Here is a 288358-nt window from a genome sequence, read left to right as displayed (position 1 = left end):
TTGATGAATGACACCAGGCCTTCTGTTCTGAGAGATGAACTTGTGCCGACAGGTTTAACTTGTATCATGTCCTGTGTTTCTTTCATTCTCAGCACCTAGAACATTTAAGTGCACATTCTATCAAAGAGTATTTCAAAGGAATTCCAGTGTGGAGTTTTCAGCTTTTCCGTATGGAGGTTCACGGCCAAGTACAGTAATGACTGTGTGTTTACATAGTCAGGGGGAGTGTGTGTATATATGTGTGTTTTGTTGATGAGTTGGATGGCCAGCTACATTTTGTATTGTTTTTTTGAAGACCCCAGGTTCACAGGCACCCTGCTGCCCGTCAACACACACACACACACACACACACACACACACACACACACACACACACACACACACACACACACACACACACACACACACACACACACACACACACACACACACACACACACACACACACACACAGGAACTTGTGTGTTCTGTTTGAGAGGAAAGGTTGATGGTGTCACTATGTAGCCGTTCTCCATCACTGGGAAACCCATCAGGCCTTGGGGTTTTTGCTGATCTGAAAGTCTCCTCATCCTGAAACTACAAACCATAGGGATTAGCCCTGCAATCAGCCAGGAGGCCCTGGAAGGAAAATACCTAATAAGGATCACAATAAGACACAGACATACGGGTCCAAGGATTCAGTGTGCCATGAAAACTAGAATAAAAAATCCTACGTATACATGAAAAGTGTGTTAAACTGTCACTCAAAGTTACATAAAAAGCCTATATTAGAACATGCCTCCTCTGATGCATCTCTGTACTACCTCCCTCCATTAGGATGCCGGGATGTGGGGGGGGTCTGTCTGAGCCCCTAGTGTTGCTCTGCAGCTTCTCAGCTAATCTTAGAGCTCCGTCGTAAACATTTAACAGAGGAGTCTCCAGTTCCAGAAAGCATTGTTCTCGTTGTTCTGCAACGCTGGCACTCTCAGGCGCTGAATCAGCAAGCTAATGCTGAAAAGTTTCCATCAGAGTCTCCAGTGAGCTCCCATTTCCTGTTAAAGCCCCCCAAACGACACAGTCTGAAACAGCCTCCCCAATCAATCATGACTATGAGTGCTCAGGACAGGACAAAGGGGAGTTTCGTATATGAAGAAATGCAACAAGGAGTCTCCCACAGGACCAAAACTGTAGACTTGTTGATTGGTCTGCCTGTCTGTGCCAAATGTAGTCATCTCAATCCCATAACATTGTTGCTTGTCTGCTGTTAAAGAAAGTGAAGGACAGATTATTATTCTTGGTGATTCTGTGAGTAGAATTTGTGGGTTAAGGCTTTACAGTTCATGTCTCGGTTATGACTTAATAGTTCATCACTTGCTTTCATCTAGCCAAATGGAGTGAAGGGGTCATGACAGCCATTCATTCTGAACTCTCAAGGATGTCTCCACAAGTTCAGTCAATAAATCTCAATGCAGTGGTGGTGCTCTGGCGAGCTTTAAGCCTCAAGACACTCAGCTGCCTGCCCCTAGAGAGGGCTACTTTAATTTGGAAGAAGCCTCCTTCCTTATATTTTAATTCCAAGAATCACCAATCTGAAAAGATAGACTAGGTGAAAGTACTGAGAACAATAAACAATAGCTATAATCTCTCTATTGTGTTCAGTTCACTTATGTACTGTAAGCAGGACAAGAAAGGATGCTTGCTTGAATAACTGAGAGAAACAGCATAGTGCTACTGGGGGAATTGACTCCAGAGTGTCTGCCTTAGTCTCCATTGCCATGGAGAGAGCTTGGTATTTGGCTCAGGTATATTGCACATCCCAGCGGTTCCCCTTTTGTTTACTTCCTCCTTTGACTCTTTGGTGTGTGTCTGAATCATGAACCAACCAGCCAGCTGGTTCCATTTTGACAGGGCAAAACTCACCAGTCAAACCGTCACAGAAAAGCAAAGAAATAGGAGACAGGCTGCATGGAAACATTAATTAAACCAACATGCTCTTGACTAAACAAGGTTAAGACTAGATGACAAGCTTTCCTAGGGAGGACCAGTTTTTTTGTGTGGAGGAATGGGAGAGAGAGGGAAGTGAGCTCTGTTTAAAGTTGGGGAATTTGAGAGTGGATGTGAAAAAGGGTCTGATAACCAGCAGACGTGTACGCTCTCTGGAAGCCATTAGGGTTTGAAACACAGGATAATCCCTATAACTGCTGTCCCATTGACTGTACTGTATGCAGTTGATACCTTATGCTGAGAGTGTAATGGAGATACTATGTTGGTTTGGCAGAACTTTTACAATATAGCTGGCTAATACAGACACAGCATCCAGGATAGCTAAACCAGCATAGACATTCTTTTTCTTAAGAGATAGTTTTTTCTACAACCATTGACTGAGGAACTGTTTGGGAATGTATACGTCAAGTGGTTAGGACATAATTATGTGTCTGCTAAGTGCCATGGAATTTGTAGAAGCTGAGAAGAAATTGAAACCAGTGGAAACATTGGCCGTTAAACTGCATTTACTAGTGCTGGTTGACATTACTGCGCCATCTGGGAGTATTTGGTTGGTTTATACATCGAGTTGTAATCCTATAGGGACCAAAAGTCTCGAAACTTACATGCTAGACTTGTGAAGTAGGGAAAACACTGGCCACAACCCTCAACATGCAACAGAGCAGAGAGAGACAGAGAGTGAGAAAGGAAGGGATTGAGGGAGGGCGAGAAAAATTGAGTGAGGGATGGAGGAAGGTAGAGAAAAAGAAAGAGGGACAAAACATACTGTTTATGAAATATATAAAACAATCCACAAAGCCATGCTTGTCAGGATGGGGAAGGATTCATGTCTCAGGAGCATGGAATTAATAAAAACCAGTGCATCAGTTATTGTTTTGAGGAAGATATTGGTTCCAGTGTCCCTCAAAATATGCAGTGAAATTAATTTCAAAGCCATTGAAATGAACACACACACACAGCCATTATCAGTGGTCATGTCCATTGTGAGTATTATCTTGTGTCTGTGCTAAATAGTCTGGTAATTAGAACCATGCGCATTTTTGGGGCCAACAGTACAACACAGAGTGTTATTCCCTCCGGATCCTCTCTCCCCATACACATAATTCTCAGGGTTAACCTTGTGTTGCCCCTGCTTACATTCCAGTGCCACAGTAGTTCATCATTATCAACATTATGAGTGACCCCCCACTGTAGGGACAAAACATCAGGCCGTCTGGGTCAGACAAAAACATACACTGTAAAAAAATACTCTTTGGATCAACCAAAAAAAAAACATTTCAAGTTGCAAACCATTTCTTTCAAAGCTCAACTTACTTTTCCCCTTTGGTAAAACCTAATAAATAACCTAAATCCAAACTAATATTTAATGTAAATACAACCAATTTTTTCATATTGTTCCAAGTAGATTTTTCCATTTGATATTACCTATACAAATTGGGTTACAGGCAATTAAATACATTTCCTGTATCAATAAATTCAGGTGGTACAATAACATGAAATCATTACTCATATCACATTCTTTCCATAGACTTTCACATTTATTGACTTCAATAGTGTAATCAAATGGTAGCTAGCTTACCAATGAAAACATTACCAATTTCTTTAGTATCATTGCAAGCAAGTATCATAACAGATTCAGTGCTGGCAGTGCACATGTTCTACTTTGTGTCTTGTTGTTACTATCATTACATGTGAAGACTGTTATTTTATCAAATCAATTCTCTATGTATAATTATTATTATGTGATTAAACGAATCAGGTAAACTAATCAACTAGGAAGTCGGGGCACCACGGGAAAATGTTTATAGTCTCTACTTCCCAAATCGACTCTTCATGTAATGAGTGCACTGAGAGTCGGGAAGCAAGTTCAGGGAGTGAGTGTTTTAATAAGTAAGATAAACAATGAACACAAAACATAAACAACACACCGACATGAAAACAGAGCCAATAACACCTGAGGGAAAAACCAAGGGGAGGTGATGGAGTCCAGGTGAGTGTCATGAGGTGCAGGTGCGCGAGACGATGGTGAAAAGTGTGCGGGATAATCAGCAGCCTGATGACCTAGAGGCCAGAGAGGGAGTATACGTGACACTATATTTTCATTTTTCATTTCTTATCGAGTACAGTCTTCTATCAGTCTTCTGTCAGTCTCATTCTAAACTCTCATTCTAATATTCTTGGTTATCTGCATGAACCCTAGCATAAATTATGAATCTGCAACATATGTACAAATTGGCTTAATTATTTATTTACTTACTAACTAAATAATCACAGAAATACATAAAACAAACACTAGATATTGGTTAATAACAATGATGGAAAAGTCCCCTAGTGGGCTAACCCCGATATGACAGCTTGGTGGACAAAAGGAAAGGGGTGGGACTGAGAAAGAGTGGGAAATACAAAATGGATTCAGTACACACAGTCTATAAGTATATTAATTGAAATGCTAATCCTTTGCACATTAACGGCCGCTCATCCAAGAATAATTGTAATGTATATATATTTACGCCTGTATGTCGTTGTTGTCTTCTCTGTTGGAATGCTCGATCATCCTGTAGGATTATTCAGAGTCTCTGCTTTTTATGGTTGAAGAATGATACTTCAGAGTATCATTCAGAAATGTTGTCATAGAATAGATGCTTCGGCAGTTGTCAGTATTCTCGTTCTAGATTTATGTAATTTCTAGCTGCAGACTAGTAATTATACGTCTAAGATTTGCTCTTATTCTGTGGGGATCGATAATCTCAGAATTTAACCATTTCCAGCCGTCTAGCCAATGCTCCACGTATAGTCTTGTCCTTTGGTAGAGTTGTAGTTTAAACCACTTCACACACCAGTGTCACCCAGTATGCTTTGGTCTTAGAAATTCAACCATTTGCAAACTTAGCTTACACTGGGGTTTTATACGTTTCAGTAGAAAAGGGCGGTTCCATGACGCTGACGTAATGTCTATGCTCACGTGGGAGTGGCCACTGACTAGTTCATCTTTATATGAAAATCCATCCTGTCATTTAGAAGGTTAACATCACATTACATCTTTTCACAAATAGTTAAATATTTAATTACATATGTTGCACAATATTTAGATGTAAACCTGACAGCTTGGAAATATACACTTTAAGAGATACCATTATGTGTGTTTCCCATCCTTCATCAGTACTTATGACCTGTCATAAAGTCACAAACTGTGGGAAGATAGCACACTCCCCCAGGGCACACCGTGACATTCACATAGAGAATACAACATAACAGATTAATTTCAATGACATTCACTCTCACGGGTGTCTGAAAAGAACAGCCTGAAAGCCACGCCCCCAATAAGCCACACCCCCAACTCTTCTGATAGACTGCTGCTGCAACATTGCTGCCACCGCTATGCAATGTGTATCTGCATGAGGTGTTGAAAGCAATTTAGAAGCATTCATTCTATTAAAAAAATCACATTGATCTGTCAAATTAATAACAATTTATTTTGAAAATGTTTATTTCACCTTTATTTAACCAGGTAGGCCAGTTGACAACAAGTTCTCATTTACAACTGCGACCTGGCCAAGATAAAGAAAAGCAGTGCGACGAAAACAACGACACAGAGTTACGCATAAACAAACATAGTCAATAACACAATAGAAAATAAATTTAAAAAAATTATTTTTTATTTTTTTATTCCAGACAAATTAAATAGAATAGGTTGAATGAAACAAAACGTAATTTTAGATTATACCAATCAGTAAAAGCCATCCAACCTTTTACAGTGTAGAGCTGACAACACACAAACACTCATGAGGTACCTTTTAATTTTGCATTTTTGTGCCATCCTCATTTTTCGTTCATCACCCCCAAAACCCCAAGTATGCAAACACGTATGCTGCCACTGACCGACGTTTTGATGGACAGAGAAACAATAAGCAAGCTTTTGATGTCCCACAAGGGAGACAAGATGGAGTCCAGATGTATGGACTGCCTGCTGTCGAGGGTCAACCTCCAAGCTAACACTTCCGCCTCAGTCTGACACACTTCTAATAGCTGGAGAAAATATGACCCGGGTGGATTGAAGGTCCATTCCAGTTTTACTCGAACAACATTAAAAATAACAGCTATAAGACTGCATGAGGGTTTTCTGTGTGTGTGTGTGTGTGTGTGTGTGTGTGTGTGTGTGTGTGTGTGTGTGTGTGTGTGTGTGTGTGTGTGTGTGTGTGTGTGTGTGTGTGTGTGTGTGTGTGTGTGTGTGTGTGTGTGAAATTCAAAAATTGCATCTTAATCTCCTGTCTATCTGTGTTCCCCAGGATGGATGAGAACTACAGCATTATCCCCCACGGGGTTAACTTCCAAGACCCAATCTTCCCAGACACACCTGAGAACCACCGCATGTTCGCCAGCCTCTTCCAGTTCTCCAACTGCACGGCCGGAACCATGGTCCACAGCTACACCCCAGAGTGGGAGGCTCAGGAGGACAGCCGGGTACGAATTCAACTAACCTATCACTCCGGTTTTTATGTGCCGTTGTTAAGAAAGTCAGAAACAGCAACTCCTAAACAGCAGCTCCTAAACCACCAAAGAGCAAGACTGGCAAGAAAAACTGCCAAGGTTGGAAGAATTTACATTTACATTTAAGTCATTTCTCTTATCCAGAAACATTGGTGAATTCAGACATCCAGTGGAACAACTTTACAATAGTGCATCTAAATCATTAAGGGGGGGGGGGGGGGGTGAGAAGGATTACTTATCCTATCCTAGGTATTCCTTGAAGAGGTGGGGTTTCAGGTGTCTCCGGAAGGTGGTGATTGACTCCGCTGTCCTGGCGTCGTGAGGGAGTTTGTTCCACCATTGGGGGCCAGAGCAGCGAACAGTTTTGACTGGGCTGAGCGGGAACTGTACTTCCTCAATGGTAGGGAGGCGAGCAGGCCAGAGGTGGATGAACGCAGTGCCCTTGCTTGGGTGTAGGGCCTGATCAGAGCCTGGTCCCCTCACAGCTCCGTAGGCAAGCACCAGCTTCAACTGGAAGCCAGTGGAGAGAGCGGAGGAGCGGGGTGACGTGGAGAGAACTTGGGAAGGTTGAACACCAGACGGGCTGCGGCGTTCTGGATGAGTTGTAGGGGTTTAATGGCACAGGCAGGGAGCCCAGCCAGCAGCGAGTTGCAGTAATCCAGACGGGAGATGACAAGTGCCTGGATTAGGACCTGCGCCGCTTCCTGTGTGAGGCAGGGTCACATGCGGATGTTGTAGAGCATGAACCTACAGGAACGGGCCACCGCCATGATGTTGGTTGAGAACGACAGGGTGTTGTCCAGGATCACGCCAAGGTTCTTAGCGCTCTGGGAGGAGGACACAATGGAGTTGTCAACCGTGATGGCGAGATCATGGAACGGGCAGTCCTTCCCCGGGAGGAAGAGCAGCTCCGTCTTGCCGAGGTTCAGCTTGAGGTGGTGATCCGTCATCCACACTGATATGTCTGCCAGACATGCAGAGATGCGATTGCCACCTGGTCATCAGAAGGGGGAAAGGAGAAGATTAATTGTGTGTCGTCTGCATAGCAATGATAGGAGAGACCATGTGAGGTTATGACAGAGCCAAGTGACATAGCTAGGAGAGGGCCTAGGAACAGAGCCCTGGGGGCAGTGGTGAGAGCGTTACATCCATTTTGTCAGGTAGGGACCAACATAGACCTGTCAGCAGTTCCAGTGAATGGCTAGTCTTGAAACCTGACTGATTTGGATCAAGAAGGTTTATTCCCCTAGGGCAAGTTTTGAAGACGGAAGAGTCAGATGAGTTGAGAGATCTGGGTCCTAAACAGGTTGTCACAAGAAGCGAGATTTCATCTGGAGAGGAGGGAGAAAGAGGTCAGAGCAGCAGTAGCAGTTTCTGTGAGCTTCAAAGGACCTTCAGGAGAAAAGGTTTTCAAAATGGGAGGCAGAGTTAGCTTTAGCAGTGCGGAGCGCCTCCATGAGAGAGATAGCGGGAGAGCTGCGGTCAGGGATGAGTTGATGAGCGAGGTGAGGTAAGGGAGAAGGTCCCCGGAAATGGTCTGGAGGAGAGAGGAGAGTATTTTAGTCATCTGCAGAGAGGGAGGAGGGGGGAGGGGGAGGAGGATTCAGGAGGGAGGAGAAGGTGGCAAAGAGCTTCCTAGGGTTAGAGGCAGATGCAAGTGGCTTTAGCAGCAGAGACAGAGGAGGAAAATGTAGAGAGGAGGGAGTGAAAGGATGCCAGGTCCGCAGGAGGCGAGTTTTCCTCCACGGAGCTCTGTTCTGTGAGCTCGCAATGAGTCAAGCCGGCCTGGAGGATAGGGGACATAGAGAGTCAAAGGATGCAGAAAGGGAAGAGAGGAGGGTTGAGGAAGCAGAGGGAAGAGATGAAAGGATGGAAGAGGAAAGAGTAGCGGGGGAGAGAGAGCGAAGGTTGGGACGGCGCGATACCATCCGAGTAGGGGCAGTGTGGGAAGTGTTGGATGAGAGCGAGAGGGAAAAGGAACAGTGAGGTTAGTGGAAGAACAGCATCTAGTAAAGATTGCGTATTGCCTGCCTTGTGAGTAGGGGGGAAGGTGAGAGGGTGAGGTCAAAAGAGGAGAGGATGGAAAGAAGGAGGCAGAGAGGAATGAGTCATCGTGGGGAGGTTAAAAACACATTCAGGCAAACCTTGATGACAGCCTGGACACTAATACTGTGACAGCTGATCAATTTTCCTTGGGAGAGATGCTATTGACCCCCGGGGTGTAATCCATGGTTTGGTCCCTCCATGGCTGAGGTAGCATTCAGCGTACTATGTCCTAGCAAGTCCTCCATGATCACTTGCACTTGAGAGCCCAGTAAGGATTAACTAAAGGGCAGTGCTGCAGAGTATTTTATGTTATCCTTAACCTACACTTAACCCCCAATCAGGGAACTTTGCCTATCATGAAAGGGATCTCAATAGGAGCCCCCACTTCACAGGGGATGGAAATGCATGCTATCCAGAAATCATTCTGCTAATGGTGGCTTGTGGTTAGGGCTAACCACAGTCTGCAAAGGTCCAGTGAGGAGAGGCTTGTAAGTGTAATATGTTCTTGGTGTCTGGGAGACCAGAATTATTTGGGTGGTGGATAGAGGCCCTGCTCTGATCAGTAGTTGGTCCAGGCAGTCAGAATCCCCTTGGTTTGTGCTTCTCTTTCATGTGTGTCAATGCAGGGTAGAGTATGTTGGCTGTAGAGCAGGATGTGGGATGTGGCTGAGAGACAGGGAGCAGCAGGCTTTTTAACCATCTATGAGGTTTTCTACTATGAGCACAGAACTTACATTCATTAGACTGTACTGCCTGTACCTGAGCGTTTCATACCGATGTTATGGTAGGTGGGCAGCCATCAGTTTAGTGATGACTGTTTACATAGGTAGAAATTATTGGATCAGTTTCAAAGCCCTGTCTCGTGGTTGGCGGGACATTGTTGCTCATAAAATCCAGATTGAAGTAGTTTGTGGGCAAAGTTTGCCTCATACACATTGTAAAATACCTAAATGCTAATTAACATACCAATGAGTATGAAGTCTACACATTTCTACGTAACATATCCATGGCTCAACTCAACATTTCAGTGTCAATTTGCAAGATAAACACTTGTGATCACGTCATAGTGTCATGCATAGTCCCTCAATAGTTACTAATAATCTGGATTCCATTCATTGAACTCATGATTTACCCCAGTCTTCTCTGTTTCCAATCATGTGCTGACTACACATAAAAGCCTTCTGTCTCTCTGACAGAATAAGAATGGGCTTATGTTTCCATTAAAGACCACATCTCAGCTCAAATCTGTAATCAGAGGCAAAGCCAAGGTAATGCACAAAGTAATTTGTATGATTACACTCTTATTACTAAATATCTGAATGGAATGGCTAGGCCCACAGGCTGGACTGCTGGACAGCATAACGCAGTCATATTGTCATCATGCCACACAGACATGACTGTGACTGTTGTGTAAGAGTGACAGTCTAGGGCCTTCACATGTAAAACTAATGGAAATTACCCAACACACATACTGTCATGATTATAGTCGTAGATTTCCTGGGTTAGACTGAAATTCTCATATGCCCACTGGGATACTCTTAACTGGGGCACACAGCTGTTTTCCCTCAAAAACCTTGAAGATGTCCCTCTGCTAACGTGGGAAAATGTCCCAGTAAGACTGGAAATATATTTCTTACTAAAATATATTTCTTACTGGATGCGTGTCAAAATTGCATGTTGTGTCTATGTTTCTGTTGAGCCTGGGTCTCTACCATTATGACCACAGTGATAAATCGTCCATCTGCCACTTCAGATTAGTTTGTTGGTTTGTTTGTGTAAACAGTTGAATGTATTATTATTTTTAAAACTGGGTTGTCTGCCATAGGAAAGATATGATAGGGATAGCATTCAGACTTTGGAAGCAAGCACACCAACTCCGTAGCTATGGTGCAGGTGTGGACCATACGTGGGAGGTAGATGCTCAGATCACAGTCCAGATATATTCAAAACTCCAGACATGTTCAAGGGCAATTAAATAGGTATGTGTCCACAGTGGAGCTTGGTTTAGGAAACCATGGTCGGTCTCATAACAATGGTAGGGAGATGTAGAGATAGGGACTTTACTATAGGTAACTCTGGTCTGAGTGAAACACATACCCAGTTAAAAAAAACAGCTCCACCTCTCCTTCCATCTAGTTTTGTTAACCAGAATTTGTTGTTTAGGGTTATCTGCTGAGTGGCCTGGTTGGTCTTGAGGTAATACCGCAGCCGCCGACACACATACTGTATCTACAGTGTCGGCATAGGTTTGAATCCGGCTTACTGCCCTTTCACACAACCTTTCTCCATCTTTCCCGACGGCCATCCTCTCCCTCTATATGTTCAATAAAGTCAGAAAATACCTTAAATATTTTTACAAAATGGTTACCTGCTGAGCCGCTACAACCTTTCTGAGTCAATATCACTATCGCAATCTAACGCTAAGATTTTTTTTTTAAACATGATAATAATCTACATTTTTTAAACAATAACATAATGAAACCAGTTCTGTAGAAGCGAGGTTTGTGAAGTTAGCCTAATATATTCAATCAAATAAAATAAAATTGTATTTGTTACATGCGCCGAATACAACAGGTGTAGACTTTACCGTGAAATGCTTACTTACAAGCCCTTAACCAACAATGCAGTTCAAGTTAAGAAAATATTTACAAAATAAACTAAAGTAAAAAACGAAAATAAAAAGCAACACAATAAAATAACAAGGCTATATATAGGTGGTACCAGTACAGAATCAATATGTGGGGATATAGGTTAGTTGAGGTAATTTGTACATGTAGGTAGGGGTAAAGTGACTATGCATAGATAATAAACAGTAAGTAGCAGCAGTGTAAAAATAAAGGGAGGGGGTGTCAATGTAAATAGTCCGGGTGGCCACATGATTAATTGTTCAGCAGTCTTATGGCTTGGTGGTAGAAGCTGTTAAGGAGCCTTTTGATCCTCGATGTGGCGCTCCGGGACTGCTTGCGGAAGCAGAGAGAACACTCTATGACTTGGTGGGCTGGACTCTTTGACAATATTTTGGGCCTTCCTCCTGGATGGCAGGAAGCCTGGCCCCAGTGATGTACTGGGCCGTACGCACAACCATCTGTAGAGTCTTACGGTCGGATGCCGAGCAGTTGCCATACCAGACGGTGATGCAACCCGTCGATGGTGCAGCTGTAGAACATTCCACTACAGCCCCGTCGATGTGAATCTGGGAATTCTCGGCCATCCTTTTCCTGTAGTTGACGATCAGCTCCTTCGTCTTGCTCATGTTGAGGGAGGGGTTGTCCTGGCATCACACTGCCAGGTCTCTGACCTCCTCCCTAGAGGCTGTCGTCAGCAAACGTAATGATGGTTTTGGATTCGTGCTTAGCCACGCAGTCATGGGTGGACAGGGAGTACAGGAGAGGACTAAACACGAACCCCTGAGGTGCCCCCGTGTTGAGGATCAGTGTGGCAATGTGGTGTTGCCTACCCTCACCACCTGGGAGCGGCCCGTCAGGAAGTCCAGGCTCCAGTTGCAGTGGGAGGTGTTTAGTCCCAGGGTCCTGAGCTTATTGATGAGCTTTGTGGGTACTATGGTGTTGAACACTGAGCTGTAGTCAATGAACAGCATTCTCACGTAGGTGTTCCGTTTGTCCAGGTGGGAAAGTGCAATGTGGAGTGTGATTGAGATTGTATCATCTGTGGATCTGTTGAGGCGGTATGCGAATTGGAGTGGATCTAGGGTTTCTCGGATTATGGTGTTGATGTGAGCCATGACCAGCCTTTCAAAGCACTTCATGAATACCGACGTGAGTGCTACCAGGTGCTAGTCATTTAGGCAGGTTACCTTCGCTTTCTTGGGCACAGGGACTATGGTGGTCTGCTTGAAACATGTAGGTATTGCAGACTCAGTCATGGAGAGCTTGAACATGTCAGTGAAGACACTTGCCAGTTGGTCCACACATGCTTTGAGTACACGTCCTGGTAATCCATTTGGCCCTGCAGCTTTGTAAATGTTGACCTGTTTAAAGTGGTTACGGAGAGCGTGATCACACAGTTGTCTGCAATAGCTGGTGCTCTCATGCATGCTTCAGTGTTGCTTGCCTCGAAGCAAGCATAAAAGGCATTTAGCTCGTCTGGTAGGCTCGCATTACTGGGCAACTTTCCCTTTGTAGTCCGTAATAGTTTGCTTGCCCTGCCACATACTGTATGACGAGGGTCTGAGCCGTTGTAGTAGGATTCAATCTTAGTCCTGTATTGATGCTTTGCCTGTTTGATGTTGTCTGAGGGCATATCAGGATTTCTTATAAGCGTCCGCATTAGTGTACCGCTCTTTGACCACTTCTGTATTGAGCGAGTCACTGGTACTTCTTTAGTTTTTGCTTGTAAGAAGGAATCAGGATGATATAATTATGGTCAGATTTGCCAAATGGAGGGCGTGGGAGAGCTTTGTATGCGTCTCTTTGTGTGGAGTAAAGGTCTAGAGTTTTTTTTCTCTCTGGTTGCACATTTGACATGCAGGTAGAAATAAGGTAAAACTGAGTTAAGTTTGCCTGCATTAAAGTCCCTGGCCACTCAGAGCGTCGCTTCTGTTTTGGCATTTTCTTATTTGCTTATGGCCTTATACAGCTTGTTGAGTGCAGTCTTAGTGCCAGAATCGGTTTGAAGTGGTAAATATACGGATACAAAAAATATAAATAAAAACTCTTGGTAGATAGTTTGGTCTACAGTTTATCATGATGTACTCTTCCTCGGGTGAGTGATACCTTGAGATTTCCTTGATATTAGACATCACGCTACAACTGTTATTGACAAGTAGACAAACACCCCCAACCCCCATTTTACCATACGTAGCTGTTCTGTCCTGCTGATGCACAGAAACCCCAGCCAAATGTATATTATCCGTGTTGTCATTCAGCCACAACTTGGTGAAACATAGGTATTACAGTTTTTAATGTCCAGTTGGTAGGATAGTCTCGAACGGAGATCATCCAATTTATTTTCTAGTGATTGCACGTTGGCCAATAGAACGGATGGTAGAGGCGGGTTGCACACTCGCCGATTAATTCTAACATGGCACACCGATCTCTGCCCCATCTATTTCTGTCTTTTCCTCACGGGAATGATGGGGATTTGGGCCTGGACTCTGAGAAACAGTAGATCCTTTGCGTCGGACTATTTAATGAAAATTCTTTATCCAGTTCGAGGTGAGTAATCACTCTTCTGATATCCAGAAGCTTTTTTCAGTCATAAGAGACGGTATCCAAGTTTCCGACTTGCAATTCCAAGTTGGATGGTCGTTCAAAACATTTTTTTCTAGTTGGATCTAGTTTTTTTCAGAGTTTCCAGTTGTCTCGAATGCGCTGAAGTCAGAAGTCTGAGATTTCTGTTGTTTAGAACCCAGCATTAGTCTCAGTGGAGGGAGGGAGAGAACAGCAGAGGGTCCGCCTCTCACAGTCCCTGCTCTCTCCTTCCTTTCCTCTGTTGAGACTGACCAGAAAAACAGGAGACATCATCTTCCACCTCATGGGGAAACTCCAGTCATACCGCATCTGCCTCATGCACTAATTCATGATGTTCCTATGACCAGAGAAAGTGCAATATTCCTTGATATTAAAATACACAACGAGCTACTAATAATCATCAAAACACAGGGCTATCGATACACTTGCGTACTCATTCATTTCAGCTGCAGAGGGAGTGGAAGTAGGGAGAAGTGTGTTTTGTAATAGGGTTGAATAAAAACAGTGTGGACAGTGCTGAATAAAAACTTAAACATGAACTCACTCATTAAAACAGGAGCTCTTTGCTGTTTTCTTTGACAGTCTCTCTGTGGTCTTGGTTTTAAAAGTTAGGAAATCTCACATAGGCTACTATCAAACCTTGTTGTGTCCGGGGTCGTGGAAGCTGGAGGTACGGCTATCCGATTGGCCAACTCAGTAGGCACACTCGATTGAGCCCCAGATCTCCCAGTACGCATTGTAGGCAGAGTTAGTCTTTTCAGACAAATGAAATGGTTCAAAATGGAAACACTTTCCTTACCCAGTGTATAGGGCTTCTGAATCAAGTGCACCTGCTAGCAACAGCGCAACATGCATAACGAAAGAAAAGGAGCACAAGCCTTTATCCTTGCCTTTTCTACAGAAATGTTTGGTGATCGTCTAGGAATGCCTTGACGAGCGACCGGTTGGTGACCACTGCTCTACTACCTGGGGCGGTCTGCCTATTGTCTGCCTATTCTTTTTCTGTAACAAGATGGTGCCGACAGAGAAGGCTGCCTCGCTTCTGGTCCTTAGGAAAATGTGCATTATTTTTGTTTTTTATGTAGTATTTCTTACATTGTTAGCCCAAGTGTTTTTTCATAAAGCCGGGAAGAACTATGGATATCAGAACGACGTCACCTAAAATCCTCACAAACCTTTACAGATGCACAATTGAGAGCATCCTGTCAGGCTGTAACCGCCTGTTATGGCAACTGCACAGTCCACATTCTTTGTCTGAACCACCCAGGGCATTTGAACTGATTCCAGAGGCTGACTCAAAACAATGCCACCGTAGAAGAGGAAGATGCCAGCGGTCTTCTGGTCAGACTTCGGAGGCGTACACACCACCCACTGCTTCCGAGTATATTACTCACTAATGTCCAGTCTCTATAGATAACAAGGTCGACAAAATCAGGGCAAGGGTTGCTTTCCAGAGAAACATCAGGGATTGTAACATACTTTGTTTCACAGAAACATGGCTCTCTCGGGATATGCTGTTGGAGTTAGTACAGCCACCTGGATTCTTTGTGTGTTGCGCCGACAGGAATAAACATCTCTCCAGGAAGAAGAAGGGCAGGGGTGTATGTTTCATGATTAATGACTCATGGTGTAATTGTAACAACATACAGGAACTCAAATCCTTTTGTTCACCTAACCTAGCATTCCTCACAATCAAATGCCGACCGTGAGAATTCCCATGAGAATTCTCTTTGGTTATTTTCACAGCCGTGTATATCACCCGTCAAGGCCATACAATGACGGCCCTCAAGGAACTTCACTGGACCATATATCCTGGGGCTGCATTCATTGTAGCTGGGGACTTTAGCAAAGCAAATTTCAGAACAAGGCTAACCTTATTTCTATAAGGATATTGACTGTAGCACTTGCGCTGGAAAAAAAACTGGATCACTGCTACTCTAACTTCCACGATGCATACAAGGTCCTCCCCGCAATTCAACTGCTCAGACACGAGACGTATGTGGTCTACAGACAATCACTAAAGGAAAACCACAGTGTCACGGACACCGACGTCCTACTTCCAGACAAACTAAACACCTTCTTTGCCCGCTTTGAGTGCCACATACGCGGCCCACTACCAAGGACTGTGGGCTCTCTTTCTCCGAGGTTGACTTGAGTTAGACATTTAAACGTGTCAACCCTCGCAAGGCTGCCGGCCCCAGATGGCATCCCTAGCCACGTCCTCAGATCATGCGCAGACCAGCTGGCTGGTGTGTTTACGGAGATATTCGCTCCCTATCTCAGTCTGATGTCCCAACATGCTTCAAGATGGCCATCATTGTTCCTGTACCCAAGAATGCAAAGGAAACTGAACCAAATGGCTATCACCCCGTAACACTCACTTCTATCATCATGAAGTACTTTAAGAGACTAGTCAAGGATCATATCACCTCCATCTTACCTGTCACCTGAGACCCACTTCAATTTGCTTACCGCCCCAATAGGTCCACAGACGATGCAATCGCCATCACACTGCACAATGCGATGTCCCATCTGGACAAGAGGAGTATCTATGTAAGAATGCTGGTCATTGACTCTAGTTCAGCATTCAACACCATAGTACCCTCCAAGCTCATCATTAAGCTTGAGGCCCTGGGTCTCAACCCCGCCCTGTGCAATTGGGTCCTGGACTTCCTGACGGGCTGCCCCCAGGTGTTGAAGGTAGGAAACAACATCTACACTTCGCTGATCCTCAAAACTGGGGCCCCGTAAGGGTGCATGCTCAGTCCCCTCCTGTACTCCCTTTTTACTCATGACTGCATGTCCATGCACTTCTCCAACTCAATCATCAAGTTTGCAGACGACACAACCTTAGTAGGTTTGATTATCAACAACGATGAGACAGCCTACATTGAGGAGGTGAGGGCACTCGGAGTGTGGGGTCAGGAAAACAACCTCTCACTCAACATCAGCAAAACAAAGGAGTCCACTGGACTTCAAGAAACAGCAGAGGAAGCAGCCCCCTATCCCCATCGACAGGACAGTAGTGGAGAAGGTAGAAAGTTAAGTTCCTCCGCGTACACATCACAGACTATTTAAAATGGTCCACTCACACAGACAAATCAAATCAAATGTTATTAGTTACATGCTCTGAATACAACAGGTGTAGACCTTCCAGTGAAATGCTTACTTACGAGCCCCTAACCAACAGTACATTTTCAAAAAATGTAATAAATAAAATTCAAATAAAGGGTGCCAGTGTGGTGAAGAAGGTGCAACAGCGCATCAAAACCTCACTCACTTTTACAGATGCACAATTGAGAGCATCCTGTCGGGCTGTATCACCGCCTGGTACGGCAACTGCACCGCCCACAACCACAGGACTCTCCAGAGGGTAGTGCCGTCTGGACAGCGCATCACCGGGGGCAAACTACCTGCCATCCAGGACACCTACAGCACCTGATGTCACAGGAAGGCCGAAAAGATCATCAAGGACAACAACCACCTGAGCCACTGCCTGTTCACCCTGCATCAAAACTAGGACCGAGAGACTGAAAAACATTTTCTATCTCAAGACCATCAGACTGTTAAACAGCCATCACTAACACAGAGAGGCTGCTGCCTACATACAGACTAGAAATCATTGGCCACTTCAATAAATGGATCACTAGTCACTTTAATAATGCCACTTTAATAATGTTTACATATCTTTCATTACTCATCTCATATGTGTATACTGTATTTTATACCATCTATTGCATCTTGCCTATGCTACTGTGTCATTGCTCATCCATATATTTATATGTATATATTCTTATTGCATTCCTTTACTTAGATGTCTGTGTATTAGGTAGTTGTTGTGGAATTGTTAGATTACTTGTTAGATATTGCTGCACTGTCATAACTAGAAGCACAAGCATTTCACTACTCACAATAACATGCTAACCATGTGTATGTGACCAATAACATTTAATTTGATTTGCAGCTGATAGAATGCCCTGTGGCAGAGCTGCAGAAGAAACCACACTGAATAATATAACATAAAGTGACACACTAATTGGTGATGCAGGATGGCAGCAGCCATCACATTTTTGGAATTTCATAAAACCCCCACCACACAGTCCTATCAGAGATGGCAGTGCATTTACGTCAATGTTTTACTCAGCTCCATGTGTAAGCATTAGGATCGGAGCAGGGAATCAATGTTTTACTCAGCTCCATGTGTAAGCATTAGGATCGGAGCAGGGAATCAATGTTTTAGGAGATGGACGTATTGAAGCTCACCTATGGCTGATTTAAGTCTGTCGTTGATGTACAGTGCCTTGCAAAAGTATTCACCCCCATTGGCGTTTTTCCTATTTTGTTGCATTACAACTTGTAATTTAAATGTATTTTTATTTTTATTTCATGTAATGGACATACACAAAATAGTCCAAATTGGTGAAGTGAAGTGAAAAAAATTACTTGTTTTAAAAAATTCTACAAAATTCAAAAACTGAAAAGTGGTGGGTGCATATGTATTCACCCCCTTTGCAATGAAGCCCATAAATAAGATCTGGTGCAACCAAATACCCTCAGAAGTCATATAATTAGTTAAATAAAGTCCACCTGTGTGCAATCTAAGTGTTTCATGATCTGTCACATGATCTCAGTATATATGCACCTGTTCTGAAAGGCCCCAGAGACTGCAACACCACTAAGCAAGCGGCACCACCAAGCAAGCAGCACTATGAAGACCAAGGAGCTCTCCAAACAGGTCAGGGACAAAGTTGTGGTACAGATCAGGGTTGGGTTAAAAATAAATATCTGAAACTTTGAATATCCCAAGGAGCACCATTAAATCCATTATTTAAAAAATGGAAAGAATATGGCACCACAACAAACTGACAAAGAGGGTCGCCCACCAATGCTCACGGACCAGGCAAGGAGGTCATTAAAACCTCTTAGAGATCGGGTTACTTTTTTCAACATTCTGTTAAAAATCGCGCAACATTTCAACGTCCTGCTACACATGGCAGGAATATAGTATATGCATATGATTAGTATGTGTGCATAGAAAACACTCTGAAGTTTCTAGAACTGGTTCAATGGTGTCTGTGACTATAAAGAAACGAGTTCCGTGGTCAAAATCGCCAGAAAACCTGGTCACTAAAACGACAGAGAAAAAATCAATCCGCCAGTCCATGTATTGTCTATTGGAAGGAAAAATACTTAAGGCTGAGAATACAGTTCCTATAGCTTCCACACGATGTCGCCAGTGTTGTGATTTCGATTCAACTAAATCGTTGGTCATCTGAGTAATAGCCACATCCGGTTGTCAAGTCCACAGCTGTAAACAATGGAACCGGAAAAGTTGACTACGTTTCCCAAACTTGTGCCTATTGAATACAGATCGCTCCGTGATCAATTTGATCGTTTATTAACGTTTAGTAATACCTAAAGTTGGATTACAGAAGTAGTTTGAAGTGTTTTGTCAAAGTTTATAGGCAACTTTTTTAATTTAAAAAAATAACGTCGCGTTTAAAAAATGTGTTTTTCCTGGATCTGATGGTCTTCATAAATGGACATTTTGGTACACAAGGACCGATTTAATCGAAAAAAAAGACCCAATTGTGATGTTTATGGGACATATAGGAGTGCCAACAAAGAATCTCGTCAAAGGTAACGAATGTTTTATATTTTATTTCTGCGTTTTGTGAAGCGCCGGCTACGCTAATTCCTTTGTTTACGTCCCCTTCTGGTATTTCGGCGTGTTGCCTGCTATCAGATAATAGCTACTCATGCTTTCGCCGAAAAGCATTTTGCAAATCTGACTCGTTGGCTAGATTCACAACGAGTGTAGCTTGAATTGAGTACCCTGCATGTGAATTTTAATGAACGTTTGAGTTTTAACGAGTGCTATTAGCATTTGGCGTAGCGCATTTGCAGTTATTGTTGGCAGGGGGTGCGGTTGCGTCCCGGGTGGGCCAGACAGGTTAATCAGAGAGGCAACAAAGAGACCAAAGATAACCCTGAAGGAGCTGAAAAGGTCACAGTGGAGAACGGAGTACCTGTCCATGGGACCACTTTAAGCCATGCACTCCACAGAGCTGGGCTTTACGGAAGAGTGGCCAGAAAAAGCCATTGCTTAAAAAAAAAGAAGCCAACACGTTTGGTGTTCGCCAAAAGGCATGTGGGAGACTCCCCAAGCATAAAGAAGAAGGTACTCTGGTCAGATGAGACTAAAATGTAGCTTTTTGGCCATCAAGGAAAACACTGTCTGGCTCAAACCCAACACCTCACATCACCCTGAGAACATCATCCCCATAGTGAAGCATTGTGGTGGAGGATGCTGTGGGGATGTTTTTCATCAGCAGGGACTGGGAAACTGGTCAGAATTGAAGGATGATGGATGGCTCTAAATACAGGGACATTCTTGAGGGAAACCTGCTTCAGTCTTCCAGAGATTTGAGACTGGGATGGAGGTTCACCTTCCAGCAGGAGAATGACCCTAAGCATAGTGCTAAAGCAACGCTCGAGTGGTTTAAGGGGAAACATTTAAATGTCTTGGAATTGCCTAGTCAAAGCCCAGACCTCAATTAAATTGAGAATCTGTGGTATGACTTAATGATTGCTGTACACCAATCTTAGCAGCTAGATGTGCCAAGCTTATAGAGACATACCCCAAGAGATTTGCAGACGTAATTGCTGCCAACGGTGGCTTTTTCTGTTTTCTTGTCTTATTTCTTGTTTGTTTCACAAGAAAAATATTTTGCATCTTCAAAGTGGTAGGCATGTTGTGTAAATCAAATGATACAAACTCCACAAAACATTGAAAAAATGCCAAGGGGGTGAATACCTTCGCAAGCCACTGTATGCTTCTCCCAGGAAAGACCCTGGTAGCACTTTGTATGGATAGCCCATCTGTAGACGCTTTATCAGTAACATTTAATCTAACTAATCCTAACCCTAAACTTAAACCTTACCATAACCCTAACCTTAACCCTTTTCCTAACCCTAACTTAAACCTTACCCTAACATTAAACCTTATTCTAACCCTGAACTTTACCCTTACCCCAATGCTAATCTTAACCCTTATTCTAAACCTAACCCTAACCTTAGCAAGCAGTTGCTTATCAACAGAAAGTTTGTTGATAGCATGATCATCTGTAGAGCATCTACAGATGGATTATCCAGACTATCCAAATAAAGTGTGACCAAGACCCCAGTATTACTTGCTTGGTTAAATAAAGGTCAAATAAATAAATAAATAAATGTTTTTTGTTAACACTGTTTGGTTTCAGCTCTGTGTTGGGGGCTGCTACTTAGGGCCATAAGGGACAGCTCACCCACCACTCTGACCACATTTCTAAGGCACAAGGCATTTGCCACGCATCTTTCTACCAACCACTTTCATATTTCCACATGTCCTTAGGCCGCTCCCTGGAGAGAACCCCCCCCCCACCACCAGATTAGTTCTGTTTAAATTACATGTTTTCTATTTTTCCTTTTCGTTCCTTCTCTGGCCACATGCACGCCTGCTGCTAACGGATAAAATGCAACCTCTTGTGGCTCACTCATAATAAAAGCCCGGAATACACTGAAAGACATATATATGAGCTGTTGTTTCTGCTGGACAGGCCAAGGAATGCTATGTTCCACAACTCCTGCACGTTAGACAAAGCCCCTGTACATGGGGTGTAACGGCTCTCGTCCAAAGGAGAGGACCAGAGCGCAGCGTTGAAAGTGTTCATGATTGTTATTTTCAAAAAACACTCAAAATAAAAGTGAAAACCTAAGTGCACAGTTCTGTCAGGTACAGAAAATAAACAGAAAACAACATCCCACAAAACCCAAAAGGAAAATGACAACTTATATGTGATCCCCAATCAGAGACAACGATAGACAGCTGCCTCTGATTGGGAACCACACACACACAGCCAAAAACAAAGAAATAAAAAACAGACTTTACCACCCGAGTCACACCCTGACCTAACCAAACATAGAGAATAAAAGGATCTCTAAGGTCAGGGTGTGACATGGGGTTCCATCACTTATCAAAAACAGCAGGACTGAAAATAACACAGGATATAACAAATGGTTTTAAACTCTTTCAAAAGGGAAAGAGATTATCGAAATCACAGGAGGCTGCTGAGGGGAGGACGGCTCATAATAATGACTGGAATGGAGTAAATGGTATGGTATCAACGACATTGAAACCACGTGTTTGATGTGTTTGATACCATTCCATGTCCATTCCGTTCCAGCCTTTACTATGAGCCCCCAAATAATGTGCAACAAGCCGCCTGTGAATGAAATACAAGTAGACGTAGCTGTTTGTCTTAGATGATTTAACACTATCAACAAACATGCTAGGTTACTCTCCTCAGTGCTACCACTGTTAAATGATGACACATGTTATCATTCTGAAGACCTTACCTTGTGTTTACTGTTAATCATTGAAGTTGTGCGACGTACTTATTTGAATGAAGGGAATATTCCTTATTTGGGTTGATGATGTGTATACTAAATGGCAGTTGGCTAGTATGTTGGACATAAGAGGTTTCTCACTCAGTTTTTTTGAAATGTACACTATCGTTCAAAAGTTTGGGATCACTTAGAAATGTCCTTGTTTTTGAAAGAAAACCACAATTTTTGTCCATTAAATAAGTACATATTGTACTTTATCTCCTAGCAACATGAAAAAGATGTTTGAACAAATAAAAATGTAATTTTGCATTCAAGTAGAAACACATGGACAGTAAATTAGCCAATGTCTTTCCTCCTTAATCTCAATGTATTATCTTTCAAAGGATTTAGGTCTAATTCGTGACATATGATATAAGTGACACGCCCTGACCTGAGTATTCTTTGTTTTCTTTATATATTTTGGTTAGGTCAGGGTGTGACGAGGGTGGTATGTGTGTTTTGTCTCATCTAGGGTTTTTGCACTGTCTCTGGGTTTTGTAGATTTATGGAGTTGTTTACATCTAGGTGTTTTTGTAGGTCTATGGTTGCCTAGATTGGTTCTCAATTAGAGGCAGGTGTTTATCGGTGTCTCTGATTGGGAACCATATTTAGGCAGCCATCTTCTTTGGCTATTTTGTGGGTTATTGTCTATGTGTTAGTTGCCTGTGTTGGGACTCGGTTTCATAGCGTTTTTTGTTTAAGTGTTCTTCTTGTTTTTTGTCATTCAATAAAAGAATGGATTCATGCTGTGCTTTGGTCTACTCCTTATGACGATCATGACAATAAATAAAACAAAAAATTAGAATCTGTCTCAGACCTTCCATCATTGAAGTGGAACAGTTTATAAACTTACATATTTTTTTATCTCTAATAAATTCATGTGGATTGACATCATTACCATTTTAGCATATTCACACAAGACAAGCATTTGTTTTCTGAAATGTGTTTCAAAGAAAAGAGGTTTTGAGATGAATATCTTTGCCTTTTGAAGTAAATGATAGATTTCCAAACATTAAGACTGGATCAGGAACTTGAGTAACCAGATGATCCAAAGAATCAGGGCTGAATTAGTGTAACAACTTGGGGTTTGTGTAATGGATCATCAAAAGTCTAAAATAAGGATGTGGTTATCATGTTAAACAACAGCCTGAGAACTTATTCTCTGAACTCATTATCTGAATCTATTAACAATTTTTAACCTCAATCTGTGGTGCACATTAGCATTTTGCCCACTTCCTGTTGACCAACATTCCTGTTTCCTCCAGCTGCTGTGTTCAACGGTGCAGAAGGCCCTGTTTGAGGAGGAGGAGAGGGTGAAGACTCTCTCCCAGAAGGTGCGATCTTTGGAGAAGGCCAACAGCCACCTGCGGGACAAGGTGAAGAACATGAAGCGCCTCCTACGCCAGGCCAAACGAGACACTAAGGACCAGCAGACCCTCCCCCTGAAACAGCTGCACCACGCCAAGCCCTCCCACCCACACCAAGACACCACACAGGACCAGAAGAGACCCGCACTCAAAAAGATCCTCACCAAGATGATAAAAAACTGAACCCTAACCAGCCACCACCACCACCTGTTGCACTGCAGACATGAACAGGCGGTATAAAAGGACATAAGGATTGTATAGTATGTGACATCAGGGGAAAGATAGGTATGCTAAAGATAGGTACTGTATGTAATACTGTATCATGTCACAAGTTAAGGAGATAGAGGATTTGCATACCCTTAATGTGATGCAGACTAGTCACACCTTTAGAAGAAAGTGCTTTGAGCAAATCAAAAATGTTTTGTATTCTTCAGAATTTTCGTATTTTTCCGTACATTAATAAAATGCTATAGAATAGTCTTCAACATTTCTACATATGAATGCAGTCATTTCACACCTATTTCACACACATACACTTTGTTTAGATCTATGTGAAATGCCTACACTACAATGTGATAAGCATTTCTTGTCATAGCAATAACATTGTGTCACTGTTCTTACCACAGAAAGAGTAGCAGGACAATTTGATGGGAACGTTGGCTTGGATCAAATGTGATTTCCAACCACAGACTGAGATAGTGCTCATGCTTCATTATGACTCACTGGTTATACAACTGCTTCCTTACAAAAATGCATGCTGGGGGATATATGGTAATCACAAATTCCCCATCTCATACAACCAGGTCCTTCCTAACCCCATATCCAATCCCAACCTCGCGCCCATATCCCCCCTTTCCTAGTTCCCCTCACCTCAATACCATACAGTAGAGATCCGTGCTGCTCTATGAAGTCTTATCCTGTGAGGATATAATATTGAAAACTGAACCAATTGTAAATAGCTCAATGCTGGTCCCAGCTCAATTAGGTCAATAAAGTCTCACCCTGTCATTTCTACCCACCTCGCACATCCCTAACATGCCCAGGCCTTCCTGCTGGCAGGTTTTTCCCCAGAGTGGAGTTCCATGCCATTTCAATGCCAGGTGAAATGCTGTCGTAGTAGCTGACACCTTTTGGAGAACTAGTGGGAAAGTCAAGGCAAGGGCTACAGGTGTGATGCCAATACCATGCCAGGGACCTCACGCTGCTGACTTGAGGATGCTGAACTTAAACCAGTCATAGGCCTGCTGGCTAAGAACACCTGCTTCACCTTTTACATTGTGTTACATGTAAAAGGTTAATTCTGTCCTTAACAACTAATGATGGATCAGATCCAGAGTCACAGAGTACTAGCCTCGTAAATACCGGACTGATATCCATACAGCAACATTTGTGTAAGCTCACAGGATCAGTCGGCTTTGCGAAGCTAACAGAGTACAGGGAGTTTGATTTAATGACAACACAGGCAATAGTCTGCTGAACTCTTAATATCTATGGCTCTGATCAGCTCTCCCTTCCCTCAGCAGTCCCAGCCATAACCATTTCACACCAAACAACAAGAGCTGCCTTGGACCAGTTAGGACAGAATGTATGGAACCCTCCTTTTTTAACACAGCACACTCAACACCGTTACATTACTTAGAGGAAACCAATTTTCAGGACCGAGGGTTATAAACACAGGGATAGTGTATTGTTGGCCATAAGAACAGGTAAACACACTCCTCATCTTATATTAAATAATATTAATATGATATTAACTAACATGCCCAGACTCGTATTAGCAAGGATACCTAGGGGTTTTAAATTCAGTTGAAATCCCCCAAATTCTGTACAAATTCAGCTATTTTTATATGGGAATTATTAACCAAGAATAACTACAAGGACTTCCACATTTATTGTTAATTTGTTTAAGATTCCAGCTTTTTGTGGATAGTTTTATACAGTTACAGTATACTGAGGGAAAATTTAGTTTTTATGTTGGAAAACAGAGTGCTGAGCACTCAATAAATACAACCACTAGCCAATGAGGCATGATGGGGTACCGTAAAATCTTTTCCTGTGTCCGAACTGAGAGGCATCCCTCGTCTCCTATTATGTTTTGTACTTGGCTTGTATGTTGATTTCCTTTTCAAACAATAAGCATCTGGTTGCCTTTAACCTTTAATTCATGTATGATAGCAAATAATGACAAAAATAAACTTTCATTGTTACAAAGTTTGTTTCGTCATCTTGCAATTTCTCAATAGTAGGAACCTTCAGCATATTATTAGCAAAACTGTTGTGATTGCCTTCTATAGATGCAGGTGTAGCACCGCAAAGATCAACACTGACCATTCCACAATCTGAACCTGGTCAGAATCTCATTATAGACCAGCGCTCATTAGCAACATCCAGGTCACTGGTGTGAAGCTCTGTATCCCGATGGAACAAGGTCTTCATATTCTACCAAAGTAGTCTGCTGAACATTAGTATTTGGCACCGTTCAGATCAATGTCACTTCACATTATGTTCTGTGTTTGGTAGGCCAAACCTGCACTTTTCTCACATGTGGTTTGGAAGGCGAGAAAGTTCGAACAAATATTATAGAGAAGTTACCAGATAAATCTACAGATTACCACCTCCTTTTCCCAGAGAGTTACATGGGACAGGGCTGATATACAGATAACCCAGTCAGCCAAAGAGCTTTCAGCACAGAGATCAACTGAAATTAGTTCCACATTAGGCTGAGGTGTGAAAGCAGTTTCTTCCCTCTACTCCCCCACCACTTGGAGTAGATTTGTGTTGTATAGTTTACCCTTGAAATAGACTGGAGGATCTTTGAATCCATGAGAGTTCCCAGAGCCATTGGTAAGATGTTGAGGAGAATTTGTTTGGGATTTAAAATTCCAAGGGGTGCCATATTAGCACCAAAGGTTACGAATCGATTACATTCAAATTGTCATGGAATGTTTGGTGCCATCAGGAATAGTTTGCCAAACTCGTTTTATCTATGGCTCTGGTATTTCAACATAGATGAGTACAGCCAAATGTCAGAGCAAACACCGGGAGAATTTAGTTGCAAAGAGAGCATGCAGAACAGACTTGTTGTTTTCAAACAGGACTCAAATCAAAAACAGACAAGATGTTTCCTCTGTTCTCCTCTGTGACGGCATGTGATAGATTACTTCTGGCATTTATGATATCTTCAATGTGATACAAAATGAATAAATCACTCTCCTCTCCATGAATATAAAGCAGGATTATAAATAGCCAGCCCATATTTTGACCTCTTCCCAAGAGCTTGTACATAGTTGGGCATAGCGATGGTGAAAGGATAATTTCCTATCTGGAATACTCTTTCAGGCCATTCTCAATTTTCTGTATGATTTCCAGGAGAGAACTGAACCCAAACTCTTCCATATGGGGCTATTTCATAAAAAGAATAAAGGGAGAAGGGGGAGTAAAACTCAGAAATGACCACATTTTACGGTGTGTAAGCCTCTTCCAGTCGTGAAAAGGGAGACATATCACAGAGAATATGAGTATGGGTGAGTGTGAGGGACATTTACGAGCCTTGTCTCTGTGTTTGGGGCCTCTGGCAGGCTTTGGTTGACCTCCGAAGGGGAGACAGTTGCAGAATATAACTCTCTCCATCCCCCCTCTCCCAAAGCACTACATCAGACGGCTTTGCCTGCAGGAATCTGCCATAGCCCTGTGGAAGTGGGCCAAAAATGATATACTCACGCTGCCTTCTCAACATAAACCCTGCGCGCACCGACAAGCTGCAAAACAGATGTCAGATAATACGGCCGCATTTGTGGTGGTCCTCCCTGGTGCATTCAGTCTAATTATAGACCTGGTCTTATTTTATTTATGTGTTTTTGGATGTTGTTGTTTTCATATAATTTAAATGTTGGAGTATTCTGATTGCTGGGATAATAAACGGTAAAGGGATTTAGGAATATTCAACTGTCAGTTTTCCCTTGAAAATGTTGCATTAATTATCTATGTAAAGTACTAAGGCCGGGATATACACTGTAGGGGTTATAAGCATTGCCGTTCTTAAAAGCAATGTTCCCACGTTCGTGGTAAACACTGCTTATGTTGGCTCAATTGGAAATTGCCTTTAAAACCTGCAATGTCTATAACCCGTGATTGGTTTGAATCCCTGCCAAATTTCATGTAAAATACAATTTATCATCATTAGTCATTTAGGTCAACATTGGATCATTCAGAGATCCTCACTGAACTTCTGGAGAGAGTTTGCTGCACTGAAAGTAAAGGGGCTGAATAATTTTGCACGCCCAATTTTTCAGTTTTTGATTTGTTAAAAAAGTTTGAAATATCCAATAAATGTCGTTCCACTTCATGATTGTGTCCCACTTGTTGTTGATTCTTCACAAAAAAATACAGTTTTATATCTTTATGTTTGAAGCCTGAAATGTGGCAAAAGGTCACAAAGTTCAAGGGGGCCGAATACTTTCACAAGGCACTGTATACCGTGTGTGCAAATGGCATGAGGTGGTAAGGCAATAAATAGGCCATAGTAGCAAAGTAATTACAATTTAGCAGATTAACACTGGAGTGATAGATGAGCAGATGATGATGAGCAGATGATGTTGTGTAAGTAGTGATACTGGTGTGCAAAAGAGCAGCAAAGTAAATAAAAACAATATGGGGATGAGGTAGGTAGATTGGGTGGGCTATTTACAGATGAACCATGTACAGCTGCAGCGATCGGTTAGCTCCTCAGATAGCTGATGTTTAAAGTTAGTGAGGGAAACATAAGTCTCCAGCTTCAGCAATTTTTGCAATTCGTTCCAGTCACTGGCAGCAGAGAACTGGAAGGAAAGGCGGCCAAAAGGAGGTGTTGGCTTTGGGGATGACCAGTGAGATATACCTGCCGGAGCGCGTGCTATGTGTGGGTGTTGTTATCGTGACCAGTGAGCTGACATAAGGCGGAGCTTTACCTAGCATAGACTTATAGATGACCTGGAGCCAGTGGGTCTGGCGATGAATATCTAGCGAGGGCCAGCCAACTAGAGCATACAGGTCACAGTGGTGGGTGGTATAAGGCGCTTTGGTAACAAAATGGATGGCACTGTGATTTGCAATTTGCTGAGTAGAGTATTGGAAGCTATTTTGTAGATGACATCGCCGAAGTCGAGGATCGGTAGGACAGTCAGTTTTACTAGGGTAAGTTTGGCGACATAAGTGAAGGAAACTTTGTTGCGGAATAGAAAGACGATTCTAGATTTGATTTTGGATTGGAGATGTTTGATATGAGTCTGGAAGGAGAGTTTACAGTCTAGCCAGACACGTAGGTATTTGTAGTTGTCCACGCATTCTAGGTTAGAACCGTCCTGTATTTCATACAGTATAAAGTATATTAACTCATTCTAACAATTATTTTATTAATTCAACGTAAGCTAGATCTACCATTATAAACATGAACAGTCTCGGGCCTGGGTCACTTCTGCTTCTGTTGGTAATTACTCAAATATGTCCCATATGAGCCAGCACTTCCTTTTAAGCACAGGAATCCCATCTCCTTTATGTTTTTAATCTCTCACCCTACAATGAAAACCCAGAAGATATGCATTTGGCATTCCAGTGTGATTATCCTACATTCCTTAAAGCAGTGCTGGTAAGCAGCTTGTACAGCTCCAAAGTTGTATAATACATGTTTCATTGTTTAATGATTGAACCTGTGATACATCACCTCCTGAAGATATTCTATGAAACGCTTTGGCTACAGTGCACGGTTTGGTGAAACAACAACAAATAAAACAAACTAAAATGTGTATTATGGTAACCCTAACCGTAACAAGGTCAGCTTAGATTTGAAGTGCACGCATGACTGTGTCTGCATCTCAGTACTTTTCCAGCTGTGTGCGTTTCAGCGAGGACTAGGTGATTTCCATCATTGCTTGTCTATGTCTGTGTCAATAAGGAGGAGGGAAGTGTGTATTTTTCCTCTGAGGCTGCTGTCGTTCCTCTAGTTCTCTGTCTGACAATGATTACAATACCAGGCCTCCTCACGTGTCATATGCAGTGTCCCCCAAAAAGGAAAGAACAACAATACCCATCAGGCCGAGCCAAAAGCTGCTCTGTGCTGAGCTGTATCTCTCTTTACAGAGTAGGATACAGGTGCTCTCTCATGACAATACAAGTCAGACAGTGAAGACAGTTACAGTGCCTTTGCGTGAAAATATCACACACTCATAGAGAAACACACACGCTCACATCTGGGACAGTCATAGAGAACTCTGGCATAGTACACACCTTCAAAGTACACACCAGTCTCAGACACACAGACCCAACACATTGGTGTTGGTATGCTCAGCACATAGCAGTAAAATACACCGTGAACTTGTGTGATAGCTATTGACATGGAGGGAGGGAGCAGCACAGGTCAGCTCAGTTCAGTCCTGCATCGGAAAATGACTCATGCCGGTTGTTTTCTCAGCACTCATCCCTTCTCGCTTTATATAACATCTGTCAGATTACTACCCAAAATATCTATATACAGTACACTCAGCATCAGGAATGTTTTCATTATAGATCATATTCCGCTTATATTGTATATTGTCTTTGTGTGTGTTGTTCTGTATTGTGAAGGTCCATGTACAACATGTAAAAATGCCCTTGCTTTCCTTGCTTTTCAAGGTTCTACAATTAAAACTGTTAAGAGTTAGTTTTTCTCAATTGCTAAGACACTTTTAATAAACTGGGGTCCACTTCATCTCCACCATAACCTAATGAACACAACAGTTTTCTTTTACAAAACTGTAAGTCATTTCTCATTGCTTTCACACACCATGTAAATGCTAAGCACATTTTTGCAAAACAGTAAACACAACTCTCTACAGAAGACGCAAAACTCAGTTGAGTAAATCATGAGAAACCAAATTAAAACATTTGGTCACAGCTGATATCAGTCCTTATTCATGCATAAAAGAGGTCTCTTAGTTGTTGTTTGCAAGAATGAACCAAGTAAGAGGCTGAGGGAACGGGCAAAGGACAGGTAGAGGGGTGTGTAGAGGAGGATAGTGTGGTTCAGCTCTGCTAAACCGGAAAAAGGTTCAATTAAACCTTCTGTTTCTGAATATTCATGCTCTTGAGCGACATTCATTCTGTATTTGGTCAAATAATTTTAGGAAAAAAATAATACAGCCTATGCTCTGATAATATGTTTACTTGTCTTTTATGGTGCATACTATGATTATACTGTTGTACCAACAAATGGCACAGACAAAATTGAAGAGGGTTAACCATGTTAGGGTATATTGATAGTTGTAGTTAGTATTTATTGGGCCATTGTGTACTGACTGACTGAAACGACTTTTCATTAGATAACAAGTTTTATGTTTTGATGGAGGTAATTGATTTTGTGTCATGTATTTCATGTTTTCAGAGTCTTAATGCATTTTGCAACTGAAATGTGTCATTTTGGGCAACGTGTGTCAGTTTGGGGCTTGCATGTTAACTGTTTTGAAAAAGTGAATTATGTTTGGCCAAATGTGCTCAAGCAATTGAGAAGAACTGTAATTAATGTATGCTAAACTTCAGAGGAGCACCGCAATTGGAGCTAGGAGGGGGGGGGGGGGGGGTTAATGTAACCATGGGAGGAAGTGTGCAATATTTTCACTGCCCCCCCCAAAAGGCTTTATTACAGACAGAAATACTCCTCAGTTTCATCAGCTGTCCAGGTGGCTGGTCTCAGACGATCCCACAGGTGAGGAAGCCGGATGTGGAGGTCCTGGGTTGGTGTTGTTACACATGGTCTGCGGTTGTAAATCCGTTTGTATGTATTGCAGAATTTTTCGAAAACAGCGTTGGTAAAGAAATTAACATTAATTATCTGGCAACCGCTCTGGTGGACATTCTTGCAGTCAGCAGGCCAATTTCACTCTCCTTCAAAACTTGAGATATCTGTGGCATTGAGTTGTGTGACAAAACTGCACATTTTATAGTGGCCTTTTAATGGCCCCAGCCCAAGGTGCACCTGTATAATGGTCATGCTGTTTAATGCCACACCTGTCAGTGGATGGATTATCTTGGCAAAGGAGAAACACTCAGTAACAGGGATGTAAACCAATTTGTGCAAAACATTTGACAGAGATATGCTTTTTGTGCATATGGACGTTGCTGGGGTCTTTAATGTCAGCTCATGAAACATGGGACCAATAATTTGCATGTTGTGTTCATATTTTTGTTCAGTATAGTTGTTCAGAAACAGGATATAATAAATGGGAGATTATTATGCAAGTGTGAGGCTGTCTATGACTGGGGGGCTTGAGGACCGTGGTTATTGACTGGGATGTTGAGGACTTTGTCCACCATTTGTGCATGAGTGCTTGTATGGGGGTGTGTGTGTGTGTGTATGTGTGTGTGTGTCTTTCTGTGTCTGTCTTTGACACTAGGAACCATCAGATCTTCCTCTCCACCCTCTCAGGGTTGGGTGTCTCTGGCTCTGCAGACTCCTGATTTCATCCTACCTTTGCAGGTCGCTTCTGCTAGGTGGTGTTGTGGCAAAATCCTGCATGGAGCCTTTACTGTGCGCTGCCACTTCAAGAGCACATCAGCAGTCATAAAGGAGGAAATGAAGATAGCTCTTCCGGCTCTCTGGGAGGTAGCTCTCGGTTGGTGCGGCAGTTTGATTGGGGTGTGCAATGCTGCAGAAGTCTTGTTTATTTTCTGAGTGATTAGTTTGTAAAGTGTTTAACTCGATCATCGGTGTTACTGCTCTAGATTGGGGTTGTTATCTTTTGGGAACGCACCAGTTATTGATCGCATGGATTAGTAGCAACATTGGGGCGAAGGTTTGACATACAAACAAACCATCAGATGGACAGACAGTGCAACTGCAATCCTGAAGTCAACAGCTAAGTCTCTCTCTCTCTCCTCTCTCTCTCTCTCTGTTCTTTCTTGTGAATTGTTTCTATGAAGTTGCCGTTAAATTGCTCTACCATTTTTATTGTATGAGGTATTATTGGTTGGGTTACCCCTGTGCTATGGTGTGTCTTATCTTTTATCTCCTCTGGCAAACATGCTAAACTCTAGGCAGTCTTTTCTGCTGGTGTGTGTGGTAGTGGTACACTCTCTCTCCTACTATTTTCCTTTCGGCAGGGTTAATACCTGTCTGGCCCCCGAACAAAATCTTTACCACTCTCTAACAATACCGCTACAGCGTGGACAGGATCTGCATCTGTACCACATGCTCTCACTACTGGTGTCCCCCAGGGCTTGGTTCTAGGCCCTCTCCTCTTTTTACGCAAAGTCACTCAGCTCTGTCATATCCTCACATGATCTTTCCTATCATTGCTATGTGGATGACACTCAACTACTCTTCAACCTCAACAAAATGGAAATGCTCTTCCTCCCGGGAAAGGCCTACCTGCTCCAAGACTTCTTCATCATGGTTGACAACTCCACGGTGTCCCCCTCCCAGAGTGCAAATAACCTTTGCATGACCCTGGACAAGACCCTGTTGTTCTCTGCAAACATCAAAGCAGTGACTTGCCCCTGCAAGTTCATGCTCTACAACATCTGTAGAGTATGACCTTTCCTCACACAGGAAGCAGCGCAGGTCCTAATCCAAGCCCTTGTCTTCTCCCGTCTAGACACCAATTCTCTGTTGGCCGGGAACCAAAACCCTGTAATTTATCTAGAATGTCGCAGCCCACCCGGTGTTCAACCATCCTAAATTCTCCCATGTCATCCCGCTCCACCACAAACTCCACTGGCTTCCAGTCGAAGCTTGCATCATCTTCAAAACCCTGGTGCTTGCCTACGGAGCAGCAAGATGACCTGCACCTCCTTACCTTCAGGTTATGCTCAAACCCTACAACCCAACCCGAGCCACCTGTGGTCCCTTGGACCTCCCACCACTACGGGAGGTCAGCTAGCACTCAGCTCTTCTCTGTCCTGGCACCCCAATGGTGGAACAAGCTTCCCCCTAGTCAGGACAGCGAAGTCCCTGACCAACTTGCATAAATGTCTGAAACCCTACCTCTTTGAAGTATCTTAACTAACTCTCAAATGTAAAAATGTTTGTGTGTTCTTTGGACTTTGACTACACAGTTCAACTTCAGGCTGCCAGTCATCTCTCCTGTAGACAATAAAAGCACTGCACTCCCAAGGAAAGCGAAGCTGGCTGCATGTTAAATGGTGAGCTGCAGGCAGTGTTAAGGACAACACACTCTACTAATGAAAGTTCTAATGAAGGGATGGTCCAGTGCAATGCCACAACAGCCCTCCTGTTGGAGGGGGAGGGGGAATCTTTTATGCTGATGACTGGTCTGTAATGTGAATGTTGTTTCACATCTCAGCACATTATTAGATGTTGAAAATATTGAGAGGTATTGGTCGGGTGCATTGATTTGTTTTTATTTGTTTGTGTACTTTAAATTCCAATTTTGTTTTTGGTATTGATTGGTTTGTTAGTATTGGTCACTTGCTCAAATGGATCCCTAACATTAACTTGAGCCAATAACATTTTGAAGATGACATCCATTTTCATTTTGTTGCGTCTCTGCCTAAACTCTTAAGATGATGCAGAAGACAGAGGTTCTCTGAGGTTCTCTGTTCCGCAGCAACAAGCCCTTACAATGAGGAGTGTCGTCTATGGGAGATATCCAAACAAAGCTACTGGCTGCTGTGGAGTAGTTTTATGCACAATGATTGAGAGAACTTGATTACGATGGGTTAAGGATATGATAGAGATAGTAATTACTTCTAAAGCACAGTCTGTATTGTAGCAATTGCTTCAAATATAGTTTTGTACTATTTTGCTTACATGTGTAGCCATTCATCTGTGTAAGAGTTAGTGTACTGTGAGAGTTCAGAAGTTTCCCCTTTTCCATCTCTGATTTCTATCCAATTATCGAACAGTCCCATGTTGACATGATTAACCCAGCCTTCTCCCAAAACTTCATTGACCTCCTTCCATCAACCCTCTTCCTTCCCTCCCTCTTCCCTCGCTTTTACTGCTCTCTTCTGTTTAATTTTCTCTGCCACTGGCAGAGGCCACCACAAAATCAGAAGGATCATGACTTCATGTGTTTGTTGTTAGCAGTGCATAATTGTGTTTTAAATATATTTGGACAAATTATGTTTACATTCCCATATCCTCCACCCCTGTTGTTTATAGAGCTCATGAGATATTGTGCTGCTCACGTTTTCATAGCACAGACCAGAAAGCCTTCGTTGATGGATTTTGGACAGTGTCATTCCTGATTACTAATGTTCAGCTCAATGTCCAATCCTTTTTTCCCTCTGGGCCTTCATCGACACCTCCTCAACCACTAATGGCGTATATCTCAGGCCTGGTGTGAATGCCAGGAACTCAAATCAAAACAAACTCACTGTTCCTGTTACAATATCTTACCAATCATCACACAGTGTGCAGAGGACTGTCTGATCAAGAGCATAATCAAACAAAACACATGTCCAGGTCCTACATACACTTATCCCTCAATAATGTTTAGAGTTGTGTATCATGCTTGGTGACGAAATAGGGGGGGTACTGTCATGGTTCCACTTGTCACCAAAGGGCAGCAGAGACCGTCCTAGAGACAATGACACTCAGGTGCGTCCTATTTACTCATTATGATTTCCCTGTGTGTTTTCTGTTGTCCTTTGCAGAAGCTTGAATTGTTTACCATGTGTGTCTTGTTTCCTGAGTGAGTTTTGGAGACTTAGTGTACTGTGATCCTGCGGCTACTCTTTATCATTAAAGTATTTATGTTTATCCTTCACCACTGATTCCTCTTCTGGTCTCTTCCCTGCACCTGGGTCCAACCTCACCCCATCACAGTTTCTCAGCCCAATCAGCCAACTGTCATTCACCCTGGCCAGGCTGGTGAGGTAATGGCAATCAGATCTGCTGGATTGTGGACCCGGAAGGCCAGAGCTTGAGCCAGAGAGGAGACATGGGACTCTGACCGGACACACTGAACTCCTGACTATGTGCTCTTTCCCAACATTTTGAGATTCTGCCTTATTTATTCATTCAAATGTGTATTGGTCCATCAATTAAATCTACTAACCGGGCTCCCGAGTGACTCAGTGGTCTAAGGTACTACATCTCAGTGCTAGAGGCATCACTACAGACACCCTGGTTCGAATCTAGGCTGTATCACAACTGGCTGTGATTGGGAGTCCCATAGGGCGGTGCACATTTTGCCTAGCGTCGTCCAGGTTTGGTTGGTGTAGGCTGTCATTGTTCTTTAAAAAAGAAAAATGTTATTTCACCTTTATTTAACCAGGTAGGCTAGTTGAGAACAAGTCCTCATTCACAACTGTGACCTGGCCAAGATAAAGCAAAGCAGTGCGAGACAAACAACAACACAGAGTTACACATGGAATAAACAAAACATACAGTCAATAACACAATAGAAAAAAAGTCTATATACAGTGTGTGCAAATGAGGAAAGATAAGGGAGGTAAGGCAATAAATAGGCCATAGTGGCAAAATAATTACAATTTAGCAATTAAACACTGGAGTGATAGACTGGAGTGATAGATGTGCAGAAGATGAATGTGCAATTAGAGATACTGGGGTGCAAAGGAGCAAATAAAAAGAACAGTATGGGGATGAGGTAGTTGCATGGACTATTTACAGATGGGCTATGAACAAGTGCAGTGATCTGTGAGCTGCTCTTACAGCTGGTGCGTCAAGTTAGTGAGGGAGATATGAGTCTCCAGCTTTAGTGATTTTTGCAATTTGTTCCAGTCATTGGCAGCAGAGAACTGGAAGGAAAGGCGGCCAATTGGCTTTTGTGGGTGACCAGTGAAATATACCTGCTGGAGCGCATGCTTCAGGTGGGTGCTGCTATGGTGACCAGTGAGCTAAAGTGGGGCTTTACTTAGCAAAGACTTGTAGATGAGCTGGAGCCAGTGGGTTTGTCAACGAATATGTAGCGAGCGCCAGCCAACGAGAGCATACAGGTCGCAGTGGTGGGTAGTATATGGGGATTTGGTGACAAATGGATGGCACTGTGATAGACTGCATCCGATTTGCTGAGTAGAGTCTTGGAGGCTATTTTGTAAATGACATCGCCGAAGTCAAGGATCGGTAGGATAGTCAGTTTTACGAGGGTATGTTTGGCAGCATGAGTGAAGGATGCTTTGTTGCGAAATAGGAAGCCGATTCTAGATTCAATTTTGGATTGGAGATGCTTAATATGAGTCTGGAAGGAGAATTTACAGTCTAGCCAGACACCTAGGTATTTGTTGATGTCCACATATTCTAAGTCAGAACCGTCCAGGTGCTGGTAGCGATCGGTTGAAGAGCATGCATTTATATTTACTTGCATATAAGAGCAGTTGCAGCCAAGGAGAGTTGTATGGCATTGAAGCTCGTCTGGAGGTTAGTTAACACGGTGTCCAAAGAAGGGCCAGAACTATACAGAATGGTGTCTTCTGCGTAGAGGTGGATCAGAGAATCACCAGCAGCAAGAGCAACATCATTGACGTATGCAGCAAAAAGAGTCGGCCCGAGAATTTAACCCTGTGGCACCCCCATAGAGACTGCCAGGGGTCCGGACAAAAGGCCCTCCAATTGAACACGCGGAACTCTGTCTGAGAAAGAGTTGGTAAACCAGGCAAGGCAGTTATTTGAGAAACCAAGGCTGGTGAGTCTGCCAATAAGAATGTGGTGATTGAGTCGAAAGCCTTGGCCAGGTCTATGAATGCAGCTGCACAGTATTGTCTCTTATCGATGGAGGTTATTATATCGTTTAGGACCTTGAGTGTGGCTGAGGTGCACCCATGACCAGATTGCATAGCAGAGAAGGTACAGTGGGATTCGAAATGGTCCGTGATCTGTTTGTTAACTTAGCTTTCCAAGAATTTAGAAAGGGTAGGATAGATATAGGAATGTAGCAGTTTGGGCGAGTTGCTGTGAAGGGTTGCAGGGCTGTTGACCAGGGTAGGGTAAGAATTAGTTCTTAACTGACTTGCCCAGTTAAATAAAGGTTAAATAAAAAAAGTACAAATAAAATCTACAATGCCTGTTCAACTTTTTATTCAGACCATTGTCAACAAAGGATTTGTAATTTGTGATAAAGACCTGGCCATCTGACTCATTAGAAAACAGGAAACACGGTTAAGAATGATAAACACAGCCACTTCATCAGTGATCTATTTTGATTACATAATGTAGAAATGTCCAAGAGAAACATTGAGAAACCTACTTTATATTCAACACACACACACACACACACACAATGTGCTATTATATGCAGCTTCTCTGTAGCTCTCCCAGAATTTCTGGGTGTTAATGAGTCCTGAACGCCACATAAATACTCTTCCACAGGACGGTTGGCAGCAGCACCTCTCTTTTCCCATATCCCAGACATAAATCCCAGACCACCTCGCTCACACGCTCACGCACACACTCTCTCGATCGCGCGTTCACATACATATACACACTCACAAACAGCAGGCCGTCTGTCTCGCCTGCCTTTGTGAATGCTGATCGGTTAGGGTCTGGGAAACTCCCTTTCCCCTCTCTATATCAACCGTAAAAGTTCCCCAAGAAAAAGGTCTGAATGGCCTATAGATACAGAACAATGTGAAGACAAGGTAAAGGAAGAATTCTGTTTGGGATAGGGTTATTTAAACACATATTGTAAATGAAGATGGATGTGAATGTAAACGACTGTTTGTTACTGTGTTTGTGTTGGTCTCAGAGCAAACATCATGTCAAGACTAAAGTGTTATTAGTAATTATATTTGTCATAGCTAAATGTGTTTGTGTGTGTGTGTGTGTGTGTGTGTGTACTGTATACAGTGTGTATAACCCAACTTGTCCAGTCAATGAGGTGTCACTATTGTGTACACAGGGGACACCTGTACACAAAACCACTCATTCACAATTCTCTTTCTTTCACTCTCTTTCCATGCTCTCTTCATAACCTCACATTTTCCCCTCCATTTCTGACAGAACTGGGCTGTCTGCCTGTGTATGGGAGAGTTTTGTAATAATTCCAAACACTTTGCATAAAGAGTAAGGTATAAAACCTGTCAGTAATACAAATAGCATGTATGTCAAGTGTCTGGCAGAGTTTGATCTACTCTGATGGGACACAGACCACTGAAAGTGTTCTCGCTCTCTCTCTCTCTCTCTCTCTCTCTCTCTCTCTCTCTCTCTCCCTCTCTCCCTCTCTCCCTCTCTCCCTCTCTCCCTCTCTCTCTCTCTCCCTCTCTCTCTCTCTCTCTCTCTCTCTCTCTCATCAGTGTCACATCCATCTATTTCAAAGGCAACATGTAGCCTGATAGATGGCTGCTGTTAGATTTACAAACAGACATCAGCCTGCAGATTGACAGACTAGAATGCAAGCAGGCTGAAAGTTTAATGTGTAGACTGAGAGACAGACATACTCATCATAGCAGGCAGACAGGCCCCCATACTCCATATTCTCCTTTTAGAAACCCGCTTCTAAAAGTTCTGGATGTATTTTTCGATACAACATTGGCCTCAATGTTCTCAGACGTCCAAACTGTTTTTTGTCTGGAGGCACATTTATTAATGAGCAACATTTTCTGTTCACTGATCCTCTGGCACCTTGAAACACCCTTCATTGCAAGATCTGGAATCAGATGGGAGGCGAGGGAGGTGCTGTGGAGGTGAGGGGAGCTGGAGGTGAGGGGAGCTGGAGTGTAACGTGAAGACTTCATTCAGCTCTACTACTATAATCATTATTACAACTTGGCATGCTCTTCATACACAGTGTCTCTAGTGTAAGGGTATGGACCCGGTTTCCCAAAACAAATCTTAAGGCTATGTTCATTTTTAGAACCTTCGTAGGACCATCATCGTTAAATCTCCATCTTCATGTACTTCCGGCGCCGACAGAGATGGCCGCCTCGCTTCGCGTTCCTAGGAAACTATGCAGTTTTTTGTTTTTCTACGTGTTATTTCTTACATTAGTACCCCAGGTCATCTTAGGTTTCATTACATACAGTCGAGAAGAACTACTGTATATAAGATCAGCGTCAACTCACCATCAGTACGACCAAGAATATGTTTTTCGCGACGCGGATCCTGTGTTCTGCCTTACAAACAGGACAACGGAATGGATCGCATGCAGCGACCCAAAAAAACGACTCCGAAAAAGAGGGAAACGAGGCGGTCTTCTGGTCAGACTACGGAGACGGGCACATCGTGCCCCACTTCCTAGCATTCTTCTTGCCAATGTCCAGTCTCTTGACAACAAGGTTGATGAAATCCGAGCAAGGGTAGCATTCCAGAGGGACATCAGAGACTGTAACGTTCTGTGCTTCACGGAAACATGGCTCACTGGAGAGACGCTATCCGAAGCGGTGCAGCCAACGGGTTTCTCCACGCATCGCGCCGACAGAAACAAACACCTTTCTGGTAAGGAGGGGTGGGGGTGTATGCCTTATGGCTAACGAGGCATGGTGCGATGAAAGAAACATACAGGAACTCAAAACCTTCTGTTCACCTGATTTAGAATTCCTCACAATCAAATGTAGACCGCATTATCTACCAAGAGAATTCTCTTCGATTATAATCACAGCCGTATATATCCTCCCCCAAGCAGACACATCGATGGCTCTGAACGAACTTTATTTAACTCTTTGCAAACTGGAAACCATTTATCCAGAGGCTGCATTCATTGTTGCTGGGGATTTTAACAAGGCTAATCTGAAAACAAGACTCCCTAAATTTTATCAGCATATCGATTGCGCAACCAGGGGCGGAAAAACCTTGGATCACTGTTACTCTAACTTCCGCGACGCATATAAGGCCCTGCCCCGCCCCCCTTTCGGAAAAGCTGACCACGACTCCATTTTGCTGATACCTGCCTACAGACAAAAACAAAAAAAGAAGCTCCCACGCTGAGGTCTGTCCAACGCTGGTCCGACCAAGCTGACTCCACACTCCAGGACTGCTTCCATCACGTGGACTGGGACATGTTTCTAATTGCGTCAGATAACAACATTGACGAATACGCTGATTCGGTGTGCGAGTTCATTAGAACCTGCGTTGAAGATGTCGTTCCCATAGCAACGATTAAAACCTTCCCTAACCAGAAACCGTGGATTGATGGCAGCATTCGCGTGAAACTGAAAGCGCGAACCACTGCTTTCAATCAGGGCAAGGTGTCTGGTAACATGACTGAATACAAACAGTGCAGCTATTCCCTCCGCAAGGCTATCAAACAAGCTAAGCGTCAGTACAGAGACAAAGTAGAATCTCAATTCAACGGCTCAGACACAAGAGGCATGTGGCAGGGTCTACAGTCAATCACGGACTACAGGAAGAAATCCAGCCCAGTCACGGACCAGGATGTCTTGCTCCCAGGCAGACTAAATAACTTTTTTGCCCGCTTTGAGGACAATACAGTGCCACTGACACGGCCTGCAACAGAAACATGCGGTCTCTCCTTCACTGCAGCCGAGGTGAGTAAAACATTTAAACGTGTTAACCCTCGCAAGGCTGCAGGCCCAGATAGCATCCCCAGCCGCGCCCTCAGAGCATGCGCAGACCAGCTGGCTGGTGTGTTTACGGACATATTCAATCAATCCCTATACCAGTCTGCTGTTCCCACATGCTTCAAGTGGGCCACCATTGTTCCTGTTCCCAAGAAAGCTAAGGTAACTGAGCTAAACGACTACCGCCCCGTAGCACTCACTTCCGTCATCATGAAGTGCTTTGAGAGACTAGTCAAGGACCATATCACCTCCACCCTACCTGACACCCTAGACCCACTCCAATTTGCTTACTGCCCAAATAGGTCCACAGACGATGCCATCTCAACCACACTGCACACTGCCCTAACCCATCTGGACAAGAGGAATACCTATGTGAGAATGCTGTTCATCGACTACAGCTCGGCATTCAACACCATAGTACCCTCCAAGCTCGTCATCAAGCTCAAGACCCTGGGTCTCGACTCCGCCCTGTGCAACTGGGTACTGGACTTCCTGACGGGCCGCCCCCAGGTGGTGAGGGTAGGTAACAACATCTCCTCCCCGCTGATCCTCAACACTGGGGCCCCACAAGGGTGCGTTCTGAGCCCTCTCCTGTACTCCCTGTTCACCCACGACTGCATGGCCACGCACACCTCCAACTCAATCATCAAGTTTGCGGACGACACAACAGTGGTAGGCTTGATTACCAACAACGACGAGGCGGCCTACAGGGAGGAGGTGAGGGCCCTCGGAGTGTGGTGTCAGGAAAATAACCTCACACTCAACGTCAACAAAACTAAGGAGATGATTGTGGACTTCAGGAAACAGCAGAGGGAACACCCCCCTATCCACATCGATGGAACAGTAGTGGAGAGAGTAGCAAGTTTTAAGTTCCTCGGCATACACATCACAGACAAACCGAATTGGTCCACTCACACAGACAGCATCGTGCGCAGCAGCGCCTCTTCAACCTCAGGAGGCTGATTAAATTCGGCTTGTCACCAAAAGCACTCATAAACTTCTACAGATGCACAATCGAGAGCATCCTGGCGGGCTGTGTCACCGCCTGGTACGGCAACTGCTCCGCCCTCAACCGTAAGGCTCTCCAGAGGGTAGTGAGGTCTGCACAACGCATCACCGGGGGCAAACTACCTGCCCTCCAGGACACCTACACCACCCGATGTTACAGGAAGGCCATAAAGATCATCAAGGACATCAACCACCCGAGCCACTGCCTGTTCACCCCGCTATCATCCAGAAGGCGAGGTCAGTACAGGTGCATCAAAGCTGGGACCGAGAGACTGAAAAACAGCTTCTATCTCAAGGCCATCAGACTGTTAAACAGCCACCACTAACATTGAGTGGCTGCTGCCAACACACTGACACTAACTCAACTCCAGCCACTTTAATAATGGGAATTGATGGGAAATGATGTAAAATATATCACTAGCCACTTTAAACAATGCTACCTTATATAATGTTACTTACCCTACATTATTCATCTCATATGCATACGTATATACTGTACTCTATATCATCGACTGCATCCTTATGTAATACATGTATCACTAGCCACTTTAACTATGCCACTTTGTTTACATACTCATCTCATATATATATACTGTACTCGAAACCATCTACTGTATCTTGCCTATGCTGCTCTGTACCATCACTCGTTCATATATCCTTATGTACATATTCTTTATCCCCGTACACTGTGTATAAGACAGTAGTTTAGGAATTGTTAGTTAGATTACTTGTTGGTTATTACTGCATTGTTGGAACTAGAAGCACAAGCATTTCGCTACACTCGCATTAACATCTGCTAACCATGTGTATGTGACAAATAAATTTGATTTGATTTGATTTTTTAAACTGTTTCCCAAAACCATTGTTATTAACGTTGCACTTGAAAAAGCTTAATCTAACGTAATCTACCGCCTGCCACAGACCACTCGTAGAACAGTGTTAGATGCTTTTTTGCCCTCCCACGTCACTTTATACACTTTATCTTCACTAAACATATAATCACATGGTTTATTTGTCTCTGTGTGACCACTGGAAACTTCTGACAAAGTTGACTACAAATACAATGTTCTCAGTGTCTTTGCAATTGATACAAACAAGCGACGTATAATAAAATGCTTAAAATTAAAACCGAGATGACTGTATTACAGTATAAATACAGTAGGCCGAGGCTATGGGTGTCACGAATACTACCGAAGGTGGCTCCCCTTCCTGTTCGGGTGGTCCTCGGTGGTCGCTGTTGCGGTCTCCTAGCTGCCACCGATCCCTTTTTCCTTTTAGTTTGTTTTGGTCTAATTGTTTTCACCTGTTCCTTGTTGGGGTTTTGGGATGGGTGTTATTTAAGTTAGTTTAGTCCGCTGGTGTTTGTGCGGGCTTGTTGTTATTGAACGTTAATGGTGTATAGTTGATTTGGGGTTTTCACTGTCCGGTATTTGTAACAGTGGTTTTGGGTTGTTGTTTGAGCCTGTGTTTTGGGCTTCACCCTATTTTGTACCTGTTCCTGTTACGGAGGACATTAAAGCGGTTTTCCCGTTTACCTTCTGCTCTCTGCGTCTGACTCCACACCCATCACTCTCCCGGCGTTACCATGGGCCTATTTCAATCCTTTTGAAATAGATTTTATGTTCAATCGAGTTCTATTTTGATACTTGTCGGCTACATTATCATGTAAGCGATTATTTATTTTTATTGAGTAAGAGTTAGAATAAGCCGCCTCAACATTTGCAGCCGTATGTGATAATATCTCTCAAGGAGCTGATCCATCGTCAGCATTGTGGTATAATTCTAATGTTAAGGTAAGATTTTAATGAAGAAAGCTGTTCCGATAGCAGAGCTGACTTTCTTTCAATCCTATCAGTATCAACATATGCTCTAACAACATACCTATAAACAACTTTTTGCGTGGTGTTTTGGGAAACCCATGTTACATCTTCAGCCGTTGTAGGAACGATGCATCGTTAAAACACTTGTAAGCCTAAATGTTATCGGGAAACCTGTCCCTGGTCACAATCATTGATAACACATGGTTTGAACATTACGTTTCTAGACTTTGTTAAACGTGAGCTTTTGAGAGTATAGAGCACAATACAGTGAAACCAAACTGATTCCACCTGCTTCAGTGTTTGCTAATATAACAAAGCTAATAAAACTCTGTGGTCTAACATTTCAAGCATAGAAAATAACAAAACATCAATCTCTATGGACTCATCAAAATAGAAACTACTAGGCTAACTGAGATGAGTAGGCATGTCTTTGAGTCAGTGATCTCACGTCAGTGATCTTATTGTGTGTAGGCTCAGATATCTGAATGTGTGTGTCAGTGAATTACAAGTTCAGCCAAAACATGACCCTGTCCTATTCAACACCCCTGTGAACACACATTGGACCTTGTGGTGACTTTATAGTACCTGGGGAATTGAGGTGACGTGGCTGCACGATGACACAGCTCTAACCCTGTGACTTCTGCTATGTGTCTTTATAACCTTTCTATTTAAAATAAGCATAATATTTTTGATTAGTGTGTCAGTGAAGTAACAACACATTTGGGTATTTAGGGTCATTTACAGTTACAGTTATGGTCAGTTAATAGGGTAGTGGTAAAGGTAGAACAAGTCAAAAGAAAGAGAATGGGGAAGGTGCTGATTGACACCGCGGGCACAAGTAACTCCCGGCAACACTGACAGACACGGACACAATGGGGTGCTGACGACAGCCGTATGGGACGTGCGCATGACTGTGTGTGTGAAAATATTTCATTTAGTCCAGTACACTCCAGACTCAGCCCTTTGACATATGTACGCTGAGCAAGATAACCTTGGATATTGAACAGTAACAGTTTCTAATTATAACATTTGAATGAGGCAAATAATAGATAAGGTTTGTTATGAGACTGGTACCTCGGCTCATTTTCCCACATAAAGTTCCAAATCCACTCAAATGACCTTGTGATGCATACTCATATCCCCAGGGCTTGACCTTGTGCTTGACTGATGAGTCATTGGTCAGAGTTTATTTCAGACTTACAGATGTTGGAGAGTTCAAAGGTCAAATCGTCAGTCCATCAGGTCAGCGGGTGAAACAAAACACGCTTATTAATGTCAACTTTCCCCTAGGACTTGGCTCGCACACAGGTGATAAAGCCTTCCCTGTTAGAAGAGGTCCTATGTCTCTACTAACCAAATATCAAGAGAGGGAGCCGAGGGCCTTAAAATTGATCCCGTCACTCCAAAACCCCAACCACAAGTTTCTGTCTGGAGAGTAGTAGATTCACGAGGAAGTTGTAACTGGATATCCAATTTCAACTGTGCTGCCTGCGGCTATGGAATCCTGACCTGTTCACCGGACGTGCTACCTGTCCCAGACCTGCTGTTTTCAACTCTAGAGACAGCAGGAGCGGTAGAGATACTCTGAATGGTCGGCTATGAAAAGCCGACTGGCATTTACTCCTGAGATGCTGACCTGTTGCACCCTCAACAACCACTATGATTATTATTATTTGACCCTGCTGGTCATCGATGAACATTTGAACATCTTGGCATGTTCTGTTATAATCTCCAGCCGGCACAGCCAGAAGAGGACTGGCCACCCCTCATAGCCTGGTTCCTCTCTAGGTTTCTTCCGAAGGTTTTTTCTGGCCTTTCTAGGAAGTTCTTCCTAGCCACCGTGCTTCTACACCTGCATTGCTTGCTGTTTGGGGTTTTAGGCTGGGTTTCTGTACAGCACTTTGAGATATCAGCTGATGTAAGAAGTCCTTTATGAATAAATTTGATTTGATATCCACAGGTTAAATTGGGAATTCGGAGGTAGGGGAGCCATACTTGGGGGGGTTAGAGTTGAGGCAAGGGTTAGGGTTGAACCGGGATGTGGACATGAAACTAGGGTTAGGGCTACTTACAGCTAGGGTTATTGCTGTACAATGTATTAAAGAACAATTGAGAGATTGGAGAGAGTCCTAGACCTAGATTCAATCAAATCAAGTGTTAAATTGGCGATAGCCGACAGCCGACACCTGAATAGCTGATGTTTTGGCAGTGTTGGAGGTGGAACTGCATTGGAGCTGTCAAATCGGTGAGCAGCTGGCACACCCGTCCCACTCTCATTAGAAGTTCAGAACAAGAAAGTGTAGGCTAAGAAATAATGACGCTCAAATTAAGTAATTCAAATTTCTATCAAGGTGTAAATTACATCTCAAATTCCAGTGCTGTTAAAAAGGCTTAATGGGACTCCGTGCAGCCAATGGCAATGTCTGCTTTAGGTATAATGCCGGGAGCCACTTGTGGATTTGAGAGTTGTGATGCAGTTTAAAGTAATTTAATTTGTATTTGTCACATGCACTGAATACAACAGGTGTAGACTTTATGTGAAATGCTTACTTATGAGCCTTTTTTCGCAACAATGCAGTTAAAAAGTAGGAACAAAAAATTTGATAGTAATAAAATAACGATAATGAGACTATGTAAAAAAGAGTAGCGGTACCAAGTCAATGTGCAGGGTTCAACATAGTTGAGGTGAATGAGGTAATATTTACAGGGAGGTAAAAGTGACTAGGCAATAAGGATAGATAATAAACAGAGTGGAAGCAGTGTGTATAACGAGTGTGTGCGTGTGTGTGTGTGCGTGTGTGCGTGTGTGCGTGTGTGTGTGTGTGTGTGTGTGTGTGTGTGTGTGTGTGTGTGTGTGTGTGTGTGTGTGTGTGTGTGTGTGTGTGTGAAAGAGACAGCAAAGAGGAGGGTTTCCTGTGCAAGTTAATACTTGATTCTGTGCCCGATGAAAACAATACTAGGCACAGTTCCATTTTTGTGGATTTCCCATTGGGAGCCAGTGATGGCTTGGCGGTGGAAGACACAGAGGAACTTGAAGCTCTCAACCTGCTCCAAAAAAACCCTGTCGATGTGAATGGAACCCTCCATTTCCAGTAAACCAAGAGGCGAAGGGAGAGGTTTTACTCAGCATAAAGTCTGTCCTTGAAAGTAAGCCCACAAAGTAAGGAATTTTTGTATGGAGGGCAGTGAGTGTCGAATTTAGTCAACAGAAAATGTAATTGCTCATTTGCTACGTGAGGATTATTTGATCGAATAGAGGTTTCATAATGATTATGTTGTTGTGAATGCACTGATCTACACTTGAAGTCGGAAGTTTGCATACACTTTTGTGTACTGTGCTGGTCTAAATGCTGATCATTGACTGTGCTGTTCCCCTTATTGATATTGAGCTGTGATTGATTGTTTCTTACAGTCAAAATATAGGCCTTTTGATTCACTGTTTCTGTCAATGTTGTGTACTCAGCAGAAATGTTGTGTACTTATCACTAAAAAGGAGGCAACATTTGGTTTCCTGAGCTGAGATTATCATTGAGATAGACTAGATGTTGAGGTCTTCCAGATAAAGTAGAGGTGAACCAGGACAGGGACTAATGACTGTGTCTCTTTCTGCTCAGTGATGTTATTATATAGTGTGTGAGAATTAAAAGACCATGTAGACACTAACTCTTCTCCAACCCTGGCTTTCCCCTTGAATGAGTCTTTTGATTATATTGTACATTTTTGTTTACTTTGTTAAACTAAAGTAATAGTGAGTGGCATTTGTTAAAGACATTTAACATGATTAAGTGTAGCTTGTCCAGTGATTGCATGGTGTGATTCAAAATGTGAGGGAGAGGATAAAACATGTATTGTATAAACACAGCACTAATTGTAAGCTACACACATAAAATAGCTACCTTTATTCTGTAATCTTCATACCAATAGTTTTATTTTAGGTAAATTATATTCACCAAATCGGACAGTTGACATGTGGACGGGGACAAGGGCAGTGCAAGTTGTCATATCTGTTCAAGTCTGAGTAACAGTAACAATTGATGATTGGCTTTATCTTCTATTTGAAATCCACACATCTGTTTGGAAAGCGAAGTAGTTTGTGATGCAGTAAAAATTTCCCTAGAGTGTGTGAGTGAGCACTAGTGGTCTTTTAGAGAGGATTATATCTACACATGACAAGACATTCTATCCTTACCTAAAGTGGAAAACATTCTATATGCAAAATGTATGAGAAGGGCTTACACTGTATCTGAAAAGCTGATTATTGTTTGATAGCTGATGGTTATTTAATGAGCTTACAGTGCCTGCAAAAGTATTCACCCCCCTTGGTGTTTTTCCTATTTTGCTGCACTACAACCTGTAATTTAAATGGATTTAATTTAGATTTCATGTAAAGGACATACACAAAATACTACAAATTGGTGAAGTGAAATGCTTTTTGGCCATCAAGGAAAATGCTATGTCTGGTGCAAACCCAACACCTCTCATTACCCCTAGAACACCATCCAGGGTGGTGGCAGCATCATGCTGTGGGGATGAAACTGGTCAGAATTGAAGGAATGATGGATGGTGCTAAATACAGGGCAATTCTTGAGGGAAACCTGTTTCAGTCTTTCAAAGATTTGAGACTGGGACGGAGGTTCACCTTCCAGCAGGACAATGACCCTTAGCATACTGCTAAAGCAACACTTGAGTGGTTTAAGGGGAAACATTTAAATGTCTTGGAATGGCCTGGTCAAAGCCCAAACCTCAATCCAATTGAGAATCTGTGGTATGACTTAAAGATCGCTGTACACCAGCAGAACCCATCCATTTTGAAGGAGCTGGAGCAGTTTTGCCTTGAAGAATGGGCAAAAATCCCAGTGGCTAGATGTGCCACGCTTATAGAGACATACCCCAAGAAAATTGCAGCTGTAACAGCTGCAAAAGGTGGCTCTACAAAGTATTGAATTTGGGGGGGTGAATAGTTATGCACCCTCAAGTTTTCGTCTTATGTCTTGTTTGTTTCATATATTTTGCATCTTCAAAGTGGTAGGCATGTTGTGTATATCAAATGATACAAACCCCCCAAAAATCAATTTTCATTCCAGGTTGTAAGGCAACAATATTTAAAAAAATGCCAAGGGGGGTGAATACTTCCACAAGCCGCTGTACACATTGACATTTGTTTACTCCAATTTAACAATCTGAACAAATCCTTTGATAAGAAAGGTATGTTAAGTTGTATCATCTGTTCTTTACATTTTTTCAATGTATATTGTATAAATGAATATTTGTATGCATATACAGTTGAAGTCGGAAGTTTACACACACTTATTTTGGAGTCATTAAAACTCGTTTTTCAACCACTCCACAAATTTCCTGTTAACAAACTAGAGTTTTGGCAAGTTGGTTAGGACATCTGCTTTGCGCATGACACAAGTAATTTTTCCAACAATAGTTTACAGGCAGATTATTTCCCTTATAATTCACTGTATCACAATTCCAGTGTGTCAGAAGTTTACATACACTAAGTTGACTGTGCCTATAAACAGCTTGGAAAATTCCAGAAAATGATGTCATGGCTATAGAAGCTTCTGATAGGCTAATTGACATAATTTGAGTCAATTGGAGGTGTACCTGTGGATTTATTCCAAGGCCTACCTTCAAACTCAGTGCCTCTTTGCTTGACATCATGGGAAAATCTATTGAAATTAGACAAGACTTTAGAAAAAAATTGTTTCAAGTCTGGTTCATTCTTGGGAGCAATTTCCAAATGACTGAAGGTACCATGTTCATCTGTACAAACAATAGTATGCAAGTATAAACACCATGGGATCACGCAGCCGTCATACCGCTCAGGAAGGAGACGCGTTCTGTCTCATAGAGAAGACCGTACTTTGGTGCGAAAAGTGCAAATAAATCCCAGAACAACAGCAAAGGACCTTGTAAAGATGCTGGAGGAAACGGGCACAAAAGTGTATTTTATCCACAGTAAAACGAGTCCTATATTGACGTAACCTGAAATGCCGCTCAGCAAGGAAGAAGCCACTGCTCCAAAACCATCATAAAAAAACAGACTATGGTTTGCAACTGCAAATGGGGAAAAATATTGTACTTTTTTGAGAAATGTCCTCTGGTCTGATGAAACAAAAATAGAACTGTTTGGCCATAATTATCATTTTCATGTTTGGAGGGAAAAGCGGGATGCTTGCAAGCCGAAGAACACCATCCCAACACGGGGGTGGCAGCATCATGTCGTGGGGGTGCATTGCTGCAGGAGGGACTGGTGCACTTCACAAAATAAATGGCATCATGAGGCAGGAAAGGTACGTGGATATATTGAAGCAACATCTCAAGACATCAGTCAGGAAGTTAAAGCTTGGTCGCAAATGGGTCTTCCAAATGTACAATGACCCCAAGCATACTTCCAAAGTTGTGGCAAAATGGCCTAAGGACAACAAAGTCAAGGTATTGGAGTGGCCATCACAAAGCTCTGGCCTCAATCCTATAGAAAATGTGTGGGCAGAACTGGAAAAGTGTGTGCGAGCAAGGAGGCCTAAAAACCTGACTCAGTTACACCAGCACTGTCAGGAGGAATGGGCCAAAATTCACCCAATTTATTGTGGGAAGCTTGTGGAAGGCTACCTGAACGTTTGACCCCAGTTAAACAATTTAATGGCAATACACTCAATTAGTATTTGGTAGCATGTAAATTTCTGACCCACTGGGAATGTGATGAAAGAAATATAAGCTGAAAGAAATCATTCTCTACTGTTATTCTGACTATTAAAGTGGTGATCCTAGATTAAATGTCAGGAATTGTGAAAAACTGAGTTTAAATTAATTTGGCTAAGGTGTATGTAAACTTCCAACTTCAACTGTAATTATAAGTGGACGCACATACGCAGATACCAAGATGGCATAGCAGTTCAGACGTCTTCTGTCCTCGTCTTGTCCCGTATATATATATATATATATTTACAACTTTTTTCATACATTTTTTTTTTACATTTTCCATAAACTCTTCTTCAAAACACTCTCCTGCAACCCGCCTCACCAATTTATGTTTATAAAAAAGTATTATTTACCTTAAATCTGTAATCCTCCAAGAAGCTAGCCAGAAACTCCAAGAAGCTAATCAGAAGCTAGGTCAGAAGCTAGCCAGAAGCTAGCCAGGAGCTAGCCAGGAGCTTGCCAGAAGCTAATCCAGAAGCTAATCAGAAGCTAGTTAAAGCTTTCGTCGATTCCAGAGCAAACATCAATTATTCCGGAGCTAGCCAGCTGAAGAGTTCCATCAATCACTCCTGGGCTGCAGTCACCTATCCGGACCCATTTTACTGCCTACGCGGAGCCCCACCGGGCCTTCACAACTGGACTGCCGACGCTATCTACCCGAAGGAGTTATCCGGCTGGCTCCTCCGTCGCGACGTTACCTGAACGCCCATCTGCGGCCTGCTAACTGTTAGCTGACAATTTATTTATTTATTTTTATTATTATTTATTATTATTTTATTTTTTCTTCTTGGGCCTCTAACTATATCTATTGTTTTTATTTTTGTTGTTGTTGTGTGATTTGGATTAATCCCCACGGAACCCCACTAATCTACTGACGGAACGCAAGAGGTGGCTAATAACAGACGTCCATCCTATGCTAGCATGCTACCGATGGCCTGGCGAGCTGTCTAAATCGCCGTGACCCCCAACCAACCTCTCCACTCTCCGGACCCTTTTGATCACTCGACTAAGCATGCCTCTCCTTAATGTCAATATGCCTTGTCCATTGCTGTTCTGGTTAGTGTTTATTGGCTTATTTAACTGTAGAGCCTCTAGTCCTGCTCACTATACCTTATCCAACCTATTAGTTCCACCACCCACACATGCAATGACATCTCCTGGTTTCAATGATGTTTCTAGAGACAATATCTCTCTCTTCATCACTCAATACCTAGGTTTACCTCCACTGTATTCACATCCTACCATACCTTTGTCTGTACATTATACCTTGATGCTATTTTATTGCCCCCAGAAACCTCCTTTTACTCTCTGTTCCAGACGTTCTAGACGACCAATTCTTATTGCTTTTAGCCGCACCCTTATACTACTCCTCCTCTGTTCCTCTGGCGATGTAGAGGTGAATCCAGGCCCTACAGTGCCTAGCTCCACTCCTATTCCCCAGGCACTCTCTTTTGACGACTTCTGTAACCGTAATAGCCTTGGTTTCATGCATGTTAACATTAGAAGCCTCCTCCCTAAGTTTGTTCTATTCACTGCTTTAGCACACTCTGCCAACCCGAATGTTCTAGCTGTGTCTGAATCCTGGCTTAGGAAGACTACCAAAAATTCTGAAATTTTAATTCCAAATTACAACATTTTCAGACAAGATAGAACTGCCAAAGGGGCGGTGTTGCAATCTACTGCAAAGATAGCCTGCAGAGTTCTGTCCTACTATCCAGGTCTGTACCCAAACAATTTGAACTTCTACTTTTAAAAATCCACCTCTCTAAAAACAAGTCTCTCACCGTTGCAGCCTGCTATAGACCACCCTCTGCCCCCAGCTGTGCTCTGGACACCATATGTGAACTGATTGCCCCCCATCTATCTTCAGAGCTCGTGCTGCTAGGCAACCTAAACTGGAACATGCTTAACACCCCAGCCATCCTACAATCTAAACTTGATATCCTCAATCTCACACAAATGATCAATGAACCTACCAGGTACCTCCCCAAAGCCTTAAACACGGGCACCCTCATAGATATCATCCTAACCAACTTGCCCTCTCAATACACCTCTGCTGTCTTCAACCAAGATCTCACCGATCACTGCCTCATTGCCTGCATCCGTAATGGGTCAGCGGTCAAACGACCTCCTCTCATCACTGTAAAACGCTCCCCGAAACACTTCAGCGAGCAGGCCTTTCTAATCGACCTGGCCGGGGTATCCTGGAAGGATATTGATCTCATCCGTCAGTAGAGGATGCCTGGATATTTTTTTTAAATGCCTTCCAACTATCTTAAATAAACATGCCCCATTCAAGAAATTTAGAACCAGGAACAGATATAGCCCTTGGTTCTCCCCATATAGCCCTTGGTTCTCCCCTGCCCTTAAGCAACACAAAAACAATCTATGGCGTTCTGCATTAGCAGAACAGCCCCCGTGATATGCAGCTGTTCATGGAAGCTAGAAACCATTATACACAGGCAGTTAGAAAAGCCAAGGCTAGCTTTTTCAAGCAGAAATTTGCTTCCTGAAACACTAACTCAAAAAAGTTCTGGGACACTGTAAAGTCCATGGAGAATAAGAACACCTCCTCCCAGCTGCCCACTGCACTGAAGATAGGAAACACTGTCACCACTGATAAATCCACCATAATGGAGAATTTCAATAAGCATTTTTCTACGGCTGGCCATGCTTTCCACCTGGCTACTCCTACCCCGGTCAACAGCACTGCACCCCCCACAGCAACTCGCCCAAGCCTTCCCCATTTCTCCTTCTCCCAAATCCGTTCAGCTGATGTTCTGAAAGAGCTGCAAAATCTGGACCCCTACAAATCAGCCGGGCTAGACAATCTGGACCTTTTCTTTCTAAAATGATCTGCTGAAATTGTTGCCACCCCTATTACTAGCCTGTTCAACCTCTCTTTCGTGTCGTCTGAGATTCCCAAAGATTGGAAAGCAGCTGCGGTTATCCCCCTCTTCAAAGGGGGGCACACTCTTGACCCAAACTGCTACATACCTATATCTATCCTACCATGCCTTTCTAAGGTCTTCGAAAGCCAAGTCAACAAACAGATTACCGACCATTTCGAATCTCACCATACCTTCTCTGCTATGCAATCTGGTTTCAGAGCTGGTCATGGGTGCACCTCAGCCACGCTCAAGGTCCTAAACGATATCTTAACCGCCATCGATAAGAAACATTACTGTGCAGCCGTGTTCATTGATCTGGCCAAGGCTTTCGACTCTGTCAATCACCACATCCTCATCGGCAGACTCGACAGCCTTGGTTTCTCAAATGATTGCCTCGCCTGGTTCACCAACTACTTCTCTGATAGAGTTCAGTGTGTCAAATCGGAGGGTCTGCTCTACGGACCTCTGGCAGTCTCTATGGGGGTGCCACAGGGTTCAATTCTTGGACCGACTCTCTTCTCTGTATACATCAATGAGGTCGCTCTTGCTGCTGGTGAGTCTCTGATCCACCTCTACGCAGACGACACCATTCTGTATACTTCTGGCCCTTCTTTGGACACTGTGTCAACTACCCTCCAGGCAAGCTTCAATGCCATACAACTCTCCTTCCATGGCCTCCAATTGCTCTTAAATACAAGTAAAACTAAATGCATGCTCTTCAACCGATCGCTACCCGCACCTGCCCGCCTGTCCAACATCACTACTCTGGACGGCTCTGACTTAGAATACGTGGACAACTACAAATACTTAGGTGTCTGGTTAGACTGTAAACTCTCCTTCCAGACCCATATCAAATATCTCCAATCCAAAGTTAAATCTAGAATTGGCTTCCTATTTCGCAACAAAGCATCCTTCACTCATGCTGCCAAACATACCCTTGTAAAACTGACCATCCTACCAATCCTCGACTTACAAAATAGCCTCCAATACCCTACTCAACAAATTGGATGCAGTCTATCACAGTGCAATCCGTTTTGTCAGCAAAGCCCCATATACTACCCACCATTGCGACCTGTACGGTCTCGTTGGCTGGCCCTCGCTTCATACTCGTCGCCAAACCCACTGGCTCCATGTCATCTACAAGACCCTGCTAGGTAAAGTCCCCCCTTATCTCAGCTCGCTGGTCACCATAGCATCTCCCACCTGTAGCACACACTCCAGCAGGTATATCTCTCTAGTCACCCCCAAAACCAATTCTTTCTTTGGCCGCCTCTCCTTACAGTTCTATGCTGCCAATGACTGGAACGAACTACGAAAATCTCTGAAACTGGAAACACTTATCTCCCTCACTAGCTTTAAGCACCAACTGTCAGAGCAACTCACAGATTACTGCACCTGTACATAGCCCACCTATATTTTAGCCCAAACAACTACCTCTTTCCCTACTGTATTTAATTTATTTATTTATTTTGCTCCTTTGCACCCCATTATTTTTATTTCTACTTTGCACATTCTTCCATTGCAAATCTACCATTCCAGTGTCTATATTGTATTTACTTTGCCACCATGGCCTTTTTTTGCCTTTACCTCCCTTATCTCACCTCATTTGCTCACATCGTATATAGACTTGTTTATACTGTATTATTGGCTGTATGTTTGTTTTACGCCATGTGTCTACTCTCTGTGTCGTTGTATGTGTCGAACTGCCTTGCTTTATCCTGGCCAGGTCGCAATTGTAAATGAGAACTTGTTCTCAACTTGCCTACCTGGTTAAATAAAGGTGAAATTAAAAAATAAATAAAAAACACAAAAAAACATGGCATTTCTGCAACTTTGAAACAATGACTTTATATCGTAGTTGTGTCTGTCATAGACATAAATAGTGGCTCAACATGTATATAACCCATTTAAGCATGGATATTGCCATTGAGGGCTTCCACCATTTTAAAGTAATCAACTGGGTGGGTATTCCTATTAGTCATGAGTGATCAGCCAATGAAAATTAAGAAATTAGTCTACTATAAAATGGTCATCGCCTCAATGGCACTGCCAATGCTGTCACAGACTATCACGTATCAGGATATGACCCAGATGCAGACACAGGAGGCAGATAGTACAGTTCTAATAATATTTATTACACAAGGAGACAGGCCAGGGCAGGATGAGGGAAGGCAGAGGTCAGTAATGCATGAGGAGATTCAATGAGCAGGAACTGCATGGACTCACTGTGATTCCCTGACACTCTTAGGTTGATAGGAATAGTTCTATGATTTATCCTGTCAATTGAGCACCCGTCCAATACTCTGGCGTCCATGGGAACAGAGGGAGGTTGTGTGGAGATCCGCAGCTCCGACACTAGGACAGTGTCCAGGAGCACCCGGAGAGATTTAGACCGGTCACCCCACAACAGGATAGCATGGAGAGGAGTACGAGTAAAGGGAAATGGGAGACTCCCTGTATGGCCCACCAGTGTTCCCGTACCTACTGATGGGCCTGGGCTTTTTATTGGACAGGTGGAAATGTAATGTCCCGAAATATCACAATACTGACAGGTATTAGAGCTCAGTCTGCTTGAACGTTCCTCAGGGGATAATCTAGCCTTGCCCAGTTGCATGTGCGCCAGAGGAGACGAGTTGACAGTCCTCGATGATTCCAGATGGAGCTCTGGTAACTTCAGATACTTTCGGGAGTGTAGGAGTCGGGGACTTTCGGGATTTTTTGAGGCGAGGGAAAAACAGAGGACAAGCGAGGGTGGTCGGGAACAGACTTCCTCTCCCTCCTGCATTTTCGTAATCACCCATCAATCTTTATGGTCAGGACTTTGAGGGAGTCGAGGTCCATGGGTAACTCCCGGGCTGTCAGCTCGTCTTTAATCCTCTCAGATAATCCATGAAGGAAGGTGTCGAAAAGGGACACCAGATTCCAGGCATTCTCGACGGCCAACGTGCGAAAGTCTACCACGTAGTCAGCTACACGGGAATCATGATTCAGTTGCAGTGGCTTCTGAGAATCTAATATCTTCCTTACCTCCACCACGAATGCCTCCAGATTATGGCGCACTGAAGTTTGTTGCTCCCACACCACCGTAGCCCAGACAAGTGCCCTCCCAGGTGAGCGCCCTCCCAGACATCAGCGTTTTAAGATACACTATCTTCAAGCAATCCGAAAGAAACGAAGAGGGCTGCGGCTCGAAGATGAGGGAGGACTGGGAGAGAAACACCCGGCATGTTTCAGGATCCCCAGCATAGCGCTCCAGAGGAGGTAAGTGGGGTTCTCGGAGAGCCGGGGTAGGAAGGGGAGAAGAACCGCTAGTAGCGGGGTTACAGAGAGTCTGGGTGGGTACCGTTGTGGCTGGCTGCTTATTAGAAAGCCCGCAGAATTGCTCCAGTAAGGTGTGGAGGGTTTGGTCATGGCGTTCTGCCACGGTGTGGAATCCTTCCATAAGGTTTTGTAGCAACTCCTTTGGTCTTCCAATGGTGGCTCCTTGTGAGGAGACAGTGTTGCAGAGCTAGTCCGAGTCTGTTGGGTCAGTCATGGCCAGTTCATTCTATCACGACTCAGGATGACCCAGATGAAGACACAGGAGGTGGATGGTACAGTTCTCGTAATATTTATTATACAAGGGGACAGGCCAGGGCAGGTCGAGGGCAGGCAGAGGTCAGTAATCCAATGCAGAGTCAGAGGTACAGAACGGCGGTCAGAACCGAGAAGACTAGAAAACAGACACTAGACAGACTGGAAAACGGAAAAAACACGCTGGTAACACTTGACGGGACAAGATGAACTGGCAACAGACAAACAGAAAACACTGGTATAAATACACAGGACATAATGAAGACAAATGGGAGACACCTGGTGGGGGGTGGAGACAAGCACAAGACAGGGGAAACAGATCAGGGCGTGACACAGACACTATACTTGCACATATACAAAGATGAGTGCTGTATCTGTATCTCTATGGCCTGTTGTCTATCTTGTCAATATAATAGACAATTGAATTGGGCCCCAAGTAGGGGCTTGGATGGGAGCTTTAATTTTGTTGTTCCTACTGGGTGACTGGAGACTTGAGATGGTGAAGTGAGATGCATCCAGCTGTAGCCACGCAGCAGCCTGTGACTAAAACTAGCCTGTCACTAAAACCAATACTACCACCATCTACTGGCCATGGTTAACTTCTTGCGTCGAGCAATCCCGGATCCGGGATCCTATTTATAGCCTCAAGCTCATTAGCATAACGCAACGTTAACTATTCATGAAAATCGCAAATGAAATGAAATAAATATATTAGCTCTCAAGCTTAGACTTTTGTTAACAAAACTGTCATCTCAGATTTTCAAAATATGCTTTTCAACCATAGCTAAACAAGCATTTGTGTAAGAGTATTGATAGCTAGCATAGCTATAAGCCTAGAATTCAGCCAGCAACATTTTCACAAAAACAAGAAAATTATTCAAATAAAATCATTTACCTTTGAAGAACTTCAGATGTTTTCAATGAGGAGACTCTTAGTTAGATAGCAAATGTTCAGTTTTTCAAAAAATATTATTTGTGTAGGACAAATCGTTCTGTTTTGTTCACGTCTGGCTATGAAAAAAACCTGTATCCAGTTATAGCCTCAAGCTCATTAGCATAACGTAACGTTAACTATTTATGAAAATCGCAAATGAAATAAATATGCTATCTCTCAAGCTTAGCCTTTTCTTAACAACACTGTCATCTCAGATTTTCAAAATATGCTTTTCAACCATAGCAAAACAAGCATTTGTGTAAGAGTATTGATAGCTAGCTTAGCATTTAGCGTAGCATTTAGCGGGCAACATTTGCACAAAAACCAGAAAAGGATTCAAATAAAATCATTTACCTTTGAAGAACTTTGGATGTTTTCAATGAGGAGACTCTCAGTTACATAGCAAATGTTCAGTTTTTCCTGAAAGATTCTTTGTGTAGGAGAAATCGCTCCGTTTTGTACATCACGTTTGGGTACCAAAAAAAAACGAAAATGCAGTCATCAAAACGGCAAACTTTTTTCCAAATTAACTCCATAATATCGACTGAAACACGGCAAACGCTGTTTAGAATCAATCCTCAAGGTGTTTTTCACATATCTCTTCATTGATATATCGTTCATGGAAGCCTGCTTTCTTCTCTGAATCCCATGGAAAAATACTTGCAGCTGAGGTTTGCGCACCAATTTCGGCGCAGGACACCTGGCGGACACCTGGTACATGTGGTCTCTTATGATCAATCTTCCAATGATATGCCTACAAATACGTCACAATGCTGCAGACACCTTGGGGAAACGATAGATCGGGCAGGCTCATTCCTTGCGCATTCACAGCCATATAAGGAGACAATGAAAAACAGAGCCTCAAAAATCCTGCTCATTTCCTGTTTGAAGTTTCATCTTGGTTTCGCCTGTAGCATCAGTTCTGGGGCACTCACAGATAATGTCTTTGCAGTTTTGGAAACGTCAGAGTGTTTTCTTTCCAAAGCTGTCAATTATATGCATAGTCGAGCATCTTTTTGTGAGAAAATATTGCGCTTAAAACGGGCACGTTTTTTTATCCAATAATGAAATAGCGCCCCTATAGATTCAAGAGGTTAATCCTTACCACATACTGTACATGTGAACTTTTCCTTTTCTTTCCTATATTCCTTTCCTACTTTTGTCGCTCCCTTTCCTTTACTCCTTTCCTATCTTCCTTTCATCCTTTCCTAACTTCTCTTCCTTCTTCCTTTCCTATCCTCTCTACTGGCTGTGGTGAATCCTTACCATATACATGTGAACCTCCTTTTCTTTCCTAGATTCCTTTCCTACTATCCTTGCTCGCTTTAATTTCCTCCTTTCCTAGTTCCCTTTCCTTTCCTTCTTTCATAGCTTCCTTTCCTAACTTCCTTTCCTCTCTACTGGCTGTGGTTCATCCCTGCCACAGACATGTGAACTTCTCCTTACTTTCCTAGATTCCATTCCTCTTTTCAGAGCTTCTTTTCCTCCTTTACCAGCTTAATTTCCTCCTTTCTTAAATTCCTTCCTTTCCTTCCTTACCACCCTTTCCTCTGCTCCTTAGCTTACTTTCCTTATTTTTTTCCTTTCATCCTTTTCTTTCCTGGATTCCTTTCCTCCTTTCCTCACTCCCTTTCCTTTCCTTATGTCCTAGCTCCCTTTCTTTTCCTCCTTCCCTAGCTTCCATTCCTTTCCTCTTTTCCTAGCTTCCATTCCTCCTTTTCTAGCTTCCTTTCCTTTCCTAACTCCCTTTCCTTATCTCCCTTTCTTTATCTTCTTTCCATTCCCAGCTCCTCTCCTTCTTCCCTAGCGCCCTTTCCTATCTCCTTTCCTTTCCTCTTTACTGGCCTTGGTGAATCCTAGGAAAGGAGGATAGAAAAGGAAGCTATGAAAGGTGGAAAGAAAGGCAAAAAGGACGAAAGGAATCTAAAAAATAAAACAGGAAATTAAATTAATAAGGAAAGGGAGCTAGGAAATTAGATAGGAAAGAAAAGGAAAATAGGGTTTGAGGCTAGGAAATGGAGGCATAGAAGGAAAATAATCTAGGAAAGGAGGAAAGTCGGCTAAAAAAGTAAAGTAGGCTAAGAAAGTAGAAAAAGAAATTTAGCTAGGAAATAATGTAAGAAAAGGGAGTGAGGAAAGAAGGAAAGGATTTTAGGAAAGAACAGGAGGAAATGAAAGGAAGAAGGACAAGAAGCAAGGTAAGGAGGAAAGGAAGCGGGGGAAGCAAAGGAATGTTCTGGGAAAGGAGGAAAGGAGAAAACAAAAGGGAGTGAGGAAAGGAGGAAAGGAATATAGGATATACAATGAGGAAAGGACATGTTTAAGGAAAGGAAGCTAGAAAAATGGAGCTATGAAAGGAGGGAATTATCTAGGGGAGAGGGAAGGAAGCTAGGAAAGAAGGAAAAGAAAGGGATCTATGAAAGGAGGAAAGGAACGGGGGAGAGGAATAGAATCTAGGAAAGAAAAGGAAGAGTTCACATGTATGTGGTAGGGAAAGAACCATGGCTAGTTGAGTGGAACGGAAAGCTAGGAAAGGGTTCTAAGAATGGAGGAAAGTAAAGGACGCTAGGAAAGGAGGAAATGAAAGGAAGCAAAGAAAGGAATCGGGGAAAGAAAAGGAGTTCAAGTGTATGTGGTAGGATTCAGCACAGCCAGTAGATGGCGATAGTATTGGTTTTAGTGACAGGCCAGTTTTCGTCACAGGTTGTTGCGGGGCTGCAGCTGGATACTACTGGGTGAAGTGGCCTCTATTTTCTCTCTACCTCTCAGTCTCTCTCATTGTCAATCTCTCTCCCCCAGACAAGAGGAATGCTGGGTAAATGAGGCTGTGGTGAACTAAGGCAGGGGGAGACTACTGCAAATAGAAAGTAGGAGTCTAGTGGTCTCACTCAGGAGAAAACACACAGGGTAGGAATTATGTGGTATTAACAGGAAAATTAGACTGATTGAAAATATAGAGAGGGACTATGTGGATGATGAAGGAGAGAGTGGAAAGATGCAGAGAGGGAATGAGAGAAGGCAGAGCTGGATGTTTAGGGTGAGACCACAAAGAAAGTGGATGGGTCAGAAATGGATGAATACCACTCTTTGGTTCTATCCAATATTTGTCTTTGCCAAGTTGCCATTGAGCACTTTACATTATTTGAAATTGAATTGATTTGTTGAATGGTCATTTGATTTTGCTGAGAGTTACCACACCCCACTCCCTCTCACTTTCCTTCCTCCTTCCTTCTGATTCAGCTTCCCAGCTCGGCCGCAGACACTTATCACATTGCTGACATTTATCTATGGTTTTCATCCAAGCCACCAAGTCTCTCCATCCCTTCTAAAGGGAGGAGAGATTACTTTCAGAAGGCTGGGGTTAGTGGGGTATAAACCACTAACATATTAGGAAAAGTTACATGGCTGGTTATGCAGGGAATCCAGACATCCAAACCACTAAGCCCCTACTCATCACCAGAGTGAGTGGAACTTTTCACATTTTCATGTATAAATTCAGTATCCTGGTGCAGTTTATCTGCAACAAAAGCATCATATCAGACTTAGGACACAGCATGAGTATCAAGCTGGGCTTCAAGGGCTCAAGAGTCTATAAGGCAGGACAGTCAGACACATAATGCATAGACAGAGACGTTTTAATATACCATCCATTTGCAAATGTGTTCAAAAAACAAATCATTGGCTTTGATACTTAACAATGCTCCATAGTTAATACTCAATAACTCACAATGCATTGCATCCATACATTAGCACTGTAGCTTTTGCAAAACACAATATTAGGGACAATTGAAGTCGGAAGTTTACATACACCTCAGCCAAATTTAAACTCGGTTTTTCACAATTCCTGACATTTAATCTTAGTAAAAATTCCCTGTCTTAGGTCAGATAGGATCACCACTTTATTTTAAGAATGTGAAATGTCAAAATAATAGTAGAGAGAATTATTTATTTCAGTTATATTTCTTTCATCACATTCCCAGTGGGTCAGAAGTTAGTATTTGGTAGCTTTGCCTTGAAATTGTTTAAATTGGGTCAAACGTTTTAGGTTGCCTTCCACAAGCTTCCCACAGTAAGTTGGGTGAATTTTGATCCATTACTCCTGAAAGAGCTGGTGTAACTGAGACAGGTTTGTAGGCCTCCTTCCTCACACACACTTTTTCAGTTCTGCCCGCAAATTTTCTATAGGATTGAGGCCAGAGCTTTGTGATGGCCACTCCAATACCTTGACTTTGTTGTCTTTAAGCCATTTTGCCACAATTTTGGAAGTATGCTTGGGGTCATTGTACATTTGAAAGACCCTTTTGTGACTAAGCTTTAACATCCTGACTGATGTCTTGAGATGTTGCTTCAATATATCCACATACTTTTCCTTCTTCATGATGCCACTTATTTTTTAAAGTGCACCAGTCCCTCCTGCAGCAATGCACCCCTACAACATGATGCTGCCACCCTCGTGCTTCACGGCTGGGATGGTGTTCTTCGGCTTGCAAGCCTCCCCCTTTTTCCTCCAAACATAATGGTGGTCATTATGGCTAAACAGTTCTATATTTGTTACATCAGACCAGTGGACATTTCTCCAAAAAGTGCGATCTTTGTCCCCATGTGCAGTTACAAACAGTAGTCTGGCTTTTTTATGGCGGTTTTGGAGCAGTGGCTTCTTCCTTGCTGAGCGGCCTTTCAGGTTATGTCAATATAGGACTCGTTTTACTGTGGATAAAATATAGTTTTGTACCTGTTTCCTCCAGCATCTTCACAAGGTCCTTTGCTGTTGTTCTGGGATTGATTTGCCCTTTTCGTACCAAAGTACGTTCAACTCTAGGAGACATCTTCCGTCTCCTTCCTGAGCGGTACTGCGTACTATTGTTTGTACAGATGAATGTGGTACCTTCAGGCATTTGAAAATGACTCCCAAGGATGAACCAGATTTTTTTCTGAGGTCTTGGCTGATTTATTTTGAGTTTCCCATGATGTCAAGCGAAGAGGCACTGGGTTTGAAGGTAGGCCTTGAAATAAATCCACAGGTACACCTCAAATTGACTCAAATTATGTCAATTAGCCTATCAGAAGCTTCTAAAGCCATGACATAATTTTCTGGAATTTTCCAAGCTGTTTAAAGGCACAGGCAACTTAGTGTATGTAAGCTTCTGACCCACTGGAATTGTGATACAGTGAATTATAAGTGAAATAATCTGTCTGTCAACAATTGTTGGAAAAATTACTTGTGTCATGCGCAAACTAGATGTCCTAATCAACTTGCCAAAGCTCTAGTTTGTTAACAGGAAATTTGTGGAGTGGACTCCAACCTAAGTGTATGTAAACTTCCGACTTCAACTGTATATACATACAAATATTAATTTGTACTAATTACTTTGAAAAAAATATAAAGAACAGATAATACAACTTACCATACTTTTCTTATCAAAGGATTTGTTCAGATTGTTAAATTGGAGTAAACAAATGTCAATGTGTACAGCGGCTTGTGGAAGTATTCACCCCCTTGGCATTTTTGCTATATTGTTGCCTTACAACCTGGAATGAAAATTGATTTTTGGGGGTTTGTATCATTTGATTTACACAATATGCCTACCACTTTGAAGATGCAAAATATTTTCCCAGTGAAACAAACAAGAAATAAGACCAAAAAAAACAGAAAACTTGAGCGTGCATAACTATTCACCCCCCCCAAATTCAATACTTTGTAGAGCCACCTTTCGCAGCAATTACAGCTGCAAGTTTCTTGGGGTATGTCTCTATAAGCTTGGCACATCTAGCCACTGCGATTTTTGCCCGTTCTTCAAGGCAAAACTGCTCCAGCTCCTTCAAATTGGATGGGTTCTGCTGGTGTACAGCAATCTTTAACTCATACCACAGATTCTCAATTGGATTGAGGTTTGGGCTTTGACGAGGCCATTCCAAGACTTTAAATGTTTCCCCTTAAACCACTCGAGTGTTGCTTTAGCAGTATGCTTAGGGTCATTGTCCTGCTGGAAGGTGACCCTCCATCCCAGTCTCAAATCTTTGGAAGACTGAAACAGGTTTCCCTCAAGAATTGCCATGTATTTAGCGCCATCCATCATTCCTTCAATTCTGACCAGTTTCATCCCCACAGCATGATGCTGCCACCACGCCAAGGCAAATATGTCAATCAATTAGCTTTAAATGCAATGCAGGCTATGGCCAGAAGGTCTGTAGAGTCAATGCCTGTGCGTTGGACTAGAGGCAGTAAGGACACATAGGAGGCTGGTGGGAAGAGCTATAGGAAGACGGGCTCATTGTAAGGGCTGGAATGAAATTAATGGATTGAAGTCAAACGTGTTTCCATGTTTCATACCATTCCATTTTTTCCATTCTAGCCAGTACAATGAGCCCTTCCTCCTATAGCTCCTCCCACTAGCCTCTTCTGAGACAGTGAGAATAGGATCACGTCCCTCTCCCCTCTAGTCTCGCGTTGCCTCACTTCCAAGTCTTGTTCACTTGGCTATTGGAATTAAAGTTAGAAAGCCCTAAAACGTACTTACAGTAGGAGCTACAACCCACTGGACTGGACTGTCCTGGTGATGGAAACACATTGTGCCCTTCTCATCAGATAATTAAATCAAGTGAGTATGTGTTCATTAATCAAAGTGCGAGTACAATATGGCATATCTGTTCTATTGTCAAGTAGTGCTGTGTACAGTAAATGTATGAAGATGATGGAAAGGTCATGGAACTGTGGGGGAAAAATGGTATAGTAAAGTCCTCTACATCTCTTTTAGATCTAAATAACCTTAAGATGAGTGAGATAGAAGAAATGATGAGGTGAGACCATGAGATGTATATTTACATTCTTTAATTCAAATTCTCTCTGTACAGATACATTGGCTCGGAAAACAACCAACATATCAATGGAGGTAAGATCCATGGAAGAGTAGTCAAAGTGGGAACGTTAGTAGTATCTACATGGTCAGATAAGTATCTACACTTACAAATGTGTCTTTAGTTAAAAACATCCACACCCTGCTTTGGGTTGAGGAAAGGCTGGACCTCATTTCATTCTAGATGGTCTTACAGTAATATCTATAATGGATTAAGCCTTGAGCAGCTTTATCAACGGGATCATATTCCCCCCATAGGGAAGAGTGTGGCTTTTAAGAAACATCAAAGGAGTAAAACCTGTGGGTTAACTGAGACCTATTCTTAGTACTAAGAGGAATGGCTGTGTATGTAAGTCTATCTCCCATGAGGTATTACACTTCTCAAGTGGGAAAGAGATCTAGACAGAAGAGAAAAGTCTGTATTTTAATGATTCAATTACCACAATGAAATATATACAACAATACAATGATAGAAATGAAAATCGCCTCTAATGCTGCATTAACTGTACAGAGATATAGGTGTATCTTAAAATGTGTAAAAGCTACCAGAAAATAAACTTTGACGTTGTCCTAAAGGCATAGAGAGGAAGTCCCTGTGCTGAATTACTTCAAATCAGAAAGCCTTGTTCTGTTACAAGCCTGGGGAGCACAACCACAAACTTACAGTGGTGAAGCACAAACATGCTGAGAAAAAAAAAGAAAAGATATAGTCCAATAGATGGAGTATTCCCACGTGGATTCTCCAGCAGTGGTATTAGGTGAATGCATCTGTGTATTGTAAGGCTACATTTATACAAATATAAAATACAACAAAGCCATACAATTATAATTCTGAGGGGCTAGACTTATTATCGTCATAAAGATGTGTATCTGCAGTACAGGAACTATAACACAGTGGTTACCACCATACATGATTGTGCAATAGAACTTTCATGCTATAAAACACGTTTCCAATAGGGACCTGTCTTCTGACCATGCAGATATCATTAGTGGATTCTCTTTCTAGAAGTTGTCAAAGGGGAAGGATAATTAAGATAGAAAACAACATGTACATAAATGCAGAAATGTAAAAAGCAGACACACATTTTAAAAGCAGTTTGTCCCGCACCTCAAAAAATAATACCCAGGATTACTCTGGGCACCACACCTCTCTTCCTCTTTGTTCTCCTCATCTCCCCCAATCCGTTCAAATTACCTCCTCTTGTTGGCATCAAGTCCCTCCTCCCCAACCTGAATTCATAACCCACCTGCCCCCCCTGTTGGCAGGGCACTGGAACAACCCTGTACTCCTGGCCTGACTGGGGAGTTTGCTGGTGTCCAGAGGTAAATACATGGGAAAGCCATTGCTGGGCAGGGATCAGACCAGACTGGTTGGATGGCAGCGGTAGGTGCAGTTGGAGAGGGGGTCGCGCTCAGCCCCCCCATCAGCACTCTGGGAGCAGCATCCCTCGCAGGGAGACTCTGGAACACAGAGTGAGAGTGGATGATCACCACACAGAAATCTGGAAACTCAGGACGCTTCTATCTACACTATAAATCTACCACTTATTTCAAACAGTACCCTATTGGGCATTAGACAAGGATTTACATATCAAAGTGTTAATGAGTGAGACAGTATAACTGATTGTGTTTGAGAAGTACGTAAGCCTGAGCCTAATACACTGTGAAAGGGATTGGTTATTCACTAACAACATACTGTACATAGCAACAAGACATACGGGGGATGAACAACAAAACAGAACAGCTAAATTAAGCCTTTTGAGGGGGCGGGGGGGGGGGGGGGTTATGTCGTGTCTCCAGTTATTCAATTATGTTTTGCTACACTTAGTCCTAACTTGTGTTGTGTGATGGAGGTTTGCCCCACTGACCGGTGGTGTGCTCTGTCTCTGTGGCCTCGGGCAGCAGTAGGTGGGCTCGGAGGGTGCTGGGCAGGGTGGTCTGGCTGGGGCCCTCCTGACTAGTGCCCAGCTGCAGACGCCTCATGTGACGCACCACTGCCGTGGCGTTAAATGCTTGCTGCGGGAGGGAGCACATTCAAATCAAAATGTTTAAAAGTGATACATAATAACTGCCATAGAAAACTGTACTGACAATGACAGACAGCTGAATGCTGCAGGAATCTACTTATATACTAAACAAAGCAAAAATGTCTGGCCAGGTGCACAGAAACAGTAACTCACCCTCCACTTGCTCTTGGCAAAGTTCTTCTTGATCTGGGCACTGACAGACTCATGGATGTTCTTATCTAGAGCTGTGTCACCAGCGATCCTGAGGAACAGAGAAAGACATGAGGGGACAAGTTTAGCTGGTTGTCACAAGAACAGGTGAAAACTAGACAAAAGCACAAATGTAGTAGATTATGATAAAGTTGTGTTATGTGCATGCCTGTGTGTGTGTGAAGGAGAATATGGTGTACACTACCAGGGGTGCTGCAAAGCCTGGTCACATGTGTAGCGTATCCTGGGGTCCTTCTCCATCAAGTGAACTATGAAGTCTTTGGCTGAAAACAACACGTGAACAGACACACATTTACAACTCACATATTTCACCCAAAAACAATGCCTTTTTTCTTAATTTACATGAGATATACAGTAACTAATAATGCTACTTACAGATGACAAAAGAAAGGTAGCTAAAGTAGAAATAGACTAGCTCCCAGGTTATTATAGTACAAGAAGCTTCACTGCATCAGAAACACTGTCCAGACTGACAGTAAAAAGAAAAACTGTCCACATGCCTTTGACTTGACTTCAGAAACTCCCTACAGGACTAAGAAATTGTGATCTCACAGGGCCTCAGTGATCGTTCTATGGTCAGTGAGTGTCTTATGGTTAATCCCATACACACTGACAGCTTGGCAGACACTCAAAGCATAACAAACCCTAGAGCTAGGGAGTAATTTCCATTAATATGAAACTGCTGACAAGGGGAACTAATAATGGCAACATAATGTTATACATACTGTATTGCACTATGCTGTAGTGTCCAGGTTTTGTTTCTCTCTTCAGGGAGCAGAGAAAGGAGAGGATTACTGTACCTGAGTCGGAGATATCGTCCCAGTACGGAGAGTCAAACTCATAGTCAGCCTTCAGGATCTGCTCAAAGAGCTTGGCGTCATTCTCATCATAGAACGGAGGGTATCCACACAAACTGTGTCAGAATAAGAGAGTAAAGGCATCACAGGAGAGTTAGGAGACCTGTTGTAGTGCTTTCATACTTCAAAATTCATCCATGAAGTTGTCATTGATCTGGTATGAGTTGATTGTTGAAAACAATGTAGTGAAAAGAAATGTAACACAGAAATTATGTTTTAAGACTGGTAGGAGAAAGACTAAAGTTAAAGAGTCATTCCAAGCCCATAACTCACAGGATGTAGGCGATGACCCCGATAGACCAGCAGTCCACCGCCTTGCTGTAGGGTTTCTGGGCCAACACTTCAGGGGCTGCAAGACATCAGAGCAGTGTTTTCATCAGCATCATTACACATGTAGTCTGACATGATCACTGTGTGTGTGCTTGCTCTCAAACAGACTAAAATCATACAAAACACATGCTCTTCACACATAGATAAAGACACACACAGGCATGCACTGATCAGTACCAGTCCTCCTTACCCACGTATCCTGGTGTTCCGCAGGCTGTGGACATGACACTTCCAGATCCCTCGATCTTGGACAGGCCAAAGTCACTGATCATGATCTTAGAGTCCTCCTCCATACTGTCGTACAGAAGGTTCTCCGGCTGGGAAAGACAGAGAAATCAATCAACTTTATTGTCACAAACATTTAACACACACATGCACACACTGGGAAATAATTAGTTATCCAAACTAATGATCAATTAGTTTACACTCTGCTGAACTGCCTGTAAACAAATTATAGTTAATTAATCTAATTTGCAGGCACTGCAAAATGCTTGGGGCAAAACACTAGCATAGGAAACAAACATTTTCTATACTACAAGGTCACCCTTTAACCTCTCGTAATTAATAAAACACTAATTACTAAAAGGTAAAAATCCAACATTGCAGTTTTCATAGTGGGGATACCTATATCACTCATCCAGTCTTGTGACTATTCAGTCATTGGACAGAAACGAGAAGGTAAAGGACTCCATTGTTAAAGACTCTGAAATCTCGTCATTCATGCCCTTTGTCCTTCCCTTACTCCCAATCACGGCCTGTTGTGATACAGCCTGGAATCGAACCTGGGTCTGTAGTGATGCCTCTAGCACTGCGATGCAGTGCCTTAGACCACTGCGCCACTCTGGAGCGCCTAAATGCCCACCTAAATATCGTCCTCACCACCTGACCCTTGACTCAGGCTCACCTTCAGGTCGCGGTGTACGATGCCCATGTCATGGAGGTATTTGACAGCATCCAGGATCTGCTGAATGAGCTTGCTGGCATCTTTCTCTGTGTAAAATCCCTTCTCCACAATCCTATCAAACAGCTCCCCACCAGACACCCTGGATAGAGAAGAGGAACGATTTTGATATACATATGGCCATCTAACTGCTACATATGGCCATCTTACTGCTACATCCGGCCAACCAACTGCTATATATTGCCGCCTAACTGCTACAGGGAGGCGGCTGCCTACCTACAGACTTGACATCATTGGTCACTTTAACAAATGAAACACTAGTCACTTTAATAATGCCACTTCAAGAATGTTTACATATCTTGCATTACTCATCTCATATGTATATAATGTATACCGTATCCTTCACTATCTATTCTTTATGATCTATTGGATCTTAGCAGCAGCTCGGTCACTGCTCATCCATATATTATTTACTTATATATTCTTATCCCATCCCTTTACTAGATTGTGTGTATTACGTTTCTTTGTGGAATTCGTTAGATATTAGGTTTTGTTGTGTAATTTGTTAGATATTAGATTTTGTTGTGGAATTGTTAGATATTACCTCTTAGACACTGCTGCACTGTCGGATCTAGAAACATAAGCATTTAGAAACTCTCGCAATAACATCTGCTTACTATGTGTATGTGACCAATACAATTTGATTTGATTATATGTTGTCTAATTTAAACCTGCTTTATCTGTCTTCAACCTTATCTATCTCCAACCTACATCACCACTAGGTGGAGGCATCACTTCTTCCTAGATGTACCCACCACTGCTCTCTATGATTCAGCACTAACAACAAGCTAAAGCTTTGTCAAGCTGCCTCCCAAAGAAAGGGGGAGAGAAAAAGAGGAAGAGTGAGAGAAAGAGTTAGAGAGAGGGGATTTGTATGTGTGCAAACCCACAACTGTTCTTTGGTTAAATCTGACTGCCCTTACGGCAGTGTTGCTAAAGTGAACACAACATCCCTCTGTCATCACACCACCCACTCTTTTCTACAGCAAAAAAACTCTCTCTCCTCCTTTCTCTCTGTCTCTAACTTGCTCCACACCTTCTGACATTTCAGGAAGTGAGATGGGTGGGAGAGAGCAAAGTTACTGTGTGAGGGCATATTCCCCAGTGGTTGTCAGCAGGCACGATGCTGCGAGTGTATGTCTGTATGTGTGTGGGAGGGGGGCTTCTCTTGAGATCAGTGAACAGAAAGGCCCCTGAGCTCAGAGAGTAATTAATGGAGAATGACACTGTGCGTGGGAGAGAGCACAGGCAGGGAGCCTGAAACACACACACACATTGCAGAGGCATAATCCTGAAAGTTTTTAAACTGAAGGCTGCAGAGAGTGAGTCGATTTAGGGACAGAAAGTGTTGACATGGGTAGAATTGGAGAACAGAGAGAGATAGCAGAAAGAAGGACAAAATAAAGACAGCTAGATGGTCACTCACAGCTGCATAATCAAGTAGAGGTGGGTTTTACTCTCAAAGATGTCCTCCAGGGAAACAATGTTGGCATGTTTTAACCTAAAGAGAGGGAGAGAACTTTAGAGTCATAGTTACAAACACAAAACATTATGAACACCTGCTCTTACCATGACCTAGACTGGCCAGGTGAATCCAGGTGAAAGCTATGATCCCTTATTGATGTCACTTCAAATCAGTGGAGATGAAGGGGAGGAGACAGGTTAAATAATGATTTTTAAGCCTTGAGACATGGATTGTGTACGTGTGCCATTCAGAGGGTGAATGGGCAAGACAAAATATTTAAGTGCATTTGAATGGGGTATAGTAGTAGGTACTTGTTTGTGTCAAGAATTTAAATGCTGCTGGGTTTTTCATGCTCAGTAGTTTCCTGTGCATCTCAAGAATGGTCTACCTAGGGTTGTGGCGGTCACAAAATGTTGTCAGCCGGTGATTGTCAAGCAAATAACTGTCGGTCTCATGGTAATTGAGCGTTAATTAACACATTAGCATCTCCTGGCATTCACACATAGCATACAAGCCACTGATGCAGACCTTGGGAACATCTACATTTTAAAAAGTCTAATAAATCCATATAATATAGCCTACACCATCACAATAAATCCATTATTTAATTTAGACAGGTCTAAAGAAGCATGATATGAAGAAAATGTAGTCTATTTCAGAAGAAAAGAACAGCATACTCTGAGTTGTCCTTATTTTAGGTCCTGATGTGGCTATGCCAAATGGCTGTGGGCTACACTAGTCCATTTAGCAGACAAGATTTGCTTTGAATTCCGTCACATTATTTTAGAGTATGAAGAATACAATTGAACAAAGCTGAATAAAATATAAATATTTTCTCCAAACGATTTGAGTGAGTGCGCACATGAGACTATTCTGTGTTGAGTGGTTAACAAGTAAGTAGGTAGTCCTATATACTTAATTTAGAGTTTTAAAGTAACTTTAGTTGTTGTACAAACATTGGGCTATATGTTTTGATTTTTTTATACATTGTAAGGCTGCATGATGAGACTGCATGATGAGACAAATGATGATTTGAAAAAAGTTGCTTGAAAGGTAGCTCGCTTTATTTTTTTTTGCAGGCTGTACACACTTCAATGGTCTCTCAATCACAATTTAGCAAGCACTTGATAATGCCTCAAATTTCACAGCAGTATCCCCTTTGTGGCCGTAATGCACCAAAAAAATCCATGCCTTTTGCGGTCTGGAGTGCAGCGTTGTTCCCTTCTTCCTGATTGCTGCGCAATCTGAAGCGCCTCTCACTCACAAGGCTCTTCATCACGTGATCAGGTCTTTCTCACAGGCTACAAGTCCTTATCCAATTCCGAGGTGCATATTGAAGATATTGGAAGAACTGTCCACATTTACTTTTCATCAGCCAACCAGATGAATAGGCCTAACGAACAGCAATCTACTATCACCCATAGTACAAAAGTTGACCTATTCTATTCTGTGCAAGAAATAAATATTCCAAACATAGTCTGGGACAGTTGTGGGGTGCAATAGATCAATACAACCACTAGCATCAAAAAAATATTTTATAAGCAATGTGGCTGACAAGAGATCAAAATGTTTAGCTTAAAATGTTGATAAACTATTAGGCCATTTCTCCACATTAGAAGCGCTGCAATGCGCGCATGGCAGTAGACTATAAGCGCAAATGTGCCATTAACGGGAAAACACCACTATCAAAAGTGACTGCAAATGTGATTTTGCAGTCACTTTTGATCTTCCCCAAACTTGAACCTCACGTGCTGCTTATGTATGCCAGTTAGGCTCTAAACCCCTTGTAAAGCGTATTAATGTGCTTCATTTCAAGAAGTTATTTGGCCACTTCAGTTGTGATGCAAACCATATAAAAACACATAGGCCTGTGGGTTAGGCTACATGAGATGTGTAACTATGATTTGAAAAAGTCACCAAAAAAATGAAAGTTTCTTATGCTGGGCATCATTCACAAGTGACAATATATAATTCACAAGTGCTAGGATAATATTGACACCCATCAGACTATTTTTGATTTAATCTTTTCTTTACATATACTAAATAATACATGTGTGAAATTTGTTTTGATTTATAATGTACCATTATCATGGAGCTGTCTCGGGAACAGGGGCACTGGGAAAAAAGACATGTCATCTATGCACTTAAATAGCGAATGGAGGATTCTTCCCTGTGGTTCATTTTCATGCCAGCCAGATAGTCCTGTTGTAAAGGTAAACAATGGCCTTAATATTAGGACAGTTGAGAAGTAAAAATAGTTGGCCTCGTCTATAGAATGCTGATGGGAACCTCCTTTTTTTTAGTAGAGGTCATGACTGCATAGCCTATAGAAATGTTGCCCAACATGAGCTCATGGGCTCTCATGAAGTATTTGATTAGATTTTCGAAAACATTTGCATTTATGTCAGAGTTATTAGAGGGGCAATAGAGTGCTGAGTACCAGGCAGTTAGCAAGTTTGGTAGGCTACTAATGACCAGCAGCAACATCAGAGCTTGGAGAAGCCTAATTACCGTGACTAAATGGTCCCGGGGAATTTGACTGCCTTCATGACTCGTGACTGCCGGTGTGGCGGTAATAGGGTCACCACAACAGGCCTAGGTCCACCACCCAAAGGACATCCAACCAACTTGACAAAACTGTGGGATGAATTGGAATCGACATGGACCAGGATCCCTGTGGAACGCTTTCGACACCTTGTAGAGTCCATGCCCAACGAATTGAGGCTGTTCTGAGGGTAAAAGTGGGTGGTGCAAGTCTACGTTACCATGAGAAATACAGAAGTATTTTTCTTGACACAGTGTGATTGTTAAAAATAGCATTTCAATTTTCTCTCAGATCATTTAGATCATTTTTGTATATATATCAACTTCATAGGGAGCACTATAAGAAAAATAAAAAAATATATATTAAAAAGGTAATATTAGTTATCTGGAGGAAGAGTTTTATCACGAGTGGTCAGACTGTGTGGTGGCACACAGCTCTCTAATTGGTTGAGCAGTGTATTCCGTCGGCCCTGAGAGTCGTTGGCATGGTGACAGAACCCTGGTGATTCACTGCTCTGGAGGCGGTTTTCTACCATCAGCCCCATTCTCGCCTACAAACACACACAATCTCTCAATCCCTCTTAGACACTCCTCACCTTACAGAACACTCACACATCTTCTTCACTGCTATTTTTCTATATTTGGTATTTGCTCTGCAGGAGTGCAGAACCATTCATGGGGTAGAAAGCTAACAATGCTCTGACACAAGGCTGAGTCCTCCTATGACTGCAAGAGTAGCTCCTACTCTATCTCTAGGTCTCTCTACACCAAAGTAGCATGGCAGAGCACAGGTAGAATACATTGCTTTCCCCTTAAACTACCGATAATTCATCCATCTGTGTCACTACATTTTGAGAAGACCTGCCCATAAAGAATGATATTACGTGAAGGCACTGCATCTCAGTGCAAGAGGCCTCACTGCAGTTCCTGGTTCGAATCCAGGATGCATCACATCTGGCCCATAGGGCGGCGCACAATTGGCCCAGCATCTTCCCGGTTTGGCCGGGGTAGGACGTCATTGTAAATAGGAATTTGTTCTTAACTAACCTGCCTCGTTAAATAAAGGTTAAATGGAAAAAAAATGGCCTAAGCCTTCAGTATAGCAGCAACTGACACTTACAGGGAGAGCCAACATTAGTCATTCTTCCCATGGAATTTAAGCAGACGGGTAACTACTGGCCCATGTTGACTCCAATGATTCCCACAATTATGTCAAGTTGGCTGGATGTACTTTGGGTGGTGGACCATTTTTGACACACAAGGGAGTGTGATAAACCCAGCAGCGTAGCAGTTCTTGACACAAACCGGTGAATCTGGTACGCACTATCATACCCTGTTCAAAGGCACTTAAATATTTTGTCTTGCCCATTCACCCTTTGAATGAAACACATACACAATCCATGTCTCAAGGCTTAAAAATCTTTCTTTAATATGCCTCCTCCCCTTCATCTACACTGATTCCTAATGTTTAGTACACTCAGTGTATAGGAGTCGTATTGAGACTGACCAACAGATAGCCAGACAATCAGAGAAACGAACAGCACCTCATTGATGACAGACACTTGTCACACTGACGAGGCTCGGAGAGCGGACAGATCAAACATGGAACCGCACCGCAGTATTAATCTAGTATCACGTGTGTAACTATGCCCTTTCCGAAACACTGTTGTCTGGGGGAAAACACAACACTTTGTCATTGGCAGTGATCCAACTGAGACAAGAGGGAGATTATAAAAGCCCTTTGATTTCATTATGGTCTCAGTAAAGTATGTTTTATTGAGTGGAGAGAGTGAGCGGAGGTAATGAATTGCTCCATACAGGGGCTGACTAATGGTTTCATGGGGATACAGTACAGTACAGTACACTATATTAGGCTACAGCTCTTACACTAAAAGGGCATTATAATCATTTTCACAAAACATTATGAACACCTGCTCTTTCCATGACAGACTGACCAGGTGAAAGCTATGATCTCTCTCTCAGTACAATACAGTAAGGAAGATTAGTGCAGCCCCTCTATAAAGGGTTTACTCTCTCTCTCAACAGATAACTGTATCCACAACCCTTCACACTGATAGTAACTACCCGCTGACTTCTACAATGATGTTAACTACATCCACAATCTTGATCACTGATGTTGTCTTCTAACTACCTCCTTGCTATCTGATGACACTTTCGGTGACTAAGCAGCTCTGTCCTGGGGGCAGTAGTAACATCCTCTAACAGTACTCAAAGAAATGTTGGCTTATTTTTACTTTTAGTAGTTTAATCTATGGTCTATGTATGTCTCTTCTTTCTCTTTCTGTCTTTCTCTCTTTATGTCTCACTCTCTCCCTATCGAACCCCAATCCTCACCTCTTGAAGGATCCCTGTATATTCACTAGGCCTATGTGTCTCCTGTAACCCAGGCAACAAGAGCACTATAAATAGCTTAGGCCCCTCTAGTTCCGTTGTTTCCGACTTGGTACGTAATTCCCCTGTTTTAAAGTGAGGTATTTTAACCAGACTGTCATTACCGCAATTGTAGTCACTATCTGACTCAGAGTTAAATCTCCTCCTCCCCTAAAATTGATGAGCAACATGTGGGTGTGTGTGTGTGCGTGTCACTCACTTGTGTAGGACAGCAATCTCGTTCTCAATGCTGTTCTCTTTGCCCTCCAGGGCTTTTTTAGGGATGCATTTGATGGCCACCAGTTTCTGGGTCCTTTTCTCTTCTGCTAGGACCACCTCGGAGAAAGCCCCCCTGAAACAAAAACAAGACAGGTCAGCCAAAGACAACACATACTGCCAATCACATGTATTTTCATCTGCAATCGTTTTTATTAGTAACCCAGGACAAACACTCCAAAGGAGCAAGCAGAGGTACTGTAACAATGGCAAGGAAAAACTCCTTATTAAAGTTTATGAACCAGAAGCAACTCTACAGGGGTAGCTCACTTAATTTTGGAACATTCTAGATTTTATGAAGTGGCCTACATCAAACAAGTTTCACTTTTATTTATTTATCCTCTAAACGAATACTGAGGAAACTGGACTGGGAGCATATGGGTTGGCTTATTTCCTCAAGTGTTGTAACTTGCGTACATGTCTGAGGACGTATGTGTGCATGTGTGTGGTTTATGTACATATGTGTGTGTTATGCAGTGGTAACACTCCCCAGCCACACTCAGTCTTATCTCTCTCTAGGTTGCTGGTAGCTGTGTGCAGGACATGGACATTGCTGAGCCTTAAGCCCCAGAGGGCAGGTTTTATACAAACATAATCTACATTAAGACAAGGCATGGCACGATGGCACCATGCCAGGGTCTCAGAGAAGACGCTGCGTAACAAAATGGTGAAAGCCTCTTCTTCACTAATGGCAAGCCGTAGGTGAAATACACAGTCAGAGAATAAAACTATTTTACTAAAATTACATGAAATTAGAATTTTCCAATACAAGTTATCAAATCCCAAAGGCCAGCCATATGTTTGGCTTTGGATAATGATGACGCATGCTCTCAGGCACACCTGAGATGGAACTGAGGAGTTATTGTGGTCAACCTGCTCCATCTGATTCTAACTTCCTGGAATTAAAGTAGGACATAATGGCTGTTGGACAACACGTGTTATTGTTTGTGTGTTTGGTACACATGGGCACAGGTGTTACACGTAACGACAACAAAGGATGTGTTTGATTTGTGTTTTGACCCTCGGGACTGGTTCATTCACTTGAAAGGACAGAAAAGAAAAAAAAACGTTTGCATGCTATTTATAACCCTGCAAAACAGCATCAAACGCTTAACATTCAGGAGTCAAGCCAATCACTGACCTTAAACCACAATGGGAATGATTGTGCTCACCGGGTTATTTCACACCAACAACAAGCAGGAAAACAAAAGAGACAAATATTCTATAAATTGTCAATTTGACGAAACCGGGTTTTCAATGGTAATTCCTCAATGTCGTGCAAAGTCTTGAATTTGGTATATGGTTATTGTTGTTGAGTGATCTTCCTGCTCTTGCTAAGACAAAGTGTAAACATATTATCTCATCTAATTCACTGTGGAAACGGAACGTTTTAGTATTCTTGTGACTCACTAAATAGAAATGTTTCTTGTCTCAACCCAGCTACGACCCAAGGGGACTGGCCACCAGTAGCGGTGTCTGGGTAAATTCACTGAAGAAGCCAAGCCAGAAAAGAAATCCAGATTACAACCTGTGTTGTGATAATTGCGTTGTTTGCTCTATAACCTGTTAGTTCATATCCCTTGCCACCGTCAGATATAGGCCTAAGGCCGAGACAATAAGAAGACAGTGGCAGAATAAATTCAACCGCACCTTTGTTTCATCACAAAACTGGAGAGCAACATCTGCCTGGTGAAGTCCACACAACAAACAGTTACATGACCTACAGCAGGGATCATCAACTATATAGATTCAGTCGCGTTACGATTTTTTGTTGAGTGGATGGTCAGGGGGCCGGGAACATAACTATAAATAATTTCTAGACTGCAAATTGACTGTAAAATTCCAAACAGATATAATGCTTGACTAAAACATATTAATTTCACATTTGTATACGATCAAGTGTCTCTCCATTATGCGTGGGAATCCTTGGAAATAGATTTCTTAAATTAAATCACTTGGAGCTGGTTTCCTGGTGTTTTTACAGTCTTTTATGTCCTACAATGAAATAAAAACATTTTTTGGGGGGGGGGGGGTTGGTCAGAAAACTTCGGGGTCCAAATGAGACCCCCCACGGGCCAAATTTGGTCATCAGTTGGGTAACCCTGACCTACAACATGGTCAAGCAAGTTACTGTTTTCAACATTTTCAGACAGAGAGTTCCCACAAGTCGCAAAGAAAACAGGAGCTGCATTTATTATTCAAGCACCAATTCAACTTCAATTGTTCAGAATAATAAAATCACCTATGATTAGTCTAATACAGTGAGAACTAATATACCAAAAACTATTTAGACTAATCAACGTGAGCTAAATATGATATCTGTGTGTGTGTGTGTAAGTTTAAAAAAAAAGTTGTCTCACCCAGAAATGCCACCCTCCTCTCTTTCATGACTCTTGTCATACAGTACACGCTTTAAGTTTTTGTTGTCCTAAGCTACCTGGCTAAAATTCTAACTCACTAGCCCAACTTCCTTGCATGCGCAATGATGCATCTGGCCAGCTAGTAGACATTATCATACCACATCTACATTTTGAACTTCCATCCTCTCAGGTCAGGGAAAAAAATGTATGAATTTATGGTTAGATCAGAATCACTGTTTTAATCATTGGCCAGTAAATAGAATTAAGTAAAACCACAAGTCCAAATCCCTATCTCCATCTATGGCTAATTTAGCAATGGGACAATTTTAGATAGCTAGCCACCGTAGGACAACGACACGATGAGATGCAACAATTCAATTTTTTTATCTAAATGACGTTTATCTAAATGACGTTTGGCTTGTGATTGGTGTGAAGCCAAATCTAAACTGGCTTCCCTTGACACTTTTGTTTTTGGTGCGCCAGGACCATTCACAGTTGAGCTCACTCAGTTCAGCTAAAAGCCGATTGGCTATTATTATTATTAATTTTTTATCAAGAGAAGCCAAATGTTTACTGGCTTCCCTTGCAATCAATGCTACAGGCAGCAACAATGGCATACTCTTTTTGACCAGACAGCATCAGATAGATGGCCTAAACATCCTGAGACAGAGGAGCGCTGTTTCACTCGGATGCTTTCTCTGGTGAGATACATTCAGCCTCTTGATAATTAAAGGAAAATTGTGAAACACAGAGAGACAAAATATATTTTAAAAAGAATCTTGGTACATTTTTGGGGGAAACCTAGCTTCCCTTTGCCTCCATGAATACACGCCACTGCTGGCCACAGTTCACCATTAGGAAACATGGCTCTATACTGGTCATTGCGACTCTGGGCCCAAATCCAGCCCTGCAGCAGATAGTGGGGAGGTCACCAGTTCAAATTCCACTCTAGAATCTGGAGCAAATGCAATTCTGAACTCTGAAGCTGCCTCCAGAAAGACCAAAGATCAAACATGACAGTACCACATCCTCTCACGTGCCAATGTGTCCTGTTTTCACAGACCTGCTGTATTTACACAAAAGATATGTGATAACAGACAGTAAACATGCTCTACAGTACATATAGATGTTTGACTGATAATGATGCCTTATAAAACATCTTGGAGGCTTTAAATCACCTCCAGTTTGTTTTCATAACAAACCACATAGATCCTTCTGACTAATGCTGAAAAAATCCCCTTGACATCCTGAGGGATGTTAAGAAAATATACTATGCAGTCTTCTTAATATTTATTAGGAACAGGGTGAGTGGTTTTGGTTCAGTGACGTGCTGTGCTGTGCTGTGGGTTTTGACTGGGATGGAGCAGAGCCGGGGGGTGGGTGTTTACTGAGCTGATCCTAACAGGATGTTCCTATCATCACCAAGAGACACAGGTCGGGGAAGATGCCTGGCCCTGACACTATCCAACACCAAACAGTCCCAACATACTACTAATACCAGTAGACAGAGCCTCCTCTAAGATAGACACTATCCAAACACACACCTATCGCAACAGTACACAGCTTAGACACTATCCAAACACCCTCCTATCGCAACCGTACACAGCTTTGTGCAGTTCTATACAGACTATCATACTTCACTCTTGAAGAACCGTTTTTGGTTCCAGGTAGAACCCTTCTGGGTTCCATGTAAAAACCCTTTCCACAGAGGGTTCTACATGGAACTCAAAATAATTCTACCTGGAACCAAAAATGTTTCTACCTGGAACCAGAAACAGTTCTCGTATGAGGTTAACCGAATAACCCTTTTGGAACCATTTTTTTCTAAGAGTGTAGTCAAACAGTCCAAACAGTCAACTATACTGATAATAATTCCAAAAGGTTTAGTATTTAAGTCAATCAACAGTTAAAACAGCCAATTGTTCACATAGTCAAGCATCCTAGCAGAAAGTTATTTTAACAGCCAACTGTCCCTTTTTAGTCCATCTCTTAAATCAACATTTTGCTTCAGAGCTTCTTAAGAAAGTCTGTCCCTATGCTGACAGTCTAGTGTCCCAATGGAGCCTTAAGATCCTCACTGCTTGAATCAAAGGCTTTCATAAGCAATGCCAAATTCATTCTGTGGCCAGGCAGTGTCCCTAAGGGAGAGAGTTAAAAATACACTAAGGGCCAGTGAAAAGTGTGTATGATTGTCCTCTGAAACATTTACAATTGGATTACAAATAACTTTTACAATTGGATTTCCTCTAAAACAAGTTGACTCAATACAGGTTGATCGTCTTTGTCTTGTAGACACAGAGGACAAAGTTCAAGCTTTTTTCTATAAATCTAAGTGTACTAAAGAGTATTTACTATATACACTAGTCCCAGGCAGGCAGCACCCAGGATATGACTTCTAGAGAACAGCATGTAGGCTAGCTGCAGCCACAGTGACCATACTGATGCCTCGGGCTTCAGGCCTCACTGCTCAGGCACCTCTGAGACACAATTACAGTAGAAATCCAATCAGCTCTCCATCTGCACCAGGCTGGCAGGCCTGGATGAGTGTAGCCACAGGACACTGACACTCATCCTGCTGTACGCATTGGGCTAGCACCAGTCCTCTTGTACACCACACATACTGTAATGCATGGAGCTAGCGCCTATCCACACATAGGTCTACACCACATACACACTACCAGCTCTAATGCACACAGTGTATCCTACGATATACAACCATGATACAGTGCATGTATAATTCATCGCTTCACACTCCTTATGCAAACTGTATATAAGCTACATGTAAACTATAGCATACTGTTTGTAAAGGCTATGGTCTGTATGCAGACTACAGGTTCCGGAGGACTGACTCGTGTTGTCAGAGAGTTGCAGAATATGTTGTTCACAAGTCATCACGCAGTCATGATGTCATACAAGACCTTATTATCTACCAATAAAACTTTATTATGCACCAATGCAACTTTAATATGCACCAATAAAACAAGGTGAATCAAGCAGACATACACTAAAACACTATGGACTAGCCAGAAAGTGCACAGAGCTTTGTTATTGCCAAACAGGGGAAGTTAAAATACTTGTCCTATCTGATCTTACGACACATTAACGCTGACTAGCAAAGGGTATCTGCTCTATACGAAACAAAAAACAAACATTGGAATAATCGAGCCATTAAATCTCTGGCAGTAGAAGATTGTTAGAACATTTTCCCCATCTGCAAATAGCGCTTAAAATAAAGACTTGGTGTTGCTTAGATTCCATTGCTAATAGCAACCCCCTGTGAGTGTGGTTCGCTCTCTCTCTGCCTCATATTTTAATGACTTTGCTGTGCATCAAAGGAATTCAAAGCTTAACACACTCTCCCACACAAAAGCACACAAAAAAGGTGTACACACTCATACAAAACACATACACAAACACACACACACAGGCAAACACCCATCCACACACACTCATTAGAGTGTTGCCGTGTGGAAGAAATAAAGGTCATATAAAGCAGTACCAGGCTAAAATGAAAGCAGTCTCTGCTGGTGTGTAAGATTCTGGGAAGCAAACACAGAGCTCCCCCATAGTGAGGCAAACTGAGATAGGAATACACCATATTGGACCTTTGCTCTTATTTCCTGCCTGCTGAACATGGGCATGTTTTCTGGACCATGCAACAACTGAGCCATCTGTACCACTTAGACTTGGTCCAGCAGGTAGGAAACAAGAACATACTGTATGAGCCAAATGAAGCAAGGCGAAGGAAAGGTCAGCTCTCTCTACTTTGAATTAAAAAAACGAGTGATGAAATCCTTCATTCCTCTTTTCAACGCTATGATATGACAGTTTGAGATCTTGCCGAAAAGCCATTGATAGCGCGTGTCAAAATACAACTCAAAGAGCACACTGGCAAAATGTTGGACCATTTGCGTGCAAAATGACAGCCGTGACTACAAACGCTTCTTTAAGAGAACCCTGATAGAGCTGTGTCTATCAGTATGAGTAACAGCATATAGTGTGAATGACAGTTTTCTCTGTGTATTGCTAATCCCCCTGAGGGTCACTCAGATGGCTCTCAGCTAGCCCGGGGAGCCAGTCTGTTCTTGCATAAGCCAGTGATGACAGAGAAGAAATCCACTGTCTGGCACCCCTGCTATAGCCCTACTGATGTGGACATTCCAAACTTCCCTCAGCACCTTTTTTTGTACCTTTATTTAACTAGGCAAGTCAGTTAAGAACAAATTCTTATTTTCAATGACGGCCTAGGAACAGTGGGTTAACTGCCTGTTCAGGGGCAGAACGACAGATTTGTACCTTGTCGGCTCGGGGATTCGAACTTGCAACCTGCCAACATGCAAACCTGCCTAATGGAAACAATGGTCCTGGTGAGCTCATTAAAGAGACCACTCTCATTCCCCTTCTTTCTCTCCTCTCTCCAATCCTCTCATCCCTCGATCCTATCCTCCGCCGCTCTGCAAGACTGATCAAAGGAGCGACATCTCCTCCCTGCTCTCTCACACGCTCTCTCCCCTTGACATCTCTATCTTCTTTCCCTCTCCTGATCTCTTCCATCTCTTTCGCTCTCACATTAATTTTCTGTTTCTTCATCCCTCCATCCTATCCTCCTCCTTTTCTCCATTGGGCCAGCATTATCTATGATAACTGATTACAGACTGGTATTACTGTGACAACAGCAGGCCTGGCCAGAAGAGGGAGGACAACCCCTCATATCCCTCACTCTCCTTTTCTCTGAATCACCCTCCACCCCTCATTCTCCATTTTTACTCCCTATCCCCTTACGATGGTGTGTCCATGTCCACTAATATTCCCCTCTGTCATCTCTTTCCTACTATTACTTCTCTCATACTCCTCTCAGGACACACTACGTAGTGCACACGGTAATATGAGGACAATAAAGGCCAATAAGCACACTTAACTGGAACATCCATGGAATTCATGATGTCAAAGGGACATTTGTTCTGCTTGTTTCTCACAATTCCCAGTGCATCTTGTGTATGATTGGCTGAGGATTTGTGGCCTATGCTGTGATGGAGTCACCACTAGTTCTCTGAGACAGAGGAGAAAGTGGGACAAAATAATAAGGGGGGCGGACACTTAGGGTGGCAGAGGAATGGAGAGGAATGGGAAACTCACATTTTATGTGCTTGACTATTTAACACTTTAACAAAGATGAAAGTAAACCCAGGCTGACAGAAATGCACACATTTGGGCCAGCCTTGAGTGGTTTCGTACAGGAAACTGGGCTAAAAATAAAGACGTGTTATTAGAGAAAAGGCTGACCAAGTTTAGGCATGAGCCTTCTTCAGAAGCAGGATACTTTTCCTCAAAAGCTCTGTGAAGAAGAATCTGTTACGATCTGACAAGCACACAAAACACAGCTGGGAGAAGTAGTCACATATAGTGTGGAAGCTACTGGAACAGAAAGGTTCAGCCAAAGGAACTCATGTGCTGATAAGTGATAAAGCAGACTTTCACTAACTCTTACTGAGCTAAATACATAGGGATTACTTTTTTCCTATTTGGCAAGTGATAAAACCATCCTCATGTCCATTTATTTAACATGAGTCATCCTAATCTGGAGAAAAGGCAAAGTACCATCATGACCCAACTGAAAGCCAGGGAGCCATATCACTGAAAGAGTAAGAACCTAATAGAACAGTGCATGTCCCAGACTACCACCAAAGCACCAAAAGGTTCAACATACAGAAGGTTACCTAAACAGACTCTTTGATAAACACTCAGTTAGCATCTTTCCTATAGTAGCTGTCCAAAGTGCCTTGTGTGTTACTGAGTGTCTGGCATATTTGGCCATCAGTCATGAACCCCTGTCTCAGTAGTGGTTGAAAGCAGATGGTCTTATGTAAGAGGGACAAACACCAGGTGTGTGTGGCCCAGACACTGCAGGCTATCCTGTGCTGTGCTGCTATTATGCAGGGTTGATACTAATAGAAGTGGGTCAGGACAGAGCTGCCGGTGGTTAATGTACGCTGCTGAACTTCTGTCCATGTCTCTAGTGAACCATTTGTTCTCCTGAAACAAATAAAACCACAGAGACATTCTACTTTGGGTTGCACTTTACAGCTTTTATTAAAACCTTCATAGACTTGAAGTACACTGATATGTCCAAACTGATACATCCAAAAACGGATATCTGTAAAAGCTTCGCATGTTACAGTATTCATGCTTACCACTGTTCTCGGAAATAGTGACATACCTGTGAGTAAATTGACACCAAAAAGCCCTTTCCTCCCTGTCACGTTCTGACCTTTATTTCCTTTGTTTTGTATGTATTTAGTATGGTCAGGGCGTGAGTTGGGGTGGGCAGTCTATGTTTGTTTTTCTATGATTTGGGGATTTGTATTTTTCGTTCTAGTATGGTTCTCAATCAGAGGCAGGTGTCATTAGTTGTCTCTGATTGAGAATCATACTTTAGGTAGCCTGGGTTGCACTGTTTGTTTGTGGGTGATTGTCTATGCAAGTTGCTTGTGTCAGCACAGGTCTCATTTATAGCGTCACGGTCGTTATTGGTTTATTGTTTTTGTATTCAGTGTTCAGTACTTTCTTTAATTAAATATTCACCATGAACACATACCACGCCGCATTTTGGTCCTCCGATCCTTCTCGCCTCTCCTCTTCAGATGAAGAGGAGGAAGACCGTGACACTCCCGCTAGCATGAAAAGTATCGGGTGGCAGTTAGTCAGAACTCACAAAGCATTCATCAAAACACTGCTCTCCTGACTGATCCTTCCCATGCTTTCGCTGGTGGACATCAAAGTAAAGAGAGATCTATGGTGGTGGTGGTCGGCCCATTAGTGACTGATGTGCCCACAGAAAGATTACATCCTGGGAGTTGTTAGCATGGAGTTAGGGGACCAGTGTCAGATAATCAAGTTAAAAGGCTTAAAGACACTGTGAATGGAATTCTCCAGGCACATTGAAATTACATGAAAGCATAATACTTAAATCAATAAATGAGACAGATTGACATTGAGCTTCACTTGTCTCCCCCTTCTGGCTATTGGGATAAAATTGATAGTGAGGTTTCAAGACATACACTGAGTATACCAAACATTAGGAACACCTTCCTTATATGGAGTTGCACCCCTTTCCTCCTTTTGCCCTCAGAACAGCCTCAATTAGTCAGGACATGGACTCTACAAGTGCATATCACAGGGATGCTGGCCAATGTTGACTCCAATGCTTCCCACAGTTGTGTCAAGTTGCCTGGATGTCCTTAGGGTGGTGGACCATTCTTGATATACACAGGAAACTGTTGAGTGTGAAAAACCCAGCAGTGTTGCAGTTCTTGACACAACCGGTGTGCCTGGCACCTACTACTATACCTCTTTCAAAGGCACTTAAATATTTTGTCTTGCTCATTCACCCTATGAATGGCACACATACACAATCCATGTCTCAATTGTCTCAAGGCTTCAAGTGGAACTGACAGCATTTTAGCAACATTAAATCGTATTCAAATCTGTTCATATAAAGATTTTACATTTTCTGACAAGCGAGCACCTAGATATTGTCATGTTCAAGTTTTCATAAATACATAGAATGTTTGGAAATTACGTATAGTAAGGCTTTTTGGAAAATTCTATAGAGTCGGAAAGCGGCCACGCGTTTGGACAATTTATAGACACTGCAATAAATACAACGAAATAAAAACCATCTGTCCAGTCCAGGACCGGCATCTACGCAGACCAGTGTAGCATAGCCAATCAGAGCTACAGTAGGCCTATATGCAAATAAGCCATTTGCCAAATGGGCCTGCCATCATGCACTTTGAACTGGACTGTGTGTCTACAGGCAGTTGCAACAGATTGACCTTAGATCATTAGAAAGCTTTCACCTAAAGGCACAAAATACACCTGAATGGATTTCTGCAAATATGTAAATACCACGTGAGTCCTCTTACATCTCTCCCTCAGTTGCCTATGCACATCAACAACAACCAGATCAACAACTAATGCTAGCCAGAGCAAGATGAGCTAAAATCTAAGGAGGGGACATTAGATAAACCCTCTCAAACTTTTTCAGCTAGTAGGCTGTCAAAATTGCACTGATAAAAGATGGGGAAAAGTAGCCTACTCGTCCTTCTGCAGCTTGCCTACCAATGCATGCTTGTCCTAACCCACGGCTTGACAATTGAATTGGAACTTGCCTGCAAATGTTGCTGTAATAGGCCTACATGTTTCTCTTTTGCATGATGGTTTGTTGCAGGTTTAGTTTTTTGGTTATTCATTGTCAAGCTTTAAAAACCAAAGCCAGACAGCAACATTTTAGTAGCCTAGCTAGGACTGTGGCATGTGTCTGTACACTTTCTCTCTGCTGCCTGCTGTAAAAGGAGCACAAGAAAGCAGTGAAATTTAAGTTGAATTCACCGATGCATGCACATCAGGCTGTAATTTCATGAAGTAGATGACTCAGCTGTTGACGCATTTATACTTGCATGTGTGTCCGATTCTGCCCACGTGCCTTGTGTTAAACACAAATGAGCTAGCCTATTAGCCACGTTATGACTGACTTGTGATAAGTGCCCATGCTAGTTTGATTGTAATGACATTCACAGTCTTAGTTAAAGTCATCCGTTTTTGTTCAAAATATTGAGTCATTGAAACTGAAACAGTGCACCCTGAATGGGTGGCAGTAGCAACAATGTACCAGGCCAGCTGATAGCAATATGTTTTGGACGAACAAGAAATGTATTGGTGAATTAAGTTAAGGATCGAGCCCTTTTGTTTTCACCTAAAATGACATAGCCAAATCTAACTGCCTGTAGCTCAGGGCCTGAAGCAAGGATATGCATATTCTTGATACCATTTTAAAGGAAACACTTTGAAGTTTGTGGAAATGTGAAATTAATTTAGGAAAATATAACACATTAGTTCTGGTGAAACATAATACAGAGAAAAAAAACAATCTTTGAAAAGAGAAAGTTCACAGTGTATTATTCCAGGTTTATTGCAATTTCGATTTTTACCAGTAGATAGCAGTAGCGTATGTGCAAAGTTTTAGACTGATCCAATGATCCATTGCATTTCTGATCAAAATGTTGTATCATGTCTGCCCAAAAGTGCCTAATTGGTTTATTGATACATTTTCAAGTTCATAACTCTGTACTCTCTTCAAACAATAGCATGGTATTATTTCACTGTGATATCTCCTATAAATTGGACAGTGCAGTTAGATTAACAAGAATTTAAGCTTTCTGCCCTTATCAGATACAGTACCTTGCAAAAGTATTCATCCCCCTTGGCGTTTTTCCTATTTTGTTGCATTACAATCTGTAATTTAAATAGATTTTTATTTGGATTGCATGTAATGGACATACACAAAATAGTCCAAATTGGTGAAGTGAAATTTTAAAAAATCACTTATTTAAAAAATAAAAATAAAAAAAACAGAAAAGTGGTGGGTGCATTTGTATTCACCCCCTTTGTTATGAAGCCCCTAAATAAGATCTGGTGCAACCAATTACATAATTAGTTAAATAAAGTCCACCTGTGCGCAATCTAAGAGTCACATGATCTCTCACGTGATCTCGGTATTTTTACACCTGTTCTGAGAGGCCCCAGAGTCTGCAACTGTCACGCCCTGGTCGTAATATATTGTGTTTGTCTTCATTTATTTGGTCAGGCCAGGGTGTGACATGGGTTTATTGTGGTGTATTTTGTCTTGGGGTTTTGTGGGGTGTTGGGTGTGTGGCTTAGTGGGGTTATCTAGCAAAGTCTATGGCTGTCAGGAGTGCTTCTCAAATCAGAGGCAGGTGTTTATCGTTGTCTCTGATTGGGAACCATATTTAGGCAGCCATATTCTTTGAGTATTTCGTGGGTGATTGTTCCTGTCTCTGTGTTTGTTGTCACCAGATAGGCTGTATAGGTTTTCACGTTCCGTTTGTTGTTTTTGTATTGTTCGTTTTTTCGTCGTCATTAAACATGTATCAAAGATACCACGCTACATTTTGGTCCGACTCTCTTTCACCATACGAGAACCGTTACAGAATCACCCACCACAACGGGACCAAGTGGCGTGGTAACAGGCAACAGCAAAAGGAGTCGCAGGAGAAGCAACAGCGGCAGCAGGAGCAACAAAATCTGGACTACACAACTTGGGAGGAGATAGACAGGTGGGCGGTCGACCCAGGGAGAGTGCCGGAGCCCGCCTGGGATTCGATGGAGCAGTGTGCAGAAGGTTACGAGAGAATGAGGTTGGCGAAGCAAGCACGGCGGCGCGGAAGGAAGCCCAAGAGTCAGCCCCAAAAATGTCTTGGGGGGCGGCTCAGGGAGAGTGTGGCAGAGTCAGGAGTCAGACCTGAGCCAACTCTCCCTGGTTATCGTAAGGAGCCAAGGAGGAGTCCAGAACCAGAGCCGGTGTTGGAGGTGAGCGAAGCAGAGACTGTGAAGGAGTTAATGGGGAAATTGGAGGAGAGAGAAATGAGGGAGTTGCTGTGTTGGTGCTTTTTGCATGGAATTCGCCCGACGGAGCGTGTCGGGGATTTGATGGCACCTGGGTCAGCGCTCCATACTCGTCCTGGGGTGCGTGTTAGTCGGCTGGTGAAGTTGGTGCCAGCCTCACGCACCAGGCCTCCTGTGCACATCCCTAGCCTTGCACGTCCTGTGCCAGCACTGCTCTCAAGATCTCCAGTACGCCTTCACGGTCTAGCCCATCCTGTGCCACCTCCACACACCAGCCCTCCGGTGGCAGCTCCCCGCACCAGGCTTCCTGTGCATGTCCTCGGCCCAGTACCACCAGTGCCAGCACCACGTATCAGGCCTACAGTGCGCCTCACCTCTCCAGCTCTGCAGGAGTCTCCCGCCTTTTCAGCGATGCCCGAGCCTTCCTCCTCTCCTGCGCTGCCGGAGTCTCCCGCCTGTTCAGCGCTGCCGGAGCCTTTCTCCTCTCCTGCGCTGCCGGAGTCTCCCGCCTGTTCAGCGCTGCCTGAGCCTTCCTCCTCTCCTGCGCTGCCGGAGTTTCCCGCCTGTTCAGCGCTGCCAGAGCTTTCCTCCTCTACAGCACTGCCAGAGCTGCCAGTCTGCATGGAGCAGCCAGAGCTGCCAGTCTGCATGGAGCAGCCAGAGCTGCCAGTCTGCATGGAGCAGCCAGAGCTGCCAGTCTGCATGGAGCAGCCAGAACTGCCAGTCTGCATGGAGCAGCCAGAACTGCCAGTCTGCATGGAGCAGCCAGAACTGCCAGTCTGCATGGAGCAGCCAGAGCCGCCAGTCTGCATGGAGCAGCCAGAGCCGCCAGTCTGCATGGAGCAGCCAGAGCCGCCAGTCTGCATGGAGCAGCCAGAGCCGTCAGTCTGCATGGAGCAGCCAGAGCTGTCAGTCTGCATGGAGCAGCCAGAGCTGTCAGTCTGCATGGAGCAGCCAGAGCTGCCAGTCTGCATGGAGCAGCCAGAACTGTCAGTCTGCAAGGAGCTTCCAGTCTGCAAGGAGCTGCCAGTCTGCAAGGAGCTGCCAGCCTGCAAGGAGCTGCCAGTCTGCAAGGAGCTGCCAGTCTGTAAGGAGCCGCCAGAGCTGCCAGTCTGCAAGAAGCCGCCAGAGCTGTCAGTCTGCATGGAGCAGCCAGAGCCGCCAGTCAGCATGGAGCAGCCAGATCCGTCAGTCTGCCAGGATCCGCCAGTCAGCCAGACTCTTCCAGATCTGCCAGTCAGCCAGACTCTTCCAGATCTGCCAGTCAGCCAGACTCTTCCAGATCTGCCAGTCAGCCAGACTCTTCCAGATCTGCCAGTCAGCCAGACTCTTCCAGATCTGCCAGCCAGCCAGGATCTGCCGGATCCAACTACCTGCCTGAGCTTCCTCTCAGTGCTGGGCTTCCTCTCAGTGCTGGGCTTCCTCTCAGTGCTGGGCTTCCTCTCAGTGCTGGGCTTCCTCTCGGTGCTGGGCTTCCTCTCAGTGCCGAGCTGCCCCTCAGTGCCGAGCTGCCCCTCAGTCCCGAGCTGCCCCTCAGTCCCGAGCTGCCTCTCAGTCCCGAGCTGCCCCTCAGTCCCGAGCTGCCCCTCAGTTCAGTGGGGTTCAGGGTGAGGACTACTAGGCCATGGTCGGTGGCGAGGGTGGACTATCATAGGACGGGAGGAGGAGGGATTAAGACATTAATAGAGTAGGGTCCACGTCCCGCTCCGGAGCCGCACCATGGACAGACGCCCACCCGGACCCTCCCCTATTGTTTTGATGTGCGTCCGGGAGTCCGCACCTTAGGGGGGGGTTCTGTCACAACTGGTCGTAATATATTGTGTTTGTGTTTCCAAACAGGTCAGGGACAAAGTTGTGGAGAAGTACAGATCAGGGTTGGGTTATAAAAAAATATCCAAAACTTTGAACATCCCACAGAGCACCATTAAATACATTATTAAAAAATGGAAAGAATATGACACTACAACAAACCTGTCAAGAGGCCCTGATCTACGGATTGGTTACCTTAAAAAAGGTAGGGGTATGGATCAGAAAAGCAGTCAGTATCTGGTGTGACCACCATTTGCCCCATGCAGTGCAATACATTTCCTTCGCATAGAATTTATCAGGCTGTTGGTTGTGGCCTGTGGAATGTTGTCCCACTCCTCTTCAATAGCTGTGCAAAGTTGCTGGATATTGACGGGAACTGAAACACTCTGTTGAACACATCGATCCAGAGCGTCCCAAACATGCTCAATGGGTAAGTGGTGAGTATGCAGACAATGGAAGAAGTGGGATATTTTCAGCTTCCAGCAATTTTGTACAGACCCTTGCGACATAGGGCAGTGCATTATCATGTTGAAACATGAGGTGAAGGCGGCAGATGAATGGCAAAGCAATATCGCTCAGGTGGGTGACTGATGAGCAACCCTAGTTTCTGGGGGGGACATGGTTTCCAGGAGTGGGGGGTTAGATGGAGACATGTTGACTGCGTGGGGTTGGGGGAATGGGATAGGAGGTTGTGGGTGCAGGCCCACTTATCTTTTCTTTTCTTTTCTTGTTAATACTAAATTTGTTATTCAACTTTGTATTATTCAACTCTGTATGTATTTCTTAATGTTTTTTTCTTCTTTTGAGTGGAAGCCTATGGGTACATGAAATGCACCTGTAACCTGCCCAACAACAAATAACAAAACAAATATAAATGGCATTGCCAGGAGTGGGAAGGTGAACGGAAAGGCTCTGGAGCAACGAACCACCCTTGCTGTCTCTGCCTGGCCGGTTCCCCTCTTTCCACTGGGATTCTCTGCCTCTAACCCTATTACAGGGGCTGAGTCACTGGCTTACTGGGGCTCTCTCATGCCGTCCCTGGAAGGGGTGCGTCACCTGAGTGGGTTGATTCACTGATGTGGTCATCCTGTCTGGGTTGGCACCCCCCCTTGGGTTGTGCCATGGCGGACATCTTTGCGGGCTATACTCAGCTTTGTCACAGGATGGTAAGTTGGTGGTTGAAGATATCCCTCTAGTGGTGTGGGGGCTGTGCTTTGGCAAAGTGGGTGGGGTTATATCCTTCCTGTTTGGCCCTGTCCGGGGGTGTCCTCGGGTGGGGCCACAGTGTCTCCTGACCCCTCCTGTCTCAGCCTCCAGTATTTATGCTGCAGTAGTTTATGTGTCGGGGGGCTGGGGTCAGTTTGTTATATCTGGAGTACTTCTCCTGTCCAATTCGGTGTCCTGTGTGAATCTAAGTGTGCGTTCTCTAATTCTCTCCTTCTCTCTCTCGGAGGACCTGAGCCCTAGGACCATGCCCCAGGACTACCTGACATGATGACTCCTTGCTGTCCCCAGTCCACCTGGCCGTGCTGCTGCTCCAGTTTCAACTGTTCTACCTTATTATTATTCGACCATGCTGGTCATTTATGAACATTTGAACATCTTGGCCATGTTCTGTTATAATTTCCACCCGGCACAGCCAGAAGAGGACTGGCCACCACACATAGCCTGGTTCCTCTCTAGGTTTCTTCCTAGGTTTTGGCCTTTCTAGGGAGTTTTTCCTAACCACCGTGCCTTCTACACCTGCACCTTCTACACCTGCATTGCTTGCTGTTTGGGGTTTTAGGCTGGGTTTCTGTACAGCACTTTGAGATATCAGCTGATGTACAAAGGGCTATATAAATAAATTTGATTTGATTTGATTTTAATTGAGCTAGCGGAAATTTAAAAAAAAAAAAATATATATATATATATGTGTGTATGTATGTGTGTATGTATGTATGTATGTATGTATGTATGTATGTGTGTGTATATATATATGTATGTATGTGTGTGTATATACATATATATACATATGTATATATATGTATATATACATATGTATATATGTGTATATATATAGTTCCATTCGCACTTTCACTTTCATAAGGTGAGACTAAATTGGTACTGGGTTCCTCTCACAGGACAGATGACTGGTTGACAGGACCTCTTTATTTCAACTAAACATGAGCCACTGCTTTCATGCAATGGTGTAATTAGTGATTCTCTGAAGCCACAAGACACAACAGACCCCATACAGCAGGTTTCTCCCACAAAATACTCCTGTTACCAAAACGTGTGTGCGTGTGTGCGAGAGAGAGCAGAAGAGAGAGAAGACAAGATAAAGAGAAAGAGAAAAAGAGAGAGAGCAGGGAGAGAGGATAGAGAAGCTGGGCCATCTGTCTGGAGGGTCCGGTACAGTAAATCACAGTGCTGTCTGAGCTGGCTCAGGATAGATAGGGGTTACTGGTTTCCTCTCACAGGACAGATGAGCGCTTGACTTGACTTCTTTATTTAACCTAAACATGACCCAATGCTTGCGTGCAATGGTGTCATTAGTAATTCTCGGAAGCCACAACAACAGGGCCCATACAGTCACTGCAGTGTGCATGTGCAGGTTTCTCCCTCAGAATCCTCCTGTTACCAAAACATGTTGCTAACAGAAAGAGCTGCCTAGGGCCACAGTAAACAACCAAGGTATCTGCACTCATCCTTTCTTATTCTCTCTCTCACACTTATCCAACCCTCTCCTACTTTCTAGCACATCCCTCTCTCATGTGCACAAGTGACTATTTCTATCACCCTTTCTCAGTTTCTCTCCCTCAGGTTCTCTCACACTCCATTTCCCTTTCTCTCTATCAGATGTTAGTCATCTGTAAACCAAATGTGATGCAGTCAACAGCAAATGCAAACAGATTGAGTCGAAGCTGAAGTACTTGCTGTGGTTTTGCATATGTGCATTATTTTCTCTAATGATTAGACAAATCATAATGAGACGCACAAAAACCAGGAAGAGAAGATGAGATGAAAAGTGAGAAAAAGAAACGGGGAAATATTGAGATAGTGGTGGAGAAACAAGGGAGAAGATACACTATATCAAGTTTGTGTGTGTCAAATCAAATTGTATTTGTCACATGAGATGAATACAACAGGTATACAACAGGTATTTCACCTTACAGTGAAATGCTTACTCACAAGACCTTAAACCAACAATGCAGTTTTAAGAAAAATACCTGAAAAAATAAGAAATATAGTAACAAATAATTAAAGAGCAGCAGTAAAATAAAAGTAGCACGGCTATATACAGGGGTACCGGTATAGAGTTAATGTGTGGGGGCACCGGTTAGTTGAGGTAATTGAAGTAATATATACATGTGGGTAGAGTTATTAAAGTGACGTATGCATAGATAATAACAGAGAGTAGCGGCAGCTTAAAAGGGGGAGGGGGCGGGGGGCAATGCAAGTAGTCTGGGTAGCCATTTGATTAGATGTTCAGTAGTCTTGTGGTTTGGGTTAGAAGCTGTTTAGAAGCTTCTTGGACAATAGACTGGCATTCCGGTACCGCTTGACGTGCGGTAGCAGAGAGAACAGTCTATGACTAGGGTGGCTGGAGACTGACCATTTTTGGGGCCTTCCTATAACACCGCCTGGTATAGAGGTCCTGGATGGCAGGAAGCTTGGGCCGTACGCATTACCTTCTGTAGTGCCTTGCGGTCGGAGGCCATTCCAGGCAGTGATGCAACCAGTGCATGCATGTGAATGTGTGCCTGCGTGTGTGTGTGAATGCATATGTAGGTGCGTGTGTTTAAGTGAGCAGAAGAGAGAGGAGACAAGATAAAAGGAATGAGAAAAAGAGAGAGTGAGAGATCGAGGGCAGGGAGAGAGGATAGCTCTCTATAGGGACCAGTACAGCAAATCACAGTGCTGTCTGAGCTGGCTCAGGATAGATAGGGGTTATGATCTCCTGGCTGGGTCAGTAACTCAGACATGCAGCACAGAGAGCTATGTCAGCACACTGAACCCACAGCCTGAGCTGTAGAGGACAGATGGAACACTGTCGTGGAGACCTATGGGATGGAGGGATGATAGATAAGTCAGGATGTGGTAGAACAGAGAGTCAGACAGATGGGGGAGCTGGTGGGATAAAGAGCTGGACAGATGGAAGTACACTTCCGGCGCCGACAGAGATGGCCGCCTCGCTTCGCTTTCCTAGGAAACTATGCAGTTTTTTGTTTTTTACGTGTTATTTCTTACATTAGTACCCCAGGTCATCTTAGGTTTCATTACATACAGTCGAGAAGAACTACTGAATATAAGAGCAGCGTCAACTCACCATCAGTACGACCAAGAATATGACTTTCGCGAAGTGGATCCTGTGTTCTGCTTTTCACCCAGGACAACGGAATGGATCCCAGCCCGCGACCCAAAAAAACGACTCCATAAAAGAGGGAAACGAGGCGGTCTTCTGGTCAGACTCCGGAGACGGGCACATCGTGCACCACTACCTAGCATTCTTCTCGCCAATGACCAGTCTCTTGACAACAAGGTTGATGAAATCCGAGCAAGGGTAGTATTCCAGAGGGACATCAGAGACTGTAACGTTCTTTGCTTCACGGAAACATGGCTCACTGGAGAGATGCCATCGGAGTCGGTGCAGCCAGCTGGTTTCTCCACGCATCGCGCCGACAGAAACAAACATCTTTCCGGATAAGAAGAGGGGCGGGGGCGTATGCCTTATGGCTAACGAGACGTGGTGTGATCACAGAAACATACAGGAACTCAAATCCTTCTGTTCACCTGATTTAGAATTCCTCACAATCAAATGTCGACCGCATTATCTACCAAGAGAATTCTCTTTGATTATAATCACAGCCGTATATATTCCCCCCCAAGCAGACACATCGATGGCTCTGAACAAACTTTATTTGACTCTTTGCAAACTGGAATCCATACATCCTGAGGCTGCATTCATTGTAGCTGGGGATTTTAACAAGGCTAATCTGAAAACAAGACTCCCTAAATTGTATCAGCATATCGATTGCGCAACCAGGGCTGGCAAAACTTTGGATTGTTGTTATTCTAACTTCCGTGACGCATATAAGGCCCTGCCCCGCCCTCCTTTCGGAAAAGCTAACCACGACTCCATTTTGTTGATCCCTGCCTACAGACAGAAACTAAAACAAGAAGCTCCCACGCTGAGGTCTGTCCAACGCTGGTCCGACCAAGCTGATTCCACACTCCAAGACTGCTTCCATCACATGGACTGGGATATGTTTCGTATTGCGTCAGACAACAACATTGACGAATACGCTGATTCGGTGTGTGAGTTCATTAGAAAGCGCATTGAAGATGTCATTCCCATAGCAACGATTAAAACATTCCCAAACCAGAAACCGTGGATTGATGGCAGCATTCGTGTGAAACTGAAAGCGTGAACCACTGCTTTTAATCAGGGCAAGGTGACTGGAAACATGACCGAATACAAACAGTGCAGCTATTCCCTCCGCAAGGCAATCAAACAAGCTAAGCGTCAGTATAGAGACAAAGTAGAATCTCAATTCAACGGCTCAGACACAAGAGGTATGTGGCAGGGTCTACAGTCAATCACGGATAACAAAAAGAAAACCAGCCAAGTCAGGGACCAGGATGTCTTGCTCCCAGGCAGACTAAATAACTTTTTTGCCCGCTTTGAGGACAATACAGTGCCACTGACACGGCCTGCAACGAAAACATGCGGACTCTCCTTCACTGCAGCCGAGGTGAGTAAAACATTTAAATGTGTTAACCCTCGCAAGGCTGCAGGCCCAGACGGAATCCCCAGCCACGCCCTCAGAGCATGCGCAGACCAGGTGGCTGGTGTGTTTACGGACATATTCAATCAATCCCTATACCAGTCTGCTGTTCCCACATGCTTCAAGAGGGCCACCATTGTTCCTGTTCCCAAGAAAGCTAAGGTAACTGAGCTAAACGACTACCGCACCGTAGCACTCACTTCCGTCATCATGAAGTGCTTTGAGAGACTAGTCAAGGACCATATCACCTCCACCCTACCTGACACCCTAGACCCACTCCAATTTGCTTACCGCCCAAATAGGTCCACAGACGATGCCATCTCAACCACACTGCACACTGCCCTAACCCATCTGGACAAGAGGAATACCTATGTGAGAATACTGTTCTTCGACTACAGCTCGGCATTTAAATAGTACCCTCCAAGCTCGTCATCAAGCTCGAGACCCTGGGTCTCGACCCCGCCCTGTGCAACTGGGTACTGGACTTCCTGACGGGCTGCCCCCAGGTGGTGAGGTTAGGCAACAACATCTCCACCCCGCTGAACCTCAACACTGGGGCCCCACAAGGGTGCGTTCTGAGCCCTCTCCTGTACTCCCTGTTCACCCACGACTGCGTGGCCACGCACGCCTCCAACTCAATCATCAAGTTTGCGGACGACACAACAGTGGTAGGCTTGATTACCAACAACGATGAGACGGCCTACAGGGAGGAGGTGAGGGCCCTCGGAGTGTGGTGTCAGGAAAATAACCTCACACTCAACGTCAACAAAACTAAGGAGATGATTGTGGACTTCAGGAAACAGCAGAGGGAACACCCCCCTATCCACATCGATGGAACAGTAGTGGAGAGGGTAGTAAGTTTTAAGTTCCTCTGCATACACATCACAGACAAACTGAATTGGTCCACCCACACAGACAGCATCGTGAAGAAGGCGCAGCAGCGCCTCTTCAACCTCAGGAGGCTGAAGAAATTTGGCTTGTCACCAAAAGCACTCACAAACTTCTACAGATGCACAATTGAGAGCATCCTGTCGGGCTGTATCACCGCCTGGTACGGCAACTGCTCCGCCCACAACCGTAAGGCTCTCCAGAGGGTAGTGAGGTCTGCACAACGCATCACCGGGGGCAAACTACCTGCCCTCCAGGACACCTACACCACCCGATGTTACAGGAAGGCCATAAAGATCATTAAGGACAACAACCACCCGAGCCACTGCCTGTTCACCCCGCTATCATCCAGAAGGCGAGGTCAGTACAGGTGCATCAAAGCTGGGACCGAGAGACTGAAAAACAGCTTCTACCTCAAGGCCATCAGACTGTTAAACAGCAACCTCTAACCTTTAGTGGCTGCTGCCAACACACTGACTCAACTCCAGCCACTTTAATAATGGGAATTGATGGGAAATTATGTAAAATATATCACTAGCCACTTTAAACAATGCTACCTAATATAATGTTTACATACCCTACATTATTCATCTCATATGTATACGTATATACTGTACTCTATATCATCTACTGCATCTTTATGTAATACATGTATCACTAGCCACTTTAACTATGCCACTTTGTTTACATACTCATCTCATATGTATATACTGTACTCGATACCATCTACTGTATCTTGCCTATGCTGCTCTGTACTTGATTTGATTTTAATGTATGGAGCAGAGCTGAGGGACAGTGGAGTGGTGGAACAGAGGGAGGGCTAAATACATGGTGCCATGAACAGGGAGATGGACTCTCATGCTTGTCTGTGTTTGTCCTCTGGAGAGTGTCTCTGGAGAGGGTAAAGACTCATTTGTTCACAAAGAATGTGTACAGACCTACAGATGGATATGGGCCTACATTGGCACACTCAAAAGAGAGTCAGTGTACTGTTACTTTCATTGTGGGGAACTGAACTTTTTCCCAAGCAGAGATGGAAATTTGTGGGTGGGGGAAATGTGGGGTTCAGTATGGAGGGGTATGGAGGGCTGATCTATGGAGGGAGGCTAAGGGAGTGAGTATGGCGTTTAGAGGGGAGCGAGGGGGAGGCTGAATAATTGATGGAGTGAGACACCTCCCTGTGTTTTCCCCATGCTGGGAGAGACAGCTGCTCCCTTGCCTCTCCAGACTTGCCTAGACTACCTCCAGGGAGAAAGACTACAACTGCTGTACCTATGAAAGGAGGGCTAGGATAGTTTTGAAGTTTAAAAAGTATGTTGACTTACTATTAAAGGTCCAATGGAAACATTTTTATCTGGATAACAATTTATGGGTAACAATAAGTAACTTGCTTTGATTGATTTAAATTAAAATGGTTAAAAAAATGATTCTTAGCAAAGAGCAATTTCACAAACAAGAATTGTGCGAGGACTGTCTGGGAGTGGTTTAGTGGGAGGGTAAAACTGAAAAGTTGCTGTTATTGGGAGAGATGATTTGGAACACTCTTATTGGTCTACTAACTAATTTACTACATAGTGATGTCACCATGGAAGATCAAAACAGGCTGAAATTTCAGGCAGTCTTTTCAAACAGCTCTTACACTAAAAGGGCATCTCTCACTCTCTCTCCAACAATACAAATTAACAGTAAACATCACAATATACGGTGTCAGTCCCAGTGGTCGGGTATTCTGCCACTGTGTACTCTCTGATTAGGGCCAATAGCATTTAGTCTGCTCTGTTTCTTTTGCTAATTATTTCCAATGTGTCAAGTAATTATCTTTTTGTTTTCTCATGATTTGTTTGGGTCTAATTGTGTTGATGTCCTGGGGCTCTGTGGGGCCTGTTTGTGTTTGTGAACAGAGCCCCAGGACCAGCTTTCTTAGGGGATTCTTCTCCAGATTCATCTCTTTGTAGGTGATGGCTTTTTATGGAAGATTTGGGAATCACTTCCTTTTAGGTGGTTGTAGAATTTAATGGCTCTTTTCTAGATTTTGATCATTAGTGGTTATCGGCCTAATTCTGCTCTGCATGCATTATTTGGTGTTTTACGTTGTACACCAAGGATTTTTTCGCAGGATTCGCAGGATTCTGCATACAGAATTCTTGGTTGGTGAGCGGATCCCAGACCTCACAACCATAAAGGGCAATAGATTATATAACTGATTCAAGTATTTTTTGCCAGATCTTAATTGGTATGTCAAATTTTATGTTCTTTTTGATGGCCCTAGAAGGCCCTTCTTGCCTTGTCTTTCAGCTCGTTCACAGCTTTGTGGAAGTTACCTGTGGCGCTGATGTTTAGGCTGAGGCATGTATAGTTTTTTGTGTGCTCTAGGGCTACAGATGGAATTTGTATTTGTGGTCCTGGCAACTGGACCTTTTTTGGAACACCATTATTTTTGTCTTACTGAGATTTACTGTCAGGGCCTTGGTCTGGCAGAATATGTGCAGAAGATCTAGGTGCTGCTGTAGGCCCTCCTTGGTTGGGGATTGAAGCACCAGATCATCAGCAAACAATAGACATTTGATTTCAAATTCTAGTAGGGTGAGGCCGGGTGCTGCAGGCTGTTCTAGTGCCCTCGCCAATTCATTGATATATATGTTGAAGAGGGTGGGGCTAAAGCTGCATCCCTGTCTCACCCCACGGCCCTGTTGAAAGAAATGTGTTTTTTTGCCAATTATAACTGCACACTTGTTGTTTGTGTACATGGATTTTATGATGTTGTATGTTTTCCCCCAACCCCACTTTCCATCAATTTGTATAGCAGACCCTAATGCCAAATTGAGACGAAAGCTTTTTTTAAATCAACAAAGCATGAGAAGACTGCCTTTATTTTGATTTGTTTGTGTGCAGGGATAATATGTGGTCTGTTGTACGGTAATTTGGTAAAAAGCCAATTTGACATTTCTCAGTACATTCTTTTCACTGAGGAAATGTACGAGTCTGCTGTTAATGATAATGCAGATGATTTTCCCAAGGTTGCTGTTGACACATAAGATATTAGGGTCAAATTTGTCCCCACTTTTATGGATTCGGGTCTTTGTTTCCAAATGTTGGGGAAGATGCCAGAGCCAAGGATGATGTTAAGGAGTTTAAGTATAGTCAATTGGAATTTGTGGTCTGTATACTTTATAATTTCATTGAGGATACCATCAACACCATGGGCCTATTTGGGTTGGAAGGTTTGTATTTTGTCCTGTAGTTCATTCAATGTAATTGGAGAATCCAATGGGTTCTGGTAGTCTTTAATAGTTTATTCTAAGATTTGTATTTGATCAAGTATATGTTTTTGCTATTTGTTCTTTGCAGGGTAGCTTAGTGGTTAGAGTGTTGGACTAGTAACTGAAAGGCTGCAAGTTCAAATCCCCAAGCTGACAAGGTACAAATCTGTCATCCTGCCCCTGAACAGGCAGTTAACCCACTGTTCCTAGGCCTATATTGAAAATAAGAAGTTGTTATTAACTGACTTGCCTAGTTAAATAAATAAAAAATAGGTCCCAAAAGATTGTAGAAGTTGTTTACCCATACATCTCTGTTTTGGATAGATAACTCTTCGTGTTGTTTATTTAGTGTTTTCCATGGATTCTTCAATTACACTGAGCTGATTTCTGACACGCTGTTCCTTCAATTTCCGTAGTGTATTTCTGTATTGTCTTAGTGATTCACTATAGTGACGGCATAACTCAGGTTTTCTTGGTCTCTACGTTTTTGGTTGGATAGGTTTCTACATTTTTTTCTTAGGTTTTGCATTCTTCATCAAACTATTTGTCATTGTTGTTAATTTTCTTCGTTTTTATGTTTGAGATTTTTATATTTGATAGGGAAGCTAAGAGGTCAAATATATTGTTTAGGTTTTCTACTGGCAAGTTTACACCTTCACTATTACAGTGGGCATTTTCTAAAATGAATTTAATTTGTTGTTGCCTAATAGTTTTTTGGTAGGTTTCCACACTACTTTCCTTCCATCTATAGAATGTCTTAATATTATTCCGTTCCTTTGGCTTTGATGCCTCATGATTGAGCATTGCTCTGTTCAAGTAGATTGTGATTTTGCTGTGATCTGATAGGGGTGTCAGTGGGCTGACTGTGAACGCTCTGAGAGACTCTGGGTTGAAGTCAGTGATGAAGCAGTCTACAGTACTACTGCCAAGAGATGAGCTATAAGTGTACCTACCGTAAAAGTCCCCTCAAAGCCTACCATTTACTATATAAATACCAAGCATGCGACAGAGCTGCAGGAGTTGTGACCTGTTTTTGTTGGTTATGTTGTTGTAGTTGTGCCTAGGTGGGGCATATGGGGGAGGGAATGCTGTGACCTCCAGGTAGGTGTTTGTGTCCATGTGCTGAGGGTGTCAGGTTCTTGTCCAGTTCTGGCATGTATGTCGCCACAGACTAGTACATGTCCCTAGGCCTGAAAATGATTGATTTCCCTCTCCAAGATGGATAAACTGTCTTCATTAAAGTATGGGGATTCTAGTGGGGTATATAGGTAGCACACCGGAGGAGATTTTTCTCTGTTGAGATCATTTCCTTTTGAATTTCTAGCCAAATCTAAAATGTACCTGTTTTGATTAATTTAATACAAGGAGTTAGGTCTGCTCTATACCACATTAGCATACCCCCCAAGTCCCTTCCCTGTTTCACACCTGGTAGTTTGGTGGATGGGACTACCATCTCTTTGTAACCTAGAGGGAAAGCAGTGTGTCCATCTCCTCTATACTATGTTTCTTGTAGGATGACAATGTATGTATTTCTGATTTCATTGGTGAAGTCCAGGTTCCAGCTCTTTAGGCCAATGACAGATGACTTCAGGCCTTGGATATTCCAGGATGACATAGTGAAGTCGTTGTGTTCCATAAAGTGTCCAATGTTATTAGTCATTTAGTTTGGCCTCAGACCAGTAATTGTGAGCAGAGCCTGTTGAGCATCTGGTACATGCCATTGGCTTCGGCTAGTATAAGAGTGGGGGTTGGGCCTGTTTGCCTGCTCCCGGCCTAGGCGTATGTGTGACTTTCATGTTGAGGCCCTCTTTGCGGGAGTGGGGGGAATGGGGTGGGCAGGAAGGGTATAGGTCTGATCTGAGGGGCCTAAATGGGGTGTGGGCATGGTTGACTTGGGGGGTGGATATGGCTGGTGGTGCTGTGGTCTGGATGTAGGTCCTCTCGGTGTGGGTCCTCTGTGTTGGTTGGTGGGGGTGGTGTCTATTGATCTGTTGCTCTTGTGTGAGGTGCTGTGGCTGCGATTGAGAGTAATGTCCTTTCGGGTCCGTGCGAAGGTGGGCACTGCTGCCTTGTATAGGTGGACCTCGTCATAAAGGCTGTTCAAGTCTAGGGTGGAGTGGTGGGCATGGTAAACATTTGGTTTTGAGGCATAGTCATAGGAAATACTTTTACCTGCTGTATGGTAGCAGGGTGGAAAGTATTGTCGTGGTAGCAGGGTGGAGATAACCGTTGGGGATAGTAGAAGGTTTTTCAATCAATCAGTCCCTTGAGTGCTGTGGCCACCCTTTCCTGTTGTGCTCTCAGGTCTTTCGTGCCTGTGTGTATTATTTTGTGTCTGGGTGACCCTAGTTGGTTCTCAGACAGAAGGTCTAGGGCAAGCTGGGTGTTTGGACACCAGAAATTAGATTATTTGGGAAAATGTTTATTTTCTTGTATATATTTCCCATTTGTGTCCATAAGGAGTACAATCTGTGGCTTGTGTATGTCCTCAGTGGGTGTGGGGGGGGTTGTCAGGAGGACTATCAGGGTGGCTGACGGGGGTTCAGTGGTGGTAGGATCCCCTGGGCTTGGGGTTCTTCATTTATCTGTCCTGCTGTGATGTTGAGGCTATGGTCAGTGGCTGAGGTGGGCTGTTCTGCTGGCTTCTCTGCGGGGGTGGTCAGCTCTCTAATTGGTGGTTCTCTGTCACACACCATCACCCTCACCCCCATCAGTCTGATCCTTTCCTCTAATGCTCTGTTCTTCTCCTACCTCTGCTCTTTCTCCTGTTGATGTTGTCTCAACACATTCCAGAGTGCAGATATGTCTCTCTCCACCTCCAGCTCTCCGGGTTTGGTTGAATTTATCCTTCATTTCAATGAGGGAGTAGTACTACTCTATGCTGGGAGGTTGACTTTCCGCTTGGGGTTGCTCGTCTGTGGGATTGGATGATGAAGAGGTCTGGTCTGACACGCTCGAGGTGGGGTTATCCATCTCAAGAGAGAGCTTATCCTGCTGAGCTCTCTTTGATTATGTGAAAGTCCACAATGTGGTTGCCCTGTACCATTACTGTTTCAGAATTGTACAGGTTAACATTGGCTGACTAAGAGTCATCGTTGTCTAATACCTGAGTTTCCATCGCTAACACCCTCCTCTTAACAGATTGGTAGTGTGTAAATATAGCACTGCATCATGCCAGGGGATGGTCTGCGTGGAAGATTAAGTTCCATTTTTATAATAAACAGCAAAAAGTATTCGTTGATTTTCCATAAGGAGGTTAATTTGTACTCTTCTCAGGTGTTTGCCTTATCATTTTTTACATCCAGTTAGGCTGTGAAATTCTCCTGGCTGTGAAATTCTCCTGCCATTGTTGGGCTCAAGGGCTCTCAATCTCTCAATCCACACCTCAGTGCTAATTGAAGATGCAGTCTGATACAGTTGAAGTCGGAAGTTTACTTACACCTCAGCCAAATACATTTAAACTCAGTTTTTCACTATTTCATATTTAATCGTAGTAAACATTCCCTATCTTAGGTCAGTGAGGATTATCACTTTATTTTAGGAATGTGAAATGTCAGAATAATAGTTGGGAGAATGATTTATTTCAGCTTTTATTTCTTTCATCACATTCCCAGTGGGTCAGAAGTTTTCATACACTCAATTAGTATTTGGTAGCATTGCCTTTAAATGATTTAACTTGGGTCAAACGTTTCAGGTAGCCTTCCACAAGCTTCCCACAATAAGTTGGGTGAATTTTGGCCCATTACTCCTGACAGAGCTGGTGTAACTGAGTCAGGTTTGTAGGCCTCCTTGCTCGCACAATATTTCTATAGGATTGAGGTCAGGGCTTTGTGATGGCCACTCCAATAGCTTGACTTTGTTGTCCCTAAGCTTTTTTGCCACAACTTTGGAAGTATGCTTGGGGTCATTGTCCATTTGGAAGACCCATTTGCGACCAAGCTTTAACTTCCTGGCTGATGTCTTGAGATGTTGCTTCAATATATCCACATAATTGTCCTCCCTCATGATGCCATCTATTTTGTGAAGTGCACCAGCCCTCCTGCAGCAAAGCACCCCCACAACATGATGCTGCCACCCTTGTGCTTCACGGTTGGAATGGTGTTCTTTGGCTTGCAAGCCTCCCCCTTTTTCCTCCAAACATAACAATTGTCATTATGGCCAAACACTTATATTTTTGTTTCATCAGACCAGAGGACATTTCTCCAAAAAGTACAATCTTACGATCTTTGTCCCCATGTGCAGTTGCAAACCGTAGTGTGGCTTTTTTATGGTTGTTTTGGAGCAATGACTTCTTCCATGCTGAATGGCCTTTCAGGTTATGTCAATATATGACTCATTTACTGTGGATAAAAGACACTTTTGTATCTGTTTCCTCCAGCATCTTCTCAAGGTCCTTTGCTGTTGTTCTGGGATTGATTTGCACTTTTCGCACCAAAGTACGGTCATCTCTAGGAGACAGAACGCGTCTCCTTCCTGAGCGGTATGACGGCTGCGTGATCCCATGGTGTTTATACTTGCATACTATTGTTTGTACAGATGAACATGGTACCTTCAGTCATTTGGAAATTGCTCCCAAGGATGAACCAGACTTGAAACATTTATTTTTCTAAGGTCTTGTATAATTTCTTTAGATTGTCCCATGATGTCAAGCAAAGAGGCACTGACTTTTAAGGTAGGCCTTGAAATACACCTCCAGATACACCTCCAATTAATCATTTTCTGGAATGTCCCAAGCTATTTAAAGGCACAGCTGTTTAAAGGCCGTAGACAGGGTGAGGGTACAAGCGCCAGTGGGGGAAATAGAGGGCAACGTGCAGGGGGTAATGAGATGCAGATGCAGGCCTAGTCATGCCAGGGATGGTGGTGTAAATGAGGCTGGGCCTAGTCATGCTATGGATGGTGGGTTAGCTGAGGCTGGGTCTAGTCAGGCTAGAGATGATGTGGTAGTGGAGGCTGGGTCTAGTCAGGCTAGAGATGGTGGGGTAGCTGAGGCTGGGCCTAGTCATGCTATGGAGAGTGGTGTAGATGATGCTGGGCCTAGTCATGCTATAGATGGTGGTGTAGATGAGGATGGGTCTAGTCAGGCTAGAGATGGTGGGGTAGCTGAGGCTGGGCCTAGTTATGCTATGGATGGTTGTGTAGATGATGCTGGGCCTAGTCATGCTATAGATGGTGGTGTAGATGAGGATGGGTCTAGTCAGGCTAGAGATGGTGGGGTAGCTGAGGCTGGGCCTAGTTATGCTATGGATGGTTGTGTAGATGATGCTGGGCCTAGTCATGCTATGGAGAGTGGTGTAGATGAGGATGGGTCTAGTCAGGTTATGCTAGTGGTTGAGGAGAGTATAGTGGGGAAGTGTAAGAGACTAGGGGGGAGGAGGAGGGTGTCAAGCGGAAAAGGAAAAAGGGTGTGGTCAAAGGCACAATGGAAACTTTGCCTGTTGCTGTGGGCAATGCCCTGACCAGAGAGGAAGGGCAGGTTGTCAGAATGGGAGATAGAGATGAGGAGGAAAGTGTGAGGAAGAGGATGAGGAGTTATTTTTTTTATCCTCTTCAATGGGCCCGGAGCTGACAGCCAGTCAAGCAGAGGGTCAAAGTACACATTGAGAGAACTGACAAGGTTCCTGAATGAGACTAACGAGAAAAAAGTTCATCTTGAGGCTTTTTTTTCTGATCCGAGAAAGTTTGTAAAATTAGTACAACATGCTATGAAAAATGAGGAGCATGGTGTCCTCTCACCCAGGAAATGGTTTAGGTTGAGGAAGTGGGTCACAACAGTGTGTAAAGGTTTACCTTCAGACATTGTTTAGATGTATATTTTCTTTCTGACACTGGGGCTTTTTGAGCTTCGCTATTGGTCTCTTTCTTTGCTGGCTTTCCTCCCACTTCTCGCTCAATATAAATGGCACCAGAGATGTGGGAAAGAGGAGTGTGTTGGGTGAATATGTAAGACAAAAAAAGGTTCAGGTGTTGTTTCTGCAGGAGACACATAATGATGTGTTAAATGAAGTCGATTGGGGGCTCTGGTGTAAAGGGGCAGGTGTGTTGAGCCATGGGACAAATTTGATTGCAGGGGTGGCAGTCCTTTTTGTACCGGGTCTGTCTGTAAAAATTTGCTCCTTAAAGGAGGTGTGTAAGGGGAGGCTGCTTGTTGTAAAAGCAGAAATTAACAACATGGGTTTTGTCTTTATAAATGTGTATGCGCCTAATACAGGGAGAGAGGGGGGTTCTATCTGGGAGTCTTAGGCAGGAACTCTCACAGGTAGCGCCTGAGGAGACGCTGGTGGTCGGAGGGGACTGGAACTATATAATGGATTTTACAAAAGACAGAAATGGGGAAGAGCCTCATTCAGTGTCAGTGGGAGTGTTAAGGGACATCATTAATCAGTTCGACCGAGAACACAAGACAGTATACATGGGTGAAGATGTTTGGGGCTAGGGTGAGTGCAGCCCGACTTGATCGGTTTTACATGTCTAGGAATCGGAGCAATAAGCAGTTGGGCGATACCATTCTCCGATGGGGTTTTCAGATCACCACATAGCCATGGCTCGGCTGTCTATATTACCAGGGCCCCGGCAGGCATCCTATTGGAAGTTCAATGTAAAGCTCTTAAAAGATGCCACTTTTTGCTCAGGTTTCCAGACCTTTTGGGAAAGGTGGGGGCAGCGAAGAGAGGAGTATGAGTCTCTGAGTCAATGGTGGGATGTGGGGAAAGTCAAAATTCTGCTTTTCTGTCAACAGTACACAGCTCTCTCATTCTCAGAGGCTAGGAGAGTATTGGGGGAACTAGAGTGTTGTATTAATGAGATGGAGGTAGAGATGGTGGGGCAAGGCAATGTAGGCCTACAGGCTAATTTAGCTGAATTACGTAGGGACCTGGGTAGTTTTTCCAGGTTAAAGCAAAGGGAGCACTTGTAAGAGCTAGGTTCTCCATGCTCAAGCAGCTGGACGCTCCCAGCTCCTCCTTCTTTGGTTTGGAAAGACAGAGCGGTGAAGCTAAGTGTATGCATTGTCTACGGCTGTCTGATGGGCGGGTGACCTCTGTGGTGGGGGAGATGTGGGAGCGGACTGTGGAGTTTTATACTGAGTTGTATAGGGCAGAAGTGTGTGATCCTATGTGTGCTCAGGTCTTGTTCACAGGACTCCCTAAGCTCTCTGTGGCACAGAGGGATGAAAAGGACATTCCTCTGTTGTCCCATGAACTGGCAGAGGCCGTAACCCAGATGTCCCACGGTTGTGCACCAGGGGTCGATGGACTCGCAGTGGAGTTTTATAAAAAATTCTGGGGAATAATTGGACAGGATTTATTGCGTGTTGCGTGAATGTGTCGGGGTAGGAGAGTTGCCAATGAGCTGCGTCGGGCGGCTCTAACTCTCCTGCCCAAAAAAAGGGGACTTGTGTGAACTTAAGAACTGGAGGCCTGTGGCATTACTCTGTGCGGACTACAAGATATTTGCCAAGGTCCTCTCTAACAGACTGAAGTCCCATTTGGACTCGATAGTACATAAGGACCAAACATATTGTGTACCAGGACACTCAATCACGGACAACTTGTTCTTAATTAGGGACATGTTGGAATTGTCGAGAGGTTCTAATGTGAACTTTGGACTGGTCTCTTTAGATCAAGAGAGAGAGAGTGGACCATGAGTATCTGTTTAATGTGATGTTTGGGTTTGGGAAGAGTTTTTTGACCTGTGTGAAGCTGTTTATGCTGGGGCATCATGTATGGTCAAGGTGGGAGGGGGGGTCAGTAGTCCTGTCTGGGTGAGACGGGGCATTAGACAAGGATGCCCTCTATCTGGGTAGTTATACACACTAGCCATTGAGCCTTTTTTGGGACTGCTACGCAGGAGACTGCAGGGAGTGTGCTGGACAGGCATGGATGTGGTGACAGGCATAGCAGTGTCAGCATATGCAGATTATGTTTATGTGATGGTCAGGGATGGTTAGGATATGCAGGCACTAGAGTCTAGTCTGAAGGTGTACTAGGGAGCTTCTTCGGCTAAGTTGAACTGGGGCAAGAGCAAAGCTATGTTATGTGAGGCATGGGGGGATAGGGCCCCTCTGTTTCCAGGGGGTTTGCAGTGGTGTTGTGAAGGGCTTAAAGTGTTGGGGGTGTACCTGGGCCTGGAGAAGTGGGTCAGGAAGAGCTGGGAGGGGCTGTCACAGGCAGTGGTGTCAAGACTGGCCAGGTGGAGGTGGCTCCTGTCCCAAGTGTCATATAGAGGAAGGGTGCTGATAATCAATAACCTGGTGGCATCTTCCCTGTGGCATAAACTGGCTGTCCTCAACCCCCCCCCCCACCTGCAAAGCAAGCTGGTGGACTTTTTCTGTCCGGGCCATCACTAGTTGAGGGCTGAAGTGTTGTACATGACCGTCCACTAAGGAGGACAGGGCCTGGTGGAACTCTAGAGCAGGATGGCTGCTTTCCGACTAAAGGCGGTGCAGAGACTGCTGTACCACACTGATGTTGGCTGGAGGGAACCAGCATGCGCGCTGCTGAGGAGAGCTGGCGGATTAGGGTTGGACCGGCAGCTGTTCCTCATGAAGCTGGAGAGGCTGAGTACAGCAAGTCTCTCAGATTTTTACTCTGCAGTGCTGAGTGCCTGGCAGCTGCTAAGGCCCACACGAGAAGGGGGTGTGGAGCCTGGGCTGTGGGAGGAGCCGATCTTCAACAACCCAGCCATCCCTTTGTGATCGGGTTCAGTCGGCCACCCTGCAGAGGCAACTGATGGCGGCAGGTTTACAAAGGCTGGGTGACCTGAGACTGCTGGGAGAGAAGGGGTGGAAAACTCTGGAAGTCTTGGCACAACTAACAGGAATAACGTCTGTAAGGCTGCTGGAGAGATTCCTGGAGGAGGTCGAGGAGGCACTGTCTGAGCCAGTAAGGGGGGTGATTGAGCAGCCAAAGGGGGGAGGCACCAATGTTTCCGCCACTACAGGTGACGGCAGAGACTGGAGACTGGCAAGGGGGTCTGGAGGACTTGATAGATTTTAACTGATTTTAACTAACTAATTTTAGCTGTCTGTATAGCTGGGGAAGATGTTTTGGATATACGGTTGTAGAAGTGGGTATTGTGATGTTGGTGTGTATCATGTGGTGGCAGAATGGAAAGGTGAGTATGGTACATGAATGCAGTACAGGATATATTTTGGTGTTTTATTTTTAAGTGTGGGGGGGGGTAAATTAATCTGAAATGAGAAGGTTTCAGTAAAGAAAGACAAAAAGTCAAAGGCTCTCTCTCTCTCTCTCATTGGACAAAATTAGTATAGTAAATCCAATCCTATAGTAAATCATATGGATTTGAAAAGATTTTCCGCTGGAAAAAGGCTAGGACACTTTACAACACATCTCGTTGTGTTTTCCGAAGATGAAGCGTTAAGAACAATGTAGGACATCTCAGAAAGACAGGAGGAGGAGTGGAGCCCAGAGTTTCCGTATTTCAAAGAGGTGGTTGATCCATCATTCTGAGATCTGCGGCCTGCTTGTCCAGTGGGACAACTGCCCTGTGTCCAAGAGAACAGGCAGATCACTGGCCCTGACTAGGGAAGGAAAAATAGCTATGGACTTAATTCCACTACAACCAAATACTGCAACAAAACAATAAACGCATGTTATTGATTTAATATGCAGCCAATATTATGAAGGTATTGAGGAAACAATGTCCCCATGTCTGTCCGTGTCCATAACAGGCACAATATGCTGAGCTGGTGTTCTCAGGCTTTTCAGGCATTTCTCAGAGCCTACAGGCTTTTCTCAGAGCCTTACTCTATCTCTCTCTCACACACACACACTCACACAGACAAAGACGACACAGACACACAGAAACAATCCCAGAAATAGCAGCCAGTGAGAGACAGAGCACACTGGGCCACCATTAAATGTCAACACTGGGGAACGTTGATCCATTAGCCCTATTGATTTTAGATTATTCCAGTGCTTTCCCCATCTCCCCCTCTCCTCTCCTCTTTCCCCTCTCCTCATCCCACACCCCCTTTCCCTGCTTTGCAAGGCATTCTGGGATTGCACATAATAACTGTATTGAAGGGCTGTAAAGTATTTTCCTCCAGAGGCCTGTGCTTACTGCCGAGGCCCGGACTGTCCTTGCAATGTATTACTAGGCCATTTAGAAGTCAAAATAGCACTGGCAAAGGCGATTGTACATTATGAACAGTTTGTTGAGAAACCCTAGTCTACCCAAAGGTCACTGAGAGTGTTGGAACACACCCAGGACTGCCCTGTTCCCTGGACACAGCTATGGACTTTTAAAAGAGAACCACTACTACACGGTACAATCTAAGCAAGGAGAGTGATGCTGGTTAGGAAGTGCTATGTAGTCAGTGGGCCCAGTGTGAGCAATAGACTGATAAATAGTAAAACAATAACAACAATTAAAGATACACAGCTATTAAAATATCAACACATGCCAAAAACATAATCAACCAAAACATTCTGCCAACAAATTCAAATGGCGATTAACTAATCAAATTTGCTCAAGGCGTAGTCAAATATTCCTCTTTGGAAAATTGCCTGTGGGCTCTAAACATTCACAGTCATTTTGGTGCACGTGTATGTATGTGTGTTAGTGTGCTTCTATTTCCATTGAACCCTTGCCTATCATACTTGTCTATTTCACCCTACATACAGTCTGTCTGTCAGCTATGGAAATGATCAATATGTGTTTTAATGTTTCACTGCCCCCATCAGCCTGCACAGTGGAGCTCCCATTTCAGCTTCACAACACACTCCAGGGCCCAGTGGTATAGAAACCCCAGTGTGAAAACTGCTACTGATTATGAGGCACTTGGGGAGAAGAGAGTCAAAATGGAGCTGGATTTCAAATAGGATAGTTAAGAGGCAGCTAGGGATATGAGCTAAAATAAAGCTGTGTTTGGGGAAGGTGAAAGAGAGATAAAAGCTGAGGACATAGATGGAAGGACAGATAAAGAAACAACAGCAAAGAGAACAATTAAGATAAGGAGCACGGAAGAAAGGAAAAGAGAGAGATGAACATAGTGAGGGGGAGAGGATTTGAGTTGATTGCAGTGGCAGTGATGTTGACTGTGTGTGCATCATTAATCCAGATCTGTTTTAATTACAGACACACATGCAGAAGCAGGACACACACACACACACACACAATGATAGCAACAGTCTGGGATGTTTATCATAGGGCTCATAGCCCAAAAAAGGTCTTCTTCAATGTGTCTCTGAAAAAGTCTCCTTCAAAAAGTCACTACATGAAGTCTCACATTCATTAACCAGGAGTGCAGTCTGTAGTCTGTCCAAAAATATTTACTTATAGAGACTCATTACATCCTTAACAAATAGAGGCACATCAGCCCTGTGTCAGTACAGGACAAGGTAGTGAGTAGAAAAAAGGTTCTCCCCAAGATGCCTCAGCCTCTCTCTGTGTGACAGAATACAACATAGTGTAGACGAGGGCCTAAATTCGAATTTCAATTAATTAAATGGTTTGTCATTAGAGTGCATCATTACTATGAATGAGAAAATAATGTATACATAAATTCATTGTACTTGTTAGAGGCAGATTGATCCGTCAGCTATTGTGCTGTGGAGTAGAGCTGAATAAGATGAAAACACAGGCGAGGACACAAGCTTCGGCCGTGATCAGAGAACGTCTGCTACGAAGAGATGGCATGAGGGGGTGGAGGGTGGGATGGGAGTCGTGTGGACAGGGGACTACATGGTGAACTCCACACATGAACAGACACACACACACAGATTCTTCCCTCATAAGGCCTATTCGTGACAGAATGTCAGAGGGAGGCTCCAGGAATTTAGCTCTGCTCCCACATTCAACAGTGTATACAATGAGGGGACTTAATCGCCCCTCACAATGCTCACACATTCACAGGCCAGGATTATTAATAGCAGATAAAGACGTTGTTTCCATAGTGACTGTTAGAGTCCATATGGAAAGTGTCTCCTCCAGTTGCCAAGACAACCAGCCAACGGTGAACTTGCAGCTTAGCGATCTGGTGAGCCGGTGATCTTTCCATAAACAGGTGTGGACAACAACTGGCAGACCATGGGATATGGGGGAAAGAAAACATATCGAACACATTCCTAACAAAGGGATCCGAGAGAAAAGGTGGTTTACCATGTAAATGGTGTTTACCCAAAATGTTTGACAAACATCACAATGATAGGAATGAGACAAGCACTGTGGTAGGTTTATCCCAATCAAATACAGACTGGCTTATACATACACCAACACAGGAGCCTGGTAAGGTATCATTGGGCTACATTATGTAAAGCGTGTTATGGATGATGTTTAAATCCTCACTAAGAATAATCCATGTGTGTACTTAATAGGCACTTCATATAATGTATGTGTGTCTAATGTAAGTGCACCTTAGATAAACATCCTGTATCATTTAAAGAGTTCATTGTTAAGTGTTACTGTAAATAAGATTTTGTTCTTAACTGACTTGGCTAGTTAAATAAAGGTTACATTTAAAATAAAATAAAATGTTTTACTCTTTGCACAAAATAGAGTAGGCTCAAGCCAGAACTGACAGAAGCTATGAATGTAAAGTAATAACAAAAAATGTCAAGAGACAAGCAGCATAGAGACAACATAATCCCACGTAAATTCACTTCAAATGCACGCAAAGACAGGCGTTAGTTTGAGAGCCTCCCTAAGGGCTTGGGGAATAGTTGGTAAGAGAATAGCACTGTTTGGTACACAAAAGCCTTTTAAACACCTCCACTGAACAATAGGTATTAGCCTGATTCCATTATCCAGGCACCAGGAAGAGATCAGAACAGAGTAGTCAGCAGTCTGAAGACAGGCTGGGCCAGAGACAAATACCTGAGAACCAAAAAGAATCACAATAAAGTTCCTTACAACGCCTACTACTGGGGAATTGAGCGTGAAATCCTCTGACCTAAATGTTAAAGAAATAACCAGCGCACTCTGACCATTAGGGTGTGTATCTGTTAACCACTCATTTATGTCAATAAAAATTTTAAAAACATTGTAAAAAAAAACTCCTTACATCACACACACACACACACACACACACACACACACACACACACACACACACACACACACACACACACACACACACACACACACACACACACACACAGGGAACAATATTCTCACCATTGGTATTGTGAGGGGGAACAGAGCAACCTATCTATCCACCACTCAGGGCTAAATGAAGAGAGTAGACCCTGTTGAAAGGGCCTGTCGACTGGATTAATCAACGCTTTGGTGTAGAAGGCAGACCCCCTCGAACCTAAACACAAAGTGGTTGAAAGGAATGGCTTCATGAAGCTACAACTGGCACTGACACAGGCACTACTCTGATGGAGCTACAGCTGGCCTCCTGCATGTATCTCATGCTCTTCTCTCTGTTTGCTTCTTGTACATGCTAGACATTTAGTCTCTTTCAACCTTTCATTCCTCTTTACCAATGACCTGACCTAAGCGAAGATATGGATATAATATTTATAATTTTATCTCACTTTACACTGTACTGCAAGGCCTTCTTAATGTAAAGTTCCTCACTAGAACTGGCTCCTGCATGAATATAGTTTGCCTCTCCTGTAACTTCTGGTTCCTGCCGGTCTCTCTCTTCCATGCTCTCAGGGAAAGGGCACCAGGGCCCCTCTGTTAACTACTTCCTTGGTCAGGGGTCAGTGGACACGTCGACACACAGAGCAGGCAAACAACATCACGGAAGAATAAAAAATAAATACAAATAAATTAAATAATTATTATTATTACAATTATTAGGATAAATTTTATCCTCCACCAGGGAGTACAGCACCTTCAGAAAGTACTCATACCCCTTGACTTATTCCCCATCTTGTTATGTTACCGCCTGAATTCAAAAAATGTTCTACACACATGGTGAAATCACCTCATGGTGAAATCCCTGAGCGGTTTCAAATCAAATTTTATTTGTCACATGCACCAATTACAACAGGTGTAGGTAGACCTTACCGTGAAATGTTTACTTACAAGCCCTTAACCAACAATGCAGTTCAAGAAATAGAGTTAAGAAAATGTTTACTAAATAAACTAAAGTAAAAAATAAATAAAAAATCTAAAAGTAACACAACACAATGTCACAACAATAAGGAGGCTATATACAGGGGTACCAGTACTGAGTCAATGTGCAGGGGTACAGGTTAGTCGAGGTAATTTGTAAAGTGACTATGCACAGAAAATAAACAGCAAGTAGCAGCAGTGTAAAAACAAGGGGGGTCAATGTAAATACTCCGGGTGGGCACTTGATTAATTGTTCAGCAGTGTTATGGTGTGAGGATCGGAGCTGTTAATGAGCCTGTTGGTTCTGGACTTGGCGCTCTGGTACCACTTGCCGTGCAGAAGCAGAGAGAGAAGTCTATGACTTGGGTGACTGCAGTCTTTGACCATTTTTTGGGCCTTCCTCTGACACCGCCTAGTATATAGGTCCTGGATGTCAGGAAGCTTGGCCGCAGTGGTGTACCGGGCCGTACGCATTACCCTCTGTAGCGCCTTACGGTCAGATGCCAAGCAGTTGCCATAGCAGGAGGAGATGCAACCGGTCAGGATGTTCTCGATTGTGCAGCTATAGAACTTTTTGAGGATCTGGGGAGGAACAGGTTTTGTCGTGCCCTCTTCACGACTGACTTGGTGTGTTTGGACCATGATAGTTTTTTGGTGATTTGGACACCAAGGAACATGAAATTCTCGACCCGCTCCACTTCAGCCCTGTTGATGTTAATGGGGGCTTGTTCGGCCTTCCTTTTCGTATCGTTCACGATCAGCTCCTTTGTCTTGCTCACATTGAGGGAGAGGTTATTGTCCTGGCACCACACTGCCAGGTCTCTGACCTCCTACCTATAGGCTGTCTCATCGTTGTCGTTGATCAGGCCTACCACTGTTGTGTCGTCAGCAAACTTAATGATAGTGTTGGAGTCGTGCCTGGCCACTCAGTCGTGGGTGAACAGGGAGTACAGGAGGAGACTAAGCACGCATCCCTGAGAGACCCCAGTGTTGAGGATCAGCGTGGCAGATGTGTTGTTGCCTACCCTTACCACCTGGAGGCGGCCCATCAGGGAGTCCAGGATCCAGTTGCAGAGGGAGGTGTTTTGTCCTAGGGTCCATAGCTTAGTTATGAGATTTGTAGGTACTATGGTGTTCAATGCTAAGCTGTAGTCAATGAACAGCATTCCTACATAGGTGTTCCTTTTATCCAGGAGGGAAAGGGCAGTGTGGAGTGCGATTGAAATCATCTGTGGATCTGTTGGGGCGGTATGCAAATTGGAGTGGGTTTAGTGTTTCCTTCATGATGGTGTTGATGTGAGCCATTACCAGCCGTTCAAAGCACTTCATGGCTACTGACGTGAGTGCTACAGGGCGGTAATCATTTAGGCAGGTTACCTTCGCTTTCTTGGGCAAAGGGACTATGGTGGTCTGTTTGAAACATGTAGGTATGACAGACTAGGTCCGGGAGAGCTTGAACATGTCAGTGAAGACACTTGCCAGTTGGTCCACGCATGCTTTGAGTACACGTCCTGGTAATCCATTTGGCCCTGCAGCTTTGTGAATGTTGACCTGTTTAAAGGTCTTGCTCACATTGGCTATGGAGAGCGTGTTCACACAGTTTTTATTATTTTTATTTTACTAGTGTTGCGTCACTGGCCAGCTCGCGGCTGGGTTTTCCTTTGTCGTCCGTAATATGTTCAAGCCCTGCCACATCCGACAAGCGTCAGAGCCGGTGTAGTAGGATTCAATCTTAGTCCTGTATTGACGCTTTGCCTGTTTGATGGTTAGTCTGAGGGCATAGTGGGATTTCTTATAAGCGTCCGGATTAGTGTCCCGCTCTTTAACCTCTTGCGACGAGCAAACTCGTATTCGGGAGCGTAATCATAGCCTCAAACGCATTAGCATAACGCAGCGGACATAAATACCCCTAGAAACTTTTCCTATTCATGAAAATCGCAAATGAAATTAAATAAATATATTCAAACACAAGCTTAGCCTTTTGTTAACAACACTGTCATCTCAGATTTTCAAAATATGCGTTACAGCCAACGCTTGACAAGCATGTGTGTAAGTTTATCATGGCATAATGCTATGCTAGCTCTGCTGGCAGCAGGCAACATTTTCACGAAAATAAGAAAAGCAACCAAATTAAATAATTTACCTTTGAAGAACTTCAGATGCTTTCACTCAGGAGACTCCCAGTTAGATAGCAAATGTTCCTTTTTTCCAAAAATATTATTTTTGTAGGCGGAATAGCTCCCGTTTCTTCATCATGCTTGGCTGAGAAATCGACCGTAAAATGCTACAACTATAACGCCAAACGTTTTTCAAAATTTGCTCCATAATATCGACAGAAACACGGCAAACATTGTTTAGGATCCATCCTCAAGGTGTTTTTCACATATATATTCGATAATATATCCGTCGAGGCAATTGGTTTCTCATAAGAAGCGATTGGAAAAATGGCTACCTCAGTGTTTTACGCAAGATTTTCTGCGGGAGACACCATGTGACCACATGCTATATATGGTCCCTTACAGCCATTCTTCAATGGAAATGCCTAAAAAGACGTCACAATGCTGTAGACACCTTGGGGACTACGTGGAAAACGTAAGCTCATTCGTAGCTCATTCACAGCCATATAAGGAGTCATTGGCATGAGGAGGTTTCAAAAAATGCGGCACTTCCTGGTTGGATTTTTATTTGGGTTTCGCCTGTAACATCAGTTCTGTGGCACTCACAGACAATATCGTTGCAGTTCTGGAAACGTCAGAGTGTTTTCCTTCCAAAGCTGTCAATTATATGCATAGTCGAGCATCTTTTCATGACAAAATATCTTGTTTAAATCTCTATTTCTGCTTTTTGTGACTCCTCTCTTTGGCTGGAAAATCGCTGTATGTTTTTTTGTGACTCGGCTCTGACCTAACATAATCATATGGTGTGCTTTCGCTGTAAAGCCTTTTTTAAATCGGACACGATTTATAGATTAACTTCTTGAAACTCCCCATCCCGGATCCGGGTTTGTGACTAAAGCCTCAGGCTCATTAGCATAACGCAACGTTAACGATTTCTGAAAATCGCAAATAAAATGAAAATAATGCGTCTGCTCTCAAGCTTAGCCTTTTCTTAACAACACTGTCATCTCAGATTTTCAAAATATGCTTTTGAACCATAGAAATTGACTAATTTGTGTAAGAGTATGCAAAGCTAGCATAGCATTTTGAGTAGCATTTAGCACGCAACATTTTCACAAAAACCAGATAACCAAATAAATAAAATCATTTACCTTTGAAGAGCTTCTGATGTTTTCAATGAGGAGACTCTCAGTTACATACCAAATGCGCAGTTTTTCCTGAAAGCGTCTGTGTGTAGGAAAAATCGTTCCGTTTTCTACATTGCGTCTGGCTACCGAAACGAACCGAAAATTCAGTCACCTACAACGTAAAACTTTTCCGGATTAACTACATAATATCGACCGAAACATGGCAAACGTTGTTTGGAATCAATCCTCAAGGTGTTTTTTCACATATCTCTTCATTGATATGCAGTTCGTGGAAGCTTGCTTTCCTCTCTGTATCCCAAGGAAAAATACTGGCAGGTGACTTTTGCGCACCAATTTCGGCGCAGGACACCGGGCGGACACCTGGTAAATGTGGTCTCTTATGGTCAATCTTCCAATGATCTGCCTACAAATACGTCACAATGCTGCAGACACCTTGGGGAAACGACAGAAAGGGCAGGCTCATTCCTCTCGCATTCACAGCCATATAAGGAGACAATGGAAAACAGAGCCTCAAAAATCCTGCTCATTTCCTGGATGCCATCTCATCTTGGTTTTGCCTGAAGCTCACGTTCTAGGGCACGCACAGAGAATATCTTGGTATTTCTGGACACGTCAGAGTGTTTTCTTTCGAATGGTATCAATTATATGCATAGTCGAGCATCTTTTTGTGACAAAATATCTTGTTTAAAACGGGAACGTTTTTCATCCAAAAATGAAATAGCGCCCCCATAGATGTAAGAGGTTAACAAGAAGTTAAGCTTTAATTTGGTGTATTGCACTTGTGAATGTATGAAAGTTAAATATTTAGTTATTATGTTATATGTTATTATGTTATAGTTATTATGTAACTTGTTAAGCATATTTTCACTCCTGAACTTATTTAGGCTCGCCATAACAAATGGGTTGAATATTCATTGACTCAACACATTTCAACTTTTTATTTTGTATTCATTTCTAAAAACATAATTCCACTTTGACATTATGGGGTATTATGTTTAGGCCAGTGACACAAAATCTCAGTTTAATATATTTTAAATTCAGGATGTAAAATAACTAAATGTGGAAAAAGTCAAGGGGTGTGAATACTTTCTGAAGGCACTGTATGTCAAAATAGAACAGCTGATGTCAGCTCTGTAAAAATAAAATCTCTATTTTAGCTTGCACTTTCATACTTAATGTGATACAGAATATCTAGCACACCATTGCCGTAATTTCCACTATAATCACATAAAGACATGAAACACAACACACTCTGGAAACTGCATAAAAAGCTAAATATTAAAAGCAAAAGTGTAAAATCCCCCGGGCCGTTTATAATTCAGTGAAAATACGTGTGACGCGCCAAAGCTCTGCTCGGAGCAGGGCAAGTTATATCATACAGCATATATACCCCAGAGCTGCTGTTAGAATACATTATCAACTGGATCAGGCAGACACGTACAAAAGAGACATGAGAGCCTAGACAGACACAAATACACACACACGTTCACACGCATGTGCACGCAAGCATGTACAAACGTACCCACGCACGAACACAGGAACGCACGGACGCACATGAACGCACTTGCACACACAACTAAACAATGATCTAAAACCATGGCCAATTTTCCCAATAGGCTAGTAGACCTCAGCATTAATAATGACCACCAATGGGCATATCACCAAGCTAGATTCCTGATCTAAGGGCTTTACGCGAAGACGATATCCCCCAATCACTTTCTACCCACACACTGTCCACTGTGGCCTGCATTACACAAGACCGTTATACCTAAAGAGGTAGTCAAGTCAGTCCAAGTCAAACATACAAATTCAATAAGTACAGGTACAGAAAGCACTTGCAAATGTCCCTCTGTAGTTATAGTTATAGTTCTGTAGCCTGCATCTGAATAACACTGGTGAACTCTTCCGGGTGTTCTCATCATGAGTAGAGGGATAGTAAAAAGGCTCAGACACTCTTGAACCATATTGTCAACAACAAAATTAGATATGATTTCAGCACTTACGTCCCCAGGATCTCCTTGAAGTCATAGTTTTCTTTCACATCTGATGTTTTCTTCTTCCAGGAATGTCCATCGTCACCCAAAGGCATCTTTCTTTTCTGTCGGTCGGCTACAATACTGGAGAAGAGGAGAGAAACTGATTTTTTAAACAACGGGAAAAAACTGTTAAGACATGACACACTCTTTCTGGATAGTTGCATACCCAAATATTTGTCTAGGTATGAGTTGAAATTTAAACGATAAGAGTTCTTTGTGTTTGAGGATAAGATAGAGAATAAAATGTAAAATATATGCTTTATTGCCACATATACCAGATAGGTGCAGTGAAATGTGTTGTTTTACAGGGTCACACTGAAAAGGATTTAAAGACAAAGTGATAAGGGATGACTGAAAAAGTCACTGGACTGGACATCTTTTGGACATTTTTTGTTTGACTTACCTGGAAACTAAGTTTCATAAGGTGAGCCAGGCACATACAACCATAAATATTTCACACAGAACAGACAAACTTTTACAAACTGCTTCAGGTGACAAGGGTTGTCAGTCCTATTCTTAATTAACCTCATAGCATCCTGAATCAACTAAACTTAAGCTTCCCTTCAACATCTCGCTTTGCTATTCTTACCAGTCCGAACACCAACGAGAAGTATCAGAGACTAGACTTTTAAACCAAAACACTGTAGATAGTAGATGCAGTTATGATTCAACCAATAAAACAACCACAGCAAGGTCAAACATTATACAATTTTTGTGTTACTACAATTAGTCATCACAGACACAATCTTTCTGCATTGTAAATAAGGATTTGTTGAGTCAACTTTAAAAAGTTTTAATTTTAAAGCAGCAGGAAAACAATCAAAATCTAATGTTGAGTTAAGTTAATCTAAAGTTACTTCAACAAGTGAAACTGACACATTTGGATTTAACGACTTGTTGAGTGAACTTGATACTTTTAGTCAAAGTATTTTTTGGGTTAAATTCTTCACTGTGAGCACACTTGGGACTCGAATGTCTTGAATGTCCTGCTACACCACCAGGTCTGTGTGAATGGAAGAGATTTATTGCCAAGAGTGCATTAAGCACTCAAAATTAAAAGTTCAATGTTTTTCCATCACATTTTTAACTCTACCGATAGTTTGTCACAAAAAATGTTGCATTAAATATTAAACATTGTCTACTCTGGTCTTGGCACGTGAGCTCTAGCCAACAGCTCGTAGATACAGTACGGGTAGGCTGTGCGGGTAGGCTAGTCTGTGATGAGATTATTATGGATAATATTTGTATTTGTCAACCAGCAGTTAAGCATCAATCGTCATGTCACCAGAATAAGACCCTGAATATTTATTGGAAAGGAGCATCAAGATAACCTTGCACTTTCACCACCCTGGTAAATTCATCATAAATTATTTCATCTATAGCCTAATAAATTGCATGGTTTCCCGAGTCGTCGTGGGAGGACCACACACCATATCATCGTGTGACTGAAAGTTTGCTTTGATAGGATGGTTTTTATATCAATATTTCATACATAATTAATTTTTGCGACACAAAAAGATCTCACCATGTCAAATGAACAAATGATCATATAGAAAATTGTACCGAAACAACCTGTTCTATCACAGCTGTTGTGATTTTGATATGGTGTTACTATACTCGCAGAAAAGTTGTTGATGGAAAAAACTTAGATACTGAAAGCTATACAAATAAAAGGAACTGAAATTAGAAGTAGACATCATAGACCAGTATGGAAAGCAATCTGCTTGGGGAAGCAGTAAGAGGAAGTCTAGTCAAATGTGTGACAGAAAGAGAGAGCCCTGTCAGTTACTCTCATTAGTAACACAAGTCATCTGGGCATTTCTGGTCTGGTAGCATGTGCAGCATCTCAATAGTCTAGTGGCTTCCTCTGCTCTCCTCTTCCTGGTCTGCACTGAGCTGAGAAGACGGGATAGCTGAGAGTAACATGGTGGAAATGTACAAGGGTATTTTCGCTTAAAACCTGTCCATTTATTATTGATCAGAGCAGTTGAAGGAAAGTAAGCAGAGAGGAAAGTATTGACGCAGCCCTAGCCTATATGCTCTCTGTGTCTGTGTTATGTGCCCTTGGTTGACACAGGTGCACTGCAAAGAGATACTGGCCAAGAGCAATGTTGTTCAGAAAGATCAAAGCTGCTAAAGTTGGCAATGGCATGGATTATAATTTTGCTATTAAAGGGTGTCTTCTTATACTGTACCTCTACCTTAACCACTGTTAAAGTCTAAGTGTCACAATTTCTAACGAAGGTAGTTCCTCTCCCTGTTCAGGCGGCGCTCGGCGGTCGGCGTCGCCGGCCTACTAACCATCACCGATCCTTTTTTCCTTTTCTGTTTGTTTTGTATTTGGTTCTTCCACACCTGGTTTCATTTGCCTTCATTTCTGTGTGTATATATTTACCCTGTTGCCTGCCTAGGTTTGTGCTGGATTGTTTTATTTTGTGATGTTGCTCAGTGAGGTTGGGCCCGATTTTTTGTTTCATGCATTTAATAAGAGTGTGTTATTTAGGAGCTTGTTTGTTCCTCTTTGCGTGAGTAACGGGTGTCTCTATTGTCGAGGGCGTTTGACTTTTGGATTGTGCCATACTTGTATTTGGTGGACTTGCCTATTAAAAGTACGCATCTCAGACATCTCTGCTCTCCTGCGCCTGACTCCTCCACCTACCTCCTAACGCAACTTTGTCACACTAAGTGTGTCGATGTGATGTATTATAATATGTTTATCCACTGTGCTGGCAAAATGGATGGGTTTTATACAGTACAATATACATCTTAGCCGCAGGAAGATGTTCTGAGTTGGAAGTGCTGTTTTTCTTTTCCTGTTATAATAACACATTCTATCTATTTCATTTGCCTAGTGGCATACAGTTACGGAGAAACGTTGGGGGAGAAATCTTAGCAGGTTAGAGACATTTCATGCAATTATACGTCATTTAGGAGACATTATCAGAATATTTGTTAATACTACATAAAGGACCAAAATGAGTGGCTACTCTGACACTGTCAAACGGATAAATAAAATTGCCCTGGGCCCGGTTTCACAAAAACAGCTAAGTTCATTGATAGAACCATAGGATCCAATGGTTCTGAGATTAATTGAACTTTAAGGTGTTTTTGCCAAACCGAGCCTTGGTCTTGACCTGTCTCAGGGCCAAAAAAAAGAAGAGAGAAGGGGCCTCCCGGGTGGCGCAGTGGTCTAAGGCCCTGCATCGCAGTGCTAGCTGTGCCACCAGAGACTCTGGGTTTGATCCACGGGCTCTGTCGCAGCTGGCCGCGACCATGACACCCAGCATCGTCCGGGTTCGGGAGGTTTTGGCCAGCAGGGATATCCTGTCTCATCGCACACTAGTGACTCCTGTGGTGGGCAATGCGCAGTGCACGCTGACCAGGTCGCCAGGTGTACGGTGTTTCCTCTGACACATTGGTGCTTCCGGGTTGGATGTGTGTTGTGTCAAGAAGCAGTGCGGCTAGGTTGGGTTGTGTTTCAGAGGATGCATGGCTCTCGACCTTGGCCTCTCCCAAGTCCGTACGGGAGACAAGACTGTAACTACTACCAATTGGGGAGAAAAAAGGGCTAAAAATAAATACATTTTTTTTTTACTAAAAAAAGGAGACGCACAGATTGTACAATAATAGGAGTAAATATATAAATATTATAGGCAAGAGTAAGCTACTAAATCAACTTTCCAGTGGCATTGACTCACCCAATGATGAAGATAGCATGAATAGGGGTAGCCTAGGCCTCTCACCGTACTGGTGATGGTCTCAACATAGGCCTGAGCGACTTTGAAAAAAAAGTGCTGTTCATCCGAGGTGTTGACAAAATAAATGGTAGCTTCTACTGACAAATTAGTGTTCTCGTTTTAGCAGTAGCCATTTGCTTTACAAAGGTATTTTCCGCTATGGTATTATGACATTTGCAAAAGGCCTTTCGCTATTCACTGACAGTGCAAAGAGAAATTGAATCCATAGAACCCATTCAAGTCAGGATTAACAGCCATTTGGAGCATACCCATTTACCAGTTAAATTACCAGGGTGAGGTTCCAAAACCCTTCCCAGCTAGCATATTTGGTTCCTTAGAAATTGTGGGAATGTACATTTTTGGTTTCCCATTGATTCTGGGAACGAAGCTATAAGTTTCCTGACCTTTAAAACTGAACATTTTTTAACGTTCTGAGAACAGAAGTGAAAATGTTGTCCGTTTTTTTGAATGTACATTTCTAGGTTGCAGGGAGGTTCTGAGAATGTTTTTCTATGGTTCCCTGAAAGTTTTCCTATGAGATTTTATTAACATTCTGATAGCAAAAATAATAGGTTATTTGAAGGTAATTAAATAACATTCTGAGAACATGTTAAAATAAGACTTTTAATAACACTGCTAGCTAGTTTGGATTAACTGTTTTGAACACAGAACACATTAGAAATGAGATATAAATGCATTTGCTTAAGCATTTATAATGCATTTTTTTATGTGGCATGGCGTCAGTGATATTCAAACCTATGATCTTCTGCTCTTTATCCATGGAATTAGGCCACTGCTCCACCAGGATGGAGCTAGCATGCAATGTTGTTGTTTTTTAACCCATACCAAGCTGTTCATTTTTGTCTGTTCAAACAGACCCTAATTTCAAAGGAAACAAGCACTCATTAAGATCAGGTTTAGCCAATTTGTGGACGCGGCCAACACACCTGAACACACTTAACAAGATAGATGATAGAGTTTTGTTGATGCTGAGAACGGAATGTATATGTTTTTAAATAACATTCAAGAACGTTAATAATATTTTCTTATGTTTTTATGGAAAGTTTTCTTAATGTTCTGAGAACAGGACTTTAAATTGAACCATGGGGAAACCTGTAGAAAACGCTAAACTGAAGTACTGGAATTCCCACAAAAGAACGTTGTTTCTCAATGTTCTGAGAACATGACTTTAAATAGAACCACGAAGAAACGTTATGCTGTACTGAAATTCCCACAGAAGAACATTGTTTCCTAACGTTATCTGAACAGTTTGAGAATATTACTTTAAATAAAACCATGAGGAAACCTGTAGAAAACGTTATGGGAAGGATGTATGCAAAATAATCAAAGGACAATCACGCTCTCACCCAGTTCTAATAATTATATGGCTCTCAGAACATTATGTGCTAGCTGGGTTCTATGGATTATATTTCTATGGTAGCAAGTTGTTCGTTATTTGGAGCGTGTGCTGCCCAAATTCAGTCAGGAGTAATTATATAATTTAGAAAACATTATTTCATTTTATCAGGGGGTGCTACAGCACCCCTACTTCCCTCAGCTATGGTATAGAGTATCAGCATATGCATTTAAGCATATGCTGCAAAATGCTTGAGACACTTCTGTAACTCAGTTGAACAGGACAGAGGACAGGCCAATGAACACAGACAATTGTAGATTTATCCAAGATCCACAATACAATGTACATATTAACCTATTCAGGCTTATAGAGCTGAAGTTGAGCTCTCAAAAGGGACAAAAACAATAGAAAGAGTTCCAAAAGAGCAAGGGATAAGTGTCTTCAACCAAACAAGGATTATTTTATATAAAAACAGTAGGGCTTGAGACTTGCATAACAGCAGACAGGAGCAGTTAGGAGAAGTTATAAAGGGAAGTTGAAGAGGACCACATGCAGGTAGAGCTCCCAACAATGTTCTGAGAGAAACAAGCTTTTCTGTTTGATTAGATCGTTTGCATTCATCAGGAAACGTCAAGACACCCAGCGACATATCCGGGAGGCAACAGGATTGTGCAGGCTTTTTGGATAAAAAGATATAACCATAACCACATTCCTAAGAGCTATTTGACATGCAGCATTCGCCCCTGTTAAGCTTATTGAGAGAAGCACTGTACTCACTGGTTTCCCATTGCTGCGCAGTGGACAGAAGAAACACACATACAGAAAAGTGCTGATATATATGAGAAGGCAGTTTGACAAACTGGGAGTTTCTGAAACCTGTGACCTCACAGGCTTGCAGCAAAAGAGATAAGGAGTCCCTTTTTAGATCCAACCACACATACACACAGAGTCACACATACACACACAGACACAAACATAGTGACAGCCACACGCATGCACATCCACACACAGTCACACGTACACACACAGACACAAAGGAAGTGGGGAGACCCATTGGCAAGCCCTCTTGCTTCATAAGGCCTCAGTAACATGCAATGGAAAATTAAAAACTTCCTGGCCATTTCTCTGAAACTCATATTGAGTACAATCTGTCTGTAAAGATCCTCCAGCTTATCTATCTTTATTGTATAATGTCATCATTCACTTAGTGATAGAGATAATTTCCTGATCACACACAGCTAGTTAGACTGGACTATCCTAGCAGCATAGCTGTCATATGAGCATGGCAGAGAATGCCAAAGGGCAGCAGGGATGTGTGTGTATGTGTATGTTTATGTGTGTGAGTTTGTGCATGATATTGGCCCCCAACAGAGAACAGGGACAGAGGTGTGCATAGGAACAATGAAACAGTATGATATAACAAAAAGAAAACAAATCAGGTTAAAAACATGGTCATTTATTTAATTTTTTATTTTACTAGGCAAGTCAGTTAAGAAAAAATTCTTATATTCAATGACAGCCTAGGAACGGAGGGTGAACTTCCTGCTTAGGGGCAGAACGACAGACCTTGTCAGCTTGCTGGTTTGAACTTGCAACCTTCCGGTTACTAGTCCAACGCTCTAACCACTAGGCTACCCTGCTGCCCCACTCTATATGCTATAAGTTTTCAAAATTGCTCTAGCCTAACAGTCATTCCAGACAAGCCTTGAGCAAATACATGCTGTGTCCCCAGTCGCTTTTATCCACTGTAGATAACACACCTTTATATGTTTGGCCTATTGACATAACTTTACCCCCTATGACAAGAAGTCAAGAACACGTTGGCTATCCTTACTGATAAATCCACATTGAGAGCTGCCACATGAGTGTCTCTGTGTTACAGTAACATCTCTCTTTCCATACACAGATATCACATTCTCCTTGTCATGATAACATCCTGATCTGAACCACAAGCTCATCTGGGGCACCGGTGTCCAGGACACTAAGCAAATCCCTTTCAAAATGAGCTTATTAATTGATAAGCCGCCTTCTCCTTCGAGCTGGCATGTGGAAAGAAAGCGATGGTGTATGTGTGCGTGTCGTGTCTGTGTGTATGTGTGTGTGTGCATGTATGTGTGTGAATATCATTGACCATTGACTCTAAAAAAATTATGAACACAAATGAGAGAGAGAGAGAGAGAGAGAGAGAGAGAGAGAGAGAGAGAGAGAGAGAGAGAGAGAGAGAGAGAGGAAAATGCAAAATACCTCAAGCATTCCAGTTCAGTAAGGCACTAAACACGTATGTACAAAAAGTACAATAAGTATAACACACTCTCAGATGTGAATAATAATTTTGATGGGAAATTAAACACTGCTTTCAGTTTATCTTTGTTCTATTGGTTTGCACACACTCCATCAGTCCCTCTGATATCCACTGAGAAATACACAGAGTGCCATAAACAAATATGCCCTTCATTATCTGGGCATTATTAATATTAATGTAATACATTAGCATGCATATTATGAATGAACATTCCATATGACGGGGCACTGTCCGTCTCTCCGGCAGAGTCATAACCTGGTTTCATTCTGTGATGTCAATCAGCTCCGTTAAACTATTACTTTCCATACATTATTAATTTCAACTATTAAGAAACTATATTTATAAACTTAATAAACTATTTAGGCTAACGTTTAACATTTCAAACAGACCAGAAATGTCAACTATTCTCGCGTTTAGGGCATGTTTCCATATAGCGAATACATCTCGATTATGTCAATAATTTTCCTCTTGTTCAGACAATGTTACAATCAACATGACAGAGACTCATACCTGTAAATTGCACGATCTCAAAGGTCGTTTCCTTCTTCACTGCTTCTCCAAATTAGACTCACGGCGTTCGCCGAAAAACTGGATTCGACACCCCCCATCAGCACTCTCCTGACGTCAGGCAAAGAGCGGAGGGAGTGGCCAACACACAAGGGGCCGAACATTCTTGTTAATCAACCAATCAATAACCTGTTTGTGGCACACAGGTAAGCAAGCTGCTTCATAATTGGTTTATTTTATTTGCTTGGCATTCCTTCATGAACGGTCCAAGGACACATCTTTACTTTCACCATTCAATTTTTTATTATTATGTTAATTTATATAGAATGATGAAAGTAGCAATCAAAAAGGCTATCTGGACTTGTAAATTGTCCCAGATGATTAGATACATCGTTAGGCTATAGATAGACAGGCTATATAAAGCCTACTAAAGACATCCAACAAATTAATATTTCATTAGATGGGCCATGTGTTACAATGATGACATGTCGTAGAAGTAGGCTACATCCATTCCCACTGGAATTGTATTCAATATGCCTATCTGTATTGTCGCTATAGGCTATACACAATGTCAGGGTGAGAAGAATAGACAACATAAGTTATCAATGACTAAAGCAAGATGAAAATCAAACAAACTGCACCACCAACTTTGTTAGAATCAACTGCCCTCTAGTGGATGATATGATAGTGGCGTTACCTCATAGATGACTCATTATTTTCCATCCATCTCAAATAGAAATCCACATTCATTCATGAGACTTTATGCATGACATTATAGGGACTCAATATAGGCTATTGAATACACGTTGGGGGCATGACTATAAACAATACTATTTGTAATTAAGCATTTTCTGAATATCGATGCAATTGCAATAGAACTCAGTGATGTGTGAAAGGCAGACAGCATTGAGCTATAAAAGAATGTGTGAAAGGTAGATGCACACAAAAAACGTTGTGCAATATTCGGGGAACCCTTCCATACAACAACTGTCACCACATTTTCGACCCTAGTCGTATATGGGATTTTAACTAAACTATAACTAAACCAACTAAACCAAGATAGACCGCAGCCTGTCATTTTCAATGGGAACAGTAAAGTCATAGTGGGCAGAACAGGCAAGGTGGGAAGCCAAGCACGAGCTAGCGAGATCCCATTGGCCCGTTCTAGCATACATCTGCATATTTCCTTTAGGGAACGCCTACTCTGTGATATGCGCATGTGCAAAAACATTATTTCGACTTTGCACTCCTTCCAAACAACACGATTTGTAAAAACGTTGGTAAAGGCTAAAGTCTACAAAAAGTAGTCCACTCAGTTCATAACATAGTCTAGTTTTGGGAGTAGAAAAGTGTATTGAGATCAAATGTTTCATCGATGACAAAATTTGCAGAATGTAGGCCAAAATCCATCCTCGTTCCATCTTCTCCCACTACCCGCCAGTGGGCTTCCTCTCACTACCATATTTGGTAGTGAATGGAAACGCCAAACGGATGCTTCATATTTATACATCCAGTGAAATATCTGTATCATTGTTCTATCTGTGGTACACCCGTCAAACAAACGTCGACGTTGATGTACCAGTTGCCTAGTAACGAAAAAGCTACTGATGATTTCCTGTTTTGAAAATCGTCCTGTTGGTACATTAGCCTTCGCTAAGTAAGTTAGATATCTGGATTTATTATGTCCAGAAAATGGGAGATATTCGCAGGTTTTCTTCAATTAAGTAGTTAGATTATACCCTTTGAATTCGGGGTAATATTTACAGAGATTGGACGATTTGAAGTCATGAATAATTACATGTTTATCAGAGTTGTTGGAAAGGGGAGTTATGGAGAGGTGAATCTGGTGAAACACAAAACAGACCGTAAACAGGTAATACAACAATCCACTTCAAAACAGGGTTTCAATAATGTTATAATAGCTTTGTTTGGTCGACTCTGATACATTTCTTCCTTCCCTTTCATGAATCAAGTTAGCAAGTAGCTAGCTAAGCTAACCAACCAACTTTGATAGTGCCAATACCAAGGGATCTACAAATAATGTTTACCATTTAGAAATAAATAACTGCGGCATTTGTGGTGAACATTCTGTCTAGACGCATTTGTGACAAAACTGGCTAGACAGAATGTTCACCACTAATGCATCGAGACAGAATGTTCGCAGAGTGCAGCACGTGTCGAACCCGTTTCTTCTATTTTTTTTTAGTATGTCATAAAGAAGTTGAACTTGACCACGTCCTCGAAACGTGAGCGGCGAGCCGCGGAACAGGAGGCTCAGCTTCTCTCGCGACTACGACACCCAAACATCGTGACTTACAGGGAGTCGTGGGAAGGAGAAGACTGCCAACTCTACATCGCCATGGGCTTCTGCGAGGGAGGCGACCTCTACCATAGACTCAAGCAACAGAAGGGGGAACTCCTACCTGAAAGGCAGGTGGTGGAGTGGTTCGTCCAGATAGCTATGGCCCTCCAGGTACATTCAAGTGCATTTAATCAAATCATAGCTGAGATATTATATACAGATCGATTGATATGCTGCAACATCTGCTTTGCCCCCAGCCATTACCTTTGGCGTAGGCCGAGGCTTACTTACAGGAGGGTTACAGTGACAACACCATGTTCTCTGTTGAATTGTAGTATCTACATGAGGAGCATATCTTGCACCGGGACCTAAAGACCCAGAATATCTTCCTCACCAAGACGAACATCATTAAAGTAGGAGACCTTGGCATCGCCCGGGTTCTGGAGAATCAGAACGACATGGCCAGCACTCTAATAGGAACACCGTACTACATGAGCCCGGAGCTGTTTTCCAACAAACCCTACAACCACAAGGTACTGTGTGTATACAGTAGATCCATGCTTGAGATCATCACTGTTGAAGCCCCAGTTATGTTGAGCCAGAAGGAATCTGAGGAGGTAGATGCTGTTGTGTGCACTAGGCTAACTCAACCCTCCTTTTATTCCCAGTCTGACGTGTGGGCGCTGGGCTGCTGTGTATACGAGATGTCCACCCTGAAACATGCCTTCAATGCCAAGGACATGAACTCACTCGTTTACCGCATTGTAGAGGGAAAGGTCAGTCCCTTACATCTTGCCCAAATTATTAGTCATGATGACAGATTATTTGTCTGCTACTAGATTAATTGATCTATGTCTTTCCAGCTGCCTCAGATGCCGAGTAAGTATGACCCTCAGCTGGGCGCTCTGATAAAGAGCATGCTGTGTAAGAGACCAGAGGACAGACCTGATGTCAAACTCATCCTACGTCAGCCCTACATCAAACGACAAATCGCCATGTTTTTAGAGGCCACCAAAGAGTAGGTGGCATTATCTGTTGTAATACCTGGCTAGTACTCTCTCTCTCGTCTATGTATGTTGAACCAAGAGTTAGTAAATTAAGTGTGTTGGATTGATCTCATCTTGGATGCCTTGTTTGTTTGATTCACTCCAGGAAAACTGCCAAGTCCAGAAAGAAAGTGGTTGGTGGCAGTCGCAGACCCAATAGTGCAGCATTTGTGGTTTCGTCTCAGCCAGGGCCTGAGCGCCCCCCTCAATGTCCCCAGCCAGACCCAAACACCAGAGGGAAAAGTGTGAGTTAACAGCTAACAGAACAGCACTAAAATACAGTGGATAACATCTATATTTTTTTATAGAGAGGGGCCATGAAGTAAAAACGATGCTCATCAAGTCCCACGAGTGTCTTGATTTTTTTCATTGCGGTGTGTTTGTTCTGTTTTTTTGTTATAATTCATAGAAGGAAGAGATCAACACACAGGAGCACAAAGGACGCAATGGAATCACACAGGACACCCCACCCCAGACACATCTAACAACCAAATCCCCTACACAAGACATTCTCAACACCACTGGTGTGTCTTTGGCAACCATCAGTAAAATTGACATTGATCTCCAGACACAGGAAGAGACAAACACCCAGAGAGGGGATCCTCCCCAGACCGTGTCCAACGCCAGGGCAGATAATGACACTCTTTGTCAGAGCTCTGTGGAGGAGCAGATGGGAGGGAATCCGGATCCCCCCCCCTCCCTGCCTCATCCACGCAGGCTGCTATCAAGTGTCAGTACCAGGGAAGAGGAGAGCAAGACCACCAATGGACCTGTAATGCAGGGTGCCCCAAAGACCAGAGACCGAGTCAGAACCTCTGTAGAGAGAACTGTGAACACGGACGATAACGATGACACAATGGAGCTACTCAAGGATGTGGTCATTGAGAGCCCAGCTACTGGACATAGTATATGTCTGGGTGTTTCTACCAGTTTTTCTGAGTTAAGGTCTGCAGGACAACTCAAAGTGGAATCCACTGGACAGACGTTTGAAGTAAATATAGAGAACAAGGATGACACCAGGAATCTTCTCAAGGAGGTTCCTGCACACAAACATACTGCCGTTGTCAAAGTAAGTGCCTGGCTTTGTGGATGGGGAATGATACTATCATGTGCTGCATGCAGTGCACATACGGCATACATTTGGTGAATGAGAGTAAGCCTCTGTGTTATTGTCTTTAAAGGAGAGCTTGGTATCCACAGAAAAGCTCTTAGAGCCCCTTCCTTCTGTGGTAAGAACATGATTTTACCTGTGTTTGATCATGCATAGTCTACTCTACCAGACTCCAGACATTATTGAGATATCACAATATTTTAGAGGTCATTGACACTGGTTTATGTTTTATCGGTGTATGTAGGCACCCTGTCATTTGGAGCCCCTCCCCCCAGTCCCAGAGCAGGACACGCCCCCTCTGTGTACCCCCTCCTCCTCTGAACCCTCTGTCTCCTGCCAACGTAGACAAAGGGACAGGGGGCGGATACAGAGTGATCAGGACAAGGTGAGGACAGTGTCAGGAAATTTTTATCATGGCTTTGGGCTATCAAACTGTACTTTATAACAAAAGGCTCCACATCCCTTGCTTGTTCTTCTACAGTGGAATAAAGTAGCAGCTCCTAGACCTCTACCGCCTCCTCCTATTAATGCACTGGTAGTGGAGGTGAAGAAGAGAAGCAGGACAAACACAGATAAGAAGAGGGCCACCACAACAACTTCCGTCACAACCATTAGCTCCTCCAAGGACGGCAACACTCCACTGCCACAGGGGGGCGAAATCGATTTAACAATTAACAAGGTAGATTTGTGTTACCGCACACAAAAAAACTGTCTTGAGGTCTGGCATGTATATTGTAAAGAAGTGTGTTGTGTTGGTCCCACTCACAAGTGCCCCTAATACTATGTATTTACACAGTAGATACATAGGCAGGTAACGTTAATAACATCTCTACTGCTAGCAGGAGCGTCCTCTGACTGCCAGGGAGAGGAGAAGACTGAGGCAGTCCCAGCAGAACCCCAGCCAACCAAGTAAATAATAATAATTAGGGGGCACTTATATAGTCCTGTTTCACTGTATGTACAAGTGTGAATTATTATTTATTTATTTTGCACATCCTACTCCCCTGAGACACCCTCAGAGTGTGGTCACAGCCAGGGGATCAGCCATTATTGATATCGATCCTTGAGCAATTAGGGTTAATTGCCTTGCTCAAGGGCAGAACAACATATTTGTACCTTGTCGGCTCGGGGTTTGAATCCAGCAACCTTCCGTTTACTGGCCTAATGCTCCTAACCGCCAGGCTACTCCAACCTCTGTTGTCAATATTTCATATGACCATGGGACCAGAAGGGATTAGCAAGGGACATTTTGTCGAGTATAGTCTGCCTATTTGAACAATAAAGTGGTAGCTCTGCTTACTATTGCTAACTGTAGTATTCTTCTTTCAGTTGTCAATGCAGAAAGAAGGGTGTCTTATGATGTTGCCTCTTTACATAATAAGCAGCCAGAGTCCCAGAACTCCACTGTCACTCGCTCTGTATCTGAAATTGGAAAGGAAACCAACCAGGTAAATATAGGTTCATCTCCATTGTCTTACTTTTTCAGTAAGCTACAAGTTCAAAATATGGCTTCAGTCTATAACAGTGGTGTGTGTTCCTGTAGCAGGACAGGTTTTTGGGGCGCCCATCAGACGAAGACGAATGCAGCTCCTCCACCAGCTCAACAGATCACTCCGAGGAGGACTGCAAAGAGGGGTAAAAGCAATTTGTGGCTCTTTGGGAGCAGTGCCACACCACACCCATAGAAGTACATTACCCCCTTTGTGTTGCTGTTAATGTTCACATTTAAATCTGACACATTGTTATTTTCTTCTTTTTACATTGCAGAAAGAGTGAATCCAGTGATATGCAGGACCTGGTTCAGATGATGACCCAGACATTGCGAATGGATGGCAGAGATACTGTTAGTGAGCTGGATGGTGTTAGATCTACTCCACTACCTGAGTTTAAGCTGAACAGGAAGTATAGGGACACCCTGATGCTGCATGGGAAAGCTAGAGAGGAGCAGGAGTTCCACTTCAGTGAATTATCCACCGGTAAGTCTCAGCCAAAACAGTCTCTCGGAGCTTCCCTAGCACAGGGTTGCCCAAACTCAGTCCTGTGGCCTCCTTGGATGCACATTTTAGTTTTTGCCCTAGCACTACACTAATTCAAATAGTCAAAGCTTGATGATGAGTTGGTTATTTAAATCAGCTGTGTAGTGCTTTTGGAGAAAAAAGTACACCCAGGGGGAGGCCCAGGACCGAGTTTGGGAAACTCTGCCCGATTAGATTCTATCTGTTGTCTACATACTTGCATGTTTCAATGCAAAATTGCTCAGTCGACATGATCTGGCTTATCAGTGAGAAATCTATTTATTTCTTATGGAGGAATAAATGGTTTTCTGTGAAACTTATATTTCTTGTATTCAACCCACCTCTTACAAGGCACCACATCTGGACCGGCAAAGATCCGCAGAGCAATTGAGCACCTGAAAACAGATGTGGTGAAGGGACTTGGCGTGAAGCTGTTGGACAGAGTCCTGGACATAATGGAGGACGATGACGAGGACAAACGAGAGGTTAGGATTGAAAATGGCATCCATGATACAGTCCTTTTTAGCCAGACATGGTTGTAACTTGTTTTCTTTTCTTTCTTCACACACAGCTGTGTCTTCGGAAGCAGATGGGAGATGACAAGTACCAGTCATATGCTTTGATGGTGCGGCAGCTAAAATTCTTTGAAGATGTTTCTTTCAAGGGTTAGGATCAGCTAATGAAAAATGCATTTACACACAAGCAATGTAAGACTTTTTGTATAGACAATCATATCTCCATTTCTATGTACATGTAGACTATTTTTATACCTCACTTTAAAAGCAAATTTAGAAAATACATGGCATCCATGGTAGTCCTTTTTAGCTGGACATGGTTGTAATGTTTTCTTTCTTCACACACAGCTGTGTCTAATTTTCCGTACAGGTTACAATATGCAATGAATTTGAGTCTTCTGTTACTGTGTCCACCTGTCAGATAGGTAGATTATTGTAGCAAAATACTAATAAAATGAGTTAATATTTAGAATGCAAACTAGTGAAACGAGATGTACCTATAAATACTACATAGGAAATCCTTAATTTGCTGATTGTATAATATAAGTTGCAGGATGTAGAAGTAGTGTAGATATTTCCAACCCCTCTTGACTTTGAAAATTGTTTGTTTTGATTTATCCACATGATTAAACAGTTGGGACAACATCAACATGTGTGAAATCGACAAAGTAGCCACAGTAGCAGAAATTAGTTTGACATGAGACATTCCACCACTGATTGAACAGTCACTGTTAATAAAGGCTTCCTTTAAACTTCCTTCCCTTGGTCCTTCAAACAAGTATTTATTGTACAGACAAACAATGATGGTTGCTTTCAGTTACAAAACGTGTCTTGGGCAAACTGGTACAAACATTCATGAGCTACTTGTGCTTCTTCTTCTTCAGATTCTCCTGAGGCTTTTGCTGGGTTTCTCCCGTAGTCTCTGGTAGGGCTGGCTGCCAGGAGAGGGGGTTCTGTCTGTACATGGGCCAGGGGGGCAGGGTCAGCTGAGACAGAAGGTGGTGGTGAGGGAAAGATTGAGATGTTAAATAAAGGTGAAATAAAAATAAATAAAAAAACCAGGTAGGCAAGTTGAGAACAAGTTCTCATTTACAATTACGACCTGGCCAAGATAAAGCAAAGCAGTTCGACACATTCAACAACACAGAGTTGCACATGGAGTAAAACAAACAGTCAATAATACAGTAGAAAAATAAGTCTATATACAATGTGAGCAAATGGGGGGAGATAATGGAGGTAAAGGCAAAAAAAAGGCCTTGGGGGCGAGGTAAATACAATATAGCACGTAAAACACTGGAATGGTAGATTTGCAGTGGAAGAATGTGCAAAGTAGCAAAATAAATAAATACAGTGTGGGAAGAGGTAGTTGTTTGGGCTAAATTATAGATGGGCTATGTACAGGTGTAATCTGTGAGCTGCTCTGACAGCTGGTGCTTAAAGCTAGTGAGGGAGATAAGTGTTTCCAGTTTCAGAGATTTTTGTAGTTAGTTCCAGTCATTGGCAGCAGAGAACTGTAAGGAGAGGCGGCCAAAGGAGGAATTGGCTTTGGGGGTGACCAGTGGTGGGTAGTGTATGGGGCTTTGGTGACGGATGGCACTGTGATAGACTGCATCCAATTTATTGAGTAGGGTATTGGAGGCTATTTTGTAAATGACATCGCCGTAGTCAAGGATCGCTAGGATGGTCAGTTTTACGAGGGTATGTTTGGCAGCATGAGTGAAGGATGCTTTGTTGCGAAATAGGAAGCCAATTCTAAATTTAACTTTGGATTGGAGATGTTTGATGCGAGTCTGGAAGGAGAGTTTACAGTCAAACCAGACACCTAGGTATTTGTAGTTGTCCACATATTCTAAGTCAGAACCATCCAGAGTAGTGATGTTGGACAGGTGGGCAGGTGCAGGCAGCGATGTAAATCAGAAGAGTTAGTTTGGGTCCCGTAAAAGCAGATTGGAGTCAACGTGGGTCTGTGGGTGCACTATTTGCACAAGTGCAACATTATTTTCTGCTTGGCACAACTGAAAACATTTCAAATAAACATACAGGGAGAATGGAATGAAACTTAACTCACCAAACAAGACACAGCGAAACCTCCTAACACTATGTATACAGTCCACCCAAACTGTTCAATGATGAGGCCGTAAGCAAATCCAATCACCTGGAGGGTAATACAAGGGGTTAGCCTAGTGTAAAAACAACACGTATGAAAAGTCAATTTTATTAGGTATGTTTGACAGGCCACTCACCGCTGAGACAAGTATGATTCCTTGGAAGATCTGCTCCGCCAGTTTCTGTCCTTTATAATCCTATAACATCACATCAAGTTTTATTTTTGAGGAAGGACTGGTAGATGGTTGATCACAACTGGAAAACTAATATCTGACGTGTCAATAATCAAAACAAATCAGGAAGGTTCATCCGAAGTGGTGACTTAAAGATGGTTGTGAATATTATATCTAAGCTTTGTTATTGAGGATGCATTTCTACATTTGGTTACGACAGGTTCATAGACGTGCTATATAGGCATCTAGCTGGCTAGCATCCAAACAATAAATATGAAATGGATTTATGGTTGTGATGAAGAGCTAACTAATTACCATAGCGTTAGTCTTAACCATGTTCAATATGATTACTGAATCGGTCTAACTAACTTGTGTAGCTCGCTAGCTAGTTGCCAATTACCACTTGCCACATTACCACTACGTTACCTTGATATTTGTAGCAACAGGCTAACGTTTTTAAATTGGTAGTTATTTGTAACAGTCGGCGAGTTCACAAATAATTCAAACTCTTACCATGTGTGTTGGAATGGAGTTGAATATTGACAACATCTTGCTATGTTGGATAATCAGATGAAAGAAGAAAAAGTATTCAATTTGTCTGGTTAGACATCCGGTTTCAAAAAGCATACGTAGTATTTCGAAGGACCCCAGACTGTTGATGCATTCAAGCGCATCAGAACTGCGCGAGTCTTGTGCAGCTACACAACGTTACTACATCTCGTCCTCTAATTAAGTTAACCCACCCCTTCAACGACTATAAAAATAGCTAAATACTTATACAATTCAAAGTGATGTTGTGCTAGTGAACTCCATTGTAATTTTTGATTATCCTACAGTAGACTGCGATTTAAATACAGGCAAATATGTAAGCAACTATGGCCATTGAAGTTAACAGGCAACATACTTGTTGATGCTGAGTTGGAGTAACAGAACATATACTCATCCTTTCCTTTACCCTAGATTGTATGGCTATGTTGTTTTAATAAGAAACAATTTGACTTGGTTTAGAAATCATAGCGTAACCATCGGGTTTGTTATTGTGCTTATTTGTGGGACGGTGTTTATATCACTATATAAATCAAAGTACTTCGTTTTCTGTATGGATCATTATAACATTTTGCTTCATTTGTACATTCTGTGCAGGATAACAAAGGAGAGTTGAAGGTTACATATGTAACCACGGTTATGTGAGCTATATGATCACTCCAATATATTGGTATCACTCCACATCCAAAGTGAGGATTTACAGATTCACTCCCGTGTACACCTGTGTCACAGGCTGGGTTACACCCCTATATATAGACCCCATGGCCACGACACATGTTCTCTACATCATTGTTGAGGTGCCTCTAGCACCGTAGAGGATTGGAGTGTGTTTCGTTACCTTCGTTATGTTTCACTATATTGGATCACTCTAATATATTGGTATACCCGTACCAGATTTAGTCGGTGCTATAGGGGCCTGGCCGGCCATCCAGCCTGGCCAGCCAACCAACCGCAGAGGGAGGTGCCACATTACCCGATAGTACCTAGCAAAGGTGCAAGAGGAAGTCCAGCGGGCCGTAGCACAGATATCAGCGATGGGCACTCCTCTCAGTAGAGCCCAGGAAGCAGCCACACCTCATGTTGAATGTGCCACCACAGATCCCAGCACTGGCCTGCCAGCCAGGCGATATACTGTCGTATTCGTGTCCACGATTCAGTGAGAGAGCCTCTGCTTTATAGTCCATCCCCCCAGGACTCTTTCACCATAGCAGCCAGAAATCCGGTATGTTGTTCTCACTGACCGTGTCACCTCCAAATAGGTGACCAGTGCCCGCACAGGACACAGCATGCTGGAGGGAGGCCCAGACTCCCCCGCCACGGCCGGGGGGTTGTAAGCAGACAGGATAAAAGGGATGTTCACATGCTTGTCTGGCAAAACCTTCTGGAGGAATGAAGGGTTGGGGCAGAGAGATATACTTCTCCCACCGGTGTCCATCCGGTAGCACTCAGAACGTAGCACCCACCCTCTTCAGGGAAGTAATCACTACTATGAAAACCACCTTCATAGAGAGGTGTTTTGGGGAGGCAGACTCCCAACGGTTCGAATCCCAGCTCGCCATTGAGCGGGTCCTAGCTAGACGCAGGCAACAAACCACCTTCATAAACCTGGAGACACACAGTGGGGGCCATCCCTTGGTCTCCAGGTATTTCTATTATATTTGAGTGACATTCTACTGCACTGTTGGTGCTAGTAACATAAGCATTTCTCTGCACCTGAAAATCTGTGTATGCAACCAATAAACATTTGATTCGAATGAATGCTAGACATATGAATATGATATATTTGCAGGGGACATCCAAGGGCTTTTTGACACAAGCCTAAAGTCAGGGCATGCAGCTGCGTTGTCAAATGACAGTTATTCTGCATCCACAAAGGACATAGTTCGAGGAGCTGGGAATCAAGTACACAACACAAGCTGTAGGCTACAATGACACACAAAGGAAATAAAACCTCCATATAATAAATGAATGAATAGAATGGGACTTATTTTACATAATGGTATGAAAGCATTTTTTCTCCCTTCATATTTGTACTTGGTACCATATCAAATAATGTCAACGTTTTAATTATCTCAAGTATGCATTCCTTTAGAACAACTATATTGGCTTTTAAAAAGAAGGCCATCGAGAAGCTGGGCATGAGTGCCAACACGTGTTCCTTTAATCCTGGGGTGATTGTGGCCAACCTGACGGGGTGGAAGCATCACAACATCACCAGCCAACTGGAACACTGGATGGAGCTCAATGCACAGTAAGTCACCAGCAGAGCCAGACAGCCTCTCGGTAGCAGAATTCCCTCAGCACTCCAGAGATTATTATGAAATAAAATATCTGTATATCTGTATATCAATTAAATCAATCCAAATAGACATTCATTGTAGACAATTGAAAATCATCCCCTTTGAGTTTTCATTTGGGGTGGCAGGGTAGCCTAGTGGTTAGAGCGTTGGACTAGTAACCTAAAAGGTTGCAAGTTCAAATCCCCAAGCTGACAAGGTACAGATCTGTCATTCTGCCCCTGAACAGGCAGTTAACCCACTGTTCCTAGGCCGTCATTGAAAATAAGAATTTGTTCTTAACTGACTTGCCTAGTAAAATAAAGGTAAAAAAATATTTTGCTTTAATTGTATAAAAAGAATTGTCAGGGAAGACTTGTACAGTAAGACTCTGGCAGAGTATCACCACACCTCCCCTGCTCATTGTTTTCTAGAAACACCACTCTAGCATCGACCCCATGTGGCACATCAGGTAATAATTGTACTATTATGGTCTGTCTGTCAATGTTTCCCTAACCATGAGCTGCAGACAGCCCTGGCACACTTAGTAGTGTAATGTTGCATGGAAAAGTAAAAATAAAGGTTATAGTTAGAGTATCATCATTGCCCTGTACAGTTTATTCTCCTCTAAACTAGCAAGCTGTTGGTCTTTGTTCGCGTAGAAATATTCAGTATTCCTCTATTTTCTGGGGCTATTGGTGCTGGAAACCGCTACTCTCCCCAGTTTGTGAAAGCTGCCAAATTCCTCCATTGGAACAAACATTACAAACCATGGTTCAGGACCTCTTCATTCACAGAAGTCTGGGACAAGTGGTATATTCAGGATCCCACGGGTAAATTCCACCCAGTTCAGAAACCTACAGGGGACAAGTAGACTAAAGCAGGGATGTGACCAAACAACAGCTCATCTGCCCGCCCTCCAGTGACTTCTCAGGAACCCTAACATACACCTAACGTGATACAAGACAATTCCATACAGAGTGATGTCGTTTTACTGTACGGTGGTGTTGTTTATCTCAGGCAGAGACGGGGCATGTTCCATATGATGTATATCAACAAAAGGTTAAATTACTACACACCTTTATAGGCTTAGCGTTCCCACACGGCTATATCCATGTTACAGCGCTTGTTTACGGAAACAGACTGAAGACAGATTTGACTACTTACTGTCACAGGAATTTCATAATTCCTATATGTGTTCATTAATTAAATACACTCTGTCTGTTTTTAAGAATTTGTAAGAGTCTTATTTGCATAAGAATAGACAGAGACCATCCCTTAATTTTGCACGCCCAATGTTTCAGTTTTTGATTTGTTAAAAAAGTTTGAAATATCCAATAAATGTCGTTCCACTTCATGATTGTGTCCCACTTGTTGATTCTTCACAAAAAAATACAGTTTATATCTTTATGTTTGAAGCCTGAAATGTGGCAAAAGGTCGCAAAGTTCAAGGGGGCCGAATACTTTCGCAAGGCACTGTATATGTGGACAACTACAAATACATAGGTGTCTGGTTAGACTGTAAACTCTCCTTTCAGACTCACATTAAGCATCTCCAATCCAAAATGAAATCTAAAATCAGCTTCCTATTTCGCAACAAAGAATCCTTCACTCATGCTGCCAAACATACTCTAAAACTGACTATCCTACCGATCCTTGAATTTGGCGATGTCATTTACAAAACACTCAGCAAATTGGATGCAGTCTATCACAGTGCCATCTGTTTTGTCACTAAAGCCCCATATACTACCCACCACTGTGACCTGTATGCTCTCGTTGGCTGGCCCTTGCTTCATGTTCGTTGCCAAACCCACTGGCCCCAGGTCATCTATAAGTCTTCGCTAGGTAAAGCCCCGCCTTATCTCAGCTCACTGGTCACCATAGCAGCATCCACCCGTAGCACGCACTCCAGCAGGTATATTTCACTGGTCATCCCCAAAGCCGACTTCTCCTTTCGCCGCCTTCCAGTTCTCTGTTGCCAATGACTGGAACAAATTGCAAAAATCACTGAAGTGGAGACTGATATCTCCCTCACTAACTTTAAGCATCAGCAATCAGAGCAGCTTACAGATCATTGCACCTGTACATAGCCCATCCAATTACCTCATCCCCATATCATTTGATTTATATATTTTTTTCCTTCTCCTTTGCACCCCACTATCTCTACTTGCATTCATCTTCTGCACATCGTGTTAATTTGCTAAACTGAAATTATTTAGCCACTACAGCCTATTTGTTGCCTTACCTCAATAAGCTTACTTAATTTGTACACACTATAGACTTTTCTATTGTGTTATTGACTGTACATTTACTTATTCCATGTGTAATTTGATAATTGCAAGTAACTTATTTACACAATCCTATGGTTTTCAGCTGAATTATTGAACATGGTGGTAAGTTGCCATTTCTTTACTTTGTACAAAAGGATTAACCTAACCAATGTACATTTTCAAATGGTCCTTTTGTAAAAGCAGCTTAATAAAACAGTCAACCACCTTGAGTCTTGGTCCTGATAAGTCAACCTAAGAACACCATGCAAACTAAAATTGATCATATATGTGGGGTTGAGCTATTGTATTCATCACCATTTTAACTCGAATGAGAAAGCACAACTTGAGCCAAAATATGGATCAATTTATTTGTGTTCAGGCTATATACAAATAATTCACAATGAACATTGACAGATCTTAAACAATTTACCACTGGACCTTTACTTAAAAGGCAAAACATTGGTACCAACTCATTTTGCAGGTTACATCCACACACACAGGACTTCAAACAGTAACTTCAGATGGTGCCAGTACAGCTAGTAAGGTTAAGATATGAGTTGAGTAACAAAGGCTGCGTTTACACAGGCAGCCCAATTCTAATATTCTTTCCACCAATTGTTATTTTGACAGATCACACCAAATTTTTCTCAGAGCTGATCTGATTGGGTTAAAGACCAATTAGTGAAAAAACAAATCAGAATTGGGCTGCCTGTCAAACACAGCCAGAAGGTCATAGATGTTCATTTAAAATCTGTGTTGAAGTCATAGGCATCATCTGTCTGGACTGAGGAGAGAATGTTGACTGGGACAGGAACCTGGAACCTCACTTTGGCTGGTTCTTCTGTAAAGAGGAGAAATCATTAGTTAAGTGATATTGACAGACTTGATTGGGAATGAAACAGGAATTAAGCTATTCCCTGAGGAGAAAATGAAATACATCCATTTCATTCTAGATTCCAAGCAAGGTTCTCAGTCTGGCTCAGCAGTGGGATCAGAGTTGGATTAGAAGTCTTCACTTAAAGTCAGACTTGCTTTATTGTCCTCATTTCCACACAGACCGATCCTATATTAATAAGGAACATAACAGGAATGAAGCTGGTCTCTAATATTGATTTACTTGTGACTGGTGTCTTTATCTGTGGTTCATCCGTTTCATCTGCATCAGACACCTCTTTAACCCCATCATCCTGAAATTAAAAGATACTCCATTAAAAGGCCTTTATTTCTTTGCAGTAATAGCTCAGATCTGCCCTGAAAGGATTAGTTTAGACATTTTATACATTGCCTTGTCTGGAATTTACAATAAATCGGCTCAGCAGTGGGATCAGTTGGATTAGATGTCTTCATTAACTCAAGACTTGCGTTATTTGTCTTAATTTTCATGCTAGAACAGACTGATCCCTACTTTAACTTGATTTATCAGGTGAGAAATAAGTGTAAAGATTTTCTACCTCTTGGTTTGCACAGCTACCCTCCATCTCCTCTTCCTCAGTGGGCCCTTGAGCAGGTTTGTCCTCAACCACGTCACTGTCACTCAGCACTCCTGCAGTGGGGCCTTTAGACAGGAGGATGATGCTGCTGGCCTGGTTTGGGAACTTTACACCTAGGAGAGTAGGTCAGTCATCACATACACTTATTGTACAAAACATTAGGAACACCTTCCTAATATTGAGTTCCAGCCATTTCCACCCAGAACAGCCTCAATTTGTCAAGGCATGGATTCTACAAGTTGTTGAAAGCAATACACAGGGATGCTAGCCCATGTTGACTCCCAATGCTTCCCACCACTGTCAAGTCAGCTGGTGGACCATTCTTGATACACACAGGAAACTTGAGCGTGACAAACCCAGCAGCTTAAAATATATATATATATTAAATTGGACCTTTATTTAACTAGGCAAGTCAGTTAAGAACAAATTCTTATTTTCATTGACGGCCTAGGAACAGTGGGTTAACTGCCTGTTCAGTGGTAGAACGACAGATTTACCTTGTCAGCTCAGGATTTGAACTTACAACCTTCCGACTACTAGTAAAAAGCTCTAACCACTAGGCCTTTGCATTTGACACTCAAACCAGGGCACCTGGCACCTATCATACCCCGTTCAAAAGCATTTAATCTTTTGTCTTGCCCATTCACCCTCTGAATGGAAAACCATGTCTCAACGTGTAAACATTATTTAACTTGTCGCCTTCCCTTCATCTACACCGATTGAAGTGGATTTAACAAGTGACATTAATAACAGATCATAGCTTTCACCTGGTCAGTCTGTCATTGAAAGAGGAGGTGTTTGTAACCTCAGTGTACATCAGGATTTTCCAACTCTGGTCCTCCAGTACACCCACCAGTACATCTGGTGGCCCTTTTTGTTGTGGCCCTGGACAAGCCCACCGGATTCTACATGGCAACTAACCATCAAGCCTGTGACAAATAGAATAAGGTGTTTTTGTCCGGGGCTACAACAAAAGGTATGCTGGTGGGGGTACTCGAAGATGGGAGTTGGGAAACACTGGTGTACATCAACAAACTCATTACTGGGCGGAAGGTAACCTGACAGTTGAGTGTTGGGCCACTAACCGAAAGGTCGCTGGTTCAAATCCCCGAGCCGACTAGATGAATAAGAGCGTCTGCTAAATGACAAATGTAAAACGAGAAAATTATTCTATTAGAGAAAATACTAAATTAACACACTTCTTAGAGTCTCCTCGTTGCTCTTCCTCAGCTTGTCCAAGTCCCAGCCCTTCTGCATCTCTGTTACAATGTCTTCAGAGAGGTATGGGGGAAGGCTTGGCTTTTCAGGGGCTTTGCAGTGATAACTCAGCTTTGCCCTGAAAAGATAAACATTTTAAGTATTTACAAAAAATACCTTTCATTCTAGTTTCCAGGCGAAGTGCTCAGTCTGGCTCAGCAGAGGGATCAGAGTTGGATTAGAAGTCTTCACTTTAACTCAAGAATTGCGTTAATTATCCTCATTTCCATGCTAGCCTCACCCTACTTTAAATTTGATTGGTGACAAATCATGACAACACTCACCCTGTCCAATCACTGAGGAAGGTAGAGGCAGCCAGCTCTGTGTTAGGGAATCCACCCTTCTGCAGAAATCCACGTTTCTTGGCAAAAAAGGATAAAAACTCCAACGAGTTTCTGAAGTCCGGAACATTGTACTGAAGCATTACCTGAAACACAAAGTCCATGATTAACTATTAGTAGGCTCAGCAGACATAGGCCTTGATCTCAGACTTGGCAGTAAACATTTCCTCACACCAGTGATCTCAGTTTCACCTGTTGCTTGTTGCACTGTTTGAGCAGGGTCCTGACGGCCTCTAGAACAGTCTCCTGCTTGTCCTCTACCTGGAGACTCCTCAGCGCCATGGCAGCTTTTGGGTTAGACTGGGCCGCCACTATCCCTGGGCTGTCAATCATCTTGACATTTTTAGAGATGTGGACATCTTGGAAGCACCTGCAAGAGTCAGACATGAGGTATGTTAGATGTTAAGCTACAAGTGGCATTTGAGCAAATTCAGGTGAACAGACATGACCATGGGTTTTGGACTGTTCAGCCCCAATTGGTAAGACCTCGATGAGGTGTATGAAGCTCAGTGTTGGATTGAATATAGACTCCATTGTTTTGTCAGATCTTCAACTTCATCATGCTTCATACAATTCCTCACCATCTGCAAATAGAATGGACTCCATCATTATCATGAATGGTTCAGCTTCACTCACCTGGTGATCCCTCTCTGGACTCCTGCATTACAGGCCCTCATCCCTTTTAGGCTGTTGATCAAACTGCTCTTCCCCACGTTGGGGAACCCTGAAGGGACAGCGGAGGGCATAAGTGGTTCAAGTAATAGACAACGTGCATTTATAATATTCAGGATAAACCCTTAAAATTCATAATCTTGTTGTCATATAACACAAGACAGTGCGTACAGTACGATAATATAATTGGATAAAATAAACTGAACGAACAAGACAGATCAGACAAAATATGATATAGGGTACACAACAGGACACTGCAATCGCTATGGATGAGAACAGCGTTGTAGTAGTCGTCACAGACATCAGTAGTTCACACAAATCATCATAATTTCATAACCACAACACTTTAATACCACCACTCGAGAGCCATATTAATTACAAGAGGAGATGCAGTTTATGTCTAAATAATGGCGAGGGGAGTAGCTTCCTTACCGACTAAGCCCACTTTTACTGAGCCCCCTCTCCCTGTCCCATTTGCAAAGTCTCCCAGGAGCTGGAGAAGACAGCCACCGCCATAACACGCCACTCCTTTGGTCTGGTCTACTACTCCATTAAGAGTTGCAAACCTAGCCTTCTTCTCTTGCTGTTTAACAAAAAAAATGTGTATAAGTGTTTATGATCAATATTCAAATAGTCTACACAGTAATGACCAATTTTCTACATTCTGCACGTGTGACCGAACCTGGTCATCAATATGGATTCCCCAAGTAGTCAGTGAAATTAATTCCATTAAAATCTTAGGCACTGCATGTACAGTCCATACCACCGTTTTATCCTGTAGTTGTGTGGACGCCTTGAACGCCACAGCTGGGAACTCAAGCTGAAGACACTGCAGCCACTTCTCCACATTCTCTTTAGGGACAAGATCTGCAGGATTTGGAAAATTAATTGTATGGTTAAGTTGAATTACCTTTTGAATAAAGATAACACTACATCTCAATATAATTGACATTAAAGACTTATCCATAAGATTACCTATTTTGTTCAACAGGAATAGTAGTTTCTTGTTTCCACCCCTCTTCAGTACAGCTTCCTCTAGCTGTGGACACCTGCAGCCAAGGGGATCTCTGGCGTCTAGGACTTCAATTATAACGTCAGAGGCATCAATCACCTGAAGAAAATATAGACTGAATATCAATCCATAGGGACAAGCAGGTAGGGCATGTCTTTATTAAAGCGTCGGTCCTTGCTTGGGCACCCAATACCAATTGAGACATGTAGATTTAATAATCTTAGCTACCTTGTTTAATTCTGAACAAAAGTGCTTCTTTGAATTCCTCGGGTCACTTTGTTTCACCATCTGTTTGACCAGGTCCTCCTGTGACGGTAACTCCTGTGGAGTTAAAATGTGGAGTTTAAATATTGTCAAGCTACATGAGTGCATGATTTTTTGACGCCCTTCACATTTTCCTATACCTTTCTGGCTTTCTTCACTTTGGTGTCACTACTGGCAGCGTTTTCCTTCTTCCTCTTCTGAGCCCGCTGTTGTTGCTTGGCAAACTTTTTTTTCTCTTTTTCTTCTTCAAGCTGGGTTGGAAAGAGATTGCACGTTCATCTAGGCCTAATTATTTTGCCACCAAAAATGAGAGGGGACCACAAAACAGTCCATGAACTCACCTTTAACCTCCTCTGTTCTGCTTCCCGCAGAATATCCTCTTTGAAGGGTGCTTTGTTGGGAACTCCAATATCCTTTTTCACCTTTTTTCCTACTCCTTTCTTTTTTGCATCTTTTTTTAGTTTTCTGTTGTGTTCCCGGACCTAAAATCAAATTACATAAATCAAGACTTTATTTGCGCATATAGTATATTTTGTATTTAGTACATAGCTTATTAGAATAATATACTGAGCTAGCTAGCATACCTGATTCAACTATTCATCCTGCCCCTGAATAGGAGAATTATGTGAGCTAGTTCAGGACTACAACACAATTGTGAAACGTATAGAGGTCCCTGCAGGAGACGTTTTAAAACCACCGAGCTAGCCAACTTAGCTACTTCTTGACAGCAACTGCTACCGTTAGGAGTAGCCTAAATATAATTAGGTATTGACAGTAAATAATACAATTCACCAATACCTTTTTCTGTATTTTGTAACGTTTGGAGCAAGACACACGTTTACTTGCTTTCTTTAACCCTGGAAAAACATGAAACACGCATGAAAGTCTCGGGCTGGCTTGCTAGCAAGCTAATGCTAGCCAGCATGGGTCATTAGTTAAGTGTTAGCAGTCGAACTGGCAATGTACACATATATTCAACTGAAGATAATATTATTTGTGATTAATAAGGATAAACGACTGTACAATCCAAATGTAAAGACTTCAGCTACACATACCTGGGCGCTTCATTGCAGGACTGTGGTTCTGGCACTGTGACTAAAATTCTGCTGCACGTGGAACCACCAGCGAGCCTTTACGTTTCCGCTTCCGGTTTGGTCATCTTTGCTCATCTGCAGCTGTGCCCAGCAGATGGCGCCAAAGCAGTATTTGACTCACTTTGACTTCATTTAGGTAGGTGCCACTACCACATCTATTTCATAGGATGTAAGTTCCTACAGTGGAGTACAATTACTAACCATTGCAATAAATGCAAGAAGTCATACTTTACTAAATCGCGCTCTCTCTCTTCAGGCCTACTCACTTGTGAGCACTTGTGGGCACTTCAGATCCCCAGCTGCATGGGTGCCCCCAGAGTTGACTCACTGTGCTTTCTCTACCCCAACTTCCCAATCCCTGTTACTATACCCTCCTGTAAACTTCTCGCATCTTGGGATCTCTCTCCAACACACTGCTGCAACATGTCCGAATCCTTCGCAACTAACCGCAACCAACCGCAACAGGTTCGGAACAAAGGCCTTCACAGAATAGCTGATGTAACCCAACCTGAAACTGTATCAAAGTTCAACAATACAGACAAGGTACACTATTTCCACCGTGTCCGTGTCACAAACACAATCATCTGATCCATTTATTACTCCAGAGACTGTCCGTAAAGTAAGGAATCCCACACAAGCTTTGGGACCTTTAGTCTTCCGAAATAGAGGTCCAGAAAAGTCGGGTCCGCAGCCACTCCATATTGAAATTTCATGCAGTCTGACAGTGCTGTAAAATAGCTATACAAATCCGATTGGTCAGATTTTTGCAACTAATTTACCAATTACATCATGTTTTGTGTTGCATTAGCATTGTGATTGGTCCCAAACCCATAGGAGGCAATTTCTAAATGTAATAATCCCTAATTACTTTCTCTTTCTGTAAACCCCCCAGGGCCGAAGTAGTCTGGTTTTCAACCAAGAAGCATTTTTATCAAGTTTCACTCTCCCCCGATCCTGAAAGTTCCTGAAATTCCTTTTCACTTTAGTCCACAGATCTTGGCCTATCGGTGCTGGTGAGCAATCTGTATTATGTAGACAATGTTTTTTGGAATTATGTAGAATTAGCATGCAGTATTCCCTGAAAATGATCAATTATTTTCTTGTATCAAGGGAAGCAATATACAGTCTTGGCCAAAAGTTTTGGGAATGACACAAATATTAATTTTCACATAATTGACAGCTTGCCAGGGCATGCCAGGGCATATTGCAGAGGTCTTGAAAGAAAAAGGGTCAACACCGCAAATATTGACTCTGCATCAACTTCATGTAATTGTCAATAAAAGCCTTTGACACTTATGAAATGTTTGTAATTATACCTCAGTATTCAATAATAACATCAGACAAAAATATTTAAAGATACTGAAGCAGCAAACTTTGTGAAAATTAATATTTGTGTCATTCTCAAAACTTTTGGTCACAACTGTACTGTACATAGAACAGCAGCAGTTTTTCTTGAAGTATTACTGATGGTGGGACATCCTTGACTGTCAATCTAATGGACACAGGGACCCATTAAGGACCCATGATGCATTCTCTTCATAATGTCATAGGGATTGGAACATCACTGCACTGAAATGGACATCATTTTTATTTATATTTACATATGTCGAGCATGTGCTGTTGTCCGTGTGTCATCTGGAATCTAATGGGTTCTTTATGATTATTCAATTGTGCCATGAAGTGGAGCACTGCCCGAAGGGGATGAAGTGGAGTGGGGAAGAATGTTTGTGACTGAAGATCTATGGGCTGGTTTCCCAGACACAAATAGATTAAGCCTAGAACTGGACTAAAAAGTGATTTCAATGGAGAATTTCCATTGAGAATGATTTTTAATCCAGGACTAGGCCTAATCTTGGTCTGGGAATCTTGTCCTAAAAGATAGGGGCCCAATCATAAGTCTATGGGCCCAACAGTATGATAGAGTTGCCCTTGATGTACAAAGGTATCAAAGCTGAACACAAAGAAAGGACTTCTTAAAATCAAAAAGGATTGCAAGTGCAATTGAAAATGACTACTGAAGAATACCAGGACCCAAAAAGACACTGAAATATTTTAATATCTTCCAATTGTTCATGGCTATTATGAATCCAGATATGGATGATAGTGAGAAAGCACAGCCATCCTTTGATGTTGCTATTACTATCCGTTAGTTCACACTGTCCTCTTCTATATTCCTGTCATGCTATTGGACACATTTCTATGCAGAATATTAAAGCTCAGAACATGCAGGGGAAGCACTCTGTTAGATATCCTCTCCAGACTCAGACCCGTATCCCCCTCTTCTCTTCAGGTCATGAACAAAAAGGGTGTGAATGAGAAAGAGTGAAGACTCTGGATCACTGCTCATACAAGAAGACTAATGACTTCAGGTTAGTGAATGACTCCTCCCACCCAGCTTTGCCCACTAATGTTGACACGGTGTTAGTCAAGTCCCCCCTGTGTCTGTGATGCATCTTCTCGCTCCAATATGTAGTCGATACCTTCCTCACAGTTTCACACTCAGTCTGAATCAAATTGACCATTACCATTATCTACATGTACATACTACCTCAATCAGCCTGACTAACCGGTGTCTGTATGTAGCCTCGCAACTGTTATTTTTCACTGTATTTTTACTGTTGTTTTTATTTTTTACCCTGATGAAGACAGCTTGGCTGTCGAAACGTTGGTATTACATTTTTGCATCTGAGCTCCAAGAGTGTGCGGCTCTCTTTTATTTTCAAGTTTAGATTTTTTTACCATACCTGTTGTTCACCTAATACCTTTTTTGCACTATTGGTTTGAGCCTGTAAGTAAGCATTTCACTGTAAGGTTGCATTCCTGTTGTATTCGGTGCACGTGACAAATAAACTTTGATTTGATTTGACCAAGAAGACTGACATGTTATAGAGACTGAGAGTGTTCTAGAGACCTCTTTCATGCAGCAGGTAGACAGAGGGAATGATTGATAATAGTATTGATTATGTGGAGAAGAGGGAGTGAGCTGTCTACCAGTGCCAGGCATGGGTGGCCAAAGCCTTGGTAAAGTTACCATCCAACCCCCTCCCACAACCCTCTCCCTGCCTCTCTCCCTCCTTCTCAAGCCCTCCCTCAACATCCCTGCTGCTAGCAACAGTACTCTTTAATTTAATCCATTTAGGCATGGCTCGGGATCAATACCCATTTTCCTGGGCCTTGGGGATGGCCTCTTGATTTGCCGTTCTCTCACGGTGGCAGGATTAACAGCCAATGAGCTGGTGGCATCTGTCTTCTCTGAGCCAGCAGGGCTACACAGATGTTGCATACCAGAGCATGAGAGGAGAACACAGAGCTTACATCAGACGCTCATGTACTCTGTGTTGTGTGACCTCTCGTGTGTGTTACTGGATTAAACAAACATGGGCGTGCGGTGAAGTAGTCTGGAGTTGGTTTAAAATGGGTTTATAATCACATGTTTGAATGCCACATACTAGCACCCTCATTCCTTCAGAATCAGAATCAGAATGCTTAAACCGTGTCTGATCACCAAATGGGAAACGATCAATGCCACCCAATTAAGTTTTTTTTTATTTAAAAAGCCCATTGAGACACATATTCTCTTTTTCAAGGGAAACCTGCCCAAGAAAGCAACAGCAATCAATACAGCATTAGGAATGTGAAACCATACAATCAGCAAAACAACATATTTTTTTTGCTTTATATTATATATTTATATATATTTATATTCCTCTTGAACAGTGTTTTGCACCAGAGTGTCCAGTGCAACGTTATAAGGAACAGTGATTCTCCTACACCTGCTCCTCTGCCTTGTGCATCTCCATGTATTATAGATGTGCTCATTAAACATTCAGAGTCAACATTTGCATGAAAAGTGTTTTCTACTGCACAACCCTGTGAAAAGTCAAAGGGACAGGTAAACAGTTTGCTTTTATAGCTCTAGTATTTCACTACTGTATCTCTCCAAAGAGGTAGGTATAAATGGGGTGTGCCTGATAGGTCAGCTTTAAGATTATCTAACCCTTCTTGTGGTTGGTGTGGATGTGGAGGGGATTTTTTGGCCGATATATTATGTTGGTATAAACACAGTAAAAAATAATTTGTTGTTATGATGATGATTTTTGGATTTTTCGAATCAAATCTGTAATCCTTAACAGTATAGTGTGTGAGGATTTTTGATTGATATAAACAGCCAATGGGCATCTGAAAGGAAAATGTATTGTAGAGTAATTGACTTCTCATACAACTGTAAGTGCTTTGTAAGTGTTTTGCTGTCCCCAATTCAAAATTGTCAGTGTAATTTTGGAACAATGCAACTGAATTATATTTTCATATAAACTCATGTCATATGGAGGGACCTGAATTTTTTATCAACGTCCTTTTCACATCGTGCCATATGTTTTTAGTACTCTTTGTTTCCAAGTGGCTATGACAAGTTCCATCCTGTAAGTGAATCCCTGCCTTGCAAAATGTCCAACCTGTGCCATCACGCAGATACTTCCTTTTCACTCATCAAATTCCTACCAGCAAATTTAGGAAATGGCAGTTTTCAAGTTCTCACCTCTGTCCTTCCTCTCCCATGCTCTCTACCCCTGTCCTTCTTCTCCCGTGCTCTCTACCCCTGTCCTTCCTCTCCCGTGCTCTCTACCCCTGTCCTTCCTCTCCCGTGCTCTCTACCCCTGTCCTTCCTCTCCCGTGCTCTCTACCCCATCTATTTGAACCATTCTTTCTTTTTGAACTTGGCCTGTATTTAAAAACGTTTTCTGACTTCACATTTGGGTTTTCCTCAGGGGAAATGCAATGAAATGGCCACAACGACAGGCCCTACACCCAAACACCCAAACAAGGGCACTGCGTTCATCCACCTCTGGCCTGCTCGCCTCCCTACCACTGAGGAAGTACAGTTCCCGCTCAGCCCAGTCAAAACTGTTCGCTGCTCTGGCCCCCCAATGGTGGAACAAACTCCCTCACGACGCCAGGACAGCGGAGTCAATCACCACCTTCCGGAGACACCTGAAACCCCACCTCTTCAAGGAATACCTAGGATAGGATAAAGCAATCCTTCTCACCCCCCCCCTTAAATGATTTAGATGCACTATTGTAAAGTGGCTGTTCCACTGATGTCAGAAGGTGAATTCACCAATTTGTAAGTCGCTCTGGATAAGAGCGTCTGCTAAATGACTTAAATGTAAATGTAAACGACAAGCACACAATCCAATTGACGTACACACATGCACCGTTATATAGCCTAGCCCACAGTGCCTGGGACTGGGGGGCGACAGGTAGCCAGAAGGTTGCAAGTTCAAATCCCTGAGCTGAAAAGTTAAAAATCTGTCATTCTGCCCCTGAACAAGGCAGTTAATCCACTGTTCCTAGGCCATCATTGAAAATAAGAATTTGTTCTTAACTTACTTGCCTCCTAGGTTCTCTCTTCAGAATCAGTAGAGGATCTGGTTAGCCCTACCTTTTTTACTCATGCATGAATCAACAGAGGTACCTTTACATCATCTCTTTTTTATTACATTTTTAAAATTGTATTTTACCCCCTTTTTCTCCCCAACTCCAACTCACATCATCTCTTTTTGATTACATTTTTAAAATTGTATTTTACCCCCTTTTTCTCCCCAACTTCCCAACGATCTTGACTCATCGGTGCAACTCCCCAAAGGGCTCGGGAGAGGCAAAGGTGGAGTCATGTGTCCTCCGAAACATGACCAGCCTAACCGCGTTCCTTAACACCCGCCAGCTTAACCCGGAAGCCAGCCGCACCAATGTGTAGGAGGAAATACCGTTCATCTGGCGACCGGGGTCAGCCCGCAGGCACCACAAGGAGTCGCTAGAGCGTGATTAGCCAAGTAAAGCCCTACCGGCCAAACCCTCCCCTATCCTGGACTACGCTTGGCCAATTGTCCTAGGTCCTGTGGGACTCCCGGTCACAGTTGGTTGTGGCACAGCCTGGAAATGAATCCGGGTCTGTAGTAACACCTCTAGCACTGCAATGCAGTGCCTTAAACCGACTGCCCCACTCACGAGGACTTCACATCGTCTCTTGATGGTACCGTTTTTCATTATGTTGGTTGTCAGTGGTTAAGAAATTACAACCCTCTGTCATATTACCATTGACCACATAAAAAGACAAGAAAAACACACTATCATTGACACAGTTATTGCCTGAGTTTCCCTGTCCATTAGATGACTGATTCTTATTCTTAAGCGACATTTATCATCTGTTCTGCAGTGCATATGCATTTCTTACTCTCTGTCAATCAATACCCATCTGGAGTGAAATTGAAAACTCATCATCTGTAACTATCTCCCTCTGAACATAGGAATAATTGTGTTTAATACCAGCGATTTGCTCACCGAAATGTGTGAAACTACTTTTATAGAGCTCTGCAAGAGAGAGGATGTCACACCAGTGTCTGTATCATTTCATTGATTTCCTTCCTTCCTTTTGACAGAAGCTTTGAGACAGATATTGATGAGGAGCCTTGGACAGACAGGTCCTTTATGAATGAACACTCATGCCCAAACCTTGAACCTTTCTAAATTGTTCAGTAATAGTTTTTTATAAAAGAGCTATCTATTATGGAATATAATATATAATTGATACATAAATGCCTGGACTATATTCATTTTGATGAATGTCTTATACAATGGGTTGAAGTTATGTATAGAACCCCCCCCCCCCATATGTAAAATAGTAAATCATCTACTTATCAGAAAGTATTGAACTGTCAAGAGGAGTTAAACAAGGTTGTCCACCTTCTCCACATATATATTTGTTATGGCCATTGAAAAATAGCTATTAAAATCCGATCTAACAATAATATCAAGGGGTTAGAAATCCAGTGCTTAAAAACAAAAGTGTCAATGTATTCCAATGATTCTAGTTCTCTTAAATCCACAATCTGGACCCCTGCACAATCTCATTGAAGATCACCTCTAGGCTCTCTGGACTATGATAAGTGTATTGTATTACATATTGGATAGTTAAATTACACAACATTTACACTACCCTGTAGTTTACCAATAAAATGGTTTGATGATGAAGTATGCATACCTGGTATTCATATCCCTAAAGAAATAAATGAACTCACAAGCAGTGAATAAAACAAACTTAGAGAGGCGGCTTCTAATGTTAACATGCATGAAACCAAGCATTTACGGTTACAGAAGTCAACAAATGATAGGGACTGGGGAATGGGAGTGATGCTGGGGGCTGCAGGGCCTGGGTTAACCTCTACATTTTCAGAGGAACAGAGGAGGAATAGGATAAGGGTACGGCTAAAGGCTATAAGAACTGGTTGTCTATTGCGTTTGGAACAGAGAGTAAAAGGAGCAGATTTCTGGGTGGGGAAGAATAGATTCAAGGCATAATGAACAGACAATGGTATGGTAGGATGTCAGTACAGTGGAGGTAAACCTAGGCATTGAGTGACGATGAGAGAGGTTTTGTCTCTAGAGGCACCATTTAAGCCAGGTGAGGTCACTGCATGTGTGTGGGGTGGAACAAAAGGGCTAGCTAAGGCATATTGAGCAGGGAGGAGGCTCGACAGTGAAATAAGACAAACATCAGTAACCAAGATAGCAATATACATAGCATATTGACATTATGGAGAGGCATGTGTAGCCGAGCGATCTTAGGGTCCAGTGAGTAGCTAGGCGAGCTGGAGACACAGCGATTCAGACCATCTTAATACCATATTTTATTTTTATTGGCCAGTCTGAGATGTGGCCTTTTCTTTGCAACTCTGCCTAGAAGGCCAGCATCCCGTAGTCACCTCTTCACTGTTTTTTTATTTTATTTTTTATTTTATTTAACTAGGCAAGTCAGTTAGAGTGTTTTCTATCCTAATCTGACAATCATATGCATATTCTAGTTTCTGGGGCTGAGAAATAGACAGTTTCAAATGGGTATGTTTTTAAAAAAAGATCAGAGCATGAGCATTTGACAGAACAACAAAGAGAATACTTTTTACTGTTTGCATGATTACTTTTTTGGTGTTGTTCTTCAAAATCTGTGCCAAGGGCAATAAAAATGTGAATATGTTTAATGTCTTACTGGTCATTGTCATCACTGGCTCCTAATTGGAAATCCACAAACATGGAACTGTGCCGAGTGTTGTTTTCACCAAATCAAGCATGAACTTGCACAGGAAACCCTCTTCTTTGCTGGATCTTACACACACATACACAAACACACACACACACACACACACACACACACACACACACACACACGCACGCACGCACGCACGCACGCACGCACGCACGCACACACACACACACACACACACACACACACACACACACACACACACACACACACACACACACACACACACACACATACATACATACATACATACATACATACATACATACATACATACATACATACATACATACATACATACATACATACATACATACATACATAAATACATACATACATACATACATACATACATACATACATACATACATACATACATACATACATACATGCATACAAACACAGTCACAGTCATGTATTCACATAGCATTTTTCCTCTTCTCATTCCCTTTTTGCAACCAAATTATGGTATGGTTCCATGGTGTGCTTTGATAGTTACTTTAGTAGCTGCTTGCTAACTCTACATCGGCATTTGGCCAGAAGCAATAACTGGTGTATATGATCCCAAGTTGTATAAAAATCTAAGTAGCTAGTGTGACTAAATACTGTAATTGCTATGACTCGTATTGTCTACTGGGATAATACAGTATTTAGTGTAGTTTCCAGACATGCCAGTGTGATGGGCCATCTTGCTTTACTGTACCATTTGAATTAAAGACATTGCTTCCAATACCTGTCCAGGTAAGCCACTTAAAAAGTATCTCTATCAAGTTATTAAGACTGGAAAGGGAAATAAACCAATAGTCAAGATGTGTATCTACCTTTGCATTGGATGTCATTTCCTCTAGTACTGTATGTCACTTCCACAGTTCATCTTGTTTGTTTTTGAACATATTCACGTTTTCCAGAGATGACCAAGTCCCTGTTGATTGAGGAAAAACATTGGTAGCATGGTGTACATTCATACAGTCTCGGTCTGTTAGGTTGTCGTCTCTCGTCTCTCCTCTGGGATGAAAGTACACTAATAGATATTCAGTGCTGGGTTTTCACTCAGCCATGCGTGCTCTCCTTCATATTCCTCTGCTGGGAGGTCAGCTCCACTGTGACAGTTATAAGCCTCTTACAGGACTGCCTTTCCATCTTGAATGAGCTCTCTGAGCTGGTTGATGTCTTTTGTTTTGTATCTGTGCTGACCGCAGACTACCGTGATCTTTTATGTTTTGTGGATGTCTGAGTTGTTGTAGATTAGGGTAATTTGAAATTTTTTACAGGTGGACGATAGGCTTACTCTTTTCCTTACACTGTTAAGCCTCTTAGATGTAAAGTCCCTGCTTGGTTCTGGTACCGGTTCCGACCAACATTTTCACTTATAAATCAATCTGTGGACACCATATGCATTTTACAGTTATAAGGAAGGTGAAATCTTATAGTTAGTAATTTTATCATTTGATTATACTATATTTAGAACGCATATACGTTATTTAAAGCCTCATTCATACAGTTTTGTTGAATAGGAAATACATCATATAAAATATTCCATATTTTCATATTTGTATCATATTTGTACTGTGTACTTGAGCTCAAAAGTGACTACACCTAAGCAATTTATATATTTTTTTACCATAAGGTTGAGATTTTAACCTTTCTTGGAGTATACAGAATTACTAGTTATTGTTCATGGCCCTCTCATGATAAATACATACTTTTGGGGATTACGTAGACTACATTTTCGATTACATTTACTTACATTTAACTGGTATAAATAATTTAACATTGTTGAAAATGTGTGTTTCAGTTCAAACAGTAACTGTAAGCCTACATAACTCTCACAGATTGTAATTTAATTACTGTTTCACAGTCCAACATGTCTTTTCAATTGCACCACATTCCGGGCTATAAACGAGAGTGCTGAGATACAGCAGATGTGACAGGTTGACTTTGTAAGAGCTTCTAAGTTCTAAGAGGCTGAGAGTCAGTGTCATGGCCCAGGCAAATTCTCCAAATCCCGAGTAAGACGTAGCTAATGGAGTTCTCTCGTGATTCTAAAGGATGGACTTCTCATCCTTAGTATACAGGCATAATAACCCTCTAATATACTGCAATGAAATGGGGTTAAAACAATCATCAGACACAGAGAAAGTGTGGTTTCATTTTATACAAGGTGTCTCTGAGAGGTAGGCCTTAGGCAGTGTTTTTCCTGTTTTCCCCGTTTTCACTAGTATGAGTTCGCTTGGTTCTAAGATTTGTATTCGAGCCAAACAGCTTGCTTCACAGAAGGCAATAACATCTATGGCTGATTATTTTTATAACACAATGGGCCCCCTTTCACTTCATAGAATGAATGCAGGTCATCTGGGGCTTGTCGAGATGATGTAAAGCACCAGGTTTGCAAAGATAAGTAATGATTTCAAGCAGGAGAGAAGTAATGGAACAACAGAGTGTTTCTGGAATCCTGCAGTGTTATGAAAATGTAAATTGAGGGCCTTGGGATACATGGGTGCAAATTACCTCAGAGACCAAATGCCTAAGAACCCTAAAATCTAAAATGTAGTTGTGAGTCAGAGAGCATACAACACACTGAAACACAGAGAGGTTTGTGGCTTGTGTTGCGTGTGTTTACTACACTGTGCTGCTGTGTTTGCTGGCTGTGCTTCGCTTGGTTGGTTGGAGGACCGTGTTCATGAGTCATTCTCTCTGCCCTGGAGCTCTGCAGCCAGATGAAGGAGCATACATATTTCCTTCTTCTTTTAGTTTCTCTAATATACCATTAAGGCATCATTACATCTCCGTAAACATTTATTCAACGCCCAGAACCTTTCAAAATGAACTAAATAGTTATGAACAATTTGGTTATTTCACCTCAGTTTTTTGTCATCATTTCTGAGCAGTGTGCTCTCTCTCTCTCTCTCTCTCTCTCTCTCTCTCTCTCTGTCTCGCCCTGGCTATGATGTTATCCCTTGTGTCTTGTACATACCAGTACTACCCAAAGGGAAGAGGTGGGCGGGCCAGGGACTTGGCTGACTGAGGGCACTACAGGGAAGGGGTACACAGTGCATGACAGCGGGTGCTGCGGAAGGTTAAGGATGCCTTACAAGAGAGCCTTTTGTCAGAATCAACCCCTGATGAATAGACTGCTCAGTATATGAGAGTGTGTGGGATCCGTTCTGCATTCTCGTCAAGCCATCAAGTCTCTTCACCCATTTTAACCATTGAAATGCCTGGCAGTCAACTTCAAATGCCTAATGGAGCAAATATCTTGACCAGAAAATATACTTGAATTCATTCAGGGGCTTATCCAAGACCCAGTGGTACAGCACACAGAGCGTGGTGGAGGAATCCTCGCAGACAGCCCTCCCTCTGAATAGGCAGGCATCCACTGCGTCAGTAACCTGATTACCCTAGCTGTCAGTCTTAATAAGGCCAGGCCTCAGATCCCCACCACGGGACGGGACAAACTTGGTCCTCCGATAGGGAGTCAGAGGACAGACTTGGTCCTCTGATAGGGAGTCAGAGGACAGATGAGGAACAGGACGGCAGCTCTTCTCCGAACACAGACAGACAAAGACAAAGTGTGCAGGTATCGTAAAACTGATCAATGGGGATTTCACATGACGTTGTTAAGGCTATTACAGTTCCTGAAAGCAGCTGTTGCAACTAACTGTTGCTGTGTTAGATTCATTTTTGAAAAGCAAGCACAGGGCATTATTTTTAAAACTGTATAAAGCAGCTAGACTCCTTTGAAATATTCAGAATCTGATTCTACTGTTGTACCTTACTGGGATAATTTTCTGCGTGTGTTATGTTTGCGTGTGTATGTTTGTGTGTGTTGTGTATCACATTCATTTCTGAATTTTCCTTTTGACTACACTGGTGTCTGTTTCATTCCTTCATCTAATTGGGAATAGTCTTTCTATCTAGGCAGTCTTGTTTGAAATTCAACCATTTGAAATATAGAATGTTGCTCAAGAATAAAAGCGAAGGCTGAAAGAGAAAGAGGAGGAAGAGAGCGAGAGCGAGAAAAAGCAAGAGAGAGACGTGAAGGAAAGCATAAAAAACTCGGAGGCAGCAGTCACTAAGGGGAGGGCAGCCGGATACAACTAGTGGGTGGACCCTGATGATTGTATCTGAGCTATGGACACACGCAGCAATCCTCTCTCTTACACGCTCTGTTTCACCAAACGGAATAGATTTAATATGTTTTAAACATAAATTATTTAGTAGGCGGATTCTTATCAGTGTCACGACAGAGATATTTCCTGCCTCACTGTTTCTTACATCACCCCTTCTGTCTGGCTTTTCCTCAGAATTCAACAGGAAGCTCTGTACAGACTGAGACTGCTGGATCCTCCAGTGTTTTACAGCCCTCTCTGCACTGACTATTGGTATAAGAAGAGAGACTGCTGCCTGAGGCCTGGGTACAGGGAGGCGAGGATCCTAACACTGCCACACAAGCAGCTCCACAGTAATGTCAGCCTCCCTCCTGGGCGCTGATCCCATCTATGCCACGGTGGTCCACACTGCCAAGGCTGAGGCCAGGGAGTCGACAGGGGCTGTGGCTGTCCCTCCAGTCAGGCTGAAGCCTCCGGGGGACCTGAAGTTGACCCGGAGCCTCTCCAAGTTGGACTCAGACCTGTTGGTGTCTCCCCTGGGTGAGGAGGATGGGGGTCTGAACAGCTGCTGTGAGTCTGTGGCTAACTGCAGTTCTGGGAACAAACAGATGGAGAGATCGCCCTCCTTCGCCTCCGAGTGGGATGAGGTAATTCACTGGATTCTCTGGGTGGGGTGAGGGATTGGCACTGGGAGAGTTAATGCATAGTCAGGCTTCAAATATAGCTTTTAATTCCTTTAGGGGCAGAGGGGAGAGGAGTGGGAGTTGTAATGAGTGATAAAGAGTGATAAAGAGAGGAAGGAAGAACAGTGATAGACAGGAGGTAAGGGGCAGTAGTGGCGCTGACTTTTACCCATACAGTCACTGCAGAATGCCTGCAGGCAAGTGCTGAATGCATGAGTGGCCTGATCACTCCCACCGATACCCCATAGCAGCCCTGGCACACAAGGCTAATTGGGCTTGGGCTGTCACTCCTAATACAGTCAGACTGCTTACTATGGGTCAACCCGCGCACGGCTTGACATCTTTTCTGTTCCCCCGTTTCCCCTGCTTTCCAATAGGCTATGCATGCCACAACCCCAGCCCCAACACTTACTTCAATCCTGGTCTGACGCTGTACTGTTTTGAACTCTAGTCTAGATAGAAATTATTGTATTTTCTGGTTCATCCCATCCTGCTCTCTGACAGGACTATCTGGTTCCCTGGCCCCCTCTCTGCTCTCCCATCTGCTCTCTGACAGGACTGTGTGGGCCTGGCCTCCTCTCTGCTCTCCCCTCTTTGACAGGACTGTCTACTGCCCTGGCCCCCTCTCTGCTCTCCCCCCTTTGACAGGACTGTCTACTGCCCTGGCCCCCTCTCTGCTCTCCCCTCTTTGACAGGACTGCCTGGTGCCCTGGCCCCCTCTCTGCTCTCCCCTCTTTGACAGGACTGCCTGGTGCCCTGGCCCCCTCTCTGCTCTCCCCTCTTTGACAGGACTGTCTACTGCCCTGGCCCCCTCTCTGCTCTCCCCTCTCTGACAGGACTGCCTGGTGCCCTGTCCCCCTCTCTACTCTCCCCTCTTTGACAGGACTGCCTGGTGCCCTGGCCCCCTCTCTACTCTCCCCTCTTTGACAGGACTGCCTGGTGCCCTGGCCCCCTCTCTGCTCTCCCCTCTTTGACAGGACTGTCTACTGCCCTGGCCCCCTCTCTGCTCTCCCCTCTTTGACAGGATTGTCAGGTGCCCTGGCCCCCTCTCTGCTCTCCCCTCTTTGACAGGACTGCCTGGTGCCCTGGCCCCCTCTCTACTCTCCCCTCTTTGACAGGACTGCCTGGTGCCCTGGCCCCCTCTCTGCTCTCCCCTCTTTGACAGGATTGTCTGGTGCCCTGGCCCCCTCTCTACTCTCCCCTCTTTGACAGGACTGTCTGGTGCCCTGGCCCCCTCTCTGCTCTCCCCTCTTTGACAGGACTGCCTGGTGCCCTGGCCCCCTCTCTGCTCTCCCCTCTTTGACAGGACTGCCTGGTGCCCTGGCCCCCTCTCTGCTCTTCCCTCTTTGACAGGACTGCCTGGTGCCCTGGCCCCCTCTCTGCTCTCCCCTCTTTGACAGGATTGTCAGGTGCCCTGGCCCCCTCTCTGCTCTTCCCTCTTTGACAGGACTGCCTGGTGCCCTGGCCCCCTCTCTGCTCTCCCCTCTTTGACAGGATTGTCTGGTGCCCTGGCCCCCTCTCTGCTCTCCCCTCTTTGACAGGACTGTCTGGTGCCCTGGCCCCCTCTCTACTCTCCCCTCTTTGACAGCACTGTCTGGTGCCCTGGCCCCCTCTCTGCTCTTCCCTCTTCCCTCTGCTCTCTGACAGGACTGTTTACTCAGGCCACGCTGGGAGGGGTGTCCTGTTCTGTTCTTAAGGGCATCCTGTTTTGCAGCTGCCCCGGTGTGTCTGTTTCTTTTCTAGTGTCATTTGGGGCAGGGGGGGGGGGGGGGGATGCAAGGGCAAAGACTTACTCAGGCTTACTCATAAGGAGATCAACAATGTTCCGTCCCTCTCGGACAGTCCAGAGCTAGTGTCTACATTACACACACTTAGGAGGAGAGGAAGCCAGGTGTGACACACATACACACATTGCATACTGCAATATGTTGGAGTAACTGCAGAGGAGGCCATATTCCTGTTGAGATTGGTTTGCTCTCAGCCCTTAGACACACTCAGATTTAGACTACAGCATGTCCAGCAGTTAGAACTTGAAATTCTCAGCTGGGCATTTATTTCTGTCCACAATTGTCTATAGTTGTAATTCCTTGTTATTATCTCACCCTGATTATGCTTGTCCCATTTATTTGATTTGATATAAGCGTTATAGTGAGGACATTTTGGCATACAGTATGCTAATGACATGTATGACGACAACTGATCAAACGCTTTACAGATTTACATCTGTTAAATTCTCTAAAGACACATATGTCTAAACCAGACATGTTACAGATGCATACATCGATACCTCTAGCCATTAGAGATGCTTTGAATATCTCCTTTCTTTAGTGAGCACACTTCAAATGACCCTTTTGTATCGGAGAGATGATTGTGGTTGTAGTGGGTGGTGTGTGTGTATGTGTGTGTGTCTGAGTCTGTTGTGGCATGCTCTCGTCCATTTCTCTCATCGTGTTAACATTGCTGCAGTCTATTGGGGCCCTGGTTGAAAATAATTTTAGCTGGGAAAGAGGACTAACATGTTCAGCACATATGCTGGTTTAACTCAGTTCATAATTTATGTGGCTAGCTAGGGCAGAGAGAACATCTATTTATAAGATCTAGTTTGACAAAAAATATCTCACCCAGCGAAACACGAAGGCCATGTCACTTTCCCGCCTGATGTCCCAATCCCGCCCACTGCATCAAATTGACACGGAGCAGGCTGTCATTATGGTGCGGGAATGTGAGCAAACCTGCTTGGTTAAACATAAAAAATCTATTGATTTAAATTCTGTACTCATCATCTAGCTGATAGAGCCAATAGGTAGTTCAGCATTGAACCAGGTGAAACAAGCATCCATACAAATTAGCCCACCTCTGACATGGTGAAGTTCCAAGATGGCGTAGCAGTCAGATGTATTTGTCCATCTTGTCGTGTCCCAGGTATATATATATTTTTATATATTTTTCTTTGCATATTTTTTTATATTTTTCTAAACCCTCACTTCAAAATACTCTCCTGCAACCTGCCTCACCCAATGTGGTGTGGACCTGCTTTTTCTCTAAAGTATTTTTCTTTGCCTCTATTACTGGAATCTCTCCAACATAAACTAGCCAGCTAACTAGCCAGCTAACGGTCATCAGCTAACCTCTAGCTCGGAAAGCTCTCGCCAGTTTGTACAGCGCAATTCAACCAGAGCATACCGGACCTATTTTTCTCTCCATATCCCCGGATTCCTAACACAAGCTCTGAACCTTATCACCTTCCGACCTTCGCAGCTAGCGTCCCCTGAATGCTAACTGTCTAGAGCACAACGGACTGTTGGCTTACGAGGCCATCGAATACATTCCGAAGCCACTAGCTAGCAGTCAGCTATCCTTTGCTAGCGGTCATCAGCTACCTTTATCCCAGACAACTCTCGCCAGTCTGTACAGCGCGACTCAAACCAGAGCTAGTCGGACTTATTCTTCTCCATATCTCCGGATTCCTACCGCAAGCTCTGAACCTATTATATTTATCCTTTGATGATGATGAAACAAAAATTCCACCTGGAATTATAGCAACGTAGCCGGGGTATCCTGGAATGACATTGACCTCATCCCGACAGTAGAGGATGCCTGGTTATTCTTTAAAAGTGCCTTCCTCACAATCTTAAATAGGCATGCCTCATTCAAAAAGGTAGAACCAGGAATATATATAGCCCTTGGTTCACTCCAGACCTGTCTGCTCTTGACCAGCACAAAAACATCCTGTGGCGTTCTGCAGTAGCATCGAATAGCCCCCGCGATATGCAACTTTTCAGGGAAGTTAGGAACCAATATACATAGGCAGTTAGGAAAGCTAAGGCTAGCTTTTTTAAACAGAAATTTGCATCCTGCAGTACAAACTCAAAAAAGTTCCGGGGACACTGTAAAGTCCATGGAGAATAAGAGCACCTCCTCCCAGCTACCCACTGCTCTGAGGCTAGGAAACACTGTTACAACCGACAAATCCACTATTATTGAGAATTTCAATAAGCATTTCTCTACGGCTGGCCATGCTTTCCACCTGGCTACCCCTACACCGGTCAACTGCCCGGCACCTTCCACAGCAACCCACCCAAGCCCCCACCATTTCTCCTTCACCCATATCCAGATAGCTGATGTTCTGAAAGAGCTGCAAAATCTGGACCCCTACAAATTAGCTGGGCTAGACAATCTGGGCCCTCTCTTTCTAAAATGATCTGCCGAAATTGTTGCAACTCCTATTACTAGCCTGTTCAACCTCTCTTTCGTATCGTCTGAAATTCCCAAAGATTGGAAAGCTATTTCTATCTTACCCTGCATCTCTAAGGTCTTCGAAAGCCAAGTTAACAAACAGATTACTGACCATTTTGAATCACATCGTACCTTCTCCGCTATGCAATCTGGTTTCCGAGCTGGTCATGAGCCTCAGCCACGCTCAAGGTCCTTAACGATATCATAACCGCCATCGATAAGAGACATTACTGTGCAGCTGTATTCATCGACCTGGCCAAGGCATTCGACTCTGTCAGTCACCACATTCTTATCGGCAGACTCAACAGCCTTGGTTTCTCAAATGATCGCATCGTCTGGTTCACCAACTACTTCTCTGATAGAGCTCAGTGTGTCAAATCGGAGGGCCTGTTGTCCGGACCTCTGGCAGTCTCTATGGGGGTGCCACAGGGTTCAATTCTCGGGCCGACTCTCTCCTCTGTATACATCAATGATGTAGCTCTTGCTGCTGGTGATTCTCTGATCCACCTCTACGCAGACGACACCATTCTGTATACTTCTGGCCCTTCTTTGGACGCTGTGTTAACCAACCTCCAGACGAGCTTCAATGCCATACAACTCTCATTCCGTGGCCTCCAACTGCTCTTAAACGCAAATAAAACTAAATGCATGCTATTCAACCGATCATTGCCCGCACCTGCCCGCACATCCAGCATCACTACTCTGGACGGCTCTGACTTAGAATACGTGGATAACTACAAATACCTAGGTGTCTGGCTAGACTGTAAACTCTCCTTCCAGACTCACATCTCCAATCAAAAATGACATCTAGAATCGGCTTCCTATTTTGCAACAAAGCTTCCTTCACTCATGCTGCCAAACATACCCTCGTAAAACTGACCATCCTAACGATCCTTGACTTCGGCGATGTCATCTATAAAATAGCCTCCAATACTCTACTCAGCAAACTGGATGTAGTCTATCACAGTGCCATCAGTTTCCGCACCTGACTGCGGTGCGTTCTGTGTACCTCATGCCTTCAATATTTTCAACTTAAGCGTGGCTTTACCTTGCGGTGGTATGAACAGAAGTTAGCTAACTATCTAACTACAAAGCTAACTACTTTTCTAGATAGCTTAGCTAAGAAATTGCCAGCACCTAGCTTCCACTTTCCAGCAAACTATTTCACATTCAACTGACCAGGTCATCCAATCGCATTAGCAATATGTCTCCATGCAACATGTTTAACATGGAGGTCCCGGTAGCAACTGGCGCTTTGGTCAAACAAGGTAGGGAACCCAGAGACAGCGAAAACAACCTTCCCCATGCTGCAAGCCTTTCTGCAGCTTTGTGAAGTATATGTGTGTCAAGTAAATGCGGACTAGACATCTGGCAAAAACAACATACAGCAAAATGTATGCGCATCTGGGGGACATACAGTGTATTAAGTATGATACAATACGTCCTATAATCCGTATGATAATGTACATATGTCACGTTCGTTGTTAGGATCAAGGTGAAGCGTGATATGGTTTCCACATATTTATTTAGTGAAACGCACAAAAATATAAAGAACGAAACGTGAAGTCAATGGAGTGCTAACAGGCAACAAAACATAAACAAGATCCCACAAACACAGGTGGGAAAAATAACAACTTAAATATTATCCCCAATTAGAGACCACTATTACCAGCTGCCTTTAATTGGGAATCATACAAAACACCAACATAGAAAATAAACTAGAACCCAACATAGACATAGAAATACTAGATCACCCCATATTCACACCCTGACCTACTATACCATAGAGAAACAATGGCTCTCTATGGTCAGGGTGTGACAACATATGCTGTTCCATTCATAACGCAATCTATAAATGTAACAGGATAATACGAATTTCCCTGAGACCACGTTGATCCCACACAAAGCATATAGCTGACAGTGATTCATCATGATCTACATAGATGGGTGTATAACTAACACATTTACATTTGTTTATATGGGGACTTAGCTAAGTGATAGCTTGACTGTCACAACTTAGTTGAATTGCCATTAAAAAAAATGTGGTCATGCATCACTATACAAATGTAACCACAGACTCTTAAGAGGTCGGAGAGACACATGAGAGGGCCTGGTTTGGAGAGGAGGCTTTATTGGTTGATGAGCCAGTTGGGGTAAGCAGCTTCTAACAGGTCTTCTCCCTGGCTCCTTGGTGTGGGTAACAGAGCAGTGTGACAGCAGCATGGCATCATCAGCAGATATTGAATGGCCCACTAAGTGGATTAGCATATAGATCCCAACTGATTGCAGCGTGATCACTTTAAGAGGAACACAATTGATTTAACAGTCCACCAACAGGCCCTTCACTTCATAACTGTGTTATCATTTATCTCTTTGTGGTCTCTATATCTGATTATTCCAATCCACTTTTGCACTAATCAAAGGCTTTGCCACTCAAGAGCTTACTGGAAAGTCTATATCAGACCCCTTAAGGGGTCACAAATTCACTTTGTAAAATCATATATTATGTGATGCGTTATGATAGCTACACTGACTAGATTTTTGTACAGATTTTCCACAGATTTGTTCACGCCTGATGTCCTGTACATCTGGCAAGAGTGATGATGTGGAACAGTTGTGTAGCCTTAATTGTATTACTCTCAGGCTGAAAGAGTCCCAGCATGTTCTAGCTCTTTAATTGTAATGAGATGGAATTCCTCAAACAACTGCTTTTGGGACGAGATAAGGTGCACTATAGCATATGGGCAATGTGTTGATGGTACGTGTGTGATATAGAATGTAACTGGGTTAATTCGATGTGGAATATGTGAGGTCTGTATTGCTGGAGGGAGCTGCCATGCTTCCCACGTGTCTGGCTTCTAAATGAATCAAGGCTTTTTCTGAGTGTTGATGCCACTAGCATCAAGTGCATCGATGCCACAAGTGCATAGGGCTTCTCAAACACTAAATCGCATGTCAAATAACCCTTTCTATGTCTCCAGTGTCACTTGTGAAAGCGGATTCAGCTTTGCAGGCTTTTATAATAGTAGAATATGCTGGCTAAATCACTGGATAGCACTGTATTATGGCATTAGCTACCTCCTGAACAGTTAGAGTACAGTAAGCTCCCTCCATTGCTCTGAGAAGTTCTCCTCCCAGAATCTCAGTCTGCCAAGAGGAGAGGGTACTGGAGAATGTCACAACACCAGTTCTCACACAAACAGACAGAGCTGAACTGTTCAATATTACTGCAATATTTTCTTGACTTTGCTTTCATAAGATAAATGTTTATTAGTTATTTTCTGAGGCCATATGTTTTAGGCCCATGATGTGCTTGGATTGTTTTGTGTTAACCTCCACGCAGGCTTGTTGTTTTACTCTGTATATTGCGTGTTTTCACTTTCTATTCAGAGATGGGGCAGAGAGTCTTATTGAATCTTATAAAGGTCATTTTGCAGAGATCTAAAGCAATTTGGCCTACAGGTTGTCCCTGCGCACTGAAGGTTCAATCGCTTTAAATTGCAATTCACCCTGACACCCTGTGCGAAGGACCAATAAAACACTACCCACCACGTTGTTGTTTTACTCTTCATCCATCATTGCTGCCCTCCTCCTTAGTCAGCATCCATGTATACTGTTTGTAAACACACAGAAACAAGATTTAGGAGCACATGTTGATGATCATTACCTGGGGGTAACCATATCTGGTTTGTCCTAATGTTTCACTCCTCTTCCACAGATTGAGAAGCTCATGAACCTGATTGGAGCAGGCATCGAGTCATCCAATGACCAGCAGCGCACCACAGGTAAATACCTACATGTAGGTAAAGGTTGCATACAAACAGTAAGCCATCTTATGACAGCTCTATGTAGGCCTTATGACAGAGCGTTAAAGTAAAGGGCAGTGGTGGAAATAGTACCCAATTGTCATACTTGAGTAAAAGTAAAGATACCTTAATAGAAAATGACCCAAGTAAAAGTGAAAGTCACCCAGTAAAATACTATTTGATTTTAAATATACCACATGTATCAAAATTAAGTGTAATCGCAAAAATATACTTAAGTATCAAAAAAATCTTTTAAAATTGCTTATATTAATCCAACCAGATGGCACAATTCATTTTATTTTTTATTTATAACCAGGGCACACTACAACACGCATACATCATTTACACATTAAGCATGTGTTTAGTGATTCCACCAGATCAGAGGCAGTAGGGATGACCAATGATGTTCTCTTGATAAGTGAGTGAATTGGATCATTTTCCTGACCTGCCAAGCATTCAAAATGTAACCTATACTTTTGGTGTTCAGGGAAAATGTATGGAGTAAAAAGTACATTATTGTCTTTAGGAATGTAGTGAAGTAAAAGTTGTCAAAAAATATGTATAGCAAAGTAAAGTACAAATATCCCAAAAAACTACTTAAGTAGTACTTTAAAGTATTTTTAATTAAGTAATTTACACCACTGGTAAAGGGTTAACCAGATGTGTTAGAGGCAGACTGTTTCTATGCTGTACAGGCTCTTTAGAAGCCAACACCATATTATAAGACATAACAGATATGAAGATTTGTTTTTCCCATTAATCATAACAATTCAAGATGTAATTGGTTTTGCGTGAAACTTGTGTCGTCTGTGTGGGGTTTTGTGGTGTGAAGTGTATTTCCACCTTAAGATAAATCACATTCAAACTTCACGTGACTATCATTTTTCCTGTGCTGTGTCTCAATAGAGGCTGAATCTATTCTCTGATTCATCGAGTCTATCCTTCAGGTGGATCTCAGTGAGAAGCCAACTAACAAATGCTCAGTTTATTTCGATTACATTCTCAACTTGGTACACTGGATCTCTAAATCTCCCTTAGAAACGTTTCTATAATGTGATTCCACAAAGCTATTTACCTCAGTGGATTATGGTCATTGTGCAATGAGGATTTTTGGTCAACCTCATATTGATAATGACACTCTTTTGGCTTAATGTTGTAATGTGTATTATTAATATGTATTATTCATTTACAGTAATAGTTCCACACTGCAGGCTGACTGTGCTAGGGTCTTTTTCATCATGACATCATACAGCCTCTGACAATGTGTGTCCATTACACTGAACAGGCCACCGTCATAACGTCCATATATGGATCTTGATGCATAATTGAATATTATGATTAGTCATAACCACTGTCATGAAACTCACTAATGAAACTCACTGTGGTTTCCTCTCCTTCAGCTGAAAGTATATATTTTTCTTATTCCAATTTCATCTACCACTCATTTACTATTCTTTTTATAGCTGATGTCATTGTACTCTACGTAATGTGGCTGGAAAGTATGGTAATTGATGTGTTTGTTGATGTAGACGGTGCTTCTATACTATTTCAGTACTTTGAGTTTTTCATAAAGAGGACTCAGCAGGAGCCTCTCCCAGATTCAGCTGATTCATAGCTGTGCTGATTTTATCACCTGATTGTACCTGATTGCTTGTTAATCTGTCATTTGACATGGAGAGGAGATGAAAAAATGTTTTTCAACAAAATATTTTTTATTGTCACATAAACCAAATAGGTGCCTTGAAATGTGTTGTTTTACAGGGTCAGCTGTAGTAGTACGGCACATCTGGAGCAAAGTAGAGTTAAGTGCCATGCTCAAGGGCACATTGACAGATCTTTCACCTTGTCATCTCGGGTATCTGAACCAGCGACCTTTTCGGTTACTTTCCCAATGCTCTAACCGCTAGGCTACCTGCTGCCCTACGTTTAGCCAAAATGCGTTGACTGACTTGCCCTCTTGGTAAAGGCATAATGAGGATATTGTATTCTCCTACAAAATTAAATGATACAAAATGAAAGTGTCCTTCCGGATTAAGATATCAAGAAAAGGAAAAAAAGGGAGTGTGAGAGAGGGAAGCCAAATTGTCACTATTCTCCCCTACATTATTCCACCATTGTAAAGGAGCTATATTATCCCCCAACCCTTTCATCCCTCTCTCTCCCTCCTATTCCTCTCATCCCTCTTTCTCCATAGATACTATTTCCTAGGGATGACCTGTGCTAATTAAACCTAAACTATAATATATTTTTTTGTGACTGCTGTGCCCTTTTGCCTCTTAAAACATCCCTGCCTATTGAATGCTTAAACGATGTGCTGTTTGCATTTGTGGTTTGAAAGTGCTTCAATTGTCTGTTACAGGAGCATTGAGTAAATGAACTTAAACAGCGAGCAGGGAGGGAGAGGGAGCTCTCCTAACAACACACAGGAGGCATCCTGCAGCTCAGTATGTGTTTGCCACTCCTCTGACATTCAAAGATATAGTGTCCGTCTTCGGTTCCTGTGAATTCATTTAGCTTTGCGGTTCCTTTCGGTAGTGTTGCCATTGTGGATGTGTTGACAGAGCTAGCGCTACTCTCACATTGATAAAGAGGCAGTGCTTTATCTAGATAGCAGAGCCATTAACTCTACGTAAGTATTTCCCTGAGCCAAGTTTAGACCTAGGTACCTCTCTCGGTCCCTTCGGAAGCCCACTAGCCCAAACTGGACGTGAAGACTCATTTAGTGGGCTGAGGTAGTAACCCAGTTCCCCCTAACAGTAACAATCACTCAGTAATTAGGCCCTGCTGGTCCCTGGGAGCTGATGTTGTCCTAAATTAATGGCTGTAATTGGGTGGGGAGGGCTGGTATCTTTAACAGGCTTTGTTTGAGTGATATATTAAAGAAGCTGCCATCGGTAAAGCTCTGGGGGAAGAGGGAGGGGTCTGACTGAAACGTAATGAGTCTGCTCCAATCTTTCCCATTTCTTTATTACCATCTTATCTCCCCCACATGCACATGTCATCATCTTCACTATTCATCTTTTTATGTGCATCTCTTATCTGTCTGCTTCATTTGTCTTCCTTTTCCTTTTCACATGATTATTATTTTTTGTCATTGAGCAGACGTTCTTATCAAATCAAATCAAATCAAATTTTATTTGTCACATACACATGGTTAGCAGATGTTAATGCGAGTGTAGCAAAATGCTTGTGCTTCTAGTTCCGACAATGCAGTAATAACCAACAAGTAACCTAGAGCGACTTACAGTAGTGAGTACATTCATCCTTTCTCTCTCTATCCCAAAGCATGTCTAATATAAGGGCTGTCTGTTCTTGATTATGAATTATGAGTGTTAGCTCTTGAGCTTATCTCAGATGCGTGGTCACAAAGACCTGACCTTTACCTTCATTAAGGTAGAGCAACTTCGTTACAGCCGGCCAATTACGGCAGGAGCTCAAATCGATCTCTCCTCACTTTGCCTCTGTAACCATGACTTCTCCTCCTCTGGCCAGCTGGCTGAGGATGGGATGTGTGAGGCGTTCACAGGCAGACTGAAAGCCTGCATAATTACTCTGTGCCTGTAGCTGTATCCAGATAACACCAGTGATGGACGCAGTAAGCAGCCCTGCATAGGTGGATGCAAATGCCTATTTGGTTTTATTTCAATAGAAGTCTGTGTGCCCATTTGTATTATCCTGTTGCATTTCACACATTTGATTCCTGCAGTTAACTGTAAGCTTCACGCATCAACTGTTGTATCCTAAAATAGTTTGTGATATGTGCTGACGTAACAAAAGGAGTTACACTCTTAGAAAAAAGGGTTCCCAAAGAGTTCTTCAGCTGTCCCCATAGGAAAGTGTTCTACATGGAACCAAAAGGGTTCTACCTGGAACCTGCAGATGAACCCTCCATGGTTCTAGATAGTACCTTTTTTTCTAAGAGTGTAATGTTTCTCCTGTCATCTTGTAGCAGGGGTGTATCCAATGAAAGGGACTTGAGAGTCGTTATGAGAGACAGTCCATTAAACACTGTGTGTGTGTGTGTGTGTGTGTGTGTGTGTGTGTGTGTGTGTGTGTGTGTGTGTGTGTGTGTGTGTGTGTGTGTGTGTGTGTGTGTGTGTGTGTGTGTGTGTGTGTGTGTGTGTGTGTGTGTGCGTGTGTGCGTGTGTGAGAGAGATTTGCACTGACTTGAGTCAGTGCTGCCTCACTCGCACAATCATCACAGCGAGATGTAAATGAATTAAGGACAGCTGTGATTAAGCTTGAACATTTTCTTTATTTTAATGTCCCTTGTAAAGCAATGGGAAGCTGAGCTTTGAAATCACTGCCCATGTAGAAGGGGAGAAACATACATATTTTTTTATATTCTAGTCATTCCATACAGAGAGGTCTGTGATTTTGAGGCTCCTAGTGCTTGTTCCCTGCCTCTGACGGTGGTGTCTTTTCAGCACTAGCAAGATCAGGGTGCCTCTGTGCAATTCTAATCAGTGCAGATGGTGGGAAGAGAGAGAGAGAGAGCGAGAGAGAGACTGTGAGGTAGAGGGAGAGAGAGACTGGGGTAGAGGGAGAGAGAGACTGGAGTAGAGGGAGAGAGAGAGAGACTGAGGTAGAGGGAGTGAGAGAGAGGCTGTGAGGTAGAGGGAGAGGGAGGGGGATTTATATAGTAAGAGTGAGAGGCAGAGAGAGATAGGGGGAGGAACGAAGAGCTGATACGTGGAGCAGTACCCTTCTCCATCAGGCAGCATACGGCAGCCCTGCAGTGGACTTAGAGACTATGTGAATAAGGGAATGAGGTAAAGAGCCAGAAAGAGAGCAGAAGAGAGAGAAAGCTTGAGGGATTTGTCTGAATGGGAAGGGGGATGGGCATCAAGACTGCCTGTTGTGGATGCGGGAAGGACACGGTTGAGGCTGCTTTCTGGACTCGTGAGTATCCAGCATCAGGACGTTATGTCCTGTGAGGGAAGCGGTGAGGGGAGCGTGTGAGCCGAGAGCAGCTGCTTTGTGACAGTGCATGCATCAGACAGGGGATGCAGCAAACCTCTGCCCTGAGCACAGGAGCTAGCTGTACCCACGGTGGGGGAGAACCAGGTGGGGTGGAGGGGGCTTATCACACAGGGAAGAGGCAGGCTGAACCAAGGTGGTCCTGTGGAGATCTCAGTCAAGAGTCAAGAGGCTCACCTGCGCTCTGTTAGAGCTGAGCTTGGATTTACTGGTGTGAGATATGATAAGAACTTTCTCTGAATGAGCCAGCCTCCAGAGGGGAGTCTATATGTTGGGAAGCATCAGGTTTTCCACCAGGATCACTGGGAACACCAAGGACATAGAGCCTCGGGCTAGCAGGCATGCCGGCGGCTGGAGCTTTATCAAGCGGCTAGTGATTGGATTCTGATTTTATTTCAGGAGTTTTTCATCAACAGTCGGAAGCCAAAGGAGAAACCTGAATTTTGGTGTATGAGATTGGACTCTCATTCTGTTTGTGGAGTAAAACTAAAATCCTAGAGAGAATCCCATAATCCAGATTACACGAATAGCCTTACCTTTTCACGGTTCTACCGTCAGAGCTCTCAGACAGGTTGTCCAATAAAGCCATGTGACAGAGACAGAGGTGACCAAATGCTACAAAGAGGAGCTGTAACTTACTGTGGTTTACCATACCCTTGTGGAATATTATCTCAAAAAGGATGATGCTGATGATGGTTTAACCAGGTTTAAAGACAGCATGTGGAATATGATATCCAGTAATACTGTATCATCTTTGTGTGGTCTGGAAAATTATTTTGTTTAGTGCTCCGTATTACAGTGTGCTGGACATGAAACATTTTGAGGCATTGGCAATTTCCATGTCAGTAATTAGCAAAACATTTTGATAGAAGATGCCAGATTGGCTCAATTAATTGAAAGTGGTGATCAGTATTAAAAAGATCTACATATCCACCTCTACCTCTATCCTTGCCTGACATTGACACTCACTGTATCAACAGTGGGTGTACAGTTTACCACGGTGGGCAGGTTCCACCACTATATCTCCAGTGTAAGAATAGCCGGGCCCCCTCCTGCCCTGTGGGAGCCGCCCTCCCCCAACCTGGACCCTGTCTCCTCTGCCCTGCTGGTGCTCCTGCACTCGGCTGTGCTGGCCGAGGATGATGTGGCAATGTCATGTCTCGTCCTCGGAGTGCCGCTGCTACCGGCTGAAGGGCTTCTCCCTGCTGAAGCGCTTCCCTCTCTCGGCAGATGGGGCCTGCAGCAAAGCTCTGGACCAGCCTGTGGGAGAGTGGCTGGAGCATGTGGGGCTGCCGCAGTACGAGAGCAAGCTGCTGCTTAATGGCTTTGACGACCTACGCTACATGGTGAGTCAACGTTTCTAAGATCTTTTACACTATTCATCTCTTTCCATCTCCTTTTCTCCCTCCTTTTCCATCTCCTTTCTCCCTCCTTTTCCATCTCCCTTTCTCCCTCCTTTCCATCTCCCTTTCTCCCTCCTTTTCCATCTCCCTTTCTCCCTCCTTTTCCATCTCCCTTTCTCCCTCCTTTCCATCTCCCTTTCTCCCTCCTTTCCATCTCCCTTTCTCCCTCCTTTCCATCTCCCTTTCTCCCTCCTTTTCCATCTCCCTTTCTCCCTCCTTTCCATCTCCCTTTCTCCCTCCTTTTCCATCTCCCTTTCTCCCTCCTTTCCATCTCCCTTTCTCCCTCCTTTTCCATCTCCCTTTCTCCCTCCTTTCCATCTCCCTTTCTCCCTCCTTTCCATCTCCCTTTCTCCCTCCTTTCCATCTCCCTTTCTCCCTCCTTTCCATCTCCCTTTCTCCCTCCTTTTCCATCTCCCTTTCTCCCTCCTTTCCATCTCCCTTTCTCCCTCCTTTCCATCTCCCTTTCTCCCTCCTTTTCCATCTCCCTTTCTCCCTCCTTTTCCATCTCCCTTTCTCCCTCCTTTCCATCTCCCCCTCTTCTATTTCAGTTTCTGTTCCTTATTCTGTCTCCCCCAGTTTCTCTCTTTCTTCCATAGCTGCTCTTCACCTCTCCTTGCTATTCAGTAGATGATCCTATACAGATTTACTGTATGTGCTTTCTGTAAATCCCTTTGAAGCGTAGAAGAGGTCACCAATGGTAAGACGAATCACAACAAAACCTATTCACTTTTTTCCTTCATCCCCAATCATTCCATCTCATTTACAATAAATTCCCATAGTCAACACCATCCCCCCTATCTTGTCAGGCTGATTTATGTTCTATAGCCTTGACCTCCATGCTGGCTCGGCCAGAAAGCATACACAGTATAGCTAACCCAATCATCAGCAGATACAACTAACCACTCTGTTGAGGTCACAGTATGGATTTGAATTCCTGGCAATTCTATAAGATATTTTGTGGCAAAGTAAAGTTTTTTTTAAGGGCATGATTTATTTTTTTTTGCTGTAGAGACTTCATACATATTTTGTGATGTCATGGTCAAGTTGTATACTGATGTTTTTTTCTGGTTATCTTATGCCACTTCAGCCACAAAATAACATCATTATGACATCCCTTGAGTCTTGTATGTCTCTAGTTTCTGGAAAGCATAGGCAGATTCAATAGGCTGTGCCTCTGGAATTATGTATTAATAAAATGGTTTAGCTGCAGCTAAAATGACTGTGTGTTTTGTGTCAAACTAAGAGGCAGTCATGTTCCTTTTAAGTTACAACACACGGATGTGTGTTACAACATTTGCCAATGAATGTTCAAAACAACACTGATATTTCCACTGATTAGGTAACTTTGAAAAATATGTTGTAAATGGTGAATAACATGGTCTTTAAAGCAAACACAAACTAATCTGATGACACAGCTGCTTCAGTACTGTTGTTTACATGAGTTTGCCACAGATGAGAGCTTGGCCAGGGGCAACGGACTGCACCTGTTGGAGAGGTTACATAACCAATGGGAGAAGTCTGATATACTGTGTTTCGACTGGGAATAGTCAGCATAGTGATGTAGAGTGTATTGTACCAACCAGCATTGTACCAATGGTGTTCGTGTTAATAAGGTTATAATAGGATGAAGATCATGGGTCATTAGCATTGTGATGCTAATGTTCATCTCTGCATTAATGTCTGAGGAGTAGAAGTACCAACCAGATAATTGATTAGCTCTCTGCAGGACAAATTCCCCTCAGATACTTACAAGGACTTGGAGGTTGCTGTCTGAATAGGTCAGAGCAGTCAGAGAGATGTTGTAAAGGTTGAATGGTGTCCCATTGAACTTTCTGCCAGATTCATCGAGTTATCACTGCAGTGCTGCTCTGTTTATTTGTTGATTTGCTTTGTGGGCCGACTCTAGATCAGGGGAAGTGGTATACTGGGTTTTGCCAGGTATAACTTTTATTGAGTGGTTGAGATGGCTCTGTGAGACACTGTTCAAACCCATCATCAAATGAATGTAGATTAAATCAAATCACATATAAATACATTGTCATGAAGCCCAGAGGAGCAAAGATAATGGTGACTGTGCCGGAGACGCACATTAGTCGGTGAACATCTGGCCTGAAAGCTGCGATGACAAAGCTGTCATCTTCATTAAATAAAATACACTCTTTTAGAGTATAGCCCAGTTGAGAAATCTGAGATCCCGTTTTCCCTGCTGATCCCAAAGGCAAGAGCGTCATAGATCAAATTGTTCAAAACAGAAAGTTGGAGTCGGTCTGCCCTTATGGGTTTTCTGGTGCCTCCTCATTTCATGGAACCTTCCCCCTTTGTGATGAGGGATTGTATGTGTCACAGTTATGTAATAGGTACTTATAAATCACAACACAAATAGCTATTCATTACTTCATCATATATTCCTGATTAAGTATAAATGACAAGCTAGAGTGGGACCTTCTGGAACGTCCAACAATTTATTGGAAATATCTATTTTGGGCGATTCCTGACATCAGACACTGCATTATTTGGATCCCTGTTCTAGTGATCATCAGTGTGTTACTGTAACTGCTGCATTGTGCTCCAGAAACAAGCAGTGAGGCTAGATTTAGAAAAGACTAGCTACATTTTAACATTCTTGGCCAGGAAAAATCTATCCGCAGCAGTCCACTGGGAAAATGCTGAGCTCCACATTTTTAAGGATCTCCTTGTATCTTTATTTCTCCCTATAAAGCTGATTTAGATGACGAAGCATGTGCCACTTATGGAAAGTTATGTAAAACAAATGGTGAACATCTATTGTTGTCAATCATTAGTGTAAAGGAAAATAGGAAATGTTTAGATGACTTTACACACACACATATATACAAACACACAGATACATAATTCTCATGCCCAATGTAATTTGTCTCAATGCAACACTGTAGCTCAGAAGTAAAAGCTCCTGCAGTTTTGATTGCTTTTCCCTTGGTGGTGTTGCATTATAATAGATTGATTACCTTTGGCATGCACAATTTATTTGACTCCAATGTCCTCTCACCGCGCCGTTCCTGTTTGTCTGAGGACATAAATAAGCGCATGCGCGCGTGTGTGTGTGTTTATGTCTGTGTCTCAGTGTGTGTGTGTGCCGGTCTGTGTCCCTCTGTGTGTGTGTGTGTGTGTGTGTAATCAAATCAAATTATATTTGTCACATGCGCCAACTACAACAGGTGTAGTAGACCTTACCATGAAATGCTTACTTACAAGCCCTTAACCAACAATGCAGTTTTTATTTTAATTTTATTTATTATATCACCTTTATTTAACCAAGTAGGCCAGTTGAGAACAAGTTCTCATTTACAACTGCGACCTGGCCAAGATAAAGCAAAGCAGTGCGACACAAACAACAACACAGAGTTACACATTGAATAAACAAACGTACAGTCAATAACACAATAGAAAGAAAAAAAATAAGTTAAAGAAATAGAAAATAGAAAATATTTAGTAAATGAAAATATAAAATAAAAAGTAACACAATAAAATAGCTATAACGAGGCTATATACAGGAGGTACCGGTTACTGGTCAATGTGCGGGGGTATAGGTTGTCGAGGTAATTTGTACATGTAGGTGGGGGTAAAGTGCGCAATGTATTGTTGTCTCTACCTTCTTGCCCTCTGTACTGTTGTCTTTGCCCAATAACGTTTGTACCCTGTTTTGTGCTGCTACCATGTTGTGCTGCTGCCATGTTGTGTTGTTACCATGATGTGTTGTTATATGTTGCTGTCATGCTATGTTGTTGTCTTAGGTTTCTCTTTATGTAGTGTTGTGTTGTCTCTCTTATCATGATGTGTGTTTTCTCCTATCTTTATATTTAATTCATTTTTATTTTTAATCCCAGCCCACGTCCCCGCAGGAGGCCTTTTGCCTTTTGGTAGGCCGTCATTGTAAATAACTGACTTCCCTAATTAAATAAAGGTTAAATTAAAAAAATTATGAAATAAAAAAGTTGCTAAAAACAGATAGCAGCCGCAGTGTAATAACAAGGGTAGAGGGTCAATGTAAATAGTGAGGGTGGCCATTTGATTAATTGTTCAGCAGTCTTATGGCTTGGGGGTAGAAGCTGTTAAGGAGCCTTTTGGACATAGACTTGACTCTCAGGTACCGTTTGCCTTGCGGTAGCAGAGAAAACAGTCTATGACTTGGGTGACTAGAGTCTTTGAAGATTTTTTGGGCCTTCCTCTGACACCGCCTATTATATAGTGATGTACTGGGCCATACGTACTACCTTCTGTAGCACCTTATGGTCAAATGCCGAGCAGTTTCCATAGCATGCAGTGATGCAACCGGTCAGGATGCTCTCGATGGTGTAGAACTTTTTGAGCATCTGGAGACCCATGCTAAATCTTTTCAGTCTCCTGAGTGGGAAATGCCGTTGTCGTCCCCTCTTCACGTCTGACTTGGTGTGTTTGGACCATGATAGTTTGTTGGTGATGTGGACACCAAGGAACTTAAACTCTCAACCCGCTCCACTACAGCTCCGTCGATGTGAATGGGGGCATGTTCGGCCCCCCTTTTCCTGCAGTCCACGATCAGCAACTTTGTCTTGATCACATTGAGGGAGAGGTTGTTGTCCTTGCACCACCCTGCTAAGTCTCTGACCTCCTCCCTCCATCGTTGTCGGTGATCAGGCCTACCACTGTTGTGTCGTCAGCAAACTTAATGATGGTGTTAGAGTCATGCTTGGCCACGCATATAGACCTAGAGTGTAGGAGATGTTGTAATGTCTATGTTAATAGTTAGCTTAAGTGATTATATGTGTGTCTGCAGTTTGTGTGATTAACTTGTGTGCGTGCGTGTGTGTACTGCGTGCGCTGGTGCATGTGTAGGGCAGTAACGTGATGGAGGACTTGGACCTTAGAGATATGGGAATCACTGACCCTGGACACAGAAAGAAGATCCTCCACGCAGCACGCAGCTTGCCCAAGGTAGTTATCATCAGTCTAGGGCACCACCTGCAACCTTTGACCTGGATGAGCATTCATCTAAGAACATCAAGGTGTCAAGGAGTGTGCATTGGATTTATCTACGTTTGTGCATAGTATTATCAATCATGACAGGATGACCGGTATTGTAAAGTAGCTTGGATCTTGCCTGTAGCTATGGCAAAAGAGATCCCATGAAAAAGCCCTTTGACATTGGTTATGGTTGGAATATCCTGAAGGGAATTGTGAAATCCTGCTTTTATTTTAATGTATTTTGATCTATTTTCTGCCCCTGTCTATAGGTGAAGGCCCTGGGCTGTGATGGCAGCACCTCTCTCTCCACCTGGCTGGATGTGCTAGGTCTGCAGGAGTACCTGCCTAATTTCCTGTCTAGCGGCTACCGTACCTTGGACTGTGTGAAGAACCTATGGGAGTTGGAGATTGTCAACGTGAGGCCAATGTTTTGTTAGTGAATTATAGAGTGCCTCAGGGAGGAGACAGTGCTGTACTGAGCTTAAGGAGAACAGATTTGAGCTGAATAATTGAGGAGTCCGTTCTGTCAGCCTGTTGTGTGCCGGCATGGGTGTCCAACTAGTTATTTCATTGGAGGCTGCTGAGGGGAGGACGGCTCATAATAATGGCTGGAACGTAAATGGAATGGCATTAAACACATGGAAACCATATATTTGATACCATTCCACTAATTCCACTCCAGCCATTACCACGAGCCCATCCTCCCCAATTAAGGCGTCACCAACCACCTGTGGTGTATTTCCATTCATATTTGTTTTTGTCAGTATTAGTGTTCATATGCACACAGGCCTTAGTACAGTCTAGTCACCATTGTGTCCCATCTGTGCCGGTCTCTGTAGGTGTTGAAAATCGGCGTCCTGGGCCACAGGAAGAGGATCATAGCGTCTCTGGCAGAACGGCCCTATGAGGAGGCCCCGACCAAATCACAGATATCTCACCGTCTCTCACAGATCAGGGTTAGTTAGAGCCTTGTCACATTTTAACAATAATTTCACCTGTATGACACTACATAACATTCTAATACCTAATTGAAATATGTATTGAGTTACTATTTTGTTTGAAATCTTCCACGCCCACGTCATCAATCTGATCAATCAATCTGTATGTGTCAGTTTCAGGACTTGTTGTCCCAGACAGGGACCTCTGCTCTGAGTCAGATGGACCCGTCCACCAGTCGCTCCATGGACATGCTCCTGCCCCTGGGAGAGGCAGGCAGGAGGAGGAGAGCCATGGACCAGGACTGCAGTGTGTCCCTGCGCTCCTACAGCGAGAGACCACGCTCTCATGTTAGTTCTCCTGCCAAAATGCTGTCTTTCCCTGTAGCTCATAAAGTGACGGAAATATGTGTCTCTGTGGTATGCTTGGGATAGTCATGTCATAAAGAGAGGAAGCTGCTGCTGGGGTGATCTGAAACCGAAGCTGTTATGTGTTTAACAGATTATTGGGTCATTCTATGCTTTTATTAAATATATATTGATCAGTCAAGTGTTACAGCATCTTTGTAGTTTTATTATCCAGTAATATTTTGTGACAAAATTGTATGCCATAAGCATCCCTGTACACTACAGAATCAACCCGTCTCTACTGTATGTGTCTTTCTAGGACAGACAGAGTGACAGACATAGGGAGCCCAGTTTGACCCTTCGGCCGCCTAGCCAGTCTGCCACATACGCTACAGTGTCCGCTTGGCATCACCAGCCTGAGAAACTCATCTTAGAGTCCTGTGGGTATGAGGCCAGTGTAAGTCATGTCTACAGTCATTATGCCCCCTGAAGAGAAGTCGCCAACAAAAAAATTCCATTCATTATAATCCACATAATAATTAACATTTTCTGTTGCTGCAGGATTATTTTCCTACTGTAGCAAACTGGCTCAAATTAAGGTTCTACATATCACCAGCTATCCAATATTGATCATTGCTTGATGTATCAGAAATTGATAGTTCAGAGATGATAACCTTTTTTGTTGCTTCTTTTCCAGTATTTAGGATCAATGATTATCAGGGATCTACGGGGGATTGAGTCAACTCAAGAAGCCTGTGCCAAAATTAGGGTACGTGATGTCATCAATATTCAATCACTCTTTTCTAGCACTCCATATTGATATATAATCCCTTGTCATTTTCTTTCTACTTCTAGAAGTCAAAGGACCATTCAAGAAAGGGTCCTGTTGTCATCCTTTCCATCACCTATAAAGGGGTCAAGTTTATCGACGCAGTCACTAAGGTACTGGGAGCCTGCAGGCAAAGAGAGATGCATGATGATGTCAGCAGCATCATTTCCCTACTTCGCTCTCTCATACTGATTCCCCTAAAATAAAGATAGCACTGTTGGTGCCGATGAAGTCTGTTGTTTCTGGTCAATGTTGTTGTTCCTGTTGCTGCTCAGTTCCATCCTGTTCTTCTGTCCTCTCACCAGACCATAGTAGCTGAGCATGAGATCAGGAACATCTCCTGTGCGGCCCAGGACCCTGAGGAACTCTGCACCTTCGCCTACATCACCAAGGACAATAAAAGTGGCCACCACTTCTGCCATGTCTTCAGCACTGTGGAAGTGGTGAGGAACAGGATGATGACACCACCCCAAATCCTTCAATCACTCCATACATTATTATCACTCCATAAGACTACAGATGTAGGATCTTAATTTGATCACTTTTTTGTTGCTGAGAATTGTCCTGCACAGCAGGAAGGTTTTAAAATGCTTTTAACTTTTGTAATTTCCACTTTAAAATGTCAGACTTGAGTTGCCCTAATGTAAAATGTATCAACCCCTACAAAAAAAATAATTATAATTATAATCCACATAATAATTAACATTTTCTGTTGCTGTAGGATTATTTTCCTACTGTAGCAAACTGGCTCAAAATAAGATTCTACATATGTATGCCAAAATACAATCACCCATTTCCCACCTCTAAAGTACTCTGACTATTATTAATTTAACTATAAATGCCATATACAGTAATATCATAAAAAGTTTGATAGGAAAAGGTTTATTGGAGTTTGGCAACCTGCTGACAAAACTGCATGCAACTTCATATCTTGATTAATTAAATTGTCTTAATGTATTGATTAAAGTAATGCACCTGCTGTCATGCAAATAACTTCATATCTTGATTAGTCTCTTTTAAAGCCATGTTTCAAAAAGGCCTGGCACACGATACAAAGCTACATCTCGATTGTCTAATTGCATCCTTGATTAACATAGTGCTCCTGCTATGAATGGCATCTCAATGACAAAAATGCTGATTTATTGTAATTAGTACCTCATTCAGAGTGCCTCATTCATTCAAAGTAGCTGTCAGTCACTACTTCAACCGTCTGTTCATTCTTTACTCCCTCCCTCGGTACAGACCCAGACCTATGAGATCATCCTGACGCTGGGTCAGGCCTTTGAGGTGGCCTATCAGCTGGCTCTCCAGACCAAAGCCAGGCAGTATGTCCCAGTCCCCCCACCATCTCTGGGGTCAGAGGTCATTGAGACCAAATCCAGCCGGCCCACATCACAGCAATGGAGCAGCATGAGGAGATCAACAGTGAGTACCACACACTGAGCACAAACACAAATCTCACTCGTAGCACAACACGTGTGTTTCTGTACGTGCATTATGTGTATATACAAACTGTGTTTCTGTATATTCAGTATGTATGTGTAGATGTGTATGTGTGTATGCAGAAATATGCACGACCAGATGACTCACAGAGTGTTCCTTCGGAGTTTAAACCACTGATCACCCTGTTACACACAAGGGAAGACTTGAAGAGCGATGAAAGTGATGAGTCATTATTTTGCTACCAATCTCATCTCCCCGACTCTGAGTCACTCAGATTGGAGTAGATTTTCCTGCAGCCATACAATATAAGAACCATGATGAATGAATAGTCTTATTTTTTTTGCTTCCAGGCAGGAAATAATTTCCTATGGGAGTAAAGAGGGAGAGCTGTGTCTCTCTACTGGTCGCCAGGCCCCTCCTCTGTTTCCATGTATATTGATTGAGAGTGTTACGTAAATGTTTACGTATGCCTCAGGCCATGTATGGATGTATTAACCTTTCAGGCCCCAGAATAATGAACACTCAGAGATCACTGTCACCTGATAAAGCTGCACCGTCTGGACCATGTATGCACACGGCTCAACATGTTTATGCGTCCACACAAATCACTGTACTTTATTATCTACTACAAACAGAATATATTATGAGGTACAATATATGAGGTATAAGATATAGGTACATATAAGGTATAATCAGAGGCACAACTTTCACTGGGGACGGGAGAGAAATGTACATTATGAAATTGCATTTTTGTCCCCCCCAGTTTTATCATTGGAATGTGATACAAAACGAGGCAACGGTGTGTTTTAGGACAAAACGGATGCTTCCGGGTGTTCGGGTAGGGTGTTTAGAGCTAAAAAAACAACAACATTATGTCTCCCCCACTTCTAAAACCAAAGTTGCACCCCTGGGTATAATATATGAGGTATAAAATATTAGGTATAATATATGAGGTATAATATGTCAGGTATAATATATGAGGTATAAAATATTAGGTATAATATATGAGGTATAATATGTCAGGTATAATATATGAGGTATAATATATGAGGAATAATATGTCAGGTATAATATATGAGGTATAATATGTCAGGTATAATATATGAGGTATAAAATATTAGGTATAATATATGAGGTATAATATGTCAGGTATAATATATGAGGTATAAAATATTAGGTATAATATATTAGGTATAATATGTCAGGTATAATATATGAGGTATAAAATATTAGGTATAATATATGAGGTATAATATGTCAGGTATAATATATGAGGTATAATATGTCAGGTATAATATATGAGGTATAAAATATTAGGTATAATATATGAGGTATAATATGTCAGGTATAATATATGAGGTATAATATGTCAGGTATAATATATGAGGTATAATATATTAGGTATAATATATGAGGTATAATATGTCAGGTATAATATATGAGGTATAATATGTCAGGTATAATATATGAGGTATAATATGTCAGGTATAATATATGAGGTATAAAATATTAGGTATAATATATGAGGTATAATATGTCAGGTATAATATATGAGGTATAATATATGAGGTATAATATGTCAGGTATAATATATGAGATATAAAATATTAGGTATAATATATGAGGTATAATATGTCAGGTATAATATATGAGGTATAATATGTCAGGTATAATATATGAGGTATAATATGTCAGGTATAATATATGAGGTATAATATGTCAGGTATAATATATGAGGTATAAAATATTAGGTATAATATATGAGGTATAATATGTCAGGTATAATATATGAGGTATAAAATATTAGGTATAATATATGAGGTATAATATGTCAGGTATAATATATGAGGTATAATATGTCAGGTATAATATATGAGGTATAATATGTCAGGTATAATATATGAGGTATAAAATATTAGGTATAATATATGAGGTATAATATGTCAGGTATAATATATGAGGTATAAAATATTAGGTATAATATATGAGGTATAATATGTCAGGTATAATATATGAGGTATAAAATATTAGGTATAATATATGAGGTATAATATGTCAGGTATAATATATGAGGTATAATATTAGGTATAATATATGAGGTATAAAATATTCAGGTATAATATATGAGGTATAATATGTCAGGTATAATATATGAGGTATAATATGTAGGTATAATATATGAGGTATAATATGTCAGGTATAATATATGAGGTATAAAATATTAGGTATAATATATGAGGTATAATATGTCAGGTATAATATATGAGGTATAAAATATTAGGTATAATATATGAGGTATAATATGTCAGGTATAATATATGAGGTATAATATGTCAGGTATAATATATGAGGTATAATATGTCAGGTATAATATATGAGGTATAATATGTCAGGTATAATATATGAGGTATAATATGTCAGGTATAATATATGAGGTATAATATGTCAGGTATAATATATGAGGTATAATATGTCAGGTATAATATATGAGGTATAAAATATTAGGTATAATATATGAGGTATAATATGTCAGGTATAATATATGAGGTATAATATGTCAGGTATAATATATGAGGTATAAAATATTAGGTATAATATATGAGGTATAATATATGAGATATAGTATATTAGGTAGAACATTTGAGGTATAATATATTAGGTAGAACATTTGAGGTATAATACATTAGGTATAATATATGAGGTAATCAGTAAGCAGCATAATGCACAAGTTGGTGGTATTTATGATCGAGTTTTAGGCAGTGGAATTTTAGGAACATCTAAAACACGAGAACTAAATTTGCAGCTGTTAATGTAGACAATGATTTCACAATTGTGAGATGACCTTTCCTTTTTTCCGAAATGATTTCATTCTTGCCAGGTGTGCACTCTTTTTGTCCCATGTACATTATGGCATAAATCACTGTGCAGCTGAACACTGTCAGTGTTGGGGAAGCTACTCTGAAAATATAATTTACCTTGCTACCAATTACTTCACATTGGAAAAAGTTGAGCTGCACTAAAGCTAATTAGTTTACTTAACTAAAGTAACTTTGAAACAGTAGTTGACGATATCCAAACTGCTTTGTGATACATTATCATATCTGAAATGTCATAGACTACAAATTACAAGAACAGCTCAGATGTTAACAGAATGTCTAATTTAGCATATTAAATACAAAAACTGTTTCAAATAAGAATATTTTATTTTAAGTGAGAAACTGTTATTTTAGCAAGAAAAGTAGTGAGTAGTTCCAGTAGTTAGCTACACCGCTACATGACAAAAATGTAATTAACTACTGAAACACTACCAATATTTGAATTTAGTTTAACTACCACCAATCTACTGCAAAATGGGGTTAAATTACTAGTTGAACTATATGTAGTTCACTACTCCTAAAAACTGCACTGTGTACCCTGTACTGTACTGGCTGTGCCTAGACACTGAAGGGAACCTGGCTAGTACAGTCCAGTCTAGTTGGCAGATGAGATAAAGCCCTGCTATGCCAGCTGCTGTCTAGTATAAAACAATGTTTCGGAGTTCAATCTTAACAACATTATTTGTCTGTACCAAATAGGATGTGATAAACAACCTAGATGATTCACTCTTTACAGGATATCTTGCACCGCTATGGTCAGTTCAGTGCCACTATACCTGCTCTGTCCTTCTATTTCCCTGTTTAACATTTCTTTGCTCTTCTCTTCTTAATCCTCTTGTTTCCCAGGGTGCCCCTCCGCTAGAATGTCGCTGCTGTTACTGTCACACGTGTACTACACATCGCCCCTCCTTCCTCCCGTTGCACTCTGTTAGCCCTGGAGTCCAGGTCCTGCTCTCTCCTCCTTTCCGCTATCCTTCATCATCCATCTGCTAACCTACCTGACATACCTCTAACTCTCTCTCTCTTGTCATTCCATGTCCATCTTTTGTTTTTTTCCCAGGCACTTCATGTAGCTACAGAATATTTGCCCTTTTGATTTGACTTAGCCTACACTGAATTTCTGTCACATTCTCTATTTTCTCATAGTCATTCCATTTGAGCTTTTTTAAGATAAGCAGTTCTTTCTCATGAATTGTTTCCTGAGGATAATAAGGCTATAGCTTAGATTTGATTTAACCAGCTACAAATGATTTATGGCTTAAGAGTTGTGCTGCTCATGATCTAGTGTTTTAATTGCATAGCAGTGTGATAAGTACAAATAGGAAGATGCTTGAGGTGGCCTATTTAGTCTTAATCCTGCAATATTACTCAGCTTTTGGATTCAGATGAATCTGGTATTGGACAGCTATAATTTATATACAGTATCAGCCAAAGGTTTGGACAAACCTACTCTTTAAAGGGTTTTTCATAATTTTTTACTGTTTTCTACATTGGAGAATAATAGTGAAGACATCAGAACAATCAAATAATACATATGGAATCATGTAGTAACCACAAAAGTGTTAAACAAATCCAAATATATACAGTGGGGCAAAAAGTATTTAGTCAGCCACCAATTGTGCAAGTTCTCCCACTTAAAAAGATGAGAGAGGCCTGTAATGTTCATCATAGGTACACTTCAACTATGACAGACAAAATGAGAAAAGAAATCCATAAAATCACATTGTAGGATTTTTAATGAATTTATTTACAAATTATGGTGGAAAATAAGTATTTGGTCACCTATAAACAAGCAAGATTTCTGGCTCTCACAGACCTGTAACTTCTTCTTTAAGAGGCTCCTCTGTCCTCCACTCGTTACCTGTATTAATGGCACCTGTTTGAACTTGTTATCAGTATAAAAGACACCTGTCCACAACCTCAAACAGTCACACTCCAAACTCCACTATGGCCAAGACCAAAGAGCTGTCAAAGGACACCAGAAACAAAATTGTAGACCTGCACCAGGCTGGGAAGACTGAATCTGCAATAGGTAAGCAGCTTGGTTTGAAGAAATCAACTGTGGGAGCAATTATTAGGAAATGGAAGACATACAAGACCACTGATAATCTCCCTCGATCTGGGGCTCCAGGCAAGATCTCACCCCGTGGGGTCAAAATGATCACAAGAACGGTGAGCAAAAATCCCAGAACCACATGGGGGAACCTAGTGAATGACCTGCAGAGAGCTGGAACCAAAGTAACAAAGCCTACCATCAGTAACACACCAGGGATACACTGCCAAGGACTCAAATCCTGCAGTGCCAGACATGTCCCCCTGCTTAAGCCAGTACATGTCCAGGCCCGTCTGAAGTTTGCTAGAGAGCATTTGGATGATCCAGAAGAAGATTGGGAGAATGTCATATGTTCAGATGAAACCAAAATATAAATTTTTGGTAAAAACTCAACTCGTCGTGTTTGGAGGACAAAGAATGCTGAGTTGCATCCAAAGAACACCATACCTACTGTGAAGGATGGTGGTGGAAACATCATGCTTTGGGGCTGTTTTTCTGCAAAGGGACCAGGACGACTGATCCGTGTAAAGGAAAGAATGAATGGGGCCATGTATCGTGAGATTTTGAGTAAAAACCTCCTTCCATCAGCAAGGGCATTGAAGATGAAATGTGGCTGGGTCTTTCAGCATGACAATGATCCCAAACACACCGCCCGGGCAACGAAGGAGTGGCTTCGTAAGAAGCATTTCAAGGTCCTGGAGTGGCCTAGCCAGTCTCCAGATCTCAACCCCATAGAAAATCTTTGGAGGGAGTTGAAAGTCCGTGTTGCCCAGCAACAGCCCCAAAACATCACTGCTCTAGAGGAGATCTGCATGGAGGAATGGGCCAAAATACCAGCAACAGTGTGTGAAAACCTTGTGAAGACTTACAGAAAACGTTTGACCTCTGTCATTGCCAACAAAGGGTATATAACAAAGTATTGAGATAAACTTTTGTTATTGACCAAATACTTATTTTCCACCATAATTTGCAAATAAATTCATTGAAAATCCTACAATGTGATTTTCTGGATTTTTTTCCCCTCATTTTGTCAATCATAGTTGAAGTGTACCTATGATGACCATTACAGGCCTCTCTTATCTTTTTAAGTGGGAGAACTTGCACAATTTGTGGCTGACAAAATACATTTTTGCCCCACTGTATATATTTTTTTTAATTCTTCAAAGTAGCCACCCGTTGCCTTGATGACAGCTTTGCACACTCTTGGCATTCTCTCAACCAGATTCACCTGGAATGCTTTTCCAACAGTTTTGAAGGAGTTCCCACATATGCTGAGCACTCGTTGGCTGCTTTTTCTTCACTCTGCAGTCCAACTCATCCCAAACCATCTCAATTGGGTTGAGGTCGGGTGATTGTGGAGGCCAGGTCATCTGATGCAGCACTCCATCACTCTCCTTCTTGGTCAAATAGCCCTTACACAGCCTGGAGGTGTGTTGGATCATTGTCCTGCTGAAAAACAAATGATAGCCCCACTAAGCGCAAACCAGATGGGATGGCGTATCGCTGCAGAATGTTGTGGTAGCCATGCTGGTTAAGTGTGTCATCAGCAAAGCATCCCCATACCATCACACCTCCTCCTCCATGTTTCACGGTGCAAACCACACATGCGGAGATCATCCGTTCACCTACTCCTTGTCTCGCAAAGACACGACGGTTGGAACCAAAAATCTCAAATTTTGACTTATCGGACCAGAGGACAGATTTCCACTGGTCTAATGTCCATTGCTAGTGTTCTTAGCTGAAGAAAGTTTCTTCTTCTCTTTGGTGTCCTTTAGTAGTGGTTTCTTTGCAGAAATTCAACAATGAAAGCCTGATTCACGCAGTCTCTAACAGTGGATTTTGAGATGTGTCTGTTACTTGAACTGCGTGAAGCATTTATTTGGACTGCAATCTGTGGTGCAGTTAACTCTAATGAACTTATCATCTACAGCAGAGGTAACGCTGGGTCTTCCTTTCCTGTGGCGGTCCTCATGGGAGCCAGTTTCATCATAGTGCTGGATGGTTTTTGCGACTGCACTTGAAGAATATTTCAAAGTTCTTGAAATTTCCCAGATTGACTGACCTTCATGTCTTAAATTCATGATAGACTGTCGTTTCTCTTCGCTTACTTGAGCTGTTCTTGCCATAATATGGACTTGGTATTTTACCAAATAGGGCTATCTTCTGTATACCACCCCTACCTTGTCACAACGCAACTAATAGTCTCAAACACATTTAAGAAGGAAATAAATTCCATAAATGAACTTTTAACAAGGCACACCTGTTAATTGAAATGCATTCCAGGTGACTACCTCATGAAGCTGGTTGAGAAAATACCAAGAGTGTGCAAAGGGTGGCTACTTTGAAGAATCTCATATATAAAATATATTTTGATTTAACACTTTTTTGGTTACTACATGATTCCATATGTGCTATTTCAGAGTTTGGATGTATTCACTATGGTTCTATAATGTAGAATAGTACAAATAAAGAAAAACCCTTGAATGAGTAGGTTTGTCCAAACTTTTGACTGGTACTGAATATGTAGACAGTAGTTTATTTCAGTTTTGCATTGCCACAATGTACTTTATTTGGGGTTTATCAGTGGTGTTTAGTGTAATCAGACATACAGGACTACTAATTAAAGTAAAAAATTTTATAAGGAAAAGCTATAACATATGATGTTTATCCTGGTAGTGATCAGTGTTGATTTCTGGCGGTTCATGTGTTAACAGAGACACTTTTTTTTCTTGGTGAACCTATTGTTTAAGAGTGCATGTTTGAATCCTTACGGTGTTTTCACATTTTCACTTAATTTGAAGCCCAGACTAAGAGACAGATGGGAGTGTGTGTGGTCTGTTAGGTCTCCAGCAGCCTGTTTTGTTATCAGACATCTATATGTTGTGGATTGAGCCCTGGTGTCTGTGATTCTAGCATCACTGGACTGTGCCTTTAATCCACTTGCACATGTGCTGAGGACTTGAGTGTGCAACTCTCATCCCCCCTCCCCTCCCCGGCAGATTGACCCTCTGGAGATGGACACAGACATGCAGTCCCTGGGCAGCACCACCTGGCTCTTCAACCAGAGAGACTCCAACAAGCGCCCTGTCAGCACCAAGTACGAGACCACCATATTCTGAGACTGAATCGCCTGCCCCATCCTCACCTCGCACTAGCACCCAGTTTGACCCCTGACCTCTACCGCCCTCTCTCTCTCTCACAAGCCCTGTGCCTTCTCACTGTGATGGTAGCATCCCTCAGGGCTGCCCCCTCTCCTTTGCCCTGCCCTACACAAACCTCACCCTGCTCTGACATCACACATCCCTGCAGCTCTCTCCTGTTACTCACCCCTTGGCAGACCCTGCTCCTCCTGCAGCCACTGATGGAGCCCCTTGACTTGTGGATGGACCTGAACTGAACCTACAATGGCACTGCTCTCTCAACCGATCTTCCTCCTCCTCCTCCCAACTACTTGCATTTGCATCCACCCCCTATTAGGTTTATCATCATTGAAGACATTGTGGATTTTTGTTCTCTTCCTGTCATGCCATTATTTTCCAAGTGACTCCCTTTGGTCAAAACAAGCATGACCTTTTTTCTGTTCAGCTACCTGTTGCATTTTTACCTGATCGTAACATGATAAGCATTGGCTGTACTGCCAATGTAAACAAGAAAATAACAAACCTTCACAAGTACCTCTTTTTATCTAACGCCAAAGGAGTACTATTCTTGTGATATTATCAACTTACCGTTTTGGTCCCATATAGAGTGGAACAAAGAACATTATCATGTCCCAAACAACCTCCTCAGCCATAAACAATAGTTTACCCCCTTCCCAAAAGGATTAACAATTTTGTCTTTTTAATACCATGTTTATTTTTGTATTTCACTTCTTTTTCGCTAAAGGCAAGTTCAATATTTTTCTTTCCCTATCTGTAGCTTGTCCTGTCTTGCCAGGCATCTACCACTGTGAGGCGCTGTGAGGAGACACATCACCTGGGATGCATGAAAGACAAAAAATCTATAAGAAAAAAAAACTATTTTTTCTACGCATTTTTTTTATCATACATTGATGGATCATCAAGGAATCTTCCCTTTCCATTCAAAATGGATCAAGAACTGAACCTCAAATTCCTGTGTGCTCTTCTTGTACACAAATGGGAGGACAACTTCGTCATCAATCTGCCAAGATCAGTAGCCTTAATTACTTCAATCTGGCTATCTATCAGTTTATCTAAATGTAATCAATTGAGCATCCCTTGCCACAATCACACACTCTCCACACCTGCTGACTGCTACATGCATCTTCCATGGTTAAAAAGACTAACAGTACTTTTGAGTTGACAACACAAGAACACTTTGGCTGAGCTGCAATGAAGTTGTTGTAATGGTACAGGTTTGTCCAGATATACTGTCTACATTATACTGTCTATAATGCTCTGTAGCTTCACAGTGTGCATGGTGCCTCACCAGTCATTTTATTACCAAGAGAGACAATCAACAGAGACTGTTTGGCTCATCAGAGAACACTGTGTTAAAACATGGCACTATCCCTTAAAAAAAAATATTGTTTTAAAATGGATATGGTTGGTTTCTTTAATAAGATATGCTTTTAAGACCAGGGCTTCCTGGAATATATTTAGTAAAAGAAACCAAGGGAAGCAAGACCACAATGATATCGGCGTAGTAAAAAATTTGTGCAAATGTATGAGAAATTACCAAAACACCATGGTCACGAAGGTCACGTTTTGGGTATGTCCAAGGAATTTGAGGGCAATAATTGAATTTGCCAATTCATGGTGAAGGATACAAGATATTCCTAATAACATTGTTTTCATTTTAGACAATTTATGAGGCAAGGCACATTTGTGTTGCTGGACTCCTTATGTTGCATCTTATCAAGATTACGTGGGTTGTAAATCCATGCCATGGCACATAGGTTCAGCATGAGGTACAGTATGTTTAAACAAATTGGTCACAAAAATGTTAGCGACAGTGCCAAAGATTCAGGCTTACTCATGGAACTTTACATTTGAGGGATCAAAATATAATTAGATATGCTTTCACTGTGCAAATAGTTTTTGGTTGAAAATATCTGTGAAACTGCATTCTTGTTTTTCTTTCACAGGGATTTATACCGCAGGTCTAGTTATCTACACTATATATACAAAATATGTGGACACCCCTTATAATTAGTGGATTTGGCTATTTCAGCCACACCCGTTACTAACAGGTGTAAAATTGAGCATACAGCCACGCACTCTCCATAGACAAACATTGGCAGTAGAATGGCCTTACTAAAGAGGTCAGTGACTTTCAATGTGGCACCATCATACTGTAGGATGCCACCTTTCCAACAAGTCAGTTCGTCAAATTTCTGCCCTGCTAGAGCTTCCCCGGTCAACTGTAAGTGTTGTTATTGTGAAGTGGAAACGTCTAGGAGCAACAACGGCTCAGCTGTGAGGTGGTAGGCCACACAAGCCCACAGAACGGGACCGCCGAGTGCTGAAACGCGTAGCATGTAAAAATCATCTGTCCTCGGTTGCAACTCTCACTACCGACTTCCAAACTGCCTCTGGAAGCAACATCAGCACAATAACTGTTCGCCAGGAGCTTCACAAAATGGGTTTCCATGGCCGAGCAGCTGCACACAAGCCTAAGATCACCATGCGCAATGCCAAGCGTTGGCTGGAGTGGTGTAAAGTTTGTCGCCATTGGACTCTGGAGCAGTGGAAACGCGTTCTCTGGAGGGATGAATCACGCTTCACCATCTGGCAGTCCGACAAACTAATCTGGGTTTGGTGGATGCTAGGAGAACGCTACCTGCCAGAATGCATAGTGCCAATTGTCAAGTTTGGTGGAGGAGGAATAATGTTCTGGGGCTGTTTTTCATATTTCGAGCTACAAGTTCCAGTGAAGGAAAATCTTAACGCTACAGCCTCCAATGACATTCTAGACAATTCTGTGCTTCCAACTTTGTGGCAACAGTTTGGGGACGGCCCCTTCCTGCTTCAGCATGACAATGCCCCCGTTCACAAAGCGAGGTCCATACACAAATGGTTTGTCGGTGCGGAAGAACTTGACTGGCCTGCACAGAGTCCTGACCTCAACCCCATCGAACACCTTTGTGGTGAATTGGAACGGCGACTGCGAGCCAGGCCTAATCGGCCAAAATCAGTGCCCAACCTCATTAATGCTCTTGTGGCTGAATGGTCCGCACAGCAATGTTCTAACATCTAGTGGAAATCTTTCCCAGAAGAGTGGGGGCTGTTATAGCAGCAACGAGGAAACCAAATCCATATTAATGCCCATGATTTTGGAAAGAGATGTTCAACAAGGTGTCCACATACTTTTGGTCATGTAGTGTGTCTGTTGGCTCTATCTGTTTGTGTTTTGCTCAACCTATTCTGTGTGCTGTGTAGCCTTGTGTTTGTGTCCTCGTGGGAAGATGGGTTGTTCTGTCTCTAGCTGCTGTCCTCATTCTGTGTCTCCTGCTGCAGGAGATGTTATGTTTCGCCTCTCTCCAAACGACACCTGGTTAATACAGGATGGCTGACTGGAGAATGACTGTTAAGACATGCTAGTCTCTGTGCGGTACTGTAGCTGTGACTCATCGTCAATCTGTCCTGTCCTGACTGTTACAGTACTGATGCATGTGGCAGTATTTGCGTTTGGTCCTCTGATGGCCCATTGAGGTGTCTGTAACAGCAGTGTCTGTTTTGTTTTATCTTATAATTTGCTGTTTTGTTTTACTTTTTTCTTTGTTTCACAAATATAGCACCTCATCTCATTTACATTGTCCAGCATTGTCATTTCTCTTGCACTAAGTATGTTCCTCCCTGTTATGTGTTGAAATCATGCAAATACATTCTACCTGTTTTGGTTTGGGTGCATATAAAAGCCTTAAGTTTTTAAAGAGCAGAGGCTATTTCAAGCAGACACAATTGTGGTGGCATGATTTGGCTGTGCATGCTTCTGTTTTTAACGTCAGTGTTTTCCTTGTGTAGCTCACTCCAGCGTTCAAGTTTCCGGACACCAAGCTATGAGTTGAAGTGGAGCAGCCAATGTGAGCGTCTGCGTGTGTGTAGACTAGAGCCAAAGAGACCAACAGGGATACATTCAGCGGGTCTATGAGGGACTGTTTGATAAGGTCTGCTGCCTTCTACCACATCTCCTGAATACCAAGTAACAGAGAAATTATAACCTTACACTAGCTGTCTGTCCACTGGGTGAGAAGGTCAGTCTGAAAGGTCAAATATCCTCCCTGGCCTCACACTGACTGTCTTTACCTCCACATCTGACTTCCTGTAGGTACAGTAATATACAGAATATAGACAATTAATGATGGGCCATTAATGACAATTGTTATTGATTCAGGTATATTTGAGATTAACATGTTGTTACTACCAGGATCAAGAAGAGAGAACAAGAGTACGTGAATCAAATTTAGAACTACCGTACCAGCATAATAATGCTATGCCCATGTATTTGTGGGCAAAGTATAGTTTGTCAATGATAATGTTTAAAAATGTAAAGCAATATATACCTGAAATTAAATAGTACAATGGAACATCTCATTCTTAAGGTATTTGATTGTGTCTTAGGTCATCTTACTTGCATGGGAGTTTGAAGGAGCTGCCAGACAATATATTCTATGAGAGCTAATTGCATCTCTTTGTCACTAAGACAAGCCCAGGGTCTGGCAGAGGAGATAGATGTATGCATGCAAAAGTCATACTCCCTCACTAGCAAAGACATTTGGAACAAAACATGTGATGGAAATAAACTGATGCATTTTTAAAATACACTATTTTTATATGGCTAACTGATGTAGTAAGAGGATGAAATATATTATTCAATGGAGGGACAACTATTTAAAATTAGGAAGAAAATGCAACTTACAAACTCTTTACCTTTGTAAAAACTGGAAGCTTCTACACATGTAGCTTCTACAGGCTGCAGTAGCTGTATTTAGTGTGAGATCTTAATATGGTATTGTAGGTTTAAATCACTTACCAGTAAGTACATAGTATAGAAAGGGATGAACACCAGCAGATGCTATGATCCTCAAAGACTGACATACCACAGTATGGAGTGAATTTCAGAATGGTTGATGCACTAGGCCAGGGATGGGCAACTTTGTTGGGGTGGGGGTCACAACAGAGCTATCATGCCCATAGGGAGTACAGGGGCATGTGCCCTTTAAGATGTGTCCTGTTAAAAACATTATTTAAAATAATAAGTATTTTTTTCTGTAATACTACTAGCCAATTAGCAACTTCATGAAGTTGACTTTGGCTAGCCTAATCTCCCAACCTCATAACTAGTTACCAAAAAGCCATTTAAGGCTATTAATCAAGGTAGAGCAGCTGGCTTGTCTATCTTAGCTGGAATGTCTGCTGGAAAAGTTGGTTGATTTTAGAAAAGCAAGCAATAACTAAGAGCTCTATTCAATCAGATCCGCTTTAGCCAACATCCGCATAGCGGTTGTTTTGGGTGGTGTTGGAACTGTCATTATACCTAAAGCGGACATTGCCATTGGCTACACAGAGTCGCATTAAGAGAAATCCAGCAGCCAGCAATCCCATGCAGCCATGTTTCCAAGTTCGAAAACTGGAATGTGAGATGTAATCTACACCTTGATTAGATTTATATAATTCCTAATTTTCAATTTGAGTGTCATTTACATCTAATGCGAGTGGGGGCGGGTGAACCTTCGTGACAATGATCACAAGCGCAGCTGTCTCCGATTTAATGACTCCAACACAATTACAACTCCAAAGCGTCCGCTATGAGGGCGTCTGCTATTGCCGGTTAATGCTTGATCTGATTGAATCGAGGCCTAAATGTACTGACTAAGATTTATTTTCAATCCTTTACCCAGATTTGAGCAGAGATGCAGGGAAGAATATATATATATATTTTTTTAATGTAAGAACCACCAGTCAGCAGGATACAGACAGCTCAAGAGGTATGCTTAGCTATGCAGAAAAAATATATACATATATTTTTTTGCATAGAATTAAGCATAATGTTTATGGCTCTAGATTGCAGGAAAAAGCTGTTTCAGTTGTCAACTTAGTCTTCACCTCCCAGCGATCCCCACATACTTTGTGCTCCCTCAGATTTTGGGAGTGCATGACTGCCCAGGGCTACAAGTTGCCCATCCCTGCGTTAGGCTAAGACCTCCAATGATAAAGTGTGGTTATAATATAACAATGTTTAACTCTGTAATGAGATGGCATGCTGAATTCCATCAGGTTGGGTGGCACCTCAATCGTTTGTTAAGGGCAGTAAATAGCCTAATAATTTATCCTAGAAATTATTACAGAATATTATTGACCAAGATCATATGGCCTTATACTCACACTTTTATACTTCAGAAGTCCTTTATAAGACAAGTGTATGTACAGTGTATAATGGTTTATGTATACAGTACCCGTCAAAAGTTTGGACACACATCCTCATTCAAAGGTTTTTCTTTATTTTTACTATTTTCCACATTGTAGAATAATAGTGAAGACATCAAAACTATGAAATAACAGAAAAGGAATCATGTAGAAACTAAACAAAGTTGCCTTGATGACAGCTTTGCACACTCTTGGCATTCTCCCAACCAGCTTCACCTGGAATGCTTTTCCAACAGTCTTGAATGAGTTCCCAAATATGCTGAGCACTTGTTGGCTGCTTTTCCTTCACTTTGCAGTCCAACTCATCCCAACCCATCTCAATTGGGTTGAGGTCAGGTGATTGTGGAGACCGGGTCATCTGATGCAGCACTCCATCACTCTCCTTCTTGGTCAAATTGCCTTTACACAGCTTGGAGGTGTGTTGGGTAATTGTCCTGTGGAAAAACAAATGATAGTCCCACTAAGCGCAAACCAGATGGGATGGCGTATCGCTGAAGAATGCTGTGGTAGCTATGCTGGTTAAGTGTGCCTTGAATTCTAAATAAATCACTGACAGTGTCTCCGGCAAACCTCCCCCACACCATCACACCTCCTCCATGCTTCACGGTGGGAACCACACAAGTGGAGATCATCCATTCACCTACTCTGCGTCTCACAAAGACATAGCGGTTGGAACCAAAAATCTCAAATTTGGATTCATCAGATCAAAGGACATATTTCCACTGGTCCAATGTCCATTGTTTGTGTTTCTTGGCCCAAGCAAGTCACGTATTTTTATTGGTGTACTTTAGTAGTGGTCTCTTTGTAGCAATTCGACCATGAAGGCCTGATTCGCCCAGTCTCCTCTGAACAGCTGATGTTGAGATGTGTCTGTTACTTGAACTCTGTGAAGCATTTATTTGGGCTGCAATTTCTGAGGTTGGTAACTCTAATGAACTTATCCTCTGCAGCAGAGGTACAGTGGCGCAAAAAAGTATTTAGTCAGCCACCAATTGTGCAAGTTCTCCCACTTAAAAAGATGAGAGGCCTGTATTTTTCATCATAGGTCATAGGTAGTACACTTCAACTATGACAGACAAAATGAGAGAAAAAAATCCAGAAAATCTGATTGTAGGATTTTTAATGAATTTATTTACAAATTATGGTGGAAAATAAGTATTTGGTCACCTACAAACAAGCAAGATTTCTGGCTCTCACAGACCTGTAACTTCTTCTTTAAGAGGCTCCTCTGTCCTCCACTCGTTACCTGTATTAATGGCACCTGTTTGACCTTGTTATCAGTATAAAAGACACCTGTCCACAACCTCAAACAGTCACACTCCAAACTCCACTATGGCCAAGACCAAAGAGCTGTCAAAGGACACCAGAAACAAAAAAATTACAGGCCTCTCTCATCTTTTTAAGTGGGAAAACTTGCACAATTGGTGGCTGACTAAATACTCTTTTTCCCCACTGTAAATCTGGGTCTTCCTTTCATGAGAGCCAGTTTCATCATATCGCTTGATGGTTTTTGCGAAATTTCAAAGATTTGAAATGTCCCGCATTGACTGACCTTCATGTCTTAAAGTAATAATGGACTATCATTTTTTTTGCTTATTTGAGCTGTTCTTGCCATAATATGGACTTCGTCTTTTACCAAATAGGGCTATCTTCTGTAAACCACCCCTACCTTGTCGCAACACAACTGATTGGCTCAAATGCATTAAGAACGATAGAAATTCCATAAATGAACTTTTAACAAGGCACACGTTTTAATTGAAATGCATTCCAGGTGACTACCTCATGAGGCTGTTTGAGAGAATGCCAAGAGTGTACAAAGCTTTCAAGGCAAAGGGTGGCTACGTTGAAGAATCTCAAATATAAAATATATTTTTATTTGATTTTTTTAATTTGTTTTTTTTTGGGTTACTACATGATTCCATATGTGTTATTTCATAGTTTTGATGTCTTCACTATTATTCTACAATGTAGAAAATAGTACAAATAACCCTGGAATGAGTAGGGGTGTTCAAACTTTTGACTGGTACTGTAGGTATATCGATTTGTCATTTATGTTGTGAGTAGTATATTGTGCTTAGGGTTACTTACCCCTTTAGGTACCACTTTTCCTTTCACTTACTAAGAAAAACAAACTCCACAATCCTTAGTCTTTCCTTTAGAACATGTTTTTCTCATTACTCTAAAACCAAACAATTAAAATAATAACTGAATTTGGTCTCCTCTTCATGAACTTGTTTGAAATAAAAATCATATCGAAACAATGGAGGGAAAAAAAGTCATACATTTTTTTTCATATACTGAACAAAAATATTAATGCAACATGCAACAATTTAAAAGATTTTACAGATCATATAAAGAAATCAGTCAATTAAAATAAACTCATTAGGCCCTAATCTATGGATTTCACATGATTGGGAATACAGATATGCATCTGTTGGTTACAGATACCTTTTAAAAAAATGAAGGGGTGTTGTTAAAAAAAAAGTCTGTATCTGGTGTAACCACCATTTGCCTCATGCAGCACAGTACATCTCCTTCACATAGAGTTGATTAGGCTGTTGATTGTGGCCTATGGAATGTTGTGAATGGCTGTGCGAAGTTGCTGGATATTGGCGGAGCATCCCAAACATGCTCAATGGGTGTCATGTATGATGAGTATGCAGACCATAGAAGAACTGTGACATTTTCAGCTTCCAGGAATTGTGGTCAGATCCTTGTGGTGCATTATCATTCTGAAACATGAGGTGATGGCGGTGGATGAATGGCACGACAATGGGCCTCAGGATCTCATCACGGTATCTCTGTGCTTTCAAATTGTCATTGATAAAATGCAATCATGTTTGATGTCTGTAGCTTATGCCTGTCCATACTACTGCCACCATGGGGCACTCTGTTCACAGCGTTGACATCAGCAAAGCGCTTGCCCACATAACGCCATACACGTACGTCGTCCGCAGTTGTGAGGCTAGTTGGACGTACTGCCAAATTCTCTAAAACGACATTAGAGGCGGCTTATGGTAGAGAAATGAACATGAAACTCTCTGGCAACAGTTCTGGTGGACATTCCTGCAACCAGCATGCCAATTACACACTCCCTCAAAATTTGAGACATCTGTTGCATTGAGTTGTGTGACAAAACTGCACATTTTAGCCTTTTATTGTCCCCAGCACAGGATAAACCTGTGTAATGATCGTGCTGTTTAATCAGCTTCTTGATATGCCACACCTATCAGGTGGATAGATTATCTTGGCAAAGGAGAAATGCTCACTAACAGGGATGTAAACAAATTTGTGCCCACAATTTCAGAGAAATAAGCTTCTTGTGCATATGGAAAACGTCTGGGATCTTTCATTTCAGCTCATGCAACATGGGACCAACTGTTGGTCAGAATGCATAAAAAATGTAAATCAATAATCCCCCAACAAATTTCACACATTATTTAATGTACAGTTTCAAAATATTAAAATATAGATGTATTTGAAATGGGTTAAAAAGTGCATACATATCTTTGGTAAGTGCTTTAAATTATACAGTACATACCATTCAATAAACCTACTGTACACAACAATCTCTAGCTAATGCACAAATAATCAATTCAAGCTGACATACATGCAAACACTAGATATTAGTAAAACGATTATCACAATGGTTGCAACAACAAATATTATATGTGTCCTGAGGAAAATATATTCCAGTATGATTATTCTTTATATGATCTTTATATATTCTACTTATCTGATGGCCTGTTTTTGGTTTAACAAACGTTACTAATGTATATACACTGCTCAAAAAAATAAAGGGAACACTAAAATAACACATCCTAGATCTGAATGAATGAAATATTCTTATTAAATACTTTTTTCTTTACATAGTTGAATGTGCTGACAACAAAATCACACAAAAATGATCAATGGAAATCAAATTTATCAACCCATGGAGGTCTGGGTTTGGAGTCACACTCAAAATTAAAGTGGAAAACCACACTACGGGCTGATCCAACTTTGATGTAATGTCCTTAAAACAAGTCAAAATGAGGCCCAGTAGTGGGTGTGGCCTCCACGTGCCTGTATGACCTCCCTACAACGCCCGGGCATGCTCCTGATGAGGTGGCGGATGGTCTCCTGAGGGATCTCCTCCCAGACCTGGACTAAAGCATCCGCCAACTCCTGGACAGTCTGTGGTGCAACGTTGGTGCATGGAGCGAGACATGATGTCCCAGATGTGCTCAATTGGATTCAGGTCTGGGGAACGGGCAGGCCAGTCCATAGCATCAATGCCTTCCTCTTGCAGGAACTGCTGACACACTCCAGCCACATGAGGTCTAGCATTGTCTTGCATTAGGAGGAACCCAGGGCCAACCGCACCAGCATATGGTCTCACATGAGGTCTGAGGATTTCATCTCGGTACCTAATGGCATTCAGGCTACCTCTGGCGAGCACATAGAGGGCTGTGTGGCCCCCCAAAGAAATACCACCCCACACCATGACTGACCCACCGCCAAACCGGTCATGCTGGAGGATGTTGCAGGCAGCAGAACGTTCTCCACGGCGTCTCCAGACTCTGTCACATGTGCTCAGTGTGAACCTGCTTTCATCTGTGAAGAGCACAGGGCGCCAGTGGCGAATTTGCCAATCTTGGTCTTCTCTGGCAAATGCCAAACGTCCTGCACGGTGTTGGGCTGTAAGCCCAACCTCCACCTGTGGACGTCGGGCCCGCATACCACCCTCATGGAGTCTGTTTCTGACCGTTTGAGCAGACACATGCACATTTGTGGCCTGCTGGAGGTCATTTTGCAGTGCTCTGGCAGTGCTCCTCCTTGCACAAAGGCGGAGGTAGCGGTCCTGCTGCTGGGTAGTTGCCCTCCTACGACCTCCTCCACATCCCCTGATGTACTGGCCTGTCTCCTGGTAGCGCCTCCATGCTCTGGACACTACGCTGACAGACACAGCAAACCTTCTTGCCACAGCTCGCATTGATGTGCCATCCTGGATGAGCTGCACTACCTGAGCCACTTGTGTGGGTTGTAGACTCCGTCTCATGCTACCACTAGAGTGAAAGCACCGCCAGCATTCAAAAGTGACCAAAACATCAGCCAGGAAGCATAGGAACTGAGAAGTGGTCTGTGGTCACCACCTGCAGAACCACTCCTTTATTGGGGGTGTCTTGCTAATTGCCTATCATTTCCACCTGTTGTCTATTCCATTTGCACAACAGCATGTGAAATTTATTGTCAATCAGTGTTGCTTCCTAAGTGGACAGTTTGATTTCACAGACGTGTGATTGACTTGGAGTTACATTGTGTTGTTTAAGTGTTCCCTTTTTTGAGCAGTGTATATTCTAAAATCTAAATATACAGTATAAACACTCTACATCAGGGTTCGTCAACTAGGTTTGGCCCATGGCCCAATTTGACTCTGAGCTAATAGTCAGCGGGCCAGAACATAATTAGTATATAATACTAGCACAATTAATTGGCCGATCAGTACATAATACATTCTGTGACAATAACAATAATTTTGATCTGATTACGCTCATAAAATCACCATGTCTCTATTCAGTTATTATTTTTGTCTATTTCACTGTGTGTTGATTGGTGGGGAAAAACAGGTTTACTGTAGCCTACACTAATATTTTTTAACATCAACATGTCGCTCTCAATAAGTATCAGGGAAAATGTACAAAGAGATTGCATTCATCTTACCATATTTTCCCAATGCCAAGCCAGTGTGTCTTATTTGAAATGAAAATGTTGCTGTTTGCAAATAATTTTATCTTATACATTATTATGAATCTAAGCATGGAACTTTCAAGGTGGTCTTCCCGCCTGAGACAGAGGCCCTACGCAGAAACATTTAAGCGTTAACTGCAAGCTACATATAAACTGCTTCTTTGGCTGACAACTCCTCCACCAGATTTGAAGACTACAGAATGCCCATGGATATCATTGCGTTTGTACGTGCTCCTCTCAGTCTGCCCAGGTGGAGAACACTCCTCCATTGCTAAGAAAACGATACCCTTGCTGGATTGGGCTCCTGGGTGGAGCAGCAGTCTAAGGCACTGCATCTCAGTGCAAGAGGCGTCACTACAGTCCCTGGTTCGAATCCAGGCTGAATCACATCTGGCCGTGATTGGAAGCCCCATAGGGTGGCGCACAATTGGCCCAGCGTCGTCCGGGTTTGGTCTGGGTAGGCCGTCATTGTAAATAAGAATTTGTTCTTAACTGACTCGCCTAGTTAAATAAAGTTAAAATTTTAAAAATTAGGCCGCAATTCAAACTGAGCTGATTGAATTACAGACATCAAGCCAAATCAGGGATCCTTGTCCTTGTGTGCGTTTTGGGTGGCATGCTCTGGAATACAGCCAATAAAGAAACGTGCATTTCATGTGCTAACAATGTTTGGATCGACTTAATCCTGCGAGTCCTCATTTTCCTCTATGAATGCAATATAGACTCAGGACAGGAACCGGTTTTCACACAAGTCAATTGTTGACTGCCTGCGCATCAAAATCACATCCATCTCACGTGACATCCATAAGATCGAGAGGAAATGCAACATTTCCCATTGAGTGAGTAACTTAGTGGCCTATATGACTGTACTTAGTAAATACTAACATTATTGTGTGCTTATCCAGAAATATTTAGGTCTCAAGCTGACAGTATTATCTGTTTGTTCTGTCGATATAGGAGCTGGCTGTCCTGATAGACCACCTTTTTTTCTTTAAATTATTGTTTTATCTAGCATGCTCCATTTTTGGCCAGTTGCAATTGTAAGGAGACCTTGTAAAAAAAAAGAAATCACACTTCTATTCGGCCATATAATATTTTCTTGTGAAAGATGCTGTTAAGCCTTATGGAATACCACAGCCAGTTGTTATTTTATGTAGGCCTTGGCTCAGAAGACAATTAAGCCCTCTTCTTGTTTGTAAAGTCAAATTAAAATGAAGATTATTGTTGAAATGAATTACTCGACTGGTGTAGGTTTTCTCCATCTGTCGCTGTGCAACACTTGCATAACAGGTTAGCTATATTTTCAGCACCAGGTGCTGTTCACCTCCTATTGATTGTGCTGTGGTTGCAGCTTTAAGTTTCAGCACCACAAAATGGTCTGTTGCCAGCTTTATTAGTTGACTGTCTCCTGCATTCTCTTTCCTCATGAATGAAGTTAAAACTTTACTTTTCCATTATTTAGGTAGGGTAACTTCCTTCTTGGGACATTGCATTTGGGGGGTTTTGCATATCGGATCCGAGATTTGTATACATTTTTTTATTTAAAAAATATTAAAATTTAATTTGGGGGTCTTTGAGGAGCCAAATAATATTATTGGCGTGCCAGATTTGGCCCGCGGGTCGCCAGTTTGGGAATCCTGCTCTACATTGTGTAAATGTTGAATGGCAGCTTATGCAAGGGACCGGAGGTGTTCGGGGGACTAGCGGGAGTCCTCTCCCATCTCGGCCTCTCCCGATGGAAACAGCATCTTCCTTAGGATGGGGACGTAGAAGGGGCCGAAAACTGAGCGGTTGAAATGGACTATTCGCCCAAAGGCCATTCCCAGTTCTGCCACCTCAGCACTCAGCAGCCTCAGGGCAGGGGGCATGGACGGACTCTTTTTAGTGGGGCCTCCCTCTAGCATGGCCTGGAGGTAGCCCTGCACTCTTTCTCCTACAACATGTGTGGTATGCAAAAAGAGAGAAATCAGCCTGCTGCACTGCCAATCTGACTTACAAGAACCTTTGCAGACACAGAACATATCTTGCTAAACTGTACAATTGTATCTGACTCATAATTGTATCAGTAATGGTTAAATTGACCTCCACATATCTCAGGATTAACATGGAACTCATGCAACTAGTTACTCTGGAATGCTGAACTTGGGAGGTCGGTTTGGGTTGCCCCTCACTGGTGGTGACTGACCTATGAGAGTGTGGATGGGGTTGTTGTCCTTGGCCAGGTCTGAGATCTGTCCCTTAAGCAAATCTTCACTGTCCTGAGGCAGCGCTGGTCCTTCCTGGGTGATCAGAGCCTCCTTCACCTGCACCAGCACCTGCTCCCTCAGCCCCAGCAACGCCCCCTGCAGGTCAAAGTCCCTGAACGCACCAGAGAGACTGGTGTCAAACATCCATTCAGAACAACTGCAGGATAAGGATTTATTGAACTCTCAATAATACATTTGATTGTACTTTAGAGTAGAGCATGAATAGCTTCATGAAATCATGTATAAACATTTTTATTTGAAATGTTTATTAACTTGTTAACTTGAGCTATATTTTGAGCCTGAAGAAGCCAGGGTTTGTTGCAGACATTTGAAGTGTGGCAGCTGGGCTCTTTTGTCAACTTACTTTTTTTCTGTTATACATTACCTGTGCTCCGAGAGAGACAGTAACCCCCCCCATCTCTTACCTGTTGTGACTGCCCTCCAGCAGGGCAGTGATGGTCTGCTTGAGTTTACCTACAAACCCCTGCAGAGAGAAAACAGCGGCCCCACACTGTGTGCTAGTCAACAGCAGAACTGATGCCTCAAGAACCAGCAGACTCAGCCTCTGCCCCAGTGCATCTATGCGGGCTCTGTCCATCAGAACTGTCTGTGGAGGGAGAGGAGAAATTTGGACATGAGCTACTATAAAATGTTTTCCAGTAGATAAGTGGGGGTGAGTAGATTATGTGGGGGTGAAACCACAGGGAATTATTATTATTTAATCTCAATCTATTAATTTATTGGAACAATAAATCAATCCATTCATTGATAATTCCCTGATGTAATTTCCTTGTTGAAAATGGCATCAACCACCTTCTTCCTGAATTGTATTCTCCACTAAACGACTATCAAACAGGCAAAGCGTCAATACAGGACTAAGATCGAGTCGTACTACACCGGCTCTGATGCTCGTCGGATGTGGCAGGGCTTGCAAACCATTTCAGACTACAAAGGGAAGCAAGGCCGAGAGCTGCCCAGTGACACGAGCCTACTAGACGAGCTAAACTACTTCAATGCTCGGTTCGAGGCAAATAACACTGAAACATGCTTGAGAGCACCAGCTGTACCAGAAGACTGTGTGATCACGCTCTCCGCAGCCGACGTGAGTAAGACCTTCAGACAGGTCAACATTCACAAGGCAGCAGGGCCAGACAGATTACCAGGACGTGTACTGTGAGCGCTGACCAACTGGCAAGTGTCTTCACTGACATTTTCAGCCTCTCCCTGTCCGAGTCTGTAATACCAACATGTTTTAAGCAGACCACCATAGAGCCTGTGCTCAAGAACACCAAGGTAACCTAAATGACTACCGACCCGTAGCACTCACATCTGTAGCCATGAAGTGCTTTGAAAGGCTGGTCATGGCTCACATCAACACCATCATTCCAGAAACCCTAGACCCACTCCAATTTGCATACCGCCCCAACAGAGCCACAGATGATGCAATCTCCATTGCCCTCCACACTGCCCTTTCCCATCTGGACAAAAGGAACACCTATGTGAGAATGCAATTCATGGACTACAGCTCAGAGTTCAACACCATTTTGCCCTCAAAGCTCATCAATAAGCAGACACTGGGACTAAACACCTCCCTTTGCAACTGGATCCTGGACTTCCTGACGGGCCGCCCCTAGGTGGTAAGGTTTGCTTTATCTTGGCCAGGTCGCAGTTGTAAATGAGAACTTCTCAACTGGCCTACCTGGTTAAATCAAGGTGAAAAAAAGGAAATGAAAAGGTAAAAACACATCCGCCACGCTGATCCTCAACACAGGGGCCTCTCAGGGGTGCGTGCTCAGCCCCCCCTGTACTCCCAGTTCACTCATGACTGCACGACCAGGCACGACTTTAACACCATCATTAAATTTGCAGACAGATTACACAACAGTGGTAGGCCTGACCACCAACAACAACAAGACAGCCTACAGGGAGGAGGTCAGATGCCTGGCGGTGAGGTGCCAGGACAACAACCTCTCCCTCAATGTGATCAAGACAAAGGAGATGATTGTGGACTCCAGGAAAAAGAGGACCGAGCACGCCCCCATTCTCATTGACGGGGCTGCAGTGGAGCAGGTTGAGAGCTTCAAGTTCCTTGGTGTCCACATCACCAACAAACTAACATGGTCCAAGCACACCAAGACAGTTGTGAAGCGGGCACGACAAAACCTATTCCCCCTCAAGAGATTGAAAATATTTGGCATGGGTCCTCAGATCCTCAAAAGGTTCTACAGCTGCACCATCGAGAGCATCCTGACCGGTTGCATCACTGCTTGGTATGGAAACTGCTCAGCCTCCGACCGCAAGGCACTACAGAGGGTAGTACGAACGGCCCAGTACATCACCGGGGCCAAGCTTCCTGTCTTCCAGGACCTCTATACCAGGAGGTGTCAGAGGAAGGCCCTAAAAATTGTCAAAGACTCCAGCCACCCTAGTCATAGACTGTTCTCTTTGCTACCACATGGTAAGCGGTACCGGAGCGCCAAGTCGAGGTCCAAGAGGCTTCGAAACAGCTTCTTCCCCAAGCCATAAGACTCCTGAACATCAAGAGTCAAATGGCTACCCAGACTACTACCCCCCCACTCTCTGTTGTCATCTATGCATAGTCACTTTAATTCACTCTACCTATATGTACATACTACCTCAACTAACCGGTTTCCCCGCACATTGACTCTGTACCAGCACCCACCTGTAGATATATATTTTTTTTTTTACTGCTGCTCTTTATTTACTTGTTACTTTTATCTCTTATTCTTATCCATATTTGTTTGAAACTGCACTGTTGGTTAGGAGCTTGTAAGTAAGCATTTCACTGTAAGGTTTACACCTGTTGTATTTGGCGCATGTGACTAATAAAATTTGATTTGAACTGTCTCCATTCTTGTTATGCCACTGGGAAGACAGAACCAATCAGGGTCCTCGTTTGATTACCTCAGGGTAGTTCTGGTCATGGGGGTCCCAGCTCAGCAGTTGCAGGTAAGCCCTGTTCAGGACGACAGTAGGACTTAATGGACCACGTGGCTTGGGAGTCCCAGTGTCAAGGTCAGACTGGGTACTGACCAATGCCTCCTCTCGTGCTGCCACCTGAAGCCAAACGGTGGTCTTGTCCAGGAACTCTTGAGAAGGATGGTTAGAAAAGCAACAAAAACATATAGAAGCCATTATTAGACAAAAAATATCTGTTTTGAAGTTCCTGACATTTATTTGATGGAAAGTGTGAATGTAATTAAAGGGATTATCCAACCGAGTTCAATCAAACGATCAATCAAATAAATATATTTATAAAGCTTTTTTATATCAGCAGATGTCACAAAGTGCTTATACAGAAACCCAGCCTAAAACCCCAAAGAGCAGACAATGCAGATGTAGAAGCACAAGTTCTTCCATCTGGATGTTAGGAGCATGTCAGTGTAACAGTATAACTTTAGACCTTCCCCTCGCCCATACCCGAGCGCGAACCAGGGACCCTCTGCACACATCAACAACAGTCACCCACGAAGCATCGTTACTCATCGCTCCACAAAAGCCGCAGCCCTTGCAGAGCAAGGGGAACAACTACTTCAAGGTCTCAGAGCAAGTGACGTCACCGATTGAAACACTATTTAGCGCGCACCAACGCTAACTTAGCTAGCCGTTTCACATCCGTTACATCAGATTTGGTAGAACTGTAGATTTGTGTAGATTTTCTCTTTGAACATTGTCTCACTTACCAGGCTGCTTCTCCAGGACCTCCTGGAACTTGGCCTGCTCGTATTGGACCGCCTGCTGAAGAAGATTAGGTCTGAGGCTCTGTACAGTGAAGTTGACCATGTCTGTCTTCATCAGGCCAAGGACTCTGAAGATCTCCCTGTTAGTAAGGAAAGGAACATATTTCTTAGCATTAACCAAAAGTAGGCCTTGGTTCATTACTGGACATGTGTGAACCATACCCAAAGTAACTATGAATGAGTAGTGGAATAGTATACGAAGGAGCTTCCCAGAGTTTTTGTTTTTTTGAGATTTTGTCTTTCCAAGGGTAATGTCATTACATTTTCATATCTGATATTATGCTACATAATTCCTTCTTTTTTTTTTACCATAAAATGAGTTATGTCCCTCACCTGAGGAGCTCCACTGGGTCCGAAAGATCCCGTAGTGACTTGATCTCAGGGTCCCGTACAGGGGCACACAGGGAGGCCATGGTATTGATGATGTAGCCTGACAATCTTTGCAGGTCCAGGGCCCCATGATCTGCCTGCTGCTGGATCAGCTCCAGGTCCAGAACCTCCTCCACCTGGGCCTTCAGACGCACGTGGCCAGGCAGGAGCAGGGACAGCACGGTCTGACCACACAGGGGACAACCACATAGTGGGTCACTTAGCCTTTCTTTGTTTGCTATACTATGCTGAGAAACTGGGGGAAGGAGTGAGCTAGTAAAGGTACATGACCATACTCACAGTTTTCACCTCTTGGAGCAGAATGACAGCATGGACATAGTCTGGAGGGCTGCATGAAAGCTGCTCACGAAGACTGTCCCAGAAAGCACTGTGAACTATGTCAGATATTCTCCCTTGCAAGCTAAAAAATAAATCATTATTAAAAGTCTGTGACTTTAAAGTGACTGAAATTATGATCATACAGCGATTATTGATCATCATTAGACAGAAATGGTGTGTGTTTCATAGCTATTCTTGCCTGTCTTTGGGTGGGCTGTTCTGTCTAAAGCTGAAGTCTCTGTTCATCACTATCTCATGTGCAAGGCTGAGATTGGAAACACAATTCTCAAGCTCAATCATATCTGCGAGAGAGGCTTGTTTGGGAGGGCTCCCTGGAAGATGACGACAGACACACACACACACATACATACAGACACAGACAGAGATATAAGTAAAATAGTAAAATACCTTTATTACACATCAAATACCAACAAAATCACATCATTCAAAATATGAATCCATACCAATAGCTGTTCATGAGGAGTGCCTGTTACCTGTTGGGGAGTCAAGTTTCTGGAGACATGGCACATCACAGGATGTGTCGCCTCCCACCTCCTCTATTGGGTTTGCATTCTGCATGCCTGGACCATGAAAATAAAGTAAGCATGGTCTCATAATTTTATTTGGTCTGTCGATACAGGTAATACATATTCACCATCAACAAAACAGGGTATGAAAAAAGAGTCCTACTGCATTTTGGTTAGCTTACTGAACTATCAAAGAGAGAACCAAACTCACCAGCAATTGTGCTGAGTCTTCAGACAAAGTTTGCAAATCAGTGTGAAGTTTCAAATTATATTCAAACGATAAAATGTAACTGTGTAGTACATGAATACAGCAGGGAAGCATCTGTCTGCTACAGTTAAAGATCGGCGCTCTGAAGTTTAAAAGCAGACCAAACCATTACGAAAGGTTGGGATATGATTTATGCCTGAAGTTTCCATATGTAGTAGGCATAGGCCTACTACAAAATGATATGCTCTAGATATTTGAGATGTAAATATGTTTATAAATTTAACATACCCTTAAAAAATTCCCTTTCGGTTTATGTTCTGGTTTCAAAGTCAATATAATACACAGTCAGATGGTTTGCTCCATGGTTGAATCAAAACAGAGGGGCGTGCCCTGCCGTATTTTTCTTGTACAGCACGGAGATTGTCCTTGCAATGCAACTGCAATGTTTTGACAAGTAGGAGTGGTACAAAGTTCGCTTTTATGTATAATGCTACGAGTTAATAAACAATAAAGTAAGCACGTGCAGTTTTAAAGTTCTCTCTAAAGTGAAATAGATGGAAACCGTAAAACAACCGGAAATGTCCATATTAGTCCGTTTTTTGAATTTGTTATGAAAGCATACCAGAGGTGTGAACGTACCATGGCAACTTGCTGTGAGTGGCATATGGGTAGTCCTACTCTAAAACAAAGCCACAGAGGTCATACATTCTTTAGTTGTAAGGAAGGAATCAAGTAATCTCTAGAACTATTACCCCCCCACCCCCATACATTTTTATAAACTTGAGGTTCATATACTGTATTTCTAAACAACAACGTAAAAATCGTGCCAAATAATTTGTCTGTCACACATCCTATTCAATTGTATACATTATTGAAAGAGGGACTTTGCACTTAAACACGCACTTGACGTGATTGAGCACCCACTCGAGCAACTATTCAGTTCCCCAACCTATTCGATTCAAACCCACTTTACATTGACTGAACTATTCTTCAACTGTTGAACAAGCACCACCCTCTAAGCACCACTAGAGGACAGGATACGTGTGACAAAATAATCTATTTTTACATTTAAACAAAAAGATAAACGCAACACAGCAGTGTTGGTCCAATGTTTCATGAGCTGAAATAAAATATCCCAGAAAAGTTCCATATGCATAAAAAGCTGATTTCTCAAAATGTGTGTACAAATGTATTTGCATCCCTGTTAGTGAGCATTTCACCTTTGCCAAGATAATCCATTCACTTGACAGGTATTACATTTTTTCCCATCTTTATTTAACCAGGTAGGCTAGTTGAGAACAAGTTCTCATTTACAACTGCGTTCTCACCAAGATAAAGCAAAGCAGTGCGACACAAACAACAACACAGAGTTACACATGGAATAAACAAACATACAGTCAATAACATAATAGAGAAAGAAGTCTATAGACAGTGTGTGCAAATGAGGTAAGATATGGGAGGTAAGGCAATGAATAGGCCATAGTGGTGAAAATAATTACAATTTAGCAATAAAACACTGGAGTGATAGATGTGCAGAAGATGAATGTGCAAGTAGAGATACTAGTGTGCAAAGGAGCAAAAAATAAATAACAGGGGATGGGGATGAGGTAGTTGGATGGGCTATTTACAGATGGGCTATGTACAGGTGCAATGATCTGTGAGCTGCTCTGACAACTGGTGCTTAAAGTTAGTGAGGAAGATATGGATCTCCAGCTTCAGTGATTTTTGCAATTCGTTCCAGTCATTGGCAGCAGAGAACTGGAAGGCGGCCAAAAGAGGAATTGGCTTTGGGGGTGACTGTTGAAATATTCCTTCTGGAGCGTGTGCTACGGGTGGGTGCTGCTATGGTGACCAGTGAGCTGAGATAGGGCGGGGCTTTACCTAGCAAAGACTTATAGATGACCTGGAGCCAGTGGGTTTGGTGACAAATATGAAGCGAGGCCAGCCAACGAGAGCATACAGGTCGCAGTGGTGGGTAGTATATGGGGCATCCAATTTTCTGAGTAGAGTGTTGTATGCTATTTTGTAAATGACATCGCCGAAGTCAATGATCGGCAGGATAGTCAGTTTTCCGAGGGTATGTTTGGCAGCATGAGTGAAGGGTGCTTTGTTGCATAATAGGAAGCCAATTCTAGATGTAATTTTTAATTGGAGATGCCTAATGTGAGCCTGTAAGGAGAGTTTACAGTCTAACCAGACACCTAGGTATTTGTAGTTGTCCACATATTCAGAACCGTCCAGAGTAGTGATGCTGGATGGGTGGGCAGGTGCGGGCACTGATCGTTTGAAGAACATGCATTTAGCTTTACTTGCATTTAAGAGCAGTTGGAGGCCATAGAAGGAGAGTTGTATGGGATTGAAGCTCGTCTGGAGGTTTGTTAACACAGTGTCCAAAGAAGGGCCAGAGGTATACAGAATGGTGTTGTCTGCATAGAGGTGGATCAGAGTATCACCAGCAGCAAGAGTGACATCATTGATATATACAGAGAAAAGAGTCGGCCCGAGAATTGAACCCTGTGGCACCCCCATAGAGACTGCCAGATGTCCGGACGACAGGCTCACCGATTTGACAAACTGAACTCTGTCTGAGAAGTAGTTGGTGAGCCAGGCAAGGCAGTCATTTGAGAAACCAAGGCTGTCGAGTCTGCCGATAAGAATGTGATGATTGACAGAGTCGAAAGCCTTGGCCAGGTCGATGAATACAGCTGCACAGTATTGTCTCTTATCGATGGCGGTTATAATATCGTTTAGGTCCTTGAGCGTGGCTGACGGGCAACCATGACCAGCACGGAAACCAGATTGCATAGTGGAGAAGGTATGGTGGGATTTGAAATGTTTGGTGATCTGTTTGTTAACTTAGAAAGGGTAGGATAGATATAGGTCTGTAGCAGTTTGGGTCTAGAGTGTCTCCCCCTTTGAAGAAGGGGATGACCGCGGCAGCTTTCCAATCTTTGGGGATCTTAGACAATACGAAAGAGAGGTTGAACTGGCTAGTAATAGGAGTTGCAATAATTTCAGCTGATCATTTTAGAAAGAGAGGGTCCAGATTGTCGAGCCCAGCTGATTTGTAGGGGTCCAGATTTCGCAGCTCTTTCAGAACATCAGCTATCTGGATTTGGGTGAAGGAGAAATGGGAAAAGCTTGGGCAAGTTGTTGTGGGGGGTGCAGGGCTGTTGACCAGGGTAGGGGTGGCCAGGTGGAAAGCAAGGCCTGCCGTAGAGAAATGCTTCTTGAAATTCTCAATTATTGTGGATTTATCGGTGGTGACAGTGTTTCCTAGCCTCAGTGCAGTGGGCAGCTGGGAGGAGGTGCTCTTATTCTCCATGGACTTTACAGTGTCCCAGAACTTTTGTTTGTGAGTTTGTGTTGTAGGATGCAAATTTCTGTTTGAAAAAGCTAGCCTTTGCTTTCCTAACTGCCTGTGCATATTGGTTCCTAACTTCCCTGAAAAGTTGCATTTCGCGGGGGATATTTGATGCTAATGCCGTACATCACAGGATATTTTTTGTGCTGGTCAAGGACAGTCAGGTCTGGAGTGAACCACGGGCTATATCTGTTCCTGTTTCTACATTTTCTGAATGGGGCATGCGTATTTAAGATTATGAGGAAAGCACTTTTAAAGAATAACCAGAGATCTTCTACTGAAGGAATGAAGTCAATGTCCTTCCAGGATACCCGGGCCAGGTCGATTGGAAAGGCCTACTCGCTGAAGTGTTTTAGGGAGCATTTGACAGTGATGAGGGGTGGTCGTTTAACCACAATCCCATTATGGAAGCAAGCAATGCGGCAGTGATTGCTGAGATCCTGGTTGAAGACAGCAGAGGTGTATTTGGAGGGCAGGATGGTTAGGATGATATCTAAGAGGGTGCCTGTGTTTACAGATTTGGGGTTGTACCTGGTAGGTTCATTGATCATTTGTGTGAGATTGAGGGCATCAAGTTTAGATTGTAGGATGACCGGGGGGTTAAGCATGTCCCAGTTTAGGTCACCTAACAGCACAAGCTCTGAAGATAGATGGGGGGGGCGATCAATTCACATATTTTTTTATTTTTTTATTTTACCTTTATTTTACTAGGCAAGTCAGTTAAGAACAAATTCTTATTTTCAATGACAGTGGGTTAACTGCCTGTTCAGGGGCAGAACGACAGATTTTGTACCTTGTCAGCTCGGGGATTTGAACTTGCAACCTTTCAGTTACTAGTCTAATGCTCTAACCACTAGGCTACACTGCCGCCCCAGTGGTGTCCAGGTCACAGCTGGGGGCAGAAGGTGGTCTATAGCAAGCGTCAACGGTGAGAGACTTTTAAAAGTAGAAGCTCAAATTGTTTGGGAACAGACCTGGATAGTATGACAGAACTCTGCAGGCTATCTCAAATCAAAATCAAATTTATTTATATAGCCCTTCTTACATCAACTGATATCTCAAAGTGCTGTACAGAAACCCAGCCTAAAACCCCAAACAGCAAGCAGTAGATTGCAACTCCGCCCCCTTTGGCAGTTCTATTTTGTCCGAAAAAGTTAATTTCGGAATGGAAATTTCAGGGTTTTTGGTGGCCTTCCTAAACCAGGATTCAGACACGGCTAGGACATCCGGGTTGGCAGAGTGTGCTAAAGCAGTGAATAAAACAAACATAGGGAGGAGGCTTCTAATGTTAACATGCATGAAACCAAGGCTTTTACGGTTACAGAAGTCAACAAATGAGAGGGCCTGGGGGAATGGGAGTGGAGCTAGGCACTCCAGGGCCTGGATTAACCTCAACATCACCAGAGGAGAAGAGGAGTAGGATAAGGGTACGGCTAAGGGCTATAAGAACTGGTCGTCTAATACGTTCGGAACAGAGAGTAAAAGGAGCAGGTTTCTGGGAGCGGTAGAATAGATTGAATGCATAATGTGCAGACAAAGGTATGGATGTGAACACAGTTGAGGTAAACCTAGGCATTGAGTGACGATGAGATAGGTATTGTCTATACAGACATTAATTAAACCAGGGGAGGTCACCTTATGTGTGGGAGGTGGGACAAGAGGGTTAGCTGAGGCATATAGAGCAGTGCTGGAGGCTCTACAGTGAAATAAGACAATAATCACTAACCAAAACAGGTATGGCATATCAAGGAGCTGATTAAACAGCATGATCATTAAACAGGTGGACCTTGTGCTTGGGACAATAAAAGGCCACATGGTGACTGCAGGAATGTCCACCAGAGCTGTTGCCAGATAATTGAACGTTCATTTCTTTAACATAAGCAAACTCCTTTTAGATTATTTGTCAGTAAGCCCAACCGGCCTCACACGTGCAGACCAGGTGTATGGCATCGTATGGGCAAGCGGTTTGCTCTCAACAGTGCCCAATGGTGGTGGTGGGGTTATGGTATGGGCAGGAGCCATAAACTAGACAACGAACACAATTGCAATTTATCAACAGCAATTTGAATGCACAGCGATACCGTGATGAGATCCTGAGGCCCATTGTTGTGCCATTCATCAGCCTCCATCACCTCATGTTTGAGCATGACAATGCACTGTGCCATGTCACAAGGTTCTGTACCCAGTTTCTGGAAGCTGAAAATGTCCCAGTTCTTCCATGGCCTCTATACTCACCAGGCATGTCACCCATTGAGCATGTTTGGGACGCTCTGGATCAACGTGTGCAACAGCATGTTCCAGTTCCTGTCAATATTCAGTAACTTCGTACAGCCATGGAAGAGAAGTGGGACAAAATTCCACAGGCCACAATAAACAGCTTGAACTCTATGCGAAGGAGATGTCGCGCTGCATGAGGCAAATGGCGGTCACACCAGATACTGACTTGTTTTCTGATCCACTCACCTATCTTTAAAAAAAGTTGCTACCAACAGATGCATATCTGTTTCCCAGTCATGTGAAATCCATAGATTAGGGCCTAAAGCATTTTTCATCATATGAACTGTAACTCAGTAAAATCTTTTAAATTGTTGTTTATATTTTTCTTCGGTATATGTTACAATGTGCACTTAACTAATGTAATACATACTCATGTTAAGATACAGGAAGGAAGAAGGATCTTTCAGAGTTCTGTTAAGAACTGCAAATCATAAAGGATCTTGCTACTGTACTGGCCATAATATCAAACTCTAGAACATAGCTTTTTACACAAAAAGACAAAGAACTTGTTTCAGATTATTTATCATTGAAAAATGTTGCATAACAAAATCATTTATTTGATAAATACAGGCATTTGACTGAGTATTCTCAAACAAAACATTAAAAACACAATCGACCATTCATTACATGACAAGCACAAGTAAACAAGATTTTTATAAAAACACACTTCCCTCAAGCCATGATATTTACATGTTTGCATATTTCTAAATACTTGATTTTCATAACAATTATGGATAACTTAAAAGCATAAATACAGGCAGCTTTAGACTCATACAGAACTAAGTCTTTCTCAGGAGCAAAATAGCCCAACAACTCAAAACAACCCTAACTTATTAATTTCAGACCCAATCAAGTAATTTTGGTTGTATTAATTAAAACTAAAGAGAACATAACCAATAATTTGAAGTGCTAGTGGAGTAAGAGGTATGATGGTGAATGTCAAAAGTGAGTTCCTAGTGGTCTTTTCACCACTAGGGTAGGGTCAACACATACTGTCATAGAAGATCTCTGAAATCTGACCCAGTAATAAATAAGGTATGGCATGATGTCTTGGTAAATCACATTTTGAAAAAAGGTTGTGTGTCTAAACCAGTACAATGTACAGGGAAATAACAATTTTGTACATGAAACCAAAATCAATGTCTCAAAGCATAGCGTAAACTGCTCTGAGCAAAGTCAAAGGCCATGCAGTGTATGTATGTGTATAGTTGGTGATCATTACAAAATAGAGCTTAGCATCTGTTGGATAAGACTCAGACTGGCAACGGCTTTCATTTGTCCCAGGACACACAATGTACATGTATGGCTGTCAATAACATCAGATCAGCACCAAAAGAAACATACTACATATGCAGTCAATGATAATTCAATTCACAATTATATCTCAGGAGGAAGTATTTCAGATATACCCACATTTCTCTTTTCAAACAGACTCAAATGTATCCTTGCAGTGCTTTTAGCACTATTAGTGCCATTATTCTAAGGCAGTCAATCCATTAAATTTACTGTAAACTGTTCTTTTTGACAGCCAAAGGGATGATCAGTTGTCTGTTTGCAGGCCATGGCTAAACGTACCGTGAAGTCGCCAATCCAAAGGTGGGATGAAAGATTGTAGTGCAGAGGTCAGGTAGTCATCAGTGCGATGGCGACATGTTTTGTCTTGTCCCAGAGTGACTCCTTCCCACCAAACACAGACATATGCACACCATACACAGACATACAACAAACCAGCACTATATCGACCCATCATGGCTAAGAGTCTTTGAGCATGTTGATGTGTGCGTAGATCTTAAGTGCAGGTCCCAGTTTAATATTCATGGCACTCATAAGGTGGTCCTCTTTCAGTAGGAGCATGGCCTGTCCATCTATCTCCTGCGAGCGGAACTCATCTGCTATCTCCTGGCAGCCTAGGAAGAAAAAGCCACAGTGAACCAGTTAAAGAATGCTGCTACTCTGTTATCTATGCAGTCACTTTAATAATTCTACCTCCATGCACATATTACCTCAACAACTGGTGCCCCCGCACATTGACTGTGCCGGTACCCCTCCGGTATAGAGTCCTGTTATTGTTATTTTATATTGCTCTTTAATTACTTGTTATTTTTATTTCTTATTCATATTTATTTTAAACTGCATTGTTGGTTAGTGAAATGCTTATTTACAAGCCACTGAGGTCTACAACTGTTGTATTTGGCGCATGTAACTAATAATTTGACTATCTAATTTCAAAGACAATTCATGAGCACTGTCTACATTTAAACAATCCACAGATGAATGAATAAACTTTTTTCATCCCCAGGGGGGAAATAAGCATACTATCACTACTACAACATACCTTCAGAAGAATGTAGTTATGGTGTAGGCCTAACTAAATGCACAAATATACACTGCTCAAAAAAATAAAGGGAACACTAAAATAACACATCCTAGATCTGAATGTATTAAATATTCTTATTAAATACTTTCTTTACATAGTTGAATGTGCTGACAACAAAATCACACAAAAAGTAATCAATGGAAATCAAATTTATCAACCCATGGCGGTCTGGATTTGGAGTCACACTCAAAATTAAAGTGGAAAACCACACTACAGTCTGATCCAACTTTGATGTAATGTCCTTAAAACAAGTCAAAATGAGGCTCAGTAGTGTGTGTGGCCTCCACGTGCCTGTATGACCTCCCTACAACGCCCGGGCATGCTCCTGATGACGTGGCGGATGGTCTCCTGAGGGATCTCCTCCCAGACCTGGACTAAAGCATCCGCCAACTCCTGGACAATCTGTGGTGGATGGAGCGAGACATGATGTTCCAGATGTGCTCAATTGGATTCAGGACTGGGGAACGGGCGAGCCAGTCCATATCATCAATGCCTTCCTCTTGCAGGAACTGCTGACACACTCCAGCCACATGAGGTCTAGCATTGTCTTGCATTAGGAGGAACCCAGGGCCAACCGCACCAGCATATGGTCTCACAAGGGGTCTGAGGATCTCATCTCGGTACCTAATGGCAGTCAGGCTACCTCTGGCGAGCACATGGAGGGTGGGCGGCCCCCCAAAGAAATGCCACCTCACACCATGACTGACCCACCGCCAAACCGGTCATGCTGGAGGATGTTGCAGGCAGCAGAACTTTCTCCACGGTGTCTCCAGACTCTGTCACGTCTGTCACATGTGCTCAGTGTGAACCTGCTTTCATCTGTGAAGAGCACAGGGCGCCAGTGGAGAATTTGCCAATCTTGGTGTTCTCTGGCAAATGCCAAACGTCCTGCACGGTGTTGGGCTGTAAGCGCACCCCCCACCTGGGGACGTAGGGCCCTCATACCACCCTCATGGAGTCTGTTTCTGACCGTTTGAGCAGACACATGCACATTTGTGGCCTGCTGGAGGCCAGTGCTCCTCCTTGCACAAAGGTGGAGGTAGCGGTCCTGCAGCTGGGTTGTTGCCCTCCTACGGCCTCCTCCACATCCCCTGATGTACTGGCCTGTCTCCTGGTAGCGCCTCCATGCTCTGGACACTACGCTGACAGACACAGCAAACCTTCTTGCCACAGCTCGCATTGATGTGACATCCTGGATGAGCTACACTACCTGAGCCACTTGTGTGGGTTGTAGACTCCGTCTCATGCTACCACTAGAGTGAAAGCACCGCCAGCATTCAAAAGTGACCAAAACATCAGCCAGGAAGCATAGGAACTGAGTCTGTGGTCACCACCTGCAGAACCACTCCTTTATTGGGGGTGTCTTGCTAATTGCCTATAATTTCCACCTGTTGTCTATTCCATTTGCACAACAGCATGTGAAATTTATTGTCCATCAGTGTTGCTTCCTAAGTGGACAGTTTAATTTCACAGAAGTGTGATTGACTTGGAGTTACATTGTGTTGTTTAAGTGTTCCCTTTATTTTTTTGAGCAGTGTATATACACACTTTTGTTTGTGTGGGTGTATATGTAGACATCCCTTCAAATTAGTGGATTCGGCTATTTCAGCCACACCCATTGCTGACAGGTGTATAACATTGAGTACACAGCCATGCAATCTCCATAGACCACTGGTTCTCAACACCGGCCCTGTGGACCTAAAGGGCTGCACATTTTTGTTTTAGGCATTTTTGTTTTTTTAGCACTACACAGCTGATTCAAATGATAGTCATCAAAGTCAGCTTTTGATGAGTCTTGAGTCAGGTGTGTAGTGCTAGGGCAAAAACAAAAATGTGCACCCCTTTGGATCCCAAGGACCAGGATTGAGAACCACTGCCATAGACAAATTGGCCTTATTGAAGAGATCAATGACTTGCAACGTGGCACAGTTATAGGATGCCACCTTTTCAACAAGTCAGTTTATCACATTTCTGCCCTGCTAGAGCCTCACCGATCAACTGTAAGTGTTGATATTGTACAGTAGAAACGTCTTGAAGTAACGATGGCTACAACAAAGTGGTAGGGCACATAAGCTCACAGAACGGGACCGCTGAGTGATGAAGCACGTAGCAACACTCACTAGAGTTTCAAACTGCCTCAAAGCAACAACAGCAGAAGAACTGTTCATCGGGAGTTTCATAAAATGGGTTTCCATGGCCGAGCAGCCGCACACAAGACAAAAATTAGCAGCACACAAGCCTAAGATCACCATGCGCAATGCCAAGCGTCAGCTGGAGTAGTGTAACGCTCGCAACCACTGGACTGGACAGTGGAAACACATTCTATGGAGTGAAGAATCATGCTTCACCATCTGGGTTAGGCGGATGCCAGGAGAATGTTACCTGCCCCAAAGCATAGTGCCAACTGTAAAGTTTGGTGGAGGAGGAGTAATGGTTTAGGGCCGTTTTTCATGATTCAGGCTAGGCCCCTTAGTTCCAGTGAAGTGAAATAACGCTACAGCATACAATGACAATCTAGATGATTCTGTGCTTCAACTTTGAGGCAACAGTTCAGGGAATGCCCTTTCCTGTTTCAGCATGACAATGCCTCTGTGCACAAAACAAGGTCCATACAGAAATGGTTGGTCGAGATAGGTGTGGAAGAACTTGACTGGCCTGCACAGAGCCCTGACCTCAACCCCATCAAACACCTTTGGGATGAATTAGAAAGCTGACTGCAAGCCAAGCCTAATTGCCCAACATCAGTGCCCAACCTCATTAATGCTCGTGGCTCACTAGTCCTCGAAGCAATGTTCCAATATCTAGTGGAAAGCCTTCCCAGAAGAGTGGAGGCTATTATAGCATCAAAGGGGGAGTCTGTGTGTGTGTGTGTGTGTGTGTGTGTGTGGGGGGTTCCAACTCCAAATTAATGCCCATGATTTTAGAATGATGTTCAACGAGCAGGTGCCCAAATACTTTTGTTCATGTAGTGTTTGTATGAGACTGACCTGGAAGGGAGTGGATAAAATCGTAGACTTCTTCTACATTCCACTTGGTGGAGTCGTTCGGCAGGAAGTGCTGAGTGAGGAGTGGCAGCTCTCTGCCTCGGGGGGCCTCTTGGTCTGAGCCTCTCCCTGCCTGGTGTGACAACGCCTGGGGTGCTGTGGGACCTGAGCTGGCTCCTGACAGGGGTGACGGAGGCTCCTCATAGCTGGACATGTCTGAGAAGGGGCTGGACTCCTCCTGGCTGGGTTGGGAGGGGAGCGGGGAGGACACTGAACCTCCCTGAGTCTGCTGAGGTGTAGGGGAAAGCTTCTGTAACATAAAACTCATGAGTCAGCCCTGGTGTCACTGAGGGGAGCATGTTAATTCACAGGAGAGCTGTCCTGTCAGTGGAGAAGTAGGAGAGGATCCTACCTGCTTCTTAGGTTCGACACTCTGGCGGCAGCTGTTGTGTGACCTTCTGCGCCAGCGGTTGGATGCTTTGCTCCTCTCTGGACGGAAGAGGCCTATCCGCTTAGTGCACCCAACATTATACCTATTCCACCACAACATCGATAATAGCTGTTATGGCCACTACCATCCCAAGACAACACTACTGAGAAGCTCTGACCCTAAGGCATATAACACAGTCAAAGCATAGAAAATGGCCCATCAAATGTGACTTACCTTTTCGCACACACCATGGAACAGAACCGTTTTGACCCCTTGAATTTGTAGGCAAAGTCCACCCAGCCACAGAATTCACATCTCAGTTTGGGGGCATCTGAATCCTCTTGGTCTTTTAATTCTGTGTGCAAATTAAAAATAGTCGATCAACAACATCTCTTACAGCTGAATTGTTAGTATTTAGAAAGTCCATTATGGTATTTATAGTCAAATAACATGCCTTTAAATCACTCCAGCCATGATCTCCCTTACCTTGAGGGGTCAGCTCCTCTGTCTCAGAGTCTGTGGTGTTGGTGGGGTTACTAACAGGGGTCTTGTCTGGGTCAGAGGAGAGCTGCTCATGCAGCTTCTTTGGGCTGTCCATCATTACAGGCAACCGCTCAATCTGGTTAAGATAGAGGGTGACACATGAATGCTACTCTTTCCAAGCTATGACAGTAATACTACAATGGCAAACTTACCATGCAGTGTCCATAAGCTATAATAAAGCCTGAGAAAAGACTTGTGCAGCAAACATCCACTAGGATGCCATCTTTAATAGATAAGTAAAACAGGCACCAACAGAGTCACTTAAGTGTGTGTATCAATATTTTGCTCAGAATGATAACACTGGGAAGGTGGTCTTAACATTTGTGCGCCTTCTTTCACAGACATCTCTGTATACACTGCTTTGGAACTACAGTAGGCTACTAGAATGCATTACTAAGTTAACCAATAGAAAGGCATTGCCCTTTATCATTGCTTAGAACAGTAAGTGCAGTGGTATGATTGTTTGTTTTTATTGCCAATAGGGACATGCCCCTGTGGGAATGCACTCGAAATGGTGACATGTTGCTTACTGGTAGCTGCTAAGGAGTACCATGGGAGAGGGCACTTACAGGGAAGGGTTCAGCACCCTCCTGGATGACAAAGCCCTCAATGACGTGGGTGAGGACCTGGGGCTTGACGATGGCCTGGGGTGGCTTGTTCTCTCCATTCTGGGGGGTGCTGCCGGTCACAGTGGGTGCCTCGTTCTCATTTCCTGATGTCATGGCTGGGGGTGGCGTCTCAGGTGCAGCATTCAACCTCTTGGTAGTAGGGACTCCTGCCAATGACAAAACAAAGCAGTAGTTAACACATTGCATCATTTTCAATTATGTGGCCAAAATGTGTACACAATTTTTTATAGTAGATTAATTAAAGTGAAATTATACTAAAATATTTATTCAGAGTATGTAGTTAACGTTCTCTGCTGTACAGTCGTTTAAGTACTCAAGCAAATTTGCATCATATACTGTATCTATCATCCACCTGCCAAATCATGTGCAAAGGGGTCCACTTCGAATATCAAGTGTTTGTAATGTCACTCACTAGACGCGTATTATAGTTACTAATGTAAAGTAATCACGATAGATATCAAAATATGAAGAGAAAACAAAACGGCTGTCAAAAGTAATTCGAGTCCAAAACATCGCTCATTTTTGACGGGTCGACCACTAGTTTGCAACTTTCAAAGCAAAAACACGTATGGCTACGGTAAACGAGTAACGTTAGTAGTTCGCTATGAATGAAAACAGCAGACGATTCGGTAGCTACTTGCAATGATAAACATTTTCAAAGTACTGCAAAAGTTAAACTGTCCCATATCAAAAAGTTAAATAACAAGAACTCGCTCACCAAACGTATTCCTGCCCACTTCACTTGCGCTTTTATGCGATTCAATACAAAAACACGCTGTCGCCTGCCTCTCTCATTGAAAGCGAGAATCCAGTCAACTGTACAAAGCAGCCAAGACAGAGCGGGAGACGCTCGCTCGACCCAGCCCTGCTCGATTTGTGAGAGACAGGCAGAGCTGAAGAATGAAATACTTGAATAAGGTACCGCCCTTTTTCTCTCTCTCCATAGACAGGTACTCTGCTCATATATACTCAGAAAAAAAAGAAAAGAAAAGAAAAAGAAACATACCCTTTTTCAGGACCCTGTCTTTCAGAGATAATTTGTAAAAATCCAAATAACTTCACAGATCTTAACTGTAAAGGGTTTAAACACGGTTTCCCATGCTTGTTCAATGAACCATAAACAATTAATGAACATGTACCTGTGGAATGGTCCTTAAGACACTAATGTAGGCAATTAAGGTCACAGTTATAAAACCTTAGTACACTGAAGAGGCCTTTCTACTGACTAAAAAAAAACACTAAAAGAAAGATGCCCAGGGTCCCTGCTTATCTGTGTGAAGGTGGCTTAGGCATCCTGCAATGCATGAGGACTGCAGATGTGGCCAGGGCAATACATTTCAATGTCTGTACTGTGAAACGCCTAAGACAGCGCTACAGGGAGACAGGACGGACAGTTGATCGTCCCCGTAGTGGCAGACCACGTGTAACAACACCAGCACAGGATCGGTACATCCGAACATCACACCTGCGGGACAGGTACAGGATGGAGACAACAACTGCCCGAGTTAAACCAGGAACGCACAATCCCTCCATCAGTGCTCAGACTGTCCACAATAGGTCAAGAGAGGCTGAACTGAGGGCTTGTAGGCCTGTTGTAGGCAGGTCCTCAGACATCACCGGCAACAACGTCGCCTATGGGCACAAACCCAGCGTCGCTGGACCAGACAGACTGGCAAAAAGTGCTCTTCACTGACAAGTCGCGGTTTTGTCTCACCAGGCGTGATGGTCGGATTCGCGTTTATCGTCGAAGAAATGAGCGTTACACCGAGGCCTGTACTCTGGAGCGGGATCGATTTGGAGGTGGAGGGTCCGTCATGGTCTGGGGCGGTGTGTCACAGCATCATTGGACTGAGCTTGTTGTCGTTGCAGGCAATCTCAACGCAGTACGTTACAGGGAAGACATCCACCTCCCACTTGTGGTACCCTTCCTGCAGGCTCATCCTGACATGACCCTCCAGCATGACAATGCCACCAGCCATACTGCTCGTTCTGTGTTTAATTTCCTGCAAGACAGGAATGTCAGTGTTCCGCCATGGCCAGCAAAGAGCCCGGATCTCAATCCCATTGAGCATGTCTGGGACCTGTTGGATCAGAGGGTGAGGGCTGGGGTCATCCCCCCCAGAAATTTCTGGGAACTTGAATGGGGTAACATCTCACAGCAAGAACGGGGAAATCTGGTGTAGTCCATGAGGAGGAGATGCACTGCAGTACTTAATGCCGCTGGTGGCCACACCAGATACTAACGGTTACTTTTGATTTTGACCCCCTCTTTGTTCAGGGACACATTATTCCATTTCTGTTAGTCACATGTCTGTGGAACTTGTTCAGTATATGTCTCAGTTGTTGAATTTTGTTATGTTCATACAAATATTTACACATGTTAAGTTTGCTGAAAATAAACGCAGTTGACAGTGAGAGGACGTTGCTTTTTTATTTTCTTGAGTTTATTATTCAATTTCCACACATAAAAATAGAAACACTTCACTTATGTTGACATATACATTTCTGGTTCTTCTCACATCTATAATCTTAGCCCTGAAAATTCACAGGTCTCAAATCTATCTGAATAACTACTGGCATACAGGAACCACTTTATACAAATGTTGGTTTTGTGGCCCAATGTTGCAGACAATTCTTGCAAACCATTTCTCTTTATATGGCAACATACTATACTGCACATTTCTTGGTATGTCTGTCGAAAGATGCACAATAAATACCATGGACTCCATTAAAACCAGGAGCAGTTGGCTATTCTGTAACTTTGGGATATGTTCAACCACTCAGCAGGCTCTGAATGTGTTGCAATCTGTTCCAAGCAGACAGCCAGTGGTCTTGCAGGCCTACTGCTCTATTTTTAGACATCAAAGATAACTATGTTTATTTTGAACAAGTGGAGCACCTCAACTATGCATTCACACCCAAGCATAAAAAAGGAGCCTTGTGGGTTTACATGTTTCATTTTTACAAGAAAAGTAGCAATAAAAATGAAAGCTCTTAATATAATCTGCATGTTCAGCATTTTGAATGGGCCTTAGTGTGCGAGTGTAAGACTACCATCATAAAACACAGATTATTTTCCATTTGAGTGAAAGATAGATGGATAGATACACATTTTCCTGGCCACGATAATTTGACACATCTATCATTTAACTTTCCTTGACTGGAACACTGTTCACTTCTCCTCAATGGTCCCATTGGGGATAATCAGACAAAATTCTTCACCCTGACTCAAAACGACGAGCACAGCTTACAATAAATAATAAGACAACAGATCTGTCTCCACACCTGGAGAGCAGTACATAGCAGAGCGACTGATCTTTGGTCTGGTTCTCCAAGGTTGTAATTGGTTGCAAATATGATATGACAACAATAGACCCCTAGTTACAGTCCTGCCTCTAGGCAACATAACTAAGAAAGTGGGTGATAAAAACTTGTTAACTTATTAAAACCAAAAGTCCTGTTACCTTGTGGTTGGCTGATGGGCATAACTGGGTCAGTCTTGGGCTGCTCTGCTGGCTTGGTGGCTTGTGGTGGAGACGGGGCAGAGGGGGTAAATGGGGTGGGCTGCTGCTCTACACTGGGAGTTGGGCAGAGCTCCCTGACCACCAATGACTTTGGCTTCTCCTGTCCTTTACTGTCCTGGACCAATCGAGAAGCCTGGGAGCCCGTAATAGAATAGAGAGAGAAGGGAGAAAGAGTTTAGTGAAACACAATATTTGACTATTGATTAGAAATTACTGATATATAGTATTTTGTTTACTGATTCATTGTAAATTGTGAGAGAGTGATCCTCTTCCATTTCCATACTTCTTGTTGTTACTGCTGTGTACTCACCTGTGAGAGCGCTGGTTGTATCTGGAGGTTGATGGCTGTGAGTTGCACTGGCTGGGCTTTGGTCTGGCTCAGGCTGGAGTGGAGAGCATGTGGGCTGATGGTGGAGTGGAAGATGGTTGCCTGCTGGCTGGGTGTAGAGGGCTGGTGGTGAGAGGCAGGCTTGGGCAGCACAGGGACAGGGCCTGCCTGGCTGGTGGACTGGGGGACCACGGAGGGAGTCTGCAGGTGGGGTTGGATGGAGGCAGTCTGCAGTAGCTGTCCCTGGGTCCTCTGGGAAGCATGGGTCTGCTGGATCACAAACTGCTGTTGCTTATGCTGCTGGACCAGGGAGTGGGAAGGGTGTATCTGGGTGTATGCTGGAACAGAAATCGAGAAATAGGATACATAAAACATCTGACAGTTAAGTCTGTACACAAAAGGAAAATGGACTCTACCTAACTCAAAAAACAATTGAAGAGTGGAATAATGTTTTGTTTCTTTACTCTCCTTTGCCAGTAGTACACCTACTGTTGGCAAAATGTAACATCAAAGAGCACAAGACAGACTTGCCGTAAACCGTTGTCAAGGTTTTGACCAGACATTACTCACTAATGTCTCCAAAGGGTCTATCATCACCTGACAGGGTTTTTGCTGACAAAATTACAACCAGGACCCATATCTTCCCAGAACCAATCAAATACTGTCATTTCATGAAAAGTGCTCTACACACCAACAGAGTAGCCCCGGGCCAGACATGTGCAGGAGGAAAGCAACAGGGCAAAAAATGTTAAGCAGACGCTCTTATCCAGAGCGATTTAAAGGAGCAATTAGGGTTAAGTGCCTTGCTAAGGGCACATAGACATTTTTCACCTAGGCGGCTCGGGGATTCAAACCAGTGACCTTTCGGTTACAGGCTCAACTCTCTTAACTGCGAGGCTACCTGCCACCCCGGGCCAGACAGATGCAGGAAGAAAGCAAGAGGGTAGTAAGAAGCCAATAATCTATGACATGCTATATGTAGCCATCTGTGAATCAATCCCATAAAACCTTCAGTTTTGGCGATTGGAAACAATGAGGTTGGATCTGGCCCTCATCATTACTGAAATATATAGAAAAGGTTGTAATGCATCATCTCTCCTAGGAGCTGTTAAACTGTTTGTCTCAGGAGTAAGCCCTATGGTCTTACAGTAGCTTGATGATTTTAGTAAACTAAAGGTGTCTAACATTAACCTTTGTGGATCTCTTTTGATTATGGATTGATGCTAAATATATAAGGGTCCCACCCCTTATCTGTATATTTTGTGTGGGATAGATTCCATCTGGTCTGAATGTTTCTCTGTAACCACAGTCTCTACCCTGATATGTGAAATTAGAGACGTTTCCATCCGGCAGAATTGCATGTCATTAGTTATTTATACCACAGGATCTGCTGGAAAGTGTTTGATTTTCACACGGCAAAACTCTATGTAAACCACAGCATGTGGTTAGCTATGGTTTCACTAAGTACAGGGTAAAGACCGACATCTTCCAGAAAGTATTATGATAAAAGCCCTGGACGGATACTCTCAATTACATGATAACACAGTAAAGTGTTACATTACATGATAACACAGTAAAGTGTTACATTACATGATAGCACCTACCACCCAGCCCTCATTAAGAATAAATAGAAAACAGAGGTTGTATAATAATGACTATCAATTCAGCAAATAGACCTAGCTAGCCTTTGTGTGAACAGATGAGTGGATTTCCCAACCGGTGCTCACCGGATACAAGAAACAGAACTCAGAGTCCTGCTTGACAGCTTTTTCAAGCATTTTAATGAGTAACAGAGAAACATCTTGGAAGGAGAGAAAGGGGGATTCATTGAAATGCCTTTCTCCCTCAAGGCCTTGGGATTAAGGAGTGGAATGACTCAGTCCGGACCCCCCTCTATGGCCCCACTACACTACCACTCCCCCATGCCTGTGTGTTGTTTCAGGATGTCTAGAGGAAATGTTTCAACAGCAGATCTTGGAAAATCCCTGAGTTTCTGCAATCGACTGCTGCTGCTTTAGTTTAGAAACCTCACCCACACATCAGTGTAAATCACTTTACACACATCTTAACACAGCTTGAGAAAAACTACTCATTGGCCAGCTTATTAGGTACACCTGTCTAGTACCGTGTCGGACCAACCTGTTGCCATGAAGGGATGCACCTGGTCAGCAACAATGTTCAGATATGCTGTGGCGTTGCTCAATTGGTATCAAGAGACCTGTGTGCCAGGAAAACATTCCCCACACCATTACACCACCACCGTTGACACCAGGCAGGATGGGGCCATGGACTCATGCTGCTTATGCCGAATCCTGACTGCCATCAGCATGACACAACAGGAACCGGGATTCGTCGGCCCAGGCAATGTTTTTCCACTCCTCAATTGTCCAGTGTTAGTGATCTCTTGCTTCTTCTTGTTTTTAGCTGATAGAAGTGGAAACAGGTGTGGTCGTCTGCTGCAATAGCCCATCCGTGACAAGGACCGACGAGTTGTGCGCTCCGAGATGCCATTCTGCACACCGCTGTTGTAATTTGCCTGTTTGTGGCCTACCTGTTTGCTTGCACAATTCTTGCCATTCTCCTTTGACGATCTGTTTTCGCCCACAGGACTGCAGCTGATTGGATGTTTTTTTAAATTTGTCGCACTATTCTCGGGAAACCCTAGACACCATCATGCTCGAAAAGCCCAGGAGACAAGACCTTTCTGAGATACTGTAACCGGCGCGCCTAGCACCGAAGATCATACCATGCTCAGTCGCTTAGGTCAGTTTTCCCCATTCTAACGTTCAATCAAACAGTAACTGAATGCCTCGATGCTTGTCTGCCTACTTTATATAGCAAACCACGGCCACATGATTCACTGTCTGTAGGACCGAAACCATTTTTATGAACAGGGTGAGGTACCTAATAAACTGTGTACATGTCAAACATATCTATACTAATTATGTTTTAAGTGCTTGTTAAAAGGAGTAAGTAATGGAGATACTATGTATGGGTACATGGAAGCACTCAAGGGTTTGGTGAATTAACAGAGAATGGGGAGATCCTTTCAGGTGTATTACACTCAGTCCAAACACATAAAACAGATGCTTAGCTAAAAACCAACTTAAAGCTATGCTTCAAATCACAAAGACAACTGAAGAGAAGACTTGACACCAGGGCCGGATTTGTTTGTTGAAAAAAACGAAAACCACAGTGCAGTTAGCAGGGGCATAGAACTAGACTGTTAGTCTGGAAGGTAGTCTTTGTGGGGTTTGATGCGGTGCTGTTCTGTGGGTGTAGTAGGGTGCTGGGAAGACTTGTCTGCCAAGGAGGAGGTGATGAAAAGACTAAAGTACACAATGAACAGAACAGCTGCTTCCAGCCAATCCCTATTCAAGGGAAAACGAGCTCCTGTCTGTGGTAGGAATAGCAGACACAATGCTGCTCCCACAAGATCTGCTCTCTTCTTCTCTCCGATGGCTCAATTACTACTCGGTCCTAAAATAGACGGCAACACAAACTAGGCCTATTCCTATGCTGTGTTCTCTCACAGCATGTTGTTATGTAGCCTAATATTATTATTATTGAGGGGTAGATTGGACTTGTGTTTCATTGAAGTATTTCCTTCTTCAAAATTACAAAATTATGTTGCCTAACAGAATAAAGATGTCCGCATGCTTCAGAACCGAAATAGTTTGAAAAGATTGTGCATGTTACGGCAACATTTTGGTCTTTTTCCTTCGGCTGTTCAGGCACACACATCTTTCTGGAGGCAAGCCGAAATTCGGAGCCGAAGTCTAAGCCCCGTCGTCGGTGATTGGTCAACAGTAGGGATTCTTCAATCGTCTTTGTTGTCATTCAACAAAGAGACCACTTGTTTTCATGCACATTTTTTCATTGAGAAATACTACACCAAGCATCTTAAGTTAGATGTAAAATTGTGGGACTAAGATCTCCTCTGCAAAAACGTAAATTCATGACAGATTTCTTGCGTTATCATAGATTAATTCAGACTATTTTTTAGGAAGTGTATACTGGCTACGGTGTCTCAAAAGGGACAAAAAGTACTATTGACACTTTTCCCCTCATTTTTCAAGCAAAGGATTTTAAAGGGGGTATGTGATCACACTCGTTCGGTTCGACTAGCCGACTTCGGCTAGCTGAACTGAGGCATGCTGATACCTTAGAGTCCATTGAAGAACCAACATAAATAATGAATGATAATGAATGACCCAGTTGATGCCAGTGCATATAGAATAAGATGGTAGAGCAGGGACTTATCGCAGGGGTATCCTTCATTCCAATAAGTAGCTCATACTAGAGAAATGTGAAGTTTGCTAATATGGGTGATCGTTAATGGGACAATTAATGGCTAAAACCATCAAACTTGTAATAGCAGTTTAAAGGATAATTTAAAACAAATGTGGTGCACATTAATGTTATAAACTTATCGTTCTATTTATCACATCAATTCAGGCTATGGATTTTTGTCCACGTCACCCAGCTCTATAAATTGAAGCTTCTTATCCAACCCTAAACCCCAGTCCACCAGGCAGGCACCACGGCTGCTACCCCATCTCCCCCTTGTCTCATCCACTGTGAACTGACAGAATACTTCTCACATCTCCAGGGCACACCTGTCTGTTCCCCATGGCCACTGCCATGGCAACCCATGTTAATTTTTATAAGTGTATGTAGCCAGGTTTTTAGATTCATCCTTCCTTTAGTTTCATCAGAATCCATTACTTAAACAAAGCGAGACAAAGACACAGTTGTGCAGTCGCACGCTCAGCTAATCCATCCAGTCTGGCGTACGGCACAACACACAAAATTAACCCATGCGGTGCTTATCACACGCGCTCTCTCACACACATACACATAGTCAGAGTTAATCTGTTCAACTGCTGGCATATACACAGCCATTCTCTGTGACAAAACCACCCAGCTGCTGACTTTCAGTCACACAATAAGTAAAAAGATCTGTGGCACAGAGTAGGTGTTGGGCGGTATCCAGATTTTCATACCATTTCTGTACCATACTGGGGTATATGGTATTACCGGGAGTGCACACAAGGGGCGTTATTTCTTTTTTTTACGCACAAAACAATTTAGGCAACAGGGAGCTCGATCCAGGGGGGGATTGAATGTCTCTGCTGTAACGAATAAGCTTTATCTTGACATCTAGCAACTTGACATCTAGCTCGCTCACTACAAACAGTCACAGGGGCAGTGTATTCAGTGTCATCAAGGAGCTCAGCAAAATGATGCCTTCTCACAACAGCCAGTGGATTTAGTGATGCTGGACAAAAAACAATACATAATTTCAGCAAACCTGCCTAAATCTCCAAGCGGGGAATGGGTCAACTTCATGAAATAATATGAAAGCCAGTGTCTGTTGAAGCTAGCAAAGGTTGGGTTGATACATACCTGGAGTGCTGAGAGGCTGGCCACTCAAAGCTGTGATGCTGCGACTCATGTTTATAGCGCACACCTCCGTCACAATGCTCTCCCCCTTCTTGCTCCCATCTAAGGGGACGTCGGATGAGCTGCCCTTCCCCCCAGAGCCCCGGCTCCCCTGGCTGGGGTTTTTGAGCAGGGGAGAGGGCTGGATGGCGACAGGGGTCTGCTTTAGGCTGAGGGCCTGGAGGTTGTGTGTTTGAAAGGAGGACATGGTCGCCCCCTGCTGGCTACGGATAGCCAGGTTCTGGACCTGAAAAGACACAGAGGTCAGGTGATGGAGGCAATGACACATGGCCTGGGGCAAGAGAGGTGGGGTGCCCCACAGTTAAGTGTCTCCAGAATTAGTGAGAAATGCACTTTTTTAGACTAAATTAGTTATCACAGCATAACTGTAAACATAATACATCTGCTATCCACCTGTATGAATTATGGTTCACTGTGCTGATATTACATGCCATCTAGTGCAGTTACTACAGCAACTCTATGTGTATGGTATTAGCCTATAGTTGAGATAATAATGGGGTACCTGTGAGGGGGCAGACTGTTGTCCAGAGGACTGCGTGGAGCTCTCAGACTGGACTGCAGTCACTGTGGCCGTAGGTGTGAAGATGAGCTGGGGGGACAAAGGAACAGCACGGCCTAGGCTCCTAGCTACTTGCACAAGGTTGCTTTGCTGTGCCTGAAAATCACACACCAACATACAGTACCAGTCAAAAGTTTGGACACACCTACTCATTGGGATGTTCTTTACTTTTACTATTTTCTACACTGGAGAATAATAGCAAAGACATCAAAACTATGAATTCATGTAGTAACCAAAAAAGTGTTAAACAAATTTGAGATTTGTCAAAGTAACCACCCTTTGCCTTGATGACAGCTTTGCACTCTTGGCATTCTCTCAACCAGCTTCATGAGGTAGTCACCTGGAATGCATTTCAATTAACATGTGTGCCCTGTTAAAAGTTAATTGTTGATTTTCTATCCTTCTTAATGAATTTGAGAAAATCAGTTGTGTTGTGACAAGGTAGAGGTGGTATACAGAAGATAGCCCTATTTGTTAAAAGACGAAGTCCAAAGTATGTCAAGTACAGCTCAAATAAGCGAAGGGAAACAACAATCTATCATTACTTTAAGACATGAAGGTTAGTCAATGCGGACCATTTCAAGAACCTTGAAAGTTTCTTCAAGTGCAGTCACAAAAACCATCAAGCGCTATGATGAAACTGGCTCTCATGACAGGAAGACAGAATTACCTATGCTGCAAGAGGATAAGTTAACTGCACCTCAGATTGCAGCCCAAATAAATGCATCACAGAGTTCAAGTAACAGACACATTCAACATCAACTGTTCACAGGAGACTGTGTGAATCAGGTCTTCATGGTCAAATTGCTGCAAAGAAACCACTACTAAAGGACACCAATAATAAGAATAGACTTGCTTGGGCCAAGAAACACGAGCAATGGACATTAGACCAGTGGAAATCTGTCCTTTAGTATGAGTCCAAATGTGAGATTTTTGGTTCCAACCACCGTGTCTTTGTGAGAAGCAGACTAGGTGAACGGATGATGGTTCCCACCATGGAGCATGGAGGAGGAGGTGTGGTGGGGGTGCTTTGCTGGTGACACTGTGTGATTTATTTAGAATTTAAGACACACTTAACCAGCATGGCTTAAACAGCATTATGCAGCCATACACCATCCCATCTGGTTTGCACTTTGTGGGACTATCATTTCTTTTTCACAGGACAATGACCCACAAAACACTTCCAATCTGTGTAATGGCTATTTGACCAAGAAAGAGAGGAATGGAGTGCTGCATCAGATGACTTGGCCTCCACAATCACCTGACCTCAACCCAACTGAAATGGTTTGGGATGAGTTGGACCGCGGAATGAAGGAAAAGCAGCCAACAACTGCACAGCATATGTGGGAACTCCTTCAAGACTGTTGGAAAAGCATTCCTCATGAAGCTGGTTGAGAGAATGCCAAGAGTGTGCAAAACTGTCATCAAGGCAAAGGGTGGCTACTTTAAAGAATCTCAAATCTATTTTGAATTGTTTAAATTTTGGGGGGTTATTACAAGATTCCATGTGTTATTTTCTAGTTTTGATGTCTTCACTATTATTCTACAATGTAGAAAATAGTAAAAATAAAGAAAAACCTTTGAATGAGGAGGTGTCCAAACTTTTGATTGGTACTGTATATGTAGACAATTCCTCCATGGGTTTGGGCACAGAAAAAGAATACTGTAAGCAGCTGATTTTTCTCTGTCGCTTTCTTTCACACTCACTCTCCCCATGCATCATGTGTCCAAAACTCTTTAAAAAATGTGATGTAATCAGACTGAATTGATTCAGTTTGAGATGCAGGACAACCTTCCTACTACACTTCTTCCAACAGTGGTGACACAAACAGCACACACAAACACTTCCATCACACTAAGCCTCCAGAGGTTTGGCTAAGCCAGCTAGTGTGTGCCAGTGGGCATGCTCCTGGGGATTTACCATCTGGGCACGCAGGTACATATGAGCCTGACTGGCAGTGAGGGTGGTGGGGCTGGACGTGCTGCCCAGGAGCACGGCCTGCTGGGAGATGCTGCCGGCTGGGGCGGAGCTAACACTCTGGGTTCGGCTGATCAGCTGGGCTGCAGCCGGGGACGTGGTCAGGTTAATCTGGGGAAAGGACAGAGAAGACAGAAAGGATTACAGAACATCACCAACAACAAAAACATTACACATCTATGAACCCGGCCCCTAAGTTACTAGACATGACTCACTGCACTCACTGTGGCCTGGGATGATCCTGTTTGCTGGGATGAAGTGCCATTTTGGGTGGAGCTCTGCCTTCCTGCCGCAATACTGGCCTGTGGCATGACAGGTGAGAACAGATAGAGGATCAACACTTACAGTATATTTCTCTTAATCTGAAGATAACTGTTAGATTTACTAACTCAACTTTCAGAACCCTAACCCAAGCACTGACCTTATCTCACATCTTTGTTAAAATCCTAACACAGCTTGTTGGCGGCCTGTTTAATTCGCCAGTTTAACAGTCTCGTGTCTCCAGTGCTCACCTGCTGTACGGCGGCTAGGCTCTGGAGCTGTGCATTGCTCAGGTGCTGCTGCTGGAGGGCTGCTGTCTGCAGCATGAGGTGCTGCTGCTGCGCTGCGTACATCTGCTGCAGGTACTGCGCAGCCGTGTTGGGCTGGCGGTGCAATGCCTGCTGGATCACCTTAAGTACACAGGGAGAAAGAGACAGGTTAGCAGTTGGGGTAACATTCTCAACAACAGGCTCTAAAAAGGACTTTTACTGGGTTGGAGTAATGCTCTGAAAAAAATAAGTCCCAATTGTACTGTTTTTATTGAGCCATTGAAAAGCAGGTATGGGAGAGTCCTAAGGTATATTGGTCCCCATTGCAAAATGTGCTTCTTATATAGGGAGAACAGCCTCACTCCTGCACCCCCTGCACATTGAAAATGGACTTAATTGCATCCTATACTCACCCCTATGGCCTTGAGCACATATTTTCTTCAATCTTCATGATACATTTTTTTTACTGACAACCTCCGCATAGTTGCCAAAGCAACATGAGAGATGGATTGACCCAGAGCACATAGCCTAATAGAGCTTCTCTGACCTAAGCTTCCAAGGGTGAAAAGAGGGCAGAGATTGTGATGAACATCCATTCACTTCTCTCTTATTGAGCCCAAATGACAAGCCTTGCACTATGTTAAGTAGGCCGGTAGTGACAATGCTGCTAGTTCCCTACGGGCAGATGAGCACATGCATTAGAAAAGAAGGATATAAGAGACCTAAGATCTGTCAGTCACCCTTTAAGAGGAGGGTAAACTGAGAGCCTAATCCAAGCTGGGTTTCACATTGGTCAATGGTCAAATAGCAGAGGACAGAGCCTGGAACCATAGCAACCCTGATCTGCTGTTGTCAGTAATGATAGATTACATGATGCCAGTGTACTACATCAAATAACAATGCGGAAACATTATCAAATTGCACCTTTGTCTAAATGTAATAATAGTCTTGTTTATTATAAGCATTGTAGTAAATTCCATAGTGAGCTTAGTACAATACTGGCCGATTTACAGTGCATGCATGGTTTAACCAGCAGATGGCAGCAGGGCAATGACAATTTCATTATTGCAGAGAACGCAAATGAAGAAAACGGTTTATGCAAAACACGTGTATGTGGGTGTGTGTCACACTGGACTGGCATGTTTGTTTTTACCCTGAAGTTTACCTGAACCGTCTGCCTGTCAGGAATCCCGCTGTACACAGAGATCTGAGGCACAGCCTGCCTTCCTGTGCTGTTGGTGGTAGTGCTGCTACTGGTCGTACTGGTACTGGTGGCAGTGGCTCCAGTGCTGCTGGTACTAGAGGCTGGAGGCCCCTGCTCAATGTCCATGGTGCCCTCTCCTCGTTTGACCCTTCCCCTGCTGCCCTTTGGACAAGCTCTCCTGAACCTACAAGACAGGAAACAGGGATGTTAAAATGAAGCCATAGGGCTCAGACATATTGAGCCATGTTCATGACAGTCACGATGTAAGCCCACTCAGTATAACTTAAGAAAGCATCCCTAAAGCCTATAAGCCTGTATAAGCATGACATGACGCTCCTTGTGTATACATACTTGGCTTATTTCAGTATGTCCTAAAATGGGACAGAATGGGTTATTTACAGGTGTAGGAATGCAGGATGCCCATATAACATTAGTGAATGACGAAAATACCAAACGATGTACACAAAACAAAAAGGAAATTGAGTTACAAATATGCTTTTGCTGAATTAACTTTAAGATCCCTAGACAGCTGAATACAAATGCATAAGCGACATGGCAGGTTACAATGACATTGTTCTTTAGGAATATAGCCCCTCTTTGTTTCACAACCTCAGCAGACTGAAAACAATTCAATTGTCTATCCCTTCCCTGAACAATGCCTCTTGGTCCAATAAAAGGGGTAAATTAAAAACTCAGACTTCAAAACAGGTGAGCTTCAAGTACCTCAATTTTAATTATAAACATTAAATTGTAAACAGGAAATATCTCAATGTACAGCTAATATTTAGGCCTTCAGTATTCATATTTACCAATACACATTCAATAAACATAACTGCCTGAATATGACCTGCCCATATTTTTTATTTAGCTAGCTAATGTTCTTTATACTGTGTAACATCGTTGTTAATGTCTAATGTCGCTATGAAGACCAAGCAGAATTTTACACAAAATGCCTAAAGGGAACGTATTATTAAAGACTTTCCAAAAATGGATCTGTTGTTGACCCACTTCTTCTGTTTACCTCATGTGAAAATAAAACAGACCCACAATAATCCAACAGACACACGTTTGGAAAGTATTTTTATTAATACGTTCCTTTAGATATTTTGTCTGTAATTCCACGGTTATAAGGACCAACCATCCAGACCACCGGCAGAGTAAATTGAAATTAAATGTTATATAACTTCTGGCTTCCTGACGTCTGTTAAGTTTTTTTTTGCAACCCAATTCCCAACAACGCTAGTGTCAATATACTAGCGTTGCTAAAAGCATCTTGCAAGGGTGATGATATGCATACTTGGCCTTCATAGCGATTTTACACATTAACATAACAATGTTACACAGTATCAAGAACACTAGCTAGCTAAATAAAAAATGAGCAGGTCATATTCAGGCACTTATGTTTTGGTCCATGAATGGGGAATAGAGGAGAATGAGTGAGTTAGGAAACTAGATAACTAGCTGGCTGCAGTCCACATCGCCACAGGCCCCATCACACTCAGGCGTGATGCACCGATGCTATCTCTTGGACATCAGCACGCAAAAAGCTATTGTTAAAACAGGAAAGCTTGCTTCACGTCCACTGTGTCACGAATGTTGAATACAATTCCATTTGAACTTATTCCGCCGATTGACTGGCGGTTGGTTCTTATATAGGGTGGAATTTGACAAAATATCCAAAGGAACTTAAATAAACGTGGGTTTGCAGCAGGTGCATTGCATATCACCTACTCTCTGCTTCAACACATGTCAAAATAAAAGTAATGCACGTGCTCCTTATGTGCGCAAGCAAGCGATAACTTGTGGGGGACTTTTACTTTGACAGAGGAAGAGAGTGCAGCAGACCCACGTTTGGAAAGTTGGTTTATTATTATGTTCCTTTGGATATTCTATCTCAAATTCCGACCTATATAAGAACCAACCCCATGGACAATAGGCAACTTAATTTTATTCAACATTCGTGACAGATAGGGGACGTGTAGGTTTTCATCCATACAAATGCCTGTAACTATCACACCATGCGTGAGCTCTCTGGTGAATGAAGGCCGTTTTGTTTTCGCATTGAAATTCATAGAGAAGTGGAACTGAGTTTCAAGGGACTTTTAAAAATAAACTAACCCCACGCCATTCTCAGATTACCACAACAATAGCCCACTTAATTCAACATGTCTAATGGTGAGCTTTAAATCCAATTTGGTAGTGGCAGAAAAATGCAAGTTCTGAAAGATAATGAATTCCAGTGACATATTTAAGTGAAAGAAGGGTGTATCTAATCACAGCTGGACTGACAACATAAGTACTTAAATGACAGTTAAAGTACACCTGTACTGTATCTACTCCAATCACTCTTTTATTAGACTTTTGGCTGCTGAACCCTTTCTGTCTTCAAACTTCAACATGTGAGAATGAACAGATTAGTAGTTGACTCTAGAGCATCAGTGATTGACTGTCACCCTAGTGCTCTGCTGCCCCATTAGCAGAGGAAGTGAGGTTCAGTAGACTGGGCAGATGAGATGGATGGGCTGAGAGAGCAGAACAGCTGACGAGGTTAAGAACGCTGGGAGGAAGGTGGACTGGGAAAGAGAGAACCTAGGGATGAGATTGAGTTTTTGGAATGTATTGTGGATTTTGACTGTGTGAGTGGTTGGGGGAGGGTTGTGATGGAAATAATTTAATAAGATCTTTAACAGCGATGCTGCAGTTCTTAAGCTATTTTCTCTCCCCTCCTTTTAATTCTACTTTCAGTGGATTCAGGCAAGCTGTAGCATACAGTGCACTGTAGGTTAAGAAACATTGAGTGATGACAAACCTCGCCTTGTTCCACCATAAAGTCTGGTACTGTGTATTGCAACCTCATGCACAACCAGACTAACTCCAACACACAGCATCATACAGTTCCTGGTTATCCATGGCTATACAATACAAAAGCATTATGCTGCCAAAAATTCCAATCATTGAGAGTATTATTTCACATCTGGATGTACCCCCTATAATTAAGCCTGCTCCAGAGAGAGAGTTATGCCTGACATCTAGTCTGGTTACACAGGGATTTTGGATCGAACAAAGCATTGTTCTCTTCATCATGGTGTAGGGAACAGCCTCGGACTTATTGCCTTTTCTGGCAAACATGCTGCCCCTGTCTCTCCAAGAGGAATCACTCATCCATCAGTCATGGAACCCTACTCCCCCACAACTGGCAGGCAGCAGGAATCCTGTACTGGGTGCGTTGGTGAGAGCACAGGGCTACACTAGGAGTGGGCTGTATCGCAAACCAAGTCTCTAGACACAGAGCTATAACAAATATGCTATTGGATTCATAGGCTTGCTCTTGTCATTCCAGACCAAAATGAGAGTCTTGTGTCAATTTGCATTTGTCTCTACAGAGCTAAGAGTGCAGTAAGAGCAGTAGCCCCCATCACTTAACGAGGACCAGGACGGTTTGTGTTGGCACAAATGATTTTACATATATATATATATATATATACACACACACCACAAAATGCATTAGTCAAATTATCGGGATCAATATAGTAAAAGAGCACAGCTAATGTACATCAATGGCTTTTAGAAAGGCTTTATGGGTATAATAGAACAAGGGGTGCTGCAGAGACAACGCCCCCAATGCTCCTACCTCCTCTGGGCCCCCCAGCGTGCTGCGGGAGTGTGATGCCCCATCCCCCGGGACCCTGGTCCTGTAGGATGCTGCTCCTCTTTGTCTGCCTATGTCTGTGTGGTAGATTCAAACATTAGCCTCTCTCTCTATCCCTACTAACACTCCGCTCCCCATCCCAACATCAACACAGACACAGCCTGCCAACCAGGCCCCTGCCTTCCTCCTGATTATGAGGTATCCTAGCGACAGTCAACTGGGTGCCTATGGAATCCCAGTGCAGTGCAGTATGCTGATTGGTCAGAAGGTCCCTCTCTAATGAAGATGATGATAATGATTTCACCCTCTACCCTCCCCCTGCCAGAATACTGAATATGGTAGCATGAAGCCTTGGCCATATAATAGCCAAACCATCACCAAAATCATATTGGATAAGCACAAAACTCAATCTGTAAATGTATAGAGCTATCTATGTATTTTACAGAAAATGTTATTCAATCTGTTATTATTGCATTAGGACATTAGTTATGTTATAGCCTATCAGTCTATAAGCATACATTGTAGTCTACACATGAACATTCAGGATAGGGTCATATACAATGCCTTCGGAAAGTATTCAGACCCCTTGACTTTTTCCATATTTTGTTAAGTTTCAGCCTTATTATAAAATGTATTAAATATATTTTTTCTTCATAATTTACACATAACACCCCATAATGACAAAGCGAAAAACAGGTTTTTAAAACAGAAATACCTTTTCATAAGTATTCAGACCCTTTTGTATGAGACTCGAAATTGAGCTCAGGTGCATCCTGTTTCCATTGATCATCCTTGAGATGTTTCTACAACTTGATTGGACTCCACCTGTGGTAAATTAAATTAATTGGACTGGATTTGGAAAGGCAGGGTAGCCTTGTGGTTAGAGCGTTGGACTAGTAACCGGAAGGTACAAATCTGTCGTTCTGCCCCTGAACAGACAGTTAACCCACTGTTCCTAGGCCGTCATTGAAAATAAGAATTTGTTCTTAACTGACTTGCCTGGTTAAATAAAGGTAAAAAAGGCACACACCTGTCTATGTAAGGTCCCACAGTTGACAGTGCATGTCAGAGCAAAAACTAAGCCATGAGGTCGAAGGAATTGTGCCGAGACAGGATTGTGTCGAGGCACAGATCTTGGGAAGGGTACCAAAAATATTTCTGCAGCATTGAAGGTCCCAAAAACACAGTGGCCTCCATCAATCTTAAATTGAGGAAGTTTGGAACCACCAAGACTCTTCCTAGGGCTGGCCACCTGGCCAAACGGGGAGAAGGGCCTTGGTCAGGGAGGTGACCAAGAACCTGATAGTCTGATAGATTCTCCTCCACAGAGGAACTCTTTCAGAAGAAAACCATCTCTGCAGCACTCCACCAATCAGGCCTTTATGGTAGAGTGCTCAGACGGAAGCCACTCCTCAAAAAATGCCTGCTTGGAGTTTGCCAGAAAGGCACCTAAAGACTCAGACAATGAGAAACAAGATTCTCTGATCTAATGAAACCAAGATTGAACTCTTTGGCCTGTGCCAAGTGTCACGTCTGGAGGAAACCTGGCACCATCCCTACAGTGAAGCATGGTGTCTGCATCATGCTGTGTGGATGTTTTTCCACAGGCAGGAACTGAGAGACTAGTCAGGCAAAGATGAACAGAGCAAAGTACAGAGAGATCCTTGATGAAAACATGCTCCAGAGTGCTCAGGACCTCAGCTGGGGTGAAGGTTCACCTTCACACAGTACAACGACCCTAAGCACACAGCTAAGACAACGCAGCAGTGGCTTCAGGACAAGTCTGAATGTCCTTGAGTGGCCTAGCCAGAGACTGGATCAAACATCTCTGGAGAGACTTGAAAATAGCTGTGCAGCAACGCTCCCAATCCAACCTGACAGAGCTTGCGAGGATCTGCTGAGAGGAATTGGTAGAAACTCCCCAAATACAGGTGTGCCAAGCTTGTAGCGTCAGGGTAGCCTAGTGGTTAGAGCGTTGGACTAGTAACCGGAAGGTTGCGAGTTCAAACCCCTGAGCTGACAAGGTGTCGTTCTGCCCCTGTTCCCAGGCCGTCATTGAAAATAAGAATTTGTTCTTAACAGACTTGCCTGGTTAAATAAAGGTAAATAAATAAATACCCAAGAAGCCTCGAGGCTGTAATTGCTGCCAAAGAAACTTCAACAAAGTGCTGAGTAAATGGTCTGAATACTCATGTACAGTTGATGTCGGACGTTTACATACACCTTAGCCATATACATTTAATAACCTCTTGGAACTACCCATCCCGGATCCGTGAGAATTGTCAGCAACTACACTAATTAGCATTGCACAACGGTCAAATAATCTTAATAGAGAATATTCATATTCATGAAATCACAAGTGAAATATAGCGAAACACAGCTTAGCCTTTTGTCAATCACCCTGTCGTCTCAGATTTTGAAATTTTTAGTTTAATACAGTTTAATATTTTTGACCAGAGGATATTTCTCCAAAAAGACCAATTTTTGTCCCCATTTGCAGTTGCAAACCATAGTCTGGCTTTTTATGGCGGTCTTGGAACAGTGGTTTCCTCCTTGCTGAGCGGCCTTTCAGGTTCTGTCAATATAGGACCCGTTTTACTGTGGATATAGATACTTTTGTACCCGTTTCCTCCAGCATCTTCACAAGGTCCTTTGCTGTTGTTCTGGGATTGACTTGCACTTTTCGCACCAAGGTACGTTCATCTCTAAGAGACAGAACGCGTCTCCTTCCTGAGCGGTATGACAGGTGCGTGGTCCCATGGTGTTTATACTTGTGTACTATTGTTTGTACAGATGAACGTGGTACCTTCAGGAGTTTGTAAATTTCTTCCAAGGATGAACCAGACTTGTGGAGGTCAACAATTTTGTTTGAAGTCTTGGCTGATTTCTTTTGATTTTCACCTGATGTCAAGCAAAGAGGCACTGAGTGAAGGTAGGCCTTGAAATTTCCGAGCTGTTTAAAGGCACAGTCAACTTAGTGCATGTAAACTTCTGACCCACTGGAATTGTGATACAGTGAATTATAAATGAAATAATCTGTCTGTAAACAATTGTTGGAAAAATTACTTGTGTCATGCTTTACTGCTAAAGCATCCTAAAGATTGATTCTATACATCGTTTGACATGTTTCCATGGACTTTAACGGAGCTTTTTCTCATTTTGTCTGCAACTAGTGAACGCGCTAGCGGAACCCCTCAACAACATTCCACTGAAAAGGTAGCGTGTGAAATTCAAAAAAAAAATATTTTTTAGAAATCACACATTAACAAGTCCAATACACCAAATGAAAGATAAACATCTTGATAAATATACCCATAATGTCTGATTTCAAAAATGCTTTACAACTAAAACACAACATGTGATTATGTTAGGTCATAGCCAAGTCGAAAAAACACAGCAATTTTTCCAGCCAAAGAGTCACAAAAAGCAGAAATATAGATCAAATGAATCACTAACCTTTGATGATCTTCATCAGATGACACTCATAGGACATCATATTACACAATACATGTATGTTTTGTTTCGATAATGTGCATATTTATTTCCAAAAATCTCAGTTTACATTGGTGCCTTACGTGCAGTAATGTTTTGATTCCAAAACATCTGGAGATTTTGCAGAAATACTCATAATAAACATTGATAAAAGATACTAGTGTTATTCACAGAATTAAAGATAGACTTCTCCTTAATGCAACCGCTGTGTCAGATTTTTTTTAAATTTACGGAAAAATTCTAATCTGAGAACGGCGCTCAGAACCCAAAACAGCCAGAGGAATATCCGCCATTTTGGAATCAACAAAGTTTGGTCCATAAAGTTGCATCATTTATGTCCAAATAGCCACTTGTTGTTAGCGTGTTCAGCCCAGTAATCCATCTTCATGAGGCGCAGGCACTTCATCCAGACAAAAACTCGAAAAGTTCCGTTACAGTCCTTTAGAAACATGTCAAACGATGTATGGAATCAATCTTTAGGATGTTTTTAACATAAAACATAAATAATGTCCAACCGGAGAATTCCTTTGTTCTTCAGAAAAGCACTGGAACGCGAGGTAAATCTGTCAGTAGCGCACATCATGAGACCAAGGCTCTCTGCCAGACCACTGACTCAGAGGTCTCATGAGCCCCTCCTTTATCGTAGAATCCTCATGCAAGTTTAAAAAGACGGTTGACATCTAGTGGAAGCCGTAGGAAGTGCAACTGTATCCATATCTCAATGTGTATTTGGTAGGCCAAGCTTTGAAAAACTACAAACCTCAGATGTCCCACTTCCTGGTTGGATTTTTCTCAGGTTTTCACCTGCCATATGAGTTCATTCAAACAGTTTTAGAAACTTCAGAGTGTTTTCTATCCAATACTACTAATAATATGCATATATTAGCATCTGGGACAGAGTAGGAGGCAGTTCACTCTAGGCACGCTATTCATCCAAAAGTGAAAATGCTGCCCCCGATCCCAAAAAGGTTAAGGAGAAGTTAACCTGTTGAAACTCTAGGGGCGCAATTTCATTTTTGGATGAAAAACGTTCCCGTTTTAAACAAGATATTTTGTCACAAAAAGATGCTCGACTATGCATATAATTGGTAGCTTTGGAAAGAAAACACTCTGACGTTTCCAGAACTGCAAAGATATTTTCTGTGCGTGCCCTAGAACGTGAGCTTCAGGCAAAACCAAGATGAGACGGCATCCAGGAAATGAGCAGGATTTTTGAGGCTCTGTTTTCCATTGTCTCCTTATATGGCTGTGAATGCGAGAGGAGTAAGTCTGCCCTTTCTGTCGTTTCCCCAAGGTGTCTGCAGCATTGTGACGTATTTGTAGGCATATCATTGGAAGATTGACCATAAGAGACCACATTTACCAGGTGTCCGCCCGGTGTCCTGCGCCGAAATTGGTGCGCAAAAGTCAGCTGCAAGTATTTTTCCATGGAATGTAGAGGAGAATGCAGGCTTCCACGAACGATATATCAATGAAGAGATATGTGAAAAAACACCCTGAGGATTGATTCCAAACAACGTTTGCCATGTTTCGGTCGATATTATGGAGTTAATCCGGAAAAAGTTTTACGTTGTAGGTGACTGAATTTTCGGTTCGTTTCGGTAGCCAAATGTGATGTACAAAACGGAGCGATTTCTCCTACACACAGACGCTTTCAGGAAAAACTGCGCATTTGGTATGTAACTGAGAGTCTCCTCATTGAAAACATCCGAAGCTCTTCAAAGGTAAATGATTTTATTTATTTGGTTATCTGGTTTTTGTGAAAATGTTGCGTGCTAAATGCTACTCAAAATGCTAAGCTAGCTTAGCATACTCTTACACAAATTAGTCAATTGCTATGGTTCAAAAGCATATTTTGAAAATCTGAGATGACAGTGTTGTTAAGAAAAGGCTAAGCTTGAGAGCAGGCGTATTATTTTCATTTTATTTGCGATTTTCAGAAATCGTCAACGTTGCGTTACGCTAATGAGCCTGAGGCTTTAGTCACGATCCCGGATGGGGAGTTTCAAGAAGTTAAACTATATTTCCATGTATAACACTTGTATTTTCATCAACATCTATAATGAGTATTTCTGTAAATTGATGTGGCTCTCTGCAAAATCACTGGATGTTTTTGGAACTACTGAACATAACGCGCCAATATATACTGAGATTTGTTTATACAAATATGAACTTTATCGAACACAACATACATGTATTGTGTAACATGAAGTCCTATGAGTGTCATCTGATGAAGATCAAAAGGTTAGTGATTAATTATTTCTGATTTTTGTGACTCCACTCTGTGTTTTTCTGTGACTTGGCTCTGACCTAACATAATCGTTTGTGGTGCTTTCGCTGTACAGCCTATTTGAAATTGGACACTGTGGTGGGATTAACAACAAGATTACATTTAAAATGGTATAAAATACTTGTATGTTTGAGAAATCTTTATTATGAGATTTCTGTTGTTTTGAATTTGGCGCCCGGCACTTTCACTAGCTGTTGTCATATCGATCCCGTTAACGGGATCTCAGCCCTAAGAAGTTTAAGAGATAAATCGGATTGCGTTCTACATTTCACCTGTCACAGTATTTTACATTATGAAGCTTACTGTAGTTCCCCAGAACAGTTGAGCCAGTCACGTATTTGTTTGTAAATAGCACAACGGGAGAAAGCAGGACCAGGTCAGTCCAGCTGTGTATTGACAGGGGTTGCGTTTTATATTGAAAGTCAGTGTTTTCGTTGCATTCAATAAGAGTGATCAGGGACGTGCAACTAGGGCTGACCCCAATTTGTCGACAGATCGATTGTTTGGTCGACCAAGATTTTTTTTTGTCGAGCAGTAGCAAATAAATAAACTCAGCAAAAAGAGTAACGTCCCTTTTTCTGGACCCTGTCTTTCAAAGATAATTCGTAAAAATCCGAATAACTTCACAGATCTTCATTGTAAAGGGTTTAAACACTGTTTCCCATGCTTGTTCAATGAACCATAAACAATTAATGAACATGCACCTGTGGAACAGTCGTTAAGACAGACGGTAGGTAATTAAGGTCACAGTTGTAAAAACTTAGTACACTAAAGAGGCCTTTCTACGGACTCTAAAAAAACACCAAAAGAAAGATGCCCAGGGCATCTGCCCTGCTCATCTGAGTGAATGTGCCTTAGGCATGCTGCAAGGAGGCATGAGGGCTGCAGATGTTGCCAGGGAAATAAATTGCAATGTCCGTACTGTGAGACACCTAAGACAGCGCGACAGGGAGAAAGGACGGACAGCTGATCGTCCTCGCAGTGGCAGACCACGTGTAACAACACCTGCACAGAATCGGTACATCCGAACATCACACCTGCGGGACAGGTACAGGATGGCAACAACAACTGCCCGAGTTACACCAGGAAGGCACAATCCCTCCATCAGTGCACAGACTGTCCACAATAGGTCGAGAGAGGCTGGACTGAGGGCTTGTAGGCAAAAAGTGCTCTTCACTGACGAGTCGCGGTTTTGTCTCACCAGGAATCATGGTCGGATTCGCGTTTATTATCAATGGAATGAGCGTTACACCGAGGCCTGTACTCTGGAGCGGGATCGATTTGGAGGTGGAGGGTCCGTCATGGTCTGGGGCGGTGTGTCACAGCATCATCGGACTGAGCTTGTTGTCATTGCAGGCAATCTCAACGCAGTACGTTACAGGGAAGACATCCTCCTCCCTCATGTGGTACAGCATGACAATGCCACCAGCCATACTGCTCGTTCTGTGTTTAATTTTCTGCAAGACAGGAATGTCAGTGTTCTGCCATGGCCAGCGAAGAGCCCGGATCTCATTCCCATTGAGTATGTCTGGGACCTGTTGGATCAGAGGGTGAGGGGTAGGGCCATTCCCCCCCAGAAATGTCCGGGAACTTGCAGGTGCCTTGGTGGAAGAGTGGGGTAACATCTCACATCAAGAACTGGCAAATCTGGTGCAGTCCATGAGGAGGAGATGCACTGCAGTACTTCATGCAGCTGGTGGCCACACCAGATACTGACTGTTACTCCATCTTTGTTCAGGGACACATTGTTCCATTTATGTTAGTCACATGGCTGTGGAACATGTTCAGTTAATGTCTCAGTTGTTTATATATATTTTTATGGCACATGAGACACCTGTCTGAGTTGAGCCAATCTCAGTGAAATAATCCTTTTGTAGACTCTGCCGTTACTCAGATTCTTCCAGTAATAAAGCTACACGAGGAGTCGGCAACCTTTCTCATGTGGAATGCCAATTTATCTGATAATTTTGCGTTTGGAAATTGCTACCAAGGATGAACCAGACTTGTGGAGGTCTACAATTTTGTTTTAGGTTTTAACTGATTTCTTTTGATTTTCCCATGATGTAAAAAAGGCACTGAGTTTGAAGGTAGGCCTTGAAATACATCCCCAGGTACAACTCCAATTGACTCAAATGATGTCAATTAGCAGAAGCTTCTCAAGCAATGACATCGTTTTCTGGAATTTTCCAAGCTGTTTAAAGGCACAGTCAACTTAGTGTATGTAAACGTCTGACCCACTGGAATTGTGATACAGTGAATTATAAGTGAAATAATCTGTCTGTAAACAATTGTTGGAAAAATTACTTGTGTCATGCACAAAGTAGATGTCCTAACTTGACTTGCCAAAACTATAGTTTGCTAACAAGAAATGTGTGGTGTGTTTGAAAAACAAGTTTTAATGACTCCAACCTAAGTGTATGTAAACTAAAGTTTTTGGGAGATGCGATGGATCATTGGGGATCATTCAATATTCCCTTTCTTTTGATGTTCAGTGAAATCATCCCATGTGAAGAGTCAACTCATTTAATTAAAGTAAAATTCGAAACTAAATTATTTCTTTTTTCTATTGGAAGGATTTAATCATTTGCAATTATGTCTACTTAGGATAAGGTACAATTATTATGTTTCTGTCTCCATATATGTTAAATATATCCAATGCTAAAAACATTATATTTAAACGGTATTAATATTAATTTGCATATATTTCTGTTAATTCCCATATATTCCCATTAATTCTCACGGAAAGTTTCCACCTCTGAATATTCCCCAAAATGTGCAACCCTAGTAATGACGCTGCATAACATTTAGAGCTAGATGTGCAACAAAGCATTCCTAACCTAGCCCACAATGTCTGCAACAAGTCAAGCAGTCACTTGAAAGAGTAAGACAATTTCAGTGCAACAACTCCAAGGCGAAATACATTAACGCCAAGACAATGGAATTCATTGCCCTTGACAATCAACTGTTCTCTGTCGTGGATGATGTTAGCTTTCACCGACTGGTTGAGCACCGGTACACACTACCAAGTGCGCAATTTTTCAGATGTTGCCCTACCAGAGTTACACAGTAATAGCGCCACTGCTATTAGCTTCACGACTGACATTTGGACCAACGATATCAGCCCCATGAGCATGCTGAGTCTGACAGCACAGTGGGTCGTTGAGGATTTCGTACTGAGGATAGTCATATTGCATGCTCAAGAATATGCTGGTTGTCATACCGCTGCTACCATTTTAATGGCATTTGAGAACATGTTTGAAACTTGGAAACATGAACACACATGCTAGCTCCATTCGAACAACTGACTCGAGAAATAACCTCATCAACTGCACCTGCAGCAGACGTGCTATCCTCTGTCATGACATTGAAACGCCTGCTGGCATTCTCTCTTTACTGTGTCACCATGCTCAATGCTATGTACAAGGCCCGCTACTTCGATGCAGACAAAAAACAGGGTTTACGTGAAATGTTACATACACAGCTGGACAAGATGGAAACGGACACAGTGACAGTGTGCACCAAGGAAGAGAGGCCACGGACAGACAGAGCTGAAACTTCACTGCTTGACATGTATGATGAAATCGTGGTTGAGAATGAAACAACTGAACAACGAAACAGCACAGCAAGTGAAAGAAATAGGTTTTGATGATGTTTTACTGGTAATGGGGACATATGTAAATGCCAACAAAATTACTTTTTGGTCAGTGTGGTGTGTGATGGTGGTGTGTGTAACCTTTATTTAACTAGGGAAGTCAGTTATGAAAAAATTCTTATTTACAATGATGGCCTACCCCGGCCCCACCCGGACGACGCTGGGCCAATTGTGCCCCGCCCTATGGAACTCACAATCACGGCCAGATGTGATACAGCCTGGATTCTTACCAGGGACTGTAGTGACGCCTCTTGCACTGAGATGCAGTGCCTTAGACCGCTGCGTCCATGTGTGTGTGTTAACTATTTAACTGTACTTGAATGCGTAAAAGGCCGCACATTTTTTATTATTATCGGTATTGGGTTTTTTTTTGGCAAGGAAAATATCAGATATCGGTATTGGCCAAAAATGTCATATCGGGGCATCACTACTTGCTAGTTAAGTAAGTGGCTGAATTAATAAGGTGACGGGGCATCACTACTTGCTAGTTAAGTAAGTGGCTGAATTAATAAGGTGACGGGGCATCACTACTTGCTAGTTAAGTAAGTGGCTGAATTAATAAGGTGATCCCAAAAAGGTTAAGGGCATCACTACTTGCTAGTTAAGTAAGTGGCTGAATTAATAAGGTGACGGGGCATCACTACTTGCTAGTTAAGTAAGTGGCTGAATTAATAAGGTGACGGGGCATCACTACTTGCTAGTTAAGTAAGTGGCTGAATTAATAAGGTGACGGGGCATCACTACTTGCTAGTTAAGTAAGTGGCTGAATTAATAAGGTGAAGGGGCATCACTACTTGCTAGTTAAGTAAGTGGCTGAATTAATAAGGTGACGGGGAATCACTACTTGCTAGTTAAGTAAGTGGCTGAATTAATAAGGTGACGGGGCATCACTACTTGCTAGTTAAGTAAGTGGCTGAATTAATAAGGTGACGGGGCATCACTACTTGCTAGTTAAGTAAGTGGCTGAATTAATAAGGTGACGGGGCATCATATTGCGTTAGCTTTCTGCCGTGTTTGAGAAGTCAAAGCCCTTTGGATGAGTTCTGTACAGCTGCCACTGCTACCATTTTCCTTAAATGTTTTCTCCTCTCCGTTCTCAGCACATCTGCTCCTTCCCCATCTTCTCCGAGCAGAGCAGGTAGGCCCGTTGTTGTAGCAACTCCAGACTCATTAGGGCTGTCCCCGACAAAAATTTGGTTGATTATTCTACATTTTTAAACATGTATTTCTCCACATATAGACACATCCTATGTGTTTTGATAAAAGCCACTATATGCACTGAGCTTGTTGTCACGACGCCTACCGAAGGTGGCCCTTCCCGTTCAGGTGGCGCTCGGCGGTCGTCGTCACCGGCCTACTAGCTGCCACTGATTATTTCTTCCCCCTCCTTGTCGGTTTAATGGTTACACCTGTTGTGTATTTCCTGATTAGTTGGGCTTTATTAGCCAGCCGGCCCGCATGCTCTTTGTGCGGGATTGTTTTGTGTAACTTGTGTGCACGTCTGTGGGTTACGTGTTTCCCATTTCGTGGGTTTTGCTGGACAGTTTAAGTCCCCGTGTTTGGGGCATTTGTTTTGTTGTACGCCCTGTGTTTTCGTGGGGTTAGCTTATGTTCGCCGCTTTGTGCATTAAATTAACACTACCCTGAACTCTCTGCTTCCTGCGCCTGACTTCTCACCCACTACACCCAGACTGTTACACTTGTCTGATGCATTAAGCTTACGGTTTGATGAAATAAGACAAACACCTCAAGAGGGCGCCAGATATCAGATAACCAGAAGAAAAGAAAAACTTAGCCTGACCTAACTATTTTCCTCCCGCTCCTGCTGGCTTTCTCAGATTCTGAAGTTTCTGATAATACACTACACGAGGAGTCGGCAACCTCTCATGTCGAATGCCAACTTATCTTACCATTTTTACCGATCTGCAAACCAGTTATGGTTTTCATATGCACATTTTCATTAAACAGTTTCATTAAATGTATAATAACATCTTCATATCTCAAAATTATTGTCATGTCGTTAATCAAAATTCTATCCAAATATAAATGAAAATAATTAACCTAAAAAATAACTTCTATTGCCACTGCCGTAAAATAGCCTACATAATTCCAACAAATAAAAACATTGCAGCCTGCAGGTAGAAAATATCTTGATAAAAATAAATATCCTATAAATCACATTGGCTACATATGGCCTGTCTGCAACGAACTTGAAACATCGTATCAAATATTAACTTGGGTCTGAGGCCTCCCAGGTGGCGCAGTGGTCTAAAGCTAGCTGTGCCACCAGAGATTCTGGGTTTGAGCCCAGGCTCTGTCGCAGCCGGCTGTGACCGGGAGGCCCATGTGCACATTTGGCACAGCGTCATCCGGGTTAGGGAGGGTTTGGCTGGCAGGGATATCCTTGTCTCATCGCGCACTAGGGTTGGCTTCCGGGTTGGATGTGCATTGTGTCAAGAAGCAGTGTGGCTTGGTTGGTTTGTGTTTCGGAGGACACATGGCTCTCGACCTTCGCCTCTCCCAAGTCCGTACGGGAGTTGCAGTGATGAGACAAGACTGTAACTACCAATTGGATACCACGAAATTGGAGAGAAAAAAGGGGCTCTCATATGTTCTCATGCTCAGAACATGAGAACATATGAAAGCTGGTGATTCGTTTTAACATGAGTCTTCAATATTCGCAGGTAAGAAGTTTTAGGTTGTAGTTATTATAGGAATTATAGGACTATTTCTCTCTATACGATTTGTATTTCATATACCTTTGACTATTGGATGTTCTTATAGGCACTTTAGTATTGCCAGTGTAACAGTATAGCTTCCATCCCTCTCCTCACCCCTACCTGGGCTCGAACCAGGAACACATCAATAACAGCCACCCTCGAAGCAGCGTTACCCATGCAGAGCAAGGTGAACAACTACTCAAAGTCTCAGAACGAGTGACGTTTGAAACGCTATTAGCGCTCACCCTGCTAACAAGCTAGCCATTTCACATCGGTTACAACAGCCTAATCTCGGGAGTTGATAGGCTTGAAGTCATAAACAGTGCAATGCTTGAAGCATCGCAAAGAGCTGCTGGCGAAACACACGAAAGTGCTGTTTGAATGAATGTCTACGAGCCTGCTGGTGCCTACCATCGCTCAGTCAGACTGCTCCATCAAATCATAGATTATAACATAATTATAATTATAACATAATAACATAAAAGAAATACGAGCTGTAGGTCATTAATATGGTCGATTCCGTAAATTATCATTTCGAAAACAAAACGTTTATTCTTTCAGTGAAATACGGAACTGTTCCGTATTTTATCTAACAGATGGCACCCCTAAGTCTAAATATTGCTGTTACATTGCACAACCTTCAATGTTATGTCATAATTACGTAAAAATTTGGTAAATTAGTTTGCAATGAGCCAGGCGGCCCAAACTGTTGCATATACCCTGACTGCGTGCAATGAAGAAGTGACACAATTTCACCTGGTTAATTTTTATTTTACTAGGCAAGTCAGTTTACGGCCTAGGAACAGTGGGCTAACTGCCTGTTCAGGGGCAGAACGACAGATTTGTACCTTGTCAGCTCAGGGATTTGAACTTGCAACCTTCCGGTTACTAGTCCAACGCTCTAACCACTAGGCTACCCTGCTGCCCCTAATATTGCCTGCTAACCTTTCTTTTAGCTAAATATGCAGGTTTAAAAATATATACTTCTGTGTGTTGATTTTAAGAAAGGCATTGATGTTTATGGTTAGGTATACGTTGGAGCAACGACAGCCCTTTTTCGCGAATGCACACTGCATCGATTATATGCAACCCAGGACACGCTAGATAAACTAGTAATATCATCAACCATGTGTAGTTATAACTATTGATTATGATTGATTGATTGTTTTTTTATAAGATAAGTTTAATGCTAGCTAGCAACTTACCTTGGCTTCTTACTGCATTTGCGTAACAGGCAGGCACCTCGTGAGGCAGGTGGTTAGAGCGTTGGACTAGTTAACCGTAAGGTTGCAAGATTGAATCCCTGAGCTGACAAGGTAAAAATCTGTCGTTCTGCCCCTGAACAAGGCAGTTAACCCACCGTTCCTAGGCCGTCATTGAAAATAAGAATGTGTTCTTAAACTGACTTGCCTAGTTAAATAAAGGTGTAAAATATATATATATATATTTTTAAATAGGCTAAATCGTTGTCCAAAAATACAGATTTCCGATTGTTAAGAAATCTGCCCTAATTAATAGTCCATTCCGATTAATTGGTCGACCTCTAGTTTAGACGGCAATCCTACCTACCTACAGGTTATGGAAAATTTGCTCTTACCATTTCTCTAGTCGGTTTCCTGAAGGAGAAAGCTTCTACTTCGATCTCAAAGACAAACAAAAATACTATAGTAAAAACTACAGTAATGTCTGAAAAAAACACTACTGTATATACTACAGTATAGTACAGTTCTCACAATTACTACAGTTTATTTACTACAGTATTTATACTATAGTTAACTGCAGCAAAGTCTGCATAAACACTACAGTGAATAATATAGTATTTATACCATAGTATACTGTAGTATTTTTTCATGTGGGAATTCAAAGCCTTTGTGTTTCTGAGAAGTAATATGCTAATAAAGGAAAGAGGTACCGTAATTCTATGGTGTGGCTAGAGTTCATCACTTGCCATTCTGGTGCTATGGACTATGAATACAGTACACCACAGTTGAGTTTGTAAACAATATTGAGCTTAAGTACTGTGTACATGACAAATGCATGATTCAGGGAATGTAGGTTAGCAAGATGTAAGAGAGCATAGTATTAGAAAACAACAATATGCTCTACCTGTTAGTATGCCAATAGCTTCTATTCAGAGTTCATGCTGTATTTTGTTCACTCCATGGAAATAGAAATGGAGATGGTAGATGGTGGATGAGTACTCTGTCCAAACAGACAGTCAGTGTACTACATTTGTTGGAGTGTGTAACAAGTAGGGTGGAGCAGTATCCAGTTAGGAAAGCAAAGGCAGTTAGGAAAGCCAAGGCTAGCTTTTTCAAACAGACATTTGCATCCTGTACCACAAACTCCAAAAGGTTCTGGGACACTATAAAGTCCATGGATAATAAGAGCGCCTCCTTACTGCTGCCCACTGCACTGAGACTAGGAAACTGTTACCAAAGCCCCATATACTACCCACCACTGCGACCTGTATGCTCTTATTGGCTGGCCCTCGCTTCATATTCGTTGCCAAACCCACTGGCTCCAGGTCATCTATAAGTCTTTGCTAGGTGAAGCCCCACCTTATCTCAGCTCACTGGTCACCATAGCAGCACCCACCCGTAGCACACGCTCCAGCAGGTATATCTCACTGGCCAAAGCCAACTCCTCCTTTGGCCTCCATTCCTTCCAGTTCTCTGCTGCCAATGACTGGAACGAATTGCAAAAATCACTGAAGCTGGAGAGTCATATCTCCCTCAGTAACTTTTAAGCATCAGCTGTCAGAGCAGCTTACCGATCATTGAATCTGTAAATAGCCCACCCAACTACCTCATCCCCATATTATTTATTTTTTGCTCCTTTGCACCCCAGTATCTCTACTTGCACATTCATCTTCTGCACATCTATCACTCCAGTGTTTAATTGCTAAATTGTATTTATTTTGCCACTATGGCCTATATATTGCCTTACCTCCCTAATCTTACTACATTTGCACACACTGTATATACATTTTTCTATTGTGTTATTGACTGTATGTTTCTTTATCCCATGTGTAACTGTGTTGTTTGTGTTGCTTTGATTTATCATGGCCAGGTCGCAGTTGTAAATGAGAACTTGCTGTCAACTGGCCTACCTGGTTAAAACATTTTATAACTAGGGGGCAGTATTTTCATTTTGGATAAAAAAACGTTCCTATTTTAAACGGGATATTTTGTCACGACAAGATGCTCGACTATGCATATAATTGACATCTTTGGATAGAAAACACTGACGTTTCCACAACTGCAAAGATATTGTCTGTGAGTGCAACAGAACTGATGTTACAGGCGAAACCCAGATAACAATCCAATCAGGAAGTGCCGCATTTTTTAAAACCGCCTCATGCCAATGACTCCTTATATGGCTGTGAATGAGCTACGAATGAGCTTACGTTTTCTACGTATTCCCCAAGGTGTCTACAGCATTGTGACGTCTTTTTACGCATTTATGTTGAAGAATAGCCGTAAGGGACCACATTTAGCAAGTGGTCACATGATGGCTCCCGCAGAAAATCTTGCGTAAAGTACACAAGTAGCCATTTTTCCAATCGCTTCTTATGAGAAACCAATTGTCCCGGTGGATATTTTATCGAATAGATATATGAAAAACACCTTGAGGATTGATTCTAAACAACGTTTGCCATGTTTCTGTCGATATTATGGAGCTAATTTGGAAAAAAGTTTGGCGTTGTAGTGACTGCATTTTCTGGTCGATTTCTCAGCCAAACGTGAAGAACAAACGGAGATATTTTGCCTACAAAAATAATCGAAGTTTTTGGTAAATGAAAAATTTTTGGAAAATTTGCTGATCGAACTGGGAGTCTCCTGAGTGAAAACATCCTAGGATAGGATAAAGTTCTTCAAAGGTAAATTATTTAATTTGATTGCTTTTCTTATTTTTGTGAAAATGTTGCCTGATGCTAGCAGAGCCTAGCCATAGCATTATGCCATGATAAACTTACACAAATGCTTGTCTAGCTTTGGCTGTAAAGCATATTTTGAAAATCTGAGATGACAGTGTGAGTAACAAAAGGCTAAACTGTGTCTCAATATATTTAATTTGTGATTTTCATGAATAGGAAAATCTTCCTAGAAAATGTATGTCCGCTGCGTTATGCTAATTAGTTTGAGGCTATGATTACGCTCCTGCATGCGGGATGGGTAGTATCAAGAAGCTTTAACTTCTTAAAAAAAAAAAAGAAAAAAGGTTTTTTTAAATCCAGATTTTCATAGTCTTACTGTTTCTGTACCATACCAGCTATACGGTATAACCAGAAGTGCACACAAGAGGCGCTATATTTGACATAAAACAATTTAAGCAACAGGGATCTTTGATCCAGGAGGGGATTGAATGTCTCTGCTGTAACCAAGAAGCTTGAGCTTGAGATCTAGCCACTTAGCTAGCATGTTAGCAAACCAAATGCATTGCTGGAGCCCTGAGCTGGATATAATTTATTTGACACATCTTAGATTTCTACTTATAGTAGAACTCTACTTATAAGCAGTGACGTAGCACGCACCCCCACAATGTAGGGAAGCCCTCAACCTCCCCCACCCCAAAAAAAAACCAATACCCCAGGAAACAGTATAAATGGTATATCCCCCATAGTAACAAGAGAGAGAAAGTCTCCCTTGATCCAGAGGCCGGATCGATCTGGGGTGTAATTGAGCTATCTGACTCGGATGGACTTTTATTACACAGCTGAGTAGGCCATTACAAAGAGAGCCTGGCCCCCTTCCAGGTGTGTGTGTCTACGACTCGTGGCAGTGTGTGCCTTCGTAAGTGTGGATGTGTGTGTGTGTATTGACAATTAGCCACACGTGGCCCATTCACTAAGGATGTGTGGCAATAAGGCTGCACAATTAATCAAATTTAGATAGAAAATTCAATATCCATATTTGCAAGAGGCTGTGAATCTGCAATATTTTGAAACGCCACGCTGCCGCATGTAAAGTCCGTTTTAATAGTCTACTCCATTTGCTACTTGAGTCATCTCTCTCCCGCTTCCCACACACACCAGGCCCCGCCCCTGTCAATCAAGGAGTGCAGTTGCTCGAACACCACCACTTGCCGTTCCAAGTTCACTGTGCATGGTCAATGCAACAGATGCAACAATCCATAAGAGTTCTATATTTACACTATTTGTTTGTGTATCTTACTCTCTGCAAATAGCTAGTTAGTTTGTATTTTCTTACAAAGTTGTGGCATATAAAAAAAGATATGCTACCCGCTAATGTTAATCACTAGTTCGCTACAGCCTGACACTAGTGCTGATGTAGGCTTAGATCAGCAAGTTGTTTGTGCTACGGTATGTTCTAAATAAAATTACGTCCTGTTGACATCGGTTTATAACATTGACGTTAAACTAGACATCGGGCCAATACCGATGTTGGCATTTTTAGCTAATATTGTTCAATTCCGATATGTTCACCTATACATATCGTGCATCTCTAGTACTTTTATCAGTATTAGATTTTGGGCCCATACTGTTCAGCCTTATGTGGCAGCATGCTACAACAACAACAAACAAACAAACAAAAGAATCGCCCATACCAGATGTAGCCCAGAGGACCGGCCTGCTCTTTCTCTGCTTTTCTCTACATCTTCAATTAGAACAATACTACACCCAGCTGTTAGGTGCGAAATCCCTACTGACTCCCCCAGTAAACCTCAATAACAAAACCACATAACTAATCTCATACTGAACATTCCTCGCTTACTCCGGTCTATAAATACCTCTATCAAACAGCACCCCCGAAGCGACAGATTATCAGCATGGTTCAAACCAGACACTATTCTATGACTCAATCTCAAAGGAATCATTCCCCTATGTGGGGCTAAACAACAAAGGGAAAAATAGGTCAGGCATGAGCAATGGTAGTGACTTGTGAGCACAGAGGATTGAAAGCACTGGGCTCATCAGAAGACATTTAGCAAGACTCTGCCAGCTGTGGGCCAGCCTGTCCCTGGTTGGACATAACTGAGAGCATGACAAGACCACCCTGGGGATGGTGGTTGACTTGCTTTCTTAGCAGTCAACTACTGTACCTTCAATGCAGCTGGGTGACTGGCCTGCTATGCCCTTGTTTTTTGTCATGATAGTCAAGGTCTCCCAAGGTCTCCCAAAACCCTTGGCTGGATGTTCTGCTCCTTCTGATATCATTATCAATGATTTCTTGAGAAATGCTTGCTTTGGAACACAATGTGCTGTGTGATATATCAGTGTCATAATGGGTAGTTTGGGTCCTGGATGCCAATTGGCTGAAACAGTATTTCAGCCGTGTATATTAGACACAAAAATACTTGTTTACGGTTCCATTTATGTTGGCAACCAGTTTACAGTAGCAAAAGGACACTTCGGTGGGTTGTGGTATATGGCCAATGTCATTTTTTATTTATTTTTTTGCTTATTGGTGCAATATGCATAAATTGCTGCACCATTTCTTGGTTGCTAAAAATCTAAATAGTTAACCTAATTTAAGTTTGTGACAAAACAAGCAATGCATAGTGTATAGAATCATTGTACCATCTAAACTGCTGTGAAATATATTTTCAATAACCCCAAATAGTGTTTCCAGGGGGTGTAAAAAACTGAAAGTTAAAAGACTAAAAAAACATCAGAATCTTAGAGTAGCTGTCAATGAGAATTACATATCTATAACTAACATTTCTATGGGAATTTGGTTGGGTTGCCCCAAAAAGTTACATATTGCAGCTTTAAAGCATTTTTAGATTGTAATAAAAAGCGCCATAGAAAAAGTATACATTATTATTAATATACTACACCCCATCCCCACAGATGTCAATTCAACGTCTAATCAACATTGGTTCAACGTAATTACATTGAAATTACTTGGAAACAACGTTGATTCAACCAGTGTGCCAAGTGGGTCAGGCCTTATTGCTTAAATACACACCTACTCTGGCATTATTGCTTGAATAAAGCTAGCCTACCCTTAGACATGAGCTGTCTCACTGCTTACTCTGAACTATGTCTAGTTTCAGTTAATAAAAGGAAAACAGCAACTCATGCTGTTTAGTTGTGGATGAGAAAATATGACTTTGCAGTTACAAGCCAGCAGACACTCCTAGAGCAAACTATAGCCAAGCATCCATCCACTCCAATCATCCTCAGAGAAGCCCAGACTACCACAAGGGTGACACGGTCTTCAATTAGCCCTCTTTCCCTGGGATGCAGTGGAGGCCCAGACTTAACTGATATCCCCCTGATAGAAGAGAAGAGGCCTGGGCTGGTGGGCTCATGCAGCTGAAGTCTGCAGACACCAATCCCCCTGTGACCAGGAGGTCTCCCTGTGGGGGATGATCTCTGCAGAGGTAAAGGATTAGCTCTCCATGAAGAAGTAAATTAATAACAACTTTGATGCATCATGGGTGGGGCAGGGGCAAGACTAGCTTTAAGGGCAGTTCCGCCATCTTGCTTATTTACAGAGTAGCCTATCAAACATAAAAATAATGCCACTTTATCCCAACAGCAGAGATTTGCATATTTCTTGAGTCTTCAGAAGTATTGAATACAATGGAATGAGTGCCTTGGCCAGCAGCAAGTTGTTGTCATATATTCGGAAATCTAAATATCCGATTAGGTTAGGTCAAATGAGTGAGTTAAGAACTTACACACACCCCCCCCCCCCCCCACACACACACACACACAGGGGGATGACTGTAAATTGTGCATGCTCAAATAGTAACCTACACACTACTCAACATAATTCTCCCAGAGCACTGTGACCTGGCATCCAAGGGAAGATACTATGTCTATCCCATAATACTTTCATGTCATACTGAGCACTAAATGGGAGTCCCAGTACAATTAACCTCAAAAGCCTTGAGGAAATTACAGGAGCCTCACTGTAATAGTAGTAACCAATTTTATTTTTTATTATCCAGTTTAACAGCTTACATAGTGACGATTGCTAGGTATGTAATATGCATGTAATATACCCAGACACACATTGAACAGAGGTGTGGGGTACTCATGTAGCCTATATTTGTGTAATTTGGGTCACAGAGAGCCAAGGGCACTACAACTAGCCCGTTACTACAATGAGCGTTCAGCCATAACGTTAACGTTACTGCACTTGTCAAAATAAGTAACCCCCTCCTCCCCCACGCCCTAGGGGTCGTTACCCAAGGGACACAGTCTCAAAAGGCACCAACCTCCCCCCTCCAAAAATGTCCAGGGAAGGTAGTGCTGGGTGTTCGAGAATGTACAACCCATGCAAAGGCACGAACACCACCTACCTGATTCGAGCACTTTTGTTTTTAAATACACAAAATAGTTCTGTTTATGCCTGCTCATTGGTGTGTTCCTGTGTAATGCACAAATGCAATGAAGTTCCTATTGTTTCGTTAGCTAACTGCTAACGTCAGCCAGCCAGCTCTGTCAGGGCTCTGCCAGTCAGACACGGAAGGTTGTCTGCTCAATAAAGGTCCCTCCCGGCTAGCATGTACACGCTCAGACAAACACGATCATTAACCGCAGAAGTACAACTAGAGGAACGAGGACGATAACGAACTTTCATAACAAAATAAAATGTTGTTGCCATACCTTCCCCAAATGCCTTGTATTTCCCTGCTTGGAAATACTCTCGTGTTCCTTTCCTGTTACTCTACACCATCTCTGAATCTTGTTTTTTTTTCTGATACAGTCGGAATAAACCAGCACAAGTGTAGGAGCAGGGGTGGGAGGAAAAAAAAACTATGAATTAGCGTTCCAGAATATAACATGTGACATACATTCACCCAATGGGCAGAACGTTCAGACTACATGGTCGTCACTAGTTACCACAGTCACAAAGTAATTAACCCCGCATATTTCTACAATTTATCTTCTTAAAATCTGATTGTAAACTTAACCCTACCAATAACCATAACCTTAACGACACGGATAACCTTCTCCCTAACCTTAAATTAAGACCGAAAAGCAAATTTGTACGAATTTTTACTTTGTGACTGTGCTATCTAGTGGTGACCGTACTACTGAGACTGTCATGGTCTCCATAGCAACACAGAGGGATTTAACCCTTGCCGGGATTTTATTGGCTCATGCCCTAAAATTGTTACGTAGACAACGCAGTTTGAAAATAACGTATGAGCAAAAAGAGAGAGCGAGCGAAATAGAAAAGAGTGAATGTTGCATTGTGAAATATCTTATTCGATAATGAGGTCAGCATCAATTCTGGATAAGAAAATTGTAAAAATTGGCATTTTCAAAATGATCATATAGAACTACAATTCTATGTCAGCTGCTATCATCTTCCACTAAATTATGGTAATATTGTCCAGAGTACAATTCAGGGCAGGGGGAAGGGATACACCCGTTGTATTATGTCAGAGGGTAGGGGTTACAATGCAGGCAAATGTATTCAAATGTCAGGGTGTAAGTGCTATCACAAATGCAGTGCATGAAAACACAATAGGCTCTGTGGCAATGCTGATTGGTCAAAGATGTAATAGGGCAGGGCTGATGGGAGGAGCTGTAGGATGGGCTCATTGTAATGGCTGGAATGGAATTTATGGAACGGTATCAAACACAGCAAATATTTGGAAACTACATTTGACTCCATTCCAGCCATTACAATGAGCCCATCCCCCTATAGCTCATCACACCAGCCTCCTCTGGTGGCCATACAATCCCATGTCATTTGGGAAACCTCATTATGAGGCATGTGTGGGGCACAGAACCGTATCCTTGACCTCAGGGGGTTGTGCACCATCAGCCAGCCACCCCTTTGAAGCCTTAGTGAGATTTCCATAATTTTTCTCTCATTAAACCAATGAGAGAAAAATTTCATTTTCTTACACTGCATGTAAGCTACTGTTAAAAGTAACATGTATGATTGAACAGAGGCAGATTCAGAACAGCAAGTGTTGTAGTTTGAAATGATGACAAGGGATGAACAGGCTCTTTCTCCCAAAAATTCTGAAAGATGATGTACTTTTCTATATTTTTTTGTAATTCTTCAAAGCCTTATACATCAACTTTGAATCATGAGGCGGAGGCTCGAATTCTGACCAATGGTAATAATGTGAAGATAGAATAGATGAATTGCTAATGTTTCAGGGTGTGTTTCCTGTAACATGAGCAGGAAGTGCAAATGGAGTGCAAATGCTGAATAATTTATCAGAATACTACATATTTGGTTGGACCATGAGTTAATTATCTGCACTTTCACAGCCCCCTTGATACCTACCTCCCAGAACCTTCATAGATGTGAGGTTTCAGTAACTTGGTTATTCCCAAAAGACCCGTTATTATGAGCTGAAAAGGCAGACAGCAGGATAATGCAATGGTATGCAATACCTCAAATCAACTATGACGAGGTGTGTTCAATACACCATTCTGCTATATGAAGCAAATGTGTGTATTGTTCATGAGAATCATAATGAAATATTAATGATGGCTACCTCAGCTTAGTTGAATCCCCTGGTTGACTAAAAACATTAGCCTTTCGTCTGAGCCAATCCCGTTTTCTCATATGCACCAATGCTTTCAACAGCAACATCATTAGTTGAGCATGCAAACTCACAAATCAATATAGAAACAGAATATAGTCCTAGATCTGAAACTAAACAGAAACCGACATGGATGTGTCTACAATAAACTGTTGTGAGTAGAAGAGTTAGAATAATTGTTTTACAATCCAGTGCATTTTGGCGTTCTTGTAAAAAATGTAAAGTAATAACACCAGATTCTCTGTTGTAGACCAGATGTGAGGAGTTATTAGAGAATGGGCTTATTGCATATGAATCACCCAGTTAGTTAAGCACGGAGCACATTCACAATCACCAAGTGGACAATATTGAAACGGTGTGTAGCTTATCAACCTCCTGAAACGAGCAGCAAGGATCACAAAATAACACAGCCACCTGCTGGTGGAAAAATAAGCTGCATTACTCAGGATGTGCTACCCTATCTTTACAATGATTAAATTAAATCCACATGAAACCCATAACCAAACAAAAGGAGAACATAACAATCTACATAATACAAAAAAGGGCCCACAATTTGCTCAGAGCTATGAAGTTGTAAGATACCATCTCTCTGAGGAACACTATTTTGAGAGGTGGCCTAGTTGTGAATTCAATTAAGAAATCTGAGATACTGCCACAAGTTCACTGAATGGCCTTGTATAAAGTGAAAAAAAAACAGTCTGAAACCCCATGATGGGCTGATGGTCTCCCTGAGAAGCTAATGGTTTCATAGCATTAGTGCATCAGGTGATGAAAGGAGAGGAGAGAGAGAGGGACTGTTCAAGACAAGTGAATCATCAGTGGGAGACTGAGACTGACTGACATCCGCTAACTTTATTTTTACTCTCTTCACCTCTTTTTTTCTCTCCAGGATCATAGATTCAGAAGACTGATGCTGTACACTCCTATAACAGATGGTCTTTCTATTAACTCCATTGTTGTGATAACAGAGACTTGAGGATGACTGTTATCAATGGGGTTAAACAGGTGCAGATCATCTCCACAGAGAAAACAGCCTTGGTGAAGGGACCTTATGATACAAAGGTAAGCACCTGTTGATTTCATTGTGAAATGGTAGGCCATTACCATTTATACTTATACTTTTGTCAATGTAGGGTACTCATATTACAATGTGGGGTAGATATACTTTGATGAACGTGTTTGATTATTGGACCTGGTTACTTTACAGTGAATATCTTTTAACTTAGATCTTGCAATCCCTTCTATTATAGTGCAGTAGCTAAAGGGTGCATAAGTAATGTATGCTTTATTGAATGAGTGTCAAATAAATCAATGTGACAACAGGTAAGCTGAAGAAATTCATTACACAATATTTCTATGGTACCGTCAGGATCCAGAAAACAACACCTACACTGTGTTGATAGAAGAGAGTCAATGATGAGGGACAAGACTTGCATTCCTGTGTAATTAGATAATTGTTTGGTATTGAAGCTGAAATAATGTATGTAGTGTACATACCGGACATATTTGACTGGTTAGTAGAGGATACAACTGTAACAAAAGCTGATATGGACGTGGAAACATTTGGCCTAAACTTACTGTGACTCATGCATAAGAGTTCTGCCAGTCACAATTCCACTGACGTACCAGTCAGTTTGAACTGTATCTGCTGGTCACTGTGCATCACCCATAAAACTAAAAGGGGTCTCATATCAGAGGGCAGAACTTTCCTCAGAGCAGATTTATTTTGGCTCTGTTGGTTGCCCCAGAGTAAACTCATGCTCTCTCCTGCCAATGTGTTGCAGACAGTAATCTTGTCTGGCATGGAGATTCAAGGCTGCTACTGAATGACCAGCTGCATGGTCAGGTCAGAGAGCCTGTAAATATACGGCATTTGTAAGTTGACCTTCATAGAAATAGACCTATCAACTTAATATCTTATTTCATTCATATATCAAAACTGCTGAACTCCATGACTATGCTATAAAACACAATCACTAAATTACTATTACATATATTCCAAAACTCTATACAGTATATCATTTTCAGAAATGTTGGTACATGAGCTTTTATTGTTTGAAGAAATTGTGAAAGAAATTGGTGTGCTTTTTCACTATCTAATCATATCATTGGGTTGTTCAATGACATACATATTTGTTTAAAATCTATCACTTACTTGATTTCATTTCAGAGTGACAAATAATCATGTTTTCTTGCAAAATGTCTCTCAGAGAAATAAGTAGTACTGCTAGGTTTTACACAGTCAAATGTAACAAATAACTACATTTTAAACAGTCAAATGTAAAAAATGTGACATCAATATTTGTAAAAAATTGTAATATCAGATCTGGATGTAAAACATCTACATTTGACATTTTTGTCATTTAGCAGATGTGCTTATCCAGAGCGACTTAAAGTAAGTAATTCATCTTAAAGGAATACATTTGTATGTCTCTGTGTCCAGTACGAAGGAAGGTAGAGGTAGACTTGCGAGCTAATGCTAACTACCGTTAGCACAATGACTGGAAGTCTATGGGTATCTGCTACATCTGCACAATGACTGGAAGGTGGTGAAAGTTGGGTGTGAGGTTGTCTGGCAGTACTGTCTGTGAGATGCTTGGCAAAGTGTATGAAATGCCAGCAGCAGTACTTGGGTAAGTCTGAGAGGAAAAAAAGATACTACTACACTAGACTATTAAACTACACCAGTGGTTCCCAAACTTTTTATAGTGTCGTACCCCTTCAAACATTGGGGTCAGCGCACTCCAGCTGCGACCCCCTCTAGCACCAGGGTCAGCGTACTCTCAAATGTTGTTTTTTGCCATCATTGTAAGTCTGCCACACACACACACACTATACGATACATTTATTAAACATAAGAGTGTGAATTTTTGTCACAACCCGGCTCGTGGGAAGTGACAAAGAGCTCTTATAGGACTAGGGCACAAATAATAATATAATAATAATCAATCATTTTGCTCTTTATTTAACCATCTTACATATAAAACCTTATGTCTTGATTGAAAATTGTGAATAACTCACCACAGACTATTGAGAAAGGCGTGCTTGAAAGGATGCACATAACTGCAATGTTGGGTTGTATTGGAGAGTCTCATTCTTAAATAATTTTCCACACACAGTCTGTGCTTGTATTTAGTTTTTATGAAAGTGAGGGACGAAAATTCACTCTCACATAGGTGCGTGGTTGCAAAGGGCATCAGTGTCTTAACAGCGCGATTTGCCAAGGCAGGATACTCTGAGCACAGCCCAATCCAGAAATCTCTCAGTGGCTTCTGATTAAATTCAATTTTCACAGAACCGCTTGTTACAATTTCGATGAGGCTCTCTTGATCAGAAATCGGTAAGTGGACCCGAGGCAGGGCAAGAAAGGGATTATGAATCCAGTTGTTTGTGTCTTCCGTTTCGGGAAAGGACCTGTGTAATTGCGCACTCAACTCACTCAGGTGCTTCGCTGTATCACATTTGACATTGTCCGTAAGCTTGAGTTAATTTGCACACACAAAATCATATAATGATGGAAAGACCTGTGTGTTGTCCTTGTTAATGCAGACAGAGAAGAGCTCCAACTTCTTAATCATAGTCTCAATTTTGTCCCGCACATCGAATATAGTTGGGGTGACTCCCTGTAATCCTAGATTCAGATCATTGAGGCGAGAAAAAACATCACCTAGATAGGTAAGTCTTGTGAGAAACTCAGCATTCTGCAAGCGGTCAGACAAGCTTGTCTCTCAATTTTAAAAAAACCTGTCAATACTTTGCTTTTTGATAACCAGTATGTTGTAAAAGCGTTACATGGTCGCTGCCCATATCATTGCATGGTGCAGAAAATACACAAGAGTTCAGGGGCCTTGCTTTAAAAATGTTAACCATTTTCACTGTAGTGTCAAAAACTTCTTTCAAGTTGTCAGGCATTCCCTTGCCAGCAAGAGCCTCTCGTGGATGCTGCAGTGTACCCAAGTGGAGTCGGGAGCAACTGCTTGCACGCACGTTACCACTCCACTATGTCTACCTGTCATTGCTTTCGCGCTATCAGTACAGATACCAACACATCTTTACCACCGAAGTCCATTTGATGTCACAAAGCTGCCCAGTACTTTACAAATATCCTCTCTTGTTGTCCTATTATGTGTCTCTACGCGGGCCTTACTTTTTTTTAACCATTTATCAATTTTTGAGCAAACGGAATGAGCAGCAGCTATGTTTGGCTACATACTGGAACGGCCGTTGTCAGTGGAAGAAGGTGAGGACCAAGGCGCAGCGTGGCATGTGTCCATATTTATTAAATGAACACGGAAATAACAAAACTAACAAAGAGAACGACCAAAAACAGTTCCGGCTAGCGCAGACACACAACAGAAAATAATCACCCACAAAACACAATAGAAAACAGGCTACCTAAATACGGTTCTCAATCAGGGACAACGATTGACAGCTGCCTCTGATTGAGAACCATACCAGGCCAAACACAGAAATAGCAAATCATAGAAAAACTAACATAGACAACCCACCCAACTCACGCCCTGACCATACTAAAACAAAGACATAACAAAAGATGTGACACATACGGACCGTTAGTGGAATTCCAGTGAGAGAGTAAGGTTAATGTGATTGGATGTTAATTATTTGACTAGGCTACCTGTATTTGACACTGTGTTGTTATGTCGTTGAACACTAGATGGTTGAATTTTATTTTTGGCAGTGAAATGAGGCTACGCAGGTGAGAAAAAAACCTCACCCAAATGTATAGCCCCGTTGGAAAATATAAATTAACTGTTTGAAAATGTGAAGAAAAATGTTAAATATTTACACCACAGATCAAAAGTTTGGGGTCACTTAGAAATGTCCTTGTTTTGAAAGAAAAGCAATTTTTTTTGTCCATTAAAACAACATCAAATTGATCAGAAATACAGTGTGGACATTGATAATATTGTAAATGACTATTGTAGCTGGAAACGGCAGATTTTTTTATGGAATATCTACATAGGTGTACAGAGGCCCATTATCAGCAACCATCACTCCTGTGTTCCAATGGCATGTTGTGTTAGCTAATCCAAGTTTATAATTTTAAAAGGCTAATTGATCATTAGAAAACCCTTTTGCAATTTCTCGCATGGAATATCCTTAATTTCTCAGAACAATAATAGACTGACGAGTTTCAGGAGAAAGTTCTGTTTCTGGTCATTTTGAGCCTGTAATCGAACCCACAAATGCTGATGCTCCAGATACTCAACTAGTCTAAAGAAGGACAGTTTTATTGCTTCTTTAATCAGAACAGCAGTTTTCAGCTGTGCTAACATAATTGCAAAAGTGTTTTCTTATGAACAATTAGCCTTTTAAAATGATAAACTTGGATTAGCTAACACATCGTGCCAATGTAACACAGGAGTGATGGTTGCTGATAATGGGCCCCTGTACGCCTGTGTAGATATTCATTAAAAATCAGCTGTTTCCAGCTACAATAGTCATTTACAACATTAACAATGTCTACCCTGTATTTCTGATCAATTTGATGTTATTGTAATGGACAAAAAATGTGCTTTTCTTTCAAAAACAAGGACATTGCTAAGTGACCCCAAACTTTTGAACGGTAGTGTGTATATATATATATATATATATATATATATATGTTTATTTTATTTTTTATTATTTAAAAATGTGAATTACATTTTTATTTGGCGTACCCTCGAGGCATTTGGGAATACCTGCACTACACTATACTACACTATGCGGCAGGTAGCCTAGTGGTTAGAGTTTTGGTTACTGGATTGAATCCCAGAGCTGACAAGGTAAACATCTGTCATTCTGCCCCTGATCAAGGCAGTTAACCCACTGTTCCCCAGGCGCTGAAGACGTGGATATCGATTATGGCAGCCCCCCACACCTCTCCGACTCAGAGGGGTTGGGTTAAATTCGGAAGACACATTTCAGCTGAATGCATTCAGTTGTACAGCTGACTAGGTATCCCCCTTTCCCTTTCCCTATACTATACAATACTTTCCTTCGCAGTCCAGGAGAACCCAGAGGTTACCATGTCCAGATGTGACTTTTATTACTATTACTATATTACTATTATTATAGGAAGAAAAAAACATCTTTGGTTTGAACAGATAATGTCTGTCTGTTGCTGTGTCTATGGTAATGTGCCTTGGACTTGTGTTTTAATCCACAAGGGGGAGCCAATATGTTATACAAACAACTTGACCACAGATTTCATCAGTATTTTCCTAACTTTGGTCATAATAACAAAGAGGGCACGGTTTGTTGGGCCCACTGAGTTATCATTCTCAGAATGAATCTTTCAGCGACTGATGGATTCACCAAAAGGATTAATCATAAAAAAGGTCAACATCCGAATAGTGTTATCATGAAACTCCTGAGTCGACTTAAAACAGTGAACACTGGATTTTTACATTTTTTTTTACTATGGTCCTACTTCATGAAACTCAAAAGACACTCAAAAAATCAAAATAAGAACAACCTTTTAGGAAGCAAGAAAAGTACAAAGGAAAGCAACTTAGTACAAAGAGCATGTTGATAACACCACTGTGCTTTCAGTCCCCCGCAGTCCTCTCAGATCATGTGTGGCTTTTGTGTGAGCAAATCCACAAACTTCATTAATCTTTTGGATCACATTAATAAGAATCAAACAGCTTTGCATGCTTGTCTGGCCAGCTGAAAAACATAAATGCAATAATTAAACTGTGACTCCATACCATAATGACCAAAATCTGCACTAAAGATGTTCCTCTCTCCTGGGTGAGTCATCTCTGTTATTCAGTCTGGATTTCCTCAAAGGTTCAAAAATAGAGGGTAGGGAGGACACAGCTAATTGTTATTACTGAAGTAACAAGCTCTATGGGTTTGTTTCCTGAATAGACAGTCTTTCTGGTTGATCCTCAAATGTTTTTTTCATGCTTCAAAGTGACTCTCATGATGCCTTTCTGAATGTTCCTGAATGAAAGGGCTTGGGAATGGCTTTGGAGCTGCCACTCAGATCCAAGTTTCCATGTTTGTGCTGGATATCTTCAGTTTGTTCTCCATTGTAGCATACTTCGTCAATGGGTTCTCCTGAATAGTTGTATTTATAGGGAGATCAGCTGTGTCGTGAGGAAGGATATTTAGTCTAATTCGGCCCTGCCATCCCTTCCCCAACAAGTCAGGGCATTGCAAAGCTTGAAAAATGTGTTCACTGTAATCTTATGGTTTGAAAAAAAGTATATTATAGTTGATGTGTAAAAGAGCACTTTGTTGTCAGATGTAGGCCCCAGATAAGTAATTGTTCCCAAATTGTTTATCCTGTCCATCCTATCCCAATCTGAAAAAAAGTATTCATTAATATATTTAAGTATATAGAAGTACTGTATGTCCAGGATAAATCTACTTTTGTATATTTTAAATAATCTAAATTGGAACAATTGTAAATCAATTGTAAATCAATTGAATGGCACCAAGTCAATAACCCCAAGCACTAATCAAAATCCAAAAAGAATGGTTCATTTCCACAAAATCTAGCCTTAAGAAAAACTTAGTTTACTTAATTAAAGTTACTTTGAAAAAGTAGTTCACTAAATCCCAACTTGTTAGTGGTAAATTATCATTTCTACACTGAACAAAAATATAAACGCAACATGTAATGTGTTGGTCTCTTGTTTCATGAGCTGAAATAAAAAAATCCCAGAAAAAGCTTATTTCACTCAAATTTTGTGCACAAATTTGTTTACATCCCTATTAGTGAGCATTTCTCCTTTGCCAAGATAATCTATTCACCTGACTGGTGTGGCATATCAAGAAGCTGATGAAACAGCACGATCATTACAGTTGCACCTTGTGACAATAAAAGGCCACTTTAAAATGTGCAGTTTTGTCACACAACACAATGCTACAAATGTCTCAAATTTTGAGGGAGCATGCAATTGACATGCCTCCTGCCAGGACTGTCCACCAGAGCTGTTGCCAGATAATTTAATGTCAATTTCTCTAACATAAACTGCCTCCAACGTCATTTTAGAGAATTTGGCAGTGTGTCTAACTGGCCTCACAACCGGACACCATGTGTGACCACGCTTACCCAGGACCTCCACATCCGGCTCCTTCACCTGCGGGATCGTCTGAGGGGAAAAATCCATTCTGATTGGCTGGGCTTGGCTCCCCAGCGGGTGGGCTTATGCCCTCCCAGGCCCACCCATGGCTGCACATGCCCAGTCATGTGAAATCCATAGTTAAGGGTTTACGGAATTTATTTCAATTGACTGATTTCCTTATATGAACTGTAACTCAGTTAATCTTCAAAGTTGTTGCATGTTGCATTTTTGTTCAGTATAAATGGCAAGAACATTTCACTGAGGAGTCAGATGTTAACAGAATGGGTAATTTAGCCTATTAAACCCAAAAACGATGTTTGAAGTGAGAATTATGCAGGTCTGATGCTGAAAAAATACAGAAATTCTTGCCTACTTCACACATATTTTCTTTTCTTTTTGCAAAAACATAGTGTGTAGTTCCAGTACTTAGCTACACCGCTACATGGCAAAAAAAGTAATTAAATACTGAAAACACTACCAAGATTTGAATTTAGTTTAACTTCCACCAAGCTACTGCACAAAAAACACTGCCATCTCAGTCTCCGGACATGAACCCCATTGAAAACCTGTGGTTTGAAATGAAGAGGGCAGTCCATATCTCAAAAAACATTTTAGAAAAGGTCTCAGTGTTGTTATCATCACAAGGGGAGGGTGCTTGAGTATTGAAAACAGGGGTGCCAATAATTTTGACCCCTATCTTTTGAAGCATACAATATAGCCCAGTATTTGTAATATTTATTTTATAGTCTTTTTTGCTCATCTTTATCAATGGTGACAGTAATTTTGGACTTAAAGATTGAAAAACAGCGAATTAAAATACACTTTATGAATTTGTAGTATATTTAACTATACTTTATGTATTATTTTTCCCATTGGGCAGGTTTGCAAATAACAGCTTAGGAAGTGAAGGTGTCTCTGTCGTCTCAGAGGTACGCTTGAGTGACCTTACACAGTGCACACATTAATTATCGCAATTCATTTAAATACAATCAAAATACAATTATTATCTGATTATGTGGATTACGACATGCTTTTCTTTTTCTTGTTTTTTTGAGAAAAGCATATTGAAAATTATATTTGTGTTGCATAAATTACTTCACAGTTTGAGTGCCCCTCATATGTTGGTCAACTCATTAAATGGCAGTAATCTCTGACCTCAGTCTTTTGAGCCACGGCCTGTTCTCCCCGTATCCATCACTCAGACGCTGGCAAAAACTGTCAGAATGACCAATAGCTTCTACCCCGTCTCCCTCCTGCTCCCCGGACCTCCAACTTCTCTTTTTGATCTGCACTGTTGGAGCTCGAAGCTGAAGAATGTCACTGCAGTTACATGTGAGGCCCTGTGCATGTGACTAATAAACTCATCTAAATCATTATTGTTCATAACATAGAACTCAATCTCAGTGTGATTGACCCTGTCAATGTTTCTGCTTCCTGTAAATGGATGATTATCTATTCCTATATAATCGACAAGTAGTTACCTCCTTGGCAGCCTTAGTCCTTGTTTGAGCAGGTGGAAATCTCTGGGATGGAATGTGGTGTCAGGGAAGGTTTACTAGCTCCTCTGAAACATTTACTTAACTTACATCTATCTACAAGCTTTTAATGGTCCAGTTTAGTGTTGTGGTGAGTTATCTTTCTACTGACTGCATGTAACATGCTTGTAGTCACGCACACATCATCTGTTCCTGCTACAGTATGTCATTGAGAGTGTTACACCACTGTAGCTAGACAGGTTTAGAGAGAGTGAGACAGAGGCTGCCCAGATCCCCACTACTGCATGACTCAGAGGAAGAGAGAATGAGAGAGGACGTATGAGGCAATGTGCACGTCTGCCATGACTGAGCGAGAAAGAGAGGGGGGGAGAGAGAGAGCCTAGAGAGTCAAAGAGAGAGCGAGAGAGAGAAAGAAAGAAAACTGACTATAATGGTCTCTTTTAGGTCTGTCCTTATGGCCATAACAGAGCTCATGGTGTGTGGTTTCTCATTTTGGGGGGTGAGCTGGTTTCGCAACCCCTCTCATTGACTCAAATATTGTAACAGAACGTGAAAATCCTGAGCTTCTTAGACTACCTTGGGCTAAACCGAACATTTTTAGACTAATTTACCTGTCCTTCAGGTGAAATGGAGATACTGTATGTCCATGACAAATTCCTTTAGCTGTTTCTCAGTATCATTGTAAAGAGTCTAACGAAGGAGTCTGTTTCATTTTAAAGTTTTACGTTTTAATGTTACATGCACAAGTACAGTGAAATGCCTTTCTTGCTAGCTATAACCCCAAAAATGCAGTAATCAATAACAATATAATACTAAAAATAACAACGTAGAATAAAGACACACAAGATATAAAAATAAGAAGAACATGATAAAGTAAGTAAGCAAACTATATACAGGGTCGGTTTTAGTACCATATTTACAATGTGCAGGGATACTGGATGGATAGAGGTACAGTGCCTTGCGAAAGTATTCGGCCCCCTTGAACTTTGCGACCTTTTGCCACATTTCAGGCTTCAAACATAAAGATATAAAACTGTATTTCTTTGTGAAGAATCAACAACAAGTGGGACACAATCATGAAGTGGAACGACATTTATTGGATATTTCAAACTTTTTTAACAAATCAAAAACGGAAAAATTGGGCGTGCAAAATTATTCAGCCCCTTTACTTTCAGTGCAGCAAACTCTCTCCAGAAGTTCAGTGAGGATCTCTGAATGATTCAACGTTGACATAAATGAATAATGATGATAAATACAATCCACCTGTGTGTAATCAAGTCTCCGTATAAATGCACCTGCACTGTGATAGTCTCAGAGGTCCGTTAAAAGCGCAGAGAGCATCATGAAGAACAAGGAACACACCAGGCAGGTCCGAGATACTGTTGTGAAGAAGTTTAAAGCCGGATTTGGATACAAAAAGATTTCCCAAGCTATAAACATCCCAAGGAGCACTGTGCAAGCGATAATATTGAAATGGAAGGAGTATCAGACCACTGCAAATCTACCAAGACCTGGCCGTCCCTCTAAACTTTCAGCTCATACAAGGAGAAGACTGATCAGAGATGCAGCCAAGAGGCCCATGATCACTCTGGATGAACTGCAGAGATCTACAGCTGAGGTGGGAGACTCTGTCCATAGGACAACAATCAGTCGTATATTGCACAAATCTGGCCTTTATGGAAGAGTGGCAAGAAGAAAGCCATTTCTTAAAGATATCCATAAAAAGTGTTGTTTAAAGTTTGCCACAAGCCACCTGGGAGACACACCAAACATGTGGAAGAAGGTGCTCTGGTCAGATGAAACCAAAATTGAACTTTTTGGCAACAATGCAAAACGTTATGTTTGGCATAAAAGCAACACAGCTCATCACACTCAACACACCATCCCCACTGTCAAAAATTGGTGGTGGCAGCATCATGGTTTGGGCCTGCTTTTCTTCAGCAGGGACAGGGAAGATGGTTAAAATTGATGGGAAGATGGATGGAGCCAAATACAGGACCATTCTGGAAGAAAACCTGATGGAGTCTGCAAAAGACCTGAGACTGGGACGGAGATTTGTCTTCCAACAAGACAATGATCCATAACATAAAGCAAAATCTACAATGGAATGGTTCAAAAATAAACATATCCAGGTGTTAGAATGGCCAAGTCATAGTCCAGACCTGAATCCAATCGAGAATCTGTGGAAAGAACTGAAAACTGCTGTTCACAAATGCTCTCCATCCAACCTCACTGAGCTCGAGCTGTTTTGCAAGGAGGAATGGGAAAAAATTTCAGTCTCTCGATGTGCAAAACTGATAGAGACATACCCCAAGCAACTTACAGCTGTAATCGCAGCAAAAGGTGGCGCTACAAAGTATTAATTTAAGGTGGCTGAATAATTTTGCACGACCAATTTTTCAGTTTATGATTTGTTAAAAAATTTGAAATATCCAATAAATGTCGTTCCACTTCATGATTGTATCCCACTTGTTGTTGATTCTTCACAAAAAAATACAGTTTTATATCTTTATGTTTGAAGCCTGAAATGTGGCAAAAGGTTGCAAAGTTCAAGGGGGCCGAATACTTTCGCAAGGCACTGTAGATATGTATAGGGGTAAGGTGAGAAGGAATCAGGATATGTGATCAACAGAGCAGCAGCATATATGATGATTGCATGTGAGTGAGTGTCAGAGTCAGTATAAATGTATCTGCATATTATGTGTGTGTGATCAAATGATGGAGTGAATTTTTCTATGTGTGATGTAGTATCAGTGTGTGTAGTGTGTATTGCCCTGTGAGTGTGCATAGAGTGCAAAAATAAGAATAAATACAAAGGTCAACTCAGATAGTCTGTGTAGCCATTTTGTTCGCTATTTAGCAGTCTTCTGGCATGGGAATAGAAGCTGTTCAGGAGCCTGTTGGTGTCAGACTTGATGCACCGAAAAGGAAGGGAGATACCTAGTCAGTTGTACAACTGAATACATTCGACTGAAATGTGTCTTCTGCATTTAACCCAACCCCTCTGAATCAGAAAAGTGCGGAGGGCTGCCTTAATCAACATCCACGGCGTCCGGGGAACAGTGGGTTAACTGCCTTTCTCAGGGGCAGAACGACACATTTTTACCTTGTCAGCTCAGGGATTCAATCCAGACACTTTTCGGTTACTGGCCAAATGCTCCTAACCGCCAGGCTACCTACCGCCACCGTACCACTTGCCATGCGGAAGCAGAGAGAATGGTCTATGGTTTTGATGGTTGTCCTGGATGGCAATCGAGCCAGAGATTTAGCGTGTCATCAAATATTATGGTGAGAAACCATATACACTGTATCCTATTATTAGGGACACACATGCATCAATGTTCATATTGAAATACAAATGGAAATGTGCAACACTGCTCCATCTGGTTCAGTTGATTGTAAGGAGTGTTTTGATGTAACGTTGTGAATGCAAGCGATGGGTTCACCTGAGGTGAGTGAACATGAATGGCCAAGCTGAGCGCTAGGCTAGTGGCAGTGCTGCTATGTCTGGTATGATGTAGTGGTTTGGCCCATTCACACGCAGACAGTAGAGAGACCTGAGGCACCTCAAAAGAATGAGTTAACATGGCATTTGTTACATGATGCCAGTCTAAAGATTTTTCACCCCACCGATCTAGGCATATAATGTAATTTTTGTGATTTTTACATAATCCATTTTGGTGTAAGGGATGATTTACCAGCTGCTCTGAAAAATGTACTTAACTTACATCTACAAGCATTTAATGGTCCAGTTTAGAGTTGTGGTGAGTTATCTTTTGGTCTTTTTTATTTTCCGAAATTTGCACTAAGAATGGCATAATCAAGTTACTGTAACATGCTTGTAGTCACGCACACATCATCTGTTACCACTACAGTATGTCAATGAGTGTTACACCACTGTAGCTAGACAGGTTTAGAAAGAGTGAGACAGAGGCTGCCCAGATCCCCACTACTGCATGACTCAGAGGAAGAGAGAATGAGAGAGGACGTATGAGGCAATGCGCACGTCTGCCATGACTGAGCGAGAAAGAGAGGGGGAGAGAGAGAGAGCATAGAGAGTCAAAGAGAGACACAGAGAGAGAAAGCCTAGAGAGAGTCAAAGAGAGACAGAGAAAGAGAGAGAGAGAGAGAGAGAGAGAGAGAGAGAGAGAGAGAGAGAGAGAGAGAGAGGGAGGAAGAGCGAGGACGTATGAGGCAATGCGCACGTCTGCCATGACTGAGCGAGAAAGAGAGGGGGAGAGAGAGAGAGCCTAGAGAGGGTCAAAGAGAGAGAGAGAGAGAGAGCCTAGAGTCAAAGAGAGAAAGAGAGAGGACATATGAGGCAATGCCCACGTCTGCCATGACTGAGAGAGAGAGAGAGAGAGAGAGAGAGAGAGAGAGAGAGAGAGAGAGAGAGAGAGAGAGAGAGAGAGAGAGAGAGAGAGAGAGAGAGAGAGAGAGAGAGAGAGAGAGAGAGAGCGAGCAAGAGAAATGACTATAATGGTCTGTCCTTATGGCCATTACAGAGCTCATGGTATGTGGTTCAGCTGGTCCTGGGACTGAGTTCACAAACCTGTTCCACTAACACACTGAAGCCCCAGGACCAGAACATCCAATCAATCAGAATAAAACAAATTACAACGCAATCAAAACAAAACTGCATTGCTTCTGGGGAACCCAAGCACAAAGCAAAATTCAGTGCTATCTGGCCTTAAATCGACAGTACACCATGGCAAACTATTTGACCATGGTTACTGATCAAAACCTTAGAAAAACCTTGACAAAGTACAGGCTCAGTCAGCACAGCCTTGCCATTGAGAAGGGTAGACACAGGAAAACCTGGCTCCCTATAGAGGAAAGGCTGTGCAACCACTGCACAACAGCAGAACCTGAGACAGAGCTGCATTTCCTGACAAAATGTAAAAAATATAAAACAATTAGGGACTGTCATTTCCCCAAATTTGAAACCCTTATTCAAGGTTTCAAAGACCTCTCTAATGAGAGTAGGCTACCCATCCTGTTGGGGGAGAATGCAGAGAGCTGTGGGTTGGCAGCGCACTACATTGCTGTGTCTGACAGACCAATCAACCTGCACATGTCCTCCACTGTATGCTTATTGTTATTGTTCAATGTATGGTTATTTTGACCCTTGGTTATTGTTGTTACTGTTATCCCGATGACAATTTTGATTCTTATTATTTTCATATTGTAAATATCAAAAGTAAGCTTTGGCAATATGTACATTGTTACGTCATGCCAATAAAGCAAAATGAATTGAAATTGAGAGAGAGAGAGAGAGAGAGAGAGAGAGAGAGAGAGAGAGAGAGAGAGAGAGAGAGAGAGGGGAGGTATGAGGCCATGTGCACATCTGAGGTGGGGGGAGAGAGAGATAAGAGTGAGAGAGGAAGCGAGAGAATGAGAGAGGATGTATGAGGCAATGCGCACGTCTGCCGTGACTGCGAGAGGGAGAGAGAGCCTAGAGAGAGTAAGAGAGAGAGGTAGAGAGAGATGTGTGCAACAGCACGGTGACCCAGCCTCTGACAGCTCAGCCTGTCTGTGAGCCCAAACCAGCAAAATCCTGATTGTACTGGCCGGCACACACTGCCTCACACTAGTAATGCTTTAATAATGAATCATTATCCTCCATGTAGGCAAAGGGACACAGTGTGTGATAGCTTGGCTCACTTTCGTTTTACTGCCACTGTATAAATGTAAACTGGTAGCTACAGGGTTGTCACCAACTTCCTCATCGGATAGCCACACAGAGCAATAGATATCATATGAAACATTTATCACATGGTGGGGGGGAAAGATGACTTGATATGAAATAGACTACTGTAAAATTATTGGAACATGTAGTTTTAATTAAAAATTTGCCAAATTGAAAGCTAATGAACTAGTTAACTAACTATAGTGTTCTGATTAGTGGTAGAGGCTGTGCAATAGGTATGTGTTAGGTCAGTCAACAGGCAGTACAGTACAGTAAAGTAGAGTACAGTACAGTAGCTGACTGGACATTGTGAAGAGGAGCCTGGCCTAACTCTGGTCACAGCAGCCAGACCATAGCCTGTGTTGGCTGGGTCACCAAGGCTCAGCGATGCTCCAGTGCCTTTTAAAAACAGAGGGCTCGCCTCTAATCCTGGGTGACAGTCTGTTTTTCTATTTTGCACTGTTCCAAGTGAATGCGGGAGAGGGAGGCTTGTGTCCAAATGGCTGATGTGTGTCTGAGCTTATAATGTGCTGACCTTTCTCTTTTTGGAGGACAAGGGTTTACATGTTAACCCCATCATAACACACGTACTGTGTTCATAAAGAGTTCACAATCCGTTTTTAAAACATCTAAATTCTAGGTCTCTCAGACTCCACTTCAAGTTAGGATTACAGGCATTAGTTTGAAGGAAAGAATGTGTCCAACCAAGTTCAGATAGTCTACATTAGAGTGTGGACACTGACTGGCCTGGCAAGTTCAGCTCCTATGGTCTTTATTCAAAACTGTTGCCATGCATGATTGTGGGCCGGTGTGTGTAAATGTTTGCCCATTCCTCTTTATGTCTAATCAGACTCCACTTCAAGTCAGGATTACAGGCATTCGTTTGGGTAAGGAAAGAATGTGTCCAACCAAATCTATATATATGAGAGTGTGGACATTTGAGTGAATGTAAAACGTGTCCAGGACGTTCTGACTGGCCTGGAAAGTTCAGCTCCTATAGACTTTATTCGGGCCGGCAGGGTAGCCTAGTGGTTAGAGCGTTGGACTAGTAACCGGAAGGTTGTGAGCTCAAACCCCCGAGCTGACAAGGTACAAATCTGTCGTTCTGCCCCTGAACAGGCAGTTAACCCACTGTTCCCAGGCCGTCATTGAAAATAAGAATTTGTTCTTAACTGACTTGCCTGGTTAAATAAAGGTAAAATTTTAAAAAAAAACTGTTGCCATGCATGATTGTGTGCCAGTGTGTGTAAATGTTTGCCCATTCCTAATCAGAAATTACATTCAATATATGTGTTAAAAGTGATAGATCATTGTAGGAATCGCCTACAGATAACTGCTTGTATACTTTGTTCGGTATCTCATATTGTTCTGGCAATTCTCACATAGAATCTTTATTGGGAGGAATGACTGACATTCTTTTTACGTTTGTATTACAAACCCTTTTCATGAAAACCTTGATGAAAGGGGACACTTTTGGCCCTTTTTAGACCTAAACATGAATCCTGTAAGACCCTATGATCTGTGAACCAAACGTGATACAGACAATATCTTGGTGTCACAATACCCTGTGACATGCAACTTTTCAGGAAAGTTAGGAACAAATATACACAGGCAGTTAGGAAAGCTAAGGCTAGCTTTTTCAAACAGAAATTTGCATCCTGTAGCACAAACTCAAAAAAGTTCTGGGACACTGTAAAATCCATGGAGAATATGAGCACCTCCTCCCAGCTGCCCACTGCTCTGAGACTAGCAAACACTATCACCGCCAATAAATCCATAACATTTTTGAGAATTTCAATAAGCATTTCTCTACGGCTGGCCATGCTTTCCACCTGGCCACCCCTACCCTGGTCAACTGCACGGCACCTTCCACAGTAACCCGCCCAAGCCCCCACCATTTCTCCTTCACCCAAATCCAGACAGCTGATGTTCTGAAAGGGCTGAAAAATCTGGACCCCTACAAATCAGCTTGGCTAGACAATCTGGACCCTCTCTTTCTAAAATTATCTGCCAAAATTGTTGCAATCCATATTAGTAGCCTCTTCAACCTTTTTTTCGTATCGTCTGAGATTCCCAAAGAATGGAAAGCTGTTGCGGTCATCCCCCTCTTCAAAGGGGGTGACACTCTAGACCCAAACTGCTACAGACCTATATCTATCCTACCCTGTCTTTCTAAGGTCTTTGAAATCCAAGTTAACAAACAGATTACCGACTATTTTGAATCCCACCGTACCTTCTCCGCTATGCAATCTGGTTTCAGAGCTGGTCATGGGTGCACCTCAGACAGGCTCAAGGTCCTAAACGATATCATAACCGCCATCGATAAGAGACATTACTGTGCAGCCGTATTCATCGACCTGGCCAAGGCATTCAACTCTGTTAATCACCACATTCTTATTGGCAGACTCGACAGCCTTGGTTTCTCAAATGATTGCCTCGCCTGGTTCACCACCTACTTCTCTGATAGAGTTCAGTGTGTCAAATCGGAGGGCCTGTTGTCCGGACCTCTGGCAGTCTCTATGGGGGTGCCACAGGGTTCAATTCTCGGGCCGACTCTCTTCTCTGTATACAACAATGATGTCGCTCTTGCTGCTGGTGATTCTCTGATCCACCTCTACGCAGACGACACCATTCTGTATACTTCTGGCCCCTCTTTGGACACTGTGTTAACAAACCTCCAGACGAGCTTCAATATCATACAACTCTCCTTCCGTGGCCTCCAACTGCTCTTAAATGCAAGTAAAACTAAATGCATGCTATTCAATCGATCCCTGAACGCACCTGTCCGCCCAGCATCACTACTCTGGACGGCTCTGACTTAGAATACGTGGACAACTACAAATACCTAGGTGTCTGGCTAGACTGCAAACTCTCCTTCCAGGCTCACATTAAGCATCTCCAATCCAAAATTAAATCTAGAATCGACTTCCTATATCGCAACAAAGCATCCTTCACTCATGTTGCCAAACATACCCTCGTAAAACTGACCATCCTACCGAACTTCGGCGATGTCATCTATAAAATAGCCTCCAACACTCTACTCAACAAATTGGATGCAGTCTATCACAGTGCCATCCGTTTTGTCACCAAAGCCCCATACACTACCCACCATTGCGACTGTACGCTCTTTTTGGTTGGCCCTCGCTTCATACTCATCGCCAAACGTACTGGCTACAGGTTATCTACAAGTCTCTGCTAGGTAAAGCCCTGCCTCACTGGTCACCATAGCAGCACCCACTTGTAGCACGCGCTCCAGCAGGTATATCTCAAAAGCACCCCCAAAGCCAATTCTGCCTTTGGTCGCCTTTCCTTCCAGTTCTCTGCTGCCAATGACGAACTGCAAAAATCACTGAAGCTGGAGACTCATATCTCCCTCACTAGCTTTAAGCACCAGCTATCAGAGCAGCTCACAGATCACTGCACCTGTACATAGCCCATCTGTAAACAGCCCATCCAATCTACCTCATCCCCATACTGTTATTTATTTATTTATCTTGCTCCTTTGCACCCCAGTATCTCTACTTGCACATTCATATTTTGCACATCTATCATTCCAGTGTTTAATTGCGATATTGCTATAATTGCTATTCTATTTATTGCCTTAACTCCCTTACCTTACCTGATTTGCACTCACTGTATATAGACTTTTTTTTTGTTTTCTTTTTTCTACTGTGTTATTGACTGTATGTTTTGTTATCCCATGTGTAAATCCGTGTTGTTTTATGTTTTGAATTGCTATGCTTTATCTTGGCCAGGTCGCAGTTACAAATGAGAACTTGTTCTCAACTAGCCTAACCTGGTTAAATAAAGGTGAAATAAAACATTTAAAAAATGTTGTGCTCTAATATACGGAAATCCAGAGTGGGCACTCTGCTAATTTTGACGGCATGATACATGTTACGAGCACCAACAACACAGAGAATGGGAAAAGGGATTCAAAATCAATGAATAAGAGCTTGCACTATGCCTGTTTCATTTCAAATAGAACCAGTACCCAAGCATTTTGTCCTACTCATAATAGGAGAGCTCAACGCAAGAGTTGGAGAAGACAATCATGCACGAGGAAGGAGAAATGAAAATGGTGAACGTCTGTGCAGTTTGTGAGAAGGAAAACAACTTGGTCATAGGTGGCACGCTGTTTAAGCATGAAAGGATCCACAACCTTGCATGGAAATCACCAGATGGCAAGACAGACACTCAGATTGACCACATTCTGATTTATCAGCAAGTGGAGAAGATCTCTGCATGATATACGAGTCAAAGGACAGGCAGACAGTGGCAGCGACCACAATCTGGTGAAACGCACAGGAGACAAAAAGGCCTGCCAGGATGTCCCACTGAAAAACAGATATGGGAGTCTTATTACAGACGAAAAATAAAAAAATATTTGGTGGAAGGAACACTTTCAAAGCATTCTGACCAAACAACCACAGCTGATATCCCTGAATCTGAAGAAGACCATGACATCTATCTTGGGCCTATAACGATCTCAGAAGTGAAGGATGCAATAGGAGCCCAGAAAAGTGGTAAGTACCAGGAGAATATGGTAGAAAAATTACAAGATTATGTTATAATACTGTTCAAATAATGTTTGATGAGTACTCTCATCTGTGTCTGTGGGACTGAGTTGGACATCTGGGCCTTGGCGCTAGCAATTGATTTATGATGGCTTGGTGATAAAAATCTACAGCCTGCATTCCATAGAATGAGTTGGTGTTTGTATACTGTGAGGTACCAGGGAGATGTCTCTGGTGTGGCCGGCTGATGGGGGAACATTGTCTTAGGGGCCAAATCCTTGTTTTTATAGAATTGGAACAGTCTTCACAGTAAATGCTATCTGGCATGGAGATACTCCTTTTTCACATACAAATCCTAACTTTTTTACCTATTCCAGACATCTGTTGTTTGTCACGTATTCAGGAGGATGTGTCTTAACTATAAAATAATGTGGCTCGGTTCTGCTAGTGGAGCTCTCTGCATCACATTTCAGAGTGTGGGATCGACCAGATTCATTGTTGCAACAATTAATCAATATTAAATAAAGATCAATGTTTGAAGAAATCTCTTTCCTTTGAATCAGAAATATTCCACGGCAAGAAGACGGCATATGTCCAGAAATTCTTAAAGTAGAGAACATCCAAACACCAAGACAGCTGTGTAAGATTTTCAGAAGGTTTGGGACTCGAACAAGCACAGACAGAACGGAGAACAGGCCTAATAGCGAAGTTGCCCAAGAAAGGAACTTTTGGGAATTGTAACAACTGGAGGCATCACGCTATTACTGATAACCAGCAAGCTGTTCAGCAGAATCATTTTTTAAAGAATCATGGAGGCTGTGGAAATTATCATACGTCAAGAGCAAACAGGCTTCAGAAGAGGGTAATCTTGCACAGACCAGATCTTCATACTCAGGCAAGTCCTACAGAAGAGTGCCGAATGGAATATTACCACCTACAGTGGCAATAAAAAGTATGTGAACACTTTGGAAATACCTGCATTTCTGCAGAAATTGGTCATGAAATTTGATCTGATCTTCATCTAGGTCAACATAATAAACAAACACAGTACGCTAAAACTAACACACAAACAATTACAGTTCAAGTCGGAGGTTTACATACACTTAGGTTGGAGTCATTAAAACTTGTTTTTCAACCACATCACAAATTTTGTGTTAACAAACTATAGTTTTGGCAAGTGGTTAGGACATCTACTTTGTGCATGACACAAGTCATTTTTCCAACAATTGTTTACAGACAGATTATTTCACTTATAATTCACTTTATCACAATTCCAGTGGGTCAGAAGTATACATACACTAAGTTGACTGTGACTTTAAACAGCTTGGTAAATTCCAGAAAATGATGTCATGGCTGTAGAAGCTTCTGATAGGCTAATTTACATAGGTTGAGTAAATTGGAGGTGCACCTGTGGATGTATTTCAAGGCCTACCTTCCAACTCAGGTGGGCTCTTTGATTGACATCATGGGAAAATCAAAATAAATCAGCCAAGACCTCAGAAAACAAATTGTAGTCCTTGGGACAATTTCCAAACATCTGAAGGTACCACATTCATCTGTACAAACAATAGTATGCAAGTATAAACACCATGGGACCACGCAGCCGTCATCCAGCTCCGGAAGGAGATGTGTTATGTCTCCTAGAGATGAATGTACTTTTTTGGTGCGAAAAGTGCAAATCAATCCCAGAACAACAGAAAAGGACCTTGTGAAGATGCTGGAGGAAACAGGTACAAAAGTATCTATATCCACAGTAAAACAAATCCTATATCGACATAACCTGAAAGGCCGCTCAGCAAGGAAGAAGCCACTGCTCCAAAGCCAGACTACGGTTTGCAACTGCACATGGGGACAAAGATCGTACTTTTAGGAGAAATGTTCTCTGGTCTGGTTGAAACAAAAATAACTGTTTGGTCATAATGACCATCGTTATGTTTGGAGGAAAAAGGGATGAGGCTTGCAAGCCGAAGAACACAACCGTGAAGCATGGGGGTGGCAGCATCATGTTGCGGGGATGCTTTTCTGCAGGAGGGACTGGTGCACTTCACAAAATAGATGGCATCATGAGATAGGAAAATTATGTGGATATATTGAAGCAACATCTCAAGACATCAGTCAGGAAGTTAAAGCTTGGTCGCAAATGGGTCTTCCAAATGGACAATGACCCCAAGCATATTTCCAAACTTGTGGCAAAATGGCTTAAAAGTCAAGGTATTGGAGTGGCAATCACAAAGCCCTGACCTCAATCCCATAGAAAATTGGTGGGCTTAACTGAAAAAGTGTGTGCTAGCAAGGAGGCCTACAAACCTGACTCAGTTACACCAGCTCTGTCAGGAGGAATGGGCTAAAATTCAACCCAACTTATTGTGGGAAGCATGTGGAAGGCTACCCAAAACATTTGAACCAAGATAAACAATTTAAAGGCAATGCTACCAAATACTAATTGAGTGTATGTAAACTTCTGACCCACTGGGAATGTGATGAAAGAAATAAAAGCTGAAAGAAATAATTCTCTCTGCTATTATTCTGACATTTCACATTCTTAAAATAAAGTGGTGATCCTAACTGAGCTAAGACTGGGAATTTTGACTGGGATTAAATGTCAGGAATTGTGAAAAACTGAGTTTAAATGTATTTAGCTAAGGTGTATGTCAACTTCCAACTACATTTTCATGTCTTTATTGAACACACTGTGTAAACATTCACAGTGCAGTGTGGAAAAAGTATGTGAATCCTTGGATTTAATAAGTGGTTGACCCTCCTTTGGCAGCAATAACTTCAACCAAATGTTTTCCTGTAGTTGCGGATCAGACCTGCACAACGGTCAGGAGGAATTCTGGACCATTCCACTTTACAAAACTGTTTCAGTTCAGCAATATTCTTGGGATGTCTGCTGTGAACTGCTCTCTTGAGGTCATGCCACAGCATTTCAATCAGGTTGAGGTCAGGACTCTGACTGAGCCAGAAGGCGTATTTTCTTCTGTAGAAACCATTTTGTTGTTGATTTACTTCTGTGTTCTGGGTCGCTGTCCTGTAGCATCAACCAACTTCTGTTAAGCTTCAATTGGCGGACAGATAGCCTAACATTCTCCTCCAAAATGTCTTGATAAACTTGAGAATTAATTTTTCCGTCGATGATAGCAAGCTGCCCCAAACCATGATGCTCTCTCCACCATTTAATCTTTTTTTAAATTTTACCTTTTTTTAACCAGGCAAGTCAGTTAAGAACAAATTCTTATTTTCAATGACGGCCTGGGAACAGTGGGTTAACTGCCTGACAGATTTGTACCTTGTCAGCTTGGGGGTTTGAACTCGCAACCTTGCGATTACTAGTCCAACGCTCTAACCACTAGGCTACCCTGCCGCCCCATGCTTTACAGTTGGGATGAGGTTTTGATGTTGGTGTGCTGTGCCTTTTTCCTCCACACATAGTGTTGTGTATTCCTTCCATAGACATCAGGACATGCTGGGAAAACCTCCAAAGTTAGTAAATATCTCACAAATGGCAGGCCTCGACATCAACATTCAAAAGACAAAATCCATCAGGATTAACACAAAAATCAACACAAGAATCAACAACACTGCTTTGGAAGAGGTGAATAAGTATATTTTCTTGGGAGCAAGATGACCAAGGTTGGCGATTCCATGAGCGATGTGAATATCAGGTTCACTAAAGGGAACCAGGCCTTTGCCATGTTAAGACCAGTATGGACAGCCAAGAACATCTGCCAATCACTCAAAATCCACATCTTCAAAAGCATTGTTCTCAGTGTTCTCCTATATGAGTCAGAATGTTGGAAAATCCTTGCAGCAATAGCACACAAACTGAAAACATTTCAAAATAAAGCACTCCGAAGGATGGCTGGGACATGTATGAGAATTACCATCAGATGAACATCCTACGATTGCTCTACGCTGGACACTAGACGGCAAGAGAAAGACAGGTTTCCCAAAAGAGATATGGAGAACGACGTTAGAAAAGAACATGGGGTATGGCCTGACCGCTTACATGTCTTTTTGAAGAAAAAACCTTTGTGGAAGGTATGACACAGCTCACAGACACTCTTGCGCACTCAAAGTGGGTTGAGATATGTCGATTTTCCTTGTAGGCAGGCTATTTGGCTGGGAAACTGTGAAGCCAGCTTCATAGCCTTTTGCCTGAGTTTTTTATTAATTTATGGCTTTTCATTGAATCATGCATAGCTGTTCTTTATATGGCCTAAAATAAATGTGTTCATATGGCCAGAATATTATCTATAATTTTGATCAGTTATGAAAATAGAACATTCCATGCAAAAAAAAATGTATCTGGTAGAGGGGAGACACTTCAACATTTCAATTAAAAAAGATGACTACAGAAATGTAAACATTGTGATTTTATAGACACAAAGTAACAATGGCCTATGATTAAAGGGTTAGGCTGTACCATTATCATCCTTATCATTATTCACATGATTCCGATTTAATCAGCTTTGGTATACTATCCTTATCATTATTCACATGATTCCGATTTAATCAGCTTTGGTATACTAAAGATCTACCCGAGGTTCAACTTTAAGGCAACTTTAAAACTACTTTGATACCTCATGACATGATAATATCAATGGTGTAAAGTACTTAAGTAAAAATACTTGTAAGTACTACTTAAGTAGTTTTTGGGGGTATCTGTACTTTACTATTATAT

General features: G+C 42.6%; 8 protein-coding genes, 2 non-coding genes and 1 pseudogene across 24 annotated transcripts in view; 4 read left to right on the top strand and 7 right to left on the bottom strand.

Annotated features, from left to right (window-relative positions):
• The window catches only part of LOC135540118 (coiled-coil domain-containing protein 3-like), a 25704-nt gene extending 1696 nt beyond the window's left edge, over window positions 1-24008 (top strand). Inside the window, exons 2-3 of the mRNA XM_064966513.1 lie at window positions 6270-6444; window positions 23420-24008. Coding sequence (XP_064822585.1) covers window positions 6270-6444; window positions 23420-23704 — 460 coding nt within the window. The 3' untranslated portion in view covers window positions 23705-24008. The remainder of the gene's footprint in view (window positions 1-6269; window positions 6445-23419) is intronic.
• Window positions 24009-64717: 40709 nt separating this feature from the next.
• LOC135540117 (calcium/calmodulin-dependent protein kinase type 1-like) lies at window positions 64718-127667 on the bottom strand. Of its 2 annotated transcripts, none has more exons than XM_064966512.1 (12): window positions 127570-127667; window positions 119631-119744; window positions 75763-75894; window positions 70569-70643; window positions 69086-69224; window positions 68372-68498; window positions 68125-68200; window positions 67795-67907; window positions 67179-67257; window positions 66938-67025; window positions 66626-66773; window positions 64718-66218 (listed from the first exon to the last, which is right to left on the bottom strand). In XM_064966512.1, exons 2-12 carry the CDS (start codon window positions 119714-119716, stop codon window positions 66115-66117), a joined length of 1167 nt encoding a protein of 388 aa, XP_064822584.1. In that variant the 5' UTR covers window positions 119717-119744; window positions 127570-127667; the 3' UTR covers window positions 64718-66114. The 2 variants fall into 2 exon arrangements, with proteins under 2 accessions (XP_064822584.1, XP_064822583.1); XM_064966511.1 differs by lacking the exon at window positions 127570-127667 and adding an exon at window positions 125535-125576.
• Window positions 127668-129175: 1508 nt separating this feature from the next.
• Window positions 129176-135311, top strand: LOC135540115 (serine/threonine-protein kinase Nek4-like). Of its 4 annotated transcripts, none has more exons than XM_064966506.1 (16): window positions 129176-129439; window positions 129773-130039; window positions 130204-130401; window positions 130537-130644; window positions 130732-130886; window positions 131021-131159; window positions 131324-131983; window positions 132096-132143; window positions 132270-132410; window positions 132507-132704; window positions 132868-132934; window positions 133355-133473; window positions 133569-133660; window positions 133793-134001; window positions 134392-134525; window positions 134612-135311. In XM_064966506.1, exons 1-16 carry the CDS (start codon window positions 129353-129355, stop codon window positions 134708-134710), a joined length of 2721 nt encoding a protein of 906 aa, XP_064822578.1. In that variant the 5' UTR covers window positions 129176-129352; the 3' UTR covers window positions 134711-135311. The 4 variants fall into 4 exon arrangements, with proteins under 4 accessions (XP_064822578.1, XP_064822579.1, XP_064822577.1 ...); XM_064966507.1 differs by having other exon boundaries at window positions 132865-132934; window positions 133572-133660; XM_064966505.1 differs by having other exon boundaries at window positions 132865-132934.
• Window position 135312: 1 nt separating this feature from the next.
• LOC135540116 (signal peptidase complex subunit 1-like) lies at window positions 135313-137479 on the bottom strand. Its single transcript, XM_064966510.1, has 4 exons — window positions 137348-137479; window positions 136799-136858; window positions 136624-136710; window positions 135313-135541 (listed from the first exon to the last, which is right to left on the bottom strand). The coding sequence occupies exons 1-4, from the start codon at window positions 137459-137461 to the stop codon at window positions 135416-135418; spliced, it is 387 nt and encodes a 128-aa protein (XP_064822582.1). The 5' UTR covers window positions 137462-137479; the 3' UTR covers window positions 135313-135415.
• A 935-nt stretch (window positions 137480-138414) lies between these two features.
• LOC135529668 (glycosyltransferase 8 domain-containing protein 1-like) lies at window positions 138415-140530 on the top strand (annotated as a pseudogene).
• Window positions 140531-142269: 1739 nt separating this feature from the next.
• On the bottom strand, window positions 142270-148105 carry LOC135540114 (guanine nucleotide-binding protein-like 3). Its single transcript, XM_064966504.1, has 15 exons — window positions 148018-148105; window positions 147761-147819; window positions 147304-147444; window positions 147103-147213; window positions 146927-147019; window positions 146662-146797; window positions 146450-146553; window positions 146119-146269; window positions 145651-145738; window positions 145207-145384; window positions 144958-145100; window positions 144616-144752; window positions 143378-143529; window positions 143044-143113; window positions 142270-142767 (listed from the first exon to the last, which is right to left on the bottom strand). Exons 1-15 carry the CDS (start codon window positions 148028-148030, stop codon window positions 142667-142669), a joined length of 1677 nt encoding a protein of 558 aa, XP_064822576.1. The 5' UTR covers window positions 148031-148105; the 3' UTR covers window positions 142270-142666.
• Window positions 142903-142978, bottom strand: LOC135540558 (small nucleolar RNA SNORD19). The gene has a single exon (XR_010455847.1). It is a non-coding gene; the product is annotated as a small nucleolar RNA SNORD19 (small nucleolar RNA).
• LOC135540559 (small nucleolar RNA SNORD69) lies at window positions 145511-145586 on the bottom strand. Its single transcript, XR_010455848.1, has one exon. It is a non-coding gene; the product is annotated as a small nucleolar RNA SNORD69 (small nucleolar RNA).
• A 12182-nt stretch (window positions 148106-160287) lies between the features above and the next one.
• On the top strand, window positions 160288-196922 carry anks1ab (ankyrin repeat and sterile alpha motif domain containing 1Ab). 4 transcript variants are annotated; one of them, XR_010455712.1, is made up of 15 exons: window positions 160288-160907; window positions 168898-168964; window positions 175196-175311; window positions 180220-180318; window positions 180618-180764; window positions 181188-181304; window positions 181461-181634; window positions 181951-182088; window positions 182329-182400; window positions 182487-182573; window positions 182766-182903; window positions 183703-183885; window positions 191832-191929; window positions 192751-193201; window positions 195819-195871. XR_010455712.1 is itself a non-coding variant. In XM_064966501.1 (14 exons), exons 1-14 carry the CDS (start codon window positions 160617-160619, stop codon window positions 195855-195857), a joined length of 1767 nt encoding a protein of 588 aa, XP_064822573.1. In that variant the 5' UTR covers window positions 160288-160616; the 3' UTR covers window positions 195858-196922. The 4 variants fall into 4 exon arrangements, 3 of the variants coding, with proteins under 3 accessions (XP_064822573.1, XP_064822574.1, XP_064822575.1); XM_064966501.1 differs by lacking the exons at window positions 191832-191929; window positions 192751-193201 and adding an exon at window positions 187626-187724 and having other exon boundaries at window positions 195819-196922; XM_064966502.1 differs by lacking the exon at window positions 195819-195871 and having other exon boundaries at window positions 192751-195601.
• A 4722-nt stretch (window positions 196923-201644) lies between these two features.
• LOC135540112 (T-complex protein 11-like protein 2) lies at window positions 201645-211553 on the bottom strand. Of its 2 annotated transcripts, XM_064966498.1 has the most exons (10): window positions 211405-211553; window positions 211161-211247; window positions 210866-210998; window positions 210628-210748; window positions 210292-210512; window positions 209902-210038; window positions 209123-209307; window positions 206623-206804; window positions 206137-206309; window positions 201645-205884 (listed from the first exon to the last, which is right to left on the bottom strand). In XM_064966498.1, the coding sequence occupies exons 2-10, from the start codon at window positions 211243-211245 to the stop codon at window positions 205652-205654; spliced, it is 1470 nt and encodes a 489-aa protein (XP_064822570.1). In that variant the 5' UTR covers window positions 211246-211247; window positions 211405-211553; the 3' UTR covers window positions 201645-205651. The 2 variants fall into 2 exon arrangements, with proteins under 2 accessions (XP_064822570.1, XP_064822572.1); XM_064966500.1 differs by lacking the exon at window positions 211405-211553 and having other exon boundaries at window positions 211131-211218.
• Window positions 211554-217578: 6025 nt separating this feature from the next.
• Window positions 217579-262110, bottom strand: LOC135540111 (polyhomeotic-like protein 2). 7 transcript variants are annotated; one of them, XM_064966491.1, is made up of 16 exons: window positions 261985-262110; window positions 241226-241320; window positions 237544-237778; window positions 236373-236531; window positions 236076-236162; window positions 235804-235971; window positions 233826-233978; window positions 233267-233549; window positions 227840-228195; window positions 227470-227662; window positions 223946-224151; window positions 223320-223452; window positions 223068-223188; window positions 222816-222936; window positions 222407-222713; window positions 217579-218949 (listed from the first exon to the last, which is right to left on the bottom strand). In XM_064966491.1, exons 2-16 carry the CDS (start codon window positions 241267-241269, stop codon window positions 218795-218797), a joined length of 2721 nt encoding a protein of 906 aa, XP_064822563.1. In that variant the 5' UTR covers window positions 241270-241320; window positions 261985-262110; the 3' UTR covers window positions 217579-218794. The 7 variants fall into 7 exon arrangements, with proteins under 7 accessions (XP_064822563.1, XP_064822567.1, XP_064822564.1 ...); XM_064966495.1 differs by having other exon boundaries at window positions 233826-233912; XM_064966492.1 differs by having other exon boundaries at window positions 236085-236162.
• Between the last annotated feature and the right edge of the window lie 26248 nt (window positions 262111-288358).

The sequence above is a fragment of the Oncorhynchus masou genome, chromosome 5 (genome assembly GCF_036934945.1).
Source record: "Oncorhynchus masou masou isolate Uvic2021 chromosome 5, UVic_Omas_1.1, whole genome shotgun sequence".
Taxonomy (NCBI): Eukaryota; Metazoa; Chordata; class Actinopteri; order Salmoniformes; family Salmonidae; genus Oncorhynchus; species Oncorhynchus masou.
Note: the sequence above shows the minus strand (reverse complement) of the source record. Positions and strands in the feature narration are given on the sequence as shown.

Excerpts from the sequence above, each read along its gene's own strand:
- LOC135540114 (XM_064966504.1), bottom strand. Across the intron at positions 145,385-145,650 it reads GTCCAGAGAGGGATCACCAG|GTGCTTCCAAGATGTCCACA; the intron begins GTGAGTGAAGCT and ends TGACTCTTGCAG. Across the intron at positions 142,768-143,043 it reads GATAAAGACACCAGTCACAA|AAGAACCAGCCAAAGTGAGG; the intron begins GTAAATCAATAT and ends TCCTCTTTACAG.
- LOC135540115 (XM_064966505.1), top strand. The coding sequence starts at position 129,353 with ATGAATAATTACATGTTTATCAGAGTTGTTGGAAAGGGGAGTTATGGA. Across the intron at positions 131,160-131,323 it reads CAAACACCAGAGGGAAAAGT|AAGGAAGAGATCAACACACA; the intron begins GTGAGTTAACAG and ends TATAATTCATAG. Across the intron at positions 132,935-133,354 it reads GCAGAACCCCAGCCAACCAA|TTGTCAATGCAGAAAGAAGG; the intron begins GTAAATAATAAT and ends TTCTTCTTTCAG.
- anks1ab (XM_064966501.1), top strand. The coding sequence starts at position 160,617 with ATGTCAGCCTCCCTCCTGGGCGCTGATCCCATCTATGCCACGGTGGTC. Across the intron at positions 182,401-182,486 it reads AAGCCTGTGCCAAAATTAGG|AAGTCAAAGGACCATTCAAG; the intron begins GTACGTGATGTC and ends TTCTACTTCTAG. Across the intron at positions 182,904-183,702 it reads TCTTCAGCACTGTGGAAGTG|ACCCAGACCTATGAGATCAT; the intron begins GTGAGGAACAGG and ends CCCTCGGTACAG.
- LOC135540112 (XM_064966498.1), bottom strand. The coding sequence starts at position 211,245 with ATGCAGAATGCAAACCCAATAGAGGAGGTGGGAGGCGACACATCCTGT. Across the intron at positions 209,308-209,901 it reads GGTCCTGGAGAAGCAGCCTG|AGTTCCTGGACAAGACCACC; the intron begins GTAAGTGAGACA and ends ATCCTTCTCAAG. Across the intron at positions 206,310-206,622 it reads CTGGAGGGCAGTCACAACAG|GGACTTTGACCTGCAGGGGG; the intron begins GTAAGAGATGGG and ends TGGTGCGTTCAG.
- LOC135540117 (XM_064966511.1), bottom strand. The coding sequence starts at position 125,575 with ATGTGTGTTTCTTCTGTCCACTGCGCAGCAATGGGAAACCA. Across the intron at positions 68,201-68,371 it reads CGGAACACCAGGATACGTGG|CCCCTGAAGTGTTGGCCCAG; the intron begins GTAAGGAGGACT and ends GATGTCTTGCAG. Across the intron at positions 67,258-67,794 it reads GGACGATATCTCCGACTCAG|CCAAAGACTTCATAGTTCAC; the intron begins GTACAGTAATCC and ends TGTTGTTTTCAG.
- LOC135540111 (XM_064966491.1), bottom strand. The coding sequence starts at position 241,269 with ATGGGGCATCACACTCCCGCAGCACGCTGGGGGGCCCAGAGGAG. Across the intron at positions 224,152-227,469 it reads GCCCATCAGCCAACCACAAG|GAGTCCCTACTACCAAGAGG; the intron begins GTAACAGGACTT and ends TGTCATTGGCAG. Across the intron at positions 223,189-223,319 it reads AGAGGAGCTGACCCCTCAAG|AATTAAAAGACCAAGAGGAT; the intron begins GTAAGGGAGATC and ends ATTTGCACACAG.
- LOC135540116 (XM_064966510.1), bottom strand. The coding sequence starts at position 137,461 with ATGCTTTTTGAAACCGGATGTCTAACCAGACAAATTGAATACTTTTTC. Across the intron at positions 136,859-137,347 it reads ACTCCATTCCAACACACATG|GATTATAAAGGACAGAAACT; the intron begins GTAAGAGTTTGA and ends GTGATGTTATAG. Across the intron at positions 135,542-136,623 it reads GTTTCGCTGTGTCTTGTTTG|CTGACCCTGCCCCCCTGGCC; the intron begins GTGAGTTAAGTT and ends CTTCTGTCTCAG.